Source organism: Phyllobates terribilis, unplaced genomic scaffold, assembly GCF_046119375.1.
Source record: "Phyllobates terribilis strain yellow unplaced genomic scaffold, ASM4611937v1 Scaffold_4__5_contigs__length_816908805, whole genome shotgun sequence".
Lineage (NCBI taxonomy): Eukaryota > Metazoa > Chordata > Amphibia > Anura > Dendrobatidae > Phyllobates > Phyllobates terribilis.
In genome coordinates, this window is record NW_027362764.1 from 278690283 (window position 1) to 278978640 (window position 288358).

Below are 288358 nucleotides of genomic sequence, written 5' to 3' on the forward strand. Positions count from 1 at the left end.
TTTTAAACAGATATATTCGTGTCTGACCAGTCTGGGAGACACTATTACTGTTTTTTTTTTTACGGGAAAAAATGTCAAAAAAGGATAATACAGAGATTTGACCCATGGTACTGCAAAACCACAGTTATAGTTATATGGGGTACACCAGACTCTTTTAAACAGATATATTGGTGTCTGACCACTCAGGGAGACACTATTACAGTTTTGTTTTACAGCAAAAAATGCCAAATAAAGGATAATACAGAGATTTGTCTCGTGGAACTGCAAAACCACAGTCATATTTCTCTGGCCTATGCCTGACTCTTTTAAACAGATATATTCTTTTCTGACCAGTCAGGGAGACACTATTACTGTTTTTTTTTAACGGCAAAAAAAGCCAAAAACAGGATAATACAGAGATTTGACACATGGAATTGCAAAACCACAGTTATATTTTTCTGGCCTACACCAGACTCTTTTAAACAGATATATTGGTGTCTGACCAGTCTGGGAGACACTATTACTGTTTTTTTTTTTACGGGAAAAAATGTCAAAAAAGGATAATACAGAGATTTGACCCATGGTACTGCAAAACCACAGTTATAGTTATATGGGGTACACCAGACTCTTTTAAACAGATATATTGGTGTCTGACCAGTCAGGGAGACACTAATACAGTTTTTTTTTAACAGCAAAAAAAGCCAAAAACAGGATAATACAGAGATTTGACCAGTGGAACAGCAAAACCAAAGTCATATTTTTCTGGCATACACCAGACTCTTTTAAACAGATATATTGTTGTCTGACCAGTCAGGGAGACACTATTACAGTTTTTTTTTACGTCAAAAAATGGCAAAAAAAGGGTAATTCAGAGATTTGACCCATGGAACTGCAAAACCACAATTATACTTTTCTGGCCTACACCAGACTCTTTTAAACAGATATATTGGTGTCTGACCAGTCATTAAGACACTATTACAGGTTTTTCTTTATGGCAAAAAATGCCAAAAACAGCATAATACAGAGATTTGACTCGTGGAACTGCAAAACCACAGTTATATTTTTCTGGCCTACACCACTCTTTTAAACAGATATATTGGTGTCTGACCAGTCAGGGAGACACTATTACGGGTTTTTTTTACAGCATAAAATGACAAAAACGAGATAATACAGAGATTTGACCCATTGAACTGCAAAACCACAGTTATATTTTTCTGGCCTACACCAGACTATTTTAAACAGATATATTGGTATCTGACCAGTCAGGGAGACCCTATTACAGTCTTTTTTTACAGCAAAATAAGCCCAAAACTGGATAATACAGAGATTTGACCCGTGGATCTGCAAAACCACAGTTATATTTTTCTGGCCTACACCAGACTCTTTTAAACAGAGATATTGGTGTCTGACAAGTCAGGGAGACACTATTACAGTTTTTTTTTACGGCAAAAAATGCCAAAAGCAGGATAATACAGCGATTTGACCCGTGGAACTGCAAAACCACAGTTGTATTTTTCTGGCCTACACCAGACTCTTTTAAACAGATATATTGGTGTCTGACCTGTCAGAGAGACACTATTACAGTCTTTTTTTACGGCAAAAAATGCCAAAATCTGGATAATACAGAGATTTGACCCGTGGAACTGCAAAACCACAGTTATATATTACTGGCCTACACCAGACTCTTTTAAATAGATATATTGGTGTCTGACCAGTCAGGGAGACATGTTTACAGTTTTATTTTTACGGTAAAAAGTGCCAATAACCGGATAATGCAGAGATTTGACCCGTGGAACTGCAAAACCACAGTTATATTTTTCTGGTCTACACCAGACTCTTTTAAACAGATATATTGGTGTCTGACCAGTCAGGGAGACACGATTACAGTTTTTTTTTTTACAGCAAAAAATGCCAAAAACAGGATAATGCAGAGATTTTACCCGTGGAACATCAAAACCACAGTTATATTTTTCTGGCCTACACCAGACTCTTTTAAACAGATATATTGGTGTCTGACCAGTCAGGGAGACACTATTACAGTTTTTTTTTTATGGGTAAAAAATGCCAAAAACAGAATAATACAGAGATTTGACCCGTGGAACTGCAAAACCACAGTTACATTTTTCTGGCCTACACCAGACTCTTTTAAACAGATATATTGGTGTCTGACCAGTCAGAGAGACACTATTACAGATTTTTTTACGGCAAAAAATGCCAAAAACAGGATAATACAGTGATTTGACCCGTGGATCTGCAAAACCACAGTTCTATTTTTCTGGCCTACACCAGACTCTTTTAAACAGATATATTGGTGTCTGACCAGTCAGGGAGACCCTATTACAGTCTTTTTTTACAGCAAAATAAGCCCAAAACTGGATAATACAGAGATTTGACCCGTGGATCTGCAAAACCACAGTTATATTTTTCTGGCCTACACCAGACTCTTTTAAACAGAGATATTGGTGTCTGACAAGTCAGGGAGACACTATTACAGTTTTTTTTTACGGCAAAAAATGCCAAAAGCAGGATAATACAGCGATTTGACCCGTGGAACTGCAAAACCACAGTTGTATTTTTCTGGCCTACACCAGACTCTTTTAAACAGATATATTGGTGTCTGACCTGTCAGAGAGACACTATTACAGTCTTTTTTTACGGCAAAAAATGCCAAAATCTGGATAATACAGAGATTTGACCCGTGGAACTGCAAAACCACAGTTATATATTACTGGCCTACACCAGACTCTTTTAAACAGATATATTGGTGTCTGACCACTCAGGGAGACACTAATACAGTTTTTTTTATGGCAAAAAAATGCCAAAAACAGGATAATACAGAGATTTGACCTGTGGAACTGCAAAACAACAGTTATATTTTTTCTGGCCTACACCAGACTCTTTTAAACAGATATATTGGTGTCTGACCAGTCAGGGAGACATGTTTACAGTTTTTTTTTTACGGTAAAAAGTGCCAATAACCGGATAATGCAGAGATTTGACCCGTGGAACTGCAAAACCACAGTTATATTTTTCTGGTCTACACCAGACTCTTTTAAACAGATATATTGGTGTCTGACCAGTCAGGGAGACACGATTACAGTTTTTTTTTTACAGCAAAAAATGCCAAAAACAGGATAATGCAGAGATTTTACCCGTGGAACATCAAAACCACAGTTATATTTTTCTGGCCTACACCAGACTCTTTTAAACAGATATATTGGTGTCTGACCAGTCAGGGAGACACTATTACAGTTTTTTTTTATGGCGAAAAAATGCCAAAAACAGAATAATACAGAGATTTGACCCGTGGAACTGCAAAACCACAGTTACATTTTTCTGGCCTACACCAGACTCTTTTAAACAGATATATTGGTGTCTGACCAGTCAGAGAGACACTATTACAGATTTTTTTACGGCAAAAAATGCCAAAAACAGGATAATACAGAGATTTGACCCGTGGATCTGCAAAACCACAGTTCTATTTTTCTGGCCTACACCAGACTCTTTTAAACAGATATATTGGTTTCTGACCAGTCAGGGAGACACTTTTACGGGTTAATTTTACAGCAAAAAATGCCAAAAACAGGATAATACAGAGATTTGACCCGTTTAACTGCAAAACCACAGTTACATTTTTCTTGCCTACACCAGACTCTTTTAAACAGATATATTGGTGTCTGACCACTCAGGGAGACACTATTACAGTTTTTTTATATGGCAAAAAAATGACAAAAACAGGATAATACAGAGATTTGACCTGTGGAACTGCAAAACAACAGGTATATTTTTCTGGCCTACACCAGACTCTTTTAAACAGATATATTGGTGTCTGACCAGTCAGGGAGACACTATTGCTGTTTTTTTTTACGTCAAAAAATGCAAAAAACAGGATAATACAGAGATCTGACCCGAGGAACTGCAAAACCACAGTTATATTTTTCTGGCCTACACCAGACTCTTTTAAACAGATATATTGGTGTCTGACCACTCAGGGAGACACTATTACAGTTTTGTTTTACAGCAAAAAATGCCAAATAAAGCATAATACAGAGATTTGTCTCGTGGAACTGCAAAACCACAGTTATATTTCTCTGGCCTATGCCTGACTCTTTTAAACAGATATATTCTTTTCTGACCAGTCAGGGAGACACTATTACTGTTTTTTTTTAACAGCAAAAAAAGCCAAAAACAGGATAATACAGAGATTTGACACATGGAATTGCGAAACCACAGTTATATTTTTCTGGCCTACACCAGACTCTTTTAAAGAGATATATTGGTGTCTGACCAGTCCGGGAGACACTATTACTGTTTTTTTTTTACGGGAAAAAATGTCAAAAAAGGATAATACAGAGATTTGACCCATGGTACTGCAAAACCACAGTTATAGTTATATGGGGTACACCAGACTCTTCTAAACAGATATATTGGTGTCTGACCAGTCAGGGAGACACTAATACAGTTTTTTTTTAACAGCAAAAAAAGCCAAAAACAGGATAATACAGAGATTTGACCAGTGGAACAGCAAAACCAAAGTCATATTTTTCTGGCATACACCAGACTCTTTTAAACAGATATATTGTTGTCTGACCAGTCAGGGAGACACTATTACAGTTTTTTTTTACGTCAAAAAATGGCAAAAAAAGGATAATTCAGAGATTTGACCCATGGAACTGCAAAACCACAATTATACTTTTCTGGCCTACACCAGACTCTTTTAAACAGATATATTGGTGTCTGACCAGTCATTAAGACACTATTACAGGTTTTTCTTTATGGCAAAAAATGCCAAAAACAGCATAATACAGAGATTTGACCCGTGGAACTGCAAAACCACAGTTATATTTTTCTGGCCTACACCACTCTTTTAAACAGATATATTGGTGTCTGACCACTCAGGGAGACACTATTACGGTTTTTTTTACAGCATAAAATGACAAAAACGAGATAATACAGAGATTTGACCCATTGAACTGCAAAACCACAGTTATATTTTTCTGGCCTACACCAGACTCTTTTAAACAGATATATTGGTGTCTGACCAGTCAGGGAGACCCTATTACAGTCTTTTTTTACAGCAAAATAAGCCCAAAACTGGATAATACAGAGATTTGACTCGTGGATCTGCAAAATCACAGTTATATTTTTCTGGCCTACACCAGACTCTTTTAAACAGATATATTGTTGTCTGACCAGTCAGGGAGACACTATTACAGTTTATTTTTACAGCAAAAAATGCCAAAAACAGGATAATACAGAGATTTGACCCATGGAACTGCAAAACCACAGTTACATTTTTCTAGCCTACATCAGACTCTTTTAAACAGATATATTGTTGTCTGACCTTTCAGAGAGAAACTATTACAGTCTTTTTTTTACGGAAAAAAATGCCAAAAACAGGATAATACAGAGATGTGACCCATGCAACTGCAAAACCACAGTTATATATTCCTGGCCTACACCAGACTCTTTTAAACAGATATATTGGCGTCTGACCAGTCAGGGAGACACTATTACAGTTTTTTTATGGCTAAAAAATGCCAAAAACAGGATAATACAGAGATTTGACCCGTGGAACTGCAAAACCACAGCTACATTTTTCTGGCCTACACCAGACTCTTTTGAACAGATATATTGGTGTCTGACCACTCAGGGAGACACTATTACAGTTTTGTTTTACAGCAAAAAATGCCAAAAACAGGATAATACAGAGATTTGACCCGTGGAACTGCAAAACATCAGTTATATTTTTCTGGCCTACACCAGACTCTTTTAAACAGATATATTAGTGTCTGCCCAGTCAAGCAGACACTATTACAGTTTTTTTTTACGGCAAAAAAAGCCAAAAACAGGATAATACAGGGATTTGAACAGTGGAACAGCAAAACCACTGTCATATTTTTCTGGCCTACACCACTCTTTTAAACAGATATATTGGTGTCTGACCAATCAGGGAGACACTATTACAGGTTTTTAAGGCAAAAAATGACAAAAACGGGATAATACAGAGATTTCACATGTTGAACTGCAAAACCACAGTTATATTTTTCTGGCCTACACCAGACTCTTTTAAACAGATATATTGGTGTCTAACGTGTCAGGGAGACACTATTACAGTCTTTTTTTACTGCAAAAAAAGCCAAAAACAGGATAATCCAGAGATTTGACCCATGGATCTGCAAAACCACAGTTAAATATTCCTGGCCTACACCAGACTCTTTTAAACAGATATATTGGTGTCTGACCAGTTAGGGAGACACGATTACAGTTTTTTTTTACGGCAAAAAATGCCAAAAACAGGATAATACAGAGATTTGACCCATGGAACTGCAAAACCACAGTTATATTTTTCTGGCCTACACCAGACTCTTTTAAACAGATATAATGGTGTCTGACCAGTCAGGGAGACACTATTACAGTCTTTTTTACGGCAAAAAATGCCAAAAACAGGATAATGCAGAGATTTGACCCGTGGAACTGCAAAACCACAGTTATATTTTTCTGGCCTACACCAGACTCTTTTAAACAGATATATTGGTGTCTGACCAGTCATTGAGACACTATTACAGGTTTTTCTTTATGGCAGAAAATGCTATAAACAGGATAATACAGAGATTTGACCCGTGGTACTGCAAAACCACAGTTATATATTTCTGGCCTACACCACTCTTTTAAACAGATATATTGGTGTCTGACCACTCAGGGAGACACTATTACGGGTTTTTTTACGGCATAAAATGACAAAAGCGAGATAATACAGAGATTTGACCCATTGAACTGCAAAACCACAGTTATATTTTTCAGGCCTACAACAGACTCTTTTAAACAGATATATTGGTGTCTGAACAGTCAGGGAGACACTATTACGGGTTATTTTTACAGCAAAAAATGCCAAAACAGGATAATACAGAGATTTGACCCGTGGAACTGCAAAACCACAGTTACATTTTTTCTGGCCTACATCAGACTCTTTTAAACAGATATATTGGGGTCTGACCTGTCAGAGAGACACTATTACAGTCTTTTTTAACGGCAAAAATTGCCAAAAACTGGATAATACAGAGATTTGACCCGTGGAACTGCAAAACCACATTTATATATTACTGGCCTACACCAGACTCTTTTAAACAGATATATTGGTGTCTGACCACTCAGGGAGACACTATTACAGTTTTTTTTTATGGCAAAAAAATGCCAAAAACAGGATAATGCAGAGATTTGACCCGTGGAGCTGCAAAACCACAGTTATATTTTTCTGGCCTACACCAGACTCTTTTAAACAGATATATTGGTGTCTGACCAGTCAGGGAGACACGTTTACAGTTTTTTTTTTACGGCAAAAAATGCCAATAACCGGATAATGCAGAGATTTGACCCGTGGAACTGCAAAACCACAGTTATATTTTTCTGGTCTACACCAGACTCTTTTAAACAGATATATTGGTGTCTGACCAGTCAGGGAGACACGATTACAGTTTTTTTTTTACGGCAAAGAATGCCAAAAGCAGGATAATGCAGAGATTTTACCCGTGGAACATCAAAACCACAGTTATATTTTTCTGGCCTAAACCAGACTCTTTTAAACAGATATATTGGTGTCTGCCCACTTAGGGAGACACTATTACAGTTTTTTTTATGGCAAAAAAATGCCAAAAACTGGATAATACAGAGATTTGACCCATGGAACTGCAAAACCACAGTTATATATTCCTGGCCTACACCAGACTCTTTTAAACAGATATATTGGTGTCTGACCAGTCAGGAAGACACTATTACAGTTTTTTTTTATGGAAAAAAAATGCCAAAAACAGGATAATACAGAGATTTGACCCGTGGAACTGCAAAACAACAGTTATATTTTTCTGGCCTACACCAGACTCTTTTAAACAGATATATTAGTGTCTGCCCAGTCAAGCAGACACTATTACAGTTTTTTTTTACGGCAAAAAAAGCCAAAAACAGGATAATACAGGGATTTGAACAGTGGAACAGCAAAACCACTGTCATATTTTTCTGGCCTACACCACTCTTTTAAACAGATATATTGGTGTCTGACCAATCAGGGAGACACTATTACAGGTTTTTAAGGCAAAAAATGACAAAAACGGGATAATACAGAGATTTCACATGTTGAACTGCAAAACCACAGTTATATTTTTCTGGCCTACACCAGACTCTTTTAAACAGATATATTGGTGTCTAACGTGTCAGGGAGACACTATTACAGTCTTTTTTTACTGCAAAAAAAGCCAAAAACAGGATAATCCAGAGATTTGACCCATGGATCTGCAAAACCACAGTTAAATATTCCTGGCCTACACCAGACTCTTTTAAACAGATATATTGGTGTCTGACCAGTTAGGGAGACACGATTACAGTTTTTTTTTACGGCAAAAAATGCCAAAAACAGGATAATACAGAGATTTGACCCATGGAACTGCAAAACCACAGTTATATTTTTCTGGCCTACACCAGACTCTTTTAAACAGATATAATGGTGTCTGACCAGTCAGGGAGACACTATTACAGTCTTTTTTACGGCAAAAAATGCCAAAAACAGGATAATGCAGAGATTTGACCCGTGGAACTGCAAAACCACAGTTATATTTTTCTGGCCTACACCAGACTCTTTTAAACAGATATATTGGTGTCTGACCAGTCATTGAGACACTATTACAGGTTTTTCTTTATGGCAGAAAATGCCATAAACAGGATAATACAGAGATTTGACCCGTGGTACTGCAAAACCACAGTTATATATTTCTGGCCTACACCACTCTTTTAAACAGATATATTGGTGTCTGAACAGTCAGGGAGACACTATTACGGGTTATTTTTACAGCAAAAAATGCCAAAACAGGATAATACAGAGATTTGACCCGTGGAACTGCAAAACCACAGTTACATTTTTTCTGGCCTACATCAGACTCTTTTAAACAGATATATTGGTGTCTGACCAGTCAGGGAGACACGTTTACAGTTTTTTTTTACGGCAAAAAATGCCAATAACCGGATAATGCAGAGATTTGACCCGTGGAACTGCAAAACCACAGTTATATTTTTCTGGTCTACACCAGACTCTTTTAAACAGATATATTGGTGTCTGACCAGTCAGGGAGACACGATTACAGTTTTTTTTTTACGGCAAAGAATGCCAAAAGCAGGATAATGCAGAGATTTTACCCGTGGAACATCAAAACCACAGTTATATTTTTCTGGCCTACACCAGACTCTTTTAAACAGATATATTGGTGTCTGCCCACTTAGGGAGACACTATTACAGTTTTTTTTATGGCAAAAAAATGCCAAAAACTGGATAATACAGAGATTTGACCCATGGAACTGCAAAACCACAGTTATATATTCCTGGCCTACACCAGACTCTTTTAAACAGATATATTGGTGTCTGACCAGTCAGGAAGACACTATTACAGTTTTTTTTTATGGAAAAAAAATGCCAAAAACAGGATAATACAGAGATTTAACCCGTGGAACTGCAAAACAACAGTTATATTTTTCTGGCCTACACCAGACTCTTTTAAACAGATATATTAGTGTCTGCCCAGTCAGGCAGACACTATTACAGTTTTTTTTACGGCAAAAAAAGCCAAAAACAAGATAATACAGGGATTTGAACAGTGGAACAGCAAAACCACTGTCATATTTTTCTGGCCTACACCACTCTTTTAAACAGATATATTGGTGTCTGACCAATCAGGGAGACACTATTACAGGTTTTTAGGGCAAAAAATGACAAAAAAAACGGGATAATACAGAGATTTCACATGTTGAACTGCAAAACCACAGTTATATTTTTCTGGCCTACACCAGACTCTTTTAAACAGATATATTGGTGTCTGACGTGTCAGGGAGACACTATTACAGTCTTTTTTTACTGCAAAAAAAGCCAAAAACAGGATAATCCAGAGATTTGACCCATGGATCTGCAAAACCACAGTTAAATATTCCTGGCCTACACCAGACTCTTTTAAACAGATATATTGGTGTCTGACCAGTTAGGGAGACACGATTACAGTTTTTTTTTACGGCAAAAAATGCCAAAAACAGGATAATGCAGAGATTTGACCGGTGGCACATCAAAACCACAGTTATATTTTTCTGGCCTACACCAAACTCTTTTAAACAGATATATTGGTGTCTGACCACTAAGGGAGACACTACTATGGGTTCTTTTACAGCATAAAATGACAAAAACGAGATAATACAGAGATTTGACCCATTGAACTGCAAAACCACAGTTACATTTTTCTGGCCGACACCTGACTCTTTTAAACAGATATATTGGTGTCTGACCTGTCAGAGAGACACTATTACAGTCTTTTTTTACGGGAAAAAATGCCAAAAACAGGATAATACAGATATTTGACCAGTGGAACTGCAAAACCACAGTTATATATTCCTGGCCTACACCAGACTCTTTTAAACAGTTATATTGGCGTCTGACCACTCAGGGAGACACTATTACAGTTTTTTTTATGGCAAAAAAATGCCAAAAACAGGATAATACAGAGATTTGACCTGTGGAACTGCAAAACAATAGTTATATTTTTCTGGCCTACACCAGACTCTTTTAAACAGATATATTGGTGTCTGACCAGTCAGGGAGACACTATTACAGTTTTTTTTTGGCTAAAAAATGCCAAAAACAGGATAATACAGAGATTTGACCCGTGGAACTGCAAAACCACAGTTACATTTTTCTGGCCTACACCAGACTCTTTTAAACAGATATATTGGTGTCTGACCAGTCAGGGAGACACTATTACAGTTTTGTTTTACAGCAAATAATGCCAAAAACAGGATAATCCAGAGATTTGACCTGTGAAACTGCAAAACAACAGTTATATTTTTCTGGCCTACACCAGACACTTTTAAACAGATATATTAGTGTCTGCCCAGTCAGGCAGACACTTTTACAGTTTTTTTTTACGGCAAAAATAGCCAAAAACAAGATAATACAGGGATTTGAACCGTGGAACAGCAAAACCACTGTTATATTTTTCTGGCCTACACCACTCTTTTAAACAGATATATTGGTGTCTGTCCAATCAGGGAGACACTATTACAGGTTTTTAAGGCAAAAAATGCCAAAAACAGGATAATACAGAGATTTGACCCGTGGAACTGCAAAACCACAGTTACATTTTTCTTGTCTACACCAGACTCTTTTAAACAGATATATTGGTGTCTGACCACTCAGGGAGACACTATTACAGTTTTGTTTTACAGCAAATAATGCCAAAAACAGGATAATACAGAGATTTGACTCGTGGAACTGCAAAACCACAGTTATATTTTTCTGGCCTATGCCTGACTCTTTTAAACAGATATATTCGTGTCTGACCAGTCAGGGAGACACTATTACAGTTTTTTTTTACAGCAAAAAAAGCCCAAAACAGGATAATACAGAGATTTGACACATGGAACTGCAGAACCACAGTTATATTTTTCTGGCCTACACCAGACTCTTTTAAACAGATATAATGGTGTCTGACCAGTCAGGGAGACACTATTACAGTCTTTTTTATGGCAAAAAATTACAAAAACAGGATAATGCAGAGATTTGACTCGTGGAACTGCAAAACCACAGTTATATTTTTCTGGCCTACACCAGACTCTTTCAAACAGATATATTGGGGTCTGACCAGTCATTGAGACACTATTACAGGTTTTTCTTTATGGCAGAAAATGCCAAAAACAGGATAATACAGAGATTTGACCCGTGGAACTGCAAAACTACAGTTATATATTTCTGGCCTACACCACTCTTTTAAACAGATATATTGGTGTCTGACCACTCAGGGAGACACTATTACGGGTTTTTTTACAGCATAAAATGACAAAAATGAGATAATACAGAGATTTGACCCATTGAACTGCAAACCCACAGTTATATTTTTCTGGTCTACACCAGACTCTTTTAAACAGATATATTGGTGTCTGACCAGTCAGGGAGACACTATTACGGGTTATTTTTACAGCAAAAAATGCCAAAACAGGATAGTACAGAGATTTGACCCGTGGAACTGCAAAACCACAGTTACATTTTTCTGGCCTACACCAGACTCTTTTAAACAGATATATTGGTGTCTGACCAGTCAGGGAGACACTATTACAGTCTTTTTTTACGGCAAAAAAAGCCCAAAACTGGATAATACAGAGATTTGATCCGTGGATCTGCAAAACCACAGTTATATTTTTCTGGTCTACACCAGACTCTTTTAAACAGATATATTGTTGTCTGACCAGTCAGAGAGACACTATTACAGTCTTTTTTTACGGAAAAAAATGCCAAAAACAGGATAATACTGAGATTTGACCCGTGGAACTGCAAAACCACAGTTATATATTCCTGGCCTACACCAGACTCTTTTAAACAGATATATTGGCGTCTGACCAGTCAGGGAGACACTATTACAGTTTTTTTATGGCTAAAAAATGCCAAAAACAGGATAATACAGAGATTTGACCCGTGGAACTGCAAAACCACAGCTACATTTTTCTGGCCTACACCAGACTCTTTTGAACAGATATATTGGTGTCTGACCACTCAGGGAGACACTATTACAGTTTTGTTTTACAGCAAAAAATGCCAAAAACAGGATAATACAGAGATTTGACCCGTGGAACTGCAAAACAACAGTTATATTTTTCTGGCCTACACCAGACTCTTTTAAACAGATATATTAGTGTCTGCCCAGTCAAGCAGACACTATTACAGTTTTTTTTTACGGCAAAAAAAGCCAAAAACAGGATAATACAGGGATTTGAACAGTGGAACAGCAAAACCACTGTCATATTTTTCTGGCCTACACCACTCTTTTAAACAGATATATTGGTGTCTGACCAATCAGGGAGACACTATTACAGGTTTTTAAGGCAAAAAATGACAAAAACGGGATAATACAGAGATTTCACATGTTGAACTGCAAAACCACAGTTATATTTTTCTGGCCTACACCAGACTCTTTTAAACAGATATATTGGTGTCTGACGTGTCAGGGAGACACTATTACAGTCTTTTTTTACTGCAAAAAAAGCCAAAAACAGGATAATCCAGAGATTTGACCCATGGATCTGCAAAACCACAGTTAAATATTCCTGGCCTACACCAGACTCTTTTAAACAGATATATTGGTGTCTGACCAGTTAGGGAGACACGATTACAGTTTTTTTTTACGGCAAAAAATGCCAAAAACAGGATAATACAGAGATTTGACCCATGGAACTGCAAAACCACAGTTATATTTTTCTGGCCTACACCAGACTCTTTTAAACAGATATAATGGTGTCTGACCAGTCAGGGAGACACTATTACAGTCTTTTTTACGGCAAAAAATGCCAAAAACAGGATAATGCAGAGATTTGACCCGTGGAACTGCAAAACCACAGTTATATTTTTCTGGCCTACACCAGACTCTTTTAAACAGATATATTGGTGTCTGACCAGTCATTGAGACACTATTACAGGTTTTTCTTTATGGCAGAAAATGCCATAAACAGGATAATACAGAGATTTGACCCGTGGTACTGCAAAACCACAGTTATATATTTCTGGCCTACACCACTCTTTTAAACAGATATATTGGTGTCTGACCACTCAGGGAGACACTATTACGGGTTTTTTTACGGCATAAAATGACAAAAGCGAGATAATACAGAGATTTGACCCATTGAACTGCAAAACCACAGTTATATTTTTCAGGCCTACAACAGACTCTTTTAAACAGATATATTGGTGTCTGAACAGTCAGGGAGACACTATTACGGGTTATTTTTACAGCAAAAAATGCCAAAACAGGATAATACAGAGATTTGACCCGTGGAACTGCAAAACCACAGTTACATTTTTCTTGTCTACACCAGACTCTTTTAAACAGATATATTGGTGTCTGACCACTCAGGGAGACACTATTACAGTTTTGTTTTACAGCAAATAATGCCAAAAACAGGATAATACAGAGATTTGACTCGTGGAACTGCAAAACCACAGTTATATTTTTCTGGCCTATGCCTGACTCTTTTAAACAGATATATTCGTGTCTGACCAGTCAGGGAGACACTATTACAGTTTTTTTTTACAGCAAAAAAAGCCCAAAACAGGATAATACAGAGATTTGACACATGGAACTGCAGAACCACAGTTATATTTTTCTGGCCTACACCAGACTCTTTTAAACAGATATAATGGTGTCTGACCAGTCAGGGAGACACTATTACAGTCTTTTTTATGGCAAAAAATTACAAAAACAGGATAATGCAGAGATTTGACTCGTGGAACTGCAAAACCACAGTTATATTTTTCTGGCCTACACCAGACTCTTTCAAACAGATATATTGGGGTCTGACCAGTCATTGAGACACTATTACAGGTTTTTCTTTATGGCAGAAAATGCCAAAAACAGGATAATACAGAGATTTGACCCGTGGAACTGCAAAACTACAGTTATATATTTCTGGCCTACACCACTCTTTTAAACAGATATATTGGTGTCTGACCACTCAGGGAGACACTATTACGGGTTTTTTTACAGCATAAAATGACAAAAATGAGATAATACAGAGATTTGACCCATTGAACTGCAAACCCACAGTTATATTTTTCTGGTCTACACCAGACTCTTTTAAACAGATATATTGGTGTCTGACCAGTCAGGGAGACACTATTACGGGTTATTTTTACAGCAAAAAATGCCAAAACAGGATAGTACAGAGATTTGACCCGTGGAACTGCAAAACCACAGTTACATTTTTCTGGCCTACACCAGACTCTTTTAAACAGATATATTGGTGTCTGACCAGTCAGGGAGACACTATTACAGTCTTTTTTTACGGCAAAAAAAGCCCAAAACTGGATAATACAGAGATTTGATCCGTGGATCTGCAAAACCACAGTTATATTTTTCTGGTCTACACCAGACTCTTTTAAACAGATATATTGTTGTCTGACCAGTCAGAGAGACACTATTACAGTCTTTTTTTACGGAAAAAAATGCCAAAAACAGGATAATACTGAGATTTGACCCGTGGAACTGCAAAACCACAGTTATATATTCCTGGCCTACACCAGACTCTTTTAAACAGATATATTGGCGTCTGACCAGTCAGGGAGACACTATTACAGTTTTTTTATGGCTAAAAAATGCCAAAAACAGGATAATACAGAGATTTGACCCGTGGAACTGCAAAACCACAGCTACATTTTTCTGGCCTACACCAGACTCTTTTGAACAGATATATTGGTGTCTGACCACTCAGGGAGACACTATTACAGTTTTGTTTTACAGCAAAAAATGCCAAAAACAGGATAATACAGAGATTTGACCCGTGGAACTGCAAAACAACAGTTATATTTTTCTGGCCTACACCAGACTCTTTTAAACAGATATATTAGTGTCTGCCCAGTCAAGCAGACACTATTACAGTTTTTTTTTACGGCAAAAAAAGCCAAAAACAGGATAATACAGGGATTTGAACAGTGGAACAGCAAAACCACTGTCATATTTTTCTGGCCTACACCACTCTTTTAAACAGATATATTGGTGTCTGACCAATCAGGGAGACACTATTACAGGTTTTTAAGGCAAAAAATGACAAAAACGGGATAATACAGAGATTTCACATGTTGAACTGCAAAACCACAGTTATATTTTTCTGGCCTACACCAGACTCTTTTAAACAGATATATTGGTGTCTGACGTGTCAGGGAGACACTATTACAGTCTTTTTTTACTGCAAAAAAAGCCAAAAACAGGATAATCCAGAGATTTGACCCATGGATCTGCAAAACCACAGTTAAATATTCCTGGCCTACACCAGACTCTTTTAAACAGATATATTGGTGTCTGACCAGTTAGGGAGACACGATTACAGTTTTTTTTTACGGCAAAAAATGCCAAAAACAGGATAATACAGAGATTTGACCCATGGAACTGCAAAACCACAGTTATATTTTTCTGGCCTACACCAGACTCTTTTAAACAGATATAATGGTGTCTGACCAGTCAGGGAGACACTATTACAGTCTTTTTTACGGCAAAAAATGCCAAAAACAGGATAATGCAGAGATTTGACCCGTGGAACTGCAAAACCACAGTTATATTTTTCTGGCCTACACCAGACTCTTTTAAACAGATATATTGGTGTCTGACCAGTCATTGAGACACTATTACAGGTTTTTCTTTATGGCAGAAAATGCCATAAACAGGATAATACAGAGATTTGACCCGTGGTACTGCAAAACCACAGTTATATATTTCTGGCCTACACCACTCTTTTAAACAGATATATTGGTGTCTGACCACTCAGGGAGACACTATTACGGGTTTTTTTACGGCATAAAATGACAAAAGCGAGATAATACAGAGATTTGACCCATTGAACTGCAAAACCACAGTTATATTTTTCAGGCCTACAACAGACTCTTTTAAACAGATATATTGGTGTCTGAACAGTCAGGGAGACACTATTACGGGTTATTTTTACAGCAAAAAATGCCAAAACAGGATAATACAGAGATTTGACCCGTGGAACTGCAAAACCACAGTTACATTTTTCTTGTCTACACCAGACTCTTTTAAACAGATATATTGGTGTCTGACCACTCAGGGAGACACTATTACAGTTTTGTTTTACAGCAAATAATGCCAAAAACAGGATAATACAGAGATTTGACTCGTGGAACTGCAAAACCACAGTTATATTTTTCTGGCCTATGCCTGACTCTTTTAAACAGATATATTCGTGTCTGACCAGTCAGGGAGACACTATTACAGTTTTTTTTTACAGCAAAAAAAGCCCAAAACAGGATAATACAGAGATTTGACACATGGAACTGCAGAACCACAGTTATATTTTTCTGGCCTACACCAGACTCTTTTAAACAGATATAATGGTGTCTGACCAGTCAGGGAGACACTATTACAGTCTTTTTTATGGCAAAAAATTACAAAAACAGGATAATGCAGAGATTTGACTCGTGGAACTGCAAAACCACAGTTATATTTTTCTGGCCTACACCAGACTCTTTCAAACAGATATATTGGGGTCTGACCAGTCATTGAGACACTATTACAGGTTTTTCTTTATGGCAGAAAATGCCAAAAACAGGATAATACAGAGATTTGACCCGTGGAACTGCAAAACTACAGTTATATATTTCTGGCCTACACCACTCTTTTAAACAGATATATTGGTGTCTGACCACTCAGGGAGACACTATTACGGGTTTTTTTACAGCATAAAATGACAAAAATGAGATAATACAGAGATTTGACCCATTGAACTGCAAACCCACAGTTATATTTTTCTGGTCTACACCAGACTCTTTTAAACAGATATATTGGTGTCTGACCAGTCAGGGAGACACTATTACGGGTTATTTTTACAGCAAAAAATGCCAAAACAGGATAGTACAGAGATTTGACCCGTGGAACTGCAAAACCACAGTTACATTTTTCTGGCCTACACCAGACTCTTTTAAACAGATATATTGGTGTCTGACCAGTCAGGGAGACACTATTACAGTCTTTTTTTACGGCAAAAAAAGCCCAAAACTGGATAATACAGAGATTTGATCCGTGGATCTGCAAAACCACAGTTATATTTTTCTGGTCTACACCAGACTCTTTTAAACAGATATATTGTTGTCTGACCAGTCAGAGAGACACTATTACAGTCTTTTTTTACGGAAAAAAATGCCAAAAACAGGATAATACTGAGATTTGACCCGTGGAACTGCAAAACCACAGTTATATATTCCTGGCCTACACCAGACTCTTTTAAACAGATATATTGGCGTCTGACCAGTCAGGGAGACACTATTACAGTTTTTTTATGGCTAAAAAATGCCAAAAACAGGATAATACAGAGATTTGACCCGTGGAACTGCAAAACCACAGCTACATTTTTCTGGCCTACACCAGACTCTTTTGAACAGATATATTGGTGTCTGACCACTCAGGGAGACACTATTACAGTTTTGTTTTACAGCAAAAAATGCCAAAAACAGGATAATACAGAGATTTGACCCGTGGAACTGCAAAACAACAGTTATATTTTTCTGGCCTACACCAGACTCTTTTAAACAGATATATTAGTGTCTGCCCAGTCAAGCAGACACTATTACAGTTTTTTTTTACGGCAAAAAAAGCCAAAAACAGGATAATACAGGGATTTGAACAGTGGAACAGCAAAACCACTGTCATATTTTTCTGGCCTACACCACTCTTTTAAACAGATATATTGGTGTCTGACCAATCAGGGAGACACTATTACAGGTTTTTAAGGCAAAAAATGACAAAAACGGGATAATACAGAGATTTCACATGTTGAACTGCAAAACCACAGTTATATTTTTCTGGCCTACACCAGACTCTTTTAAACAGATATATTGGTGTCTGACGTGTCAGGGAGACACTATTACAGTCTTTTTTTACTGCAAAAAAAGCCAAAAACAGGATAATCCAGAGATTTGACCCATGGATCTGCAAAACCACAGTTAAATATTCCTGGCCTACACCAGACTCTTTTAAACAGATATATTGGTGTCTGACCAGTTAGGGAGACACGATTACAGTTTTTTTTTACGGCAAAAAATGCCAAAAACAGGATAATACAGAGATTTCACCCATGGAACTGCAAAACCACAGTTATATTTTTCTGGCCTACACCAGACTCTTTTAAACAGATATAATGATGTCTGACCAGTCAGGGAGACACTATTACAGTCTTTTTTACGGCAAAAAATGCCAAAAACAGGATAATGCAGAGATTTGACCCGTGGAACTGCAAAACCACAGTTATATTTTTCTGGCCTACACCAGACTCTTTTAAACAGATATATTGGTGTCTGACCAGTCATTGAGACACTATTACAGGTTTTTCTTTATGGCAGAAAATGCCATAAACAGGATAATACAGAGATTTGACCCGTGGTACTGCAAAACCACAGTTATATATTTCTGGCCTACACCACTCTTTTAAACAGATATATTGGTGTCTGACCACTCAGGGAGACACTATTACGGGTTTTTTTACGGCATAAAATGACAAAAGCGAGATAATACAGAGATTTGACCCATTGAACTGCAAAACCACAGTTATATTTTTCAGGCCTACAACAGACTCTTTTAAACAGATATATTGGTGTCTGAACAGTCAGGGAGACACTATTACGGGTTATTTTTACAGCAAAAAATGCCAAAACAGGATAATACAGAGATTTGACCCGTGGAACTGCAAAACCACAGTTACATTTTTTCTGGCCTACATCAGACTCTTTTAAACAGATATATTGGGGTCTGACCTGTCAGAGAGACACTATTACAGTCTTTTTTAACGGCAAAAAATGCCAAAAACTGGATAATACAGAGATTTGACCCGTGGAACTGCAAAACCACATTTATATATTACTGGCCTACACCAGACTCTTTTAAACAGATATATTGGTGTCTGACCACTCAGGGAGACACTATTACAGTTTTTTTTTATGGCAAAAAAATGCCAAAAACAGGATAATGCAGAGATTTGACCCGTGGAGCTGCAAAACCACAGTTATATTTTTCTGGCCTACACCAGACTCTTTTAAACAGATATATTGGTGTCTGACCAGTCAGGGAGACACGTTTACAGTTTTTTTTTTACGGCAAAAAATGCCAATAACCGGATAATGCAGAGATTTGACCCGTGGAACTGCAAAACCACAGTTATATTTTTCTGGTCTACACCAGACTCTTTTAAACAGATATATTGGTGTCTGACCAGTCAGGGAGACACGATTACAGTTTTTTTTTTACGGCAAAGAATGCCAAAAGCAGGATAATGCAGAGATTTTACCCGTGGAACATCAAAACCACAGTTATATTTTTCTGGCCTACACCAGACTCTTTTAAACAGATATATTGGTGTCTGCCCACTTAGGGAGACACTATTACAGTTTTTTTTATGGCAAAAAAATGCCAAAAACTGGATAATACAGAGATTTGACCCATGGAACTGCAAAACCACAGTTATATATTCCTGGCCTACACCAGACTCTTTTAAACAGATATATTGGTGTCTGACCAGTCAGGAAGACACTATTACAGTTTTTTTTTATGGAAAAAAAATGCCAAAAACAGGATAATACAGAGATTTGACCCGTGGAACTGCAAAACAACAGTTATATTTTTCTGGCCTACACCAGACTCTTTTAAACAGATATATTAGTGTCTGCCCAGTCAGGCAGACACTATTACAGTTTTTTTTACGGCAAAAAAAGCCAAAAACAAGATAATACAGGGATTTGAACAGTGGAACAGCAAAATCACTGTCATATTTTTCTGGCCTACACCACTCTTTTAAACAGATATATTGGTGTCTGACCAATCAGGGAGACACTATTACAGGTTTTTAGGGCAAAAAATGACAAAAAAAACGGGATAATACAGAGATTTCACATGTTGAACTGCAAAACCACAGTTATATTTTTCTGGCCTACACCAGACTCTTTTAAACAGATATATTGGTGTCTGACGTGTCAGGGAGACACTATTACAGTCTTTTTTTACTGCAAAAAAAGCCAAAAACAGGATAATCCAGAGATTTGACCCATGGATCTGCAAAACCACAGTTAAATATTCCTGGCCTACACCAGACTCTTTTAAACAGATATATTGGTGTCTGACCAGTTAGGGAGACACGATTACAGTTTTTTTTTACGGCAAAAAATTCCAAAAACAGGATAATGCAGAGATTTGACCGGTGGCACATCAAAACCACAGTTATATTTTTCTGGCCTACACCAAACTCTTTTAAACAGATATATTGGTGTCTGACCACTAAGGGAGACACTACTATGGGTTCTTTTACGGCATAAAATGACAAAAACGAGATAATACAGAGATTTGACCCATTGAACTGCAAAACCACAGTTACATTTTTCTGGCCGACACCTGACTCTTTTAAACAGATATATTGGTGTCTGACCTGTCAGAGAGACACTATTACAGTCTTTTTTTACGGGAAAAAATGCCAAAAACAGGATAATACAGATATTTGACCAGTGGAACTGCAAAACCACAGTTATATATTCCTGGCCTACACCAGACTCTTTTAAACAGTTATATTGGCGTCTGACCACTCAGGGAGACACTATTACAGTTTTTTTTATGGCAAAAAAATGCCAAAAACAGGATAATACAGAGATTTGACCTGTGGAACTGCAAAACAATAGTTATATTTTTCTGGCCTACACCAGACTCTTTTAAACAGATATATTGGTGTCTGACCAGTCAGGGAGACACTATTACAGTTTTTTTTTGGCTAAAAAATGCCAAAAACAGGATAATAAAGAGATTTGACCCGTGGAACTGCAAAACCACAGTTACATTTTTCTGGCCTACACCAGACTCTTTTAAACAGATATATTGGTGTCTGACCAGTCAGGGAGACACTATTACAGTTTTGTTTTACAGCAAATAATGCCAAAAACAGGATAATCCAGAGATTTGACCTGTGAAACTGCAAAACAACAGTTATATTTTTCTGGCCTACACCAGACACTTTTAAACAGATATATTAGTGTCTGCCCAGTCAGGCAGACACTTTTACAGTTTTTTTTTACGGCAAAAATAGCCAAAAACAAGATAATACAGGGATTTGAACCGTGGAACAGCAAAACCACTGTTATATTTTTCTGGCCTACACCACTCTTTTAAACAGATATATTGGTGTCTGTCCAATCAGGGAGACACTATTACAGGTTTTTAAGGCAAAAAATGCCAAAAACAGGATAATACAGAGATTTGACCCGTGGAACTGCAAAACCACAGTTACATTTTTCTTGTCTACACCAGACTCTTTTAAACAGATATATTGGTGTCTGACCACTCAGGGAGACACTATTACAGTTTTGTTTTACAGCAAATAATGCCAAAAACAGGATAATACAGAGATTTGACTCGTGGAACTGCAAAACCACAGTTATATTTTTCTGGCCTATGCCTGACTCTTTTAAACAGATATATTCGTGTCTGACCAGTCAGGGAGACACTATTACAGTTTTTTTTTACAGCAAAAAAAGCCCAAAACAGGATAATACAGAGATTTGACACATGGAACTGCAGAACCACAGTTATATTTTTCTGGCCTACACCAGACTCTTTTAAACAGATATAATGGTGTCTGACCAGTCAGGGAGACACTATTACAGTCTTTTTTATGGCAAAAAATTACAAAAACAGGATAATGCAGAGATTTGACTCGTGGAACTGCAAAACCACAGTTATATTTTTCTGGCCTACACCAGACTCTTTCAAACAGATATATTGGGGTCTGACCAGTCATTGAGACACTATTACAGGTTTTTCTTTATGGCAGAAAATGCCAAAAACAGGATAATACAGAGATTTGACCCGTGGAACTGCAAAACTACAGTTATATATTTCTGGCCTACACCACTCTTTTAAACAGATATATTGGTGTCTGACCACTCAGGGAGACACTATTACGGGTTTTTTTACAGCATAAAATGACAAAAATGAGATAATACAGAGATTTGACCCATTGAACTGCAAACCCACAGTTATATTTTTCTGGTCTACACCAGACTCTTTTAAACAGATATATTGGTGTCTGACCAGTCAGGGAGACACTATTACGGGTTATTTTTACAGCAAAAAATGCCAAAACAGGATAGTACAGAGATTTGACCCGTGGAACTGCAAAACCACAGTTACATTTTTCTGGCCTACACCAGACTCTTTTAAACAGATATATTGGTGTCTGACCAGTCAGGGAGACACTATTACAGTCTTTTTTTACGGCAAAAAAAGCCCAAAAATGGATAATACAGAGATTTGATCCGTGGATCTGCAAAACCACAGTTATATTTTCTGGTCTACACCAGACTCTTTTAAACAGATATATTGTTGTCTGACCAGTCAGAGAGACACTATTACAGTCTTTTTTTACGGAAAAAAATGCCAACAACAGGATAATACTGAGATTTGACCCGTGGAACTGCAAAACCACAGTTATATATTCCTGGCCTACACCAGACTCTTTTAAACAGATATATTGGCGTCTGACCACTCAGGGAGACACTATTACAGTTTTTTTTATGGCAAAAAAATGCCAAAAACAGGATAATACAGAGATTTGACCTGTGGAACTGCAAAACAATAGTTATATTTTTCTGGCCTACACCAGACTCTTTTAAACAGATATATTGGTGTCTGACCAGTCAGGGAGACACTATTACAGGTTTTTTTTATGGCTAAAAAATGCCAAAAACAGGATAATACAGAGATTTGACCCGTGGAACTGCACAACCACAATTACATTTTTCTGGCCTACACCAGACTCTTTTAAACAGATATATTGGTGTCTGACCACTCAGGGAGACACTATTACAGTTTTGTTTTACAGCAAAAAATGCCAAAAACAGGATAATACAGAGATTTGACTCGTGGAACTGCAAAACCCCAGTTATATTTTTCTGGCCTATGCCTGACTCTTTTAAACAGATATATTGGTGTCTGACCAGTCAGGAAGACACTATTACAGTTTTTTTTTACAGCAAAAAAAGCCAAAAACAGGATAATACAGAGATTTGACCCATGGAACTGCAAAACCACAGTTATATTTTTCTGGCCTACACCAGACTCTTTTAAACAGATATAATGGTGTCTGACCAGTCAGGGAGACACTATTACAGGTTTTTCTTTATGGCAGAAAATACAAAAAACAGGATAATCCAGAGATTTGAATCGTGGAACTGCAAAACCACAGTTATATATTTCTGGCCTACACCACTCTTTTAAACAGATATATTGGTGTCTGACCACTCAGGGAGACACTATTACGGGTTTTTTTATGGCATAAAATGACAAAAATGAGATAATACAGAGATTTGACCCATTGAACTGCAAAACCACAGTTATATTTTTCAGGCCTACAACAGACTCTTTTAAACAGATATATTGGTGTCTGAACAGTCAGGGAGACACTATTACGGGTTATTTTTACAGCAAAAAATGCCAAAACAGGATAATACAGAGATTTGACCCGTGGAACTGCAAAACCACAGTTACATTTTTTCTGGCCTACATCAGACTCTTTTAAACAGATATATTGGGGTCTGACCTGTCAGAGAGACACTATTACAGTCTTTTTTAACGGCAAAAAATGCCAAAAACTGGATAATACAGAGATTTGACCCGTGGAACTGCAAAACCACATTTATATATTACTGGCCTACACCAGACTCTTTTAAACAGATATATTGGTGTCTGACCACTCAGGGAGACACTATTACAGTTTTTTTTTATGGCAAAAAAATGCCAAAAACAGGATAATGCAGAGATTTGACCCGTGGAGCTGCAAAACCACAGTTATATTTTTCTGGCCTACACCAGACTCTTTTAAACAGATATATTGGTGTCTGACCAGTCAGGGAGACACGTTTACAGTTTTTTTTTTACGGCAAAAAATGCCAATAACCGGATAATGCAGAGATTTGACCCGTGGAACTGCAAAACCACAGTTATATTTTTCTGGTCTACACCAGACTCTTTTAAACAGATATATTGGTGTCTGACCAGTCAGGGAGACACGATTACAGTTTTTTTTTTACGGCAAAGAATGCCAAAAGCAGGATAATGCAGAGATTTTACCCGTGGAACATCAAAACCACAGTTATATTTTTCTGGCCTACACCAGACTCTTTTAAACAGATATATTGGTGTCTGTCCAATCAGGGAGACACTATTACAGGTTTTTAAGGCAAAAAATGCCAAAAACAGGATAATACAGAGATTTGACCCGTGGAACTGCAAAACCACAGTTACATTTTTCTTGTCTACACCAGACTCTTTTAAACAGATATATTGGTGTCTGACCACTCAGGGAGACACTATTACAGTTTTGTTTTACAGCAAATAATGCCAAAAACAGGATAATACAGAGATTTGACTCGTGGAACTGCAAAACCACAGTTATATTTTTCTGGCCTATGCCTGACTCTTTTAAACAGATATATTCGTGTCTGACCAGTCAGGGAGACACTATTACAGTTTTTTTTTACAGCAAAAAAAGCCCAAAACAGGATAATACAGAGATTTGACACATGGAACTGCAGAACCACAGTTATATTTTTCTGGCCTACACCAGACTCTTTTAAACAGATATAATGGTGTCTGACCAGTCAGGGAGACACTATTACAGTCTTTTTTATGGCAAAAAATTACAAAAACAGGATAATGCAGAGATTTGACTCGTGGAACTGCAAAACCACAGTTATATTTTTCTGGCCTACACCAGACTCTTTCAAACAGATATATTGGGGTCTGACCAGTCATTGAGACACTATTACAGGTTTTTCTTTATGGCAGAAAATGCCAAAAACAGGATAATACAGAGATTTGACCCGTGGAACTGCAAAACTACAGTTATATATTTCTGGCCTACACCACTCTTTTAAACAGATATATTGGTGTCTGACCACTCAGGGAGACACTATTACGGGTTTTTTTACAGCATAAAATGACAAAAATGAGATAATACAGAGATTTGACCCATTGAACTGCAAACCCACAGTTATATTTTTCTGGTCTACACCAGACTCTTTTAAACAGATATATTGGTGTCTGACCAGTCAGGGAGACACTATTACGGGTTATTTTTACAGCAAAAAATGCCAAAACAGGATAGTACAGAGATTTGACCCGTGGAACTGCAAAACCACAGTTACATTTTTCTGGCCTACACCAGACTCTTTTAAACAGATATATTGGTGTCTGACCAGTCAGGGAGACACTATTACAGTCTTTTTTTACGGCAAAAAAAGCCCAAAACTGGATAATACAGAGATTTGATCCGTGGATCTGCAAAACCACAGTTATATTTTTCTGGTCTACACCAGACTCTTTTAAACAGATATATTGTTGTCTGACCAGTCAGAGAGACACTATTACAGTCTTTTTTTACGGAAAAAAATGCCAAAAACAGGATAATACTGAGATTTGACCCGTGGAACTGCAAAACCACAGTTATATATTCCTGGCCTACACCAGACTCTTTTAAACAGATATATTGGCGTCTGACCACTCAGGGAGACACTATTACAGTTTTTTTTATGGCAAAAAAATGCCAAAAACAGGATAATACAGAGATTTGACCTGTGGAACTGCAAAACAATAGTTATATTTTTCTGGCCTACACCAGACTCTTTTAAACAGATATATTGGTGTCTGACCAGTCAGGGAGACACTATTACAGGTTTTTTTTATGGCTAAAAAATGCCAAAAACAGGATAATACAGAGATTTGACCCGTGGAACTGCACAACCACAATTACATTTTTCTGGCCTACACCAGACTCTTTTAAACAGATATATTGGTGTCTGACCACTCAGGGAGACACTATTACAGTTTTGTTTTACAGCAAAAAATGCCAAAAACAGGATAATACAGAGATTTGACTCGTGGAACTGCAAAACCCCAGTTATATTTTTCTGGCCTATGCCTGACTCTTTTAAACAGATATATTGGTGTCTGACCAGTCAGGAAGACACTATTACAGTTTTTTTTTACAGCAAAAAAAGCCAAAAACAGGATAATACAGAGATTTGACCCATGGAACTGCAAAACCACAGTTATATTTTTCTGGCCTACACCAGACTCTTTTAAACAGATATAATGGTGTCTGACCAGTCAGGGAGACACTATTACAGGTTTTTCTTTATGGCAGAAAATACCAAAAACAGGATAATCCAGAGATTTGAATCGTGGAACTGCAAAACCACAGTTATATATTTCTGGCCTACACCACTCTTTTAAACAGATATATTGGTGTCTGACCACTCAGGGAGACACTATTATGGGTTTTTTTACGGCATAAAATGACAAAAATGAGATAATACAGAGATTTGACCCATTGAACTGCAAAACCACAGTTATATTTTTCAGGCCTACAACAGACTCTTTTAAACAGATATATTGGTGTCTGAACAGTCAGGGAGACACTATTACGGGTTATTTTTACAGCAAAAAATGCCAAAACAGGATAATACAGAGATTTGACCCGTGGAACTGCAAAACCACAGTTACATTTTTTCTGGCCTACATCAGACTCTTTTAAACAGATATATTGGGGTCTGACCTGTCAGAGAGACACTATTACAGTCTTTTTTAACGGCAAAAAATGCCAAAAACTGGATAATACAGAGATTTGACCCGTGGAACTGCAAAACCACATTTATATATTACTGGCCTACACCAGACTCTTTTAAACAGATATATTGGTGTCTGACCACTCAGGGAGACACTATTACAGTTTTTTTTTATGGCAAAAAAATGCCAAAAACAGGATAATGCAGAGATTTGACCCGTGGAGCTGCAAAACCACAGTTATATTTTTCTGGCCTACACCAGACTCTTTTAAACAGATATATTGGTGTCTGACCAGTCAGGGAGACACGATTACAGTTTTTTTTTTACGGCAAAGAATGCCAAAAGCAGGATAATGCAGAGATTTTACCCGTGGAACATCAAAACCACAGTTATATTTTTCTGGCCTACACCAGACTCTTTTAAACAGATATATTGGTGTCTGCCCACTTAGGGAGACACTATTACAGTTTTTTTTATGGCAAAAAAATGCCAAAAACTGGATAATACAGAGATTTGACCCATGGAACTGCAAAACCACAGTTATATTTTCCTGGCCTACACCAGACTCTTTTAAACAGATATATTGGTGTCTGACAAGTCAGGAAGACACTATTACAGTTTTTTTTTATGGAAAAAAAATGCCAAAAACAGGATAATACAGAGATTTGACCCGTGGAACTGCAAAACAACAGTTATATTTTTCTGGCCTACACCAGACTCTTTTAAACAGATATATTAGTGTCTGCCCAGTCAGGCAGACACTATTACAGTTTTTTTTACGGCAAAAAAAGCCAAAAACAAGATAATACAGGGATTTGAACAGTGGAACAGCAAAACCACTGTCATATTTTTCTGGCCTACACCACTCTTTTAAACAGATATATTGGTGTCTGATCAGTCAGGCAGACACTATTACAGTTTTTTTTTACGGCAAAAATTGCCAAAAACAGGATAATACAGAGATTTGACCCATGGAACTGCAAAACCACAGTTACATTTTTCTGGCCTACACCACTCTTTTAAACAGATATGTTGGTGTCTGACCAATCAGGTAGACACTATTGCAGGTTTTTACGGCAAAAAATGACAAAAACGGGATAATACAGAGATTTGACCTGTTGAACTACAAAACCACAGTTATATTTTTCTGGCCTACACCAGACTCTTTTAAACAGATATATTGGTGTCTGACGTGTCAGGAAGACACTATTACAGTCTTTTTTTACTGCAAAAAAAGCCAAAAACAGGATAATCCAGAGATTTGACCCATGGATCTGCAAAACCACAGTTATATATTCCTGGCCTACACCAGACTCTTTTAAACAGATATATTGGTGTCTGACCAGTTAGGGAGACACGATTACAGTTTTTTTTTACTGCAAAAAATGCCAAAAACAGGATAATGCAGAGATTTGACCCGTGGAACATCAAAACCACAGTTATATTTTTCTGGCCTACACCAGACTCTTTTAAACAGATATATTGGTTTCTGAGAAGTCAGGAAGACACTATTACAGTCTTTTTATACAGCAAAAAAAGCCAAAAACAGGATAATACAGAGAATTGACCAGTGAAACTGCAAAACCACAGTTATGTTTTATCTGGCATACACCAGACTCTTTTAAACAGATATATTGGTGTCTGACCAGTCAGGGAGACACTATTACAGTTTTTTTTATGGCTAAAAAATGCCAAAAACAGGATAATACAGAGATTTGACCCGTGGAACTGCAAAACCACAGTTATATTTTTCTGGCCTATGCCTGACACATTTAAACAGATATATTGGTGTCTGACCAGTCAGGGAGACACTATTACAGTTTTTTTTTACAGCAAAAAAAGCCAAAAACAGGATAATACAGAGATTTGACCCATGGAACTGCAAAACCACAGTTATATTTTTCTGTCCTACACCAGACTCTTTTAAACAGATATATTGGTGTCTGACCACTCAGGGAGACACTATTACAGTTTTGTTTTACAGCAAATAATGCCAAAAACAGGATAATACAGAGATTTGATTCGAGGAACTGCAAAATCACAGTTATATTTTTCTGGCCTATGCCTGACTCTTTTAAACAGATATATTGGTGTCTGACCAGTCAGGGAGACACTATTACAGTTTTTTTTTACAGCAAAAAAAGCCAAAAACAGGATAATACAGAGATTTGACCCTTGGAACTGCAAAACCACAGTTATATTTTTCTGGCCTACACCAGACTCTTTTAAACAGATATAATGGTGTCTGACCAGTCAGGGAGACATTATTACAGGTTTTTCTTTATGGCAGAAAATACCAAAAACAGGATAATCCAGAGATTTGACCTGTGGAACTGCGAAACCACAGTTATATATTTCTGGCCTACACCACTCTTTTAAACAGATATATTGGTGTCTGTCCACTCAGGGAGACACTATTACGGGTTTTTTTACGGCATAAAATGACAAAAACGAGATAATACAGAGATTTGACCCATTGAACTGCAAAACCACAGTTATATTTTTCTGGCCTACACCAGACTCTTTTAAACAGATATATTGGTGTCTGACCTGTCAGAGAGAAACTATTACAGTCTTTTTTTTATGACAAAAAATGCCAAAAACTGGATAATACAGAGATTTGGCCCGTGGAACTGCGAAACCACAGTTATATATTACTGGCCTACACCAGACTCTTTTAAACAGATATATTGGTGTCTGACCACTCAGGGAGACACTATTACAGTTTTTTTATGGCAAAAAAATGCCAAAAACAGGATAATACAGAGATTTGACCTGTGGAGCTGCAAAACCACAGTTGTATTTTTCTGGCCCACACCAGACTCTTTTAAACAGATATATTGGTGTCTGATCACTCAGGGAGACACTATTACAGTTTTGTTTTATAGCAAAAAATGCCAAAAGCAGGATAATACAGAGATTTGACCCGTGCAACTGCAAAACCACAGTTATATTTTTCTGGCCTACACCAGACTCTTTTAAACAGATATATTGGTGTCTGACCACTTAGGGAGACACTATTACAGTTTTTTTTACGGCAAAAAAATGCCAAAAACTGGATAATACAGAGAATTGACCCATGTAACTGCAAAACCACAGTTATATTTTTCTGGCCTACACCAGACTCTTTTAAACAGATATATTGGTGTCTGACCAGTCAGGCAGACACTATTACAGTTTTTTTTTACGGCAAAAATTGCCAAAAACAGGATAATACAGAGATTTGACCCATGGAACTGCAGTACCACAGTTAAATTTTTCTGGCCTACACCACTCTTTTAAACAGATATGTTGGTGTCTGACCAATCAGGTAGACACTATTACAGGTTTTTACGGCAAAAAATGACAAAAACGGGATAATACAGAGATTTAACCTGTTGAACTGCAAAACCACAGTTATATTTTTCTGGCCTACACCAGACTCTTTTAAACAGATATATTGGTGTCTGACGTGTCAGGAACACAGTATTACAGTCTTTTTTTACTGCAAAAAAAGCCAAAAACAGGATAATCCAGAGATTTGACCCATGGATCTGCAAAACCACAGTTATATATTCCTGGCCTTCACCAGACACTTTTAAACAGATATATTGGTGTCTGACCTGTCAGGGAGACACTATTACAGTCTTTTTATACAGCAAAAAAAGCCAAAAACAGGATAATACAGAGAATTGACCAGTGAAACTGCAAAACCACAGTTATATTTTATCTGGCATACACCAGACTCTTTTAAACAGATATATTCGTGTCTGACCAGTCAGGGAGACACTATTACAGTTTTTTTTACGGCAAAAAATGCCAAAAACAGGATAATACAGAGATTTGACCCATGGAACTGCAAAACCACAGTTATATTTTTCTGGCCTACACCAGACATTCTTAAACAGAGATAATTGTGTCTGACAAATCAGGGAGACACTATTGCAGTCTTTTTTTATGGCAAAAAATGCCAAAAACAGGATAATGCAGAGATTTGACCTGTGGAGCTGCAAAACCACAGTTACATTTTTCTGGCCTACACCAGACTCTTTTAAACAGATATATTGGTGTCTGACCAGTCATTGAGACACAATTACAGGTTTTTTTTACAGCAAAAAATGCCAAAAACAGGATAATACAGAGATTTGACCCATGGAACTGCAAAACCACAGTTATATTTTTCTAGCCTACATCACTATTTTAAACAGATATATTAGTGTCTGACCACTCAGGGAGACACTATTACGGGTTTTTTTACGGCAAAAAATGACAAAAAGGCGATAATACAGATATTTTACCTGTTGAACTGCAAAACCACAGTTATATATTACTGGCCTACACCAGACTCTTTTAAACAGATATATTAGTGTCTGACCACTCAGGGAGACACTATTACAGTTTTTTTTTTTATGGCAAAAAGATGCCAAAAACAGGATAATACAGAGATTTGACCCGTGGAACTGCAAAAACACAGTTATAATTTTCCGGCCTACACCAGACTCTTTTAAACAGATATATTGGTGTCTGACCACTCAGGGAGACTCTATTATGTTTTTTTTTAACGGCAAAAAAAGGGAAAATCTAGATAATACAGAGATTTGACCCGTTGAACTGCAAAACCACAATTGTATTTCTCTGGCCTACACCAGACTCTTTTAAACATTTATATTGGTGTCTGACCAGTCATTGAGACACAATTACAGGTTTTTTTTACAGCAAAAAATGCCAAAAACAGGATAATACAGAGATTTGACCCATGGAACTGCAAAACCACAGTTATATTTTTCTAGTCTACATCACTATTTTAAACAGATATATTAGTGTCTGACCACTCAGGGAGACACTATTACGGGTTTTTTTACGGCAAAAAATGACAAAAATGGGATAATACAGATATTTTACCTGTTGAACTGCAAAACCACAGTTATATATTACTGGCCTACACCAGACTCTTTTAAACAGATATATTAGTGTCTGACCACTCAGGGAGACACTATTACAGTTTTTTTTTTTATGGCAAAAAGATGCCAAAAACAGGATAATACAGAGATTTGACCCGTGGAACTGCAAAAACACAGTTATAATTTTCAGGCCTACACCAGACTCTTTTAAACAGATATATTGGTGTCTGACCACTCAGGGAGACTCTATTATGTTTTTTTTTAACGGCAAAAAAAGGGAAAATCTAGATAATACAGAGATTTGACCCGTTGAACTGCAAAACCACAATTATATTTCTCTGGCCTACACCAGACTCTTTTAAACATTTATATTGGTGTCTGACCAGTCAGGGAGACACTATTACAGTTTTTTTTTACGGCAAAAAATGCCAAAAACAGGATAATACAGAGATTTGACCCGTGGACCTGCAAAACCACAGTTATATTTTGCTGGCCTACACGAGACTCTTTTAAACAGATATATTGGTGTCTGACCACTCAGGGAGACACTATTACTGTTTTTTTTTACGGCAAAAAATGCCAAAAGCGAGATAATACAGAGATTTGACCCATTGAACTGCAAAACCACAGTTATAATTTTCTGGCCTACAACAGACTCATTTAAACAGATATATTGGTGTCTGACCAGTCAGTGAGACACTATTATGGGTTTTTTTTATAGCAAAAAATGCCGAAAACAGGATAGCACAGAGATTTGACCCGTGGAACTGCAAAACCAGAGCTATATTTTCTGGCCTACACCAGACTCTTTTAAACAGATATATTGGTGTCTGACCAGTCATTGAGACACAATTACAGGTTTTTTTTTACAGCAAAAAATGCCAAAAACAGGATAATACAGAGATTTGACCCATGGAACTGCAAAACCACAGTTATATTTTTCTAGCCTACACCACTATTTTAAACACATATATTGGTGTCTGACCACTCAGGGAGACACTATTACGGGTTTTTTTACGGCAAAAAATGACAAAAACGGGATAATACAGATATTTTACCTGTTGAACTGCAAAACCACAGTTATATATTACTGGCCTACACCAGACTCTTTTAAACAGATATATTAGTGTCTGACCACTCAGGGAGACACTATTACAGTTTTTTTTTTATGGCAAAAAAATGCCAAAAACAGGATAATACAGAGATTTGACTCGTGGAACTGCAAAACCACAGTTATATTTTTCTGGCCTACACGAGACTCTTTTAAACAGGTATATTGTTGTCTGACCAGTCAGGGAGACACTATTACAGTCTTTTTTTATAGCAAAAAAAGCACAAAACAGGATAATACAGAGATTTGACCAATGGAACTGCAAAACCACAGTTAAATTTTTCTGGCCTACACCTGACTCTTTTAAACAGATATAATGGTGTTTGACCAGTCAGGGAGACACTATTATGGGTTTTTTTTACGGCAAAAAATGCCAAAAAAAGGATAATACAGAGTTTTGACCCATGGAATTGCAAAACCACAGTTATAGTTATGTGGGGTACACCAGAGCCTTTTAAACAGATATATTGGTGTCTGACCAGTCAGGTAGACACTATTACAGTTTTTTTTAATGCAAAAAATGCCAAAAACAGGATAAAACAGAGATTTAACTCGTGGAACTGCAAAACCACAGTTATATTTTTCTGGCCTATGCTTGACTCTTTTAAACAGATATGTTGGTGTCTGACCAGTCAGGAAGACACTATTACAGTTTTTTTTTACAGCAAAAAAAGCCAAAAACAGGATAATACAGAGATTTGACCAGTGGAACAGCAAAACCACAGTTATATTTTTCTGGCCTACACCAGACACTTTTAAACAGATATATTGGTGACTAACAAGTCAGGGAGACACTATTACAGTCTTTTTTTACGGCAAAAAAGACAAAAACAGGATAATGCAGAGATTTGACCCGTGGAACTGCAAAAACACAGTTATATTTTTCTGGCCTACACCAGACTCTTTTAAACAGATATATATGTGTCTGACCAGTCACAGAGACACTATTACAGTTTTTTTTACGGCAAAAAATGCCAAAAACAGGATAATGCAGAGATTTGACCCGTGGAACATCAAAACCACAGTTATATTTTTCTGGCCTACACCAGACTCTTTTAAACAGATATATTGGTGTCTGACCTGTCAGGGAGACACTATTACAGTCTTTTTATACAGCAAAAAAAGCCAAAAACAGGATAATACAGAGAATTGACCAGTGAAACTGCAAAACCACAGTTATATTTTATCTGGCATACACCAGACTCTTTTAAACAGATATATTGGTGTCTGACCTGTCAGGGAGACACTATTACAGTTTTTTTTACGGCAAAAAATGCCAAAAACAGGATAATACAGAGATTTGACCCATGGAACTGCAAAACCACAGTTATATTTTTCTGGCCTACACCAGACATTCTTAAACAGATATAATTGTGTCTGACAAGTCAGGGAGACAGTATTGCAGTCTTTTTTTATGGCAAAAAATGCCAAAAACAGGATAATGCAGAGATTTGACCTGTGGAGCTGCAAAACCACAGTTACATTTTTCTGGCCTACACCAGACTCTTTTAAACAGATATATTGGTGTCTGACCAGTCATTGAGACACAATTACAGGTTTTTTTTACAGCAAAAAATGCCAAAAACAGGATAATACAGAGATTTGACCCATGGAAGTGCAAAACCACAGTTATATTTTTCTAGCCTACATCACTATTTTAAACAGATATATTAGTGTCTGACCACTCAGGGAGACACTATTACGGGTTTTTTTACGGCAAAAAATGACAAAAATGGGATAATACAGATATTTTACCTGTTGAACTGCAAAACCACAGTTATATATTACTGGCCTACACCAGACTCTTTTAAACAGATATATTAGTGTCTGACCACTCAGGGAGACACTATTACAGTTTTTTTTTTTATGGCAAAAAGATGCCAAAAACAGGATAATACAGAGATTTGACCCGTGGAACTGCAAAAACACAGTTATAATTTTCAGGCCTACACCAGACTCTTTTAAACAGATATATTGGTGTCTGACCACTCAGGGAGACTCTATTATGTTTTTTTTTAACGGCAAAAAAAGGGAAAATCTAGATAATACAGAGATTTGACCCGTTGAACTGCAAAACCACAATTATATTTCTCTGGCCTACACCAGACTCTTTTAAACATTTATATTGGTGTCTGCCAAGTCAGGGAGACACTATTACAGTTTTTTTTTACGGCAAAAAATGCCAAAAACAGGATAATACAGAGATTTGACCCGTGGACCTGCAAAACCACAGTTATATTTTGCTGGCCTACACGAGACTCTTTTAAACAGATATATTGGTGTCTGACCACTCAGGGAGACACTATTACTGTTTTTTTTTACGGCAAAAAATGCCAAAAAATGGATGATACAGAGATTTGACCCATGGAATTGCAAAACCACAGTTATATTTTTCTGGCCTACACCAGACTCTTTTAGACAGATATATTGGTGTCTGTCCACTCAGAGAGACACTATTACGTTTTTTTTTTACGGCAAAAAATGCCAAAAGCGATATAATACAGAGATTTGACCCATTGAACTGCAAAACCACAGTTATAATTTTCTGGCCTACAACAGACTCATTTAAACAGATATATTGGTGTCTGACCAGTCAGTGAGACACTATTATGGGTTTTTTTTATAGCAAAAAAAGCCAAAAACAGGATAATACAGAGATTTGACCAGTGGAACAGCAAAACCACAGTTATATTTTTCTGGCCTACACCAGACACTTTTAAACAGATATATTGGTGACTAACAGGTCAGGGAGACACTATTACAGTTTTTTTTACGGCAAAAAATGCCAAAAACAGGATAATAGAGAGATTTGACCCGTTGAACTGCAAAAACACAGTTATATTTTTCAGGCCTACACCAGACTCTTTTAAACAGATATATTGGTGTCTGACCACTCAGGGAGACACTATTATGTTTTTTTTTACAACAAAAAAAGCCAAAAACAGGATAATACAGAGATTTGACCAGTGGAACTGCAAAAACACAGTTATATTTTTCTGGCATACACCAGACTCTTTTAAACAGATATATTGGTGTCTGACCAGTCATTGAGACACTATTACAGGTTTTTCTTTATGGCAAAATATGCCCAAAACAGGATAATACAGAGACTTGACCCGTGGAACTGCAAAACCACAGTTGTATTTTTCTGGCCTACACCACTCTTTTAAACAGATATATTGGTGTCTGACCACTAAGGGAGACACTATTACAGTTTTGTTTTACAGCAAAAAATGCCAAAAAAAGGATAATACAGAGATTTGACCCATGGAATTGCAAAACCACAGTTATATTTTTCTGGCCTACTCCAGACTCTTTTAAACAGATATATTGGTGTCTGACCAGTCCGGGAGACACTATCACTGTTTTTTTTTAACGGGAAAAATGCCAAAAAAGGATAATGCAGAGATTTTACCCGTGGAACTGCAAAACCACAGTTATAGTTATGTGGGGTACACCAGGCACTTTTAAACAGATATATTGGTGTCTGACCAGTCAGGCAGAAACTATTACAGTATTTTTATGGCAAAAAATGCCAAAAACAGGATAATACAGAGATTTGACCCGTGGAACTGCAAAACCACAGTTATATTTTTCTGGCCTACACCAAACTCTTTTAAACAGATATATTGGTGTCTGACCAGTCATTGAGACACTATTACAGGTTTTTCTTTATGTCAAAAAATGCGAAAAACAGGATAATACAGAGATTTGACCCATGGAACTGCAAAACCACAGTTATATTTTTCTGGCTTACACCACTCTTTTAAACAGATACATTGGTGTCTGACCACTCAGGGAGACACTATTACGGGTTTTTTTATGGCATAAAATGACAAAAACAAGATAATACAGAGATTTGACCCATTGAACTGCAAAACCACAGTTATATTTTCTGGCCTACACCAGACTCTTTTAAACAGATATATTGGTGTCTGACCACTCAGTGAGACACTATTAAGGGTTTATTTACGGAATAAAATGACAAAAACGAGATAATACAGAGATTTGACCCATTGAACTGCAAAACCACAGTTATATTTTTCTGGCCTACACCAGACTCTTTTAAACAGATATATTGGTGTCTGACCAGTCAGAGAGACACTATTACAGTTTTTTTTTATGGCAAAAAATGCCAAAAACAGGATAATACAGAGATTTGACCCGTGGATCTGCAAAACCACAGTTATATTTTTCTGGCCTACACCAGACTCTTTTAAACAGATATATTGGTTTCTGACCAGTCAGGGAGACACTTTTACGGTTTAATTTTACAGCAAAAAATGCCAAAAACAGGATAATACAGAGATTTGACCCGTGGAACTGCATAACCACAGTTACATTTTTCTGGCCTACACCAGACTCTTTTAAACAGATATATTGGTGTCTGACCACTCAGGGAGACACTATTACAGTTTTTTTTATGGAAAAAAAATTACAAAAACAGGATAATACAGAGATTTGACCTGTGGAACTGCTAAACAACAGTTATATTTTTCTGGCCTACACCAGACTCTTTTAAACAGATATATTGGTGTCTGACCAGTCAGGGAGACAATATTGCTGTTTTTTTTACGGCAAAAAATGCCAAAAAGAGGATAATACAGAGATCTGACCCGAGGAACTGCAAAACCACAGTTATATTTTTCTGGCCTACACCAGACTCTTTTAAACAGATATATTGGTGTCTGACCACTCAGGGAGACACTATTACAGTTTTGTTTTACAGCAAAAAAATGACAAATAAAGGATAATACAGAGATTTGTCTCGTGGAACTGCAAAACCACAGTTATATTTTTCTGGCCTATGCCTGACTCTTTTAAACAGATATATTCTTGTCTGACCAGTCAGGGAGACACTATTACAGTTTTTTTTACGGCAAAAAAAGCCAAAAACAGGGTATTACAGAGATTTGACACATGGAATAGCAAAATCACAGTTATATTTTTCTGGCCTACACCAGACTCTTTTAAACAGATATATTGGTGTCTGACCAGTCCCGGAGACACTATTACTGTTTTTTTTTTGCGGGAAAAAATGCCAAAAAAGGATAATACAGAGATTTGACCAGTGGAAATGCAAAACCACAGTCATATTTTTCTGGCACACACATTGTTGTCTGACCAGTCATGGAGACACTACTACAGTTTTTTTTTACGTCAAAAAATGCCAAAAAAGGATAATTCAGAGATTTGACCCATGGAACTGCAAAACCACAGTTACACTTTTCTGGCCTATACCAGACTCTTTTAAACAGATATATTGGTGTCTGACCAGTCACTAAGACACTATTACAGGTTTTTCTTTATGGCAAAAAATGCCAAAAACAGGATAATGCAGAGATTTGACCCGTGGAACTGCAAAACCACAGTTATATTTTTCTGGCCTATACCAGACTCTTTTAAACAGATATATTGGTGTCTGACCAGTCATTAAGACACTATTACAGGTTTTTCTTTATGGCAAAAAATGCCAAAAACAGGATAATACAGAGATTTGACCCGGGAACTACAAAACCACAGTTATATTTTTCTGGCCTACACCACTCTTTTAAACAGATATATTGGTGTCTGACCACTCAGGGAGACACTATTACGGGTTTTTTTACAGCATAAAATGACAAAAACGAGATAATACAGAGATTTGACCCATTGAACTGCAAAACCACCGTTATATTTTTCTGGCCTACAACAGACTCTTTTAAACAGATATATTGGTGTCTGACCAGTCAGGGAAACCCTATTACAGTCTTTTTTTACAGCAAAAAAAGCCCAAAACTGGATAATACAGAGATTTGACCCATGGATCTGCAAAACCACAGTTATATTTTTCTGGCCTACACCAGACTCTTTTAAACAGATATAATGGTGTCTGACCAGTCAGAGAGACACTATTACAGGTTGTTTTTACAGTAAAAAATGCCAAAAACAGGATGATACAGAGATTTGACCCGTGGAACTGCAAAACCACAGTTACATTTTTCTAGCCTACACCAGACTCTTTTAAACAGATATATTGGTGTCTGACCTTTCAGAGAGACACTATTACAGTCTTTTTTTACGGAAAAAAATGCCAAAAACAGGATAATACAGAGATTTCACCCGTGGAACTGCAAAACCACAGTTATATATTCCTGGCCTGCACCAGACTCTTTTAAACAGATATATTGGCGTCTGATCACTCAGGGAGACACTATTACAGCTTTTTTTATGGCAAAAAAATGCCAAAAACAGGATAATACAGAGATTTGACCTGTGGAACTACAAAACAACAGTTATATTTTTCTGGCCTACACCAGACTCTTTTAAACAGATATATTGGTGTCTGACCAGTCAGGGAGACACTATTACAGTTTTTTTTTTATGGCTAAAAAATGTCAAAAACAGGATAATACAGAGATTTGACCCATGGAACTGCAAAACCACAGTTACATTTTTCTGACCTACACCAGACTCTTTTAAACAGATATATTGGTGTCTGACCACTCAGGGAGACACTATTACAGCTTTGTTTTACAGCAAAAAATGCCAAAAACAGGATAATACAGAGATTTGACCCGTGGAACTGCAAAACCACAGTTATATATTACTGGCTTACACCAGACTCTTTTAAACAGATATATTGGTGTCTGACCACTCAGGGAGACACTATTACAGTTTTTTTTATGGCAAAAAAATGCCAAAAACAGGATAATACAGAGATTTGACCTGTGGAACTGCAAAACAACAGTTATATTTTTCTGGCCTACACCAGACTCTTTTAAACAGATATATTGGTGTCTGACAAGTCAGGGAGACACTATTACAGTTTTTTTTTACGGCAAAAAATGCCAAAAGCAGGATAATACAGAGATTTGACCCGTGGAACTGCAAAACCACAGTTGTATTTTTCTGGCCTACACCAGACTCTTTTAAACAGATATATTGGTGTCTGACCACTCAGGGAGACACTATTACAGTTTTGTTTTACATCAAAAAAATGCCAAAAACAGGATAATACAGAGATTTGAATCGTAGAACTGCAAAACCACAGTTATATTTTTCTGGCCTATGCCTGACTCTTTTAAACAGATATATTGGTGTCTGACCAGTCAGGGAGACACTATTACAGTATTTTTTTACGGCAAAAAATGCCAAAAGCAGGATAATACAGAGATTTGACCCTTGCAACTGCAAAACCACAGTTATATTTTTCTGGCCTACACCAGACTCTTTTAAACAGATAAATTGGTGTCTGACCAGTCAGGGAGACACTTTTACAGTTTTTTTTTTACGGTAAAAAATGCCAATAACCGGATAATGCAGAGATTTGACCCGTGGAACTGCAAAACCACAGTTATATTTTTCTGGTCTACACCAGACTCTTTTAAACAGATATATTGTTGTCTGACCAGTCAGTGAGACACGATTACAGTTATTTTTTTACGGCAAAAAAAGCCAAAAACAGGATAATGCAGAGATTTTACCCATGGAACATCAAAACCACAGTTATATTTTTCTGGCCTACACCAGACTCTTTTAAACAGATATATTGGTGTCTGCCCACTTAGGGAGACACTATTACAGTTTTTTTTACAGCAAAAAAATGCCAAAAACTGGATAATACAGAGATCTGACCCATGTAACTGCAAAACCACAGTTATATTTTTCTGGCCTACACCAGACTCTTTTAAACAGATATATTGGTGTCTGACCAGTCAGAGAGACACTATTACAGTTTTTTTTTACGGCAAAAAATGCCAAAAACAGGATAATACAGAGATTTGACCCGTGGATCTGCAAAACCACAGTTATATTTTTCTGGCCTACACCAGACTCTTTTAAACAGATATATTGGTTTCTGACCAGTCAGGGAGACACTTTTACGGGTTAATTTTACAGCAAAAAATGCCCAAAACAGGATAATACAGAGATTTGACCCGTGGAACTGCAAAACCACAGTTACATTTTTCTGGCCTACACCAGACTCTTTTAAACAGATATATTGGTGTCTGACCACTCAGGGAGACACTATTACAGCTTTTTTTTATGGCAAAAAAATGACAAAAACAGGATAATACAGAGATTTGACCTGTGGAACTGCAAATCAACAGTTATATTTTTCTGGCCTACACCAGACTCTTTTAAACAGATATATTGGTGTCTGACCAGTCAGGGAGACACTATTGCTGTTTTTTTTAACGGCAAAAAATGCCAAAAGCAGGATAATACAGAGATCTGACCCGAGGAACTGCAAAACCACAATTATATTTTTCTGGCCTACACGAGACTCTTTTAAACAGATATATTGGTGTCTGACCACTCAGGGAGACACTATTACAGTTTTGTTTTACAGCAAAATATGCCAAATAAAGGATAATACAGAGATTTGTCTCGTGGAACTGCAAAACCACAGTTATATTTTTCTGGCCTATGCCTGACTCTTTTAAACAGATATATTCTTGTCTGACCAGTCAGGGAGACACTATTACAGTTTTTTTTACGGCAAAAAAAGCCAAAAACAGGGTAATACAGAGATCTGACACATGGAATTGTAAAACCACAGTTATATTTTTCTGGCCTACACCAGACTCTTTTAAACAGATATATTGGTGTCTGACCAGTCCGTGAGACACTATTACTGTTTTTTTTTTACGGGAAAAAATGCCAAAAAAGGATAATACAGAGATTTGACCCATGGTACTGCAAAACCACAGTTATAGTTATGTGGGGTACACCAGACTATTTTAAACAGATATATTGGTGTCTGACCAGTCAGGGAGACACTAATACAGTTTTTTTTTAACAGCAAAAAAAGACAAAAACAGGATAATACAGAGATTTGACCAGTGGAACACCAAAACGACAGTAATATTTTTCTGGCATACACCAGACTCTTTTAAACAGATATATTGTTGTCTGACCAGTCAGGGAGACACTATTACAGTTTTTTTTTGCGTCAAAAAATGCCAAAAAAAGGATAATTCAGAGATTTGACCCATGGAACTGCAAAACCACAGTTATATTTTTCTGGCCTACACCAGACTCTTTAAACAAATATAATGGTGTCTGACCAGTCAGGGAGACACTATTACAGTCTTTTTTATGGCAAAAAATGCCAAAAACAGGATAATGCAGAGATTTGACCCGTGGAACTGCAAAACCACAGTTATATTTTTCTGGCCTACACCAGACTCTTTTAAACAGATATATTGGTGTCTGACCAGTCATTAAGACACTATTACAGGTTTTTATTTATGGCAAAAAATGCCAAAAACAGGATAATACAGAGATTTGACCCGTGGAACTGCAAAACCACAGTTATATTTTTCTGGCCTACACCACTCTTTTGAACAGATATATTGGTGTCTGACCACTCAGGGAGACAGTACTATGGGTTTTTTTACAGCATAAAATGACAAAAACGTGATAATACAGAGATTTGACCCATTGAACTGCAAAACCACAGTTATATTTTTCTGGCCTACACCAGACACTTTTACACAGATATATTGGTGTCTGACCAGTCAGGGAGACCCTATTACAGTCTTTTTTACAGCAAAAAAAGCCCAAAACTGGATAATACAGAGATTTGACCCGTGGATCTGCAAAACCACAGTTATATTTTTCTGGCCTACACCAGACTCTTTTAAACAGATATATTGTTGTCTGACCAGTCAGGGAGACACTATTACAGGTTGTTTTTACAGCAAAAAATGCAAAAAACAGGATAATACAGAGATTTGACCCGTGGAACTGCAAAACCACAGTTGTATATTCCTGGCCTACACCAGACTCTTTTAAACAGACACATTGGCATCTGATCACTCAGTGAGACAGTATTACAGTTTTTTTATGGCAAAAAAATGCCAAAAACAGAATAATACAGAGATTTGACCTGTGGAACTACAAAACAACAGTTATATTTTTCTGGCCTACACCAGACTCTTTTAAACAGATATATTGGTGTCTGACCAGTCAGGGAGACACTATTACAATTTTTTTTTTATGGCTAAAAAATGCCAAAAACAGGATAATACAGAGATTTGACTCGTGGAACTGCAAAACCACAGTTATATTTTTCTGGCCTATGCCTGACTCTTTTAAACAGATATATTGGTGTCTGACCAGTCAGGGAGACACTATTACAGTCTTTTTTACGGCAAAAAATGCCAAAAACAGGATAATGCAGAGATTTGACCCGTGGAACTGCAAAACCACAGTTATATTTTTCTGGCCTACACCAGACTCTTTTAAACAGATATATTGGTGTCTGACCAGTCATTAAGACACTATTACAGGTTTTTATTTATGGCAAAAAATGCCAAAAACAGGATAATACAGAGATTTGACCCGTGGAACTACAAAACCACAGTTATATTTTTCTGGCCTACACCACTCTTTTAAACAGATATATTGGTGTCTGACCACTCAGGGAGACACTATTACGGGTTTTTTTACAGCATAAAATGACAAAAACGAGATAATACAGAGATTTGACCCATTGAACTGCAAAACCACCGTTATATTTTTCTGGCCTAAAACAGACTCTTTTAAACAGATATATTGGTGTCTGACCAGTCAGGGAAACCCTATTACAGTCTTTTTTTACAGCAAAAAAAGCCCAAAACTGGATAATACAGAGATTTGACCCATGAATCTGCAAAACCACAGTTATATTTTTCTGGCCTACACCAGACTCTTTTACACAGATATAATGGTGTCTGACCAGTCAGAGAGACACTATTACAGGTTGTTTTTACAGTAAAAAATGCCAAAAACAGGATGATACAGAGATTTGACCCGTGGAACTGCAAAACCACAGTTACATTTTTCTAGCCTACACCAGACTCTTTTAAACAGATATATTGGTGTCTGACCTTTCAGAGAGACACTATTACAGTCTTTTTTTACAGAAAAAAATGCCAAAAACAGGATAATACAGAGATTTGACCCGTGGAACTGCAAAACCACAGTTATATATTCCTGGCCTGCACCAGACTCTTTTAAACAGATATATTGGCGTCTGATCACTCAGGGAGACACTATTACAGTTTTTTTTATGGCAAAAAAATGCCAAAAACAGGATAATACAGAGATTTGACCTGTGGAACTACAAAACAACAGTTATATTTTTCTGGCCTACACCAGACTCTTTTAAACAGATATATTGGTGTCTGACCAATCAGGGAGACACTATTACAGTTTTTTTTTATGGCTAAAAAATGCCAAAAACAGGATAATACAGAGATTTGACCCGTGGAACTGCAAAACCACAGTTACATTTTTCTGGCCTACACCAGACTCTTTTAAACAGATATATTGGTGTCTGACCACTCAGGGAGACACTATTACAGCTTTGTTTTACAGCAAAAAATGCCAAAAACAGGATAATACAGAGATTTGACTCGTGAAACTGGAAAACCACAGTTATATTTTTCTGGCCTATGCCTGACTCTTTTAAACAGATATATTGGTGTCTTACCAGTCAGGGAGACACTATTACAGTTTTTTTTACAGCAAAAAAAGCCAAAAACTGGATAATACAGAGATTTGACCCATGGAACTGCAAAACCACATTTATATTTTTCTGGCCTACACCAGACTCTTTTAAACAGATATAATGGTGTCTGACCAGTCAGGGAGACACTATTACAGTCTTTTTTACGGCAAAAAATGCCAAAAACAGGATAATGCAGAGATTTGACCCGTGGAACTGCAAAACCACAGTTATATTTTTCTGGCCTACACCAGACTCTTTTAAACAGATATATTGGTGTCTGACCAGTCATTGAGACACTATTACAGGTTTTTCTTTATGGCAGAAAATGCCATAAACAGGATAATACAGAGATTTGACCCGTGGAACTGCAAAACCACAGTTATATATTTCTGGCCTACACCACTCTTTTAAACAGATATATTGGTGTCTGACCACTCAGGGAGACACTATTACGGGATTTTTTTACGGCATAAAATTACAAAAACGAGATAATACAGAGATTTGACCCATTGAACTGCAAAACCACAGTTATATTTTTCAGGCCTACAACAGACTCTTTTAAACAGATATATTGGTGTCTGACCAGTCAGGGAGACACTATTACGGGTTATTTTTACAGCAAAAAATGCCAAAACAGGATAATACAGAGATTTGACCCGTGGAACTGCAAAACCACAGTTACATTTTTCTGGCCTACACCAGACTCTTTTAAACAGATATATTGGTGTCTGACCTGTCAGAGAGACACTATTACAGTCTTTTTTTACAGCAAAAAATGCCAAAAACTGGATAATACAGAGATTTGACCCGTGGAACTGCAAAACCACAGTTATATATTACTGGCTTACACCAGACTCTTTTAAACAGATATATTGGTGTCTCACCACTCAGGGAGACACTATTACAGTTTTTTTATGGCAAAAAAATGCCAAAAACAGGATAATACAGAGATTTGACCTGTGGAACTGCAAAACAACAGTTATATTTTTCTGGCCTACACCAGACTCTTTTAAACAGATATATTGGTGTATGACCTTTCAGAGAGACACTATTACAGTTTTTTTTTACGGCAAAAAATGCCAAAAGCAGGATAATACAGAGATTTGACCCGTGGAACTGCAAAACCACAGTTGTATTTTTCTGACCTACACCAGACTCTTTTAAACAGATATATTGGTGTCTGACCACTCAGGGAGACACTATTACAGTTTTGTTTTACATCAAAAAAATGCCAAAAACAGGATAATACAGAGATTTGAATCGTAGAACTGCAAAACCACAGTTATATTTTTCTGGCCTATGCCTGACTCTTTTAAACAGATATAATAGTGTCTGACCAGTCAGGGAGACACTATTATAGTATTTTTTTACGGCAAAAAATGCCAAAAGCAGGATAATACAGAGATTTGACCCTTGCAACTGCAAAACCACAGTTATATTTTTCTGGCCTACACCAGACTCTTTTAAACAGATAAATTGGTGTCTGACCAGTCAGGGAGACACTAATACAGTTTTTTTTTAACAGCAAAAAAAGCCAAAAACAGGATAATACAGAGGTTTGACCAGTGGAACACCAAAACGACAGTAATATTTTTCTGGCATACACCATACTCTTTTAAACAGATATATTGTTGTCTGACCAGTCAGGGAGACACTATTACAGTTTTTTTTTGCGTCAAAAAATGCCAAAAAAAGGATAATTCAGAGATTTGACCCATGGAACTGCAAAACCACAGTTATATTTTTCTGGCCTACACCAGACTCTTTTAAACAAATATAATGGTGTCTGACCAGTCAGGGAGACACTATTACAGTCTTTTTTACGGCAAAAAATGCCAAAAACAGGATAATGCAGAGATTTGACCCGTGGAACTGCAAAACCACAGTTATATTTTTCTGGCCTACACCAGACTCTTTTAAACAGATATATTGGTGTCTGACCAGTCATTAAGACACTATTACAGGTTTTTATTTATGGCAAAAAATGCCAAAAACAGGATAATACAGAGATTTGACCCGTGGAACTGCAAAACCACAGTTATATTTTTCTGGCCTACACCACTCTTTTAAACAGATATATTGGTGTCTGACCACTCAGGGAGACACTATTATGGGTTTTTTTACAGCATAAAATGACAAAAACGAGATAATACAGAGATTTGACCCATTGAACTGCAAAACCACAGTTATATTTTTCTGGCCTACACCAGACACTTTTACACAGATATATTGGTGTCTGACCAGTCAGGGAGACCCTATTACAGTCTTTTTTACAGCAAAAAAAGCCCAAAACTGGATAATACAGAGATTTGACCCGTGGATCTGCAAAACCACAGTTATATTTTTCTGGCCTACACCAGACTCTTTTAAACAGATATATTGTTGTCTGACCAGTCAGGGAGACACTATTAAAGGTTGTTTTTACAGCAAAAAATGCAAAAAACAGGATAATACAGAGATTTGACCCGTGGAACTGCAAAACCACAGTTTCATTTTTCTAGCCTACACCAGACTCTTTTAAACAGATATATTGGTGTCTGACCTTTCAGAGAGACACTATTACAGTCTTTTTTACGGAAAAAAATAATAAAAACAGGATAATACAGAGATTTGTCCCGTGGAACTGCAAAACCACAGTTATATATTCCTGGCCTACACCAGACTCTTTTAAACAGATATATTGGCATCTGATCACTCAGTGAGACACTATTACAGTTTTTTTATGGCAAAAAAATGCCAAAAACAGGATAATACAGAGATTTGACCTGTGGAACTACAAAACAACAGTTATATTTTTCTGGCCTACACCAGACTCTTTTAAACAGATATATTGGTGTCTGACCAGTCAGGGAGACACTATTACAATTTTTTTTTTATGGCTAAAAAATGCCAAAAACAGGATAATACAGAGATTTGACTCGTGGAGCTGCAAAACCACAGTTATATTTTTCTGGCCTATGCCTGACTCTTTTAAACAGATATATTGGTGTCTGACCAGTCAGGGAGACACTATTACAGTTTTTTTTTAGAGCAAAAAAAGCCAAAAACAGGATAATTCAGAGATTTGACCCATGGAACTGCAAAACCACAGTTATATTTTTCTGGCCTACACCAGACTCTTTTAAACAGATATAATGGTGTCTGACCAGTCAGGGAGACACTATTACAGTCTTTTTTACGGCAAAAAATGCCAAAAACAGGATAATGCAGAGACTTGACCCGTGGAACTGCAAAACCACAGTTATATTTTTCTGGCCTACACCAGACTCTTTTAAACAGATATATTGGTGTCTGACCAGTCATTGAGACACTATTACAGGTTTTTCTTTATGGCAGAAAATGCCATAAACAGGATAATTCAGAGATTTGTCCCTTGGAACTGCAAAACCACAGTTATATATTTCTGGCCTACACCACTCTTTTAAACAGATATATTGGTGTCTGACCACTGAGGGAGACACTATTACGGGTTTTTTTATGGCATAAAATGACAAAAACGAGATAATACAGAGATTTGACCCATTGAACTGCAAAACCACAGTTATATTTTTCAGGCCTACAAAGGACTCTTTTAAACAGATATATTGGTGTCTGACCAGTCAGGGAGACACTATTACGGGTTATTTTTACAGCAAAAAATGCCAAAACAGGATAATACAGAGATTTGACCCGTGGAACTGCAAAACCACAGTTATATATTACTGGCCTACACCAGATTCTTTTAAACAGATATATTGGTGTCTGACCACTCAGGGAGACACTATTACAGTTTTTTTTTATGGCAAAAAAATGCCAAAAACAGGATAATACAGAGATTTGACCTGTGGAACTGCAAAACAACAGTTATATTTTTCTGGCCTACACCAGACTCTTTTAAACAGATATATTGGTGTCTGACAAGTCAGAGAGACACTATTACAGTTTTTTTTTACGGCAAAAAATGCCAAAAGCAGGATAATACAGAGATTTGACCCGTGGAACTGCAAAACCACAGTTGTATTTTTCTGGCCTACACCAGACTCTTTTAACCCCTTCCCGACCCGTGTCACACCGTTTGTGACATGGAAAACAGTTCGTTCCCGACCCATGTCACAGCGTCTGTGACATGGAGGGAAAGAGCCCCAGCAGCGCCCGCGAGTGGGGTCGCTCAGGTGTCACAGTTGCTACTGCAACTAGACAACCTGTAGTTGACCCCACAGGGGGTGGATTAACCCCCCCGTGCCTAAAACCCCTCCGATTGGCAGTTTCACTTTCACTTTTAGTGAAACTGCCAATCGGAATGAATGAAATATTTCACCAATGGAAATTGGTGAAATATTTACTTTCTGGGCATGGCCTGATGCATATAGCATCAGCCATTGGCTGGGGGGGAGTGTCACCTCTGTGTCACCCCCCCAGATCTGATTGGGGGCTAGCGTCACATGGACACTAGCTCCAATCAGATGTCGAGCGGTGTATTTACTATGGCTGACCAAACTTTCCAGATCCATCCCTTCCGTGGAGCCAGAGGAGTTTGGTCACGCCGATCCGCTGCTGCCACAGATCATCTGCCCCGCCGCCGATCGTCTGCCACCTCCATCGCCGCCACCGATCCTCTGCACCCGCCGCTGCCACCGCTGCTGATCTGCCGCCGACCCCCTGCATCCGCCGCTGCCTCCGCTGCTGATCCGCTGCCGGTAGTATCCCCCATCTTATCAGATTTCCAGCCCCCACTTCCCCCCCAACCCCCCCTCCACCCCCATTCCACCCCCCTTCCACCCCCCTTCCACCCCAGTCCCAATTTCTCACCTGTACCCCGAACTCCGCTCCCTCCCTCTCCCACGTCTTCACCCACCGGCTGCTGCTCTCCTTCTGACAGCCGGTGGACTGTGATCACAGGAAGCAGCAGACTCAGTGTAAATCTCCTGTGCCTGTGATCACACCACCATCCCCCAGTCCCAGGGATCACACCATCATCCCCCAGTCCTAGTGATCTCACCCACCATCCTCCAGTCCTAGTGATCTCACCCCCCCAGTGATCAACCCCCCAGTGATCACCAGTAGTGTTGAGCCACCCCCGTAGTGTTCGAGTTCGGTTCGGTTCGTCGAACACCCGTGTGTTCGCCGAACTGTTCGTCGAACACCTTCGAACACCGTTAAAACCAATGGCAGGCAAACAAAAACACATAGAAACACATAGAAAACACCTTCAAAGGTGTCCAAAAGCTGACAAACTGCTCAGAAGACATAACTAACACATGGAAAAGTGACAAGTACATATAGTCATGCGAAAATAAAAGAGGTGGAGGAGTAAAAGGAGGGGGAGACACAGATATAGGCATGTCATGCCCTTCTAAAATCCAAAAAGTGAGAAGCCGACACGGCCAGTCCGCTCCTGCCCGTGCCACCTCCGTGTCGCCGGGTTTGTGCCAGAGCCGCGGTGAACCCTGATGGCCAGCCCCCCTCTCCCAATACTGGTGCCTGTCCGCTGGTGGGTCGAGCGAGCCCCCCTGTGGTGGAGGCAGCTCTAAGCTTTTTAATTTAAATTGTCTCTCTAATTTGAATGAATACACTTTAAATCCATTTACAAGGATCTATTGGAGGGCAAGTCTCATGCCAGCAGCCGCGTAATTCCAGCTCCAGTAGCGTCCACTAAAGCTGCTGCAGTTAAAAAGCTTTAATAAGGATCGAGCTCGGCTGTCCACCGCAAGGCATCCTACTGCCAGTCCCAGCCCCTATGCCTTGGGGTGCCTCCTGATGCTCTTCACTGAGTATCCCGTGGTCCCGAAGCATTTCCTTTGAAAAAATGAAGTGTCCAAACTACAGGTGGTGTAGCTTGCTTAACAGCCGGGATAATCCGCTGACTAGCAGACCCTGCTACTAGGCACAAAGTATTTCCTGGGCTAGATGCAGTTAAAAATTTGTAATTAGATACTCTCGTTGGATGCTGAGAAAGCATTCCATAGAGTCTCCTGGCACGCCATATATGATTCTCTTAAAAAGCTTGGGGTAGGGGTCTAGGGGACCCTTTTATAGCCCAAATCACGGCCCTGTATCGCAATACGTCATCTAGGCTGAAGATAAATGGAACTGTAGCACCCTGAGGGCTCGGTTGCTACAGAGGTATTGCACCTCACCCAGAGGTGTGATATCTCACTCTCAGGTAAGGATGTAGTGTGGATCAGGACCCGACACCTGCATGCATTACACCACATTGCCGTGGGTCAGGGCGACCAATATGCCCCTGAGATGGGCACGACAGTCCATGTCCCTGGCTGGAGTGGGGGGAGGGAACACTGAGGAAGGGGAACCCTGTAGTGCAGGAGCAGGGAGGAAGCAGTTCCTGGGTGCATTGAGAAGGGAGTATAAAAGGTGGGCACCATCTTAGTTCAGTGCAGAGAAGTCTGAGCAGAAGTGGCAGGGAGCAGGGGCTCTGCATGAGCTCTGCTCCGGAGGCGGGCCTAGTAACAGAGGCCCAGGCCTGGAAGAAGGAGAAGGAAGGAAGAGGAGCGGAGAAGGCTCCAGGAACGAGGAACGAAGGGATCTCAGGGGTGCGGACGGGCGAGTCGCCACCGCACGCCAGAATCCACCTGCGTGGAGGGGTCAGGCCAATTAGGAGACCGGTCCCCGAAACTAGTGGAGGCAGGAAACGACCCTCAGCTAGAAACAGGAGGCTGTGACATTTTATGTGGCACAGCCCCTCGCTACACCCGCTAGGAAGGCACCACATAGGGTCAGGGAAACTGGCGCCAAGTTTACCAAGAGGAGGCCCGAGGCAGCCGGACAGAAGGGTTGGTAAGAAAGGCCAGACAAAGGACACACAAAGGGGGTCCTGTGAAGCGCTCCAAAGTTATCTGGGAGTTGTCTGAGCCCCTCACCTGGTGAGCACAGTACGACGTGGGCAGCCGTTACCTGCAGACGTGGTCTGGATAATAAGAACTGTGAGTAAAGGCCCTGGACTGCATCACTGACTCCGTGTCATTACTGCTGCTGCCCTGCACCATCACCCCCATCCTCCGCATACACTGCCCTGAGGCTATACTCCTCCCGTGGGGAGTTATGCTACGCTCTGCTGCACCCACAACACCAGCCTCAGCGGTCTGCCCTGGAGCGGCGGTTCACTCTGACCGCAATCCACGGGTGGCGTAGTCGGACATTTAAACATCAAAACCACATAAATAGTTCCGCCACTGGTTTGACCGCCCTGAGCCACGGAACCGGGTTGCCGCCACGGAGACTACAACCACCAGCATCCACCAAAAAGGGTCCGGCTCCGGGTGTCCCAAGGCCCAGGGGGCGCGTCAGAACATTTTCATCACCTTTCACAATCACCAATGGGACAAGGCAGGGATGTTCTCTGTCCCCTCTCTTATACATCCTAGTGACGGAGCACCTGCTCTCATCAATTCGCCATAACCCCAATATTAGGTGGATTGAGGTGGGAGGCACCGAGTACAAGTGCTCTCTATTTGCTGATGATGTCCTAGTATATATCACTCAATCACATATATCCATCCATGCTGTTATGGCTGAAATAGATCACTTTGTTACATGGTCAAATTTTAAAATCAATGCAGCGAAGTCTGAGGCCTTCGATGTCTCCCTCCCCAAATCCATATAGGATTCCATCCAGTCCAACTTTCCCTTTGCCTGGCCCTCACAGGGTATCAAATACTTAGGAATTCCTATACATAGAGACCTCTCCCATCTATGTTATCTTAATTTTGGGCCCTTTATTGAACAACTCCATACAGACCACGGTTGGCAAGTTAGAACTGTAAGATTCACTACGTGAACCACTGGTGTTTTGTGGAAAAGCACATGTAAACTGTGTTCCAAATTATTATGCAAAAAGTGTTTAGGAGTGATAAGGGAAGAATTTGTTTGTTTGTCAGTTAAACTCATTGATGGTGATGTGTGTCAGGGCTCTTTATATCACTGTAAGCAATTGCAGACACCAGTGCTAATTAGTTTGTCAGGTGTGTCCAATGAAAGGCAAGACTACTTAAGAAGGCTCTCTCACATTATTCAGCAGCCTACATTTTCTGCCAAAATGGGAAAGAAAAAGGATGTGTCGGCTGCTGAGAAGCAACAAATTGTGGAGTGTTTAGGTCAAGGCACGACTACAATCAACATTGTGCGATGATCAGGATGAAGTGTCTTGGCAATCAAGAAGTATGTAGCTGATTCACAGTACACACATGTGCGTGCTGATAAGGGCAAATTGAGGACTCTTTCCTACAGGCAATTACGTCAGGTTGAAAGAGCAGCGGCAAAAAAGCCTTGTCATAGCAGCAGACAAGTTTTTGAAGCTGCTTGTGCCTCCAACGTCCCCCGAACAACAAGATGCAGGGTCCTTCAGAGGTTTGCAGCTGTGCATACGCCATCCTGTCGACCTCCTCTATCCACTTCACACAAGCAGAAACGGCTCCAGTGGGCCAAACATTACATGAAGACTGATTTCAAAACTGTTTTGTTCACGGATGAGTGCCGTGCAGCGCTCGATGGTCCAGATGGATGGAGTGGAGGATGGCTGGTTGATGGACACCCCACGCAAACACGGCTACAGCGCCAACAAGGAGGAGGTGGAGTAATGTTTTGGGCTGGAATCATGGGGAGAGAGATTGTCGGCCCCTTTAGGATCCCTGAAGGCGCTAAAGATGAACTCCATAATGTATGTGGATTTTCTCAAACAGCACTTCCTGCCATGGTTCAAGAAGAAGAACCGTGTATTTCACAGCAAGATCATTTTTCTGCATGATAATGCACCATCTCATGCTGCACATAAAACATCTGCATCTCTGGCTGATATGGGCATAAAAGGGGACAAACTTATGGTGTGACCCCCATGCTCCCCTGACCTCTACCCCATTCAGAACCTTTGGAGCATCATTAAAAGGAGTGTCTATGATGGCGGGAGGCAGTTCACATCTAAGCAACAGCTCTGGGAGGGTATTCTGTCCTCATGCAAAACAATTGAAGCAGAAACCATCCAAAACCTGACAAATTCAATGGACGAGAGAGTTCAGAAGCTCCTTTCGAACAAGGGGTCCTATGTGAAAATGTAACATCACCTAGAATAAAGTTTTGAGTTGAAAACTGTTTGATTTCAGTTTCTAACAACCTGCTAATGCTTATAATTTCAAAAATGACCATTTTTTTGGTCTTTATTAAAATGAAAAGGTTGATCGAAAAGTTTGGGGGATCTAAGAGTGTGGCAACCCAGTAGTCATGATTACTTCGAATTCTGACAATATGAGGGTCATGCTGCAGGTAGTGCAGCAAGAAGGCACTTATGTGTCTTGCGCATCTCGGAGCCCCAAAATTATTTTCCGGGCTAGATGCAGCTAAAAATTATTTTTAATTTTAAATCTGGTGGAGCTTATTATAGATGGCCTAATAGGATCAGTGCTGCACACTGCTACAAAGCCCAAATTATTTTCCAGTCAAGATACAGATAAACATGATTAGTAATTTGAAAGCTTAAAACGGTTAGTAGGGTGATTTTAACCAATCATCAAGCTTTTACTCTCCCCAGGATGACACAGGGGTAGAAAAGTCGTTTCGGATCCATGATTTGTTCATCTTTATGAACGTGAGTCTGTCTACATTATCAGTGGAGAGCCGCGTGCGCTTATCTGTCAGCACACCACCAGCAGCGCTGAACACACGTTCAGACAGAACGCTGGCTGCGGGGCATGACAAGATCTCCAAGGCGTAAGTGGCTAGCTCCGGCCATTTATCCAGATTGGAAGCCCAAAAAGAGCAAGGGTCCAGTGACACAGTCGTGGCTTCAATGTTTACTTGGAGATACTCCTGTACCATCGTCTCTAGGCGTTGACTATGTGTCAGACTTCTTGTCTCCTGTGGCCTTGCAAAGGATGGGCTAAAAAAGTGGTGAAATGATTCCGCAAAATTGATGTTACCAGTAGATACTGTGGTTCTGTTACGGTTTGAGTGCTGAACACTTGACGGTCCCACGGTTGGCAAGTTGGAACTGTGAGATTCACTACGTGCACCACTGGTATTTTGTGGAAAAGCACATGTAAGATTCTGCAACAGTCTCTGCTGATACTCCTGCATGCGTGCATCCCTTTCTATGGCAGGAATAATTTCTGCAAATTTACTTTTGTACCGGGGATCTAACAGTGTGGCAACCCAGTAGTCAGGATTATTTCTAATTCTCACAATTCGAGGGTCATGTTGCAGGTAGTGCAGCAAGAAGGCACTCATGTGTGTTGCGCATCCAGGAGCACCAAGTCCCTGTTGTGTTGGTGGTGAGGTAACAATCATGCTTCCTTCCTCTGTCCTCTCCCCCCAACCTCGCACAACAGAAATGTGATCAAGGTCTCCCTCATCTGATGAGTCTTCCATCAGTTCGTCCTCCACTTCTTCCTGGGCTCCTGCACCTTCCTCACTAGTTTGGCTGCTACCATGCGCCCTGGTAAACCATCTCCCCCACCCTCACATGCCTGCCACCTTGGTGCTGCCGACCGTCTGGACCTTGCAGATGTTAGCCCTTCCGCATACAACTCCTCCTCCTCTACTTCCTCCACCTCCTCTTGTGCCACCACCTGACTCCGAATTCTGTTTAACATGTGCTCCAGCATGTAAATCACCGGAATAGTCATGCTGATAATGGCATCGTCAGCACTAAACATCTTCGTCGCCATTTCAAAACTGTGCAGAAGGGTGCATAGGTCCCTGATCTGAGACCACTCCTCCAGCGTGATTTTCCCCACCTCTGAATCTCGTTGGCCCAGGCTATACGTCAGAACGTATTGCACCAGGGCTTGTCGGTGCTGCCACAGTCGCTGCAACATGTGCAGAGTTGAATTCCACCGGGTAGGCACATCGCATTTTAGCCGGTGAAGTGGCAGGCCCAACGACTTCTGTAGAGATGTAAGTCGCTGAGCTGCGGGATGCGAACGGCGGAAGTGAGCACACAGCGACCGTGCCCTCTGCAGAAGGCCATCTAGTCTGGTATAGTGGGCTAAAAATTGCTGGACAACCAGGTTCAACACGTGAGCCATACAAGGCACGTGTGTGACATTGCCCCGGCGAAGGGCCGCACCCAGGTTTGCAGCATTGTCGCACACGGCCTTCCCTGGTTTCAGGTCCAGTGGAGACAACCATTCATGAAATTGGTTCTCCAGAGCTGACCACAACTCCTCAGCTGTGTGACTCACATTTCCCAGACATTTCAATGTAAAAACTGCCTGATGACGTTGAGCCCTACTGCCAGCATAGTAAGGAGGTGTGCAGGATCCCTTCTGCGCAGTTAGAAAGCTTGTGGCATGACCAGACAGGCTTTGGGTGCAGGTGGAAGACCGAGAGGAGGTTGAGGAGGCAGAAGCAGTGGAGGAACTTTGACATAAAGAGGATTGACGCACAACTCGTGGGGACGGCAAGACTTGGACAGCAGCCCCTTGTCCTGCTGTCACCATAGTTACCCAGTGCCCAGTCAGCGACATGTAACGCCCCTGTCCATGCCTACTCGTCCAAGTGTCTGTGGTGAAATGCACCCTGTCACACACAGAGTTTCTCAACGAAGCGGTGATGTTGTGTGCGACATGCTGGTGGAGCGCAGGCACACCTTTCTTTGAGAAGTAGTGCTGACTGGGCATCTGGTACTGGGGCACTGCGACGGACATAAGGTCTCGAAAATCCTCTGTGTCCACCAGGTGGAAAGGCAGCATTTCTGTAGCCAAGAGCTTGCAGATGGTGAAATTCAACCTCTTAGCTTTCTCATGGCTAGGAAGAAATGGTCTTTTACTTGTCCACATCTGAGGGACCGAGGGCTGGCTATTGTGCTTAGACGGAGTTGATAAGGGTGTCCCCGGCAAACTGCCGGTCTGTGAGGAAGATGCAGGCGTACATGTTAGGTTGCCTTGATCCAAAGGTGGTGCTATCGATGTCGGACAGCGCTCAACACCAGCTGCTGTTACCACCTCCAAAGAAAATGATGACCTGCCAATCACGCTGGCTGTTGCGGGTAAAGAGGTGGCAGGTCTGCGCCCCAAAACAGGTGTGACTGCTGTCCCCCCAGTCACAGAGGATGAAGAGGCCGCGGATGCACAAGATATGGCAGACGGTGGTTGGCCCGGCCGGCTAGGCCGCATTGTAGCACACTGAGCTTCCCACTGCAACTTATGCTTCATGTCCATGTGCCGGTTCATGCATGAAGTACTCAAACTATGTATTTTTTGGCCTCTACTTAGCTTTTGCTGACAAATGTTACAGATAACACGAGTTGGGTCATCTTTATCGATCTGAAAAAATGCCCAGGCTATGCAAGGCTTAGCACCCATGCGACCTGAAGAGCCACCACGAGTTGTGGTGAGAGGCAGAGTTGTGTTTGAGGATGCAGTTGTTGACGTGCTTCCAGTACTACGTCTCTGTCCAGGAAGGCGCAACCTGACCTCGTCGTCACTAGCATCTTCCTCCACCTCCTCTGCTGACCTCATCTCTTGGCTGACTGTGGGTTGACAGTAAGTGGGATCTCCAACCTCATCATCATCACCCTGTGTGTTATCACACTCGTCGTCCTCAGAGCCAACCTGTTCCTGCCCTGACAAAAAACTAAAGTTGTCGCTCCAATCAGGTATTTGAGTCTTATCATCGTCTTCCTCATTGTCTCCACCAACAGGAGTTACAGTTTGGGAATGAGGGTCTACATTATGGTCAGAACCTTCTGCGTCTGGTCTTGGATCCGACTCATAAAGATTCTGGGCATCAGTGCAGATCATTTCCTCGTCTGGATTCACAGAAGCGCTGGAGTCGACCTCTGATTCCCACGCTATAGTATGAGTAAACAGCTCTGCAGACTCAACCATCTGTTCTACCTCATACTCAGACGGGCAGCTGGAGATTTGGGAGCTGTGAGGAAGCAAGTGCGATTTGGGTGACACCTTTGAGGACTGGAGTATTTGTGATGTTGAAGTTGATGTGGAGGAGAGCCCACTTAAAGGAGCACTTGATATCCGTTGAAGCACCTGCTGTTTTTGTGCCTCATCTGGAATTTGTAGCGATTGGCGTGGCCGTAAGAAAGGGATCTTATCACATTGTCCGCTAAAAGAAGTAGACATTTTAGTTTGGCTGGAAGATGGTCTTTCTTCTGCAGATGTTACTGTTGCTTTAACACCTACCCCACGGACACAACCTTTTTTCCCCTTCCCAACACGCCTATTCCCCTTTCCACCAGCAGCAGGCCTTTTTCCACTCATTTTGGTGGTTAACTAATTCACAACTCTGGAGTTGTTTGCACAAAAAAACAATGGATGGTAACCGAGCAGAGCTGAGTGGCCAAACTGTGGTATTAGGCCAAAACTATTGGCTGGGTTAGATGCAGAAAAAAATATATTCAGTTTGCAACCTGATGGAGGTCAGTATAGATGGACTAATACAACAAGTCCCACACACAGCTAGAAGCCCAAATATTTTTTTCAGAGCTACTGAAGATGCAGATAAAAATTATTTTTAATTTGCAACCTGATGGAGGTCAGTATAGATGGACTAATACAACAAGTCCCACACACAGCTAGAAGCCCAAATATTTTTTCAGAGGTACTGTAGATGCAGATACAAATTATTTTTAATTTGCAACCTGATGGAGGTCAGTATAGATGGACTAATACAACAAGTCCCACACACAGCTAGAAGCCCAAATATTTTTTCAGAGGTAGATGCAGAAAAAAATATATTCAGTTTGCAACCTGATGGAGGTCAGTATAGATGGACTAATACAACAAGTCCCACACACAGCTAGAAGCCCAAATATTTTTTCAGAGGTACTGTAGATGCAGATACAAATTATTTTTAATTTGCAACCTGATGGAGGTCAGTATAGATGGACTAATACAACAAGTCACACACACAGCTAGAAGCCCAAATATTTTTTCAGAGGTACTGTAGATGCAGATAAAAATTATTTTTAATTTGCAACCTGATGGAGGTCAGTATAGATGGACTAATAGAGAAAGTCCGACACACTGCTAGAAGGCCAAATATTTTTTCAGAGCTAGATGCAGAAAAAAATTATATTCAGTTTGCAACCTGATGGAGGTCAGTATAGATGGATTAATAGAACAAGACCCACACACAGCTAGAAGCCCAATATTTTTTCAGAGGTAGATGCAGAAAAAAATATATTCAGTTTGCAACCTGATGGAGGTCAGTATAGATGGACTAATACAACAAGTCCCACACACAGCTAGAAGCCCAAATATTTTTTCAGAGGTACTGTAGATGCAGATAAAAATTATTTTTAATTTGCAACCTGATGGAGGTCAGTATAGATGGACTAATAGAGAAAGTCCGACACACTGCTAGAAGGCCAAATATTTTTTCAGAGCTAGATGCAGAAAAAAATTATATTCAGTTTGCAACCTGATGGAGGTCAGTATAGATGGATTAATAGAACAAGACCCACACACAGCTAGAAGCCCAATATTTTTTCAGAGGTAGATGCAGAAAAAAATATATTCAGTTTGCAACCTGATGGAGGTCAGTATAGATGGACTAATACAACAAGTCCCACACACAGCTAGAAGCCCAAATATTTTTTCAGAGGTACAGTAGATGCAGATAAAAATTATTTTTAATTTGCAACCTGATGGAGGTCAGTATAGATGGACTAATACAACAAGTCCCACACACAGCTAGAAGCCCAAATATTTTTTCAGAGGTACTGTAGATGCAGATACAAATTATTTTTAATTTGCAACCTGATTTAGGTCAGTATAGATGGACTAATACAACAAGTCCCACACACAGCTAGAAGCCCAAATATTTTTTCAGAGGTAGATGCAGAAAAAAATATATTCAGTTTGCAACCTGATGGAGGTCAGTATAGATGGACTAATACAACAAGTCCCACACACAGCTAGAAGCCCCAATATTTTTTCAGAGGTACTGTAGATGCAGATACAAATTATTTTTAATTTGCAACCTGATGGAGGTCAGTATAGATGGACTAATACAACAAGTCCCACACACAGCTAGAAGCCCAAATATTTTTTCAGAGGTACTGTAGATGCAGATAAAAATTATTTTTAATTTGCAACCTGATGGATGTCAGTATAGATGGACTAATAGAGAAAGTCCGACACACTGCTAGAAGGCCAAATATTTTTTCAGAGCTAGATGCAGAAAAAAATTATATTCAGTTTGCAACCTGATGGAGGTCAGTATAGATGGATTAATAGAACAAGACCCACACACAGCTAGAAGCCCAAATATTTTTTCAGAGGTAGATGCAGAAAAAAATATATTCAGTTTGCAACCTGATGGAAGTCAGTATAGATGGACTAATACAACAAGTCCCACACACAGCTAGAAGCCCAAATATTTTTTCAGAGGTACTGTAGATGCAGATAAAAATTATTTTTAATTTGCAACCTGATGGAGGTCAGTATAGATGGACTAATACAACAAGTCCCACACACAGCTAGAAGCCCAAATATTTTTTCAGAGGTACTGTAGATGCAGATACAAATTATTTTTAATTTGCAACCTGATGGAGGTCAGTATAGATGGACTAATACAACAAGTCCCACACACAGCTAGAAGCCCAAATATTTTTTCAGAGGTAGATGCAGAAAAAAATATATTCAGTTTGCAACCTGATGGAGGTCAGTATAGATGGACTAATACAACAAGTCCCACACACAGCTAGAAGCCCAAATATTTTTTCAGAGGTACTGTAGATGCAGATAAAAATTATTTTTAATTTGCAACCTGATGGAGGTCAGTATAGATGGACTAATAGAGAAAGTCCGACACACTGCTAGAAGGCCAAATATTTTTTCAGAGCTAGATGCAGAAAAAAATTATATTCAGTTTGCAACCTGATGGAGGTCAGTATAGATGGATTAATATAACAAGACCCACACACAGCTAGAAGCCCAAATATTTTTTCACAGGTAGATGCAGAAAAAAATATATTCAGTTTGCAACCTGATGGAGGTCAGTATAGATGGACTAATACAACAAATCCCACACACAGCTAGAAGCCCAAATATTTTTTCAGAGGTACTGTAGATGCAGATAAAAATTAGTTTTAATTTGCAACCTGATGGAGGTCAGTGTAGATGGACTAATAGAATGATGCTATGCCCAAAAGATTTTACTTCACTAGGTGCAGTAAAAAAATTGGTATTCTATACACAGGTGGTATATCTTGCAGCACAGATAGGCTACTCCACTGACTAACACACTCTGCAATAGGCCAAAAAGGATTAGCTTTGCTAGATTCAGCCAAATGCTGTGAAAAAAACTTGCACAGCACTGGCACAGACCTGTCTGGCAAAAACTGATAGGAACTGATGTAACCTAGTCCTGAAAAGGACTCCAATTACAATTAGTCTTTACTCCCACAACCTATCTATTTAAGAGCACAGACCTCCCTGATAAAAGTCGTAGGAAATGCTGTAACCTAGTCCTTAAAAGGACTGCAATCACAACTATTCCCTACTCCCAAGCTATCTGTATATTTGTGCGAAAATTGGCTTGAAATTAACAAGGTATAGCGCACACAGCAACAGCGGTGCCGTCTAACACGCAGCTGCAGCAGTGAGAAAATGGTGGCGACGGGGAAAATGGCTTGGTCTTATAGGGCAAGGACATGTGACATACACTGCCAATGACACATGCCCTTGCTTGTGTGAAAAAAAGCACTTCGCTCCGTGTGTGCGCTGCTGATAGGCTGACAGATTGCACCTCCCCACTGCAAATGCGGGAAAGAGAAAAAAAAATGGAGATCTTCATTGTTCCTGCAGAGATCCATCCCCTGCCCCTCCCCCCACCCCGCTGTACACTCAAACTGCGTATTAACATTAATTTTCATCATTACTGAGAAAAAATCCAGTTATGATTTTGGTGCACGAACAGTTATCGAACATAACCTCGAACAGCCGAATTTTTATCAAATTGTTCGTGTTTGCCGAACGGCTCGAACACCGCCCAAAACAGCTCGAATTTGAGATTGGCGAACAGTTCGAGTAGAACAACGCTCATCTCTAATCACCAGCCCCCTCCCCCGTCCGAGTGATCACCCCCCCCTGCTGCTGCCAGCTACTGCCTGCCGGCCCCTACCCCCCTTGCTGCTGCCGGCTCCTGCCCCCCTTTCTGCCCCTTCTGCCCCAGTGATACCCCCCCTGCTGCTGTTGGCTCTTCCATCTCCTCAGCCCCCCCCTGCGCCCCGTGTGCCTGAGCGTGCCCCCTCCTGCGCCCCGTGCGCCTGAGCGCGCCCCCTCCTGCGCCCCGTGCACCTTAGCGCACCCCCTCCTGCGCCCCGTACGCCTGAGCGCGCCCCCTCCTGCGCCCCGTACGCCTGAGCGCGCCCCCTCCTGCGCCCCGTACGCCTGAGCGCGCACCCTCCTCCGCCCCGTACGCCTGCGCGCGCCCCCTTCTGCGCCCCGTACGCCTGAGCGCGCCCCCTCCTGCGCCCCGTACGCCTCCACACGTGATTTACACCAAGCACTCACACATACACACGTACACTCACACTAATAATAAAGTTTAGATTTTTTTTTTTTACCCACAGCACACAAAATGTCCCGCCCGTCCCGCCCTAGGGCGTACTCAGCTGAGGAGGCATATTCCTTTATTGCCTCCGAAGCTGATAGTGAGGGAGAGGACTCCACGTTCCTTTATTCCTCTCATTCTTCCTCCTCCAGTGACACCGAGCCGGCACCAAGACGACGTCAGAGGTCAAGGCATCGTACAGAGGCCGTGGAAGAAGACCCACAGCCATCTGTAAGTAACCCTCAACCTGGTGCTAGTCACGCCCAACCTAGCACCAGTGCCCCCGTGTGGACCCCCGTCCCTGAAAATTACGCTCCACGGATTCCTGATTTCCTTCCCCAATCAGGAATCCAGTTCGAGACAGCAAACCTCAGGGAAATAGAATTTTTCAAAGTCTATTTCTCTGAGGCCATTGTCAGTCTCATGGTGGAGCAGACTAACATTTACGCCCAACAATTTTTGTCTGCAAACCCCAATTCAATGTTTTCTACTTAGAGTCCCGTTGACTCAGTAGAAATGTTGAAATATTGGGGACTGGTACTTCACATGGGGATTGTGAAGAAACCAGAAATCCGTCAATACTGGAGTACCGATATTTTATATCAAACTCCAGTGTTCGGAATGGTGATGACCCGCAAAAGATTTGAGGTCATTCACAAATTTTTACATTTCAGGGATAACGCGGACAGCCTTCCCCGTGATGACCCGAATTTTGACAGACTGTTCAAAATTCGTCCGGTCATAGAACACTTCAGCAACAAGTTTGCTGAAGTGTACGTTCCCCAAAGGGAAATTTCTGTGGATGAATCCCTCATCCACTTCAAAGGGAGGCTTCAATTCCGACAATACCTGCCCAGTAAGAGGGCCAGGTACGGAATAAAGCTCTACAAGCTGTGCGAGAGTGCCTCAGGGTACACTCACAGCTTTAGAGTTTACGAAGGAAAGGCTTCGAGGATTCAGCCCCCAGAATGTCCACCTGCTCTGAAGGTAAGTGGGAAAATAGTGTGGGATTTGATCCGCCCACTGCTTGATAAAGGTTACCATCTATACGTTGATAACTTTTATACAAGCATTCCCCTATTTCAGTCCCTCTCTGCCAGAGCTACCGTCGCTTGCGGTACTGTGCGCAGAACCAAGAGGGGTCTCCCTTTGACGCTAATTGAGCAGGTTTTCCCAAAGGGTGAGAGCCGAGCTCAATGTAGCGGCAACATGGTTGTGGTGAAGTACAAAGACAAAAGGGACGTCTTTTTCTTGACCACAATCCATGGCCCCGGCACCACGGCCACCAACGTTAGAGGTACCCCAGCACCGGTCCGCAAACCGGACTGTGCCCTGGGGTACAACAAGCACATGGGGGGAGTTGATCTTTCTGATCAAGTCCTCCAGCCCTACAGTGCGATGAGGAAGGCGAAAGTCTGGTATAAAAAACTGGCCGTGCACATCGTTCAAATGGCACTGTATAACGCATACGTGCTGTCACGATGTGCAGGCCAGACCACCAACACCTTCCTCAACTTCCAGGAGGCCGTGATAAAGGCCCTGATTTTTAGAAGCGAAGAAGAAGCGGGCCCCAGCACCCCTGGAACTCGAGTCTCCCGTGTGGTACCAGGGCAACATTTTCCTGGTGAGGTCACGGTAAGAAAAAGGTGCCGGGTCTGCCATAAAAGGGGGATAAGAAAGGTCACCCGTTTCCAATGTGAAACGTGTCCTGATAAACCGGGACTGTGTTTGAATGAATGTTTCAAAATTCATCACATGTCCCCGGACTAAACTCATCCTGACCTTCCCTACAGAACTCACCCACACTAGCATGACATACAAAACATCACGCACACACACAACAACCTCACGTACACTACAACACACACCAACCTATGTCAGGTTGGTGTGTGTGTTGTAGTGTATTTGAGGTTGTTTGTGTGTGTGTGGTGTATACACCACACCACACACCAAACTCACATACACTACATCTAGATAAGTTCTCTGGGGGGTCTAGTTTCCAAAATAGGGTCACTTGTGGGGGAGCTTCAATGTTTACACACAGGGGCTCTCCAAACGCAACATGGTTCCAATTTGTTAGCGGACACCATGTCGTGTTTGGACAGCCCCTGTGTGCCGAAACATTGGAGCTCCCCCACAAGTCACCCCATTTTGGAAACTAGAACCCCCAAGGCACCTATCTAGATGCATAGTGAGCACTTGGAACCCCCAAGTCCTTCACAAATTGATTCGTAAAAATGAAAAAGTATTTTTTTTCCACTTTTTCATTTTTACGAATCAATTTGTGAAGCACCTGGGGGTTCCAACTGCTCACTATGCATCTAGATAGGTGCCTGGGGGATCTAGTTTCCAAAATGGGGTCACTTATGGGGGAGCTCCAATGTTTACACACACAGGGGCTCTCCAAACGCAACATGGTTCCAATTTGTTAGCGGACACCATGTCGTGTTTGGACAGCCCCTGTGTGCCGAAACATTGGAGCTTCCCCACAAGTGACCCCATTTTGGAAACTAGACCCCCCAAGGCACCTATCTAGATGCATTGTGAGCACTTGGAACCCCCAGGTGCTACACAAATTAATCCGTAAAAATGAAAAAGTATTTTTTTTCCACTTTTTCATTTTTACGAATCAATTTGTGAAGCACCTGGAGGTTCCAACTGCTCACTATGCATCTAGATAGGTGCCTTGGGGGGTCTAGTTTAGAAAATGGGGTCACTTATGGGGGAGCTCCAATGTTTAGGCACACAGGAGCTCTTTAAACGCAACATGGTGTACGTTAACAATTTGAGCCGAAATTGTTAGCGGACGCCATGTTGCGTTTGGAGAGGCCCTGTGTGCCAAAACATTGGAGCTCCCCCACAAGTGACCCCATCTTGGAAACTAGACCCCCCAAGGCACCTATCTAGATGCATAGTGAGCACTTGGAACCCCCAGGTGCTTCACAAATTAATCCGTAAAAATGAAAAATACTTTTTTTTTTTACAAAAAATTTCTTTTAGCCTATTTTTTTTAATTTTCACATAGGTAACAGGATAAAATGCATCCTAAAATTTGTTGGGCAATTTCTCCTGAGTGCACCGATACCTCATATGTGGTCATAAACCACTGTTTGGGCGCATGGCAGGGCTCAGAAGGGAAGGAGCGCAATTTGACTTTTGGAGCTAATTTTCCAATCAAAAAGTGAAATGGCGCTCCTTCCCTTCTGAGCCCTGTCGTGTGCCCAAACAGTGGTTTATGACCACATATGAGGTATTGGTTTACTCAGGAGAAAATGGCCAACAAATTTTAGGATGCATTTTACCCTGTTACCCATGTGAAAATTAAAAAATTTAGGCTAGAAAAAAAATTTTGTTAGAAAAATTAAAATGTTCATTTTTTTCTTCCATGTTGCTTTAGTTCCTGTGATGCACCTGAAGGGTTAATAATCTTCATGAATGTAGTTTTGAGTAGCTTGAGGGGTGCAGTTTTTGGAATGGAGTCACTTTTGGGTGTTTTCTGTCATGTACACCCCTCAAAGGGACTTCAAATGTGATGTGGTCACTAAAAAAAATGGCTTTGCAAATTTTGCTGGAAAAAAGAAAATTTGCTGATGAACTTTGAACCCTTCTAACTTCCTACAAAAAAATTTTTTTTTTTCCAAAATTGTGCTGATGTAAAGTAGACATGTGGGAAATGTTATTTATTAACTATTTTGTGTCACATCACTCTCTAGTTTAGCAGAATAAAAATTAAAAATTTGAAAATTGCAAAATTTTCAAAATTTTTCCCATATTTTTGATTTTTTCACAAATAAACGCAAATATTATCGACCTAAATTTAATACTAACATGAAGCCCAATATGTCACGAAAAAACATTCTCAGAATCGCTAGGATACGTTGAAGTGATCCAGAGTTTTTACTTCGTAAAGGGACACTGGTCAGAATTGACAAAAATGCCAAGGTCTTTAGGGTCAAAATAGGCTGGGTCCTGAAGGGGTTAAACAGATATATTGGTGTCTGACCACTCAGGGAGACACTATTACAGTTTTGTTTTACAGCAAAAAATGCCAAAAACAGGATAATACAGAGATTTGAATCGTAGAACTGCAAAGCCACAGTTATATTTTTCTGGCCTATGTCTGACTCTTTTAAACAGATATATTGGTGTCTGACCAGTCAGGGAGACACTATTACAGTATTTTTTTACGGCAAAAAATGCCAAAAGCAGGATAATACAGAGATTTGACACTTGCAACTGCAAAACCACAGTTATATTTTTCTGGCCTACACCAGACTCTTTTAAACAGATATATTGGTGTCTGACCAGTCAGGGAGACTCGTTTACAGTTTTTTTTTTACGGCAAAAAATGCCAATAACCGGATAATGCAGAGATTTGACCCGTGGAACTGCAAAACCACAGTTATATTTTTCTGGTCTACACCAGACTCTTTTAAACAGATATATTGGTGTCTGACCAGTCAGGGAGACTCGTTTACAGTTTTTTTTTTACGGCAAAAAATGCCAATAACCGGATAATGCAGAGATTTGACCCGTGGAACTGCAAAACCACAGTTATATTTTTCTGGCCTACACCAGACTCTTTTAAACAGATATATTGGTGTCTGCCCTGTCAGGCAAACACTATTACAGTTTTTTTTTTACGGCAAAAAATGCCAAAAACAGGATAATACCTAGATTTGACCCATGGAACTGCAAAACCACAGTTATATATTCCTGGCCTACACCAGACTCTTTTAAACAGATATATTGGTGTCTGACCAGTCAGGAAGACACTATTACAATTTTTTTTTATGGCAAAAAAATGCCAAAAACAGGATAATACAGAGATTTGACCTGTGGAACTGCAAAACAACAGTTATATTTTTCTGGCCTACACCAGACACTTTTAAACAGATATATCAGTGTCTGCCCTGTCAGGCAGACACTATTACAGTTTTTTTTTACAGCAAAAAAAGCCAAAAACAAGATAATACAGGGATTTGTACCGTGGAACAGCAAAACCACTGTTATATTTTTCTGGCCTACACCAGACTCTTTTTAACAGATATATTGGTGTCTGACCAATCAGGGAGACACTATTACTGGTTTTTAAGGCAAAAAATGACAAAAACGGGATAATACAGAGATTTCACAAGTTGAACTGCAAAACCACAGTTATATTTTTCTGGACTACACCAGACTCTTTTAAACAGATATATTGGTGTCTGACGTGTCAGGGAGACACTATTACAGTCTTTTTTTACTGCAAAAAAAGCCAAAAACAGGATAATCCAGAGATTTGACCCATGGATCTGCAAAACCACAGATATATATTCCTGGCCTACACCAGACTCTTTTAAACAGATATATTGGTGTCTGACCAGTTAGGGAGACACGATTACAGTTTTTTTTTTACGGCAAAAAATGCCAAAAACAGGATAATGCAGAGATTTGACCGGTGGAACATCAAAACCACAGTTATATTTTTCTGGCCTACACCAGACTCTTTTAAACAGATATATTGGTGTCTGACCACTAAGGGAGACACTATTACAGTCTTTTTTTACGGCAAAAAATGCCCAAAACTGGATAATACTGAGATTTGAGCTGTGGATCTGCAAAACCACAGTTATATTTTTCTGGCCTACAACAGACTCTTTTAAACAGATATATTGTTGTCTGACCAGTCAGTGAGACACTATTACAGGTTGTTTTTACAGCAAAAAATGCCAAAAACAGGATAAAACAGAGATTTGACCCGTGGAACTGCAAAACCACAGTTACATTTTTCTGGCCTACACCAGACTCTTTTAAACAGATATATTGGCGTCTGACCTGTCAGAGAGACACTATTACAGTCTTTTTTTACGGAAAAAAATGCCAAAAACAGGATAATACAGAGATTTGACCCGTGGAACTGCAAAACCACAGTTATATATTCCTGGCCTACACCAGACTCTTTTAAACAGATTTATTGGCGTCTGACCACTCAGGGAGACACTATCACAGTTTTTTTATGGCAAAAAAATGCCAAAAACAGGATAATACAGAGATTTGACCTGTGGAACTGCAAAACAATAGTTATATTTTTCTGGCCTACACCAGACACTTTTAAACAGATGTATTGGTGTCTTCACCAGTCAGGGAGACACTATTACAGTTTTTTTTTACAGCAAAAAAAGCCAAAAACAGGATAATACAGAGATTTGACCCATGGAACTGCAAAACCACAGTTATATTTTTCTGGCCTACACCAGACTCTTTTAAACAGATATAATGGTGTCTGACCAGTCAGGGAGACACTATTACAGTTTTGTTTTACAGCAAATAATGCCAAAAGCAGGATAATACAGAGATTTGACTCGTGGAACTGCAAAACCACGGTTATATTTTTCTGGCCTATACCTTACTCTTTTAAACAGATATATTGGTGTCTGACCAGTCAGGCAGACACTATTACAGTTTTTTTTACAGCAAAAAAAGCCAAAAACAGGATAATACAGAGATTTGACCCATGGAACTGCAAAACCACAGTTATTTTTTTCTGGCCTACACCAGACTCTTTTAAACAGATATAATGGTGTCTGACCAGTCAGGGAGACACTATTACAGTCTTTTTTATGTCAAAAAATGCCAAAAACAGGATAATGCAGAGATTTGACTCGTGGAACTGCAAAACCACAGTTATATTTTTCTGGCCTACACCAGACTCTTTTAAACAGATATATTGGTGTCTGACTAGTCACGGAGACACTATTACAGTTTTTTTTTATGGCAAAAAAATGCCAAAAACAGGATAATACAGAGATTTCACCCGTGGAACTGCAAAACCACAGTTATATTTTTCTGGCCTACACCAGACAATTTTAAACAGATATATTGGTGTCTGACCACTCAGGGAGACACTATTATGTTTTTTTTTACAGCAACAAATGGAAAAAACTAGATAATACAGAGATTTGACTCGCTGAACTGCAAAACCACAGTTATATTTTTCTGGCCTACACCAGACTCTTTTAAACAGATATATTGGTGTCTGACCAGTCAGGGAGACACTATTACAGTCTTTTTTTACAGCAAAAAAAGCCAAAAACAGGATAATACAGAGATTTGACACGTGGAACTGCAAAACCACAGTTATATTTTTCTGGCCTACATCAAACTCTTTTAAACAGGTATATTAGTGCCTGATCAGTGAGGGAGACACTATTGCAGTTTTTTTTTACGGCAAAAAATGCCAAAAAACAGGATAATACAGAGATTTGACCCGTGGAACTGCAAAACCACAGTTATATTTTTCTGGCCTACACCACTCTTTTAAACAGATATATATTGGTGTCTGACCACTCAGGGAGACACTATTACGGGGTTTTTTTACTGCAAAAAATGACATAAACGGGATAATACAGAGATTTGACCTGTTGAACTGCAGAACCACAGTTATATATTTCTGGCCTACACCAGACACTTTTAAACAGATATATTGGTGTCTGACCACTCAGGGAGACACTATTACAGTCTTTTTTTACGGCAAAAAAAGCCAAAAACAGGATAATCCAGAGATTTGACCCGTGGAACTGCAGAACCACAGTTATATATTCCTGGCCTACACCAGACTCTTTTAAAGAGATATATTGGTGTCTGACCACTCAGGGAGACACTATTACAGTTTTTTTTATGGCAAAAAAATGCCAAAAACAGGATAATACAGAGATTTGACCCGTGGAACTGCAAAACCACAGTTATATTTTTCTGGCCTACACCAGACTCTTTTAAACAGATATATTGGTGTCTGACCACTCAGGGAGAAACTATTACAGTTTTTTTTTACGGTAAGAAATTACAAAAACAGGATAATACAGAGATTTGACCCATGGAACTGCAAAACCACAGTTATATTTTTCTGGCCTACACCAGACTCTTTTAAACAGATATATTGGTGTCTGACCACTCAGGGAGACACTATTACGTTTTTTTTTATGGCAAAAAATGCCAAAAACAGGATAATACAGAGATTTGACCCATGGAACTGCAGAACCACAGTTATATTTTTCTGGCCTACACCAGACTCTTTTAAACAGATATAATGGTGTCTGACCAGTCAGGGAGACACTATTACAGTCTTTTTTACGGCAAAAAATGCCAAAAACAGGATAATGCAGAGATTTGACTCGTGGAACTGCAAAACCACAGTTATATTTTTCTGGCCTACACCAGACTCTTTTAAACAGATATATTGGTGTCTGACCAGTCATTGAGACACTATTACAGGTTTTTCTTTATGGCAGAAAATACCAAAAACAGGATAATACAGATATTTGACCCGTGTAACTGCAAAACCACAGTTATATATTTCTGGCCTACACCACTCTTTTAAACAGATATATTGGTGTCTGACCACTCAGGGAGACACTATTACGGGTATTTTTACGGCATAAAATGACAAAAACGAGATAATACAGAGATTTGACCCATTGAACTGCGAAACCACAGTTATATTTTTCTGGCCTACACCAGACTCTTTTAAACAGATATATTGGTGTCTGACCAGTCAGGGAGACACTATTACGGGTTATTTTTACAGCAAAAAATGCCAAAACAGGATAATACAGAGATTTGACCCGTGGAACTGCAAAACCACAGTTACATTTTTCTGGCCTACACCAGACTCTTTTAAACAGATATATTGGTGTCTGACCAGTCAGGGATACACTATTACAGTCTTTTTTTACGGCAAAAAAAGCCCAAAACTGGATAATACAGAGATTTGACCCGTGGAACTGCAAAACCACAGTTATATTTTTCTGGCCTACACCAGACTCTTTTAAACAGATATATTGTTGTCTGACCAGTCAGTGAGACACTATTACAGGTTGTTTTTACAGCAAAAAATGCCAAAAACAGGATAAAACAAAGATTTGACCCGTGGAACTGCAAAACCACAATTACATTTTTCTGGCCTACACCAGACTCTTTTAAACAGATATATTGGTGTCTGACCTGTCAGAGAGACACTATTACAGTCTTTTTTTACGGAAAAAAATGCCAAAAACAGGATAATACAGAGATTTGACCCGTGGAACTGCAAAACCACAGTTATATATTCCTGGCCTACACCAGACTCTTTTAAACAGATTTATTGGCGTCTGACCACTCAGGGAGACACTATCACAGTTTTTTTATGGCAAAAAAATGCCAAAAACAGGATAATACAGAGATTTGACCTGTGGAACTGCAAAACAATAGTTATATTTTTCTGGCCTACACCAGACACTTTTAAACAGATGTATTGGTGTCTTCACCAGTCAGGGAGACACTATTACAGTTTTTTTTTATGGCTAAAAAATGCCAAAAACAGGATAATACAGAGATTTGACCCGTGGAACTGCAAAACCACAGTTACATTTTTCTGGCCTACACCAGACTCTTTTAAACAGATATAATGGTGTCTGACCAGTCAGGGAGACACTATTACAGTTTTTTTTACAGCAAAAAAAGCCAAAAACAGGATAATACAGAGATTTGACCCATGGAACTGCAAAACCACAGTTATATTTTTCTGGCCTACACCAGACTCTTTTAAACAGATATAATGGTGTCTGACCAGTCAGGGAGACACTATTACAGTTTTGTTTTACAGCAAATAATGCCAAAAACAGGATAATACAGAGATTTGACTCGTGGAACTGCAAAACCACGGTTATATTTTTCTGGCCTATACCTTACTCTTTTAAACAGATATATTGGTGTCTGACCAGTCAGGCAGACACTATTACAGTTTTTTTTACAGCAAAAAAAGCCAAAAACAGGATAATACAGAGATTTGACCCATGGAACTGCAAAACCACAGTTATTTTTTTCTGGCCTACACCAGACTCTTTTAAACAGATATAATGGTGTCTGACCAGTCAGGGAGACACTATTACAGTCTTTTTTACGTCAAAAAATGCCAAAAACAGGATAATGCAGAGATTTGACTCGTGGAACTGCAAAACCACAGTTATATTTTTCTGGCCTACACCAGACTCTTTTAAACAGATATATTGGTGTCTGACTAGTCACGGAGACACTATTACAGTTTTTTTTTATGGCAAAAAATGCCAAAAACAGGATAATACAGAGATTTCACCCGTGGAACTGCAAAACCACAGTTATATTTTTCTGGCCTACACCAGACAATTTTAAACAGATATATTGGTGTCTGACCACTCAGGGAGACACTATTATGTTTTTTTTTACAGCAACAAATGGAAGAAACTAGATAATACAGAGATTTGACTCGCTGAACTACAAAACCACAGTTATATTTTTCTGGCCTACACCAGACTCTTTTAAACAGATATATTGGTGTCTGACCAGTCAGGGAGACACTATTACAGTCTTTTTTTACAGCAAAAAAAGCCAAAAACAGGATAATACAGAGATTTGACACGTGGAACTGCAAAACCAAAGTTATATTTTTCTGGCCTACATCAAACTCTTTTAAACAAGTATATTAGTGCATGATCAGTGAGGGAGACACTATTGCAGTTTTTTTTTACGGCAAAAAATGCCAAAAAACAGGATAATACAGAGATTTGACCCGTGGAACTGCAAAACCACAGTTATATTTTTCTGGCCTACACCACTCTTTTAAACAGATATATATTGGTGTCTGACCACTCAGGGAGACACTATTACGGGTTTTTTTTACTGCAAAAAATGACATAAACGGGATAATACAGAGATTTGACCTGTTGAACTGCAGAACCACAGTTATATATTTCTGGCCTACACCAGACACTTTTAAACAGATATATTGGTGTCTGACCACTCAGGGAGACACTATTACAGTCTTTTTTTACGGCAAAAAAAGCCAAAAACAGGATAATCCAGAGATTTGACCCGTGGAACTGCAGAACCACAGTTATATATTCCTGGCCTACACCAGACTCTTTTAAAGAGATATATTGGTGTCTGATCACTCAGGGAGACACTATTACAGTTTTTTTTATGGCAAAAAAATGCCAAAAACAGGATAATACAGAGATTTGACCCGTGGAACTGCAAAACCACAGTTATATTTTTCTGGCCTACACCAGACTCTTTTAAACAGATATATTGGTGTCTGACCACTCAGGGAGACACTATTACAGTTTTTTTTTACGGTAAGAAATGACAAAAACAGGATAATACAGAGATTTGACCCATGGAACTGCAAAACCACAGTTATATTTTTCTGGCCTACACCAGACTCTTTTAAACAGATATATTGGTGTCTGACCACTCAGGGAGACACTATTACGTTTTTTTTTACGGCAAAAAATGCCAAAAACAGGATAATACAGAGATTTGACCCGTTGAACTGCAAAACCACAGTTATATTTTTCTGGCCTACACCAGACTCTTTTAAACAGATATATTGGTGTCAGACATGTCAGGGAGACACTATTACTGTTTTTTTTATGGCAAAAAATGCCAAAAAAAGGATAATACAGAGATTTGACCCGTGGAACTTCAAAGCCACAGTTATAGTTATGTGGCATACACCAGACTCTTAAACAGATATATTTGTGCCTGACCAGTCAGGGAGACACTGTTACAGTTTTTTTTATGGCAAAAAATGCCAAAAACAGGATAATACAGAAATTTGACCCGTGGAACTGCAAAACCACAGTTATATTTTTCTGGCCTACACCAGGCTCTTTTAATCAGATATATTGGTGTCTGACCAGTCAGGGAGACACTATTACATATTTTTTTTACGGCAAAAAATGCCAAAAACAGGATAATACAGAAATTTGACCCGTGGAACTGAAAAACCACAGTTCTATTTTTCTGGCCTACACCAAACTCTTTTAAACAGATATATTGGTGTCTGAACAGTCACAGACACACTCATTTTTTTTTGGGGGGTGGGGGAATACCAAAAGGTTATTTTGACAAAGACGCGTATTTGGACAGTCTGACTGAGGAAAAAAAAAAATACAGGATTTAGATGAAAAAAAAAAAATTTTTTCCTGGCCCCTGAGATCGGGGTGATAAGTTTCGCAATTTGACTAACAGGAGCACACAGGACTGTAATGCAGCGTTTGCTGGTATAACCACTGCATCTCCTATACAGCCTGCCTGCCTGCCTGATATCTGGGATGGATATTAGTCCTGTGAAGGACTGTTTGTTTGATTTGGCAGGCTTTAGAGACCCTACACTAACTATTTCGGAGTATAAATCTCTCCCTAGCTTAGCAGCACTGACTCTATACTGGCTGATCCGGAGCGACTGTGTCCAAGATGGCGGCACCCGGTTTTAAATATTCAAGGTGACTCTGTGCTGTCAGCCAATCACTGTAATGCCCACAAGCAACATGGCTGCGGCATTACAGTGACTGGCTGGCAATCCCTGCATGTTCATTGGCTCTGTAACAGCGCTAAACGTGCAGGGCGGAGACCCGAGCTCCCGCCCCAGTAACTCGGAAATGCTCGGTGCTCGCCGAATATCCTGAGTAGTGAGATGCTCGGGATAGTACCGACCAGTGTCGAGCATGCTCGATCACCTCTAGTCAAAATTAATCAAGCATGAATCAGTGGAAACTTTCTTTCTCTACAGATGATGCAATTATTAGACTTACCATTGCATCTATAGCATTGTCTTCTACACTATTCTGCAGCCCCCAGTGATTATGGCCCATGCCCATCCGGGCATCTACTCCCTATCCATCATGTCAACTATACTGTATTGCTGTACTGCTGCTGCAGGAGCTTTCAGTGCTGGCCCTACACTATCAGACATGTCTTTGCTGACCCTAACATATCTGTGCACTGTGCATCTTCTGCAGCTGCCACTTCTGCTGCCACTGTCACTAGAAATCCACACACTGCTTGTCATGTGTGTTGTATGTCTATATTGTACTGCTTATGGAAAATGTTCCCTGTTCAGTTAACACAAACACGAACCTTCTCACAGAATAAGGATCATTTTTTCAACGGTTGTTAACTAACCACATATGTTAAGATTAGAGATGGAAAAACCCGAATAGTAAAGTTCAGGGTCCGTACTGAACACCAAGTGTCCGGGCATAGACCTCGAACACAGACTTCCTCAGGAAGTCCGTGTTACTGTTCCGGTTCAGCGCCCCGAACATCGGGTGCTTCCCACGCTGTCCTCTGTCTGAAAGTGTGAGAAACACCAGTAGCTCTGATCGGCAGTAAGATCGTTATCACCAGTCGGAGTGCTGCAGTTTCCACGCTGTCAGATGACAACATGAACCCGCAGCTATGAATGGCGGTAATGAGCTTACCGCTGGTCACAGGTATCGGCTGATAAGAGAGCACTACTCTCATTTGCCGATGCTTGCTGTCTCTGATAACAGCGAAAGCAGGTGCTGCTGATGAGGGTGCTCCAAGTAAAGCAAAAAAAAATTAAAATAAATAAATATTGAAATAAAAATAAAAAAGCATTATACTTACCTTAACGCCTAATCTCGATGCCCTTGTCACCTGTAAAAGTGAAAAAATAATAAACCTCCATAATGCTCACCTGTCCACTGTGAAAATAATCCCTATTGTCCCACGATGACCTGGAAGACTTGTAGAGCAGTCACAACAGCTGTTCTCACGCACCGAGCGATGCCAAAAGCTGAAGACTTCCGATCATGCGCAGTGTGCCTCTCTAAAGCTGGGACGTGTACAAAGGGTCAATGTAGTGAGGGAAAAAAGCCATGCACATGCATGAGGTTTGTTTAGCGCCAGTGCTTGTAAGTCATATTTATTGATGGGCGAACCCCAGACTGTTGGGGTCCGGCGGGTTTAGCCGAACGCTGAACAGTTTATTAAAAGTTCGGGAACCAGAACAGTACCCAAACCCGAACACGGACACCATTCACATGAATAGGGGGCCCGAACATCCAGTGTGGCAGCGCGGCAAACACTGCCTCTAATCGGCGTTAAGATCATTACCGCCGATCAGAGAGCTACAGTTCCCACTCTGTCAAATGACAGCATGGGAATGGGGGGCTTGAACATCAGGTGTTTGCCATGCAGTCATGTCACATCAGCGCAGCAAATACTGCCTCTGATCCGCAGTAAGAATAATATCATTGGTCAGAGGGCTCCCATGTAATTTTCATAACCAGAGGAAGGAGTGTTGACCACTGTGGGCTGATATTACTAGCCAGGAAAAACGACCATTAACTCAAAATGTTCCCTGGGTATTAATAATAGCTCACAGCTGTTTGATTAGCCTTTATTGGCTAGATTACAGGAGGACCCCAGAAAAAATATGACTTGCTGTCCCCCTATAAAATCTAACCAGCAAAGGCTAAATAGACAGCTGTGAGCTGATATTAATAGACAGTGAAGGGGACTTGGATGCTGGCCCACTCAGAGGCCAATAATATTAGCCCCAGAAGGGGCCTTGGATGCTGGCCCCCTCAGAGGCTAATAATATTAGTCCCCAGTGTCCCCAGAAATGACTCATCCATAAGATGCACCATATGTGGGGCTTAGCTTCACTCTGCCCACTTGCCTTGTTGCAGTTGCAAGTGGGGTAATAGGGTTGGGGTTCATGTCAGCCTTATATTAGCAGCTGACATGAAGCCCTGGTTAGTAATGGGGAGACGTCTATAAGACGCCCCCATTACTAACCCCATAGTCAAATTGTAAAAAAACATACACCCAGAATAAAGTACTTTATTTGATATAATGACACAGACTCCTTTATTTATGATTTTTAATTTACCCATAAAAATTATACTTACCTAACGCCCAATCCACTGAAGTAAATGTCTCCTGTAAAAAAACAAAAATAAAAAACAACAATATCCCTCACCAATCCGAAGTTCTGTCCCACGTCGTAATCCATGTCTGGGATGAATAGTTTTCAACCTGGACTCTGCCAAGATGCGACCCAATGTACCCAATGCCACGCATCGATGACCTGCTCGATCAGTTGGCCGGGGCCAAGTACCTGACCATCATGAATCTGAGATGGGGTTATTGACAGATTTCCCTGACCCCTGAGGCATGGGAACGCCCTGCCTTTATCACCCCATTCAGACTGTATGAGTCCACGGTGATGCCATTCGGCATGAAGAATGCCACTGCCACTTTTCAGCGGATGGTCAAGACACTGCTCAAGGGACTCGAAGGGTACGCGACCGCGTACCTGGATGACATTGCCATCTTCAGTCCCACCTGGGAGGATCACCTGGATCATCTGGTGCAGGTGCTCGGGCGGATCCAATATGCAGGATTGACCATTAAGCCGGAAAAGTGCTAGCTGGGTATGAGTGAGGTATACTACCTGCAACACCGGGTATGTGGGGAACTCTAAAACCAGAGCCAGGGAAAGTAGATGCTATCGCATCCTGGCCCACCCCCAGGACCAAGAAACAGGTGATGTATTTTCTAGACACCGCCGCGTAATATAGGAGGCTCGTTCCTCACTATAGTAGCCTGACAAAGCTCCTGACGGACCTCATCAAGAAGAAACTGCCCTCCACAGTCGATTGGACAAACGACTCTGAGACAGTCTTCCCGCCGCTGAAGACCGCCCTTTATAGCTCCCCGGTACTACAGGCAGCCGTCTTCACGCGGCTGTTTGTAGTGCAGACCGACGCCAGTGACTTTGGCCTCGGTACTGTGCTCAGCCAGATCGACAGTACGGGCCATGAACACCCTGTTTTGTACCTGAGTTGGAAGCTTCTGCCGATGGAGGTGGCCTACTCCACGATGGAGAAGGAATGTCTGGCAATTGTGTGGGCCCTGCAGCGTCTGCAGCCATGCTTGTACGGACACCAATACACAGTGGAAACAGACCACAACCCCCTCAGCTGGTTACACACCGTATCTGGAATAAATGGGAGGTTGCTTCGCTGGAGCCTCTTGCTCCAGCAGTACCACTCCGCCATTCGCCACAAAAAGAGCCGTGACCATGGCAATGCCGATGGCTTATCCCAACAAAGGGAAGTTGCGGACGGGCACGCGGGGTAACACCGTGTGGTGCTGTCCCATAGCGCCCTCTAAATGGGGGAGTTGTGAAGAATATTGAAGACATAATCCCATGTCAATTATTGTTGACTGTTTAGCGGGGGATTATAGAGGTCTACAATGTACAGTTGTAACCGGACACTTTTGCAGCAAGCAGAAGGGAGGGGGCTGAGGAACAGTGAGTGACAAATCCCCCATCTTCTTCTGTGAAGCTGCCACAGGAAGACCCCCTGTGGACTCCAGCCATGTGGCATGTCCTTTGTGTCAGACAAGGATAATTCAATACCGAGTCATGGGCATACGATACATCCCAGCGATACACCAAATAGATTTTCGGAATCACTAGAACAGGAGGAATGTCACCCTAGTTTCCAGCACCATCTAGCACATAGAGATAGGGAGATACACAGCACAGCCTTTCAGAAACCCCTAGGGCCACTGTGTTTGTTTTCTCCACATAGCAGGGGCCCGGCTGAATACGATGACACCAGAACCGGCTACTTAGGACCGTCCATTAAGGAAGTATAGCCCATTTTTGTTTTTGGAGATTTAAGCTGAGAGAGGCCAGGGGTGGAGATTTAGGTCCAGCCAGGGGCAAGAGGGGGGGAGTGACCCAGAGGGGTTAAGAGCTCCAGCAGCTCTAGATCAGTGTCTTTTTCCTGGGAGGTTGCGATGACACATCATGTGGGAGAAGTCCCACAACAAAGGGGACCACAAGCGCTTGAATGGTCTAGTGTGCCCTTAAGGCGATTAAATATACAGTACAGACCAAAAGTTTGGACACACCTTCTCATTTAAAGATTTTTCTGTATTTTCATGACTATGAAAATTGTACATTCACACTGAAGACATCAAAACTATGAATTAACACGTGTGGAATTATATACTTAACAAAATAGTGTGAAACAACTGAAAATATGTCTTATATTCTAGGTTCTTCAAAGTAGCCACCTTTTGCTTTGATGACTGCTTTGCACACTCTTGGCATTCTCTTGATGAGCTTCAAGAGGTAGTCACCGGAAGTGGTCTTCCAACAATCTTGAAGTCTTGAAGGAGTTCCCAGAGATGCTTAGCACTTGTTGGCCCTTTTGCCTTCACTCTGCGGTCCAGCTCACCCCAAACCATCTCAATTGGGTTCAGGTTTGGTGACTGTGGAGGCCAACTAAACACAAACCGGATGGAATAGCATGCGACTGCAAGATGCTGTGGTAGCCATGCTGGTTCAGAATGACTTCAATTTTGAATAAATCCCCAACAGTGTCACCAGCAAAGCACCCCCACACCATCACACCTCCTCCTCCTCCATGCTTCACGGTGGGAACCAGTCATGTAGAGTCCATCCGTTCACCTTTTCTGCATCGCACAAAGACACGGTGGTTGGAACCAAAGATCTCAAATTTGGACTCATCAGACCAAAGCACAGATTTCCACTCGTCTAATGTCCATTCCTTGTGTTCTTTAGCCCAAACAAGTCTCTTCTGCTTGTTGCCTGTCCTTAGCAGTGGTTTCCTAGCAGCTATTTTACCATGAAGGCCTGCTGCACAAAGTCTCCTCTTAATAGTTGTTGAAGAGATGTGTCTGCTGCTAGAACTCTGTGTGGCATTTACCTGGTCTCTAATCTGAGCTGCTGTTAACCTGCGATTTCTGAGGCTGGTGACTCGGATAAACTTATCCTCAGAAGCAGAGGTGACTCTTGGTCTTCCTTTCCTGGGTCGGTCCTCATGTGAGCCAGTTTCTTTGTAGCGCTTGATGTTTTTTGCAACTGCACTTTGGGACACTATCAAAGTTTTCCCAATTTTTCGCACTGACTGACCTTCAGTTCTTAAAGTAATGATGGCCACTCATTTTTGTTTACTTAGCTGCTTTTTTCTTGCTATAATACAAATTCTAACAGTCTATTCAGTAAGACTATCAGCTGTGTATCCACCAGACTTCTGCACAACACAACTGATGGTCCCAACCCCATTTATAAGGCAAGAAATCCTACTTATTAAACCTGACAGGGCACACCTGTGAATTGAAAACCATTTCCGGTAACTATCTTTTGAAGCTCATTGTTAGAACTCTCCTGTTAGGTTTTTTCTAGTTTGCTGGTCACATGACCATTTTTGCCTATTTAATCCGGCTCCGCTCTCCTGGCCTTGCTGGACTTCATTGTATTTACTACTCTTGAGCTAGCTTGGTGCTCTGTTACCGTTCTCTGTTAGTTTTGCTTCTTTGTTGTGTGTTTGTCTTTGACTGCTACAATTTCTGCTAGGAGGTGTCCAACTTTATCCCAGTCCCTAGTTCTTGTAGGGATCCCTCCCTTGCATCTATAGGTCTTAGTACAGACTAGCCGAGGACTTTAGCGGGTCTGATCACAGGATCAGGTTCCCCGTTACATCGTAGGGATCCAGTTTAGTTCTATTGTAGGGACAGATCTCCTGTCTTTCCTTAGTGCTTGTAGCAGATCATAACAGTAAGTCCAGCCCAAAAAAATTCTCTAAGGAAAGACCTCCAGTTTCCATCATGGTCTCGGTTCAAGATTTGACTCAACGCTTGCAGGGACTCTCTCTGGAGGTGGCCGAGCTCCAACAACACGTGAGTAGCTGTTCTGGAGCACATTTGGTAGAGCCAAAGGTACGTCTGCCAGATCTATTTTTTGGTGAACAACAAGATTTTTTTTCTTTTAAAAATGCTTGTTTATTGTATTTTCGTTTAAGACCCGGATCCTCTGGTGATGAATCACAGCGCATAGGGCTCATAATGTCACTTTTGCGCAAGGATCCTCAGGGATGGGCTTTTTCTCTCCAACCTAGTGATCCGTGCTTTAGATCAGTGGATAGTTTTATTTCTGCTTTGGGTTTGTTGTACGATGATCCTGATCGTGTCTCATCTGCTGAGTCTGAGTTGAGACGTTTGAGGCAGGGATCAGGTAATGTGGAAAAATATTGTTCTCACTTCCGTCGGTGGTCTGCCCAGGTGGGGTGGAACGATTCAGCTTTGAAAAGTTTGTTTCTTGCGGGGCTAGGTGAAAGGGTTAAAGATTTGCTGATTGCTTATCCCACACCTGGAAACTTGCAGGAGGCTATGCAATTAGCTATACAGGTGGACAGGAGACTGCGTGCAAGGGTTAATGAGAGCAAATCCTCTGCTATGTCAGCTCCGAGTCTTGAGAGGGTCTGTGCTGACAAAGGAGAGCCGATGGAGATTGGGGCGATGACACGCCGCTCTCAGGAAAAAGACTGCAGGCTTACTGAAGGTTTGTGCTTCTATTGAGGAAATTCTCGTCATTTTATTAAGAACTGTGTGCTTCGTATGAACAAAGAAAAAAAAATGGTCAGTTATGCCCGTATAGCATGTTTAAATACTAAGGGAGTATTCCTATCTGCTACTACCGCTGCTCAGGAAGAATTAATTGAATTTCGGGTATTTGTGGATTGTGGTTCTACTCTGAATGTGATTGATGGGGGATTCTTGGAAAAACTTACATTAAAACCTAAACCTTTGTCATCCCCTATTGCTGTGGTTTCTGTTGATGGCTCTCCCTTGAAGAGTGTTACTCACAAGGTCTGTGAGTTTCCCCTCACTATTAATGGTGTTCATCAAGAGAATTTGGATTTGGTAGTATTGAATAATTTGCCTTCTCCAGTAATATTGGGGTTGCCCTGGTTAAAATTGCATAATCCTGTACTGGATTGGTCTACCAATGAAATTAAGTCCTGGAGCCCTAAATGTTATGACAAGTGTTGTAACGGACGTATTGCTGCGGTGGAAAAAGGGGAATTACCTGTACCTATTCTGGATTTTTGGAGAGTTTTTTCTGAGGAGGAGTCACAAATTTTGCCTCCCCATAGAGACTATGATTGTACCATTGAATTTGTCCCTGGAGCGACTCTTCCTGAAAGTCGTTTATTTAATCTTACTATTCCTGAGAGAAAGGCTTTGGAGGAATACATACAGACAAGCTTGGCCGCCGGTCACTTTAGGCCTTCCAAGTCTCCTGTGGCTGTTGGATTTTTTTTTGTTAAAAAAAAAGATGGCGGTTTACGTCCTTGTCTGGAATTTCGTGAGATTAATAAAATTACTGTACGCAATCCTTACCCACTGCCATTGATTCCTGATTTGTTTAACCAGTTAGTGGGGGCCAAGTGGTTCTCTAAAATTGATCTCCGGGGGGCATACAATTTGTTGCGCATGAAGGAGGGTGATGAATGGAAGACTGCTTTTAACACTCCTGTGTGTCATTTTGAGAATCTGGTTATGCCTTTTGGTCTTACCAATGCTCCAGCATTTTTTCAGAATCTTATTAATGACATCCTTAGAGCTTTGATCGGCAAAAATGTGGTTGTGTATTTGGATGATATTCTGATTTATTCGCCTGAACTGGAGTCTCATTGGCGGAGCGTACGTGAGGTTTTACAGTTATTAATGGACAATTCGCTTTTTGCTAAGCTAGAGAAATGTGAGTTAGCTGTACAGAGAATTAGTTTTTTGGGCTACATTATCTCCAGTGAAGGTTTTGAGATGGACCCGGTTAAAGTTCAAGCTGTGCAGGAATGGCCTAGGCCTATTGGTTTGAAATCGATACAGAGGTTTTTGGGTTTCGCCAATTATTACAGAAAATTCATAAAAAATGTTTCTATTATTGTCAAACCGCTGACCGATCTCACTAGGAAAGGTGCTAATGTGGTTCAGTGGACTTGTGAGGCCATTGAAGCTTTTGTGTTTCTAAAGGAAAGGTTCACCTCTGCTCCCATCCTTATGCAGCCTGATGTGACTAAGCCGTTTTTGGTTGAGGTAGATGCTTCTTCTGTGGGGGTTGGTGCGGTGTTGTCTCAGGAAAGCAAGGATGGAGTACATCCCTCTACCTTTTTTTCAAAAAATTTTTCTGAGACTGAACTTAATTACAATATTGGTAATCGGGAATTGCTAGCTATTAAACTCGCATTTGAACACTGGCGTCATCTCTTGGAAGGTGCTGAATTTTCCATTCAGGTTTTCACTGATCATAAAAATCTGATCTATCTTGATGCTGCCAAGCGCTTGATTGCCCGTCAGGCTAGGTGGGCACTTTTTTTCTCGCGGTTTAATTTTTCCGTTACTTACATCCCGGGTACCAAGAATGTTAAAGCGGATGCTTTGTCTCGCAGCTTTTCTCCCATGGTCAGTGCTGAGGAGGAGGAGGAGAGCATTTTACAAGAAGGTGTTGTGATTGCTGCTTTGGACTCCATTTTGGAGGAAGAGATTCTTAAAGCTCAGGAGAATGCCCCATCTAACACTCCCCATGGGAGGTTGTTTGTGCCTAGGACCTTTAGGAGAGATTTGTTTGTTGAGTGTCATGAGTCTCGGTTGGCAGGTAATCCAGGAATTTCTGAGACCAAGAGACTTGTGGGTCGCAGTTTTTGGTGGCCTGGATGGCAGAAGGAAGTCATTAAGTGGGTGCGTCAATGTACTGTGTGTGCTAGATCTAAGTCTTCGCATGCTCCTGCTGCTGGGTTGCTTAGCCCTCTGGAGGTTCCTAGTGCACCTTGGACACATCTGGCTATGGACTTTATTACTGACCTTCCCCCCTCTAAAGGTTTCACGGTCATCTGGGTGGTCGTGGACCGTTTCAGGAAGATGTGTCACTTGGTTCCCTTCATCAAACTGCCTTGCGCTAAGACACTCGCTAAGGCCTTTGTCAAGGAAATTGTCAGACTACATGGCGTTCCTACAGACATTGTCTCTGATAGGGGACCTCAGTTCGTGGCTCGTTTTTGGTGTGCCTTTTGTGACAGGTTGGGAGTTCATTTGTCATTTTCATCCGGATATCATCCTGAGTCTAATGGCCAGACTGAAAGAAAGAACCAGGATGTTGAGCAGTTCTTGCGTTGCTTTGTGGCAGACAATCAAGAGGGGTGGTTTGAGTTTCTGCCACTTGCTGAATTTGCTCTTAACAACCATACATTCTCTTCTGCTGGGTGTTCGCCTTTTTTTTGTTGTACTGGGAGACATCCGTCTTTTGGGTCATTCTCCAAATTGGTATCGGCTGTGCCGGAGGAGGAGAGTTTTTCCGGTGATTTGGAGAGAGTTTGGACGGATGTGCGTGATAATCTTCAGGAGGCAAACAAAAAATCGAAGAGGTACTTTGATAGGAAACGGCAAGAGGTTTTGTTTGCTATTGGTGACATGGTTTGGTTTGTCCTCTAAGATTGAGGATTCCTTCGAAAAAATTGGGTCCCAAGTTTGTTGGGCCCTTTAAGGTGCTTCAGATAGTTAACCAATCTGCTGTTAGGTTGGAGGTTCCTACCTCCTGGAAGATTAATCCGGTGTTTCATGTTTCTCTGTTGAAAAAAGCTGATGTGTCGGTTGGTGACGCCTCTGCCACTGTTCCTCCGGTGGTGGAGGACAGGGAATATGAAATTTCCCGCATCCTAAATTCTAGACGGTATAGAGGGAGTTTGCAGTATCTCGTCACTTGGAAGGGTTTCGGACCCGAGGATAACTCATGGGTGAGGGCGGATGATGTTTCTGCTTCCAGACTTGTCAGAGCGTTTCACAGGAGCTTTTCTGATAAGCCCGGTCCTAGGGGATCCGGAGGATCCTCTTAGAAGAGGGGGTACTGTGAGAACTCTCCTGTTAGGTTTTTTCTAGTTTGCTGGTCACATGACCATTTTTGCCTATTTAATCCGGCTCCGCCCTCCGGGCCTTGCTGGACTTCATTGTATTTACTACTCTTGAGCTAGCTTGGTGCTCTGTTACCGTTCTCTGTTAGTTTTGCTAGGTTTTCGGACCTCTATGTTCTTTGCTGAGTGTTTGTCTTTGACTGCTACAATTTCTGCTAGGAGGTGTCCAACTTTATCCCAGTCCCTAGTTCTTGTAGGGATCCCTCCCTTGCATCTATAGGTCTTAGTACAGACTAGCCGAGGACTGTAGCGGGTCTGATCGCAGGATCAGGTTCCCCGTTACATCGTAGGGATCCAGTTTAGTTCTATTGTAGGGACAGATCTCATATCTTTCCTTAGTGCTTGTAGCAGATCATAACACTCATCAAGATAATACCAAGAGTGTGCAAAGCAGTCATCAAAGCAAAAGGTGGCTACTTTGAATAACCTAGAATATAAGACATATTTTCAGTTGTTTCACACTTTTTTGTTAAGTATATAATTCCACGTGTTCATAGTTTTGATGCCTTCAGTGTGAATGTACAATTTTCATAGTCATGAAAATGCAGAAAAATCTTTAAATGAGAAGGTGTGTCCAAACTTTTGGTCTGTACTATATGTATATATTTTAACCTTGGGCTGCTCTTTTATGTCGATCCACGAATCCTCACGTCCATTGTTCGGTCCAACGAACACACTACCTGGGCAGGTTCCTGGCCCGATATAATCCCCCTATCCACTAGCGGGAGTTATATTTAATAGGAACTGGTGGCAGCTCTACCAGGCCGACCAGGCTCTGCTTCACTGGGGCTAGTGAAGGGGCCACTCAGCCTGTCAGTGGTGTGAGCGAGTGTGGTGCCACCTCAGTGACTGACTGGGCCACCTCTTCTCACTCCCGCTGCCTTCCTGAACCCATGTGGACAGGGGGTGTCTGTGTAGAACTGTACCAATCTGACCTTGTGCATCCTCGAGGGGGTGCGGAACGTTACGTTGGTGCAAAGGGAAGATCCATATCACGTGTCCCGTCTGACGTAATTGTGACATCAGGTGGGTGGCGAGTTGTAGATCCTTCACAAGTGGTGGCAGCGGTGGGATTCTGCGGGATCCCTCTGGTACCATTCTTCACAAGTGGTGGCAGTGGTGGGATTCTGCAGGATCCCTCTGGTGCCATTCGTCACACATTGTATAGAGGGGCATTCTACTGTGTGAAGACTACTGCAATTACCATCTATGATGGCCCCAAAGTCTGCCTACAAGTACTATTAAAATATAAAAAATATATACTCACCTAACCCCGAATCCTGGCGAGTCCACTTGCAGACCAACGTAGTAATGTTATCTCACTGGAGCGCTCACAGGGTCCCGTCGTGCTTACTGTTAGGCATCGGGCTATTGCTGGATTCGAAATGGGTCCAGAACCTTCTGTGGTCTTCCATTCCGGTCCAGCTGGGGCTGATGCTGCTCAGCATCGTCATCAGCCCCAACGCCTAGCTGGTCCATGAGATGTACAGATTGTCTCTCGGGTATTTGTACCTAGTAATGTTAAGCATAGGTTGTGGAGGGAGACAGGGCTGTGGGAGCCTAAGTCCATGATTCACCACACTGAGCATTAAAGATGAGCGTTGTTCTACTCGAACTGTTCGCCAATCTCAAATTCGAGCTGTTTTGGGCGGTGTTCGAGCCGGTCGGCGAACACGAACAATTTGAGAAAAATTCGGCTGTTCGAGGTTATGTTCGATAACTGTTCGTGCACCAAAATCATAACTGGATTTTTTCTCAGTAATGATGAAAATTAATGTTAATACGCAGTTTGAGTGTACAGCGGGGCGGGGGGAGGGGCAGGGGATGGATCTCTGCAGGAACAATGAAGATCTCCATTTTTTTTTCTCTTTCCCGCATTTGCAGTGGGGAGGTGCAATCTGTCAGCCTATCAGCAGCGCACACACGGAGCGAAGTGCTTTTTTTCACACAAGCAAGGGCATGTGTGATTGGCAGTGTATGTCACATGTCCTTGCCCTATAAGACCAAGCCATTTTCCCCGTCGCCACCATTTTCTCACTGCTGCAGCTGCGTGTTAGACGGCACCGCTGTTGCTGTGTGCGCTATACCTTGTTAATTTCAAGCCAATTTTCGCACAAATATACAGATAGCTTGGGAGTAGGGAATAGTTGTGATTGCAGTCCTTTTAAGGACTAGGTTACAGCATTTCCTACGACTTTTATCAGGCAGGTCTGTGCTCTTAAATAGATAGATTGTGGGAGTAAAGACTAATTGTAATTGGAGTCCTTTTCAGGACTAGGTTACATCAGTTCCTATCAGTTTTTGCCAGGCAGGTCTGTGCCAGTGCTGTGCAAGTTTTTTTCACAGCATTTGGCTGAATCTAGCAAAGCTAATCCTTTTTGGCCTATTGCAGAGTGTGTTAGTCAGTGGAGTAGCCTATCTGTGTTGCAAGATATACCACCTGTGTATAGAATACCAATTTTTTTACTGCACCTAGTGAAGTAAAATCTTTTGGGCATAGCATCATTCTATTAGTCCATCTATACTGACCTCCATCAGGTTGCAAACTGAATATAATTTTTTTCTGCATCTAGCTCTGAAAAAATATTTGGGCTTCTAGCAGTGTGTGGGACTTGGTCTATTAGTCCATCTATACTGACCTCCATCAGGTTGCAAATTAAAAATAATTTTTTTCTTCATTTAGCTCTGAAAAAATATTTGGGCTTCTAGCAGTGTGTGGGACTTGTTCTATTAGTCCTTCTATACTGACCTCCAGCAGGTTGCAAATTGAATATAATTTTTTTCTGCATCTAGCTCTGAAAAAATATTTGGGCTTCTAGCGGTGTGTGGGACTTGGTCTATTAGTCCATCTATACTGACCTCCATCAGGTTGCAAATTAAAAATAATTTTTTTCTGCATCTAACCCAGCCAATAGTTTTGGCCTAATACCACAGTTTGGCCACTCAGCTCTGCTCGGTTACCATCCATTGTTTTTTTGTGCAAACAACTCCAGAGTTGTGAATTAGTTAACCACCAAAATGAGTGGAAAAAGGCCTGCTGCTGGTGGAAAGGGGAATAGGCGTGTTGGGAAGGGGAAAAAAGGTTGTGTCCGTGGGGTAGGTGCAGAAGAAAGACCATCTTCCAGCCAAACTAAAATGTCTACTTCTTTTAGCGGACAATGTGATAAGATCCCTTTCTTACGGCCACGCCAATCGCTACAAATTCCAGATGAGGCACAAAAACAGCAGGTGCTTCAACGGATATCAAGTGCTCCTTTAAGTGGGCTCTCCTCCACATCAACTTCAACATCACAAATACTCCAGTCCTCAAAGGTGTCACCCAAATCGCACTTGCTTCCTCACAGCTCCCAAATCTCCAGCTGCCCGTCTGACTATGAGGTAGAACAGATGGTTGAGTCTGCAGAGCTGTTTACTCATACTATAGCCTGGGAATCAGAGGTCGACTCCAGCGCTTCTATGAATCCAGACGAGGAAATGATCTGCACTGATGCCCAGAATCTTTATGAGTCGGATCCAGGACCAGACGCAGAAGGTTCTGACCATAATGTAGACCCTCATTCCCAAACTGTAACTCCTGTTGGTGGAGACAATGAGGAAGACGGAGATAAGACTCAAATACCTGATTGGAGCGACAACTTTAGTTTTTTGTCAGGGCAGGAACAGGTTGGCTCTGAGGACGACGGGTGTGATAACGCACAGGGTGATGATGATGAGGTCGGAGATCCCACTTACTGTCAACCCACAGTCAGCCAAGAGATGAGGTCAGCAGAGGAGGTGGAGGAAGATGCTAGTGACGACGAGGTCAGGTTGCGCCTTCCTGGACAGAGACGTAGTACTGGAAGCACGTCAACAACTGCATCCTCAAACACAACTCTGCCTCTCACCACAAGTCGTGGTGGCTCTTCAGGTCGCATGGGTGCTAAGCCTTGCATAGCCTGGGCATTTTTTCAGATCGATAAAGATGACTCAACTCGTGTTATCTGTAACATTTGTCAGCAAATGCTAAGTAGAGGCCAAAAAATACATAGTTTGAGTACTTCATGCATGAACCGGCACATGGACATGAAGCATAAGTTGCAGTGGGAAGCTCAGTGTGCTACAATGCGGTCTAGCCGGCCGGGCCAACCACCGTCTGCCATATCTTGTGCATCCGCGGCCTCTTCATCCTCTGTGACTGGGGGACAGCAGTCACACCTGTTTTGGGGCGCAGACCTGCCACCTCTTTACCCGCAACAGCCAGCGTGATTGGCAGGTCATCATTTTCTTTGGAGGTGGTAACACCAGCTGGTCTTGAGCGCTGTCCGACATCGATAGCACCACCTTTGGATCAAGGCAACCTAACATGTCCGCCTGCATCTTCCTCACAGACCGGCAGTTTGCCGGGGACACCCTTATCAACCCCGTCTAAGCACAATAGCCAGCCCTCGGTCCCTCAGATGTGGACAAGTAAAAGACCATTTCCTCCTAGCCATGAGAAAGCTAAGAGGTTGAATTTCACCATCTGCAAGCTCTTGGCTACAGAAATGCTGCCTTTCCGCCTGGTGGACACAGAGGATTTTCGAGACCTTATGTCCGTCGCAGTGCCCCAGTACCAGATGCCCAGTCGGCACTACTTCTCAAAGAAAGGTGTGCCTGCGCTCCACCAGCATGTCGCACACAACATCACCGCTTCTTTGAGAAACTCTGTGTGTGACAGGGTGCATTTCACCACAGACACTTGGACGAGTAGGCATGGACAGGGGCGTTACATGTCGCTGACTGGGCACTGGGTAACTATGGTGACAGCAGGACAAGGGGCTGCTGTCCAAGTCTTGCCGTCCCCACGAGTTGTGCGTCAATCCTCTTTATGTCATTTTTCCTCCACTGCTTCTGCCTCCTCAACCTCCTCTCGGTCTTCCACCTGCACCCAAAGCCTGTCTGGTCATGCCACAAGCTTTCTAACTGCGCAGAAGGGATCCTGCACACCTCCTTACTATGCTGGCAGTAGGGCTCAACGTCATCAGGCGGTTTTTACATTGAAATGTCTGGGAAATGTGAGTCACACAGCTGAGGAGTTGTGGTCAACTCTGGAGAACCAATTTCATGAATGGTTGTCTCCACTGGACCTGAAACCAGGGAAGGCCGTGTGCGACAATGCTGCAAACCTGGGTGCGGCCCTTCGCCGGGGCAATGTCACACACGTGCCTTGTATGGCTCACGTGTTGAACCTGGTTGTCCAGCAATTTTTAGCCCACTATCCCAGACTAGATGGCCTTCTGCAGAGGGCACGGTCGCTGTGTGCTCACTTCCGCCGTTCGCATCCCGCAGCTCAGCGACTTACATCTCTACAGAAGTCGTTGGGCCTGCCACTTCACCGGCTAAAATGCGATGTGCCTACCCGGTGGAATTCAACTCTGCACATGTTGCAGCGACTGTGGCAGCACCGACAAGCCCTGGTGCAATACGTTCTGACGTATAGCCTGGGCCAACGAGATTCAGAGGTGGGGCAAATCACGCTGGAGGAGTGGTCTCAGATCAGGGACCTATGCACCCTTCTGCACAGTTTTGAAATGGCGACGAAGATGTTTAGTGCTGACGATGCCATTATCAGCATGACTATTCCGGTGATTTACATGCTGGAGCACATGTTAAACAGAATTCGGAGTCAGGTGGTGGCACAAGAGGAGGTGGAGGAAGTAGAGGAGGAGGAGTTGTATGCGGAAGGGCTAACATCTGCAAGGTCCAGACGGTCGGCAGCACCAGGGCGGCAGGCATGTGAGGGTGGGGGAGATGATTTTACCAGGGCGCATGGTAGCAGCCAAACTAGTGAGGAAGGTGCAGGAGCCCAGGAAGAAGTGGAGGACGAACTGATGGAAGACTCATCAGATGAGGGAGACCTTGATCACATTTCTGTTGTGCGAGGTTGGGGGGAGAGGACAGAGGAAGGAAGCATGATTGTTACCTCGCCACCAACACAACAGGGACTTGGTGCTCCTGGATGCGCAACACACATGAGTGCCTTCTTGCTGCACTACCTGCAACATGACCCTCGAATTGTGAGAATTAGAAATAATCCTGACTACTGGGTTGCCACACTGTTAGATCCCCGGTACAAAAGTAAATTTGCAGAAATTATTCCTGCCATAGAAAGGGATGCACGCATGCAGGAGTATCAGCAGAGACTGTTGCAGAATCTTACATGTGCTTTTCCACAAAACACCAGTGGTTCACGTAGTGAATCTTACAGTTCTAACTTGCCAACCGTGGTCTGTATGGAATTGTTCAATAAAGGGCCCAAAATTAAGATAACATAGATGGGAGAGGTCTCTATGAATAGGCATTCCTAAGTATTTGATACCCTGTGAGGGCCAGGCAAAGGGAAAGTTGGACTGGATGGAATCCTATATGGATTTAGGGAGGGAGACATCGAGGGCCTCAGACTTCGCTGCATTGATTTTAAAATTTTACCATGTAACAAAGTGATCTATTTCAGCCATAACAGCAGGGATGGATATATGTGATTGAGTGATATATACTAGGACATCATCAGCAAATAGAGAGCACTTGTACTCGGTGCCTCCCACCTCAATCCACCTAATATTGGGGTTATGGCGAATTGATGAGAGCAGGTGCTCCGTCACTAGGATGTATAAGAGAGGGGACAGAGGACATCCCTGCCTTGTCCCATTGGTGATTGTGAAAGGTGATGAAAATGTTCTGACGCACCCCCTGGGCCTTGGGACACCCGGAGCCGGACCCTTTTTGGTGGATGCTGGTGGTTGTAGTCTTCGTGGCGGCGATCCGGTTCCGTGGCTCAGGGCGGTCAAACCAGTGGCGGAACTATTTATGTGGTTTTGATGTTTAAATGTCCGACTACGCCACCCGTGGATTGCGGTCAGAATGAACCGCCGCTACAGGGCAGACCGCTAAGGCTGGTGTTGTGGGTGCAGCAGAGCGTAGCATAACTCCCCACGGGAGGAGTATAGCCTCAGGGCAGTGTATGCGGAGGATGGGGGTGATGGTGCAGGGCAGCAGCAGTAACGACACGGAGTCAGTGATGCAGTTCAGGGCCTTTACTCACAGTTCTTATTATCCAGACCACGTCTGCAGGTAACGGCTGCCCACGTCGTACTGTGCTCACCAGGTGAGGGGCTCAGACAACTCCCAGATAACTTTGGAGCGCTTCACAGGACCCCCTTTGTGTGTCCTTTGTCTGGCCTTTCTTACCAACACTTCTGTCCGGCTGCCTCGGGCCTCCTCTTGGTAAACTTGGCGCCAGTTTCCCTGACCCTATGTGGTGCCTTCCTAGCGGGTGGAGCAAGGGGCTGCGCCACATAAAATGTCAGAGCCTCCGGTTTCTAGCTGAGGGTCGTTTCCTGCCTCCACTAGTTCGGGGACCGGTCTCCCCCTTTGGCCTGACCCCTCCACGCAGGTGGATTCGGGCGTGCTGTGGCGACTCGCCCGTCCGCACCCCTGGGATCCCTTCATTCCTCGTTCCTGGAGCCTTCTCCGCTCCTCTTCCTTCCTTCTCCCTCTTGCAGGCCTGGGCCTCTGTTACTAGGCCCGCCTCCGGAGCAGAGCTCATGCAGAGCCCCTGCTCCCTGCCACTTCTGCTCAGACTTCTCTGCACTGAACTAAGATGGTGCCCACCTTTTATACTCCCTTCTCAATGCACCCAGGAACTGCTTCCTCCCTGCTCCTGCACTGCAGGGTTCCCCTTCCTCAGTGTTCCCTCCCCCCACTCCAGCCAGGGACAGGGACTGTCGTGCCCATCTCAGGGGCATATTGGTCGCCCTGCCCCACGGCAATGTGGTGTAATGCATGCAGGTGTCGGGTCCTGATCCACACTCCATCCTTATCTGAGAGTGAGATATCACACCTCTGGGTGAGGTGCAATACGTCTGTAGCAACCGAGCCCTCGGTGCTACAGTTCCATTTATCTTCAGCCTAGGTGACGTATTGTGATACAGGGCCGTGATTTTGGCTATAAAAGGGTCCCCTAGACCCCTACCCCAAGCTTTTTAAGAGAATCATATATGGCGTGCCAGGAGACTCTATGGAATGCTTTCTCAGCATCCAACGAGAGTATCTACTTACAAATTTTTAACTGCATCTAGCCCAGGAAATACTTTGTGCCTAGTAGCAGTGTCTGCTAGTCAGCGGATTATCCCGGCTGTTAAGCAAGCTACACCACCTGTAGTTTGGACACTTAATTTTTTCAAAGGAAATGCTTCGGGACCACGGGATACTTAGTGAAGAGCATCAGGAGGCACCCCAAGGCATAGGGGCTGGGACTGGCACTAGGATGCCTTGCGGTGGACAGCCGAGCTCGATCCTTATAAAAGCTTTTTAACTGCAGCAGCTTTAGTGGACGCTACTGGAGCTGGAATTACGCGGCTGCTGGCATGAGACTTGCCCTCCAATAGATCCTTGTAAATGGATTTAAAGTGTATTCATTCAAATTAGAGGGACAATTTAAATTAAAAAGCTTAGAGCTGCCTCCACCACAGGGGGGCTCTCTCGACCCACCAGCGGACAGGCACCAGTATTGGGAGAGGGGGGCTGGCCGTCAGGGTTCACCGCGGCTCTGGCACAAACCCGGCGACACGGAGGTGGCACGGGCAGGAGCGGACTGGCCGTCTCGGCTTCTCACTTTTTGGATTTTAGAAGGGCATGACATGCCTATATCTGTGTCTCCCCCTCCTTTTACTCCTCCACCTCTTTTCTTTTCGCATGACTATATGTACTTGTCACTTTTCCATGTGTTAGTTGTGTCTTCTGAGCAGTTTGTCAGCTTTTGGACACCTTTGAAGGTGTTTTCTATGTGTTTCTATGTGTTTTTGTTTGCCTGCCATTGGTTTTAACGGTGTTCGAAGGTGTTCGACGAACAGTTCGACGAACAGTTCGGCGAACACACGGGTGTTCGACGAACCGAACCGAACTCGAACACTACGGGGGTGGCTCAACACTACTGAGCATGCCCGTGACCTGGCGGACCGTGATTGGTGGTTTGGCAATCACCTGATCCGGTGACCTGGCACCGCCTGATTGGTTCTCGGGTGGCATCACCAATGGTGCAACAGTGGGCAGGGCTTAGTCTTTAAAAGGCCCGCCCACAAACATGGCGGCGCGCTCTGATCATTGAGCATGTGATGCTGTTGTGTGGACGACTTTTTTCCACGTAGTTTCCATAGGCATGTATAGTGGAAATAGGCAGGTAGCTTCGTTTAGCAGTCTGGCTCTGCCAAAGACGTCGCCTAACACCCCGAGCAGCCTGCAGATGTCCTATCCACGGCTATCGCCTGTCAGCCACGTGGAGTAGTACCCTTCAGTCCGGTAGCACGACGACTGGAGGCACGTGTACCCGTCGTAGTCACACACGCATCCTAGCGTCGCCAGTGTAGTCCCTGTGCTGTAACAGGACTACAGATAGTTTTTCACCGCATATCTCTCGTGCTGCTAACAGAGATAGTGCGAATTTCTATACCCGTTCCAGTGCGCAGTTACACGGAAGGGTTCATCATTTAAGTTGGTTGCTTTCCTTTTCACCCGGAAAGTGTTTGGCAGCAGTCCACCAGGCTGCATCGCGGACCCCGGGGTCGGTTGCGTTCCATTATAATAAAGTTGTTTGCAACCGCCCTCCTAACACTTACATTATCATGTTACTAATCCCTTTCCTAGGACACGTCCTGTGCATCACCCAGCTGTTGTGTAGGCCCCAGGCCTAAAGCAAATGAAAACCTATTCGAGGATGAATTCCAAAATATTCAAAATTATAAAAGCCCATGAATACCATCAAACTATAGACCAACAAAATGTATTCAAGAACCAGGCAATATCATGAAATAATAATATAAATAAACTTTATTAATGTGATTTACGATATATAATTAACCCCCCCAAAAAATACACAAAGGACATAATAAAAATATGACTATTATAAAAAAGGGGGAGGGATGTGCCATGATTAAAGATTGATTGTTCAATTAATCATGGGTTACTGATACAGAAATTGCACTGTGCATCAAAATTAATATCATTACATGACAAATTGATGATAATAATTATACACTACAATAAATATAAATGTCTAGTGACCGAAGAACAAAATAATATTTTCAAGTAAAATGAACGAAAATTGCAGAGTGACACAGTGTAAAAATCTCATAATGGGATTTAAGACATTTTCATTATCATTCAAAGGTTAAAGACATAACACTGATCAAGCCTGACACACCACAAGCCCCCTCGCAACACTCGAAACGTGTTTCTCTATGGCTTGGTCAGGGAGTATGGTTGCAGGAGAAGTGGCTGGTGTAAGTAGAGTGATAACACCTGCAAATGATTACAAAGAGAGGATGTCATCTTTCCGGGCGCCACTACCCACGCATGCGCTGACGTCACCCCGACACCAGCAACAGCCCCACATCATCGACACAGGCCTAAAGCAACCTGCGGCCTACAGAAGGGAGAGCATTTTTCTCTGCACTACTGTAGAGTTCAACTATATTGGCATTCGGCATGCTGTACACACCAATCAAGTTAAGAGTGGTGGGACCCTCCAAGTGAGAGTTCTAAGGCGGCTGCCCCCTCTAACCACCTGCTTTTAAATGGAGTGTAGGCATAACTCTGATCAACACATCTCAGGTCCCTACGGAACTATTCTCAGGAAAACTGTTCTGCTAGCTATATTAATCAGAAAGAGAAATCTTCCATATGGTTCCAGAACTTGTCTGAACACTCAGATTTCCTATATAAAAAACGCCCACTTCAACTGATGTTACTCAGGTTCACTCAGACAGTATAAGGACAACATCACTCAAAGGTCCTCACTGGCTGATAAGCTAGATATATAGTTTAGGTTAATGCACACCCAACAATGGCAAATATATATTTTTTTATAATAACACCTAATAGAAAGAAAAAGCTATTTACACTGAAGCCAGGAGATGAGTGGGACATTTAACAGGCTATATGCCAGCCTTGATCGCAGCTTCAGCAGGGATTAAGGGCTAGTCTGCGCTGTAGTGCCTATTTAGCCTGCAATATCACTGCTACCACACACCTGCCGCTCTCATTTTAACCCCTCATATCCTTTACCAAGTCACTACTACAGTGGAAATTCTAGTTTCATTTTAAGGGCTCGCTCACACGACCACAGATTCTCAGATTCTCTCATCTGAGAGAGGTTCGAGTCGATTATGATAATGACACTCTGATCAAACTCTGATCAGAGTGTGAGCAGAGTATCAGCATAGTGTGATCCAATTCTTTTGTATGAGGGAACTATAGTACACTGTGAAGAGAAGTTGGAGAGCAAAATTTCTCCATTGTCTCCATTCTGTAATTACGTGGAAATTGGACTGCACTCACATGTTATCCGTGTGCAGTTTGAGGTTTTCCACGCACCCATAGACTTGAATGGATGAGTAGCATCTCACATCAATATAAAATTGCAGCATGCTGCAATTTTTTTCACTAACAGATTCTGTCAGTTAAAAAACTCCCCCATTAAATAGCATTGGTCAGAGTGCTATTGACGCGCCCCTGGGCCTGTGTCGCGCTGCTTTGCGCACGCGGGAGCTTACCCGGAGCCGGATCTCTTGAGGGTTGTAGTCTCGTGGCGGTGACCCGGTCCGTGCCCAGGGAGTCAAACTGAGCGGCGATGTATCAGCGGTAGATGTTGTACGACTACGCCACCCGTTGAATGCAGCTATGGAGCTGCCGCTGCAGGACAGTCCGCTGAGGCCAGTGGATGGATGGTGCAGCGTAGATGGTATAACCCCCAACGGGAGGGGTATGGCCTCAGGGCAGCAGATGTGGATGATGGGGGTAGCAGGAACCACTCGGAGACGGTACGGTGTAGTTCAGGGTCTTTACTGGTGACAACGATAGACCCTCCCGGAGTACTGGCTAGTGATTGGGGCCTGGTCAGTCCTTGAGCAGATGGGATCTCCCCTGGCCAGGCGGAGTTGTAGGCCTCCCAAACTGACTGTACTCTTCTGGCTACCTTGCTAGAAGCGGGTATAAGTAGCCCACGTCCCTGAGTGTACCGTGTGGTGCTCACCCGTATGGCCGGTGACTCGGGGCCTTCTAATGGCTTCCGCTCCACGATGGCGGTGCTGGTCCCACGCGTGTGACCGTGCCTTCGGGCTTCTTGGCCAGAGGACCTGAAATCCCCTGCCTGACGGATTCTGCTGCTGTGTAGGAGTTAGTCCCCACAGCCTCGGACTCCGGGTCCGGTAAGAAATCTTCTCAGTCAGGGCGAGCTCTGCAGCTGCCAGCCCCTGACTCGTAGTAGTATTGCTCCCACTGAGCTTCTGCTGTTTCTTCCTATGCTGCTTCTTGTCTCTACTCTCCTTGACTGACTAACCCTGCTTCAGCCCCGGGTTTATATAGGGGAAGTCCTTCCCCTCCCAAGACTGGGCAGGAGGTGTGGCATGCACAGGATCCCTGACCAAAGGACCTCCCACCTGCTCTCAGACATAACATTACATTACTGTGGAAACCAGACCCCTGGGGTGCCACATTCCCCCCTAGTAAAATTTAGTACTCCGGGACGAAACACATTTTTGTAAACATAACAGAGTACAACCAACACATTATAATAAAGAGACACATAACAATGGTCACGGCGTGTCCGCAACCGGGTGCAGTCTTTGAGGGGAAGCAAGGTGTTCATTTCACCAAAACAGGGAGACGTAACCAGGTAGGGGTCTGTCCTACCCCGAGTCCTTAACAGTCTCTAGTCCATCCTGGGTTACGCTCCAACTATGTACAAGGATTCCCGGTAAATCCACCAAGGATTCCTAAAAATAACTGGAAACACAAAATTATACACAAGCAACAATACACAGGTAAACATAAATAAAACAATTTATACACTTCAAATCCTCCAACGTGCGGGTAACTGGCCTCTAGTGGCTCTAGTGGACCTACGGAGCTGACTGTCTGGCCCCGAACTACAGGGTGTAGGAGCTGTCAAGGGTAAACTGGGCAGCTGTCTACGAGTTCCCTGGCTCATTAGGGATATGGCAGGCTCACTGCAAACAGAGGGTTGACCCTCCTGGTCTGCGGGTGTGGGGTCTTCTGCCTCCTGGACCGGCTGTTCTTCCAGCTCTACCTGTTGCTCCGTAGGTGCTTGGGATGCTGGTTGGAGGAAGGTAAGTACGGGTACCACAACTGCACCATTGACTTGAGTCCAAGACCGAGGGAAGTCCCCGAGCACAGTACTAACCATATCTTCCCTTTCCTCTACGGGTCGATGGTCTTCTTGTTCCTCTTCAGGGTTCCTCAGTTGTTCGGGACACTTCTTCAGGTGGTCCCGGGATACAATGGCTGTGGTTTCCCCTTCGTCTTTACTGATGGTACAAACCTTCGGGTTCTCGTGGCTTGAGGGCAGTACGGTGTACGGGTCCTTCTCCCACTGGTCGTCCAACTTGTGGAGCCATCTCTTCCTCTTCAAGACCTGCTCTCCGGGTACCAGGGGAACAGCGGGAGCATACTGGTTGTAAGTTTTCTCTTGTCTTTCCCTAGCCTGACAGAGACTTCGCTCCACACTCTCCTGTACTCTCCGGTACTGCTGCTGCCTCTCTGTGTCCCAGTCTGTTTCTGGTGAAGTGTCCTCGGGTGTCAGGACTCCCATTTCCAGGTCAACAGGTAACTTACCAGGTCTTGCCCTCATTAGGTAAGCCGGGGTACAGTTGGTGGAACCTACCGGGATATGGTTGTATAGGTCCACCAGATCGGGCAACTTCTCAGGCCACAGACTGCGTTCTTCCAGGGGCAACGTTTTTAGAAGATCCATTACCACCTGGTTCATTTTCTCACAAAGGCCATTAGTTTGCGGATGGTAGGGTGTCGTCCTTATCTTCCGGCAGCCATACAGATTGCAGAATTCCTGGAAGACCTCCGCTTCAAAGGCAGGTCCCTGGTCCGTCAGCACTTGGTCCGGGTACCCGTGTGGACGGCAAAGGTGCTGCTGGAAGGCTCTAGCTGCTGTTTGAGCCGTTAAGTCCTTGACGGGGACGACAACCAGAAACCGGGAGTAATGATCCACGATGGTTAACGCGTAGACGTAGCCACTTCTGCTTGGGGTCAGTTTTACATGATCCAAGGCTACCAGTTCCAACGGTTGCCGGGTGACGATGGACTGCAGGGGAGTCTTCTGGCTGGCGCGGTCCTTCCTTCTCAGGTTGCACGGGCCACAGTCTCTGCACCACTTCTCAATGGTTCCCCTCATGCCTACCCAGTGGAATCGCTCGCGCAACAGGAACTCCAGCTTCTTCCACCCGAAGTGTCCAGCTCCGTCGTGGTATGCCTCCATCACCATGGCTGCGTCTCTTCGTGGCACCACTACTTGCCAGAGTAGTTCATGCGTCCGGGAGTTAACCATTCTGCGGCATAACTTCCCCTTGTAAAGGAACAGTCGACTCTTCTCTGCCCATAGTTGTTTGGCTTCCTCCGGAGCGTCTGGTTCAAGGCAAGCCTCCGGGCGAGTCAGCATCTCCTTCACCAGTCGGACGGCAGGGTCGCTGTCTTGAGTTTCCGCCCAGTTGTAGTGGGGTAAGGGGTTCAACGTAACAGCCTGCTTACTCCTTACCCGGTGGGAATACTGGATAGTCCCATGACGGTGGAACGCAGGGAGTTCAACTTCTTCCAGTCCCTCCGGATCTTCTCCTTCGTCCGGCAGGTTGGGCATCCTGGACAGGGCATCCGCGTTGGTATTGGAGCGTCCGGCCCGGTATTTGATTGTGAACTCGTAGTTGGACAGACGGGCCATCCACCTCTGCTCCAGGGCACCGAGTCTTGCCGTGTCCAGGTGTGTCAACGGGTTGTTGTCCGTGTACACGGTGAACCGGGAAGAAGCGAGGTAATGCTTAAAGCGCTCGGTGACTGCCCATACTACGGCCAGGAACTCTAGCTTAAATGAGCTGTAATTCTCGGGGTTCCTTTCGGTGGGTCGCAGTTTTCGGCTGGCGTAGGCGATTACTCGTTCCTTCCCCTGCTGGATCTGGGACAGTACGGCTCCTAGCCCGATGTTACTGGCGTCGGTGTAGAGGATAAAGGGCTGGCTATAATCCGGGTACGCCAGGATTTCGTCCCCCGTGAGGGCCATCTTCAGCTGGCGGAAGGACTCTTCTTCCAGCTCTTCCCATTTGAAGGGCGGCTTCTGGTTCTTGGCCTTCCGGGACTGGCCTATCAGGAGGTCCTGCATAGGTGCTGCCTTTTTGGTGAAACCGGGAATAAACCTTCGGTAGTAGCCTACCAACCCGAGGAACTGCCGCACTTCTTTTACGCTGGAGGGGCTTGGCCATTCCTTAATTGCGGTGATCTTGTCAGGGTCGGGAGCCACTCCGTCAGCGCTCACCACGTGTCCCAGGTACTGCACCTTTGGCTTCAGGAGGTGACACTTAGAGGGCTTCACCTTCAGGCCGTAACTTGCCAGGGCTTCGAACACTTCCGCCAGATGTTTCAGGTGGTCCTCATAAGTCTTGGAATATACGATGACATCGTCCAGGTACAACAGGACCGTCTCGAAGTTTTTGTGTCCCAGACAGCACTCCATTAATCGTTGGAAGGTTCCCGGTGCGTTACAAAGTCCAAACGGCATGCAGGTAAACTCACTAAGTCCCATCGGGGTGGTGAATGCGGTCTTCTCCCGGTCCGCCTCTGCTACAGGAACCTGCCAGTACCCGCTAGTGAGATCCAAGGTAGAGAAGAAGTTAGCAGATCTTAAAGCAGCCAAAGACTCCTCTATCCTTGGTAAGGGGTACGCATCCTTGTGTGTGATACGGTTGATTTTCCGGTAATCTACACACATCCTCATGGTGTTGTCTTTTTTTCTGACTAAGGCTAGTGGAGCTGCCCAGGGGCTACAGCTATCCCTGATCACCCCAGCCTCCTTCATGTCTCTAAGCATCCCCTTGGCGTGTTGGTAGTGGGCAGGGGGTACGGGTCGATACCTCTCTTTTATAGGAGGATGGTCTCCCGTGGGGATGTGGTGTTCTACCCCCTTGACTCGCCCGAAGTCTAACGGGTGTTTACTGAACACTCTCTCGTACTCCTGAACCACCCGATAGACTCCTTGTTTCTGGTGTGCGGGAGTGGAGTCAGTACCCAGATGTAGTTGCTGACACCAGTCCTCCATGTTTTTCTTAGAGCCGTTACCTTCCTCCGGGTGAGATGGAGGCAAGGGTTCCACAGATTGTATAGAATTTTGGTTAATGGTATATAATTTGGCTAGCGTGGCATACCGGGGCAGGTACACTTCCCTCTCCCCAATATTTATTATGCGAACGGGCACCCTCCCATGGCGTACATCAACCACCCCCCGTGCTGTCAAAATGGTGGGCCTACTGTCCGAGTAAACTGGTTCTACCATTGCCTGGTAATCTCTACCTCTCAGACCAATAGCTGCCCGGCACCAAATCATCATTTCACATTTTGGGGGCATGGCAATAGGAAAAGGGTCACACATTCTTACGCTACCAATCTCACCGCCGGAGAGTTCCACCTGTTGCCGTCGCATCAGTGCCCGGATCTCTTTCTGGAGCACCCGCTGCTCGCGGATGCTGGCGTTCTTGGCAACCTGCTGTAAAAGGAAAATCACCTCTGCAAGACAATTTTCAATTACATTAGTTCCTAGAGTTATTTTTGGATGACTCTCATGTTTGTCAATATCTACAATGATCAGTCCCTGTGCTGCCAGTTCGACTCTACCGATTTTGATGGTCACTTCTTTAAATCCGATCTGTGGCACGGGCTGGCCATTGCTGGCGATGATACTCAAGTCGTCGTCAGGGTAGCGGGTAATATCCGAGTCATTCCAGTACTGCTTAAAGAGCACGTACGGGATGGTGGTGACCTGTGACCCGGTGTCCAGTAGGGCACTCATGGGAATGCCATCCAGTACCACAGGCAAGACTGGACGTCCTCCCACATATCTATCGCGCCAGTTCGATTGGCCTGGTGATCTTTTTCCTGGGGGTTGGCCCTCTACCCCAGGTTGTGCCCGTTTAAAGAACAGTACCTTGCCATATGTCCGGGTTGATTGCAGCGGCGGCAGATGGGTCGTCCGTCCTCGCTGTATCGGTCATTGGGTCTTCCTCTGGCCGGTGGAGTCCTCCTTGGTCGACGCCACGGGATGTCCTCCGGTCCGGATGCCAGCTGAATCTTCCCTGGGATGGAAGCCTGTAAAGACTGCACAGTTCGGGGTAACGCTGCAACGCTCTTAGCTAGCTCTTGGACCTGATGGTGTAGGTCTGGAGCCGGGTCAATGTCCAAAGCCTGCGCATCAGCTCCCACAGGCCCTGCCGACAAGGGCGCCGCCTCCTGGTGGTAAGTGATAGCAGGGCGCCTGTGGGCCACAACGCCACCTGGTGCCGGTTCTCGGAGCACCCGGATGGCTCTGTCCTTGAACTGTGCAAAGCCCAGATGGGGATCCTGTAAGGTCATTGCCCGCAACTGGGTTCGGTGGGTATTACAAGACAGTCCCTCTATAAACTGTTTGGTTAACAGCCTGTCCTCGTTTCCCACTCCATCAGGGTCAGTCTGCTTAATGGCCCTCAGGGCCTCTTGTAGGTTTAGTGCATAGTCCCTTATACTCTCATGCGCTCGCTGCTTGCACCCGTAGAATCTAAGCTTTATCTCGGCTGAGGTGCGGGTATCAAAGGTGTCCTTCAGCCGGGTTAGTATCCCTGCGACAGTCTTCCTCCCAGGTGGCCAGGATTTTACTTCCCTTTTGGCTGCCGCGGTTAGTTGGGCCACCAGGATGCTCACTTTTTGCTCTTCTGTGAGGGGGTACACCTGGAAGAGGCTATCCAGCTTTTCTCTAAAGTCATGCAGGGTATGTGACTCCCCTGAGTACTGGGGTAGCCAAGCTGCTCCCGGGATATAGGGCATGGTGAAGGGCATAACTGCAGCAGCGGTAGCGCTGGCGGGGGTTGATGCAGTGAAGCTCTCCTCCGTATCCGACATCTTCCTCCCCCCTAGTGGACCGTGGCCTACCTTGCGATGATCCTGTTCCGTAGGCCGCGGCTCCGCAGTGGATCGTCAGGGTTGAGGACCTTCCGTCGCGCTCCTGTGACGTCGGCGTCTGCTGGGCTCCTTCCAGGACCTTACGCAACGTCCGGACGTGAGGCGGGGCTTCAGTTCTCGCGCGCTTTCGGAGTCCACGCCCCTCTTCTTCCCGCACGGCGTCCTCAAGATGGCGTCCAATGGCGGGAAAACTCCACGGATGGCGGGAAGAAGGCAGAAGATGGCGCCGGATGGCGGGAAACTTCACCGATGGCGGGAAGAAGGCTGAAGATGGCGCCGGATGGCGGGAATCTTCACCACAGGTAAGTTTGAAAAGTCTCTTTTTCAGGCACGCAGTACCCGGTGGTTGCGGGCACGAAATCCTGCCGACTACGCCAAAGTTGACGCGCCCCTGGGCCTGCGTCGCGCTGCGTTGCGCACGCGGGAGCTTACCCGGAGCCGGATCTCTTGAGGGTTGTAGTCTCATGGCGGTGACCCGGTCCGTGCCCAGGGAGTCAAACTGAGCGGCGATGTATCAGCGGTAGATGTTGTACGACTACGCCACCCGTTGAATGCAGCTATGGAGCTGCCGCTGCAGGACAGTCCGCTGAGGCCAGTGGATGGATGGTGCAGCGTAGATGGTATAACCCCCAACGGGAGGGGTATGGCCTCAGGGCAGCAGATGTGGATGATGGGGGTAGCAAGAACCACTCGGAGACGGTACGGTGTATTTCAGGGTCTTTACTGGTGACAACGATAGACCCTCCCGGAGTACTGGCTAGTAATTGGGGCCTGGTCAGTCCTTGAGCAGATGGGATCTCCCCTGGCCAGGCGGAGTTGTAGGCCTCCCAAACTGACTGTACTCTTCTGGCTACCTTGCTAGAAGCGGGTATAAGTAGCCCACGTCCCTGAGTGTACCGTGTGGTGCTCACCCTTATGGCCGGTGACTCGGGGCCTTCTAATGGCTTCCGCTCCACGATGGCGATGCTGGTCCCACGCGTGTGACCGTGCCTTCGGGCTTCTTGGCCAGAGGACCTGAAATCCCCTGCCTGACGGATTCTGCTGCTGGGTAGGAGTTAGTCCCCACAGCCTCGGACTCCGGGTCCGGTAAGAAATCTTCTCAGTCAGGGCGAGCTCTGCAGCTGCCAGCCCCTGACTCGTAGTAGTATTGCTCCCACTGAGCTTCTGCTGTTTCTTCCTATGCTGCTTCTTGTCTCTACTCTCCTTGACTGACTAACCCTGCTTCAGCCCCGGGTTTATATAGGGGAAGTCCTTCCCCTCCCAAGACTGGGCAGGAGGTGTGGCATGCACAGGATCCCTGACCAAAGGACCTCCCACCTGCTCTCAGACATAACATTACATTACTGTGGAAACCAGACCCCTGGGGTGCCACACTATCTGATAAAACATCCAAGAGCACTCATCCGATGTATACGCTTGTGTGAGTGAGCTCTAAAGTTGAGAATCTCAAGTGTAGCTGCAATCCAGGCTGAAATATGGTAATAGTAACCAGGATGTAGAGTTCCCACTCTGCAAGGACATATGAGATACGTCCTTGGCAAGGAAATGGATAATATACCTTTAAATACGATAAACTTAATCACTATACTGCATTGTATTGTATTAGATTACATTCACAATTATATAATTCTAACATAAATCTGTAACAATGAATAATAGAGGCTTTACCTTCGTTAGCTCACCTCAATGATATTGGCCATAGCACAATAACCACCCCACATCCAATATTATGATCATATTGTGATGTTTCAATGGTGAACATATAGAATAATATTATATCACTTGTGCTTCAATCATAGTACACTGTATTATATCCTACTGTATGTTTGGCAATCAACGCCACAAAGGAAATATAGAAAGTAGTGTTATATCATCATATCATCATATGTCTTAGTAATGATGTATTATTTCATGTCTTCTGTTCAACCAAACTGGGACTTTTGTTCCTAATAAATCTTATATTATATCATATAATATAATGTGCCGTGATTAAAATATGTGATATATTATTATTCCATGAAACCCAGGGTATGATCCTAATATTGGACATGAGGCGACATCGGTGATGTGAGCTAATAATAGTCCGGTTTTTATTAATCATTTCTACTGGCGGGATGGCTTTTACATTATTTTGATCAAAATTTATGTTAACTAAATACCCTTTATTATTTATCATTATTTTTATGCACTTTGCGATTTATCCTTTTACCTTCGGGTATTTGTGTATTGTGCTTTTGACTCTGTTTTTTTTTGTAATAATTTACTTTGAATCTTAATAGTGGAATGAGTGCAAATGCAATAATATTGTGTACAGAGAATTACTGTATGTTGTGGAAAAATATTTCATTTCCCTTACAAAACTTAAATATTTATAGATGTACGGTACTTTATTATATTTTATTTTAAAACAAAGCAGCTTTTTAAAAAGAGGATACCGTGAAAACTGTCTTAAATGCCAATTTTTTGCAAAGCAAACAAAATTCACCCTATAACTATGTTAATTCAGGTTGGTTAAAAATACTTTATTAGTTTCACAAGTAAGTAAGATATTAGTTTCACAAGTAAGTAAGAACTATCTAGTCTTAAATAGGCAGACTTGTAAATGCCAGTGAAGTTAGCTTACAACATGGAAAAAATATGTCTCAAACAGCTTGATACTCCAAAGTCCAACTACAAGAGAATCCAAAATTGCGTTATTCCAGACTGACAACTCTACACTATTTTCTCCCATACACTTGTACAGGCACTTTCTCTCCCCACGACCCTAATGTTTCCCAATAGGGTCAAACCAGAAGGAAAGGCAAAATGTTTCCTGCTGTCTAGTTAGACATACAGCTGTTATTGCAACATGGTGTAACAAAAAAAGATCCTTGTTTATATTAATAATTACTAACCCCTTACCGACATATGACATACTGGTACGTCAAATGCCAGCTCCCTGACTTTGATAAGGGCTCGCAAGCCAATAGCCATCAACTGCCACTAATAGCCGCTGATGAAGAAGAGCTCTGCCTGTGACTGTTAACGTGTTAATACGAGCTGGCGGGGAAGGGGGGGGGGGCGAATCATTCCACACACCCATCGGCACTCCCGTGATGTGATTGCAGGATGCCAATGGGTTGTTATGACGACCAGAGGTCTGCTGAAGACAGGGAGTATTTTTTCAATACCTGTTTCATTTATACAATTTAGCAACCGTACACTCTACAACAATACTGTATGATGTTTCTGCATATTTAGTTCAATCATGAACCTATGTGTAGTGACTTAGCAATGCGGCATTTTAAAGTTATGTACACTGACAAGCAAAAGGGTAACAATTAGTGATGAGCGAGCACTAAAATGCTCTGGTACTCATTGCTCGGGTTGAGCAAATTGGAATGATCGAGTGCTCGGTCCGAGTAACGAGCCCAATGTAAGTCTATTTTTCCATGGCCCCCCCCCCCGGCGGTCTGCAGAGGGCCTGAAAGGGCCAAAATGACCAGTGCTCAAATGACATGGGAACAGCATGGGGAAGACCCCTGGAAGCATTTTTGACTCCCAGGTCACTGCTGTCAACAACGTTGTCAGAGGTATTACGCCACTTTTACGGACTCACACTAAAACATACAAAAACAAAACAAAAATGGATTTTCTTGAGAAAAATTTTAAGGAACATCCTTTCCAGGGTAATGACTTGTATATAAGGCGAAATAAATATACAAAAATAAAAATGTTCCTCCATATCTTGGGCTACGTTAACACGTAGCGTTTTTGATGCATTTTTGCCATCAGGCGGGCCTTACAATTCTTAAAGGGCCAGCATTCGGCTATGCTTTGTTGTTCCCATTATTAAAGAGTGGGCCTCCTATACTGTTATTGCATATGCAGTGACTGCAAGGGCTGTCAAAAATTTGGACGCACCCCAAAACCCCTTTGAAGAGACATAGAAGAGGGTCTCAGTAAAAAAAAATGTTCCCATTATAAAGGAGTGGGTCATCTATAGTGGTAATGCCCATGCAGTGACCGCAAGGGCTGCAAAAATTTTGGAAAAACCCCAATAACAATTTAAAAACACATAGAGCTGGGCCACAGTAATGACATGTCCTCATTAGACAGGAGCGGGTCTGCTATACAGTTATAGGGTATGCAATGAGTCCAACGGCTGCCAAAATTTAGGAAATACCCCAATAACTATTTAAAGACACATAGAGCTTGTCCACAGTAACGACATGTTCCCATTAGAAAGGAGTGGGTCTCCCATACTGTTATTGCTTATGCAGTGACTGCAACGGCTGCCAAATATTTGGAGGAACTCCAATGCCCCTTGCAAGAGACGTAGAGGTCGGAGGGCCTCCTGAAAACAATGTTCCCACTATTAAGAAGTGGGTCTCCCATACTGTTTGCCTATGCAGTGAAGCAACAGCTGCCAAAAATTTGGAGGAACTCCAATGTCCCTTGCAAGAAACGTAGAGGTCAGAGGGCCTCCGGAAAACAATGCTCCCATTATTAGGGAGCATTGCCCGTTGCAAGAGATGTTTATATGGTGATATGGTAGATATTGTGCTGATATGGTGGTGGAAAATGAGGATGAGGAGAAGGAGGAGGACAAGAGCAAATAGATAAAATCAGGATGCTTTTACCCATGTCTGGGTGTGAAGATAGAGGTGCATGCGAATAGAGTTAGACCTCCCAAAAAAAGACACTGTATTTGAGTTTATGCTTCACTGCTATCATTCAGTTGGGTTGAGAAGTCTGGCCCAATCCAGCCCTTGTTCATTTTTAGAATAGTCAGCCTGTTAATATTTTCAGTTGACAGGCGGATGCGCCTATTGGTTATAATTCTACCAGCGGCACTAAAAACCCGCTCTGACAAAAAGCTAGTGGCAGGCTAGGACCTCCAAGGTGTAGAGAGCCAGTTCATGCCTTGTGTCCAGCTTGGATACCCAATAATTATAAGGCACAGAGAAATCATGGAGGACATTGGTACGGTCGGCAAGGTACTCCCTCAGCATCTTCCAAAACTTTTCCCTCGTTGTGAGAGTACCACTCGCCTCAGGGCCTGTGCGATGGGAGAGTCTGAGAAAACTGTCCCAGAACTTTGACAGTGTTCCCCTGCCTTTGCTGGATTGGAGTTGTGTCTCTCTCGCCTGTACTCCTTGGTTGTCCAACTAACTGTGACCTCTGCTGCCAGCGTTTTCAGATGGGAATTTTTTTTAATAATTCCGCAACAAGGACCTCCTCGTACTGCCCCATTTTATTAGGCCTGTCCTGCGTGGGACTAAGAGACAGAAAGTTCTCCTTGTAGCGTGGGTCTAGAAGTGTCACCAACAAGTAATGACTGTCTCCCAAAATTTGGACAACGCAAGGGTCACCCGAAAGGCAGCGTAATATAAACTCAGCCATGTGTGCCAGACTGCAAAGAGGCAAGAATTCCGTGTCCTCACCAAGAGGACGACTGACCATGCTCTCCTCTTCATCCTCCTCCTCTTCCTCCTCCTCCCTGTCCTCAGGCCATCCACGTTGAATAGACGGTATGACAGTTGTGCAGATAGTACCGTATATAGCACAGGAAACTAGCTCCTGTTTTTACTCCTCCTCCTCAATATCACCCAATCCACGTTGGGATGAGATGAGGCTGGGCTGTGTAGAATCACCCTGTATGGTTCCTTGCTCCATCTCATCGTGCTCCACCTGCAATGCATCCATTCCTATTTAATTGTGAGCAAAGAGCATTTCAGAAGACAGAGAAGTGGGATGGTGACGCTAATTATGGCATCATCGCCGCTCACCATCTTTGTGGACCCTTCAAAGTTTTGGTACAGATGTCTGACATCCATGTCCACTCCTGAGGTCTTATGTGTGGAGTCTGACCTGAATATCGACGGCCGTGTTGATGCTGGTAGTCAACAACTGCCCTCTTCTGCTCACAAATCCTTCCCAACATCTCCAATGTAGAGTTCCAACACGTGGGGACATTGCACACCAGTCGGTGAGCTGGAAGCTGCAAACGCTGCGGAAGCACGGCAAGGGCGGCGGAAGCTGTAGCTGACTTTCTAAAATGGGCACACACGCGGCGTACTTTGGGAAGCAGATGCTACAGATCTGGGTAGGTTTTGAGAAACCGTTGAACGACGATGTTAAGCACATGGGCCAGGCATGGTACTTGTGTGAGCTCGCCTCGCTTCAGAGCCGCCACCAGGTTCCGGCCATTGTCACACACGACCATGCCTGGCTGTAGGTTCAGCGGTGTCAGCCACAGATCTGCCTGCTCTTTCAGAGCTGTCCACAACTCTTCAGCGGTGTACGGTTTGTCACCTAAGCATATTAGCTTCAGCACAGCCTGTTGCCGCTTGACCAAGGCAGTGCTGCAGTGCTTTCACCTTGTTACTGATGGTCATTTCGAAGATGGATGCTGAAGAGGAGGAAGAGGAGGTGCAGAAGCTGTAGAATGTGGGGAGGACTCTGATTTACCCAGGGCTCGCAATCCTCGGCATCGGGAGGACATGTTTCGTACCAAGATCCTGCTGGGTCCCAGCTTCCACTATATTAACCCAATGTGCCGCCAGTGAGATGTACCATCCCTGCCCACAAGCACTTGTTCATGTGTCCTTGGTTAGGTGGACTTTCTCACTGTGTTGTTGAGGGCCCGGCTAATGTTGTGGAACATGGGCTCGTGTAATGCAGGGATAGCACACAGGGAGAAATAGTGGCGGCTGGGGACCGGGTACCAAGGGATGGCCACCGCCATCAGGTTGAGGAATGCTCCCGTCTCCATGAGCCTAAGAGGCAACGTTTCGAGCGCAAGCAGTCATGAAATGTGTGAATTTAAAAGTGTGGCCTGTGGGGTGTTGGCTGCGTATTTGCGCTTCCATTTCAAGGACTAGGGTAGGGACAACTGAATGCTGCGTTGGAACAAGGACGTGAATGTGCTTGATGATGGTGCTAGTTGAGAGTGTGCAATGACACGTGCAGGGCTAGAGGTATCTTTGCATGCACCATGGACAGGCGATTGGCGTGCACGCACAACAGCGGAAGAAGCTGTGGTGTCACCTACAGTGTTTCTGGACCCTGGGGTTCGACCAACTTAGTGGGGTTCTTTGCTGCCATGTGCATGATCATGCTGGTGGTGGTCAGGCTGCTAGTTTGACCTTTTTGGGGTTATCTGCAGAGTCTTTAAAAAACAACCAGACTCGGGAAGACCTAACAGTTGTACTGGCAACTTCCGTCATGTTGGTGTTATGTGGAACACTTTTCCGCTTTGTGTCTGCGTCCACCACACTGCTTCTTCTTGCCTGTTGTGGTGCATTCCCTCCCCCTGAGTGCTGCTGTCCTCGCTCTGCATGTCCCCCTGCCAGATTGGGTCAGTTATTATATCATCCACCACCTTGTCGTCCACTTCCATTCCCTGGTCCTCCTCCTGACTTTCTGGCAATTGTGTCTCATCATTAGTGTTGAGCCACCCCCGTAGTGTTCGAGTTCGGTTCGGTTCGTCGAACACCCGTGTGTTCGCTGAACTGTTCGTTGAACTGTTCGTCGAACACCTTCGAACTCCGTTAAAACCAATGGCAGGGAAACAAAAACAAATAGAAACACATAGAAAACACCTTCAAAGGTGTCCAAAAGCTGACAAACTGCTCAGAAGACACAACTAACACATGGAAAAGTGACAAGTACATATAGTCATGCGAAAAGAAAAGAGGTGGAGGAGTAAAAGGAGGGGAAGACACAGATATAGGCATGTCATGCCCTTCTAAAATCCAAAAAGTGAGAAGCCGACACGTTCAGTCCGCTCCTGCCCGTGCCACCCCCGTGTCACCTCTGTGTCGCCGGGTTTGTGCCAGAGCCGCGGTGAACCCTGACGGCCAGCCCCCCTCTCCCAATACTGGTGCCTGTCCGCTGGTGGGTCGAGCGAGCCCCCCTGTGGTGGAGGCAGCTCTAAGCTTTTTAATTTAAATTGTCTCTCTAATTTGAATGAATACACTTTAAATCCATTTACAAGGATCTATTGGAGGGCAAGTCTCATGCCAGCAGCCGCGTAATTCCAGCTCCAGTAGCGTCCACTAAAGCTGCTGCAGTTAAAAAGCTTTTATAAGGATCGAGCTCGGCTGTCCACCGCAAGGCATCCTACTGCCAGTCCCAGCCCCTATGCCTTGGGGTGCCTCCTGATGCTCTTCACTGAGTATCTCGTGGTCCCGAAGCATTTCCTTTGAAAAAATTAAGTGTCCAAACTACAGGTGGTGTAGCTTGCTTAACAGCCGGGATAATCCGCTGACTAGCAGACACTGCTACTAGGCACAAAGTATTTCCTGGGCTAGATGCAGTTAAAAATTTGTAATTAGATACTCTCGTTGGATGCTGAGAAAGCATTCCACAGAGTCTCCTCGCACGCCATATATGATTCTCTTAAAAAGCTTGGGGTAGGGGTCTAGGGGACCCTTTTATAGCCAAAATCATGGCCCTGTATCACAATACGTCACCTAGGCTGAAGATAAATGGAACTGTAGCACCCTGAGGGCTCGGTTGCTACAGAGGTATTGCACCTCACCCAGATGGGCACGACAGTCCCTGTCCCTGGCTGGAGTGGGGGGAGGGAACACTGAGGAAGGGGAACCCTGTAGTGCAGGAGCAGGGAGGAAGCAGTTCCTGGGTGCATTGAGAAGGGAGTATAAAAGGTGGGCACCATCTTAGTTCAGTGCAGAGAAGTCTGAGCAGAAGTGGCAGGGAGCAGGGGCTCTGCATGAGCTCTGCTCCGGAGGCGGGCCTAGTAAAAGAGGCCCAGGCCTGGAAGAGGGAGAAGGAAGGAAGAGGAGCGGAGAAGGCTCCAGGAACGAGGAATGAAGGGATCCCAGGGGTGCGGACGGGCGAGTTGCCACCGCACGCCCGAATCCACCTGCGTGGAGGGGTCAGGCCAAAGGGGGAGACCGGTCCCCGAAACTAGTGGAGGCAGGAAACGACCCTCGGCTAGAAACCAGAGGCTGTGACATTTTATGTGGCGCAGCCCCTCGCTACACCCGCTAGGAAGGCACCACATAGGGTCAGGGAAACTGGCACCAAGTTTACCAAGAGGAGGCCCGAGGCAGCCGGACAGAAGGGTTGGTAAGAAAGGCCAGACAAAGGACACACAAAGGGGGTCCTGTGAAGCCCTCCAAAGTTATCTGGGAGTTGTCTGAGCCCCTCACCTGGTGAGCACAGTACGACATGGGCAGCCGTTACCTGCAGACGTGGTCTGGATAATAAGAACTGTGAGTAAAGGCCCTGGACTGCATTACTGACTCCGTGTCATTACTGCTGCTGCCCTGCACCATCACCCCCATCTTCCGCATACACTGCCCTGAGGCTATACTCCTCCTGTGGGGAGTTATGCTACGCTCTGCTGCACCCACAACACCAGCCTCAGCGGTCTGCCCTGCAGCGGCGGTTCACTCTGACCGCAATCCACGGGTGGCGTACTCAGACATTTAAACATCAAAACCACATAAATAGTTCCGCCACTGGTTTGACCACCCTGAGCCACGGAACCGGGTCGCCGCCACGAAGACTACAGCCACCAGCATCCACCAAAAAGGGTCCGGCTCCGCGTGTCCCAAGGCCCAGGGGGTGCATCAGAACATTTTCATCACCTTTCACAATCACCAATGGGACAAGGCAGGGATGTCCTCTGTCCCCTCTCTTATACATCCTAGTGACGGAGCACCTGCTCTCATCAATTCGCCAAAACCCCAATATTAGGTGTATTGAGGTGGGAAGCACCGAGTACAAGTGCTCTCTATTTGCTGATGATGTCCTAGTATATATCGCTCAATCACATATATCCATCCATGCTGTTATGGCTGAAATAGATCACTTTGTTACATGGTCAAATTTTAATATCAATTCAGCGAAGTCTGAGGCCCTCGATGTCTCCCTCCCCAAATCCATATAGGATTCCATCCAGTCCAACTTTCCCTTTGCCTGGCCCTCACAGGGTATCAAATACTTAGGAATTCCTATTCATAGAGACCTCTCCCATCTATGTTATCTTAATTTTGGGCCCTTTATTGAACAACTCCATGCAGACCACGGTTGGCAAGTTAGAACTGTAAGATTCACTACGTGAACCACTGGTGTTTTGTGGAAAAGCACATGTACACTGTGTTCCAAATTATTATGCAAAAAGTGTTTAGGAGTGATAAGGGAAGAATTTGTTTGTTTGTCAGTTAAACTCATTGATGGTGATGTGTGTCAGGGCTCTTTATATCACTGTAAACAATTGCAGACACCTGTGCTAATTAGTTTGGCAGGTGTGTCCAATGAAAGGCAAGACTACTTAAGAAGGCTGTCTCACATTATTAATCAGCCTACATTTTCTGCCAAATGGGAAAGAAAAAGGATGTGTCGGCTGCTGAGAAGCAACAAATTGTGGAGTGTTTAGGTCAAGGCATGACTACAATCAACATTGTGCGATGATCAGGATGAAGTGTCTTGGCAATCAAGAAGTATGTAGCTGATTCACAGTACACACGTGTGCGTGCTGATAAGGGCAAATTGAGGACTCTTTCCTACAGGCAATTACGTCAGGTTAAAAGAGCAGCGGCAAAAAAGCCTTGTCATAGCAGCAGACAAGTTTTTGAATCTGCAGGTGCCTCCAACGTCCCCCGAACAACAAGATGCAGGGTCCTTCAGAGGTTTGCAGCTGTGCATACGCCATCCTGTCGACCTCCTCTATCCACTTCACACAAGCAGAAACGGCTCCAGTGGGCCAAACATTACATGAAGACTGATTTCAAAACTGTTTTGTTCACGGATGAGTGCCGTGCAGCGCTCGATGGTCCAGATGGATGGAGTGGGGGATGGCTGGTTGATGGACACCCCACGCAAACACGGCTACAGCGCCAACAAGGAGGAGGTGGAGTAATGTTTTGGGCTGGAATCATGGGGAGAGAGATTGTCGGCCCCTTTAGGATCCCTGAAGGCGCTAAAGATGAACTCCATAATGTATGTGGATTTTCTCAAACAGCACTTCCTGCCATGGTTCAAGAAGAAGAACCGTGTATTTCACAGCAAGATCATTTTTTTGCATGATAATGCACCATCTCATGCTGCACATAAAACATCTGCATCTCTGGCTGATATGGGCATAAAAGGGGACAAACTTATGGTGTGACCCCCATGCTCCCCTGACCTCTACCCCATTCAGAACCTCTGGAGCATCATCAAAAGGAGTGTCTATGATGGCGGGAGGCAGTTCACATCTAAGCAACAGCTCTGGGAGGGTATTCTGTCCTCATGCAAAACAATTGAAGCAGAAATCATCCAAAACCTGACAAATTCAATAGACGAGAGAGTTCAGAAGCTCCTTTCGAACAAGGGGTCCTATGTGAAAATGTAACATCACCTAGACTAAAGTTTTGAGTTGAAAACTGTTTGATTTCAGTTTCTAATAACCTGCTAATGCTTATAATTTCAAAAATGACAATTTTTTTGGTCTTTATTAAAATGAAAAGGTTGATCGAAAAGTTTGGGGGATCTAAGAGTGTGGCAACCCAGTAGTCATGATTACTTCGAATTCTGACAATATGAGGGTCATGTTGCAGGTAGTGCAGCAAGAAGGCACTTATGTGTCTTGCGCATCTCGGAGCCCCAAAATTATTTTCCGGGCTAGATGCAGCTACAAATTATTATTAATTTTAAATCTGGTGGAGCTTAGTATAGATGGGCTAATAGGATCAGTGCTGCACACTGCTACAAAGCCCAAATTATTTTCCAGTCAAGATACAGATAAACATGATTAGTAATTTTAAATCTGGTGGAGCTTATTATAGGTGGCCTAATAGAATCAGTGCTGCACACTGCTACAAAGCCCAAATTATTTTCCAGCCAAGATACAGATAAACATGATTAGTAATTTGAAAGCTTAAAACGGTTGGTAGGGTGATTTTCACCAATCATCAAGCTTTTACTCTCCCCAGGATGACACAGGGGTAGAAAAGTCGTTTCGGATCCATGATTTGTTCATCTTTATGAACGTGAGTCTCTCTACATTATCAGTGGAGAGCCGCGTGCGCTTATCTGTCAGCACACCACCAGCAGTGCTGAACACACGTTCAGACAGAACGCTGGCTGCGGGGCATGACAAGATCTCCAAGGCGTAAGTGGCTAGCTCCGGCCATTTATCCAGATTGGAAGCCCAAAAAGAGCAAGGGTCCAGTGACACAGTCATGGCTTCAATGTTTACTTGGAGATACTCCTGTACAATCGTCTCTAGGCGTTGACTATGTGTCAGACTTCTTGTCTCCTGTGGCCTTGCAAAGGATGGGCTAAAAAAGTGGTGAAATGATTCCACAAAATTGATGTTACCAGCAGATACTGTGGTTCTGTTACGGTTTGAGTGCTGAACACTTGACGGTCCCACGGTTGGCAAGTTGGAACTGTGAGATTCACTACGTGCACCACTGGTGTTTTGTGGAAATGCACATGTAAGATTCTGCAACAGTCTCTGCTGATACTCCTGCATGCGTGCATCCCTTTCTATGGCAGGAATAATTTCTGCAAATTTACTTTTGTACCGGGGATCTAACAGTGTGGCAACCCAGTAGTCAGGATTATTTCTAATTCTCACAATTCGAGGGTCATGTTGCAGGTAGTGCAGCAAGAAGGCACTCATGTGTGTTGCGCATCCAGGAGCACCAAGTCCCTGTTGTGTTGGTGGCGAGGTAACTGACGCGCCCCTGGGCCTGCTGTGTCGCGCAGCGTCTCGCGCACGGGGGCTTACCCGGAACCGGATCAGATGAGGGTTGTAGTCTCCGAGTGGCGGGGACCCGGTCCGTGCCCAGGGAGTCAAACTCAGTGTGTGGCAGTCTTGATAGATGTTATTTGAGTGTCGACTACGCCACCCGTTGATTTGCAGCTATGGAGCTGCCGCTGCAGGGCAGACCGCTGAGGCCGGTGTAGAATTGTGCAGCGTGATAGTATAACCCCCAACGGGAGGGGTATGGCCTCAGGGCAGCCGACGTGGAAGATGGGGGTAGCAGGAACCACTCAGAGACGGTGCGGTGTAATTCAGGGTCTTTACTGGTAACAACGATAGACCCTCCCGGAGTACTTGCTAGCGAACGGGGCCTGGTCAGTCCTTGAGCAGATGGGATCTCCCCTGGCCAGGCGGAGTTGTAGGCCTCCCAAACTGACTGTACTCTTCTGGCTACCTTGCTAGAAGCGGATATAAGTAGCCCACGTCCCTGAGTGTACCGTGTGGTGCTCACCCGTATGGCCGGTGACTCGGGGCCTTCTATTGGCTTCCGCTCCACGATGGCGGTGCTGGTCCCACACGTGTGACCGTGCCTTCGGGTTTCTGGGCCTGAGGACCTGAAATCCCCTGCCGGTCGGCTTCTGCTGCTGGGTAAGAGTTAGTCCCCACAGCCTCGGACGCCGGGTCCGGTAAGAAAGCTTCTCAGTCAGGGCGAGCTCTGCAGCTGCCAGCCCCTGACTCGTAGTAGTATTGCTCCCACTGAGCTCCAGCTGTTTCTTCCTATGACTGTTTCTTGTCTCTACTCTCTTGGACTCCTAACCCTGCTTCAGCCCCAGGTTTATATAGGGGAAGTTCTTCCCCTCCCAAGACTGGGCAGGAGGTGTGGCATGCACAGGATCCCTGACCAAAGGACCTCCCACCTGCTCTCAGACATAACATCTCTATCACTGTGGCAACCAGACCCCTGGGGTGTCACATTCCCCCCTAGTGAAATTTAGTACTCCGGGACTAAACATATTTTAGAAAAACATAACAAGATAAAAACAATAATAATACAATAAGAAAAACATATAAAGATGGTTACGGCATGTCCGTAACCGGGTGCAGTCTTTGAAGAAAAGCAAGGTGTCCATTTCACCAAAACAGGGAGACGTAACCAGGTAGGGGTTTGTCCTACCCCGAGTCCTTAACAGTCTTTAGTCCGTCCTGGGTTACGCTCCAACTATGTACACAGGATTCCCGGTAAATCCACCAAGGACTCCTACAAATAACTAGAAACACAAAATGATACACAAGCAACAATACACAGGTAAACATAAATAAAACAATTTATACACTTCAAATCCTCCACCGTGCGGGTAACTGGCCTCTAGTGGCCCTAGTGGACCTACGGAGCTGACTGCCTAGCCCTGAACTACAGGGTGTAGGAGCTGTCAAGGGTAAACTGGGCAGCTGTCTACCGGCTCTTTGGCTCACTAGGGATATGGCAGGCTCACTGCAAGCAGAGGGTTGATCCTCCTGGTCTGCGGGTGTGGGGTCTTCTGCCTCCTGGACCGGCTGTTCTTCCAGCTCTACCTGTTGCTCCGTAGGTGCTTGGGAGGCTGGTTGGAGGAAGGTGAGTACGGGTACCACAACTGCACCATTGACTTGAGTCCAAGACCGAGGGAAGTCCCCGAGCTCAGTACTAACCATATCTTCCCTTTCCTCTACGGGTCGATGGTCTTCTTGTTCCTCTTCAGGGTTCCTCAGTTGTTCGGCACACTTCTTCAGGTGGTCCCGGGATACAATAGCTGTGGTTTCCCCTCCGTCTTTACTGATGGTACAAACCTTCGGGTTCTCGTGGCTTGAGGGCAGTACGGTGTACGGGTCCTTTTCCCACTGGTCGTCCAACTTGTGGAGCCGTCTCTTCCTCTTCAAGACCTGCTCTCCGGGTACCAGGGGAACAGCGGGAGCATACTGGTTGTAAGTTTTCTCTTGTCTTTCCCTAGCCTGACAGAGACTTCGCTCCACGCTCTCCTGTACTCTCCGGTACTGCTGCTGCCTCTCTGTGTCCCAGTCTGTTTCTGGTGAAGTGTCCTCGGGTGTCAGGACTCCCATTTCCAGGTCAACAGGTAACTTACCAGGTCTTGCCCTCATTAGGTAAGCCGGGGTACAGTTGGTGGAACCTACCGGGATGTGGTTGTATAGGTCCACCAGATCGGGCAACTTCTCAGGCCACAGACTGCGTTCTTCCAGGGGCAACGTTTTTAAAAGATCCATTACCACCTGGTTCATTTTCTCACAAAGTCCATTAGTTTGCGGATGGTAGGGTGTCGTCCTTATCTTCCGGCAGCCATACAGATTGCAGAATTCCTGGAAGACCTCCGCTTCAAAGGCAGGTCCCTGCTCCGTCAGCACTTGGTCCGGGTACCCGTGTTGACGGCAAAAGTGCTGCTGGAAGGCTCTAGCTGCTGTTTGAGCCGTTAAGTCCTTGACGGGGACGACAACCAAGAACCGGGAGTAATGATCCACGATGGTTAACGCGTAGACGTAGCCACTTCTGCTTGGGGTCAGTTTTACATGATCCAAGGCTACTAGTTCCAACGGTTGCCGGGTGACGATGGACTGCAGGGGAGTCTTCTGGCTGGCACGGTCCTTCCTTCTCAGGTTGCACGGGCCACAGTCTCTGCACCACTTCTCAATGGTTCCCCTCATGCCTACCCAGTGGAATCACTCGCGCAGCAGGAACTCCAGCTTCTTCCACCCGAAGTGTCCAGCTCCGTCGTGGTATGCCTCCATCACCATGGCTGCGTCTCTTCGTGGCACCACTACTTGCCAGAGTAGTTCATGCGTCCGGGAGTTAACCATTCTGCGGCACAACTTCCCCTTGTAAAGGAACAGTCGACTCTTCTCTGCCCATAGTTGTTTGGCTTCCTCTGGAGCGTCTGGTTCAAGGCAAGCCTCCGGGCGAGTCAGCATCTCCTTCACCAGTCGGACGGCAGGGTCGCTGTCTTGCGTTTCCGCCCAGTTGTAGTGAGGTAAGGGGTTCAACCTAGCAGCCTGCTTACTCCTTACCCGGTGGGAATACTGGATAGTCCCATGACGGTGGAACGCAGGGAGTTCAACTTCTTCCAGTCCCTCCGGATCTTCTCCTTCGTCCGGCAGGTTGGGCATCCTGGACAGGGCATCCGCGTTGGTATTGGAGCGTCCGGCCCGGTATTTGATTGTGAACTCGTAGTTGGACAGACGGGCCATCCACCTCTGCTCCAGGGCACCGAGTCTTGCCGTGTCCAGGTTTGTCAACGGGTTGTTATCCGTGTACACGGTGAACCGGGAAGAAGCGAGGTAATGCTTAAAGCGCTCGGTGACTGCCCATACTACGGCCAGAAACTCTAGCTTAAATGAGCTGTAATTCTCGGGGTTCCTTTCGGTGGGTCGCAGTTTTCGGCTGGCGTAGGCGATTACTCGTTCCTTCCCCTGCTGGATCTGGGACAGTACGGCTCCTAGCCCGATGTTACTGGCGTCGGTGTAGAGGATAAAGGGCTGGCTATAATCCGGGTACGCCAGGATTTCGTCCCCCGTGAGGGCCATCTTCAGCTGGCGGAAGGACTCTTCTTCCAGCTCCTCCCATTTGAAGGGCGGCTTCTGGTTCTTGGCCTTCCGGGACTGGCCTATCAGGAGGTCCTGCATAGGTGCTGCCTTTTTGGTGAAACCGGGAATAAACCTTCGGTAGTAGCCTACCAACCCGAGGAACTGCCGCACTTCTTTTACGCTGGAGGGGCTTGGCCATTCCTTAATTGCGGTGATCTTATCAGGGTCGGGAGCCACTCCGTCAGCGCTCACCACGTGTCCCAGGTACTGCACCTTTGGTTTCAGGAGGTGACACTTGGAGGGTTTCACCTTTAGGCCGTAACTCGCCAGAGCTTCGAACACTTCCGCCAGGTGTTTCAGGTGGTCCTCATACGTCTTGGAATATACGATGACATCGTCCAGGTACAACAGGACCGTCTCGAAGTTTCTGTGGCCCAGACAACACTCCATTAGTCGTTGGAAGGTTCCTGGTGCGTTGCAGAGTCCGAACGGCATGCAGGTGAACTCGCTAAGTCCCATCGGGGTGGTGAATGCGGTCTTCTCCCGGTCCGCCTCTGCTACAGGAACCTGCCAGTACCCGCTAGTGAGATCCAAGGTAGAGAAGAAGTTAGCAGATCTTAAAGCAGCCAATGACTCCTCTATCCTTGGTAAGGGGTACGCATCCTTGTGTGTGATACGGTTGATTTTCCGGTAATCTACACACATCCTCATGGTGTTGTCTTTTTTTCTGACTAAGACTAGTGGAGCTGCCCAGGGGCTACAGCTATCCCTGATCACCCCAGCCTCCTTCATGTCTCTAAGCATCCCCTTGGCGTGTTGGTAGTGGGCAGGGGGTACGGGTCGATACCTCTCTTTTATAGGAGGATGGTCTCCCGTGGGGATGTGGTGTTCTACCCCCTTGACTCGCCCGAAGTCTAACGGGTGTTTACTGAACACTCTCTCGTACTCCTGAACCACCCGATAGACTCCTTGTTTCTGGTGTGAGGGAGTGGAGTCAGTACCCAGATGTAGTTTCTGACACCAGTCCTCCATGTTTTTCTTAGAGCCGTTACCTTCCTCCGGGTGAGATGGAGGCAAGGGTTCCACAGATTGTATAGAATTTTGGTTAATGGTATATAATTTGGCTAGCGTGGCATACCGGGGCAGGTACACTTCCCTCTCCCCGATATTTATTATGCGAACGGGCACCCTCCCATGGCGTACATCAACCACCCCCCGTGCTGTCAAAATGGTGGGCCTACTGTCTGAGTAAACTGGTTCTACCATTGCCTGGTAATCCCTACCTCTCAGACCAATAGCTGCCCGATACCAAATCATCATTTCACTTTTTGGGGGCATGGCAATAGGAAAAGGGTCACACATTCTTACGCTACCAATCTCACCGCCGGAGAGTTCCACCTGTTGCCGTCGCATCAGTGCCCGGATCTCTTTCTGGAGCACCCGCTGCTCGCCGGAGCTGGCGTTCTTGGCAACCTGCTGTAAAAGGAAAATCACCTCTGCAAGACAATTTTCAATTACATTAGTTCCTAGAGTTATTTTTGGGTGACTCTCATGTTTGTCAATATCTACAATGATCAGTCCCTGTGCTGCCAGTTCGACTCTACCGATTTTGATGGTCACTTCTTTAAATCCGATCTGTGGCACGGGCTGGCCATTGCTGGCGATGATACTCAAGTCGTCGTCAGGGTAGCGGGTAATATCCGAGTCATTCCAGTACTGCTTAAAGAGCACGTACGGGATGGTGGTGACCTGTGACCCGGTGTCCAGTAGGGCACTCATGGGAATGCCATCCAGTACCACAGGCAAGACTGGACGTCCTCCCACATATCTGTCGCGCCAGTTCGATGGGCCTGGTGATCTTTTTCCTGTGGGTTGGCCCTCTACCCCAGGTTGTGCCCGTTTAAAGAACAGTACCTTGCCATATGTCCGGGTTGATTGCAGCGGCGGCAGATGGGTCGTCCGTCCTCGCTGTATCGGTCACTGGGTCTTCCTCTGGCCGGTGGGGTCCTCCTTGATCGACGCCACGGGATGTCCTCCGGTCCGGATGCCAGCTGGATCTTCCCTGGGGTGGAAACCTGTAAAGACTGCACAGTTCGGGTTAGCGCAGCAACGCTCTTAGCTAGCTCTTGGACCTGATGGTGTAGGTCTGGAGCCGGGTCATTGTCCAAAGCCTGCGCATCAGCTCCCACAGGCCCTGCCGACAAGGGCGCCGCCTCCTGGTGGTAAGTAATAGCTGGGCGCCTGTGGGTCATAACGCCACCCGGTGCCGGTTCTCGGAGCACCCGGATGGCTCTGTCCTTGAACTGTGCAAAGCCCAGATGGGGATCCTGTAAGGCCATCGCCCTCAACTGGGTTCGGTGGGCATTACAATACAGTCCCTCTATAAATTGTTCAGTCAACAGCCTGTCCTCGTTTCCCACTCCATCAGGGTCGGTCTGCTTAATGGCCCTCAGGGCCTCTTGTAGGTTTAGTGCATAGTCCCTTATACTCTCATGCGCTCGCTGCTTGCACCCGTAGAATCTAAGCTTAATCTCGGCTGAGGTGCGGGTATCAAAGGTATCCTTCAGCCGGGTTAGTATCCCTGCGACAGTCCTCCCCCCAGGTGGCCAGGATTTTACTTCCCTTTTAGCTGCCCCGGTTAGTTGGGCCACCAGGATGTTCACTTTTTGCTCTTCTGTGAGGGGGTACACCTGGAAGAGGCTATCCAGCTTTTCTCTAAAGTCATGCAGGGTATGTGACTCCCCTGAGTACTGGGGTAGCCAAGCTGCTCCCGGGATATAGGGCATGGTGAAGGGCATAACTGCAGCAGCGGTGGCGCTGGCGGGGGTTGAGGCAGTGAAGCTCTCCTCCGTATCCGACATCTTCCTCCCCCCTAGTGGACCGTGGCCTACCTTGCGATGATCCTGTTCCGTAGGTCGCGGCTCCGCAGTAGATCGTCAGGGTTGAGGACCTTCCGTCGCGCTCCGGTGACGTCGGCGTCTGCTGGGCTCCTTCCAGGACCTTACGCAACGTCCGGACGTGAGGCGGGGCTTCAGTTCTCGCGCGCTTTCGAAGTCCACGCCCCTCTTCTTCCTGCGCGGCGTCCTCAAGATGGCGTCCAATGGCGGGAAAACTCCACGGATGGCGGGAAGAAGGCCGAAGATGGCGTCGGATGGCGGGAAAACTTCGCGGACGGCGGGAAGAAGGCAGAAGATGGCGCCGGATGGCGGGAAACCTCACCACTGGTACGTTTGAACAGTCTTTGCTTTTCAGGCACGCAGTACCCGGTGGTTGCGGGCACGAAATCCTGCCGACTACGCCAAAGTTGACGCGCCCCTGGGCCTGCTGTGTCGCGCAGCGTCTCGCGCACGGGGGCTTACCCGGAACCGGATCAGATGAGGGTTGTAGTCTCCGAGTGGCGGGGACCCGGTCCATGCCCAGGGAGTCAAACTCAGTGTGTGGCAGTCTTGATAGATGTTATTTGAGTGTCGACTACGCCACCCGTTGATTTGCAGCTATGGAGCTGCCGCTGCAGGGCAGACCGCTGAGGCCGGTGTAGAATTGTGCAGCGTGATAGTATAACCCCCAACGGGAGGGGTATGGCCTCAGGGCAGCCGACGTGGAAGATGGGGGTAGCAGGAACCACTCAGAGACGGTGCGGTGTAATTCAGGGTCTTTACTGGTAACAACGATAGACCCTCCCGGAGTACTTGCTAGCGAACGGGGCCTGGTCAGTCCTTGAGCAGATGGGATCTCCCCTGGCCAGGCGGAGTTGTAGGCCTCCCAAACTGACTGTACTCTTCTGGCTACCTTGCTAGAAGCGGATATAAGTAGCCCACGTCCCTGAGTGTACCGTGTGGTGCTCACCCGTATGGCCGGTGACTCGGGGCCTTCTATTGGCTTCCGCTTCACGATGGCGGTGCTGGTCCCACACGTGTGACCGTGCCTTCGGGTTTCTGGGCCTGAGGACCTGAAATCCCCTGCCGGTCGGCTTCTGCTGCTGGGTAAGAGTTAGTCCCCACAGCCTCGGACGCCGGGTCCGGTAAGAAAGCTTCTCAGTCAGGGCGAGCTCTGCAGCTGCCAGCCCCTGACTCGTAGTAGTATTGCTCCCACTGAGCTCCAGCTGTTTCTTCCTATGACTGTTTCTTGTCTCTACTCTCCTGGACTCCTAACCCTGCTTCAGCCCCAGGTTTATATAGGGGAAGTTCTTCCCCTCCCAAGACTGGGCAGGAGGTGTGGCATGCACAGGATCCCTGACCAAAGGACCTCCCACCTGCTCTCAGACATAACATCTCTATCACTGTGGCAACTAGACCCCTGGGGTGTCACATAACAATCATGCTTCCTTCCTCTGTCCTCTCCCCCCAACCTCGCACAACAGAAATGTGATCAAGGTCTCCCTCATCTCATGAGTCTTCCATCAGTTCGTCCTCCACTTCTTCCTGGGCTCCTGCACCTTCCTCACTAGTTTGGCTGCTACCATGCGCCCTGGTAAAACCATCTCCCCCACCCTCACATGCCTGCCGCCTTGGTGCTGCCGACCGTCTGGACCTTGCAGATGTTGGCCCTTCCGCATACAACTCCTCCTCCTCTACTTCCTCCACCTCCTCTTGTGCCACCACCTGACTCCGAATTCTGTTTAACATGTGCTCCAGCATGTAACTCACCGGAATAGTCATGCTGATAATGGCATCATCAGCACTAAACATCTTCGTCGCCATTTCAAAACTGTGCAGAAGGGTGCATAGGTCCCTGATCTGAGACCACTCCTCCAGCGTGATTTGCCCCACCTCTGGATCTCGTTGACACAGGCTATACGTCAGAATGTATTGCACCAGGGCTTGTCGGTGCTGCCACAGTCGCTGCAACATGTGCAGAGTTGAATTCCACCGGGTAGGCACATCGCATTTTAGCCGGTGAAGTGGCAGGCCCAACGACTTCTGTAGAGATGTAAGTTGCTGAGCTGCGGGATGCGAACGGCGGAAGTGAGCACACAGCGACCGTGCCCTCTGCAGAAGGCCATCTAGTCTGGGATAGTGGGCTAAAAATTGCTGGACAACCAGGTTCAACACGTGAGCCATACAAGGCACGTGTGTGACATTGCCCCGGCGAAGGGCCGCACCCAGGTTTGCAGCATTGTCGCACACGGCCTTCCCTGGTTTCAGGTCCAGTGGAGACAACCATTCATGAAATTGGTTCTCCAGAGCTGACCACAACTCCTCAGCTGTGTGACTCACATTTCCCAGACATTTCAAAGTAAAAACCGCCTGATGACGTTGAGCCCTACTGCCAGCATAGTAAGGAGGTGTGCAGGATCCCTTCTGCGCAGTTAGAAAGCTTGTGGCATGACCAGACAGGCTTTGGGTGCAGGTGGAAGACCGAGAGGAGGTTGAGGAGGCAGAAGCAGTGGAGGAAATTTGACATAAAGAGGATTGACGCACAACTCGTGGGGACGGCAAGACTTGTACAGCAGCCCCTTGTCCTGCTGTCACCATAGTTACCCAGTGCCCAGTCAGCGACATGTAACGCCCCTGTCCATGCCTACTCGTCCAAGTGTCTGTGGTGAAATGCACCCTGTCACACACAGAGTTTCTCAAAGAAGCGGTGATGTTGTGTGCGACATGCTGGTGGAGCGCAGGCACACCTTTCTTTGAGAAGTAGTGCCGACTGGTCATCTGGTACTGGGGCACTGCGACGGACATAAGGTCTCGAAAATCCTCTGTGTCCACCAGGCGGAAAGGAAGCATTTCTGTAGCCAAGAGCTTGCAGATGGTGAAATTCAACCTCTTAGCTTTGTCATGGCTAGGAGGAAATGGTCTTTTACTTGTCCACATCTGAGGGACCGAGGGCTGGCTGTTGTGCTTAGACGGGGTTGAGAAGGGTGTCCCCGGCAAACTGCCGGTCTGTGAGGAAGATGCAGGCGGACATGTTAGGTTGCCTTGATCCAAAGGTGGTGCTATCGATGTCGGACAGCGCTGAACACCAGCTGGCGTTTCCACCTCCAAAGAAAATGATGACCTGCCAATCACGCTGGCTGTTGCGGGTAAAGAGGTGGCAGGTCTGCGCCCCAAAACAGGTGTGACTGCTGTCCCCCCAGTCACAGAGGATGAAGAGGCCGCGGATGCACAAGATATGGCAGACGGTGGTTGGCCCGGCCGGCTAGGCCGCATTGTAGCACACTGAGCTTCCCACTGCAACTTATGCTTCATGTCCATGTGCCGGTTCATGCATGAAGTACACAAACTATGTATTTTTTGGCCTCTACTTAGCTTTTGCTGACAAATGTTACAGATAACACGAGTTGGGTCATCTTTATCGATCTGAAAAAATGCCCAGGCTATGCAAGGCTTAGCACCCATGCGACCTGAAGAGCCACCACGACTTGTGGTGAGAAGCAGAGTTGTGTTTGAGGATGCAGTTGTTGACGTGCTTCCAGTACTACGTCTTTGTCCAGGAAGTCGCAACCTGACCTCGTCGTCACTAGCATCTTCCTCCACCTCCTCTGCTGACCTCATCTCTTGGCTGAGTGTGGGTTGACAGTAAGTGGGATCTCCAACCTCATCATCATCACCCTGTGCGTTATCACACCCGTCGTCCTCAGAGCCAACCTGTTCCTGCCCTGACAAAAAACTAAAGTTGTCGCTCCAATCAGGTATTTGAGTCTCATCATCGTCTTCCTCATTGTCTCCACCAACAGGAGTTACAGTTTGGGAATGAGGGTCTACATTATGGTCAGAACCTTCTGCGTCTGGTCCTGGATCCGACTCATAAAGATTCTGGGCATCAGTGCAGATCATTTCCTCGTTTGGATTCACAGAAGCGCTGGAGTCGACCTCTGATTCCCAGGCTATAGTATGAGTAAACAGCTCTGCAGACTCAACCATCTGTTCTACCTCATACTCAGACGGGCAGCTGGAGATTTGGGAGCTGCGAGGAAGCAAGTGCGATTGGGGTGACACCTTTGAGGACTGGAGTATTTGTGATGTTGAAGGTGATGTGGAGGAGAGCCCACTTAAAGGAGCACTTGATATCCGTTGAAGCACCTGCTGTTTTTGTGCCTCATCTGGAATTTGTAGCGATTGGCGTGGCCATAAGAAAGGGATCTTATCACATTGTCCACTAAAAGAAGTAGACATTTTAGTTTGGCTGGAAGATGGTCTTTTTTCTGCAGATGTTACTGTTGCTTTAACACCTACCCCACGGACACAACCTTTTTTCCCCTTCCCAACATGCCTATTCCCCTTTCCACCAGCAGCAGGCCTTTTTCCACTCATTTTGGTGGTTAACTAATTCACAACTCTGGAGTTGTTTGCACAAAAAAACAATGGATGGGAACCGAGCAGAGCTGAGTGGCCAAACTGTGGTATTAGGCCAAAACTATTGGCTGGGTGAGATGCAGAAAAAAATTATATTCAATTTGCAACCTGATGGAGGTCAGTATAGATGGACTAATAGAACAAGTCCCACACACAGCTAGAAGCCCAAATATTTTTTCAGAGGTAGATGCAGAAAAAATTGTATTCAGTTTGCAACCTGATGGAGGTCAGTATAGACGGACTAATATAACAAGTCCTACACACAGCTAGAAGCCCAAATATTTTTTCAGAGGTAGATGCAGAAAAAAAATATATTCAGTTTGCAACCTGATGGAGGTCAGTATAGATGGACTAATAGAGAAAGTCCCACACACTGCTAGAAGGCCAAATATTTTTTCAGAGCTAGATGCAGACAAAAAATTATTTTTAATTTGCAACCTGATGGAGGTCAGTATAGATGGACTAATAGAGAAAGTCCCACACACTGCTAGAAGGCCAAATATTTTTTCAGAGCTAGATGCAGAAAAATATTATATTCAGTTTGCAACCTGATGGAGGTCAGCATAGATGGACTAATAGAACAGGTCCCACACACAGCTAAAAGGCCAAATATTTTTTCAGAGCTAGATGCAGATAAAAATTATTTTTAATTTGCAACCTGATGGAGGTCAGTATAGATGGACTAATAGAGAAAGTCCCACACACTGCTAGAAGGCCAAATATTTTTTCAGAGCTAGATGCAGAAAAAAATTATATTCAGTTTGCAACCTGATGGAGGTCAGTATAGAAGGACTAATAGAACAAGTCCCACACACAGCTAGAAGCCCAAATATTTTTTCAGAGGTAGATGCAGAAAAAAAATTACATTCAGTTTGCAACCTGATGGAGGTCAGTATAGATGGATTAATAGAACAAGTCCCACACACAGCTAGAAGCCCAATATTTTTTCAGAGGTAGATGCAGAAAAAAAATATATTCAGTTTGCAACCTGATGGAGGTCAGTATAGATGGACTAATAGAGAAAGTCCCACACACTGCTAGAAGGCCAAATTTTTTTTCAGAGCTAGATGCAGACAAAAAATTATTTTTAATTTGCAACCTGATGGAGGTCAGTATAGATGGACTAATAGAGAAAGTCCCACACACTGCTAGAAGGCCAAATGTTTTTTCAGAGCTAGATGCAGATATAAATTATTTTTAATTTGCAACCTGATGGAGGTCAGTATAGATGGACTAATAGAGAAAGTCCCACACACTGCTAGAAGGCCAAATATTTTTTCAGAGCTAGATGCAGAAAAAATTATATTCAGTTTGCAACCTGATGGAGGTCAGAATAGATGGACTAATAGAACAAGTCCCACACACAGCTAGAAGCCCAAATATTTTTTCAGAGGTAGATGCAGAAAAAATTATATTCAGTTTGCAACCTGATGGAGGTCTGTATAGATGGATTAATAGAACAAGTCCCACGCACAGTTAGAAGCCCAATATTTTTTCAGAGGTAGATGCAGAAAAAAAATATATTCAGTTTGCAACCTGATGGAGGTCAGTATAGATGGACTAATAGAGAAAGTCCCACACACTGCTAGAAGGCCAAATATTTTTTTAGAGCTAGATGCAGACAAAAAATTATTTTTAATTTGCAACCTGATGGAGGTCAGTATAGATGGACTAATAGAGAAAGTCCCACACACTGCTAGAAGGCCAAATATTTTTTCAGAGCTAGATGCAGATATAAATTATTTTTAATTTGCAACCTGATGGAGGTCAGTATAGATGGACTAATAGAGAAAGTCCCACACACTTCTAGAAGGCCAAATATTTTTTCAGAGCTAGATGCAGAAAAAAATTATATTCAGTTTCCAACCTGATGGAGGTCAGTATAGATGGACTAATAGAACAAGTCCCACACACAGCTAGAAGGCCAAATATTTTTTCAGAGGTAGATGCAGATAAAAATTATTTTTAACTTTCAGCCTGATGGAGGTCAGTATAGATGGACTAATAGAGAAAGTCCCACACACTGCTAGAAGGCCAAATATATTTTCAGAGCTAGATGCAGACAAAAAATTATTTTGAATTTGCAACCTGATGGAGGTCAGTATAGATGGACTAATAGAGAAAGTCCCACACACTGCTAGAAGGCCAAATATTTTTTCCGAGCTAGATGCAGACAAAAAATTATTTTTAATTTGCAACCTGATGGAGGTCAGTATAGATGGACTAATAGAGAAAGTCCCACACACTGCTAGAAGGCCAAATATTTTTTCAGAGCTAGATGCAGATAAAAATTATTTTTAATTTGCAACCTGATGGAGGTCAGTATAGATGGACTAATAGAGAAAGTCCCACACACTGCTAGAAGGCCAAATATTTTTTCAGAGCTAGAGGCAGAAAAAAATTATATTCAGTTTGCAACCTGATGGAGGTCAGTATAGATGGATTAATAGAACAAGTCCCACACACAGCTAGAAGCCCAAATATTTTTTCAGAGGTAGATGCAGATAAAAATTATTTTTAATTTGCAACCTGATGGAGGTCAGTATAGATGGACTAATAGAGAAAGTCCCACACACTGCTAGAAGGCCAAATATTTTTTCAGAGCTAGATGCAGAAAAAAATTATATTCAGTTTGCAACCTGATGGAGGTCAGTATAGATGGACTAATAGAACAAGTCCCACACACTGCTAGAAGCCCAAATATTTTTTCAGAGCTAGATGTAGAAAAAAATTATATTCAATTTGCAACCTGATGGAGGTCAGTATAGATGGACTAATAGAATGATGCTATGCCCAAAAGATTTTACTTCACTAGGTGCAGTAAAAAAATTGGTATTCTATACACAGGTGGTATATCTTGCAACACAGATAGGCTACTCCACTGACTAACACACTCTGCAATAGGCCAAAAAGAATTAGCTTTGCTAGATTCAGCCAAATGCTGTGAAAAAAACTTGCACAGCACTGGCACAGACCTGCCTGGCAAAAACTGATAGGAACTGATGTAACCTAGTCCTGAAAAGGACTGCAATTACAATTAGTCTTTACTCCCAGAATCTATCTATTTAAGAGCACAGACCTGCCTGATAAAAGTCGTAGGAAATGCTGTAACCTAGTCCTTAAAAGGACTGCAATCACAACTATTCCCTACTCCCAAGCTATCTGTAGATTTGTGCAAAAATTGGCTTGAAATTAACAAGGTATAGCACACACAGCAACAGCGGTGCCGTCTAACACGCAGCTGCAGCAGTGAGAAAACGGTGGCGACGGGGAAAATGGCTTGGTCTTATAGGGCAAGGACATGTGACATACACTGCCAACGACACATGCCCTTGCTTGTGTGAAAAAAAGCACTTCGCTCCGTGTGTGTGCTGCTGATAGGCTGACAGATTGCACCTCCCCACTGTAAATGCGGGAAAGAGAAAAAAAAATGGAGATCTTCATTATTCCTGCAGAGATCCATCCCCTGCCCCTCCCCCCACCCCGCTGTACACTCAAGCTGCGTATTAACATTAATTTTCATCATTACTGAGAAAAAATCCAGTTATGATTTTGGTGCACGAACAGTTATCGAACATAACCTCGAACAGCCGAATTTTTCTCAAATCGTTCGTGTTCGCCGAACGGCTCGAACACCGCCCAAAACAGCTCGAATTTGAGATTGGCGAACAGTTCGAGTCGAACAACGCTCATCTCTACTCATCATCATCATCATCCACCTCTTGCGATCGTATTGGCACTTTCCCACCATTGCCTTCATGTGACTGTGGCTGCTCAAATATTTGGGCATCGCTACACGAGTTCTCCTCTTGACTCATTTGAAGCTGGCTGGGTGAGAGGCCCGAAGCTACAAATGGAAAAGTGAACAGCTCTTCTGAGTGTCCAAGTGTGGGATCATTTGTCTTCGGGCACTCGGTATGGTGGGAAGAAGGAGGTTCAGGGTGAGGAATATGCGGTCCAGACTCACGGCTACTGAGATTTGACCGTGTGGAAGACAGGGTGGTAGTGGTTTTGGCAAAGTGACTGGAAGCATTATTTGCTATCCAACCAGTAACGTTTTGACATTGCTCTGGGTTCAATAGTGGTATGCTGCGGTCCCCTATCAATTGGGACAGGAAGGTTGGGCGACAAGATGTGGATGTTTGTTGTGGCACAATTTCAGCTTGCCCATGGCCTTGGCGTCGGCCTCTGCATGCACCATCACCATCACGTCCACTTCCCTGTCCCTTGCCACTCACCTTGCCCATTTTAAATGGAGGACAATTTTTTCCACGTTCACTAGAAATGGCTGATTTTGGAAGGCAGTTATATGTGATTAGTGTTGAGCATTCCGATACTGAAATATCGGGTATCGGCCGATATTCGCGGTATCGGAATTCCGATACTTAATTCCGATACTATTGCAATATCGTATACCGGAATCGGAAGTTCCCATAATGCAATGAGACATTTTCATTTTATTCAGCCAATGAGGATCCTAAGAAGTGTGGGCACATCCTGTTAGGCATGTAGGCATCTTAACTAATGGCATGGCTGTGATTGGCTGCTGAAATGATGTCATGATGCACTATAAAAGCCACCGCCGCCATTTTGAGCTCACTCTGCTGTGAATTCAGTTAGGGATAGGACGCTGTTGTTCTGAGGGACAGTTTTAGCTACCTATTTGCTCTATACTGCTTTACCCAAGCTACTTTCTAAATCACTGTGCCTTGCAGTGCTAGTGCACAGTTCCCTGTGCTGTTCACCGCTATCTGCAAGGTCTGTGTGTGTGAGTGCAGCTCACCCTGTAGTGTGTGCTTCAGCCAAGTCTGGTTGTAGTGCACTCAGTGTGTGTCACTGCCTCATACATTGTCCTTTTTTGCCAATTCATAATTTTTCCTGATATCTCCTATTAGTGTGGTGGTTCCATCTGTATTCAGCTAAATTGGTTCCAAACACACTATATAGGAGTAGATAGAGAAATTTTTTTCCGTCTTGCAGCACTAGTGCACAGTGCTCTGCATCTGTACTGTTCACCGCTGTCTGCAAGGTCTGGTGTGTGAGTGCAGCTCACCCTGTAGTGTGTGCTTCAACCCCGTCTGGTTGTAGTGCACTCAGTGTGTGTCACTGCCTCATACATTGTCCTTTATTGCCAATTCATAATTTTTCCTGATATCTCCTATTAGTGTGGTGGTTCCATCTGTATTCAGCTAAATTGGTTCCAAACACACTATATAGGAGTAGATAGAGAAATTTTTTTCCGTCTTGCAGCACTAGTGCACAGTGCTCTGCATCTGTACTGTTCACCGCTGTCTGCAAGGTCTGGTGTGTGAGTGCAGCTCACCCTGTAGTGTGTGCTTCAACCCCGTCTGGTTGTAGTGCACTCAGTGTGTGTCACTGCCTCATACATTGTCCTTTATTGCCAATTCATAATTTTTCCTGATATCTCCTATTAGTGTGGTGGTTCCATCCATATTCAGCTAAATTGATTCCAAACACACTATATAGGAGTAGATAGAGGAGCCTTTCTGCAGCATTGGGCCCTGCAGCCCCAGCCAGATTAGTATTAGCCTATTTTTTGCAGCCTCATCTATTGCATTGTAGGTTACCTTCCTACATTGTAATAGCTACAAAAAGTTTGTGATACTATCGTTATTACATCTTTAGGCACATCCAGTGTCTTTTTGTGACAAAAAAAACCTAAATAAAGTTCACCAAACACTCCACTTTACAGTTGTGTAGGCCACATTAGCTCATATTAAAGTCTAGTCCACACTTTATAAAATTAGTGTTTCTTATACCTGTTAGCAGCTGTTCAGGAATAAGCACACTAAGCCCTTAGTACTTTTCTGCCTATCTTTATCAGTCTACCAAGATGAAGAAGGCAGGGAGTAAGGCATGTGGTCGTGGTCGTGGGCGTGGGCGTGGAGTTTCTGCAGGGAGAGGACGTGAGGATTCTGTGCCTGCAGGGAGAGGACGTGGGGATTCTGTGCCTGCTGCGGGCACCAGTGACTCAGCATCCCCCAGTTTTACCAGGGAACAGTCCTTTATGCGCAGCTTTGTAGGAGCTAGCCGTACCCCACTGCTGCGCGAGGACCAAATTGAAGCCGTTGTCGGATGGATGGCAGCTAACGCATCGACTTCAATTAGTTCCAGATCCTCTCAGGTCCTGAGCACTGAAGAGCACCCATCTGTCTCTTCACCACCTGCCAAATTGCCCAGGCAGTCAGAGAGCCCTGGACAGGAGCCATCTCTACTTCTGTTCTCTGAATCTCTTGGCTTGGAAAGAGGGGGCCAGCCAAGCAGAATTCGAGAATTTGAAGAAGAGGTAGTATGCAGTGATGCGCAACCGTTTTGTCTCTCTGAATCTGAAGAGGCGGGTGGGCCAGTGCCTATGGTCAGCAGCACACCTCAGTACGCATCTGATGATGAGACTCAGGTGCCACTTTCTGGTGCGTACTGTGCTGTCGAGACTACCCAGGAGAAGCAGTTGTTTGAAGAGGGTGGTGTAGATGATGAGGTCCTTGACCCATCATGGCGTGAGGGACAGGAAGGTGGTGGGAGCAGCTCTGAGGAAGAGATTCCCCGAACGGCCCAAAAAGGAGGGAGAGGGAGGGGGCAGACTTGGTTGCCTGTAGCCTCCACTTCGGCACCCATTAGGAGCATGGCTCTTCCAAAATCCAAAGCGGGCGCTCCCAAGACTTGCAGTGCCTGGTCCTTTTTTGACACAGTTGCAGATGACATTTGCTTTGTCAAATGCAAGCTGTGTAATCAGAAGGTGAAAAGAGGGAAAAGTGTCAGCAACCTCAATACCACAAATATGTGGAAACATGTGCGGACCAAGCACGTGGTGGAGTTACACAAACACACTGAAGACCTAGGCCAACCTACAGCGCCACCTACCACCTCTTCAGCTCGTGTTGTAGCCTCTTCCTCCAGCTCACACACAGCTGGTTCGGCTTCCTCACAGGATCGCCATGGAAGAATCTCTGGCACTGTTGTACAGAGACACAGTGTAATTCCACCCACAGCACCACTTTCCCAGTCATCCTCACACTCCCAGGCCAGTCTACAGCCATCGTTAGCACAGGCATGGGAGAAAAGGCGCCCATACTCGGCAAACCACCCCCGAGCACAGGCTCTGAATGCTGGCATTGCTAAACTACTGGCCCTTGAAATGCTATCATTCAGGCTGGTGGAGACTGACACATTCCGTAACTTTATGGCATTGGCAGTCCCACAATACAACGTGCCCAGCCGCTTTTATTTCAGCAGGCAAGCCGTCCCTGCCCTGCAACATCATGTGGAGGGAAAAATTAAACATGCGCTACAAAACGCCGTCAGTAGCAAGGTCCACCTGACCACTGATGCGTGGACCAGTAAGCATGGACAGGGACGATACCTTTCCCTCACTGCCCATTGGGTAAATGTTGTGGAGCCGGGTACAGATCTTGAGAGTGGCGCTGTACGTGTTCTGCCAACTCCAAGGATTGCAGGAATCCAGTCTGTACACATTGACTCCTCCTCATACTCCAGTTCCTCTGAATCAGCGCTGCAGGAGCCGTCACGGTCTACCTCCACATCGACCCGTGAACGGTTACCTGTTATGATGACCGATATGAGCACAGCCGTGGCCAAACGTCAACAGGCCGTATTAAAATTAATTTCTTTGGGGAATCGAAGCCACACAGCGCAGGAGCTCTGGAATGCCATCAAGCAGCAGAGTGACGTGTGGTTTGTGCCAGCGAATCTCCAGCCAGGCATGGTAGTGTGTGACAATGGCCGAAATCTGGTGGCAGCTCTGGGCCTAGGCAACCTCACTCACATCCCATGTCTGGCACATGTGCTCAACTTGGTCGTGCAGAGTTTTTTGAGGGACTATCCGGATCTTGATGCACTGCTTCACAAGGTCCGCATAGAGTGCGCTCACTTGCGGCGTTCCAGCAATGCAAGATCACGCATTGCAGCTCTGCAGCGCCGATTATGTCTTCCGGAACATCGCATCATATGTGACCTACCCACCAGGTGGAATTCAACGTTACATATGTTGGAGAGGTTGTGTGAGCAGCAGGCAGCAGTAATGGAGTACCAGCTGCAGCAGGCGCAAACAAGTCGCAGTGCGCGCCGTTCACACTTCACCACCACTGAGTGGGCCTCTATGAAGGACATTTGCCACGTTTTGCGTGCCTTCGATTATTCCACGCGGATGGCGAGTGCAGATGATGCACTAGTCAGCATGACTATCCCCCTTATCTGCCTGCTTGAAAAAACACTGCAAGCACTAAGGGACGAGGTTTTGGAAGAGGTGGAGGATGAGGAGTCACAAATGCCATCTGCTTCTCTACAGTCTGCGCAACGTGGTTCCTCACAAAGGCCTAGGCAGGGGACACTTTGTGAGGAGGATGAGGAGGAGTCAATGGATGAGGAAGACATCTGTCCAGAGGAGGGAGGTACACAATGCTCTAGTAGTCAGTATCTAGAGCGAGGGTGGGGTGATGCAGAGCAGGCAGAGATCACGCCTCAAGCAGGGGACAGCGTTTCTTGGCCAGTTGGCAGTCTGCAGCACATGGTTGATTTCATGCTGCAGTGCCTCAGAAACGACCGCCGCATCGCCCACATTCTCAACACGGCTGATTATTGGGTGTCCACCCTCCTAGATCCTCGCTACCGGGACAACTTACAAAGCCTCATAACACCATTGAACCGGGAGCGTAAAATGCGGGAGTACCAAGACGCACTGGTGCATTCCATCATGTTCTCCATTCCAACCGAGAGCAGTGCTGCTAGTGCTTTACAAAGCAGCTCAGTGCGTCGAGGCAGTGGAGGAAGCTCTGCACAAAGAGGGAGCAGAAGCAGCGCCTCAGCACAAGGCAAGACCAGTATGGCCGAAATGTGGCAAAGTTTTGTGTCCCCGCCGCCACAAATGTCTACACCATCACAGACAGCTCCAGTCAGCAGGAGGCAACGTTTCCGTCAGATGGTGACAGACTACATGTCTTGCCCTCTTAGTGTACTCCCAGACGGCTCTTCTCCCTTCAAGTTTTGGGTCTGTAAGCTGGATACATGGCCAGAGCTTAGTCAGTATGCACTGGAGGTGCTAGCTTGCCCTGCTGCTAGTGTATTATCGGAACGCGTCTTTAGTGCCGCAGGTGGTGTACTAACAGACCGTCGCATGCGACTATCCTCCGATAACGTTGACCGGCTTACTTTTCTCAAAATGAACAAGGCCTGGATCTCTCATGAATTTGCCAGTCCTCTTCCAGAATAAATAATTGGTTGGCAACAGTATCCAGGTCTCCTGTTCTGTTCATGTTTCTACCACCTGAACTGTAATCCCTGAGCTCCAACACCGCCAGTTGGCGCTCGGAAGTGCCGTCTGCACAGTCAACACTTGCTGCCGTGTTATTGGGGTTCAGTAACGTCAGCTGTTCTTCTGCTGTGCGGACGGCAATTTCTCCTGATTTGTCCACATCCACTGTACTACACATTTTAAAGTTGCTCCAATTACTCCTCTGGCTCCTCTGTTTTCATTCTTATCCCTGGGCTCCAGCACCGCCAGTTGGCGCTCGGAAGTGCTGTCTGCACAGTCAACACTTGCTACCATGTTATTGGGGTTCAGTAACGTCAGCTGTTCCCCTGCTGTGCGGACGGCAATTTCTCCTGCTCTGTCCACATTCTCACTACTACAGATTTTAAAGTTGCTCCAATTACACCTCTGGCTCCTCTGTTTTCAGTATTATCCCTGAGCTCCAACACCGCCAGTTGGCGCACGGAAGTGCCGTCTGCACAGTCAACACTTGCTGCCGTGTTATTGGGGTTCAGTAACGTCAGCTGTTCTCCTGCTGTGCGGACGGCAATTTCTCCTGCTTTGTCCACATCCACTGTACTACACATTTTAAAGTTGCTCGAATTACACCTCTGGCTCCTCTGTTTTCATTCTTATCCCTGGGCTCCAGCACCGCCAGTTGGCGCTCGGAAGTGCCGTCTGCACAGTCAACACTTGCTGCCGTGTTATTGGGGTTCAGTAACGTCAGCTGTTCCCCTGCTGTGCGGACGGCAATTTCTCCTGCTCTGTCCACATTCTCACTACTACAGATTTTAAAGTTGCTCCAATTACACCTCTGGCTCCTCTGTTTTCATTCTTATCCCTGGGCTCCAGCACCGCCAGTTGGCGCTCGGAAGTGCTGTCTGCACAGTCAACACTTGCTACCATGTTATTGGGGTTCAGTAACGTCAGCTGTTCCCCTGCTGTGCGGACGGCAATTTCTCCTGCTCTGTCCACATTCTCACTACTACAGATTTTAAAGTTGCTCCAATTACACCTCTGGCTCCTCTGTTTTCATTCTTATCCCTGGGCTCCAGCACCGCCAGTTGGCGCTCGGAAGTGCCGTCTGCACAGTCAACACTTGCTGCCGTGTTATTGGGGTTCAGTAACGTCAGCTGTTCTCCTGCTGTGCGGACGGCAATTTCTCCTGATTTGTCCACATCCACTGTACTACACATTTTAAAGTTGCTCCAATTACTCCTCTGGCTCCTCTGTTTTCATTCTTATCCCTGGGCTCCAGCACCGCCAGTTGGCGCTCGGAAGTGCTGTCTGCACAGTCAACACTTGCTACCATGTTATTGGGGTTCAGTAACGTCAGCTGTTCCCCTGCTGTGCGGACGGCAATTTCTCCTGCTCTGTCCACATTCTCACTACTACAGATTTTAAAGTTGCTCCAATTACACCTCTGGCTCCTCTGTTTTCATTCTTATCCCTGGGCTCCAGCACCGCCAGTTGGCGCTCGGAAGTGCCGTCTGCACAGTCAACACTTGCTGCCGTGTTATTGGGGTTCAGTAACGTCAGCTGTTCTCCTGCTGTGCGGACGGCAATTTCTCCTGATTTGTCCACATCCACTGTACTACACATTTTAAAGTTGCTCCAATTACTCCTCTGGCTCCTCTGTTTTCATTCTTATCCCTGGGCTCCAGCACCGCCAGTTGGCGCTCGGAAGTGCTGTCTGCACAGTCAACACTTGCTACCATGTTATTGGGGTTCAGTAACGTCAGCTGTTCCCCTGCTGTGCGGACGGCAATTTCTCCTGCTCTGTCCACATTCTCACTACTACAGATTTTAAAGTTGCTCCAATTACACCTCTGGCTCCTCTGTTTTCAGTATTATCCCTGAGCTCCAACACCGCCAGTTGGCGCACGGAAGTGCCGTCTGCACAGTCAACACTTGCTGCCGTGTTATTGGGGTTCAGTAACATCAGCTGTTCTCCTGCTGTGCGGACGGCAATTTCTCCTGCTCTGTCCACATTCTCACTACTACAGATTTTAAAGTTGCTCCAATTACACCTCTGGCTCCTCTGTTTTCATTCTTATCCCTGGGCTCCAGCACCGCCAGTTGGCGCTCGGAAGTGCCGTCTGCACAGTCAACACTTGCTGCGGTGTTATTGGGGTTCGGTAACGTCAGCTGTTCCCCTGCTGTGTTCACGGCAATTTCTCCTGCTCTGTCCATATTCACTGTGCTACTTATTTAAAACTTGCTCCAATTACACCTCTGGCTCCTCCGTTTTTAGTATTTACCCTGGGCTCCAACACCGCCAGTTGGCGCTCGGAAGTGCTGTCTGCACAGTCAACACTTGCTGCCGTGTTATTGGGGTTCAGTAACGTCAGCTGTTCTCCTGCTGTGCGGACGGCAATTTCTCCTGCTTTGTCCACATCCACTGTACTACACATTTTAAAGTTGCTCGAATTACACCTCTGGCTCCTCTGTTTTCATTCTTATCCCTGGGCTCCAGCACCGCCAGTTGGCGCTCGGAAGTGCCGTCTGCACAGTCAACACTTGCTGCGGTGTTATTGGGGTTCGGTAACGTCAGCTGTTCCCCTGCTGTGTTCACGGCAATTTCTCCTGCTCTGTCCATATTCACTGTGCTACTTATTTAAAACTTGCTCCAATTACACCTCTGGCTCCTCCGTTTTTAGTATTTACCCTGGGCTCCAATACCGCTAGTTGCTGCTCAGAAGTGCCGTCTGCACAGTCAACGCTTGCTCCAGTGTTATTGGGATTCAGTAACGTCAGCTGATCCCCAGCTGTGTGTCCGGCAAATTCTCCTGCTTTGTCCACATCCACTGTAGTACGGATTTAAAACCTCCTCCAAATACACCTCTGGCTCTTCTGTTTTTAGTATTTACCCTGGGCTCCAGCACCGCCAGCTGGTTCTCGGCAGTTCCATTGGCTCTTGTACCTTCTGCTACCCATCCGGGTTCCAGTACCGTCAGCTGGTTCTCGGCAGTGTCTTTGGCACGGGTACTCCCTCCTGCCCAGCCTGGTTCCAGCACGCCAGCTGTTTCCGGGTAGTGTCAACGTCACTTTGCCTCCAATGCGTTGTCCTGTCGTGTTGCGGTCGGGTTAGCCGACTCTATGGTGCCTGCAGTTTAGGTGACTCCTATGTGGGCTGCGGGATCTGGCAATGAAGGCTGGTTCCATAGTGCCAATAGGACAAGCACCCTCTGTAGGACTGTGGGTTTTGGTAACTGCGGCCGGCTCGCGGCCTTGAACTTTTTTTTTACATGGGTACCTTCTGCTACCCATCCGGGTTCCAGTACCGTCAGCTGGTTCTCGGCAGTGCCTTTGGATTAGGTGCCTCCTTCTCGGTATCCAAGTTCCACCAACGTCTGCTGGTCCTTGGTAGTGCTTTCTGGCACAGGTACCTCCTGCTTAGTAACCGAGTTCCAGTAACATCAGCTGGTCCTCGGTAGTTCCATTGGCTCTTGTACCTTCTGCTACCCATCCGGGTTCCAGTACCGTCAGCTGGTCCTCGGTAGTTCCATTTGCTCTTGTATCTTCTGCTACCCATCCGGGTTCCAGTACCGTCAGCTGGTCCTCGGTAGTTCCATTTGCTCTTGTATCTTCTGCTACCCATCCGGGTTCCAGTACCGTCAGCTGGTTCTCGGCAGTGCCTTTGGATTAGGTGCCTCCTTCTCGGTATCCAAGTTCCACCAACGTCTGCTGGTCCTTGGTAGTGCTTTCTGGCACAGGTACCTCCTGCTTAGTAACCGAGTTCCAGTAACATCAGCTGGTCCTCGGTAGTTCCATTGGCTCTTGTACCTTCTGCTACCCATCCGGGTTCCAGTACCGTCAGCTGGTCCTCGGTAGTTCCATTTGCTCTTGTATCTTCTGCTACCCATCCGGGTTCCAGTACCGTCAGCTGGTTCTCGGCAGTGCCTTTGGATTAGGTGCCTCCTTCTCGGTATCCAAGTTCCACCAACGTCTGCTGGTCCTTGGTAGTGCTTTCTGGCACAGGTACCTCCTGCTTAGTAACCGAGTTCCAGTAACATCAGCTGGTCCTCGGTAGTTCCATTGGCTCTTGTACCTTCTGCTACCCATCCGGGTTCCAGTACCGTCAGCTGGTCCTCGGTAGTTCCATTTGCTCTTGTATCTTCTGCTACCCATCCGGGTTCCAGTACCGTCAGCTGGTTCTCGGCAGTGTCTTTGGCACGGGTACTCCCTCCTGCCCAGCCTGGTTCCAGCACGCCAGCTGTTTCCGGGTAGTGTCAACGTCACTTTGCCTCCAATGCGTTGTCCTGTCGTGTTGCGGTCGGGTTAGCCGACTCTATGGTGCCTGCAGTTTAGGTGACTCCTATGTGGGCTGCGGGATCTGGCAATGAAGGCTGGTTCCATAGTGCCAATAGGACAAGCACCCTCTGTAGGACTGTGGGTTTTGGTAACTGCGGCCGGCTCGCGGCCTTGAACTTTTTTTTTACATGGGTACCTTCTGCTACCCATCCGGGTTCCAGTACCGTCAGCTGGTTCTCGGCAGTGCCTTTGGATTAGGTGCCTCCTTCTCGGTATCCAAGTTCCACCAACGTCTGCTGGTCCTTGGTAGTGCTTTCTGGCACAGGTACCTCCTGCTTAGTAACCGAGTTCCAGTAACATCAGCTGGTCCTCGGTAGTTCCATTGGCTCTTGTACCTTCTGCTACCCATCCGGGTTCCAGTACCGTCAGCTGGTCCTCGGTAGTTCCATTTGCTCTTGTATCTTCTGCTACCCATCCGGGTTCCAGTACCGTCAGCTGGTTCTCGGCAGTGTCTTTGGCACGGGTACTCCCTCCTGCCCAGCCTGGTTCCAGCACGCCAGCTGTTTCCGGGTAGTGTCAACGTCACTTTGCCTCCAATGCGTTGTCCTGTCGTGTTGCGGTCGGGTTAGCCGACTCTATGGTGCCTGCAGTTTAGGTGACTCCTATGTGGGCTGCGGGATCTGGCAATGAAGGCTGGTTCCATAGTGCCAATAGGACAAGCACCCTCTGTAGGACTGTGGGTTTTGGTAACTGCGGCCGGCTCGCGGCCTTGAACTTTTTTTTTACATGGGTACCTTCTGCTACCCATCCGGGTTCCAGTACCGTCAGCTGGTTCTCGGCAGTGCCTTTGGATTAGGTGCCTCCTTCTCGGTATCCAAGTTCCACCAACGTCTGCTGGTCCTTGGTAGTGCTTTCTGGCACAGGTACCTCCTGCTTAGTAACCGAGTTCCAGTAACATCAGCTGGTCCTCGGTAGTTCCATTGGCTCTTGTACCTTCTGCTACCCATCCGGGTTCCAGTAACATCAGCTGGTCCTCGGTAGTTCCATTGGCTCTTGTACCTTCTGCTACCCATCCGGGTTCCAGTACCGTCAGCTGGTTCTCGGCAGTGCCTTTGGATTAGGTGCCTCCTTCTCGGTATCCAAGTTCCACCAACGTCTGCTGGTCCTTGGTAGTGCTTTCTGGCACAGGTACCTCCTGCTTAGTAACCGAGTTCCAGTAACATCAGCTGGTCCTCGGTAGTTCCATTGGCTCTTGTACCTTCTGCTATCCATCCGGGTTCCAGTACCGTCAGCTGGTCCTCGGTAGTTCCTCAGCTTTCTTGTACCTTCTGCTACATTTCCAAGTTCAAGCTTTTTGAAATGGTTCTTGGTAATCACTCTGGATCTCCCTGACGAGGACCCTGAAGACGAGGACCCTGAAGACCAACCCTAAGAAGACGAGGACCCCGAAGACAATGACCCTGAAGACGAGGACCCTGAAGACCACCCCGAAGAAGACGAGGACCCTGAAGACCACCCCGAAGAAGACGAGGACCCTGAAGACCACCCCGAAGAAGACGAGGACCCCGAAGACGAGGACCCAGAAGACCAACCCGAAGAAGATGAGGACCCCGAAGACGAGGACCCCCGAAGACGACGACCCTGAAGACCACCCCGAAGAAGACCAAGAAGATGACCCTGAAGAAGTTGACCAAGAAGACAAAGAAGAGAAGACAAGCACCAAGATACAGAAAAACAAGAGACAGAAAACCAAGAAGCAGAAATACAAGAAGCTGCAGAACAAAAAGCGGAAGAACATTAAGCATAAGACTAAAAATCAGAGCAAAAGATAATATCTAAATTATAAGCAGAAGATGACTAAGCAGTGTATGGGGGTGAGTCCGTTCCTCCTCGTGGTGCCCCTGGAAAAGACCTGCTGCTGCAGGCCAAACTGAACGCGGACAAATCCTGCTGTAAATCTTTTGTGACGGGCAGAACGAAAGGTGTAATGTCCAACCTTTTATAGATAACAACTACAGGAATGCCTGTCACAAATAAGAATATGATGAAGAAGAAGAATATGAAGAAGATGAAGAAGTAGAATATGAAGAATGTAAAAAAAAGAATAATACGAAGAAGGTGAAGAAGAAGAAGGTGAAGAAGAAGTGGATGAAAAAGATGCTGAGGATGATGAAGGAGAAAGTGTGGGAGAAGTAAAAAAGAAGGTGAAGAGCATGGAAGTAGTGAAACATAAATATCTGACAAAATATAAAAATACTTAACATAGTTAATATTTCCGTAACTCAGAACATAATAAAAAAATATTAATTCCTGCTATTCCATTTGACTGGGCTAAACCTCTATGCCTTTATTGTCTCCCCCACCTCCCCCAATACATTCTACATTATTCTTAGTTGTTTTCCTTCATGTAGAAATAACCTACAAGGAAAGAAAGGGTTTATTTTAATTCCGATATTTATGTCCCATTGACTTGCATTGGTTTCCGGTATCGGAATCGGCGATATCCGATACTTTTTCGGTATCGGTCCGATCCAATCCGATCCGATATTTCCCGATATCGGAAGGTATCGCTCAACACTATATGTGATACATCTGACAGCGAACCACTATTTTAAATAGCAGGCCTGTAATTTACTAATACTATTCTTCACAGAGACCTAGTGTGAATAGCTTGACTGACACACTGCAATGAAATGGAAAGCAGAAATGGCTGATTTTGGAACACAGTTATATATGTGATACGTCTGATAAAGAACAACAGTTTTAAACAGCAGGCCTGTAATTTACTAATACTATTCTTCACAGATACCTAGTGTGAATAGCTTGACCAACACAATGTGTTACGGATCCGGGGGTGGAACCTCTGTGCTTCGGGGCAAGGAGGGACCAGAGGGGCGTGACTAAGTACCTTCTCGGCCTGACCAAGGTCGCACAGCGGCTCAATCGACTCCGTGAACCAGGGAGACACTGAGCAGGGGGACCAGGTGCCACTCTGGGACCGACCTTGTGTGAGAGCAGGTGACTCCCACGGGTCAGATGGCAGGAACTGACCGGTACAGTGGATGAGCACGGCTGGTAGGCTGACGGGTGATCTGGGTAGACAACCTAGCGGACACGACAGGTAACAGGCAGGTGCTCCAGGTAGGCAGGTTGGTGGGCACAACAGGTAACAGACAGGTTCTTCCAGGTAAGCAAGCAGGTGGGCACAACAGGTAACAGACAGGTGCTTCCAGGTAAGCAGGCTGGTGGGCACAACAGGTAACAGGCAGGTGCTTCCAGGTAAGCAGGCTGGTGAGCATGGCAGGTAACTGGCAGGCAGACTGGCGAGCAGGACTGACAGGCAGACAGGTGGGCAGGACTGACAGGCAGACTGGCGGGCAGGCCTGACAGGCAGCGGGACCTGAGGGCTGAAACAAGTGTTAGCACATGGAACAACAACCATTGCACAGGCACCTCCATATTGGAGTAGGTGCTTTAAATAGGGGAAATCCTTCAGCCACTGGCCGGGGACTTTTTAGGAAGGCGCGCGCGGCCCCTTTAAGAGGAAGTGAGCTCGCGCTCCCTAAGCACAGTCCCTGGGAAGCTGCACGCAGTGCGCGCCACAGTAGCTGCAGGACAGGAGCCGGATGACACCAGACCAAGGCCCTAGCGGTGAGGGGAACGGCGCCTCTGCCCGGCAGGAGGCAGAGACGCCGATGCTACAGTACCCCCACCTTTACGCCCCCCCTTCTTTTAGCCCGAGAGAAATTTTTTAAGAAGATGAGGGGCATGAATGTTCTCCCTGGGTTCCCAAGACCTCTCTTCCAGGCCAAACCCCTTCCAATCCACAATAAAGAAAGTCTTTCCTCTTACCCTCTTGGAGGCCAAAATGTTTTCTACCTCAAAGATGTCCTCAGTGGAGACTGGAGCTGGAGAGGTACCTGGATCATCAGAGAAGGAATTAAGGACAACAGGTTTAAGGAGGGATACATGAAAGGAATTGGGAATCCGTAAGGTGACCGGGAGATTCAGCTTGTAGGCCACGGGATTGATTTGGTTCAGAACCTCGAACGGACCGATGAACCGCGGACCCAACTTACAGGAAGGTATCTTGAGACGGACATATTTGGAGTAGAGATGAGCGGTGTTCGACTCAAACTGTTCGCCAATCTCAAAATCGAGCTGTTTTGAGCGATGTTCGAGCCGTTCGGCGAACACGAACAATTTGAAAAAAATTCGGCTGTTCGAGGTTATGTTCGATAACTGTTCATGCACCAAAATCATAACTGGATTTTTTCTCAGTAATGCTGAAAATTAATGTTAATATGCAGTTTGCGTGTACAGCGGGGCGGGGGGAGGGGCAGGGGATGGATCTCTGCATAAATAATGAAGATCTCCATTTTTTTTTCTCTTTCCCGCATTTACAGTGGGGAGGTGCAATCTGTTAGCCTATCAGCAGCGCACGCATGGAGCGAACTGCTTTTTTTCACACAAGCAAGGGCATGTGTCATTGGCAGTGTATGTCACATGTCCTTGCCCTATAAGACCCAGCCATTTTCCACGTAGCCACAATTTTCTCACTGCTGCAGCTGCGTGTTAGACGGCACCGCTGTTGCTGTGTGCGCTATACTTTCAGTGTTAATTTCAAGCCAATTTTCGCACAAATCTACAGATAGCTTGGGAGTAGGGAATAGTTGTGATTGCAGTCCTTTTGAGGACTAGGTTACATCATTTCCTATGACTTTTATCAGGCAGGTGTGTGCTCTTAAATACATAGGTTGGTAGTAAAGACTAATTGTAATTGCAGTCCTTTTGAGGGCTAGGTTACATCAGTTCCTATCACTTTTTGCCAGGCAGGTCTGTGCCAGTGCTGTGCAAGTTTTTTTCACAGCATTTGGCTAAATCTAGCAAAGCAAATCCTTTTTGGCCTCTTGCAGTGTGTGTTAGACAGTGGAGTAGCCTATCTGTGTTCTAAGCTACACCATCTGTGTATAGAATACACATTTTTTTACTGCACCTAGTGAAGTAAAACCTTTTGGGCATAGCATCATTCTATTAGTCCATCGATACTAACCTCCACCAGGTTGCAAATTCAAAATAATTTTTATCTGCATCTAGCTCTGAAAAAATATTTGTGCTTGTAGCAGTGTGTGGTACTCATTGTATTAGCCCATCAATACCAAGCACCACCAGCTTTGAAATTAATAATCATTTTTAGCCGCATCTTGCCTGTAAAATAATTTTGGGCATATTAGCAGTGTGTGGTTCTCATTATATTGTGTGGCCATCTATACTAAGCTCCACCAACTTTCAAATCACTAATAATTTTTAGCTGCATCTTGCCTGTAAAATAATTTTGGGCATAGGAGTAGTGTGTGGTAATCATTGTATTAGGCCATCTATACCAAGCTCCACCAGCTTTGAAATTAATAATAATTTTTAGCTGCATCTTGCCTGTAAACTAATTTTGGGCATATAAGCAGTGTGTGGTACTCATTCTATTAGCCCATCTATACTAGGCTCCACCAGCTTTCAAATTACTAATAATTTTTATCTGCATCTTGCCTGGAAAATAATTTTGGGCATAGTAGCAGTGTGTGGTACTCATTGTATTATGCCATCTATACCAAGCTCCACAAGCTTTGAAATTAATAATAATTTTTAGCTGCATCTTGCCTGTAAAATAATTTTGGGCATATTAGCAGTGTGTGGTACTCATTGTATTAGGCCATCTATACCAAGCTCCACCAGCTTTGAAATTAATAATAATTTTTAGCTGCATCTTGCCTGTAAACTAATTTTGGGCATATTAGCAGTGTGTGGTACTCGTTCTATTAGGCCATCTATACTAAGCTCCACCAGCTTTGAAATTAATAATAATTTTTAGCTGCATCTTGCCCGTAAAATAATTTTGGGCATAGTAGTAGTGTGTGGTACTCATTGTATTAGGCCATCTATACCAAGATCCACCAGCTTTGAAATTAATAATAATTTTTAGCTGCATCTTGCATGTAAACTAATTTTGGGCATATAAGCAGTGTGTGGTACTCATTCTATTAGCCCATCTATACTAAGCTCCACCAGCTTTCAAATTACTAATAATTTTTATCTGCATCTTGCCTGGAAAATCAATTTTGGGCATAGTAGTAGTGTGTGGTACTCATTGTATTAGGCCATCTATACCAAGCTCCATCAGCTTTGAAATTAATAATATTTTTTAGCTGCATCTTGCCTGTAAAATAATTTTGGGCATATTAGCAGTGTGTGGTACTCATTGTATTAGGCCATCTATACCAAGCTCCACCAGCTTTGAAATTAATAATAATTTTTAGCTGCATCTTGCCTGTAAACTAATTTTGGGCATATTAGCAGTGTGTGGTACTCATTCTATTAGGCCATCTATACTAAGCTCCACCAGCTTTGAAATTAATAATAATTTTTAGCTGCATCTTGCCCGTAAAATAATTTTGGGCATAGTAGTAGGGTGTGGTACTCATTGTATTAGGCCATCTATACCAAGATCCACCAGCTTTGAAATTAATAATAATTTTTAGCTGCATCTTGCCTGTAAACTAATTTTGGGCATATAAGCAGTGTGTGGTACTCATTCTATTAGCCCATCTATACTAAGCTCCACCAGCTTTCATATTACTAATAATTTTTATCTGCATCTTGCCTGGAAAATCAATTTTGGGCATAGTATTAGTGTGTGGTACTCATTGTATTAGGCCATCTATACCAAGCTCCATCAGCTTTGAAATTAATAATAATTTTTAGCTGCATCTTGCCTGTAAAATAATTTTGGGCATATTAGCAGTGTGTGGTACTCATTGTATTAGGCCATCTATACCAAGCTCCACCAGCTCTGAAATTAATAATAATTTTTAGCTGCATCTAGCCCGGAAAATAACTTTGGGCATAATAGCAGTGTGTGGTACTCATTGTATTATGCCATCTATACCAAGCTCCACCAGCTTTGAAATTAATAATAATTTTTAGCTGCATCTAGCCCGGAAAGTAATTTTTCTTCCCAATAGTGGTAGCAATAGAAATATGGGGCACACTCCTGGCTAACAAAAATATACGCTTCATAACAAAAAACACCAGCCTAGCGCACTGCATTAATAAGATGGCATCATCGTCTCTCCCAGTGCTAGGCTTACTACCCCGGCTTGCATTCCTGTGCCTAAAACACAATGTATGGGTCCGCGCTAGCCACGATGCTGAGGGGTCTAAAGCTGCTGCTAAAGCTTTATCACAATTCAATTGGCAGATTTTCACAGAGCTCCTCCCCAACGCCCACCCATCGGGCAACAGTTGCCCACCCACCCTATGGTATCTAGTGGCGAATAGTTGATGCCATTAATTAGAGCGTCAGTTGCCCCGTCGATGTGTCAAGCATACGGTAAGGCATGGGAAGAGTGGACACGACTAGTAGAAGGCAGACGGATTGACCAATTTGAACAAGCCAGATTACAAGTCACCATAGAATTTCTCCACCAGCTAATGATGAGGGGCATATCAGGGACGTCAGCGCAGCGGTGTCTGACCGGAGTAGCATTTAACTTCCAACTACTGAATTGGGGAGATGTGACAAAGAGATTCATCATCAGACAATCCATAAAAGGGTGGAAAAGGGGTCAGCCAAGTCAGGAGTGTAGACGTCCCTTCCCGTGTCACTAAAACTGATTTCTCACATCATATCCCTAACACCATTAACATGACACTCACAATTTGAAGCAACATTACTGTCTACGGCATTTGCGATCGCCTTCTTCGGGGCGCTATGCATAAGCGAATTAGTCCCTCAATCCAAAATTACCACCAGTGGAGGCTTATTACACCAGGACGTAGTCATAGCCAATAATGCAATACGTCTACGTATACGACAATCGAAAACGGTTCCAGCGGGCAGGGGCACTTGGGTACTTCTACAACTCACAAACAGTACACTGAGTCGGGTAACAATAGTAAAAACATATATAACAATCAGATCACAAAGTAATTTCTTCCTATTACACATTGATGGAATGCCATTATCAAGATACCAGTTCCAAGCTATATTTAATAAATGCATAACATCGGCAGGGAACCAACCCAGAGATTACGGGACGTACTCATTCCGCATAGGCACGGCCACGGAAGCAGCAAGAGCAGGACTGTCAGAAACGGAAGTTCAGAGGATAGGGAGATGGCGATCCACATGTTTGGAGAGATACATAAGACCGGACTTGTTATCCTAACGTGGTTTGTTTCTTTTACAGGTGACGCTAAGCCAACAGTGTGGGTGATAGGCCACTCGTATATATATTGGGCAGAAAAAAGGGCGAAAGTCCACCCAGGCGGGAGGAAATTAGAGTTTCATAACACATATTTCAACCGGAGAGGTATTAGAGGCCTGCTATGGCCACAGGTACTAATGGAGGTAATCAAGGTAGGGAGAGAGGCAAGAGGTCCGGTCATCTTAGTTATACAGGCCAGGGGAAACGACCTAGGTCATCACAAGAGCGCATAACTAATGGCAATAATGAAACTAGACACTGAGCTCTTCAGAGAATTTTTCACAAAACTAACTATAGTATGGTCAGAGATTGTGCCGATAGCGGTATGGCAGGGTGCGCGAGACATCACGGCCATCGAACGGACAAGGCGGGTAATAAATATTCGGATGGCAAAATTTAGAAGAGACAGAGGCAGTGTAGTGATACAACATCGACAACTGGAAGGAGATAAAGCAGGCCTCATACGGCCCGACGGTGTTCACTTAATGGATATTGGACTGGACATATTCCTGTCAGGACTCCAGGACGGAGTGGAAGAAGCGTTAAGAGTGATGGATGGTGGTCAGAGTCCTGCATACGAGTACGCAGGATCCTCCATGGCCTGGAAATAGAAAGGACATGTTGGAGAGTTACACTAGTTGGCCAACTTGCCGGTGTGGAGACCCAGGGCATGCTGCAACAAGCTGAATTATTTTAGAAATAAAATGCTTTTCAAATGGAATGAGTATAAAGAGTTAATAAAGCTCTGACCGATCCTCACCAATCCAGTTGTAAGAGTTACATTATTGTATTGTCAAGAAAAGGGGGCCGGTAGGGGGGTTGAGCGTCTGGGTTTGGTTGGCGGTCCCCACAGTCTGCCTAGGCTAGATGCATTTAAAAATTCTTATTAGATACACAGGCGGTGCAGCTTGCTTCGCAGCTGGCCTACTACGCCCAAAGTATTGCCTAGGCTAGATGCAGTTAAAAATTCTATGCTGACTAGCAGACACTGAAGCTTTGGAGCAGACCTCTGAGTAAACAGCTCTTCAGACTCAACCATCTGTGTTACCCCAAGCCATAGTGTATGTAGTTTCTTACAGTTAAAAGGGGGGGGGCGACCCAACCCACCTGGAATTGACGATGCCAACATCACATAAAACACAGCAAGGAGACTCCAAAAAGAGTCTCCATTTTTTACAAAAATTGTAGCACAGACAACACTTAAGTGGCATCAATTGCCCCAGAGTTGCTTAAAATGGTTGGTGAGGTGATTTTACCAAATCCTCAAGATTTTAGTCTCCCCAGGATGACACAGGGGTAGAAAAGTCCTTGCGGATCCATGATTTTTTCATCTTTATGAACGTGAGTCTGTCTACATTCTGAGTGGACAGCCGCGTGCGCTTATCTGTCAGCACACTACCAGCAGCGCTGAACACACGTTCAGAGAGAACGCTGGCTGCAGGGCATGACAAGATCTCCAAGGCATGAGTGGCGAGCTCCGGCCATTTTTCCATATTGGAAGCCCAAAATGAGCAAGGGTCCAGTGACACAGTCATAGCTTCGATGTTCACTTGGAGATACTCCTGTACCATCCTCTCTAGGCGTTGACTATGTGTCAGACTTCTTGTCTCCTGTGACCTTGCAAAGGATGGTCTAAAAAAGTGGTGAAACGATTCCACAAAATTGCTGTTACCAGCAGATACTGTGTTACTGTTATGGTTTGAGTGATGAAGACTCGACAGTCCCACGGTTTGCAATTTAGAACTGTGAGATTCACTACGTGCACCACTGGTGTTTTGTGGAAAATCACATGTAAGATTCTGCAACAGCCTCAGCTGATACTCCTGCATGCGTGAATCCCTTTCTATGGCAGGAATTATTTCGGCAAATTTACTTTTGTACCGGGGATCTAAGAGTGTGGCAACCCAGTAGTCGGGATTACTTCGAATTCTGAAAATCCAAGGGTCATGTTGCAGGTAGTGCAGCAAGAAGGCACTCATGTGTCTTGAGCATCCAGGAGGACCAAGTCCTTGTTGTGTTGGTTGCGAGGTAAGAATCATGCTTCCTTCCTCTGCCCTTTCCCCCCAACCTCGCACAACAGAAATGTGATCAAGGTCTCCCTCATCTGATGAGCCTTACATGCCCATCGCCAGTTCGTCCTCCACTTCTTCCACGGCTCCTGCACCTTCCTCAACAGTCTGGCTGCTCCCATGCGCCCTGGTTAATCCCTCTCCCCCACCCTCACATGCCTGCCGCCTTATTGCTGCCGACCGACTGGACCTTGGAGATGTTATCCCTTCCGCATACGTCTCCTCCTCTACTTCCTCCACCTCCTCTTGTCCCACCACCTGACTCTGAATTCTGTTTAACGTGTGCTCCAGCATGTAAATCACCAGAATAGTCATGCTGATAATGGCATCGTCGTCAGCAATAAACATCTTCGTCGCCATTTCAAAACTGTGCAGAAGGGTGTGTGGCACCCCTGAGGGTTCAGTCGCCAAAGAGGTGCTGCATCTCACCCAGACGTGTGGTATCTCACCCTCAGGTAAGGAAGGAGTATGGCTCGGGACCCTAACACCTGCATCCAACACATACCCGCAGTTGGGGTAGGGCGAGATTGCTCCTAAGGGAGAGCACAGTCCCAGGTCCCTAGCTGGTGGGAGGTTCCTATGTAGTGGGTGTGGTTGGAGAAAGCAGCTTAGGGGAGCACATGACAGGGAGAGTATAAATAGGAAGCCATCTTAGAAAGAGCAAGCTAGTCAGAGGAGAAGTGACAGGAGTTGAGGCTCTGCATGAGCTCTGCTCTGGAAGCAGGCCTAGCCTGGGAGGCCCAAGACTGAAGGAGAGAAGAAGAAGTGGGAGCAGGAAGGCTCCAGGAACCAAAGCGACCCTAGGGGTATGGGCCATGCAGAAGGCCACCCGTACGCCCACTGCTACCAGGAGGTAGAGGGGTCAGGCCAGATAAGGGGAACCGTTCCCTCAACTAGCAGAGAAACAGCAAGGCTCAACTAGAAAACGGAGGCTGCAGAATTTCATGTACTGCAGGCCAAAGTCCACAACAGTCTCGCTAAGAAGGTAGCCACATAGGACGCAGGGGACGGAATACACGTCGCCCGCCAAGGCCCGAGGATACCGGATAGAAGTGTCACTGGGTGTGAGGTGCAGGGAGAAGGTCAGAGAAAGGACACACAGAAGGGGGTCCTGCTAAGTACTCCAGAGCTATCTGGGGGTGGACTGAGCCTCTCACTGAGTACGCACATCACGACGGGGGAGATTGCTCTGGTACCTGTAATCTGGACTGCAACAATTGTGAGTAAAGATCTTGGGACTGCATCACACGGACTCTGTGTTCATTACTGACTCCCTGCACTACAACCACCATCATCCACCCACACTGCCCTGAAGCTACACTCTTCCTGTGGGGAGTAATAATACCATTGCTGCAAAACCACCAGCTTCAGAGGACTGTTCCACAGCGGTGGCCCCTTTGGCCGCACTCCACAGGTGGCGTAGTCGGACATTATAAAACCCATATATACAAATTACCCTTGTATTTACCGCCCTGGGTCAAGGACCGGGTTGCCGCCACAGTGACTACAGCCCCCAGCATCTACCGGCCCGGCTCCGGGTACCCCACGGCCCAGGGGGCGCGTCAACTTCATAGGTCCCTGATCTGAGACCAGTCCTGCAGCGTGATTTGCCACACCTCTGGATCTCGTTGTCCCAGGCTATACGTCAGAACATATTGCACCAAGGCTTGTCGGTGCTGCCACAGTCGCTGCAACATGTGCAGGGTTGAATTCCACCGTGTCAGCACATCGCATTTCAGCCGGTGAACTGGCAGGCCCAACGACTTCTGTAGAGATGTAAGTCGTTGAGCTGCGGGATGCGAATGGCGGAAGTGAGCACACAGCGACCGTGCCCTCTGCAGAAGGCCATCTAGTCCGGGAAAGTGGGCTAAAAATTGCTGGACAACCAGGTTCAACACGTGAGCCATACAAGGCACGTGTGTGACATTGCCCCGGTGAAGGGCCGCACCCAGGTTTGCAGCATTGTCGCACACGGCCTTCCCTGGTTGCAGGTCCAGTGGAGACAACCATTCATGAAACTGGGTCTCCATAGCTGACCACAACTTCTCAGCTGTGTGACTCACATTTCCCAGACATTTCAAAGTAAACACCGCCTGATACCGTTGAGCCCTGCTGCCAGCATAGTAAGGAGGTGTGCAGGATTCCTTCTGCGCAGTTAGAAAGTGGGTGGCATTACCAGACAGGCTTTGGGTGCAGGTGGAGGACCGAGAGGAGGTTAAGGAGGCAGAAGCAGTGGAGGAACTTCTAGATAAAGAGGATTGACGTAAAACTCGTGGGGACGGCAAGACTTGGACAGCAGCCCCTTGTCCTGCTGTCACCATAGTTACCCAGTGCCCAGTCAGCGACATGTAACGCCCCTGTCCATGCCTTCTCGCCCAAGTGTCTGTGGTGAAATGCACCCTGTCACACACAGAGTTTCTCAAAGAAGTGGTGATGTTGTGTGCGACATGCTGGTGGAGCGCAGGCACACCTTTCTTTGAGAAGTAGTGCCGACTGGGCATCTGGTACTGGGGCACTGCGACGAACATAAGGTGTCCACCAGGCGAAAAGGCAGCATTTCTGTAGCCAACAGCTTGCAGATGATGAAATTCAACCTCTTAGCTTTGTCATGGCTAGGAGGAAATGGTCTTTTACTTGTCCACAACTGAGGGACCGAGGGCTGGCTGTTGTGCTTAGACGGGGTTGAGAAGGGTGTCCCCGGCAAACATACCGGTCTGTGAGGAAGATGCAGGCGGAAAAGTTAGGTTGCCTTGATCCAAAGGTGGTGCTCTCCATGTCGGAGAGCGCTCAACACCAGCTGGTGTTTCCACTTCCAAATGAAATGATGACCTGCCAATCACACTGGCTGTTGCGGGTAAAGAGGTGGCAGGTCTGCATCCAAAAACATGTGTGACTGCTGTCCCCCCAGTCACAGAGGATGAAGAGGCCACGGATGCACAAGATGGGGCAGACGGTGGTTGGCCCGGCCCGCTAGGCCGCATTGTAGCACAGTGAGCTTCCCACTGCAACTTATGCTTCATATCCATGTGACGGTTTATGCTTGAAGTACTCAAACTATGGAGTTTTTGGCCTCTTCTTAGCTTTTGGTGACAAATATTACAGATAACACGAGTTGGGTCATCCTTATCGATCTGAAAAAATGCCCAGGCTATGCAATGTTTAGAGCCCATGCGACCTGAAGAGCCACTACGACTTGTGGTCAGAGGCAGAGTTGTGGTTGAGGATGCAGTCGTTGATTTGCTTCCAGTACTCCGTCTCTGTCCAGGAAGGCGCAACCTAACCTCGTCATCAATAGCATCTGTGACGCCCAGCTGCTCTTGGTATCACAGATCCTAGAAGAGTGCATTGATGGAATCCTCCACAAGAGGCCCCCATAAACATTCACACATCTCCACCTTCCACCTCAGACCAGCAGAGGGAGCCCGTTAGGGATATAAATAGGGAAGGTGGAGCTAGGCAGTTCAGTTCCTCTGAAGAGTTCCTGTAGTAGAGAAGCATAAGAGAGGTCAGTCTGCAGTGGAGCTCAGTCTAGTCTAGAGAACTCAGTTAATAGTTCAGCAGTGGAGCACGAGGCTCCTGTTAGCTAGATTCAGGGAGCCCAGTTAGAGCTTAAGGTGTGCCGGCGCCATAAGATTGGTGAAGCGCAGCAAGCTGCTGTTAGTGTGTATAGCCTAGTGAGGGCCCGAGTAGGCCGAAGGCGAGTGGAGAGTTAGTACATAGGGGGCAGAGGAGCTTAACCAGCTCACCCCGAAGCATTTACCGGATACCGGATCCGAGCTTACCGGGATCTCTATGACCCAGTAAGGCATAACCGGAATCCCAGGAGAACTACAAGTCCCAGGATCGCTAAGGTGCTGATACATAACAGAGCCTGGAGACGTTTAGGCCCCGCATACTGGGAGCGTGAACTTCAAGACAAGGCCCTACCACAAGGTCAGCCAGCGCAAGACAGAGACAAAGTTAGGCCTAGCTCCAGGCAGGTCAGAAACTTACTACGCAGAGGCAAGAAACAGGAGGCCCTACACCCGCTCATTGGGGAGGATTCTGATATGCACCCTTCACCCTACAGTGCTCCGGGATGTGCCTGAATTTCCACCAGTAAAAGGTACTGAAGTGACTACCGTGTCCACCAACAGGAGTTACAGTTTGGGAACGAGGGTCTACATTATGCTCAGAACCTTCTTCATCTGGTCCTGGATCCGACTCATAAAGATTCTGGGCTTCAGTCTGGATTAACAGAAGCTCTGGAGCAGACCTCCGTTTCCCAGGCTATAGTATGAGTAAACAGCTGTGCAGACTCAACCATCTGTGTTACCCCATACTCAGATGGCCAGCTGGAGACTTGGGAGATGTGAGGAAGCAAGTGTGATTGGGGTGACACCTCTGAGGACTGGAGTATTTGTGATGTTGAAGTTGAGGTGGAGGAGTGCCCACTTGAAGGAGCACTTGATATCCATTGAAGCACCTGCTGTTTTTGTGCCTCATCTGGAATTTGTAGCGATGGGCGTGTCCGTAAGAAAGGGGTCGTATCACATTGTCCACGAAAAGAAGTAGACATCTTAGTTTGGCTGGAAGATGGTCTTTCTTCTGCAGATGTTACTCCCCCCCACCGCGGGGGGGCTCGACCCACCAGCGGACAGGCACCAGTATTGGGAGAGGGGGGCTGGCCGTCAGGGTCCACCGCGGCTCTGGCACAAACCCGGCGACACGGAGGTCGCACGGGCAGGAACGGATTGGCCGTGTCGGCTTCGCACTCCAGCGTAGTCCCTCTGCCCGCTCGCGCCCGTAACCTCAAAGGGATGCGCAAGCGGCTTTACTTCCCAGGGCTGTTCCCCGCCCAGCAGGAACGTGGGGGAGCTCTGGTCAGCCTTCCACTGTACTCCCTTACCTCCCTCGCCCTCTTTCCTTCTTCCGTTCTCCATCTAACCCCTCGGCTCTGTGGTGTCCGCTCTCCCTCCAGCTCTCTCCTTCTCACAGGTGGACTACCGCGTGTATTCACACTGTGGTGAATCTTTTGGGTTGAGGCATAAGAAGTTGTCGAGGTAATGGATAATATGTGCCCCCTTAGAAACATCCATTACAACCCATTCGAGGAAGCAACTAAACGCCTCAAATAGTGAGCAGGATCTGGAGCACCCCATGGGCAAACAGCGATCTATATAGTATGCTCCTTCCCAGAAGAAGCCCAATAGGTGGACACTATTCGGAGGCACAGGTAGTAAGTAACCGGAACGCCGCATCAATGGCTGTTTTGGCCATTAGGGTGACCCATCCCAACTTCTTGATCCACCTGATTGCCTTGTCAAAGGATGTACAGTATACACTACTGTACTTGGTTCCGCGTCGATGTTGTCATTTACGGACCTGCCCCTTGGATATGACAAATGGTGGATTAGTCCGAATGTATTGGGTTCCGTTTTTGCCACAACTCACAACGGGGATACCACTATGTCTTGTAAGGAAAGATATTTCTTTTTTTAATTTTCTTGTCACGACGTCTGGGTGTTGGTAGGCAGATTTTAGATTTTAACTCCAGCCTTTCTTGATTTTAGAAGGGCATGACATGCCTATATCTGTGTCTCCTCCTCCTTTTACTCCTCCACCTCTTTTCTTTTCGCATGACTATATGTACTTGTCACTTTTCCATGTGTTAGTTGTGTCTTCTGAGCAGTTTGTCAGCTTTTAGACACCTTTGAAGTGTTTTCTATGTGTTTTCTATGTGTTTCTATGTGTTTTTGTTTGCCTGCCATTGGTTTTAACGGTGTTCGACGGTGCTCGACGAACAGTTCGACGAACAGTTCGGCGAACATACGGGTGTTCGACGAACCGAACCGAACACGAACACTACGGGGGTGGCTCAACACTAATTTGGAGGAAAGCCAGACCTTGTCTTCCGGATGGAATTAAGGAGGATCCAGACGTCTCTTATCAGCATGTCTCTTCATCTGCTTGGTGGACTGAAGAAGTGCAGATCTAGTGTCTTCCCAAAGTGCCGAAAATTTGCTGACAAGAGACTCCATGGCAGGATTGTCCACAGAAGAGGAGACGGGAAACGGAATCCGGGGGTGTTGACCATAGACCACAAAGAATGGGGATTTAGTAGAAGACTCGCTCTCATGGTTTTTATAGGAGAACTCGGCCAAGGGCAGGATCTCAACTAGTGTTGAGCCACCCCCGTAGTGTTCGAGTTCGGTTCGGTTCGTCGAACACCCGTGTGTTCGCCGAACTGTTCGTCGAACTGTTCGTCGAACACCTTCGAACACCGTTAAAACCAATGGCAGGCAAACAAAAACACATAGAAACACATAGAAAACACCTTCAAAGGTGTCCAGAAGCTGACAAACTGCTCAGAAGACATAACTAACACATGGAAAAGTGACAAGTACATATAGTCATGCGAAAAGAAAAGAGGTGGAGGAGTAAAAGGAGGGGGAGACACAGATATAGGCATGTCATGCCCTTCTAAAATCCAAAAAGTGAGAAGCCGACACGGCCAGTCCGTTCCTGCCCGTGCCACCTCCGTGTCGCCGGGTTTGTGCCAGAGCCGCGGTGGACCCTGACGGCCAGCCCCCCTCTCCCAATACTGGTGCCTGTCCGCTGGTGGGTCGAGCGAGCCCCCCTGTGGTGGAGGCAGCTCTAAGCTTTTTAATTTAAATTGTCTCTCTAATTTGAATGAATACACTTTAAATCCATTTACAAGGATCTATTGGAGGGCAAGTCTCATGCCAGCAGCCGCGTAATTCCAGCTCCAGTAGCGTCCACTAAAGCTGCTGCAGTTAAAAAGCTTTTATAAGGATCGAGCTCGGCTGTCCACCGCAAGGCATCCTACTGCCAGTCCCAGCCCCTATGCCTTGGGGTGCCTCCTGATGCTCTTCACTGAGTATCCCGTGGTCCCGAAGCATTTCCTTTGAAAAAATGAAGTGTCCAAACTACAGGTGGTGTAGCTTGCTTAACAGCCGGGATAATCCGCTGACTAGCAGACCCTGCTACTAGGCACAAAGTATTTCCTGGGCTAGATGCAGTTAAAAATTTGTAATTAGATACTCTCGTTGGATGCTGAGAAAGCATTCCATAGAGTCTCCTGGCACGCCATATATGATTCTCTTAAAAAGCTTGGGGTAGGGGTCTGGGGGACCCTTTTATAGCCAAAATCATGGCCCTGTATCGCAATACGTCACCTAGGCTGAAGATAAATGGAACTGTAGCACCCTGAGGGCTCGGTTGCTACAGAGGTATTGCACCTCACCCAGAGGTGTGATATCTCACTCTCAGGTAAGGATGTAGTGTGGATCAGGACCCGACACCTGCATGCATTACACCACATTGCCGTGGGGCAGGGCGACCAATATGCCCCTGAGATGGGCACGACAGTCCCTGTCCCTGGCTGGAGTAGGGGGAGGGAACACTGAGGAAGGGGAACCCTGTAGTGCAGGAGCAGGGAGGAAGCAGTTCCTGGGTGCATTGAGAAGGGAGTATAAAAGGTGGGCACCATCTTAGTTCAGTGCAGAGAAGTCTGAGCAGAAGTGGCAGGGAGCAGGGGCTCTGCATGAGCTCTGCTCCGGAGGCGGGCCTAGTAACAGAGGCCCAGGCCTGGAAGAGGGAGAAGGAAGGAAGAGGAGTGGAGAAGGCTCCAGGAACGAGGAACGAAGGGATCTCAGGGGTGCGGACGGGCGAGTCGCCACCGCACGCCAGAATCCACCTGCGTGGAGGGGTCAGGCCAAAGGGGGAGACCGGTCCCCGAAACTAGTGGAGGCAGGAAACGACCCTCAGCTAGAAACAGGAGGCTGTGACATTTTATGTGGCGCAGCCCCTCGCTACACCCGCTAGGAAGGCACCACATAGGGTCAGGGAAACTGGCGCCAAGTTTACCAAGAGGAGGCCCGAGGCAGCCGGACAGAAGGGTTGGTAAGAAAGGCCAGACAAAGGACACACAAAGGGGGTCCTGTGAAGCGCTCCAAAGTTATCTGGGAGTTGTCTGAGCCCCTCACCTGGTGAGCACAGTACGACGTCGGCAGCCGTTACCTGCAGACGTGGTCTGGATAATAAGAACTGTGAGTAAAGGCCCTGGACTGCATCACTGACTCCGTGTCATTACTGCTGCTGCCCTGCACCATCACCCCCATCCTCCGCATACACTGCCCTGAGGCTATACTCCTCCCGTGGGGAGTTATGCTACGTTCTGCTGCACCCACAACACCAGCCTCAGTGGTCTGCCCTGGAGCGGCGGTTCACTCTGACCGCAATCCACGGGTGGCGTAGTCGGACATTTAAACATCAAAACCACATAAATAGTTCCGCCACTGGTTTGACCGCCCTGAGCCACGGAACCGGTTGCCGCCACGGAGACTACAACCACCAGCATCCACCAAAAAGGGTCCTGCTCCGGGTGTCCCAAGGCCCAGGGGGCGCGTCAGAACATTTTCATCACCTTTCACAATCACCAATGGGACAAGGCAGGGATGTTCTCTGTCCCCTCTCTTATACATCCTAGTGACGGAGCACCTGCTCTCATCAATTTGCCATAACCCCAATATTAGGTGGATTGAGGTGGGAGGCACCGAGTACAAGTGCTCTCTATTTGCTGATGATGTCCTAGTATATATCACTCAATCACATATATCCATCCATGCTGTTATGGCTGAAATAGATCACTTTGTTACATGGTCAAATTTTAAAATCAATGCAGCGAAGTCTGAGGCCCTTGATGTCTCCCTCCCCAAATCCATATAGGATTCCATCCAGTCCAACTTTCCCTTTCTCTGGCCCTCACAGGGTATCAAATACTTAGGAATTCCTATTCATAGAGACCTCTCCCATCTATGTTATCTTAATTTTGGGCCCTTTATTGAACAACTCCATACAGACCACGGTTGGCAAGTTAGAACTGTAAGATTCACTACGTGAACCACTGGTGTTTTGTGGAAAAGCACATGTACACTGTGTTCCAAATTATTATGCAAAAAGTGTTTAGGAGTGATAAGGGAAGAATTTGTTTGTTTGTCAGTTAAACTCATTGATGGTGATGTGTGTCAGGGCTCTTTATATCACTGTAAGCAATTGCACACACCAGTGCTAATTAGTTTGTCAGGTGTGTCCAATGAAAGGCAAGACTACTTAAGAAGGCTCTCTCACATTATTCAGCAGCCTACATTTTCTGCCAAAATGGGAAAGAAAAAGGATGTGTCGGCTGCTGAGAAGCAACAAATTGTGGAGTGTTTAGGTCAAGGCATGACTACAATCAACATTGTGCGATGATCAGGATGAAGTGTCTTGGCAATCAAGAAGTATGTAGCTGATTCACAGTACACACATGTGCGTGCTGATAAGGGCAAATTGAGGACTCTTTCCTACAGGCAATTACGTCAGGTTGAAAAAGCAGCGGCAAAAAAGCCTTGTCATAGCAGCAGACAAGTTTTCGAAGCTCCTCCAACGTCCCCCGAACAACAAGATGCAGGGTCCTTCAGAGGTTTGCAGCTGTGCATACGCCATCCTGTCGACCTCCTCTATCAACTTCACACAAGCAGAAACGGCTCCAGTGGACCAAACATTACACGAAGACTGATTTCAAAACTGTTTTGTTCACGGATGAGTGCCGTGCAGCGCTCGATGGTCCAGATGGATGGAGTGGAGGATGGCTGGTTGATGGACACCCCACGCAAACACGGCTACAGCGCCAACAAGGAGGAGGTGGAGTAATGTTTTGGGCTGGAATCATGGGGAGAGAGATTGTCGGCCCCTTTAGGATCCCTGAAGGCGCTAAAGATGAACTCCATAATGTATGTGGATTTTCTCAAACAGCACTTCCTGCCATGGTTCAAGAAGAAGAACCGTGTATTTCACAGCAAGATCATTTTTCTGCATGATAATGCACAATCTCATGCTGCACATAAAACATCTGCATCTTTGGCTGATATGGGCATAAAAGGGGACAAACTTATGGTGTGACCCCCATGCTCCCCTGACCTCTACCCCATTCAGAACCTTTGGAGCATCATTAAAAGGAGTGTCTATGATGGCGGGAGGCAGTTCACATCTAAGCAACAGCTCTGGGAGGGTATTCTGTCCTCATGCAAAACAATTGAAGCAGAAACCATCCAAAACCTGACAAATTCAATGGACGAGAGAGTTCAGAAGCTCCTTTCGAACAAGGGGTCCTATGTGAAAATGTAACATCACCTAGAATAAAGTTTTGAGTTGAAAACTGTTTGATTTCAGTTTCTAACAACCTGCTAATGCTTATAATTTCAAAAATGACCATTTTTTTGGTTTTTATTAAAATGAAAAGGTTGATCGAAAAGTTTGGGGGATCTAAGAGTGTGGCAACCCAGTAGTCATGATTACTTCGAATTCTGACAATATGAGGGTCATGCTGCAGGTAGTGCAGCAAGAAGGCACTTATGTGTCTTGCGCATCTCGGAGCCCCAAAATTATTTTCCGGGCTAGATGCAGCTAAAAATTATTTTTAATTTTAAATCTGGTGGAGCTTATTATAGATGGCCTAATAGGATCAGTGCTGCACACTGCTACAAAGCCCAAATTATTTTCCAGTCAAGATACAGATAAACATGATTAGTAATTTGAAAGCTTAAAACGGTTGGAAGGGTGATTTTAACCAATCATCAAGCTTTTACTCTCCCCAGGATGACACAGGGGTAGAAAAGTCGTTTCGGATCCATGATTTGTTCATCTTTATGAACGTGAGTCTGTCTACATTATCAGTGGAGAGCCGCGTGCGCTTATCTGTCAGCACACCACCAGCAGCGCTGAACACACGTTCAGACAGAACGCTGGCTGCGGGGCATGACAAGATCTCCAAGGCGTAAGTGGCTAGCTCCGGCCATTTATCCAGATTGGAAGCCCAAAAAGAGCAAGGGTCCAGTGACACAGTCGTGGCTTCAATGTTTACTTGGAGATACTCCTGTACCATCGTCTCTAGGCGTTGACTATGTGTCAGACTTCTTGTCTCCTGTGGCCTTGCAAAGGATGGGCTAAAAAAGTGGTGAAATGATTCCGCAAAATTGATGTTACCACCAGATACTGTGGTTCTGTTACGGTTTGAGTGCTGAACACTTGACGGTCCCACGGTTGGCAAGTTGGAACTGTGAGATTCACTACGTGCACCAATGGTATTTTGTGGAAAAGCACATGTAAGATTCTGCAACAGTCTCTGCTGATACTCCTGCATGCGTGCATCCCTTTCTATGGCAGGAATAATTTCTGCAAATTTACTTTTGTACCGGGGATCTAACAGTGTGGCAACCCAGTAGTCAGGATTATTTCTAATTCTCACAATTCGAGGGTCATGTTGCATGTAGTGCAGCAAAAAGGCACTCATGTGTGTTGCGCATCCAGGAGCACCAAGTCCCTGTTGTGTTGGTGGCGAGGTAACAATCATGCTTCCTTCCTCTGTCCTCTCCCCCCAACCTCGCACAACAGAAATGTGATCAAGGTCTCCCTCATCTGATGAGTCTTCCATCAGTTCGTCCTCCACTTCTTCCTGGGCTCCTGCACCTTCTTCACTAGTTTGGCTGCTACCATGCGCCCTGGTAAAACCATCTCCCCCACCCTCACATGCCTGCCGCCTTGGTGCTGCCGACCGTCTGGACCTTGCAGATGTTAGCCCTTCCGCATAAAACTCCTCCTCCTCTACTTCCTCCACCTCCTCTTGTTCCACCACCTGACTCCGAATTCTGTTTAACATGTGCTCCAGCATGTAAATCACCGGAATAGTCATGCTGATAATGGCATCGTCAGCACTAAACATCTTCGTCGCCATTTCAAAACTGTGCAGAAGGGTGCATAGGTCCCTGATCTGAGACCACTCCTCCAGCGTGATTTGCCCCACCTCTGAATCTCGTTGGCCCAGGCTATACGTCAGAACGTATTGCACCAGGGCTTGTCGGTGCTGCCACAGTCGCTGCAACATGTGCAGAGTTGAATTCCACCGGGTAGGCACATCGCATTTTAGCCGGTGAAGTGGCAGGCCCAACGACTTCTGTAGAGATGTAAGTCGCTGAGCTGCGGGATGCGAACGGCGGAAGTGAGCACACAGCGACCGTGCCCTCTGCAGAAGGCCATCTAGTCTGGGATAGTGGGCTAAAAATTGCTGGACAACCAGGTTCAACACGTGAGCCATACAAGGCACGTGTGTGACATTGCCCCGGCGAAGGGCCGCACCCAGGTTTGCAGCATTGTCGCACACGGCCTTCCCTGGTTTCAGGTCCAGTGGAGACAACCATTCATGAAATTGGTTCTCCAGAGCTGACCACAACTCCTCAGCTGTGTGACTCACATTTCCCAGACATTTCAATGTAAAAACCGCCTGATGACGTTGAGCCCTACTGCCAGCATAGTAAGGAGGTGTGCAGGATCCCTTCTGCGCAGTTAGAAAGCTTGTGGCATGACCAGACAGGCTTTGGGTGCAGGTGGAAGACCGAGAGGAGGTTGAGGAGGCAGAAGCAGTGGAGGAACTTTGACATAAAGAGGATTGACGCACAACTCGTGGGGACGGCAAGACTTGGACAGCAGCCCCTTGTCCTGCTGTCACCATAGTTACCCAGTGCCCAGTCAGCGACATGTAACGCCCCTGTCCATGCCTACTCGTCCAAGTGTCTGTGGTGAAATGCACCCTGTCACACACAGAGTTTCTCAAAGAAGCGGTGATGTTGTGTGCGACATGCTGGTGGAGCGCAGGCACACCTTTCTTTGAGAAGTAGTGCCGACTGGGCATCTGGTACTGGGGCACTGCGACGGACATAAGGTCTCGAAAATCCTCTGTGTCCACCAGGCGGAAAGGCAGCATTTCTGTAGCCAAGAGCTTGCAGATGGTGAAATTCTACCTCTTAGCTTTCTCATGGCTAGGAGGAAATGGTCTTTTACTTGTCCACATCTGAGGGACCGAGGGCTGGCTATTGTGCTTAGACGGGGTTGATAAGGGTGTCCCCGGCAAACTGCCGGTCTGTGAGGAAGATGCAGGCGGACATGTTAGGTTGCCTTGATCCAAAGGTGGTGCTATCGATGTCGGACAGCGCTCAACACCAGCTGCTGTTACCACCTCCAAAAAAAATGATGACCTGCCAATCACGCTGGCTGTTGCGGGTAAAGAGGTGGCAGGTCTGCGCCCCAAAACAGGTGTGACTGCTGTCCCCCCAGTCACAGAGGATGAAGAGGCCGCAGATGCACAATATATGGCAGACGGTGGTTGGCCCGGCCGGCTAGGCCGCATTGTAGCACACTGAGCTTCCCACTGCAACTTATGCTTCATGTCCATGTGCCGGTTCATGCATGAAGTACTCAAACTATGTATTTTTTGGCCTCTACTTAGCTTTTGCTGACAAATGTTACAGATAACACGAGTTGGGTCATCTTTATCGATCTGAAAAAATGCCCAGGCTATGCAAGGCTTAGCACCCATGCGACCTGAAGAGCCACCACCACGACTTGTGGTGAGAGGCAGAGTTGTGTTTGAGGATGCAGTTGTTGACGTGCTTCCAGTACTACGTCTCTGTCCAGGAAGGCGCAACCTGACCTCGTCGTCACTAGCATCTTCCTCCACCTCCTCTGCTGACCTCATCTCTTGGCTGACTGTGGGTTGACAGTAAGTGGGATCTCCAACCTCATCATCATCACCCTGTGTGTTATCACACCCGTCGTCCTCAGAGCCAACCTGTTCCTGCCCTGACAAAAAACTAAAGTTGTCGCTCCAATCAGGTATTTGAGTCTTATCATCGTCTTCCTCATTGTCTCCACCAACAGGAGTTACAGTTTGGGAATGAGGGTCTACATTATGGTCAGAACCTTCTGCGTCTGGTCCTGGATCCGACTCATAAAGATTCTGGGCATCAGTGAAGATCATTTCCTCGTCTGGATTCACAGAAGCGCTGGAGTCGACCTCTGATTCCCACGCTATAGTATGAGTAAACAGCTCTGCAGACTCAACCATCTGTTCTACCTCATACTCAGATGGGCAGCTGGAGATTTGGGAGCTGTGAGGAAGCAAGTGCGATTTGGGTGACACCTTTGAGGACTGGAGTATTTGTGATGTTGAAGTTGATGTGGAGGAGAGCCCACTTAAAGGAGCACTTGATATCCGTTGAAGCACCTGCTGTTTTTGTGCCTCATCTGGAATTTGTAGCGATTGGTGTGGCCGTAAGAAAGGGATCTTATCACATTGTCCGCTAAAAGAAGTAGACATTTTAGTTTGGCTGGAAGATGGTCTTTCTTTTGCAGATGTTACTGTTGCTTTAACACCTACCCCACGGACACAACCTTTTTTCCCCTTCCCAACACGCCTATTCCCCTTTCCACCAGCAGCAGGCCTTTTTCCACTCATTTTGGTGGTTAACTAATTCACAACTCTGGAGTTGTTTGCACAAAAAAACAATGGATGGTAACCGAGCAGAGCTGAGTGGCCAAACTGTGGTATGAGGCCAAAACTATTGGCTGGGTTAGATGCAGAAAAAAATATATTCAGTTTGCAACCTGATGGAGGTCAGTATAGATGGACTAATAGAGAAAGTCCGACACACTGCTACAAGGCCAAATATTTTTTCAGAGGTAGATGCAGAAAAAAATTATATTCAGTTTGCAACCTGATGGAGGTCTGTATATATGGATTAATAGAACAAGACCCACACACAGCTAGAAGCCCAATATTTTTTCAGAGGTAGATGCAGAAAAAAATATATTCAGTTTGCAACCTGATGGAGGTCAGTATAGATGGACTAATACAACAAGTCCCACACACAGCTAGAAGCCCAATATTTTTTCAGAGGTAGATGCAGAAAAAAATATATTCAGTTTGCAACCTGATGGAGGTCAGTATAGATGGACTAATACAACAAGTCCCACACACAGCTAGAAGCCCAAATATTTTTTCAGAGGTACTGTAGATGCAGATAAAAATTATTTTTAATTTGCAACCTGATGGAGGTCAGTATAGATGGACTAATAGAGAAAGTCCGACACACTGCTAGAAGGCCAAATATTTTTTCAGAGCTAGATGCAGAAAAAAATTATATTCAGTTTGCAACCTGATGGAGGTCAGTATAGATGGATTAATAGAACAAGACCCACACACAGCTAGAAGCCCAATATTTTTTCAGAGGTAGATGCAGAAAAAAATATATTCAGTTTGCAACCTGATGGAGGTCAGTATAGATGGACTAATACAACAAGTCCCACACACAGCTAGAAGCCCAAATATTTTTTCAGAGGTACTGTAGATGCAGATAAAAATTATTTTTAATTTGCAACCTGATGGAGGTCAGTATAGATGGACTTATACAACAAGTCCCACACACAGCTAGAAGCCCAAATATTTTTTCAGAGGTACTGTAGATGTAGATACAAATTATTTTTAATTTGCAACCTGATGGAGGTCAGTATAGATGGACTAATACAACAAGTCCCACACACAGCTAGAAGCCCAAATATTTTTTCAGAGGTAGATGCAGAAAAAAATATATTCAGTTTGCAACCTGATGGAGGTCAGTATAAATGGACTAATACAAGAAGTCCCACACACAGCTAGAAGCCCAAATATTTTTTCAGAGGTACTGTAGATGCAGATAAAAATTATTTTTAATTTGCAACCTGATGGAGGTCAGTATAGATGGACTAATAGAGAAAGTCCGACACACTGCTAGAAGGCCAAATATTTTTTCAGAGCTAGATGCAGAAAAAAATTATATTCAGTTTGCAACCTGATGGAGGTCAGTATAGATGGATTAATAGAACAAGACCCACACACAGCTAGAAGCCCAATATTTTTTCAGAGGTAGATGCAGAAAAAAATATATTCAGTTTGCAACCTGATGGAGGTCAGTATAGATGGACTAATACAACAAGTCCCACACACAGCTAGAAGCCCAAATATTTTTTCAGAGGTACTGTAGATGCAGATAAAAATTATTTTTAATTTGCAACCTGATGGAGGTCAGTATAGATGGACTAATAGAGAAAGTCCGACACACTGCTAGAAGGCCAAATATTTTTTCAGAGCTAGATGCAGAAAAAAATTATATTCAGTTTGCAACCTGATGGAGGTCAGTATAGATGGATTAATAGAACAAGACCCACACACAGCTAGAAGCCCAATATTTTTTCAGATTTAGATGCAGAAAAAAATATATTCAGTTTGCAACCTGATGGAGGTCAGTATAGATGGACTAATACAACAAGTCCCACACACAGCTAGAAGCCCAAATATTTTTCCAGAGGTACTGTAGATGCAGATAAAAATTATTTTTAATTTGCAACCTAATGGAGGTCAGTATAGATGGACTAATACAACAAGTCCCACACACAGCTAGAAGCCCAAATATTTTTTCAGAGGTACTGTAGATGCAGATACAAATTATTTTTAATTTGCAACCTGATGGAGGTCAGTATAGATGGACTAATACAACAAGTCCCACACACAGCTAGAAGCCCAAATATTTTTTCAGAGGTAGATGCAGAAAAAAATATATTCAGTTTGCAACCTGATGGAGGTCAGTATAGATGGACTAATACAACAAGTCCCACACACAGCTAGAAGCCCAAATATTTTTTCAGAGGTACTGTAGATGCAGATAAAAATTATTTTTAATTTGCAACCTGATGGAGGTCAGTATAGATGGACTAATACAAGTCCCACACACAGCTAGAAGCCCAAATATTTTTTCAGAGGTACTGTAGATGCAGATAAAAATTAATTTTAATTTGCAACCTGATGGAGGTCAGTATAGATGGACTAATACAACAAGTCCCACACACAGCTAGAAGCCCAAATATTTTTTCAGAGGTACTGTAGATGCAGATACAAATTATTTTTAATTTGCAACCTGATGGAGGTCAGTATAGATGGACTAATAGAGAAAGTCCGACACACTGCTAGAAGGCCAAATATTTTTTCAGAGCTAGATGCAGAAAAAAATTATATTCAGTTTGCAACCTGATGGAGGTCAGTATAGATGGATTAATAGAACAAGACCCACACACAACTAGAAGCCCAAATATTTTTTCAGTGGTAGATGCAGAAAAAAATATATTCAGTTTGCAACCTGATGGAGGTCAGTATAGATGGACTAATACAACAAGTCCCACACACAGCTAGAAGCCCAAATATTTTTTCAGAGGTACTGTATATGCAGATAAAAATTATTTTTAATTTGCAACCTGATGGAGGTCAGTATAGATGGACTAATAGAGAAAGTCCGACACACTGCTAGAAGGCCAAATATTTTTTCAGAGCTAGATGCAGAAAAAAATTATATTCAGTTTGCAACCTGATGGAGGTCAGTATAGATGGATTAATAGAACAAGACCCACACACAGCTAGAAGCCCAATATTTTTTCAGAGGTAGATGCAGAAAAAAATATATTCAGTTTGCAACCTGATGGAGGTCAGTATAAATGGACTAATACAACAAGTCCCACACACAGCTAGAAGCCCAAATATTTTTTCAGAGGTACTGTAGATACAGATAAAAATTATTTTTAATTTGCAACCTGATGGAGGTCAGTATAGATGGACTAATAGAGAAAGTCCGACACACTGCTAGAAGGCCAAATATTTTTTCAGAGCTAGATGCAGAAAAAAATTATATTCAGTTTGCAACCTGATGGAGGTCAGTATAGATGGATTAATAGAACAAGACCCACACACAGCTAGAAGCCCAATATTTTTTCAGAGGTAGATGCAGAAAAAAATATATTCAGTTTGCAACCTGATGGAGGTCAGTATAGATGGACTAATACAACAAGTCCCACACACAGCTAGAAGCCCAAATATTTTTTCAGAGGTACTGTAGATGCAGATAAAAATTATTTTTAATTTGCAACCTGATGGAGGTCAGTATAGATGGACTAATACAACAAGTCCCACACACAGCTAGAAGCCCAAATATTTTTTCAGAGGTACTGTAGATGCAGATACAAATTATTTTTAATTTGCAACCTGATGGAGGTCAGTATAGATGGACTAATACAACAAGTCCCACACACAGCTAGAAGCCCAAATATTTTTTCAGAGGTAGATGCAGAAAAAAATATATTCAGTTTGCAACCTGATGGAGGTCAGTATAGATGGACTAATACAACAAGTCCCACACACAGCTAGAAGCCCAAATATTTTTTCAGAGGTACTGTAGATGCAGATAAAAATTAATTTTAATTTGCAACCTGATGGAGGTCAGTATAGATGGACTAATAGAGAAAGTCCGACACACTGCTAGAAGGCCAAATATTTTTTCAGAGCTAGATGCAGAAAAAAATTATATTCAGTTTGCAACCTGATGGAGGTCAGTATAGATGGATTAATAGAACAAGACCCACACACAGCTAGAAGCCCAAATATTTTTTCAGAGGTAGATGCAGAAAAAAATATATTCAGTTTGCAACCTGATGGAGGTCAGTATAGATGGACTAATACAACAAGTCCCACACACAGCTAGAAGCCCAAATATTTTTTCAGAGGTACTGTAGATGCAGATAAAAATTAGTTTTAATTTGCAACCTGATGGAGGTCAGTATAGATGGACTAATAGAATGATGCTATGCCCAAAAGATTTTACTTCACTAGGTGCAGTAAAAAAATTGGTATTCTATACACAGGTGGTATATCTTGCAGCACAGATAGGCTACTCCACTGACTAACACACTCTGCAGTAGGCCAAAAAGGATTAGCTTTGCTAGATTCAGCCAAATGCTGTGAAAAAAACTTGCACAGCACTGGCACAGACCTGCCTGGCAAAAACTGATAGGAACTGATGTAACCTAGTCCTGAAAAGGACTCCAATTACAATTAGTCTTTACTCCCACAACCTATCTATTTAAGAGCACAGACCTCCCTGATAAAAGTCGTAGGAAATGCTGTAACCTAGTCCTTAAAAGGACTGCAATCACAACTATTCCCTACTCCCAAGCTATCTGTATATTTGTGCGAAAATTGGCTTGAAATTAACAAGGTATAGTGCACACAGCAACAGCGGTGCCGTCTAACACGCAGCTGCAGCAGTGAGAAAATGGTGGCGACGGGGAAAATGGCTTGGTCTTATAGGGCAAGGACATGTGACATACACTGCCAATGACACATGCCCTTGCTTGTGTGAAAAAAAGCACTTCGCTCCGTGTGTGCGCTGCTGATAGGCTGACAGATTGCACCTCCCCACTGCAATTGCGGGAAAGAGAAAAAAAAATGGAGATCTTCATTGTTCCTGCAGAGATCCATCCCCTGCCCCTCCCCCCACCCCGCTGTACACTCAAACTGCGTATTAACATTAATTTTCATCATTACTGAGAAAAAATCCAGTTATGATTTTGGTGCACGAACAGTTATCGAACATAACCTCGAACAGCCGAATTTTTATCAAATTGTTCGTGTTCGCCGAACGGCTCGAACACCGCCCAAAACAGCTCGAATTTGAGATTGGCGAACAGTTCGAGTAGAACAACGCTCATCTCTAATCTCAACCCAATCGTCATGGTGAGAATTGTCAACGTGCCGGAGAAAACTGGTAAGGACCTGGTTGATACATTCCACTTTACCACTGGATTGAAGGTGATAAGCAGAGGAAAAATTGAAGGAGACGTCAAGCAGCTTGCATGTAGCTCTCCAGAAGCACGAAGTGAACTGAACCCTGCAATCAGACACATTGTGATGGATGAAGTCCTTGTTCAGCACAGATGCAGACGGAAGACCAGGCAGAGGGATGAACTGGGCCATTTTAGAGAAGCGGTCAGCGACCACCCAAATGACTATACAACCAGCAGAGACAGGGAGATCCGTAATGAAGTCCATAGCTATGTGTTGCCACGGAGAGGAAGGCACGGGAAGAGGAAGGAGATGGCCGGATGGAAGGTGCCGGGGAACCTTGTTACGGGCACAGGAGGAACAAGCCGTGACGAAGTCCGCAACATCTTTGCGCAGAGAAGGCCACCAGTAATGTCGCACGATGAGCAGAAAGGTCTTCCTCTGACCAGCATGACCGGCTAGCTTGGATGAATTGCCCCAGAGTAGAACCTTCTTACGATCAGGAACCCCCACAAAAAAGACTTACTGGGTGGAAGAAGAGACAGGTCAAACGGAGCCACAGTCATTACTTCGGAGGGGTCAATGATATGTAGAGGCTCCTCCTCTTGGTCAGTGGACAGGAACGAGCGGGATAAAGTGTCAGCCTTAATGTTCTTGTCTGCCGGCCGGTAATGCAGAGTGAAGCAGAATCGGGCAAAGAATAGAGACCACCTAGCCTGATGCAGATTAAGTCTTTGTCGTTTTGTAAATAGGCCAGGTTTTTGTGGTCAGTGTAGATGACTACCGGGTGCAGAGCCCCCTCCAGTAGGTAACACCACTCCTCCATCGCCAATTTGATGGCTAGCAGCTCACGATCTCCTATGGAGTAGTTGCGCTCGGACGAGGAGAAGAGCTTGGAGAAGAAGCCGCAGGTTACCATTCTCCCGAACGGAGATTTCTGGGTGAGCACCGCTCCGGCTGGGGAGGAGGATGCATCAACCTCCAGGAAGAACTGCTTGTTGCAATCCGGACAGTGCAGCACTGGGGTGGAGGAGAAGGCTTGTTTTATGGAGACGAAGGCCTCCTCCACTTCGGAAGTCCATTCCCTGGGATTTGCTCCCTTACGGGTGAGCGCGGAGATGGGAGCCGTCCGGGAGGAGAAATTAGGGATGAAGAGGCTGCAATAATTTGCGAAGCCCAGGAATCGCTGAATCGCCTTCAACCCTTCTGGTCGGGGCCACTTTAAGACGGCAGAAACCTTCTTGGGATCCATCCGCAGACCAGTCTCGGAGATAATATAGCCCAGGAATGGAAGGGAGGTCTGCTCGAAGAGGCATTTCTCAAATTTTGCGTATAGGCAATTCTGCCGGAGCCTTAGCAGAACCTGACGAACATCCCTCCGGTGTGTGGGCAGGTCCGGAGAGAAGACCAAGATATCGTCCAGGTACACCACCACGCAAGAATACAGGAGATCACAGAAGATGTCATTAACCAGCTCCTGGAAGACGGCTGGGGCATTACAGAGACCAAAGGGCATCACGCGATATTCATAGTGATCGTCCCGGGTGTTGGATGCCTTCTTCCACTCGTCTCCCTGGCGGATGTGGACCAAATTGTACGCCCCACGAAGATCGAGCTTGGTGAAGATCTTCGCGCCTTTAAGGCGGTCGAACAGCTCCGAGATGAGAGACAGGGGGTACTTATTCTTGATGATAATCTGGTTGTAACGGGTCTGGGAGGCGGAACCTCTGAGCTACTATACAAGGGGGCGGTCCTTGTAAGGGAGCGGGTGGCGACCAGGCAGGCAGTCACAGCAGGTGACCGGGACAGTCTCTGGAAGAAGGGGCAGGAGGTCACGGCAAGTGACCGGGGCAGTCTCTGGATGAACGGGCAGATGGTCACGGCAAGTGACCGGGGCAGTCTCTGGATGAACGGGCAGATGGTCACGGCAAGTGACCGGGGCAGTCTCTGGATGAACGGGCAGATGGTCACGGCAAGTGACCGGGGCAGTCTCTGGATGAACGGGCAGATGGTCACGGCAAGTGACCGGGGCAGTCTCTGGATGAACGGGCAGATGGTCACGGCAAGTGACCGGGGCAGTCTCTGGGTAAAGGGTTGGTACGGCCTGTGGCGGCTGATGGTAGACGTGAGCTCCCAGGTGAGCAGGCGAGAGTCTCTGGATAAACGGGTGGTCACAGCATGTGACGGCGGAGCCTCCAGGAAGACCAACAGACAGGCGGCAGATGAGCGCTCCCAGGTGAGCGGGCAGAAGTCTCTGGACAGGCGGGTGGTCACAGCACGTGACGGCGGAGCCTCCAGGTAGGCTAGCAGGCAGGTAGCAGATGTGCGCTCCCAGGTGAGCGGGCAAGCTGGTCCATAGACAGACTGACAGGAGTTGGAAGGCAGACCGTCGGACCTCAGGCAAGCAGGCAGGTAGCTGATGTGTGCTCCCAGGTGAGCGGGCAAGCTGGTCCTTAGACAGACTGACAGGAGTTGTAAGGCAGACCGTCGGACCTCAGGCTAGCAGGCAGGTAGCAGAATATCAGGCAGGAATAAGACAGCGAGCTGGCAGGAATCTGGTAGGTATCTGGCAGGTAACTGGCAACGGGACCTGAGGGCTGAAGCAGAGTAGAGAACAGTGCAACAACATTGCTCGGGCACCTCCATTTTGGAGGAGGTGCCTTATATATGGTGAAATCCTCCGGCCATTGGCCGGGGACTCCTTAGGACGGCGCGCGCGTCCCCTTTAAGAGGGAGGGAGAGCGCGCGCGCCCTAAGCACAGTGGCCGGGAAGGAGCGCGCGCTGCCAGCAGAGCGGGAGGAGGACGCCGGGCACGGAGCAGAGAGGTGAGGGGAACAGCGTCCCTGCCTAGCAGAGGGCAGGGACGCCGGCGCTACAGTACCCCCCCCTTTAGGCCCCCCCTTTTTTAGGCCAGACAGAAATTTAGCTAGGATAAGAGGGGCATGGATGTTCTCCCGGGGCTCCCACGTTCTCTCCTCAGGACCAAACCCCTTCCAATCTACTAGAAAAAAGGTCTTTCCTCTTACCCTTTTGGTGGCAAGAATGTTCTCTACCTCAAACTCGTCCTCAGCAGAAACCGGAGCAGGAGGCGTACCTGTAGACTTGGAAAAAGAGTTAAGTACCACAGGTTTGAGGAGAGATACATGGAAGGAGTTAGGGATCCGTAAGTTGGCAGGGAGTTTCAATTTATAGGCCACCGGGTTGATCTGACTGATGACCTCCAGAGGACCGATGAACCGAGGCCCTAACTTGTAAGAAGGTATCTTGAGTCGGACATATTTAGATGAGAGCCAGACTTTATCTCCAGGACGAAATTGTGGAGGATCCAGGCGTTTTTTGTCAGCGTGTCTTTTCATCCGTTCGGACGACTGAAGGAGTGCGGATCGGGTACTCTCCCAAATGGAGGAAAATTTGCTAACGAGAGATTCCGCAGCCGGGTTGTCCACAGAGGTGGAGACAGGAAAAGGAATCCGAGGATGCTGACCGAAGACTACAAAAAACGGGGATTTGGAGGAGGATTCGCTCTCGTGATTGTTAAAAGAGAACTCGGCCCATGGTAGGAGATCCACCCAGTCTGAATGATGGGCATTAACGAAGTGCCGGAGGTAACTGGTCAGGTTCTGATTGATCCGCTCCACTTGACCATTGGACTGTGGGTGGTAAGCGGAAGAGAAGTCCAGGGTGACGTCTAGCAGTTTACAAGTGGCTCTCCAGAAGCGTGAGGTGAACTGTACCCCACGATCCGACACGATGTGGAGGGGCAGGCCATGAAGACGAAAGATGTGACGAATAAAGTCTTTAGCTAGCTCGGGTGCAGACGGGAGGCCTGGCAGGGGAACGAAATGAGCCATCTTGGAGAAGCGGTCAGCGACCACCCAAATGACCGTACAACCGGCAGAGACTGCGAGGTCAGTTATAAAGTCCATTGCTATATGCTGCCAGGGGGCAGCAGGTACAGAAAGCGGAAGGAGGCGACCGGCTGGCAGATGTCTCGGAACCTTGTTGCGGGCGCAGGACACACAGGCAGAAACAAAGTCTATTACGTCCTTGTGCAGGGTAGGCCACCAGTAGTGCTGGGTAATAAGCTGGAGGGTCTTTTTCTGACCGGCGTGGCCAGCCAGTTTAGACGAGTGACCCCATTGAAGGATCTTCTCCCGATCAGGTACTGATACGAACGTCTTTCCGGGAGGGAGACGATTTAGACTCACGGGAGCCACCTGCATTACTCTGGCGGGATCGATGATGTGTTTCGGATCTTCCTCGAGATCAGACACCAGAAAGGATCGAGACAAGGCGTCCGCCTTGACGTTTTTGTCAGCCGGGCAAAAATGAAGAACAAAATCAAAGCGAGCAAAAAACAAGGACCACCGGGCTTGGTGCGGGTTAAGTCTCTGGGCATGCTGGAGGTAAGCCAAGTTCTTGTGGTCAGTGTAAATTATTACCGGGTGAAGAGCCCCCTCGAGCAGGTAACGCCACTCCTCCAATGCCAGTTTGATGGCCAATAACTCTCGGTCTCCTATGGAATAATTGCGCTCTGAGGAGGAGAAGAGTTTAGAGGAGAAGCCGCAAGTTACCATCCTCCCAGAAGATGATTTTTGAGTAAGTACCGCTCCAGCTCCAGAGGAGGAGGCGTCAACTTCCAGGAAGAACTGCTTGTTGCCGTCCGGGCGATGCAGCACCGGGGCGGAAGAGAAGGCCTGTTTTAAGGAAAGAAAGGCCTCCTTTGCTTCGGGCGGCCACTCTTTGGGATTAGTACCCTTACGGGTGAGCGCGGAAATTGGGGCAGTCCGGGAAGAAAAGTGTGGTATGAAGAGGCGGTAGTAGTTGGCGAAGCCCAGGAACCGCTGAATGGCCTTCAACCCCTCTGGTCGAGGCCATTTCTCGATGGCAGACAGTTTCTCTGGATCCATTCGTAGGCCGGTCTGAGAAATAATGTAGCCCAAAAACGGAAGCGAGGTCTGCTCAAAGAGGCACTTCTCGTATTTAGCGAAGAGGTGATTCTGCCTGAGCCTGAGCAGGACCTGACGAACGTCCCTCCGGTGCGTCTGGAGATCCGGAGAGAAGACCAAGATGTTGTCCAGTTACACCACTACGCAGGAGTAGAGAAGGTCCCGGAAGATGTCATTGACCAACTCTTGAAAGACGGCAGGAGCGTTACAGAGACCAAAGGGCATTACCAGATATTCATACTGGCCGTCCCGGGTGTTGAATGCCGTCTTCCATTCATCCCCCTGACGGATACGAACCAGGTTGTACGCCCCACAGAGGTCCAGTTTGGTGAAGATTCTAGCCCCCCTCAGACGATCAAATAACTCCGGAATGAGCGGAAGGGGGTACTTATTCTTCACCGTGATCTGGTTAAGGCCTCTATAGTCTATACAGGGACGGAGAGAGCCGTCCTTCTTTTTGACGAAAAAGAAGCCTGCCCCCGCCGGGGAGGTAGATTTCTGGATGAATCCCCTGGCCAGATTCTCCTCAATATATTCGGACATCGACCGGGTCTCAGCAGCGGATAATGGATAAATACGCCCACGGGGAGGAGTAGTACCGGGTAACAGGTCGATAGGGCAGTCGTATGGTCTATGAGGGGGTAGTGTCTCTGCCTCCTTTTTATTAAAGACATCAGCATAAGACCAATAAGGAATCGGAAGTCCAGGTAGATTGGCTGGGGTAGGAGAAGGACGGACGGGATGGACGGGAACCAGACAGGTCTTATGGCAGTCCTGTCCCCAGCGAAGGACTTCTCCGGTCTGCCAGTCAAGCACGGGCGCATGTCTCTGGAGCCAAGGTAGACCTAGCAAGAGGGCGTGAGAGAGTCCAGGCAGAACATGAAAGGAGATACTCTCAGAATGCAGCATTCCCACCTGCAGAGTAATGGATTCGGTGATGAGTTGGATGGGGCGTGGTAAGAGAGCCCCATCCACGGCAGCAACAGACAAGGGTACAGCCAGAGGTTTGGTGGGGATGCGGTATTTCTCTACCAGGGACTGTGAAATAAGATTCCCGGCTGCTCCAGAGTCAAGTTGGGCTAGTTCGAAATAACGGTTCTCCCCGCAGACGATTGAGACTGACAGCAGCAGAGATGGAGAGGATTTATTCTTGTCTAGGTCGACCTCTCTGAGCGAACCTAGACACAGGCGTTTCCCGACCTCTCCGGGCAGGCACGGATCCGGTGCTCCTTACTGCCACAGTAGAAGCAGCTCCCCTCAGCACGGCGTAAGTCCTGACGGGTTTTGACCATCTTGGTCTGGTCGACCTGCATAGGCTCAGGAGAGTGTACCTGGGAAGAGACGGAGGGAGTGACGGGTTTCTGAAAAGTAGGAGCTAGACGTGGAAACCTCCTCTCACGGGTGACCTCTTTGGCACGCTCCTGGAACCGTAGGTCAATCCGGGTGGCAAGAGTTATTAGGTCATCGAGAGTGGTAGGAATGTCCCGACCGGCAAGTTCATCTTTAATACGGCCGGACAGACCCTACCAGAAGACGGATACCAGAGCGTCGTTATCCCAGGCCAGCTCCGAGGCAAGGGTATGGAACCGTATGGCATATTGGCCCACGGTGAGACTTCCCTGACGGAGGCATAGCAGTGATGATGCGGATGAGGTCTTCCGTCCGGGTTCATCGAAGACTTTCCGGAAAGCTGTGAGAAAGGCAGGCAAGTCGGACACCAGGGGGTCTCCTCTCTCCCATAGAAGATTTAGCCAGGCCAGGGCCTCCCCGGTGAGATGGGACATGATGAAGGCAATTTTGGCCCGGTCGGAGTTAAACTGGTGGGACAGGAGTTCAAAGTGCAGGGTGCGCTGAATTATAAAGCCCCGAGCCTGGGCGGAGTCGCCTCCGAAGCGAGGAGGTGCAGAAAGCCGGGGTCCGGGGTAGGATACCATGGTATTAGTGGGCAGCGGAGCTGCCGGATTGCGAGTCATGGCACTGGCGGAGGTTGCTGGCGGAGCAGTCAGAGTGTCCAGCCGAGAATTGACATTCCGCAGGTGACCCAGGATGGACTCCTGTTGGGACCTCTGACGGGACAATTCATGACACAGGTCCGAGAGTGAGGGAGCTTGGGTGCCACCGGGTTCCATGGCCCGAGCAAACTGTAACGGGTCTGGGAGGCGGAACCTCTGAGCTACTATACAAGGGGGCGGTCCTTGTAAGGGAGCGGGTGGCGACCAGGCAGGCAGTCACAGCAGGTGACCGGGACAGTCTCTGGAAGAAGGGGCAGGAGGTCACGGCAAGTGACCGGGGCAGTCTCTGGATGAACGGGCAGATGGTCACGGCAAGTGACCGGGGCAGTCTCTGGATGAACGGGCAGATGGTCACGGCAAGTGACTGGGGCAGTCTCTGGATGAACGGGCAGATGGTCACGGCAAGTGACCGGGGCAGTCTCTGGATGAACGGGCAGATGGTCACGGCAAGTGACCGGGGCAGTCTCTGGGTAAAGGGTTGGTACGACCTGTGGCGGCTGATGGTAGACGTGAGCTCCCAGGTGAGCAGGTGAGAGTCTCTGGATAAACGGGTGGTCACAGCATGTGACGGCGGAGCCTCCAGGAAGACCAACAGACAGGCGGCAGATGAGCGCTCCCAGGTGAGCGGGCAGAAGTCTCTGGACAGGCGGGTGGTCACAGCACGTGACGGCAGAGCCTCCAGGTAGGCTAGCGGACAGGCAGCAGATGAGCGCTCCCAGGTGAGCGGGCAGGAGTCACTGGACAGGCAGGTGGTCACAGCACGTGACGGCGGAGCCTCCAGGTAGGCTAGCAGGCAGGTAGCAGATGTGTGCTCCCTGGTGAGCAGGTAAGCTGGTCCATAGACAGACTGACAGGAGTTGGAAGGCAGACCGTCGGACCTCAGGCAAGCAGGCAGGTAGCTGATGTGCGCTCCCAGGTGAGCGGGCAAGCTGGTCCTTAGACAGACTGACAGGAGTTGGAAGGCAGACCGTCGGACCTCAGGCTAGCAGGCAGGTAGCAGAATATCAGGCAGGAATAAGACAGCGAGCTGGCAGGAATCTGGCAGGTATCTGGCAGGTAACTGGCAATGGGACCTGAGGGCTGAAGCAGAGTAGAGAACAGTGCAACAACATTGCTCGGGCACCTCCATTTTGGAGGAGGTGCCTTATATATGGTGAAGTCCTCCGGCCATTGGCCGGGGACTCCTTAGGACGGCGCGCGCGGCCCCTTTAAGAGGGAGGGAGAGCGCGCGCGCGTGCCCTAAGCACAGTGTCCGGGAAGGAGCGCGCGCTGCCAGCAGAGCGGGAGGAGGACGCCGGGCACGGAGCAGAGAGGTGAGGGGAACAGCGTCCCTGCCTAGCAGAGGGCAGGGACGCCGGCGCTACACTGGTTAAAACCCCTGTAATCGATACAGGGATGTAGTGAGCCGTCTTTCTTCTTAACAAAGAAGAATCCTGCTCCAGCCGGGGAGGTAGATTTCTGGATGAATCCCCTAGCAAGATTCTCTTCTATGTACTCAGACATGGCCCGGGTCTCAGCCAGCGACAAGGGGTAGATATGCCCCCGGGAAGAAGAAGCACCAGGTACCAGGTCGATTGGGCAATCATACGGCCTATGAGGTGGAAGTGTCTCTGCCTCCTTTTTGTCGAAGACGTCCGCATAGGACCAGTAGGGTGCCGGCAGACCAGGTAGATTAGCCGGAGTAGACGGAGGTCGAGCTGGACGAACCGGAACCAGGCAGGATTCGTGGCATTCCTGCCCCCAATGGAGCACTTCACCAGACCTCCAATTCAGGACAGGTTCAAGTCTCTGTAAGCAGGGTAGACCATGCAAGAGGGAGTGAGAGAGACCGGACAGCACATGAAAGGAGATCTTCTCCGAGTGCAGCATTCCCACCTGAAGGGTTACAGGCTCTGTGACGAGCAAGATGGTCTCTGGAAGAAGTCTCCCTTCAACGGAAGAGATCGCCAAAAGTTCAACCAGACGTATGGTAGGAATCTGATACCGCTCCACAAGAGCCTGAGATTCTCAGTGGCTCCGGAATCCAGGTGGGTGGTCTCAAAGAAGCGCATCTCACCATTAGAAATGGAAACAGATAGAGTCAAGGACGAAGAGGATTTACTCTTGCCTAGGATGACCTCTCCTAGCGGTACTAGACACTGATGTTTCCCGGCCTCACTGGGCAGTAACTGTCACGGGTGTGTTGCCACGAAGATCGTCACGAGTACACAGCCTGACTTCTCGCAGCTGACTTGTTGGTGCTTTGTGTTTTTTCGGCAGTGAAGGAGTTAATTCTCTCTCTCTCTGGGCTAGCTGAGGTCCAGCCTCGCCCAGCTGCAATCAAGGCTTCTTTAGTGAGACTCCTTCATATCCCTGCAGGTCTGTTTGGGAGGTGTCGGTGAAAGCTTTTCATTCAGACTTACAGAGCGGATCGTGGTGTTTGGAGTTGCTGAGATAAGTGTATTTGGAAGTGTTTTTTCCCTTTCCTCGCTTTATCATTTATCTCCTTTCCCGTTGGTGTTCCCTCTGTTGTAGTTGTGTAGAAGTTGTATGCAAGGTGGTTTTGGTTTTTCCCTTGTACTGTCTCGTTCGTCTAAATACTGTGTGAGGGCATATTATTTCTGGTTCCCAATTGTTGTGATCGGGGTCCTTCTCAGGACTAGATTACTGAGGTGCAGGGATCCTCAGGAGGTAGGGGTTACGCTGGCGGCCTGGACCTCTGTACCTTTAACAGTACCTCCAGGTTGAGGGATTAGTCAGGGCCCCAGCTTAGGGTCAGCTTAGGCCCCCTACCTCCAGTATTCTGTGACAGTGTGACATTTTCACCGACCAACTTAGTTTTTCTCCAGCTACCATGGATCCAGTAGCCGGTCTAGCTCGGCAGTTGCAGAGTTTGTCCATGGGGCTGGCGGACGTTAGGTCCAAGGTTTTGCATCCTCTGGAGCAAGCCGGACCAGAACCTAAAGTAGCTCTCCCTGACAGGTTCACTGGGGGGCGGGACAAGTTTTTTGTTTTCCGGGAGGCATGCAAATTGTACTTTCGGCTGCGGCCTCGGTTATCGGGCAGCGAAGAACAAAGGGTGGGAATTGTCATCTCGCTCCTACAAGGGGACCCTCAATCTTGGGCGTTCTCTCTTCCCCCAAGCTCCCCGGTTCTCCAGTCAGTGGATAGGTTTTTCGCTGCTCTGGGACTCGTATATGATGACCCAGATCGGATCTCCCTTGCTGAGTCTAAGTTACGTAGGATTCAGCAGGGAGATCGTCCGGCGGAGGAATTCTGTTCGGAGTTCCGTAGGTGGGCCACGGACACCCAGTGGAATGACCCGGCTCTTAGGAGCCAGTTTTGTCATGGTTTATCCGACAAATTACAGGATGTGTTGGCACAGTATGACTCTCCCGCGTCACTGGAAGCCGCTATGGCCCTTGCCATTCGCGTTGACAGACGGCTTCGGGAGAGGTGCGGGATAACTCTACCCCCTGTAATGTCTCCACCTCCTACAAGGTCCCCTCATATGGTGGTTCCCCTGGTCAGTCCGGAGGAGCCTATGCAATTGGGAGGGACATCATTTCGGGGAAGGGGACCGGTGGAGCGCCATAAGACAGGAAGGTGTTTCCTCTGCGGGAAAAAGGGACATTTTATTGGGGGGTGTCCATCCCGTCCCTTGCAGAGTAAAGAGTCGTCGAAAAAACTGTTGATCCCAGGTTGTGTGGTGGACGGCAATCTGGGAGTAGGTATTTCGTCCCTAGGTTCGTCTCAGTTTCTCGTACCGGCGGAGGTGGTGGTGGGTGCGAGAACTGAGAGGATATCTGTTCTTCTGGATAGTGGGGCCGGGGCTAATCTGGTTGATGCTCGGTTTGCCCGGGTTCAAGGTATGCGATTGAGTGAGTTGGCTAAACCCATCCCCATATTCTCGATCGATGCCAGGCCTCTCGGTCAGGGAAGTTTTTTGCAAGCTGTGCATGGCGTAAAACTTCAAGTGGGGGCAATACATAAAGAACTGTTGTCTTGCTACGTGTTGGAGGGTCTTCCCACTCCTATAGTGTTGGGCCTTCCTTGGTTAGCTAAGCATAACCCGGTTATTAATTGGCAAACCAGAGAGATAAGCCAATGGAGTAAATTCTGTAATAAAAACTGCATGAACACGGTCATCGGTGCGGTTACTCCTTGGGTCTTACCTCCATTTCTGGCGGACTTTGAGGATGTATTCTCGGAGAATGGGTGTCAGGAACTACCTCCTCATCGCGAGTATGACTGTTCTGTAAAACTGCTCCCTGAGGCCAAGTTACCTAAAGCTAGGTTGTATAACCTTTCTGGTCCTGAGAGGCAGGCCATGAAGGATTATATTTCTGAAAGTCTGGCTAAGGGGCATATTAGACCTTCATCTTCACCGGTGGCCGCGGGGTTCTTCTTTGTTAAGAAGAAAGATGGAGGCCTACGCCCTTGCCTGGATTTCCGTGAACTTAATCGGATTACGGTCCGAGATCCGTATCCGCTCCCACTTATTCCCGATCTCTTTAATCAGATCGTGGGCGCCAAATGGTTCTCTAAGTTGGATCTCAGGGGGGAGTACAATCTGATTAGGATGAAGGAGGGGGATGAGTGGAAGACGGCTTTTAACACTCCGGAGGGGCATTATGAGAACCTTGTCATGCCATTCGGTCTGACTAATGCCCCGGCGGTGTTTCAACACTTTGTTAATGATATTTTTCGCCACCTGGTGGGACAGTTTGTTGTCATTTATCTGGATGATATCTTAATTTACTCGCCGGATCTGGTGTCTCATCAGGAGCACGTTAGACAGGTGTTACAGATCTTGCGGGATAATAAACTGTATGCCAAGTGGGAAAAGTGTGTGTTCGCCGTACAGGAACTCCAGTTTTTAGGCTTCCTGGTTTCAGCGTCCGGTTTTCGTATGGACCCTGGGAAAGTGCGGGCAGTTCTTGAGTGGGATCGGCCGGAGAATCTTAAGGCACTACAACGTTTCCTGGGGTTTGCTAACTATTACCGGAAGTTCATTCGTAATTTCTCGTCCATGGTTAAGCCTCTCACAGACATGACTAAAAAGGGGACGGATTTTTCTAGGTGGTCTGACAAGGCTTGTCAAGCATTCTCCTCCTTGAAAAAATGTTTTGCCTCGGCACCCATACTCATTCAACCTGATGCGTCTCAGCCATTCTTTGTAGAGGTAGACGCTTCCGAGGTAGGGGTGGGAGCAGTATTGTCACATGGTTCGTCCCCTGGTAAGTGGCATCCGTGCGCCTTTTTCTCTAAAAAATTGTCGTCCGCTGAGAGGAATTACGATGTCGGCAATAGGGAACTCTTGGCCATTAAGTTAGCTTTTGAGGAGTGGCGCCATTTTTTGGAGGGGGCAGTTCATCCGGTCACCGTCATCACCGATCACAAGAACCTGCTATATCTGGAGTCCGCTAAACGTCTGAATCCCAGACAAGCTAGGTGGTCATTGTTTTTTACCAGGTTTAATTTCGTCGTTACATATCGTCCTGGGTCTAAAAACGTAAAGGCGGATGCCTTATCTCGTAGTTTCCCTGGGGCCGGGAATACGGACGACCCGATTCCTATTCTTCAGGAGGGGGTGGTGGTTTCGGCAGTATGCTCTGAGCTGGAGGAGGAGATATTGGAGGCTCAGGGGGACGCCCCTGTTGGACCTCCGGGGAGACTGTTCGTTCCAGATCAGTTGCGACAAAAGGTGATCGAGGCACACCATAACTCAGTTTTTGCAGGACACCCGGGGAGTAAAGCAACTGTGGATCTCCTCTCGCGTCGGTTTTGGTGGCCTAACTTACATAAAGAGGTGGTAACTTTTGTCGCGTCCTGTGGGGTTTGTGCGCGCTCTAAGACCTCACATACCCGTCCGTCTGGGGCCCTTTTACCTTTGAAGATCCCGGAGCGTCCTTGGACTCATCTGTCTATGGACTTTATTACGGACCTCCCTCCGTCTTCGGGTAAAACGGTCATACTCGTTGTAGTGGACAGGTTCAGCAAGATGGCACATTTTATCGCTCTTCCGGCTCTCCCTAATGCTAAAACTCTTGCGCAGGTGTTCATTGGGGAGATTGTGAGGCTTCACGGGGTACCCTCCGAGGTGGTGTCTGATCGGGGGTCTCAGTTTGTGTCCAAGTTCTGGAAGGCGTTTTGTGCACGGCGGGGGATGCATTTGTCATTCTCGTCGGCTTTTCATCCTCAGACCAATGGTCAGACGGAACGTATGAACCAGAGCTTGGAGACATATCTTCGGTGTTTTGTGTCAGAGAACCAGGAGGACTGGGCTTCTTTCCTACCTCTGGCAGAGTTTGCTCTCAATAATAGGCGGAGCGAGTCCACTGGTAAGTCCCCGTTTTTTGGGGCATATGGTTTTCACCCCCAGTTTTGTACTTTCAGTAGGGGGGGCTCTTCGGGGGTTCCGGAGGAGGAACGATTTTCTTCATCTCTCGCTTCAGTATGGAGAGGGGTGCTGAAGAATCTGAATACTATGGGGAACCGATACAAACGTATGGCTGATAGGAGGAGAGTGTCTGGTCCGGACCTAAGTGTGAACGATCAGGTATGGTTGTCTACCAGGAATATTAAACTTAAGGTTCCCTCCTGGAAACTGGGTCCCAGGTTCATCGGGCCGTACAGAATCAGTTCTGTTATTAATCCGGTGGCATTCCGTCTTGACCTCCCCCCTACGTTTAAAATTCACAACGTGTTTCACAGATCATTGCTTAAGAGGTATGTGGCGCCGGTGGTACCGTCACCTTTACCTCCCCCTCCTGTGGTTGTCAATGGTAACTTGGAGTTCCAGGTATCGAGGGTCATTGATTCACGCTTTAATCGCCGGTCCCTTCAGTACTTGGTTCATTGGAAGGGGTATGGTCCTGAGGAGAGGATGTGGGTTCCTGCGTCGGATATTAACGCAGACCGATTAGTTCGGGCCTTCCACACGACTCACCCGAATAAACCTGGCCCTGAGGGTCCGGAGGCCCCTCGTAGAAGGGGGGGTACTGTCACGGGTGTGTTGCCACGAAGATCGTCACGAGTACACAGCCTGACTTCTCGCAGCTGACTTGTTGGTGCTTTGTGTTTTTTCGGCAGTGAAGGAGTTAATTCTCTCTCTCTCTGGGCTAGCTGAGGTCCAGCCTCGCCCAGCTGCAATCAAGGCTTCTTTAGTGAGACTCCTTCATATCCCTGCAGGTCTGTTTGGGAGGTGTCGGTGAAAGCTTTTCATTCAGACTTACAGAGCGGATCGTGGTGTTTGGAGTTGCTGAGATAAGTGTATTTGGAAGTGTTTTTTCCCTTTCCTCGCTTTATCATTTATCTCCTTTCCCGTTGGTGTTCCCTCTGTTGTAGTTGTGTAGAAGTTGTATGCAAGGTGGTTTTGGTTTTTCCCTTGTACTGTCTCGTTCGTCTAAATACTGTGTGAGGGCATATTATTTCTGGTTCCCAATTGTTGTGATCGGGGTCCTTCTCAGGACTAGATTACTGAGGTGCAGGGATCCTCAGGAGGTAGGGGTTACGCTGGCGGCCTGGACCTCTGTACCTTTAACAGTACCTCCAGGTTGAGGGATTAGTCAGGGCCCCAGCTTAGGGTCAGCTTAGGCCCCCTACCTCCAGTATTCTGTGACAGTGTGACAGTAACGAATCTGATGCTCTTTACTGCCACAGTAGAAGCAACCCCCCCCCCCGGCTCGGCGTGTCTCCTGGCGAGATTTGACCATCTTGGTTTGGTCAATTTGCATGGATTCAGGCGAACATGCCCGGGGAATTGCTGATTGGGAGGCAGGCTTTTGGAATACAGGAGCGAGACGCGGAAATCTTCTCTCCAAGGTACTCTCCTTAGCTCGTTCCAAAAAACGGATGTCAATCCGGGTAGCTAATGACACCAGGTCGTCCAGGGTGGAAGGGATGTCACGACCGGCTAGCTCATCCTTGATCCATCCAGAAAGGCCCTCCCAGAAGGTGGACACCAGGGCCTCGTTGTTCCAGGCAAGCTCTTATGCGAGGGTACGTAAATGTATGGCATATTGGCCCACGGTGAGACTCCCTTGGCGGAGACGGAGAAGTGAGGAGGCAGTAGAAGTTTTTTGTCCGGGCTCATCGAAAACCTTCCGGAAGGCAGTGAGGAAAGCTGGAAGATCGGACACCAGGGGATCCCCTCTCTCACACAGAGGGTTTAGCCATGCCAATGCCTCCCCGGTGAGGTGAGACATGATGAACGCCACCTTGGCCCGGTCAGAGGGGAACTGATGTGTCAGGAGTTCAAAGTGCAGTGTGCACTGATTCAGGAAGCCTCGACATAAGACTGGGTCACCACCAAAACGTGGAGGCGCAGAGAGCCGGGTCCAGAGCCGGGTGCCATAGCACCAGTAGGATAAGGTGCCGCCGGAGCGGGTGCCGCTCAGCTAGAGACGGGCACAGATGGGGTGGACAGCGTGTCCAGGCGAGAGTTGACAGACCGCAGATAGGACAGGACAGTCTCCTGTTGGGATCTCTGATGTGAGACCTCCTGGTACAGGTCAGAGAGCGAAGGAGCCTGGGGGCCACAGGGTTCCATAGCCTGAGCAAAGTGTTACGGATCCGTGTGGTGAAACCTCTGTGCTTCGGGGCAAGGAGGGACCAGAGGGGCGTGACTAAGTACCTACTCGGCCTGACCAAGGTTGCACGATGGCTCAATTGACTCCATGAACCAGAGAGGGACTAAGCAGGAGGACCAGGTGCCACTCTGGGACCAACCTTGTGTGAGAGCAGGTGACTCCCACGGGTCAGATGGCAGGAACTGACCGGTACAGTGGATGAGCACGGCTGTAAGGCTGATGGGTGGTCTGGGTAAAGAACCTAGCGGACATGACAGGTAACAGGCATGTGCTCCAGGTAGGCAGGTTGGTGGGCACAACAGGCAACAGACAGGTGCTTGCAGGTAAGCAGGCTGGCGGGCACAACAGGTAACAGACAGGTGCTTCCAGGTAAGCAGGCTGGCGAGCACAACAGATAACAGGCAGGTGCTTCCAGGTAAGCAGGCTGGTGAGCACGGCAGGTAACTGGCAGGCAGACTGGTGAGCAGGACTGACAGGCAGATAGGTGGGCAGGACTGACAGGCAGACTGGCGGGCAGGACTGACAGGCAGCGGGACCTGAGGACTGAAGCAAGTGTTAGCACACAGAACAACAACCATTGCACAGGCATCTCCATATTGGAGAAGGTGCTTTAAATAAGGGAAGTCCTTCGGCCATTGGCCGGGGACTTTTTAGGACAGCTCACGCGGCTCCTTTAAGAGGGAGCGAGCAAGCCCTAAGCACAGTGCCTGGGAAGCTGCACGCAGTGCGCACCACAGTAGATGCAGGATGGGAGCCGGACGACGCCAGACCATGGCCATAGTGGTGAGGGGAATGGCGTCTCTGCCCGGCAGGAGGCAGAGATGCCAATGCTTCACAATGCAACGAAATGGAAGGCAGAAATGGCTGATTTTGGAACACAGTTATATGAGAGATACGTGTGACAAAGAACCACAGTTTTAAATAACAGGCCTGTAATTTATTAATACTATTCTTCACAGAGACCTAATGTGAATAGCTTGACTGACAAACTGCAATGAAATAGAAGGCAGAAATGGCTGATTTTGGACCGCTGTTATATGTGATACGTCTGACAGAGAACCACAGTTTTATATAACAGGCCTTTGATTTACTAATACTATTCTTCACAGAGACCTAGTGTGAATAGCTTAACTGACACTGCAACAAAATGGAAAGCAGAAATGGCTGATTTTGGAACACAGTTATGTATGTGATACGTCTAACAGAGAACCACGGTTTTCAATAGCAGGCCTGTAATAATACTATTCTTCACAGAGACCTAGTGTTTATAGCTTAACCGACACTGCAACAAAATGGAAAGCAGAAATGTCTGATTTTGGAACACAGTTATATATGTGATATGTCTAACAGAGAACCGCGGTTTTAAATAGCAGGCCTGTAATTTACTAATACTATTCTTCAAGGAGACCTATTGTGAATAGTTTGAACAGCACACTGCAATGAAATGGAATGCAAAAATGGCTGATTTTGGAACACAGTTATATGTGAGATATGTCTGACAGAACCACGGTTTTAAATAGCATGCCTGTAGTTTAGTAATACTATTCTTCTCAGAGACTTAGTGTGAATAGCTTGAATGACACACAGCAACAAAATGAAAATGTAAGCTAATATTTTCCACGTTCAGTTCAAATTTCTAGATTTTTATCGCTGTAATATGGAAAAAATCTGGCTGTATTCTGCAGTGCTAACAAGCAAATCGAGCAGAAAAAATGTGTACTCTGGATTGCTTTGTAAGTAATTAATCAGGCCCTGGCCCCTGATCTACGGGGTTATGTCTACAAATATCTGTAAGAACAGCAGCAGCAAGAACGTGTTATGGACCCTCTTGCACTATATGCACTGCAGTCTGCCACATACGCTGCCTGCCTAATTCCTGGTTTCACCTTCACCACTGAAAATATGCACCTGGATTAGTCCTCAGAAGGACTGTTACTTCAGATGGATATATAGATATATGTTGTGGAATACCTATACTGTCTCTAAACAAGCAAATCTCTCAGCAGCAGCACTCCCTACTCTGCCTGATTCCGAGGTAGACTGTGACAAGCATAGCGGCACCAGGTCTTATATAGACATGATGATGCTGTGCGGCCAGCCAATCACTGTAATGCCTACAACCAACATGTCTATGGCATTACAGTGCGTGGCAAGCAATCCCTGCATGTTCATTGGCTCTCTAAAGAGCACCAGATGACGAGCCCCCTGGGGCCTTGGGGTACTCGGTAGCCAAGCCGGTCCTGCATTGGGGTAGTCACGGTGGCAGTGACCCGGTCTGTGGCCCAGGGCGGTCAAATAAAGAACGGTGAAAGTGAAAGTCAATTTGGGGAAATAAGGATTTGGCGATAATGTTCGTGACGCCACCCGTGGTATGCGGCTATATGGGGCCGCCGCTGTGGTGCAGATCCACTGGGGCTGATGGTGACGCAGCACAGTTGGTTCAGCTCTCCATGGGTAGAACTAAGGTCCAGGGCAGTATATAGTGGATTTGAAAAGGTAGATGTTGCTGGTGTAATGCAAGGCAGGTTGTGGCGCAGCAATTATTCAAGGACACAGTGGGGTGCAGTCTTCAGGCTTTACTTACAGTTATTAAGTTCTCAAGGTTACAGTTACCAGTCTGTAACCGCCCACGTCATCATGTGTCCTCCGGGGAAGTGATCCAGCCAACTCTCAGATATCTTAGGAGCACTTGAACGGGACCCCTTTCTGTGTACCTCTCCAGGTCGTCTCACTTCGCTGGCTCTCACCCTCCTGCCCTCCGCCTCACACCCAGTGTCCCAAGCCAGTGGCTGCGGGCCTTGTCGGGCGACGTCCAGTCTGTCCCCTTGGTCCTATATGGCCACCGTTTTGGCGATTGAGTGTGGAGTCTGGAGAAAGCACATGAAATACTGCAACCTCTAGTTTGCTAGCTGAGCCCTAAAGTACTCCACTAGGCTGGGGCCGGTTCCCTACTGTAGCCTTATCCCTCCACGTCAGCGTGAATTCGGGCATACGGGTGGCCTCCCCACTTGCCGTGCCCCTGGGATCCCTTCTCTCTCGGGATGCCTCCTCACTGCTCTGGTTCCACTCCTCACTTTCCTCCTGTTGGGCCCCTCTCACTGGGCCCTACTCCTCACTTTCCACTGAACTCCTGTACTGGAGCCAGGAAAATGGACCCTTATAGATGTTTACACCTTCCTTATATACCCTTCCTGTCTGTGCTCCCCTAAACTTCTACCTCCACCCACACCCACTACATGGTTCCATCTATTTTGGTTTCCCCTCTTCCAGCAAGGGACAGGGCTCAGCAGGGACCAGGTGCATCTTGCCCCGCCTGCTGGTCTGGAGTGGTGTAGTGTTGGATGTAGGTGTGTGGGTCCCGGGTAGTACTCCCTCCTTACCTGAGAGTGGGGTGCCACACCTCTGGATGAGGTGCAGTACTTCTGTGGCAACTGGACCCGCAGGGGTGCTACACAAAAATGCAGGGTGTGGACCCGAGTTCCCGCCCGAGCAACCCAGCAATACACGCCGAGCACCGAGTTAGGACAGTCCAGATACACGGAATACTCAGATAGGCACATGTTCAGACACAAGGGTCTCGGATACTGATTCAGGGACTGGCCGCACACCAACCGGGTGAGGAGGTTCAGGTACTGGCAGCACTAGGAGCAAGGGGTTTGGGTTCAGGAGACTGTCCATACCAAGATCAGGGTAACGCACAACTCCCTAGTAGAACACCCACTACCTAATGATTCATGGTTGCTGGCACCTTCCTATTCGGGAGGGTGCCTTTTAAACAAGATGCCTCCCAACTATTGGCTGGGAGCAATCTTGCAGGTACACTCTTACACTAAGTGCCTCCCAGCCACTGGCTGGGGGCATTTAACTATGTGTGCGCGCTGACCCTTTAAGAGCAGGGGAGCGATTGCGCACTAGGTGCACCACCAGGGAGTGCGGTGCGCACTATACATGGAGACATGGAGCATGCCGGGAACAACTCTGTGCGGCCCTGGTGGTCAATATGCCGGCATCCCTGTATGGAGGGGGAAGGGGAACCATGCAGAGGTGCCGCAAATAGCATTACACAGACTCTTGTCATGTCACTGCATTGTTACTGTTTTGCTCCTAAAAATCTCAATTTAAATTTTTATTGATTTGTTAGTATTTTTTAAATCCACCTTTGACTTTCAACACTGCCTGAATCATACTGGGCATGCTCTTAATCAGATTCAAGTATGTCTTGACCAAAATCTGATCCTAGGTCTCTTCTACACATTCCCAAAGTTGGTGTATACAGGTCAGTTGAATATGTATTTACAGCTTTTTCTTCAACTCTACCCACAAATGTTTGATTGGGTTGAGGTCTGGGGACTGTAGGGGACAATCCAGCACCTCTACTTCATTTTCATTCAGCCATTTCTTTGCCAGTCTTGACGTATGCTTCGGGTCGTTGCCCTGCTGGAACACAATGTCGTCCTTTTCATACCCATAGAACTAGAGTGTAAAAAGTAACTCATCTTGTAAAATACATACATATAGCTCAACATTGAGACCACATAAATCCTGGTCAAGTATCCAATGCCTTTGGCTGTAAAAGAACACAATATAATCAGGCTTCCTCAAACGAACTTGACAGTTTCTTCAATTTCTCGATCCGTTAGCCTCTTTTTCCCTTGTTTCTTTCAAATCCAGTTGCCTCCATCAGAGACTAGTCTATTGACTTTCATCTCACCGCTCTAAATCACTCATTTCCAATCTTCTAATGTCCACTTTTCGTTCTTTTTTTGTAAATGCGAGCCGGCGCTTCTTATGATGATTTTGGAGTTGTGGCTTCTTCACCTTTTTTCAGGCCACCTTTCCAGAGTTGTGTAAAGTGCATCACACGGTGCTTGCACGGATGTCTGTGATCTCACTGTTACAAAGCATATGAGCTACCTCCACTGCTCTGTTTGTCGCACCAGAACTGATAGACCTTTTGATGAGCTTTTGGCTCCAATATTTTGCCTGGATGTCCACCTCTTGACTTTTGAATTAATGGGTGGATCTCATTTTGTATTCTTCCAATTGTCATGGCACTTAAATGATGCATTTTGGCAATTTTCTTGGCTGAGAGACCGCTATGATAATGCTGTTTCTCTTTTCTTGGGAAATCTTCTTCATGGCTGCTCCCCAATTCGAGCCAGTGACCTTTCACGTGGGAATCAACCTAATAACACACTGAGCTATTAGAAAATGTGAGAACAGGTTGTAATTTGTAGCATACAGAAAGAAAAAGATTTTTCTACCACCAGGAGCAAAACAGTAACAATGCAGTGACATGACAATAACCTGCATAACTAATAAAATGCAAAATAGCTTCAACTCAAATTTACTTATGAGATAGTCAAGATGATTGTCTATAAAATACACATCTCTTTTACAAGTTCACTTTAACAAGTGTACTTGCTACAAAAATACTGCTGTGACAAGTTCTTGTGACAAGTTTGCATGTGTGTACCTACCAAATAATGTAGCATCGTGGATTACATTTTTATGTCAGGGGATATAATAGTGTTTTTTTTTAATAAAAATATGAAAACATTGTGCAAACATTGTACATCAATTTAAATATTCAAATTTTGAATCCATGTACCCCACAACTATATTTTGAGCTGTTGCAGCATTTCTAGCCTATGTTCCTACCTCTTGGCATTTGTTGTTAAATGGTTCTTTTGGGCAAGGGGAATGTATCTGCTGTAGCAAAAAAATCTGAAACATTTTTACATTAAATTGGAACAATTATGCAGGTCTGTTCAGGCACATCTATTTAAATTGTCAAATTAGAGTCACATATGTGCAGCAATAATATTATATAGCGGGGAGGCTGTTGTGCCATTGGACTTTTTGTCCGTCATGTGAACCCTGCCTATCTTTGTGGTTGATTAAATGTTTTTCCAGAGTTAGCTAAATGTGACATGCAGAAGTAGTGCTGTTGCTTTAAAAGCATTCAGCAACTATTAGAAGTAACACAAGCACATGAGACAGGAAGTGTTGTGCTCCAGAAGCATCCAGCAACTAGAGAGGTTAACACAGTCAGAGGAGAAGGGGAGTGTTTTAGCAGATCCCCAGGGGGATTGTGGGGAAGTAGTTTACTGTCTGGCTGGAGCCGAAGAGAAAGGTGGTGTGTGTGATCTGCATCTCACAGAAGCGCCCCTGCAAGTGAAAAGGATTCAAGTCAGATGTGAAACTAAGCACAGGTCAGGTAGAGTTCTTGAACTAGCAGTGCAGGGTATTGTCAGGCAGAAAGATAAGGACTGGTGTCACAGGGATAATCTTCCTCAGCAAACCCTCCTCCATCTCACTGTGCTGTAAAGAATGCTGTGTTCATTAATGTGCCTTTACATTAGAACTGTGCTGTCCTGTACTACTGGGAAGACTGTGAACAGCTGTGCTGCTAAGGAAACTGTACTGTTTGTCACTGGAGCCTGTTACTCATAAGACTTAACTTGCTCTGGCCGTGTGGCTTCTTATTAAATGCTACTGTTCTACCATTTATGAGGACTCTTGTCAAGTGTGTCTGGTCAACAAGTGAAACAACCTACATGTCTGTGGGTCAATACCCTTGTGTGCCTGAGAGAAGCTGCATATGGTCACCCTGAGTAACAATTCCCCCAGGATTCCAAAGAATTCATGTAATCTGTCTCTCCCCTATCTGAACCTATCAGCGTGAGTGTAACATTGGTGGCCCATATGGGGAATCCTGAGAGAGATTTAGCGTGTAGTGTTGAGCCACCCCCGTAGTGTTCAAGTTCGGTTCGGTTCGTCGAACACCCGTATGTTCGCCGAACTGTTCTTCGAACACCTTCGAACACCGTTAAAATCAATGGCAGGCAAACAAAAACACATAGAAACAGATAGAAAACACCTTCAAAGGTGTCCAAAATCTGACAAACTGCTCAGAAGACACAACTAACACATGGAAAAGTGACAAGTACATATAGTCATGCGAAAAGAAAAGAGGTGGAGGAGTAAAAGGAGGGGGAGACACAGATATAGGCATGTCATGCCCTTCTAAAACCAAAAGAGTGCAAAGCCGACACGGCCAGTCCGTTCCTGCCCGTGCGACCTCCGTGTCGCCGGCTTTGTGCCAGAGCCGCGGTGGACCCTGACGGCCAGCCCCCCTCTCCCAATACTGGTGTCTGTCCGCTGGTGGGTCGAGCGAGCCCCCCTGCAGTGGAGGCAGGTCTAATCTTTTTAATTTAAATTGTCTCTCTAATTTGAATGAGTACACTTTAAATCCTTTTACAAGGATCTATTGGAAGGCAAGTCTCATGCCTGCAGCTGCGTAATTCCAGCTCCAGTAGCGTCCACTAAAGCTGCTGCAATTAAAAAGCTTTTATAAGGATTGAGCTCGGTGGTCCACCGCAAGGCGTCCTACCGCCAGTCCCAGCCCCTATGCCTTGGGGTGCCTCCCCGATGCTCTTCACTGATTGTGCCGGGGGCCCGAACCATTTCCTTTGAAAAAATTAAGTGTCCAAACTACAGGTGGTGTAGCTTGCTAAACAGCTGGGATAATCCGCTGACTAGCAGACACTGATACTAGGCACAAAGTATTTCCTGGGCTAGATGCAGTTAAAATTTGTAATTAGATACTCTCGTTGGATGCTGAGAAAGCATTCCATAGAGTCTCCTGGCACACCATATATTATTCTCTTATAAAGCTTGGGGTAGGGGTCGAGGGGACCCTTTTATAGCCAAAATCACGGCCCTGTATCGCAATACGTCACCTAGGCTGAAGATAAATGGAACATTTTCATCACCTTTCATAATCACCAATGGGACAAGGCAGGGATCTCCTCTGTCCCCTCTCTTATACATCCTAGTGACGGAGCACCTGCTCTCATCAATTCGCCATAACCCCAATATTAGGTGTATTGAGGTGGGAGACACCGAGTACAAGTGCTCTGCATTTGCTGATGATGTTCTAGTATATATCTCTCAATCACATATATCCATCCCTGCTGTTATGGCTGAAATAGATCACTTTGTTACATGTTCAAATTTTAAAATCAATGCAGCGAAGTCTGAGGCCCTCGATGTCTCCCTCCCCAAATCCATGCAGGATTCCATCCAGGCCAACTTTCCCTTTGCCTGGCCCTCATAGGGTATCAAATACTTAGGAATTCGTATTCATAGAGTCTTCTCCCATCTATGATATCTTAATTTTGGGCCCTTTATTGAACAACTCCATACAGACCACGGTTGGCAAGTTAGAACTGTAAGATTCACTACGTGAACCACTGGTGTTTTGTGGAAAAGCACATGTACACTGTGTTCCAAATTGTTATGCAAAAAGTGTTTAGGAGTGATAAGGGAAGAATTTGTTTGTTTGTCAGTTAAACTCATTGATGGTGATGTGTGTCAGGGTTCTTTATATCATTGTAAGCAATTGCAGACACCTGTGCTAATTAGTTTGGCAGGTGTGTCCAATGAAAGGCAAGACTACTTAAGAAGGCTGTCCCACATTATTAAGCAGCCTACATTTTCTGCCAAAATGGGAAAGAAAAAGGATGTGTCGGCTGCTGAGAAGCAACAAATTGTGGAGTGCTTTGGTCAAGGCATTACTACAATCAACATTGCCAAGACACTTCATCCTGATCATCGCACAATCAAGAAGTATGTAGCTGATTCACAATACACACGTGTGCGTGCTGATAAGGGCAAATTGAGGACTCTTTCCTGCAGGCAATTACGTCAGGTTAAAAGAGCAGCAGCAAAAAAGCCTTGTCATAGCAGCAGACAAGTTTTTGAAGCTGCTGGTGCCTCCAATGTCCCCCGAACAACAAGATGCAGAGTCCTTCACTTCAAAGGTTTGCAGCTGTGCGTAAGCCATCCTGTCGACCTCCTCTATCCACTGCACACAAGCAGAAACGGCTCCAGTGGGCCAAACAATACATGAAGACTGACTTCAAAACTGTTTTGTTCACCGATGAGTGCCGTGCAACGCTCGATGGTCCAGATGGATGGAGTGGAGGATGGCAGGTTGATGGACACCCCATGCAAACACGGCTATGGCGCCAACAAGTTGGAGGTGGAGTAATGTTTTGGGCTGGAATCATGGGGAGAGAGATTGTCGGCCCCTTTAGGATCCCTGAAGGGGTAAAGATGAACTCCATAATGTATGTGGAGTTTCTCAAACAGCACTTCCTGCCATGGTTCAAGAAGAAGAACCCTGTATTCCGCAGCAAGATCATTTTCATGCATGATAATACATCGTCTCATGCTGCACATAACACATCTGCATCTCTGGCTGATATGGGCATAAAAGGGGACAAACATGTAACATCACCTAGAATAAAATTTTGAGTTGAAAACTGTTTGATTTCAGTTTCTAATAACCTGCTAATGCTTATAATTTCAAAGATGACCATTTTTTTGTTATTTATTAAAATGAAAATGTTGATCGAAGAGTGTGGGGGATCTAAGAGTGTGGCAACCCAGTAGTCAGGATTACTTCGAATTCTGACAATCTGAGGGTCATGTTGCAGGTAGTGCAGCAAGAAGGCACTCATGTGTCTTGCGCATCTAGGAGCCCCAAAATTATTTTCTGGACTAGATGCAGCTAAAAATTATCATTAATTTGAAATCTGGTGGAGCTTAGTATAGATGGCCTAATAGAATCAGTACTGCAAACTGCTACAAAGCCCAAATTATTTTCCAGCCAAGATACAGATAAACATGATTAGTAATTTTAAATCTGGTGGAGTTTAGTATAGATGGCCTAATAGAATCAGTACTGCACACTGCTACAAGGCCCAAATTATTTTCCAGCCAAGATACAGATAAACATGATTAGTAATTTGAAAGCTTAAAACGGTTGGTGAGGTGATTTTAACAAATCATCAAGCTTTTACTCTCCCCAGGATGACACAGGGGTAGAAAAGTCGTTTCGGATCCAGGATTTGTTCATCTTTATGAACGTGAGTCTGTCTACATTATCAGTGGAGAGCCTTGTGCGCTTATCTGTCAGCACACCACCAGCAGCACTGAACACACGTTCAGACAGAACGCTGGCTGCGGGGCATGACAAGATCTCCAAGGCGTAAGTGGCTAGCTCCGGCCATTTATCCAGATTGGAAGCCCAAAGAGAGCAAGGGTCCAGTGACACAGTCATGGCTTCAATGTTTACTTGGAGATACTCCTGTACCATCGTCTCTAGGCGTTGACTATGTGTCAGACTTCTTGTCTCCTGTGGCCTTGCAAAGGATGGGCTAAAAAAGTGGTGAAATGATTCCGCAAAATTGATGTTACCAGCAGATGCTGTGTTTCTGTTACATTTTGAGTGCTGAACACTCGACGGTCCCACGGTTGGCAAGTTGGAACTGTGAGATTCACTACGTGCACCACTGGTGTTTGGGGGAAAAGCACATGTAAGATTCTTCAACAGTCTCTGCTGGTACTCCTGCATGTGTGCATCTCTTTCTATGGCAGGAATAATTTCTGCAAATTTACTTTTGTACCGGGGATCTAACAGTGTGGCAACCCAGTAGTCAGGATTATTTCTAATTCTCACAATTCGAGGGTCATGTTGCAGGTAGTGCAGCAAGAAGGCACTCATGTGTCTTGCGCATCCAGGAGCACCAAGTCCCTGTTGTGTTGTTGGCGAGGTGACAATCATGTTTCCTTCCTCTGCCCTCTCCCCTCAACCTCGCACAACAGAAATGTGATCAAGGTCTCCCTCATCTGATGAGTCTTCCATCAGTTGGTCCTCTACTTCTTCCTGGGCTCCTGCACCTTCCTCACTAGTTTGGCTGCTACCATGCGCCCTGGTAAAACCATCTCCCCCACCCTCACATGCCTGCCGCCTTGGTGCTGCCGACCGTCTGGACCTTGCAGATGTTAGCCCTTCCGCATACAACTCCTCCTCCTTTATGTCCTCCACCTCCTCATGTGCCACCACCTGACTCTGAATTCTGTTTAACATGTGCTCCAGAATGTAACTCACCGGAATAGTCATGCTGATAATGGCATCGTCAGCACTAAACATCTTCGTCGCCATTTCAAAACTGTGCAGAAGGGTGCATAGGTCCCTGATCTGAGACCACTCCTCCAGCGTGATTTGCCCCACCTTTGGATCTTGTTGGCCCAGGCTATACGTCACAACGTATTGCACCAGGGCTTGTCGGTGCTGCCACAGTCGCTGCAACATGTGCAGAGTTGAATTCCACCGGGTAGGCACATCGCATTTTAGCCGGTGAAGTGGCAGGCCCAACGACTTCTGTAGAGATGTAAGTCGCTGAGCTGCGGTATGCGAACGGCAGAAGTGAGCACACAGCGACCGAGCCCTCTGCAGAAGGCCATCTAGTCCGGGATAGTGGGCTAAAAATTGCTGGACAACCAGGTTCAACACGTGAGCCAAACAAGGCACATTGTCACATGACATTGCCCCGGCGAAGGGCCGCACCGTCGTTTGCAGCATTGTCGCACACGGCCTTCCCTGGTTTCAGGTCCAGTGGAGACAACCATTCATGAAACTGGTTCTCCAGAGCTTACCACAACTCCTCAGCTGTGTGACTCACATTTCCCAGACATTTCCAAGTAAAAACCGCCTGATGACATTAAGCCCTGCTGCCAGCATAGTAAGGAGGTGTGCAGGATCCCTTCTGCGCAGTTAGAAAGCTTGTGGCATGACCAGACAGGCTTTGGGTGCAGGTGGAGGACCGAGAGGAGGTTGAGGAGGCAGAAGTAGTGGAGGAACTTTGAGATAAAGAGGATTGACGCACAACTCGTGGGGACGGCAAGACTTGGACAGCAGCCCCTTGTCCTGCTGTCACCATACTTACTAGTGCCCAGTCAGCGACATGTAACGCCCCTGTTCATGCCTACTCGTCCAAGTGTCTGTGGTGAAATGCACCCTGTCACACACAGAGTTTCTCAAAGAAGCGGTGATGTTGTGTGCGACATGCTGGTGGAGCGCAGGCACACCTTTCTTTGAGAAGTAGTGCCGACTGGACATCTTGTACTGGGGCACTGCGACGGACATAAGGTCTCGAAAATCCTCTGTGTCAACCAGGCGGAAAGGAAGCATTTCTGTAGCCAAGAGCTTGCAGATGGTGAAATTCAAACTCTTAGCTTTGTCATGGCTAGGAGGAAATGGTCTTTTACTTGTCCACATCTGAGGGACAGAGGGCTGGCTGTTGTGCTTAGAGGGGGTTGAGAAGGGTGTCCCCGGCAAACTGCCGGTCTGTGAGGAAGATGCAGGCGGACATGTTAGGTTGCCTTGATCCAAAGGTGGTGCTATCGATGTCGGACAGCGCTGAACACCAGCTGGCGTTTCCACCTCCAAAGAAAATGATGACCTGCCAATCACGCTGGCTGTTGCGGGTAAAGAGGTGGTAGGTCTGCGTCCCAAAACAGGTGTGACTGCTGTCCCCCCAGTCACAGAGGATGAAGAGGCCGCGGATGCACAAGATGTGGCAGAGGGTGGTTGGCCCGGCCGACTAGGCCGCATTGTGGCACAGTGAGCTTCCCACTGCAACTTATGCTTCATATCCATGTGCCGGTTCATGCATGAAGTACTCAAACTATGTATTTTTTGGCCTCTACTTAGCTTTTGCTGACAAATGTTACAGATAACAGGAGTTGGGTCATCTTTTTCGATCTGAAAAAATACCCAGGCTATGCAAGGATTAGCACCCATGCGACCTGAAGAGCCACCACAACTTGTGGACAGAGGCAGAGTTGTGTTTGAGGATGCAGGTGTTGCCGTGCTTCCAGTACTACGTCTCTGTCCAGGAAGGCGCAACCTGACCTCGTCGTCACTAGCATCCTCCTCCACCTCCTCTGCTGACCTCATCTCTTGGCTGACTGTGGGTTGACAGTAAGTGGGATCTCCAACCTCGTCATCATCACCCTGTGTGTTATCACACCCGTCGTCCTCAGAGCCAACCTGTTCCTGCCCTGACAAAAAACTAAAGTTGTCCATCCAATCAGGTATTTGAGTCTCATCATCATGTTCCTCATTGTCTCCACCAACAGGAGTTACAGTTTGGGAACGAGGGTCTACATTATGGTCAGAACCTTCTGCTTCTGGTCCTGGATCCGACTCATAAAGATTCTGGGCATCAGTGCAGATCATTTCCTCGTCTGGATTCACAGAAGCTCTGGAGCCGACCTCTGATTCCCAGGCTATAGTATGAGTAAACAGCTCTGCAGACTCAACCATCTGTTCTACCCCATACTTAGACAGGCAGCTGGAGACTTGGGAGCTGTGAGGAAGCAAGTGCGATTGGGGTGACACCTCTGAGGACTGGAGTATTTGTGATGTTGAAGTTGAGGTGGAGGAGAGCCCACTTGAAGGAGCACTTGATATCCGTTGAAGCACCTGCTGTTTTTGTGCCTCATCTGGAATTTGTAGCGATTGGCGTGGCCGTAAGAAAGGGATCTTATCACATTGTCCGCTAAAAGAAGTAGACATCTTAGTTTGGCTGGAAGATGGTCTTTCTTCTGCAGATGTTACTGTTGCTTTAACACCTACTCCACGGACACAACCTTTTTTTCCCTTCCCAACACGCCTATTCCCCTTTCCACCTGCAGCAGGCCTTTTTCCACTCATTTTGGTGGTTAACTAATTCACAACTCTGGAGTTGTTTGCACAAAAAACAATGGATGGGAACCGAGCAGAGCTGAGTGGCCAAACTGTGGTATTAGCCCAAAAGTATTGGCTGGGTTAGATGCAGATAAAAATTAAATTGAATTTGCAACCTGGTGGAGGTTAGTATAGATGGACTAATAGAACAAGTCCCACACACTGCTACAAGCCAAAATATTTTTTCAGAGCTAGATGCAGAAAAAAATTATATTGAATTTGCAACCTGATGGAGGTTAGTATAGATGGACTAATAGAACAAGTCCCACACACTGCTACAAGCCGAAATATTTTTTCAGAGCTAGATGCAGAAAAAAATTAGATTGAATTTGAAACCTGGTGGAGGTTAGTATAGATGGACTAATAGAACAAGTTCCATACACTGCTACAAACCGAAATATTTTTTCAGAGCTAAATGCAGAAAAAAATTATGTTGAATTTGCAACCTGATGGAGGTTCGTATAGATGGACTAATAGAACAAGTCCCACACACTGCTACAAGCCGAAGCTCAAATATTTTTTCAGAGCTAGATGCAGATAAAAATTATTTTGAATTTGCAACCTGCTGGAGGTTAGTATAGATGAACTAATAGAACAAGTCCCACACACTGCTACAAGCCTAAATATTTTTTCAGAGCTAGATGTAGAAAAAAATTATATTGAATTTGCAACCTGGTGGAGATTAGTATAGATGGACTGATAGAACAAGTCCCACACACTGCTACAAGCCGGAGCCCAAATATTTTTTCAGAGCTAGATGCAGATAAAAATTATTTTGAATTTGCAACCTGCAGGAGGTTAGTATAGATGGACTAATAGAACAAGTCCCACACACTGCTACAAGACGAAATATTTTTTCAGAGCTAGATGCAGATAAAAAATTATTTTGAATTTGCAACCTGCTGTTGGTTAGTATAGATGGACTAATAGAGCAAGTCCCACACACTGCTACAAGCCAAAATATTTTTTCAGAGCTAGATGCAGAAAAAAATTATATTGAATTTGCAACCTGATGGAGGTTAGTATAGATGGACTAATAGAACAAGTCCCACACACTGCTACAAGCCGAAGCACAAATATTTTTTCAGCGCTAGATGCAGATAAAAATTATTTTGAATTTGCAACCTGCTGGAGGTTAGTGTATATGGACTAATAGAATGATGCTATGCCCAAAAGTTTTTACTTCACTAGGTGCAGTAAAAAAATTTGTATTCTATACACAGGTGGTGTAGCTTGCAACACAGATAGGCTTCTCTACTGACTAACACACACTGCAAGAGGACAAAAAGGATTTGCTTTGCTAGATTTAGCCAAATGCTTTTGCTTTGCTAGATTTAGCCAAATGCTGTGAAAAAAACTTGCACAGCACTGGCACAGACCTGCCTGGCAAAAAGTGATAGGAACTGATGTAACCTAGCCCTGAAAAGGACTGCAATTACAATTAGTCTTTACTCCCAACCTATCTATTTAAGAGCACAGACCTGCCTGATAAAATTGATAGGAACTGATGTAACCTAGCCCTCAAAAGGACTGCAATTACAATTAGTCTTTACTCCCAACCTATCTATTTAAGAGCACAGACCTGCCTGATAAAATCGAAGGAAATTATGTAACCTAGTCCTTAAAAGGACTGCAATCACAACTATTCCCTACTCCCAAGCTATCTGTAGATTTGTGCGAAAATTGGCTTCAAATTAACAAAGTATAGCGCACACAGCAACAGCGGTGCCATCTAACACGCAGCTGCAGCAGTGAGAAAAAGATGGCGACGTGGAAAATGGCTGGGTCTTATAGGGCAAGGACATGTGACATACACTGCCATTGACACATGCCCTTGCTTCTGTGAAAAAAAGCAGTTCTCTCCGTGTGTGCGCTGCTGATAGGCTGACAGATTGCACCTCCCCACTGTAAATGCGGGAAAGAGAAAAAAAAATGGAGATCTTCATTATTTCTTCAGGGATCCATCCCCTGCCCCTTCCCCCTCCCCACTGGACACTCAAACTGCGTATTAACATTAATTTTCAGCATTACTGAGAAAAAATCCAGTTATGATTTTGGTGCACGAACAGTTATCGAACATAACCTCGAACAGCCGAATTTTTTTCAAATTGTTCGGGTTCGCCGAACGGCTTGAACACCACCCAAAACAACTCGAATTTGAGATTGGCTAACAGTTCGAGTCGAACGCCGCTCATCTCTATTAGCGTGTAGAGGGAGAAGAGGAAAAGTGTCTGAAAAAACACAGCAGCAAAGCACCTCAACTCAACTCTGCTACACCAGGTAAAGGGGACCAACCCTAAAGAAAAACTCACTAGCAGCAATGGATGTGGAAATACAAATGGACAGAATTAGTGAGCTGCTTCTTCAGTTAACCTGTGAAGAATTGATAACAGTAGCAGAACATATAAAGATGTCAGTAGAACAGATTTCCATAGCAAATAACCACAGTTAACGGTTAGCTGCCATTAATGCAAAAATGGATGAGTTGAGAGAGAAAGAAGCTGAAGACATCATGGGGACATTCCTCCAGGAACTAACACAGTTTCTAACCAGGTTGAAGTTGGAGGATGGAGGGGCGGCACCAATTACCAAAAGCGGGAATCTCTGTCCACAGATAGAACTACAGGAATTTAAAGAACAATTCAAAGCCCTAACAGCCTGCAGGAATTGACCAAAACCTCTGAATGGGAGAGAGATAATGAGTCACCTGCAGTATCTGTTTTAGTTAAAGAATGGACGAAGCTCTACCTCAGTGAAGACGGTATCCTGTATCATAAAGGAGGACAAAACCGGCAGTTGGTACTGCCCAGAGTATTCCGTAGGTTGGTCTTCAAAGAACTCCATGATTTATGTTATCCTACTGTAAGTCATATTGCATGACTCGTTAGAGGGTTGATTGTGACTTGTAGGATTGCTGCTTCCAATAGGTGGCGCTATAGAGTACAAGTCCTCTTTTTCTCTGAAGAGGCAATTTGCATATTAAATTTCCCAGAGGAGCAATGCATGGCGAATAAGCCTCCTTACCTTGACGTGCCAGAGCTGGTGTGTCACTCTCCATAAGGAGATATGTTACCCCTTAGACCTCAGTCCAGAGCCTCTCACCTAGCCAAATCAGATCTCATACTTTGAACTGATGAGGGCCAACAGCCCGAAACACCGTGTCTGCAAATTGAGATTCTGATTTGGCTTTTATCCTAAGTCATATTGCATGACTCATTAAAGGGTTGATTGTGACTTGTAGGATTGCTGCTTCCAATAGGTGGTGCTATAGAGTACAAGTCCTCTTTTTTTCTGAAGAGGCAATTTGCATATTAAATTTCCCAGAGGAGCATTGCATGGCGAATAAGCCTCCTTACCTTGACGTGCCATAGCTGGTGTGTCACTCTCCATAAGTAGAAATGTTACCTCTTAGACCTCAGTCAAGAGCCTCTCACCTAGCCCAATCAGATCTCATACTTTGCACAGACGAGGGCCAACAGCCCGAAACACCGTGTCTGCAAATTGAGATTCTGATTTGGCTTTTATCCTAAGTCATACTGCATGACTCGTTAAAGGGTTGATTGTGACTTGTAGGATTGCTGCTTCCAATAGGTGGCGTTATAGAGTACAAGTCCTTTTTTTCTTTGAAGAGGAAATTTGCATATTAAATTTCCCAGAGGAGCATTGCATGGCGAATAAGCCTCCTTACCTTGACGTGCCAGAGCTGGTGTGTCACTCTCCATAAGGAGAAATGTTACCCCTTAGACCTCAGACATTTCATATAAATCAATTTATTAACTGCAACTGTGATCATGTGGTATATATAATTCATTGCACTTTATGTGACAAAATGTATGTGGGATGCACAATCAGAAAATTGAAAAAAAGAATTTCTGAACATGTTTCTGATATAATCAATGTTTCTATGAATAATATGTCTCATGCTTCCAGGCACTTTATACAACATAACAATAGAGATGCATTAGCGCAAGTTCTCTACCCAGGTATTATAGTAGTGGCTAAAAGAGCACAGAATTTGGGAAACATTCTTTCCCCCTCTTCAACACACTCTCTCCAAAAAAGATATACGTGGTTGTAGTGCCAAGGGTTTTACAAGGGTGGCCAAAATAGGTGCAATCTTTGTCAATATGTAAAAGTTACAAAAAACTTTTTTAATGCAGATAAATCCCATACATTTCATATAAATCAATTTATTAACTGCAACTGTGATCATGTGGTATATATAATTCATTGCACTTTATGTGACAAAATGTATTTGGGATGCACAGAAAATTGAAATAAAGAAGGATTTCTGAACATGTTTCTGATGTAATCAATGTTTCTATGAATAATATGTCTCATGCTTCCAGGCACTTTATACAACATCACAATAGAGATGTATCTTCATTCCAAGTTATGGGTATTGAGAAGGTTACTCTGAGTCCTAGAGGAGGAGACTTATGGAAACGTCTGCTAAACCATGAGGCATACTGGATAAAGAATCTTAACACCTGTAACCCCACTGGCCTCAATTTGCGGTGTGAATTGATGTATCATTATTAATGTTTAAATTGCTTTTTGTATGGGCTCACATATATGCTTTCATGTAATTGATTTTATAATGCACAGTAGAAATTCCTTTCTACGTTTTAAATTGGAGTATACTTTGCATGCTTCAATCAGGTGTTCCTTAGTGCTCCAATTGGTAGCTAATCATGTGACTTTTATCTCTTATTGGATTGGTGTAATTTTTGTATTTAATTATGTTTGGTCATTAGTCATATAGCTTTGACAAAGGATGCACATTGCATTCGAAACGCGTTGCTATGGCTAAATATTTTATATGGAAACTGCCATTATTTAAATAAAAACTTGTTTTATCCACAATGGAAGCTGGAATATTTTTCTAATCTATGTGGGGTACCATGCATGCCAGGATGAGGGATGGGGTGCCATGCATACCAGGGTGAGGGGTACCATACATACCAGGATAGGGATGAGGAGTGCCATGCATACCAGGATTGGGGATGAGGAAGCTATGCATACCAGAATGAGGGATTGGGTACCATACATACAAGGATTGGGGGATGAGGGGTGCCATACATACTAGGATTGGGATGAGGGGTACCATGTATATCAAATTTGGGATGAGGGGTAATATACATACCAGGATTGGGGATGAGGGGTGCCATGCATACCAGGATGAGAGATGGGGTGCTATGCATACCAGGATTGGGGATGAAGGGTGTCATGCAAACCAGGATTGGGGATAAGGAGTGCCATGCATACCAGGATTGGGGATGAGGGGTGCCATGCATACCAGGATGAGAGATGGGGTGCCATGCATACCAGGATTGGGGGATGAGGGGTACCATGCATACCAGGATTGGGGGGTGAGGGGTACCATGCATACCAGGATTGTGGGTGAGGGGACTATGCATACCATGATTGGGGGGAGAGGGGTGCCAGGCATACCAGCCTTGGGGATGAGGAGTACCAAGCATACCAGGATTGGGGATGAGGGCTACCATGCATACCAGGATTGGGGATGAGGGCTGCCATGCATACCACGATTGGGGATGAGGGGTGCCATGCATACCAGGATTTGGGATGAGGGAGTCATGCATATCAGGATTGGGGGATGAGGGGTACCATGCATACCAGGACTGGGGGGTGAGGGGTACCATGCATAACAGGATTGGGGGGTGAGGGGACTATGCATACCAGGATTGGGGGGTGAGGGGTGCCATGCATACCAGCATTGGGGATGAGGGGTACCATGCATACCAGGATTGGAGATGAGGGGTGCCATGCATACCAGCATTGGGGATGAGGGGCACCATGCATACCAGGATAGGAATGCGGGGTACCATGCATACCAGGATGATGGATGGGGTGCCATGCATATCAGGATGAGGGGTACCATGCATCCCAGAATAGGGATGAGGGGTACCATGCATACCAGAATAGGATTATGTGGTGCCATGCATGCCAGGATTGGGGGATGAGGAGTACCATGCATACCAGGATAGGAATGAGGGGGGCATATATACCAGAATTGGGGATGAGGGAGTCATGCATACCAGGATGAGGGGTTGGGTGCCATGCATATCAGGATTGGGGGATGAGGAGGCCATACATACCAGGATTGGGGGATGAGGGGTGCCATACATGCCAGAATTGGGATGATAGGTGCCATGCATACCAGGATGAGGGGTGGGGTATCATGCATACCAGGATGAGGGGTACCATACACGCCAGGATAGGGATGCAGGTTGCCATGCATACCAGGATGAGGGATGGGGTACCATGCATACCAGGATAGGAATGCGGGGTACCATGCATACCAGGATGAGGGATGGAGTGCCATGCATACCAGGATTGAGGGATGAGGAGGCCATACATTCCAGAATTGGGATGAGGGGTGCCATGTATACTAGGATGAGGGGTACCATACATACCAGAATAGGGATGCGGGGTACCATGCATACCAGGATGAGGGATGGGGTGCCACGCATACCTGGATGAGGGGTACCATACATACTAGGATAGGGATGCGGGGTACCAATCCTAATGCTTAAAGATACAACCACTTTTAAGAAAATAAAATCGAATCCTCTATCTGAGTCTAAATGAAAAACGCAGGAAATCATTGGAGAGGGACATGCATTGGGCGTTTTTACTCAAAAACAATTTGAATATTTAATTGTACATCAACCCATGCTGCCCAGTCTATATGGTTTACCGAAAATACACAAACAAATTTATCCACCTCCTATGAGACCTATTGTCTCAAGTATTAAAGCGGTATCTGAACATCTAGGGGAATGGTTAGATGACCTCCTCCAACCACTAGTACAAAGGGTTCCTGGATTTTTGAAAGATTCCTAGGATGTATTAAGCCAACTTTCTACCATTACCTGGGATTGTAAGTTTACTTGGCTTAGTTGCGATGTTGTATCGCTATACACCAGCATACCAGAGGATGTTGCATTGTTGACGGTTGAGTATCATCTTAGTCATTTCAGCAACTATACACCAGATTTATGTAATTACATCAAAAAGGTGATTCTTAATGTCCCATAATTTTTTCACCTATAGCAATGAATATTGCCTACAATGTAAGGGCGTTTCTATGGGGGCTAAGTATTCCCCCTCATTAGCTAACTTAGCTATGTCTTATTGGGAACAACATTTTTTATATTCCATTGATAATCCGTTTTCAAATAGTATCCAATGGTATGCCAGATACATAGACGATCAGCTTTTCATATGGAAAGGAAATAAATCTGATATTCCATCATTTGTAGAATATTTGAACAGTAATGCATTGAATCTGTCGTTCACCTTTTCTTCTCATTCAAGGTGCATTTCTTTTTTGGATTTACTATTGGAGGGGACTGAACATGGGATTTCAACATCTACATACAGTATTTCAAACCCATGTCAGGTAACACAATTCTCCACGCTAAAAGTGGACATCCCTCACATACTATTAAGGCCATACCGGTAGGAGAAATGGTAAGAATAAAACGCAATTGTAGCAACTCAAACAATTTAAATAAATAATTATCCCATTGTAAAAACAAACTGAAACAGAGGGGCTATTCACAGTGGATATTAAATAGAGCAAGTAAAATTGCAGAGAACAAAAGTAAATCTGATCTGTTACAAGATCGGTATATTCAGGATAACAACCAGGGTAATCAACAAGTAACACTATCCCCTCAGTACAGTCCTCAATTTAACAGCATCAAAAATATAGTTCTAAAATGTTTACCTATGCTTTTTGAGGATTCTACATTAGCGCAAGTTCTCTACCCAGGTATTATAGTAGTGGCTAAAAGAGCACAGAATTTGGGAAACATTCTTTCCCCCTCTTCAACACACTCTCTCCAAAAAAGATATACGTGGTTGTAGTGCCAAGGGTTTTACAAGGGTGGCCAAAATAGGTGCAATCTTTGTCAATATGTAAAAGTTACAAAAAACTTTTTTAATGCAGATAAATCCCATACATTTCATATAAATCAATTTATTAACTGCAACTGTGATCATGTGGTATATATAATTCATTGCACTTTATGTGACAAAATGTATTTGGGATGCACAGAAAATTGAAATAAAGAAGGATTTCTGAACATGTTTCTGATGTAATCAATGTTTCTATGAATAATATGTCTCATGCTTCCAGGCACTTTATACAACATCACAATAGAGATGTATCTTCATTCCAAGTTATGGGTATTGAGAAGGTTACTCTGAATCCTAGAGGAGGAGACTTAAGGAAACGTCTGCTAAACCGCGAGGCATACTGGATAATGAATCTTGACACCTATAACCCCACTGGCCTCAATTTGCTGCGTGAATTGATGTATCATTATTGATGTTTAAATTGCTTTTTGTATGGGCTCACATATATGCTTTCATGTAATTGATTTTATAATGCACAGTAGAAATTCCTTTCTATGTTTTAAATTGGAGTATACATTGCCTGCTTCAATCAGGTGTTCCTTAGTGTTCCGATTGATAGCTAATCATGTGACTTTTATCTCTTATTGGATTGGTGTATTTTTTGTATTTAATTATGTTTGGTCATTAGTAGTGTTGAGCGAGCACTAAAATGCTCGAGTGCTCGAAGCTCGGGCCAAGCTCACCGTGATACTCGGGTGCTCGACCCGAGCAACGAGCCCAATGTTAGTCTATGGGAGACCCGAGCATTTTTGCAGCGGCACCCCCGGCAGTCTGTAGAAAGCCTAAAAAGTGCCCAAAACGATAGTGACAGTGCTCAAATGACATGGGGACAGCATAGGAAATGCCTCAGGAAGCATTACTGACCCCCAGGTCACTGCTGTCAACAATGTGGTCAGAGGTATTAAGCCACTTTTACGGGCTCACAATAAAACGATCAAAAACGAAACTGAAACTGTTTTCCTGTGAAATATGTTAAGGAACATCCTTTCCAGGGTAAAGACTTGTGTATAAGGTAAAATAAATAACCAAAAACAAAAATACTCCTCCACACCTTGGGCTATGTTCACAAGTAGCATTTTTTATGCATTTTTACACTTTTGTATTGCTTTCAACCGTGACAAATGCATTCACCGGGAAATGTCATTTTAACATTTTACAACCTTATCTGGCCATGTGCTGTGTGACACATGCATACAGTGCTGAAAAGACATGGGAAAAATATGGGGAAGACCACTGTAAGCATCTCTGACACCCAGGTCACTGCCTAAAAGTGTGCCCATCAGAAGTGATCCTTGCAGCATCAGAAGATGCAGACTTGCAACTATCCCCGTGCAAGTCCTTGTCCCAGGGCAGTGTTCAATTGTACCTCCCCCATTCCTTGCAATGCAAGCAAAAATATGCAGCCAATCACCCACCCATCCACAGGCTGCAATACTATACTGCTAGCTTGCACTTGAAATGGGGCCTTTTAGTTTGGAGGAGGCCAAAGCTGGCACTACCTTATGGCTGTGTCGGCAGCGAGGTCTCCATACTCAGTCCCCAGCCACCAATATTTGTCCCGGGAACCTTCCTCACACTTTTCTTAGCCTGGCCTGCTTTAGGGCAGCATTGGACGAGCCCACCAGACAACCAGAGACTCCTCCTGTGGGCCCTGGCTTCTCCATCAGGGGAGTTGAGAGTGCCAAGGTGAGGAGCATGATGATGATGATAGAAGTTAGCATCTGCTTTATTTTCTTGGAATGCAAGCGTAAGTGTGCAGCCTGCCACCGACCCACCCCCAGGCTGCAATACCATACTGCTAGCTTGCTTGCACTTGAAATGAGGCCTTTTAGGCTTGTGGAGGCAGACGCCGGCCACCATGTCATGGCTATGTCGGCGGCCTGGTATCCATACTCAGTCCCCAGCTGCCCAGTGGCCGGGTGTCCACACTCGGTCCCCGGCCGCCATGGGGCAGCCAGGTGTCCATACACGGTCCCCAACCACCCCTATTTGTCCCGGTGCGCCTTATACACAAGTGCGCATACCAAAATATTACCTGTGCGCTCCCCAGTGCATTTAGTGAGAAGGACAGCCTATTCTGCTGTAGTGTGTGCACGCCAACCCCCTGTTCATGGCACATGCGAAGATGCCTCCCGCCCTGCACCTGTCGTTGTAGACTTGCAACTATCCCCGTTCAAGTCCTTGTCCCCGGGCAGTGTTCAATTGTACCTCCCCCATTCCTTGCAATGCAAGCGCAAGTATGCTGCCTGCCATCCACTCACCCCCAGGCTGCAATACCATACTGCTGGCTTGCACTTGAAATTGGGCCTTTTAGGCATGTGGAGGCGGAATCTGGCCACCACGTCATGGCTGCGTCGGCAGCCTGGTATCCATACTTAGTCCCCAGCCACCCGGCGACCGGGTGTCCACGCTTAGTCCCCAGCCATACTTGGTCCCCAGCCGCCCCTATTCAACCCGGTGCGCCTTATACACAAGCGCGCATACCAAAACATTACCTGTGACCTCCCCAGTGCATTTAGTGGGAAGGACAGCCTAACCACAAACACGTGGACAAGAGAATGTGGCCAGGGATGGTCCATCTCACTGATGCCTTCACACTGGGTTAATATTGTGGAAGCCGGGACACAGTTGGACACTGGGATGCAACACGTCCTCCAGACATAGAGGATTGCGGGTCCTGGGTCAATCAGGCTTCAACACAAAGTTCAGACGGTAGACAGCAGCAGTGGTCGGCCTCCTACACAATGAGTAAATTATTCATGATCATGACGCCGTCCATCTCCTTAGCTTTCTGTTCCTTGGAATGCAAGCGCATGTATGTAGTAGCGGCTAGGCCTGAGGTGGTCAGCGTTTTGGCACATATCCTACCTCCTCCGAGGATTGCTGGATGTTTTCCTGCTACTATCCCAGTTCTATGACTCCCGTTAAAACAAAGCTTCAGGTGATGAATGATGGATGAGGTGGTGGCAAAGGAGAAAGAGCAGGAGGAACAGGGACCATTCACATCAATATCAGGCCAGTCAACCACATGTCTTGTAGGATATGTTTCTGTACCACAAGGAGCGGTTTGGCTACACAGTTATAGGGCATACAGTGAGTGCAATGCCTACCAAAAATTTCGAGGCACTCCAATGCCCCTTGGAAGTGACATGGAGGTATGAGGGCCTTTAACTAAACCTTTTTTTCCATTTATAGCAACTGGGTCTCCTGTACACTGTTGGCCTAAGCAGTGAATGGAAGGCTTTCCAAAAATTATGAGGAACTGCAATGCCCCTTGAAACAGACGTGGATTACAGCGTACTAAAAACCTTCTACCCATTATTGGGGAGTGGGTCTCCCTTAGTGTTCGCCTATGCATTGAAAAGCAAAATCTGACTAAAATTAGGAGGAAATGCAATGCCTGTTGGTAGAGTCGTGGAGGTTAGAGGTAATTAAAAACAACATTTCAATGCCGCATGGAAGAGCTGTGGAGTTCAGAGTGGTTTAACAAGACGGTTTTAATGCCCCTTGGAAGAGACGTGGAGGTCACAGTAGCTTAACAAGACGATTTTAATGTCCCTTGGAAGAGACGTGGAGTTCAGAGTGGTTTAACAAGACGATTTTAATGCCCCTTGGAAGAGACGTGGAGGTCCTAGTGGAATAAAAAGACAATATCAACGCCCCTTGGAAGAGTGGTGGAGGTTGCAGTGGAATAAAAAGACAATATCAATGCCCCTTGGAAGAGTGGTGGAGGTCCCAGTGGAATAAAAATACAATATCAATGCCCCTTGGAAGAGACGTGGAAGTCCCAGTGGAATAAAAAGACAATATCAATGACCCTTGGAAGAGATGTGAAGGTCACAGTAGCTTAACAAGATGATTTTAATGCCCCTTACAAGAGCCATGCAGTACAGCATATTAAAAACATTATTCCCATTATTGGGGAGTGGGTCTCCCATAGTCTTTGCCTATGCCTTCCAAGCAAAAGCTGCCAAAAATTAGGACGGAGGAACTTGCAATGCCCCTTACAAGAGCCATGCAGTACAGCATATTAAAAACATTATTCCCATTATTGGGGAGTGGGTCTCCCATAGTCTTTGCCTATGCCTTCCAAGCAAAAGCTGCAAAAAATTAGGACGGAGAACTTGCAATGCTCGCAACACAGACCACGGTCACCCAGGTGGTATAGTGGTGGTGGAGGCTGAGGATAACAAGAAGAGCAAAAAACAGCCGAAATGAGGAAGCGTATACCCATGTGTGGGTGAGAAGCAGTGCATGGGAATAAACCTCCCAAAATAACACAGTGGATTTGACTTATGTTACTCTGCTGTCATTTGGTGGTCATGAGGAGTCTGGCCCATTAAAGCCCTTGTTCATTTTGATAAGGGTCAGCTTGTCAGCATTGTCAGTTGACAGGCAAGTGCGCTTATCAGCAACAGGGGGTTCTCTTACACGCACAACAGTGGAAGAAGCAGTGGTGACACCCGCTGACACTGATCATGGACCCTGGGGTTCGCCCAACAAAGTCGGGTGCTTTGCTGACATGTGCCTGATCATGCTGGTGGTGGTCAGGCTGGTAGGTCAGGCTGTCACCCCTGCTGATGCTGGCCTGGCAGGTGGTACAAATGGCCTTTTTGAGGTTATCAGCAGAGTCTTTAAAAAAATTCCAGACTCTGGAAGACCTACCGGTTGTACTGGCAACGACCTTCGTGTTGGTGTTACGGGGAACGGTTGCCCACCTTCTGTCTGCAGCCACCACACTGCTTCTTCCTGCCTGTTGGGGTACTCTGCCTCCCTCCCCCTGTGTGCTGCTGGCCTTGCTCTGCGTGTCCTCCTGCCACGTTAGGTCAGTTACTAGATAATCCACAACCTCCTCCTCTTCCACTTCTGCACCACGGTCCTCCTCCTCCTCAATTGTGTCTCGTCATCATAAACCTCTTGTGACAAATTGCCAGCGTCGCCTTCCTGTGGCCGTGGCTGTTCAAATATTTGGCCATCGCTACATGGGATCTCCTCTTCCACCACTTCAAGCGGAGCAGGCGAGGGGCCCAAATATGGAAATGGACCAGTGAACAGCTCTTCAGAGTGTCCAACTGTGGGATCAGTTGCTGTCTGACGAAACTCGACATGGTGGGAGGAAGGAGCATCAGGGTGAGGAGGAGAATGCGGTCGAGACTCACAGCTACTAAGACTTGACCGTGTGGAAGACAGACCGGAGATGGTGGTGCACAGTTGACTGGAAGTATTATCTGCTATCCAATTAAAAACCTGTTCACACTGATCATTTCTCAATAGTGTTTTTTTTGTGTTCTTCCCTAGTAATTCGGTCAAAAACTGGGAGCAAGAAGATGTGGCTGTTGTTGTGGCACATTTTCACCTTGGCCATGGCCCCGTCCTCTGCACGCACCATCACCAGAACATCCAGTTCCACGTCCCTTGCCACGTGCCTTGCCCATTGTAAATGAAGTAAAATAGCTTACACTCGCACTATCAATGGCAATAGGGTAATAGAATGGAGATTAGAACCGTGGAAGAGGAAAACCACAGTTCTAGTTCTCTGGCCTACACCAAAATATTTTAAACAGATATATTTGTGTCTGAACAGTCTCCAAGACACTCAAACTGTTTTGTTTATGGAAAAAAGGCAAAAAGTTGGCTAACACCCAGATTTGAACAGTGGAAGAGGAAAACCACAGTTATATTTCTCTGGCCTACAACATAATCTTTTAAACAGATATATTTGTGTCTGAACAGTCAGCGAGACACTCAAACTGTTTTTTTTTATGGAAAAAAGGCAAAAAACTGGATAATACAGAGATTTGAACCGTGGAACTGCAAAACCACAGTTCTAGTTATCTGGCCAAAACCAGACTCTTTTAAACAGATATATTTGTGTCTGAACACTAACAGACACACTCAATTTTTTTGGGGGGAGAGGGGGAAATACCAAAAAGTTAATAAGACGTGTATTTGTACAGTCTGACTGAGGAAAAAAAAAAAAGAGGATTTAGATGAAAAAAAAGGATTTTTCCTGGCCCCTGAGACCTGGGGCTAAGTCTAGCAATTTGAGCAGCAGCAGCACACAGGACTGTAATGCAGTGTTTGTTGGTATAACCACTGCATCTCCTATACAGCCTGCCTGCCTGACTGATATCTGGGATGGATATTAGTCCTCATAAGGACTGTATGTTTGATTTTGCAGGCTTTAGAGACCCTACACTACCTATTTCGCAGTATAAATCTCTCCCTAGCTCAGCAGCACTCTCCCTACACTGTGTGATCCGGAGCGACTGTGTCTAAGATGGCGGCGCCCTGTTTTAAATACTCGAGGTGACGCTGTGTGGCCAGCCAATAACTGTAATGCCCACAACCAACATGGCTGCGGCATTACAGTGACTGGCTTGGAATCCCTGCATGTTCATTGGCTCTGTAAAGAGCGCCAAACATGGAGGGCGGAGTCCCGAGCTCCAGCCCGAGTAACCCGAAAATGCTCAGTGCTCGCCGAACATCCCGAGTAATGAGATGCTCGGGTGAGTAGCGTGCAGTGTCGAGCATGCTCGCTCAACGCTAATCTTTATGTTTGAAGCCAGAAATGTGGCAAAAGGTAGAAAAGTTCAAGGGAGCCAAATACTTTCACAAGGTGCTGTATTTTAAATAAAAAAATATTTTTTTGCATCGCTTTATTCTGAGAGCTATAACTTTTTTACTTTTCAGCTGATGGAGCTGTATGGCAGCTTGTTTTTTGCAGAACAAGATGACATTTTCAGTGGAACCATTTTTATTTATATTCGTCTTTTTGATCGCATGCTATTCCAATTTTTGTTTGGCGGTATGATGATAAAGCATTGTTTTTTGCTTCATTTTTTTTTTTTACCGTGTTCACTAAAGGGGTTAACTAGTGGGAGAGTTTTATAGATCAGGTCTTTCCGGACATGGTAATACCAAATATATTTACTTTTAATGTTTTGTTTTGTTTTTTTTCATAATAATAATTATTGAGGGGTACATTATGTTTTTATTTCTGGTGGATTGTTTTTTTTTTAATATTTTTACAATTTTTTTAACACTTTTTGGACTTTTAATTGGAGCACCATCCCTGTGCTATACAGGCTGTCAGCGCTGCAAATGCTGAAGATACCTTGGTCATGAACTGCGCATGACCAAAGTATCTTCCTGCTGTCTGGTGACCCGGATGTTGTCATGATGACATCAGGTCATCATGGCAACATCCGGAAAGCCACGGCAGACAGCGCTGGAGGCCCGGAGAGGAGGTGAGTATTGCGATCACCTCCCCTTGCCCCTGCAATGCTGCGATCGATTTAGATCGCAGCATTGCGGGGGTTAATGTGCCGGGAGTGGTGCGGGACCGCTCCCAGCACATAGCACCGGGTGTCAGCTGTGACAATCAGCTGACACCCGGCGGCGTTCGCGCCTTCACAGCCTGTGTGCGGGCGAAATCAACAGGGCGTACTAATACATACCTGGCTCTTAAAGCCCAAGGCGCAGGTACGTATTAGTACGTCTTGGGCTGTAAAGGGGTTAATCTTTGTATATCAATACGCTCCCGCTTAACATGAATGTTGTCATATATTCTATAATGTCATCCCCACTAATACATTTGCAGAAGCAAAAAAGGCCAATTGTTGACTCTGTTTGGTAGTACTACTGCCCAGACAGCTGGTGCCAGTGGTTGTAGTGGCGCTTAGGTTGCTGTTCTGCTAGCGGCTCCCTTATTTTTAACCATTCTATCTTTTTTTTTTTACATTACAAAAATCTATTGCCATTGCCACTTTTTTTGTCTTGCCTCTGCTTTTCAGTGCATTAAAAATGAAGAAAAAAAAATTGAGTAATTGTAACTGAAATGCAGCAGATGCCAGCTACATCATACCACTAACCAATTACACTAAATTTGTCACTGCTGCTGCTAAAACCTTTTTTTATCAGTTTCCTCACACACTCCAAAGACATACTGACAGGTAATTTAGATCGTGAGCCCCAATGGGACAGTGCCACTATTTTCTGTGAAGCGCTGTGGAATTAATGATGCTATATAAGTGAGTAAAATAAATAAATATATCTTGCTCTCCTTATCAATCAAATTACACTGTAATTCCCAGTCTACTCTTCTAGTCTTTTTCACCAATGCAGTAATTCCACATATTAATGTCTGGAGTACGTATTTGTCTAAAGCTTTAGGGATTTCTCTTCTTGCCTCTATCGCTAAGCTGTGAGCTCTGACAATTTCTCAATATCCTAAAATCACACTAAAATGGCTGCTGCATTCCCTGATAAGGATTTTATACAGGTTATGATAGTTACTTCTGATTGGCTGCACTGTATCGTGATGAGACAGCAAGAAATGATGGTGAAATCTGCATGGTCGCGCCTGAGTTTGTTTCAGCCTTCTGTGAATGATGCAATCTTCTTAAATGTGTAAAAGGGCTGCAGACATTTTTTAGAGACTCAGGAGATTCAAATTGCAAATTGTTCGTATTTGTAGGGACCTGTGGATTTCATTAAATTTTACTCAAACTCTATTCACATCAAATTGATTTGATCATACCTTGACATGATCTACTAAATTCACAGGACCCTGGTCCTGTGGCTGGGTTAGAATTACCTGGCTGCTGGACGGGAGCCCTGTAAAAACCTCCTACCTGACAGCATCCCCCACCTCCTCTTTTGATTATCCGGCCAGGCAAGATATCAAGCGTGAGGGAGAGAGAGAGGTCTGGCAGTCCAAGGATTAATCTAAAAGGACAGGCGGGGGTTAAGCAGGAATTGTCAGGAGCATAGCCAGGTCTAAAACACAATAAATCAATCCAAATACTATCTCACTATGGCTGTAATAAAGACAATGCCTGATAATGGACAGCTGACCTAAGAATGACACTGACTAGGAGCACACGCCAACTAGTATCAGGTGCATTCCCCACCACTCTCAGTGCCACCATTAGAAATTGGGATGGTTGTGGTGATTAACACAGGAGAGGGGATATTTATGTGCATTAATGAAGTTTTTACAAGCATACCACCACAAGTACCATATATCAGCTATAAGTGAGTCATTTAATCATTTAATCATACAGCTGTGGGAATAGGTTAATTTTGAAAAAATTAATAATTCAACAATAGACAATAAACAAATTGTATTTTTACATCCAGTATGTTAGACGTATTTTATGCTGCTATTTGTGAAATGTAGAAATATTTGTGAAATATAGAATTTCTACTTTCTTCAAAAAGTGAATTGCAAATTCCACTATAATTTGATTCTCAAATGTCAATAATTTTTTTTAGTAGAAAAACATTGCATCATATGAAATAATAAACCTTAGCCCAATTTTTGTTTAAAAATAATAGAAGATATAATTCTTTAAGAGGACTTAAGTGAAAAGCAGCTTTGTAAATCTCAATCTGCGTAACCTTCTTTTTATAGTCTATACAGGGCTTTATAAAAGTGTTTTAGCACATTATGAAAGGTGTTTAATGTATTGACCTTTAATATCTTGGAAACCATACAAGCTCAAATTTGGAAAATACCAATGAACCGAAGGACTTGGTTTAAAATTAGATTTTTTTTTCATTTATTTTCAATCATGTGAACATATGAAATAATGTTTCCATGAAAGTTATTTTTCGACTACAGATTAGGTTGCATGTGCTTATGCCACAAAAGGATGAGTAAGATGGTGGCTGACCACATAATGCCAGTGTTCATTACCAAATTCCCTTCAATTATAACAAGCTGAAAAAAGATGCTTCAAAGAATTTCCAAAATCAAGTGGTACATGCATGTAAAGGAAAAACACTGTTTACACAAGAAATTCAATTCAAGCTTAGGCATTGGAGTATACTGGAAAGTTAATCTAATAAAGTTTGATCAGTGTAAAAAGTTGGTGAAACATAGGCTTTCTTCGTAAAGTGGTAATTCTTTTTGGTTTAAATGTGATGTCATTACTAGAGATGAGCGAACATGTTCGGAAAATGTTTGCCAATATTAAATTCGGCATTCGTCATCCGACACCCAAGCGTTTTTATTTAAAATTGGCAAAAATCGGTAAAAGTGCGGGAAATGATTGCGTTTCCACTACAGTATTTTTATCACTTTGGCTAGGATAGTGGTGCTGTATGATGAGCAGGGGGTACGTGTTTGCTGAAGTCATATATCCCTCTCCATATAAAGAGCGGACACGTTGTTTTACTGCCATTTTGTTAGTATAACATCGCAGAGAGGATGCTCCTGACAGTAGTCCTGGATACTGAGAGATTTGAGATAGTTAGCTAGGCTGTTGCTTCTAAGTCAGAGAGTTTAGATAGACAGGATCCTGTGTGGCTGAGAAATCAACCTACCAGCAGATAAATCGTTTTTGCTATTAGTGAGTTCCAGACAGAGACAGCAGGCCACATTTCAGCATAGAACTCTGTTGTGCACTGCTTATATTGTACTTCATGCATGAGTACACCTTTGAAACTCTCATTTTTTCTGTTCCTACCGTGTTACATTAAGCAATCCACATCTGACCTTGTAATTCTTTTGCGCTGAGATTTAGTTGTATCCAGGGCTCCACAGTAAAAAAAATCTATTTTTTTCTGTAACTACCATGATACATACAGCAGGTCACATCTCACCTTAAATTTTTTTGGCACATATATTCTACTGCATGCAGAGCTCATCCACAGTAAAAAAAATTCTATTTTTTATGTTACTAATGTGATACAGCAGGCCACATCTTAGCTTGTAATTTTCTGGCGGTGAAACTCAGCTGCATGCAGAGCTCATTCACAGTAAAAAAAACTCATTTTTTTTCTAACTTGATACAGCAATCCACATCTCAGCTTGAAATTTTTTAGCACATATATTCTGCTGTATACAGGCCTCATCCACAGTAGAAAATCTAATTTCTTCTGTTACTAATGTGACACAGCAGGCCACATCTCAGCTTGAATTTTTTTGGCGCATATATTCTACTGTACACAGGCCTCATCCACAGTAAAAGATCAAATTTCTTTAATTACTAACGTGATACAGCAGGCCACATCTCAGCTTGTAATGTTTTGTTGCATATATTTTACTGTATCCAGACCTCATCCACAGTAAAAAGCATAATTTCTTCTATTACTAACTTGGTACATACAGCATGCCACATCTCAGCTTGTAATTTTCTGGCGGTGAAATTCAGCTGTATGCACAGCTTGTTCACAGTAAAAAAATCTAATTTTTTTTCTGTTAATAACGTGATACAGCAGGCCACATCTCAGCTTGTAATTTTTTGGTGCATATATTCTACTGTATCTAGGCATCATCCACAGTAAAAATTATAATTTCTTCTGTTACTAACGTGGTATATACAACAGGCCATAACTCAGCTTGAATTTTTTTGGCGCATATATTCTGCTGTATGCAAGCCTCGTCCGCAGTAAAAAATTAATTTCTTCTATTACTAACGTGACACAGCAGGCCACATCTCAGCTGGAAATATTTGCACATTCGGATTCGTGATCCGACACCCTAGCGTTTTTATTATGTGATACAGCAACCCACATCTCAGCTTGAAATTTTCAGGCGCATATATTCTGCTGTATACAGGCCTTGTCCACAGTAAAAAAAATCAAACTTATTCTGTTACTAACGTGATACAGGAGGCCACATTTCAGCTTGAATTTTTTGGTGCATAGACTGCTGTATACAGGCCTCTTCCACAGTAAAAAAATCTAATTTCTTCTCTTATTAACATGACACAGCAGGCCACACCTCAGCTTGAAATTTTTTGCCGCATATATACTACTGTATACAGGCCTCATCCACAGTAAAAAAGTCTATTTATTTCTGTAACTAATGTAATACAGCAGGCCACATCTCAGTTTATATTTTTTTGGTGCATATATCCTTCTGTATCCAGTCTTCGTCCACATTAAAAAATCTAATTGCTTCTGTTACTAATGTGCTACATACATCAGGCCACATCTCAGCTTGTGATTTTCTGGCGGTAAAATTCAGCTGTATGCAAAGCTCATTCACAGTAAAAAAAAAATCTATTTTTTTCTATTTCTGTTACTCACTTGAAACAGCAGGCCACATCTCAGCTTGAAACTTTTTGGTGCATATATTCTACTGTATACAGGCCTCATCTACAGTAAAAAAAAATCTAATTTCTTCTGTTACTAATGAGAAACAGCAAGCCACATCTCAGCTTGACATTTTTGGTGCATATATTCTACTGTATACAGGCCTCTTGCACAGTAAAAAGATCGAATTTTTTCTGCTACTAATGTGGTACATACAGTACTCCACATCTCAGCTTGTAATTTTCTGGCGGTGAAATTCAGCTGTATGCAGAGCTCATTCACAGTTAAAAAATATATTTTTTTCTGCTACTAACTCGATATAGCAGGCCACATCTCAGCTTGAAATTTTTTGCTGCATATATTCTACTGTATACAGGCCTCATCCACAGTAAAAATTCAAATTTCTTCTGTTACTAACATGATACATACAGCAGGCCACATCTCAGCTTGCCATTTTCTGGCGGTAAAATTCAGATGTAGGCAGAGCTCGTTCACAGTAAAAAAAAAAATAATTTCTTCTGTTACTAACATGGTACATATAGCAGGCCACATTTCAACTTGTAATTTTCTGGTGGTGAAATTCAGTTGTAGCTAGAGCTAGTTCACAGTAAAATGATCGAATTTTTTCTGTTACTAACTTGAAACAGCAGGCCACATCTCAGCTTGAAATTTTTTGGCGCCTATATTCTGCTGTATACAGGCGTCATCCACAGTAAAAAAATCAAACTTCTTCTGTTGCTAACGGGGTACATAAAGCAGGCCACATTTCAACTTGTAATTTTCTGGCGGTGAAATTCAGCTGTAACTAGAGGTCGTTCACAGTGAAAAAAATAGATTTTTTTCTGTTACTAACTTGAAACAGCAGGCCACATCTCAGCTTGAAAATTTTTGGCGCATATATTCTGTTGTATACAGGTGCCGTCCACAGTAAAGAATCAAACTTTTTCTGTTACTAATGTGGTACATACAGCAGGACACACCTCAGCTTGTAATTTTCTGGCAGTAAAATTCAGCTGTATGCAGAGCTCGTTCAAAGTAAAAAAAATCTATTGTTTCTGCTACTAACTTGATATAGCAGGCCATATCTCAGCTTGAAATTTTTCGCCCCATATATTCTGCTGTATACAGGCCTCGTCCACAGTAAAAAATCTAATTTCTTCTGTTACTAACATGATACATACAGCAGGCCACATCTCAGCTTGTAATTTTCTGGCGGTAAAATTCAGATGTAGCCATTGCTTGTTCACAGTAAAAAAAAATTTAATTTCTGCTGTTACTAACATGGTACATATAGCAGGCCACATTTCAGTTTGTAATTTTCTGGCGATGAAATTCAGTTGTAACTAGAGCTTGTTCACATTAAAAAAATCTAATTTTTTTTGTTACTAACTTGAGCAGGCCACATCTCAGCTTGAAATATTTTGGTGTATATATTCTACTGTATACAGGCCTCATCCACAGTCAAAAATCTAATTTCTTCTGCTACCAACATGGTACATACAGTACACCACATCTTAGCTTGTTATTTTCTGGCAGAGAAATTCAGCTGTATGCAGAGCTCGTTCACAGTAAAAAAATCTAATTTTTTCTGTTACTAACTTGATACAGCAGGCCACATCTCAGCTTGCAATTTTTTGGTGCATATATTCTGCTGTATAAAGGCATCGTCCACAGTAAAAAATCGAACTTCTTCTGTTACTAATGTGGTACATACAGCAGGACACATCTCAGCTTGTAATTTTCTGGCAGTAAAATTCAGCGGAATGCAGAGCTCGTTCACAGTAAAAAAAAATCAATTTTTTCTGTTACTAAATTGACGCAACAGGCCACATCTCAGCTTGAAATTTTTTGGCGCATATATTCTGCTGTATACAGGCATCGTCCACAGTAAAAAATCTAATTTCTTCTGTTACTAACGTTATACAGCAGGCCACATCTGTCACAGGTGTGACAGAGGTGATAGACAGTCGCCCTGCAGTGGTTTTCAGGAGATCTCCACATTTGGCAATGCAGACAGCTGCCTAGATAGGAGGCTGTTTTTAGAACCCAGCAACTACCTCTTTCTGGCCTGGGTGTATATACACCTGATCTCTCCATGTGGGCGTCACCGGTTATACTCATTTCTACTTGGAACTTGGCTGAAGCAGCATCACATCCTCTCTGGAGTCTTGAAGCCGTGTGACCTGTTGGAGTTTCTTCTAAAGCTAAGTTGTTATTCCTCTGTGTTGTCTCCCCCTTTTGTCTTTAGAGTGCTAGCGGAGGTTGACTAGTGGTCATCTCCTTCCACCCCCAGCTACCAACGACAGCTGCGGAGGCTGTATAAGGACATTAGGGGGAGTCAGGGTGACGCTAGTCCAGAATAGGAGGTCACCTCTTCTGCCTTTCCCTAGTGTCAGGTCTCCCTTTTCCCTTTGTGTTGCACTCACATGTGGCATGACTCTCTGTGTTGCACTCACACCTGGCGTCTTTGAGTGTTTTTGGGCACACACCTTTTTTTTTCCTAACTCCCTTTAGTATGGGATCAGTTGCAGAGCTCGCAGAGCAGTTCCGCTTTCTGTCTCTGGAGGTGATTGACTTGCGCTGTGAGGTTCAGCAGCAGTATCAGCAGTTACAGGCCGCCAATGTGGGGGTCTCTGCAGGTAGGCCTGTCCAGCCTGAACCCAAGGTTGCCCTCCCAGACAGGTTTTCAGGAGATAGGGACAGTTTGAATTTCAAGCTTCAACCCTACTCCTCCTGTAATGAGGAGCAGCGGGTTGACATTGTGATCTCTCTACTGCAGGGAGATCCTCAGTCGTGGGCGTTTTCATTACCGCAGGATTCGGTTTGTCTTCAATCTGTGGAGGTTTATTTTGGAGCTCTTGCCCTCATCTATGATGACCCTGACCGAGTCACCTTGGCTGAGTCTAAGCTACGTCACCTTCAGCAGGGGATTTGGTCAGTGGAAACATGCAGTTCGGAATTCCGTAGATGGGCAACGGATTCCAAATGGAATGACTCTGCCCTTAAAAGTCAATTTTGTGAGGGGCTAACGGAAGAGTTTAAAGATGCCTTGGCTGTTTATGATACCCCTCGGTCCATGGAGGCTGCCATGTCTTTGGCCATACGTCTGGATAGGCGCTTTTGGGATAGATGAGTGCGATCTCCTTCTCCAGGGCCTTCTTGTCGGGGTTTTGTACCTTTGCCAAGGGAACGGTCTGGGAGTGAACCAGTACTGGGGAGGTGGCGGAATCTATGCAGTTACTGGGTGTCTCTACATCATACATCTCCCCGGAGATCTGCAAGAAAAAAGGCTTATGTTTTTTTGTGGGACACTTTGTTGGGACCTGTCCTTCAATTCCTAAACAAAAAGAGACTTGATTAACTCTCGGTAGTCTGGAGTTGGATAAACAAGGGGTGCATTTGTGGCCTGACTGCAGAGGTGGTGCTAGAGAGCAAAATCGAAAAAAATTCTGTGTTTGTTGACAGTGGAGTCGGGATCAGCATGGTTGTTGCTGAGTTTGTGAAAACTCATTGTCTCGCTTGCTGTGCTTTAGCTGAACCTATTTCCATCTTTGCCATTGACTCGGCGCCACTTGCACAGAAAGCATTTACTCAGATTGTATATAATGTGAAACTGAGGGTGGGGACAGTTCATTGTGAAATCATTCCTTGCTATGTTTTGGAGAATCTGCCTACTCCGATTGTTTTAGGTATCTCCTGGCTTGTTAAACATAATCCATTGGTGGATTGGCAAACTGGGGATATTATTGAAAGGGGAGATTACTGCCATGAGAACTGTCTGAATGTTTCCATTGCAGCTGTCTCTGCGGAGATACTGCCTGCTTTTCTGTCTGGTTTTGAGGACGTTTTTTCTGAGAAAGGGTGTCAGGATTTGCCTCCTCATCGTGCTTATGACTAGTGTTGAGAAACCCCCGTAGTGTTCGAGTTCGGTTCGTCGAACACCTTCGAACACCGTTAAAACCAATGGCAGGCAAACAAAAACATATAGAAACACATAGAAAACACCTTCAAATGTGTCCAAAACCTGACAAACTGCTCAGAAGACACAACTAACACATGAAAAAGTGACAAGTACATATAGTCATGCGAAAAGAGAAGAGGTGATGGAGTAAAAGGAGGGGGAGACACAGATAAAGGCATGTAATGCCCTTCTAAAACCAAAAAAGTGTGAAGCCGACACGGCCAGTCCGTTCCTGCCGTGCGACCTCCATGTCGCCGGCTTTGTGCCAGAGCTGCGGTGGACCCTGACGGCCAGCCCCTCTCTCCCAATACTGGTGCCTGTCCGCTGGTGGATCGAGCGAGTCCCCCTGTGGTGGAGGCAGGTCTAAGCTTTTTAATTTAAATTGTCTCTCTAATTTGAATGAATACACTTTAAATCCTTTTACAAGGATCTATTGGAGGGCAAGTCTCATACCAGCAGCCGCGTAATTCCTGCTCCAGTAGCGTCCACTAAAGCTGCTGCAGTTAAAAAGCTTTTATAAGGATCGAGCTCGGTGGTCCACCGCAAGGCGTCCTACCGCCAGTCCCAGCGCCTATGCCTTGGGGTGCCTCCTGATGCTCTTCACTGAGTATCCCGGGGTCCCGAAGCATTTCCTTTGCAAAAATTAAGTGTCCAAACTACCGGTGGCGTAGCTTGCTTAACAGCTGGGATAATCCGCTGACTAGCAGACACTGCTACTAGGCACAAAGTATTTCCTGGGCTAGATGCAGTTAAAAATTTGTAATTAGATACTCTCGTTGGATGCTGAGAAAACACTCCATGGAGTCTCCTGGCACGCCATATATTATTCCCTTAAAAAGCTTGGGGTAGGGGTCTAGGGGACCCTTTTTTAGGCAAAATCATGGCCTGTATCACAATACTTCACCTAGGCTGAAGATAAATGGAACATTTTCATCACCTTTCATAATCACCAATGGAACTAGGCAGGGATGTCCTCTGTCCCCTCTCTTATACATCCTAGTGACGGAGCACCTGCTCTCATCAATTCGCCATAACCCCAATATTAGGTGGATTGAGGTGGGAGGCACCGAGTACAAGTGCTCTGCATTTGCTGATGATGTCCTAGTATATATCACTCAATCACATATATCCATCCCTGCTGTTATGGCTGAAATAGATCACTTTGTTACATGGTCAAATTCTAAAATCAATGCAGCGAAGTCTGAGGCCCTCGATGTCTCCCTCCCCAAATCCATACAGGATTCCATCCAGTCCAACTTTCCCTTTGCCTGGCCCTCACAGGGTATCAAATACTTAGGTATTCCTATTCATAGAGACCTCTCCCGTCTATGTTATCTTAATCTTGGGCCCTTTATTGAACAACTCCATACAGACCATGGTTGGCAAGTTAGAACTGTAAGATTCACTACGTGAACCACTGGTGTTTTGTGGAAAAGCACATGTACACTGTGTTCCAAATTATTATGCAAAAAGTGTTTAGGAGTGATAAGGGAAGAATTTGTTTGTCAGTTAAACTCATTGATGGTGATGTGTGTCAGGGCTCTTTATATCACTGTAAGCAATTGCAGACACCTGTGCTAATTAGTTTGGCAGGTGTGTCCAATGAAAGGCAAGACTACTTAAGAAGGCTGTCCCACATTATTAAGCAGCCTGCATTTTATGCCAAAATGGGAAAGAAAAAGGATGTGTCGGCTGCTGAGAAGCAACAAATTGTGGAGTGTTTAGGTCAAGGCATGACTACAATCAACATTGCCAAGAAACTTCATCCTGATCAAGAAGTATGTAGCTGATTCACAGTACACACGTGTGCGTGCTGATTAGGGAAAATTGAGGACTCTTTCCTACAGGCAATTACGTCAGATTAAAAGAGCAGCGGTAAAAAAGCCTTGTCATAGCAGCAGACAAGTTTTTGAAGCTGCTGGTGCCTCCAACGTCCCCCGAACAACAAGATGCAGGGTCCTTCAGAGGTTTGCAGCTGTGCATAAGCCATCCTGTCGACCTCCTCTATCCACTGTACACAAGCAGAAACGGCTCCAGTGGGCCAAACATTACATGAAGACTGACTTCAAAACTGTTTTGTTCACCGATGAGTGCCATGCAACGCTCGATGGTCCAGATGGATGGAGTGGAGGATGGCTGGTTGATGGACACCCCACGCAAACACGGCTATGGCGCCAACAAGGAGGAGGTGGAGTAATGTTTTGGGCTGGAATCATGGGGAGTGAGATTGTCGGCCCCTTTAGGATCCCTGAAGGGGTAAAGATGAACTCCATAATGTATGTGGAATTTCTCAAACAGCACTTCCTGCCATGGTTCAAGGAGAAGAACCCTGTATTCCGCAGCAAGATCATTTTCATGAATGATAATGCACCGTCTCATGCTGCACATAACACATCTGCATCTCTGGCTGATATGGGCATAAAAGGGGACAAACTTATGGTGTGACCCCCATGCTCCCCTGACCTCAACCCCATTGAGAACTTCTGGAGCTTCATCAAAAGGAGTGTCTATGATGGCGGGAGGCAGTTCACATCTAAGCAACAGCTCTGGGAGGGTATTCTGTCCTCATGCAAAACAATTGAAGCAGAAACCATCCAAAACCTGACAAATTCAACGGACGAGAGAGTTCAGAAGCTCCTTTCGAACAAGGGGTCCTATGTGCAAATGTAACATCACCTAGAATAAAGCTTTGAGTTGAAAACTGTTTGATTTCAGTTTCTAATAACCTGCTAAAGCTTATAATTTCAAAAATGACCATTATTTTGTTCTTTATTAAAATGAAAAGGTTGATCGAAGGGTGTGGGGGATCTAAGAGTGTGGCAACCCAGTAGTCAGGATTACTTTGAATTCTGACAATCTGAGGGTCATGTTGCAGGTAGTGCAGCAAGAAGGCACTTATGTGTCTTGCGCATCTAGGAGACCCAAAATTATTTTCCGGGCTAGATGCAGCTAAAAATTATTATTAATTTGAAAGCTGGTGAAGCTTAGTATAAATGGCCTAATAGAATCAGTACTGCACACTGCTACAAAGCCCAAATTATTTTCCAGCCAAGATACAGATAAACATGATTAGTAATTTTAAATCTGGTGGAGCTTAGTATAGATGGCCTAATAGAATCAGTACTTCACACTGCTACGAAGCCCAAATTATTTTCCAGCCAAGATACAGACAAACATGATTAGTAATTTTAAATCTGGTGGAGCTTAGTATAGATGGCTTAATAGAATCAGTACTGCACACTGCTACAAAGCCCAAATTATTTTCCAGCCAAGATACAGATAAACATGATTAGTAATTTTAAATCTGGTGGAGCTTAGTATAGATGGCCTAATAGAATCAGTACTGCACACTGCTACAAAGCCCAAATTATTTTCCAGCCAAGATACAGATAAACATGATTAGTAATTTTAAAGCTTAAAACAGTTAGTGAGGTGATTTTAACAAATCATCAAGCTTTTACTCTCCCCAGGATAACACAGGGGTAGAAAAGTCGTTTCAGATCCATAATTTGTTCATCTTTATGAACGTGAGTCTGTCTACAATATCAGTGGAGAGAAGCGTGTGCTTATCTGTCAGCACACCACCAGCAGCGCTGAACATAAGTTCAGAAAGAACGCTGGCTGCGGGGCATGACAAGATCTCCAAGGCGTAAGTGGCGAGCTCCGGCCATTTATCCAGATTGGAAGCCCAAAAAGAGCAAGGGTCTAGTGACACAGTCATGGCTTCAATGTTTACTTGGAGATACTCCTGTAACATCGTCTCTAGGCGTTGACTATGTGTCAGACTTCTTGTCTCCTGTGGCCTTGCAAAGGATGGGCTAAAAAAGTGGTGAAATGATTCCGCAAAATTGATGTTACCACCAGATACTGTGTTTCTGTTACGGTTTGAGTGCTGAACACTCGATGGTCCCACGGTTGGCAAGTTGGAACTGTGAGATTCACTACGTGCACCACTGGTGTTTTGTGGAAAAGCACATGTAAGATTCTGCAACAATCTCTGCTGATACTCCTGCATGCGTGCATCCCTTTCTATGGCAGGAATAATTTCTGCAAATTTACTTTTGTACCGGGGATCTAACAGTGTGGCAACCCTGTAGTCAGGATTATTTCTAATTTTCACAATTCGAGGGTCATGTTGCAGGTAGTGCAGAAGGAAGGCACTCATGTGTCTTGCGCATCCAGGAGCCCTGAGTCCCTGTTGTGTTGGTGGCGAGGTAACAATCATGCTTCCTTCCTCTGTCCTCTCCCCCCAACCTCGCACAACAGAAATGTGATCAAGGTCTCCCTCATCTGATGAGTCTTCCATCAGTTCGTCCTCCACTTCTTCCTGGGCTCCTTCACCTTCCTCACTAGTTTGGCTGCTACCATGTGCCCTGGTAAAATCATCTCCCCCACCCTCACATGCCTGCCGCCTTGGTGCTGCCGACCGTCTGGACCTTGCAGATGTTAGCCCTTCCGCATACAACTCCTCCTCCTCTACTTCCTCCACCTCCTCTTGTGCCACCACCTGACTCCGAATTCTGTTTAACATGTGCTCCAGCATATAAATCACCGGAATAGTCATGCTGATAATGGCATCGTCACCACTAAACATCTTCGTCGCCATTTCAAAACTGTGCAGAAGGGTGCATAGGTCCCTGATCTGAGACCACTCCTCCAGCGTGATTTGCCCCACCTCTGGATCCCGTTGGCCCAGGCTACACGTCAGAACGTATTGCACCAGGGCTTGTCAGTGCTGCCACAGTCGCTGCAACATGTGCAGAGTTGAATTCCACCGGGTAGGCACATCGCATTTTAGCCGGTGAAGTGGCAGGTCCAACGACTTCTGTAGAGATGTAAGTCGCGAACGGCGGAAGTGAGCACACAGCGACCGTGCCCTCTGCAGAAGGCCATCTAGTCCGGGATAGTGGGCTAAAAATTGCTGGACAACCAGGTTCAACACGTGAGCCATACAAGGCACGTGTGTGACATTGCCCCGGCTAAGGGCTGCACCCTGGTTTGCAGCATTGTCGCACACGGCCTTCCCTGGTTTCAGGTCCAGTGGAGACAACCATTCATGAAACTGGTTCTCCAGAGCTGACCACAACTCCTCAGCTGTGTGACTCACATTTCCCAGACATTTCAAAGTAAAAACAGCATGATGACGTTGAACCCTGCTGCCAGCATAGTAAGGAGGTGTGCAGGATCCCTTCTGCGCAGTTCGAAAGCTTGTGGCATGACCAGACAGGCTTTGGGTGCAGGTGGAGGACCGAGAGGAGGTTGAGGAGGCAGAAGCAGTGGAGGAACTTTGAGATAAAGAGGATTGACGCACAACTCGTGGGGACGGCAAGACTTGGACAGCAGCCCCTTGTCCTGCTGTCACCATAGTTACCCAGTGCCCAGTCAGCGACATGTAACGCCCCTGTTCATGCCTACTCGTCCAAGTGTCTGTGGTGAAATGCACCCTGTCACACACAGAGTTTCTCAAAGAAGCGGTGATGTTGTGTGCGACATGCTGGTGGAGCGCAGGCACACCTTTCTTTGAGAAGTAGTGCCGACTGGGCATCTGGTACTGGGGCACTGCGACAGCCATAAGGTCTCGAAAATCCTCTGTGTCCACCAGGCGGAAAGGAAGCATTTCTGTAGCCAAGAGCTTGCAGATGGTGAAATTCAACCTCTTAGCTTTCTCATGGCTAGGAGGAAATGGTCTTTTACTTGCCCACATCTGAGGGACCGAGGGCTGGCTGTTGTGCTTAGACGGGGTTGAGAAGGGTGTCCCCGGCAAACTGCTGGTCTGTGAGGAATATGCAGGTGGACATGTTAGGTTTCCTTGATCCAAAGGTGGTGCTATCGATGTCGGACAGCGCTCAACACCAGCTGGTGTTACCACCTCCAAAGAAAATGATGACCTGCCAATCACGCTGGCTGTTGCGGGTAAAGAGGTGGCAGGTCTGCGTCCCAAAACAGGTGTGACTGCTGTCCCCCCAGTCACAGAGGATGAAGAGGCCGCAGATACACAAGATGGGACAGACATTGGTTGGCCCAGCCGACTAGGCCGCATTGTAGCACAGTGAGCTACCCACTGCAACTTATGCTTCATGTCCATGTGCCGGTTCATGCATGAAGTACTCAAACTATGTATTTTTTGGCCTCTACTTCGCTTTTGCTGACAAATGTTACTGATAACACGAGTTGGGTCATCTTTATCGATCTGAAAAAATGCCCAGGCTATGCAAGGCTTAGCACCCATGCGACCTGAACAGCCGCCACGACTTGTGGTCAGAGGCAGAGTTGTGTTTGAGGAAGCAGTTGTTGACGTGCTTCCAGTACTACGTCTCTGTCCAGGAAGGCGCAACCTGACCTCGTCGTCACTAGCATCCTCCTCCACCTCCTCTGCTGACCTCATCTCTTGCCTGACTGTGGGTTGACAGTAAGTGGGATCTCCAACCTCATCATCATCACCCTGTGTGTTATCACACCGGTCATCCTCAGAGCCAACCTGTTCCTGCCCTGACAAAAAACTAAAGTTGTCGCTCCAATCAGGTATTTGAGTCTCATCATCGTCTTCCTCATTGTCTCCACCAACAGGAGTTACAGTTTGGGAACGAGGGTCTACATTGTGGTCAGAACCTTCTGCGTCTGGTCCTGGATCCGACTCATAAAGATTCTGGGCATCAGTGCAGATCATTTCCTCATCTGGATTCACAGAAGCTCTAGAGCCGACCTCTGATTCCCAGGCTATAGTATGAGTAAACAGCTCTGCAGACTCAACCATCTGTTCTACCCCATACTCAGATGGGCAGCTGGAGACTTGGGAGCTGTGAGGAAGCAAGTGCGATTGGGGTGACACCTCTGAGGACTGGAGTATTTGTGATGTTGAAGTTGAGGTGGAGGAGAGCCCACTTAAAGGAGCACTTGATATCCGTTGAAGCACCTGCTGTTTTTGTGCCTCATCTGGAATTTGTAGTGATTGGCGTGGCTGTAAGAAAGGGATCTTATCACATTGTCCGCTAAAAAAAGTAGACATTTTAGTTTGGCTGGAAGATGGTCTTTCTTCTGCAGATGTTACTGTTGCTTTAACACCTACTCCACGGACACAACTGTTTTTCCCCTTCCCAACATGCCTATTCCCCTTTCCACCAGCAGCAGGCCTTTTTCCCCTCATTTTGGTGGTTAACTAATTCACAACTCTGGAGTTGTTTGCACAAAAAAACAATGGATGGGAACCGAGCAGAGCTGAGTGGCCAAACTGTGGTATTAGGCCAAAAGTATTGGCTGGGTTAGATGCAGATAAAAATTATATTGAATTTGCAACCTGATGGAGGTCAGTATAGATGGACTAATAGACCAAGTCCCACACACTGCTAGAAGCCTAAATATTTTTTCAGATCTAGATGCAGAAAAAAATTAGATTGAATTTGCAACCTGATGGAGGTCAGTATAGATGGACTAATAGACCAAGTCCCACACACTGCTAGAAGCCTAAATATTTTTTCAGAGCTAGATGCAGAAAAAAATTAGATTGAATTTGCAACCTGATGGAGGTCAGTATAGATGGACTAATAGAACAAGTCCCACACACTGCTACAAGCGGAAATATTTTTTCAGAGCTAGATGCAGAATAAAATTAGATTGAATTTGCAACCTGATGGAGGTCAGTTTTGATGGACTAATAGACCAAGTCCCACACACTGCTAGAAGCCTAAATATTTTTTCAGAGCTAGATGCAGATAAAAATTATTTTTAATTTGCAACCTGGTGGAGGTTAGTATAGATGGACTAATATAATAAGTCCCACACACTGCTACAAGCTGAAATATTTTTTCAGAGCTGGATGCGGATAAAAATTATTTTTAATTTGCAACCTGGTGGAGTTCAGTATAGATTGACTAATACAACAAGTCCCACACACTGCTACAAGCTGAAATATTTTTTCAGAGCTAGATGCAGAAAAAAATTAGATTGAATTTGCAACCTGATGGAGGTCAGTATAGATGGACTAATAGACCAAGTCCCACACACTGCTAGAAGCCTAAACATTTTCAGAGCTAGATGCAGGAAAAAATTAGATTGAGTTTGCAACCTGATGGAGGTCAGTATAGATGGACTAATAGACCAAGTCCCACACACTGCTAGAAGCCTAAATATTTTTTCCGAGCTAGATGCAGAAAAAAATTAGATTGAATTTGCAACCTGATGGAGGTCAGTATAGATGGACTAAAAGACCAAGTCCCACACACTGCTAGAAGCCTAAATATTTTTTCAGAGCTTAATGCAGATAAAAATTATTTTTAATTTGCAACCTGGTGGAGTTTAGTGTAGATGGACTAATAGAACAAGTCCCACACACTGCTACAAGCTGAAATATTTTTTCAAAGCTAGATGCAGAAAAAAATTATATTGAATTTGCAACCTGATGGAGGTCAGTATAGATGGACTAATAGACCAAGTCTCACACACTGCTAGAAGCCTAAATATTTTTTCCGAGCTAGATGCAGAAAAAAATTAGATTGAATTTGCAACCTGATGGAGGTCAGTATAGATGGACTAATAGACCAAGTCCCACACACTGCTAGAAGCCTAAATATTTTTTCAGAGCTAGATGCAGATAAAAATTATTTTTAATTTGCAACCTGGTGGAGGTTAGTGTAGATGGACTAATAGACCAAGTCCCACACACTGCTACTAGCTGAAATATTTTTTCAGAGCTAGATGCAGAAAAATATTATATTCAATTTGCAACCTGATGGAGGTCAGTATAGATGGACTAATAGAACAAGTCCCACACACTGCTACAAGCTGAAATATTTTTTCAGAGCTAGATGCAGAAAAAAATTAGATTGAATTTGCAACATGATGGAGGTCACTATAGATGGACTAATAGACCAAGTCCCACACACTGCTACAAGATGAAATATTTTTTCAGAGCTAGATGCAGAAAAAAATTAGATTGATTTTGCAACCTGATGGAGGTCAGTATAGATGGACTAATAGACCAAGTCCCACACACTGCTGGAGGCCTAAATATTTTCAGAGCTAGATGCAGAAAAAAATAGATTGAATTTGCAACCTGATGGAGGTCAGTATAGATGGACTAATAGAAGATGTCCCACACACTACTAGAAGCTGAAATATTTTTTCAGAGCTAGATGCAGAAAAAAATTATATTGAATTTGCAACCTGATGGAGGTCAGTATAGATGGACTAATAGAAAAAGTCCCACACACTGCTAGATGCTGAAATATTTTTTCAGAGCTAGATGCAGAAAAAATTATATTGAATTTCCAACCTGATGGAGGTTAGTATAGATTGACTAATAGAACAAGTCCCACACACTGCTAGAAGCCTAAATATTTTTTCAGAGCTCGATGCAGAAAAATATTATATTGAATTTGCAACCTGGTGGAGGTTAGTATAGATGGACTAATAGAATGATGCTATGCCCAAATGGTTTTACTTCACTAGGTGCAGTAAAAAAATTTGTATTCTATACACACGTGGTTTAGCTTGCAACACAGATAGGCTACTCCACTAACTAACACACTCTGCAATAGGCCAAAAAGGATTTGCTTTGCTACATTTAGCCAAATGCTGTGAAAAAAAACTTGCACAGCACTGGTACAGACCTGCCTGGCAAAAAGTTATAGGAACTGATGTAACCTAGCCCTGAAAAGGACTGCAATTACAATTAGTCTTTACTCCCACAACCTATCTATTTAAGAGCACAGACCTGCCTGATAAAAGTCATAGGAAATGATGTAACCTAGTCCTTTAAAGGACTGCAATCACAACTCTTCCCTACTCCCAAGCTATCTGTAGATTTGTGCGAAAATTGGCTTGAAATTAACAAAGTATAGCTCACACAGCAACAGCGGTGCCGTCTAACATGCAGCTGCAGCAGTGAGAAAATGGTGGCGCCGGGGAAAATGGCTGGGTCTTATAGGGCAAGGACATGTGACATACACTGCCAATGACACATGCCCTTGCTTGTGTGAAAAAAAGCACTTCGCTCCGTGTGTGCGCTGCTGATAGGCTGACAGACTGCACCTCCCCACTGTAAATGCGGGAAAGAGAAAAAAAATGGAGATCTTCATTATTCCTGCAGAGATTCATCCCCTGCCCCTCCCCCCGCCCCGCTGTACACTCAAACTGCATATTAACATTAATTGTCAGCATTACTGAGAAAAAATCCAGTTATTATTTTGGTGCACGAACAGTTATCGAACGTAACCTCGAACAGCCGAATTTTTTTCAAATCGTTCTTGTTCGCCGAACGGCTCGAACACCGCCCAAAACTGCTCGAATTTGAGATTGGCGAACAGTTCGAGTCGAACACCGCTCATCTCTACTTATGACTGTCCTTAAAACCTGACTACAGGAGCTAAACTACCCAAGTCCAGACTGTATAATCTTTCTGGCCCTGAGAGACAAGCCATGAAGGTTTTCATTGCAGAAAGTCTGGAGAAGGGACATATCAGACCCTCATCTTAACTCTTGGCGGCAGGGTTCTTCTTAGTGAAGAGAAAAGATGGTGGTCTACGTCCCTGTTTAGATTTCCGGGAATTAAATCAAATTACCATCCGTGATCCATACACTCTTCTTCTGATTCCTGATTTGTTCAGCCAGGTTGTGGGAACTAAGGAATTCTCCAAGTTGGATTTAAGGGGAGCCTACAACCTGGTTAGAATCAGAGAAGGGGACGAATGGAGACAGCGTTCAATACCCCGGAAGGTCATTTCAAGAGTCTGGTTATGCCTTTTGGCTTGACCAATGCACCTGCGGTATTCCAGCATTTCATAAATTATATTTTTCAGAATTTGGTGGGGAGGTTTGTGGTGGTCTATCTGGACAATATTTTGGTTTATTCACCTGATTTTGAAACCCATCGGGGGCATGTTAAGCAGGTGCTCCAGATATTAATGGATAACAAACTCTATGGCAAACTAGAGGAATGTGTTTCGCTGTTCAGGAGGTGCAGTTTTTGGGGTACTTGTTGTCATCTTCAGGTTTTCGGATGGATCCGGAGAAGATCTGTGCAGTCCTTGACTGGGAACGTCCCGAGAACCTGAATGCTCTAAGTTTTCTGGGCTTTACTAATTTTTACAGGAAATTCATCCAAAATTACTCTGTTGTAGTGAAGTCCCTTACTGACATGACTAAGAACGGGTCTGATTTTTCCAAATGGTCGGAGGTTTCCCTCCAGGATTTTTCTTCCTTAAAAAATCACTTTGCCACTGCACCTATACTCAGTCAACCCGATGTTTCTCAACCCTTTATTGTAGAGGTCAATGCTTCGGATGTCGGAGTTGGGGCTGTGTTGTCTCAGGGTTCGTCCCCTGTTAAATAGCGTCCATGCACCTTCTTTTATAAAAAATTGTCTTTGGCTGAGAGAAATTATGACGTGGGTAATAGGGAACTTTTGGTGATCAAATTGGCGTTCGAGGAATGGCGACACTAGTTGAAGGTGGCTGTCCATCCTATTACTGTTATTACTGACCATAAGAACCTGTCATATCTCCAGTCAGCTAAACATCTCAACCCTAAGCAAGCCAGATGGTCCCTGTTTTTTTACTAGGTTCAATTTTGTTGTCACTTTTTGTCCAGGGGTCAAAAACATCAAGGCTGATGCTTTGTCCCGGAGCTTCCCTGGTGGTGGTGACCATGAGAAACCTACCCCGATTTCACAGAAAGGAGTAGTTATTTTGGCTCTTTTTCGTGAACTGGAGGGGGAGGTGCTGGAGGCTAAGGGGGACGCCCCTGCCTCCTGCCCTTCAGGAAAGTTATTTGTACCACCTGATCTGATCTGCACCGTAATGTAATCAAGGAACATGATAACTCTGTGCTTGCTGGGCATCAAGGTGAAACAAGAGGGGATTGTAGGGAGAGAAAATAGGAAGCGCAGGCTTCTAAGTGTAGTAGTTAGATTCCAAGGGTATATACTCAGTATAAATCCACTCACCTATTTGGTATCTTGAGGTAAAGCATGTAAATCCAATCAGTGGATCACTCCATTCCTCTTTCCATTCAGTTTGCTGCAGAAATCTGGGAGCTAATGAGAGCACTGGAGAGAGCTTTCATAGGCAATACCACTTTGTAAATGTTTTTTCCCAGCGATATGCGCTCCTGAAGGATGATGATGGAACTTGATATTCGGATTCAAAGAATTTTTATTTCAAACTAAAATACTGTATGTATTGTAATGTATTTTAGTTTGAAATAAAAATTCTTTGAATTCTTTGAATCCGAATATCAAGTTCCATCATCATCCTTCAGGAGCGCATATCGCTGGGAAAAAACATTTACAAAGTGGGCATCAAGGTGGTAAGGTCTCGTCGTTTTGGTGGCCGGGGTTGCATCGGGATGTAATTGAACACGTAGCTGCTTGTAATATTTGCACAAGTTCTAAGGTTTCGCACACCGGTCCGTCTGGTACTCTTCTTCCGCTACCTATCCCTAGCAGGCCATGGACACACCTGTCCATGGACTTTATTACTGACTTACCGGTTTCTGCAGGCAAAATGGTGGTTTTGGTAGTAGTAGAGAGGTTCAGTAAAATGGTTCACTTCGTCGCTTTAACTGCACTTCCCAATGCTAAGGCACTTGCCCAGGTGTTCATAAATGAGATTGTGAAGCTTCATGGGGTTCCATCCGATGTGGTGTCTGATCGGGCGACCAAGTTTGTTTCCAAGTTCTGGAAGGCATTCTGTTCTTGACTGGTGGTGCAGCTTTCCTTCTCCCCTGCCTTTCACCCTCAGTCGAATGGTCAGACCGAGCGTGTCAATCAGAACTTGGAGACATATCTCAGGTGTTTCGTCTCCGAAAATCAGGAGGATTGGGCATCCTACTTACCGCTGGCAGAATTTGCCTTCAATAATCATCTTCAAGAATCCACTGGCAGGTCACCGTTCTTCTGTGCATATGGTTATCATCCCCAGTTTGGTACCTTCAGTGGGGGTGGAGCTTCAGGAGTTCCAGAGCAGGAATGGTTTGCTTCGTCGCTCTACTCGGTATGGCAGGGTGTTCTGTGTAATTTAAAGACCATGGGTGACAGGTATAAACATATGCCTGACAGAAAACGCTTGCTAGGTCCAGACCTTAATGTGAATGACTTTGTGTGGTTGTCTACCAGGAATATAAGATTGAAAGTTCCTTCTTGGAAGCTGGGACCTAGGTTTATTTGTCCCAACAAAATAACCACCGTCATTAACCCAGCAGCGTTTCGTCTTGAACATCCTCGGGCCCTTAAGCTCCATAATGTGTTTCATAGGTCCTTACTCAAAAGGTACGTAGAACCTCTTGAGCCCTCACCTCTACCACCGCCCCAGTAATGGTTGATGGTAACCTGGAGTTCGAGATTTTGAGGATTGTAGATTCTCGTCTCCAACGTTGTTCTCTGCAATACTTGGTGCACTGGAAAGGCTATGGTCCAGAGGAGAAGATGTGGGTTTCAGCATCAGAGGTAAACGCTCGCAGATTGGTTCGCTCTTTTCACACCTCTTTTCCTGAGAAACCCAGTCCTGAGTGACCGGAGGCCACTCGTAGAGGGGGGAATACTGTCACGGGTGTGTCAGAGGTGACAGACAGTCGTCCTGCAGTGGTTTGCAGGAGATCTCCACATTTGGCAATGCAGACAGCTGCCTAGATGGGAGGCTGTCTTTATGACCCAGTGACTTCCTCCCTCTGGCCTGGGTGTATATATACCTGATCTCTCCAGGTGGGTGTCGCCGGTTATACTCATTTCTACTTGGAACTTGGCTGAAGCAGCATCACGTCCTCTCTGGAGTCTTGAGGCCGTGTGACCTGTTGGAGTTTCTTCTAGAGCTAAGTTGTTATTCCCCTATGTTGTCTTCCCCTTTTGTCTTTAGAGTGCTAGCAGAGGTTAACTAGTGCTCATCTCCTTCCAGCCCCAGCTATAGCCTTACGCTAGGAATAATAGGGTGAGACACGTGATCGGCGAAAGCGGCGGAGGCTGTATAGGGACGTTAGGGGGAGACAGGGTGACACTAGTCCAGATTAGGAGGTCACCTCTTCCCCCTTTCTGGACTAATTTCCCTTTCCCCTCTGCGTTGCACTCACACCTGGCGTGACTCTCTGTGTTGCACTCACACCTGGCATGACAACATCTCAGCTTGATATTTCGGCGTATATATTCTACTGTATCCAGGCCTCATCCACAGTAAAAAATTGAATTTCTTCTGTTACTAACGTGGTACCTCTACAGCAGGACAAATCTCAGGTTTCAATTTTCTGGTGGTAAAATTCAGCTGTATGCAGAGCATTTTAACAGTAAAAAATCTATTTTTTCTGTTGCTAACTTGATACCACAGGCCACATCTCAGCTTGAAATTTTTTGGCGCATATATTCTGCTGTATATAGGCGTTCTCCACAGTAAAAAATCTAATTTCTTCTGTAACTAACGTGACACAGCAGGCCTCATCTCATCTTGAAATTTTTAGCCGCATATATTCTACTGTATCCATGCCTCATCCACAGTAAAACATCTAATTTCTTCTGTTACTAACGTGGTACATACAGCAGCACACATCTCAGCTTGCAATTTTCTGGTGGTAAAATTTAGCTGTATGCAGAGCTCATCCATAGTAAAAAAATCAAATTTCTTCTGTTACTAACGTGGTCCATAAAGCAGGCTACATCTCAGCTTGTAATTTTCTGGTGGTAAAATTCAGCTGTAGGCAGAGCTCGTTCACAGTAAAAAAAATTGAATTTCTTCTGTTACTAACATGGTACATGCAGTAGGCCACATTTCAACTTGTAATTTTTTGGCAGTGAAATTCAGTTGTAACTAGAGCTCGTTCACAGTAAAAAAAAAAAATTTTTCTGTTACTAGCTTGAAACAGCAGGCCACATCTCAGTTTGTAGCTTTTTGGTGCATACATTCTACTGTATTCAGGCCTCATGCACAGTAAAAAATCAAATTTCTTCTGTTACTAACATGATACAGCAGGCCACGTCTCAGCTTGAAATTTTTTGGCACATATATATGCTGCTTAATACAGGCCTCGTCCAGAGTAAAAAAAAAATCTATCTTCTAATGTTACTAACATGATATAGCAGGCTACTTCTCAGCTTAAAATTTTTTGTTGCATATATTTTGCTGTATCCAGGCCTCATCCACAGTAAAAAAATCTAATTTCTTCTGGTACTAACGTGATACAGCAGGCCACATCTCAGCTTGAAATATTTTGGTGCATATATTCTGTAGTATAGAGGCATTGTCCACAGTAAAAAAGATCTAACTTCTTCTTTTACTAACGTGATACAGCAGGCCACATCTCAACTTGAAATTTTTGGCGTCTATATTCTTCTGTATACATTCCTCATCCACAGTAAAAAAAATCTAATTTTTACTGGTACTAACCTGATACAGCAGACCACATCTCAACTTGAAATTTTTGGGCTCATATATTCTACTGTACACAGGCCTCGTGCACAGTAAAAAATCTGAATTCTTCTGTTACTAACGTGATACAGCAGGCAACATCTCAGCTTGAAATTTTTTGGTGCATATAGTCTTCTGTATACAGGCCTCATGCACAGTAAAAAAATCAGAATTTTTCTGTTACTAACGAGATACAGCAGGCCACATCTCAGCTTGAAATTTTTTGACGCATATATTCTACTGTATACTGGCCTCGTCCACAGTTAAAAATCAAATTTCTTCTGTTAATGACGTGATACAGCATGCCACATCTGAGCTTGTAATTTTTTGGTGCATATATTCTATTGTATCCAGGCCTCATCCTCAGAAAAAAAATCTGATTTTTTGTTTCTAATAGCGTGTTTTAACCACACAATCTGAGCAACATGAGTGGAAAAAAGAGAGGTCATGATGAAAAGGAGAAAAGGCTTGGTGTTCAAAGTGTACGTGGTGTAGGTGGTAATGTTAGTGAATGCTCTAGTGAACCAACACCATCACGTCCTATCCTATGACAACTGACAACTTGTTACTGGACAGGCTACTACACTCCCTTTCTTTGGCAGCACAATTGCACATTGTCAGGGACTCTCAGTGACGACACCAGGGAGATCACGCAATATCTCACCGCTGCCATCATTCTGTCAATTATTTACAGGATTGAGCAGGGATTCGCGAGCACCCGATCCCGATTACTCACTACCTAGCTATCGGCAAGCGAGCAGAAAGAGTATGGTGTCACACCTCCAGATTCCAATGCATGGAATATGTGTACACGCCCTGTACTGTTACTGCCAGCTTCACGATAGCCCAATTAATATTATTCTCTGCCTCTACCGGCCAAGTTTGAACTATAATAGAGGCCTGGCCAGACGGCTGCTTTCTGGTAGCATATATGGCTTCAGGGGAGGGAACGATCCAAAAGGGAGGCAATGTTTAGGAAAAATATACAAAGATTTTACAAATAGACATTTACAGTACAGAATAGACAGTTACATAAAATAAACAGGATTACAGAAGAAACTTACTATAGATTTCGCAGAGACGAATCAGTATACCTGGAGGAGGGGCTCCACGATTTGATTTGAGCGTTATCGAACATGATCCGTTGCTTATAGTATCTATACCCACCTGGCAATGAATATGAATCAATCTTCAGTTTTTCTCTTTTATGCGGAAGGGGGAGACCGGCCCACACACCCCAGTTATAACATCATGTGGGCTCGGGCTCCACCATTCATGTTTTTATTAAAATATCTAACTTCCTTGATAACTTATCCCTTGTTGCTCGCAGACGCTTGAAAGAGACGCCATATTTTCCGTTATGGATTTACCTTTCTTTAGAGACCACACATGGCGTAGCTGCGATCCGTTATTCTGGTACTTTTGCATTACGGCTCCCCGAAGGGGCTTACAGTGACAGGAAAATATCCATATTGTTCCGTAGCTGACCCTGTCACTAAAAATATGGGTCCCATTATTATCAGAATTATGGAACTTGAGCTATTCCATAATTTGTATCGTTGCCGGACGTCCTTGGAATCTCTATTAAATTCCTTTTGATGTCCTGGGAATCAAGCCTCAACAGCTAGATGTCAATTGTTGCCGGTCTGTGTTAATTGGGTTGGGTAACACCTAATGTGCTAGCAGTTGTCTACAGCTACTTCTGCTGTGTGTGTTAATTTGCATACAGACAGATGGTCGATTGTCAGCTCTTGTGACAAATGGTATAGGGGAGGGGTATGAGGGGTTTGGGGGAAATTGTTAATATTTTCTTAATATCTCCATGACATACACCTTGTAGATGAGGGCCAGAAAGAGCATATGCTCCAGTGAATGGCAAGTGCTGCATCAAGTGGCCTCTTCTCCTCTTCCTCCACTTCAACATCACATATAGTACAGTCCTCAAATGTGGCGCCCCAATTACTCTTGTTTCCCCCCACATCACAACTCTCCAACCGCCCAACTGATTGTAGGGAACCACAGATGGGTCTGCAGAGCTGTTCGCATATTCTATGCCATGGGCATCAGACGTCTGTTCCAAAGATTCACACACTCAAGAGGAGGAAAGCATCTGCAGCGATGCCCAAAATATTTTTATGTTGGATCCGGAACAAGATGAAGTAGGGTCCAAGCAGAATCCTGACCCTCATTACCAGACGATAACTACTGTGGGGAGAGTTGATCCTGATGAGACTCAGATACCTAAGGCGCACGCAGACTGTACTGTGCTGTCAGGGCAGGAAGAGGAGGAGGGTGACTTTCAGGGCAAGGAATGGGAGAACAGAGAGGATAATGTTGAGATTGTAGATCCCACTTGGTGTGAACCCAGAGGCACGCAGCTGAGTAGCAAATCTGAGGAAGTGGAAGAGGAGGGAGACGAGCAGGTTACATTGAGGCCCAAGGCACAAACTTGGAATGATGCAACCATGACAAGCACTGCATCCTTAGCCACAACTCTGGCTGTGGCCAGCAGTGGTCGCGGGTCTGCAGCTCACAGGAGCGGCAAGGGTTGCCTGGCCTGGGCCTTTTTGACACCACAAAGGATGAGCCAACTCACAGTATCTGCCAACTTTACAAAAAAAAAGACTCAGTAGAGGTAAAAATTGCAATAATTTGACTACTACATGCTTGAACCATCATATTCGCGATCAACATGCGTTACTCTGGCAATCTCACTGCGATAAAATGAGGACCAGCGGGCCTCACCAACCATCGGCCTCCCCATCAACTGCATCTGCTGCTTCTTTCTCCTCCATCACCGTGTCAAGCAATTTGTCGTGTTCACCCTACTCCGCCCTCTCTCAGCACATCAGCCAGCCCTCGGTCCCGCTGTTGTGGTCAAATAAAAGATTGTTTCATACTACACATGACAAAGCTAAGAGGTTGAACTCCACCATCTCCAATCTGTTGGGCATGGAAATTATGCCTTTCCGCCTGGTGGATGCAGAAGGTTTACGAAAGCTGATGGCAGTCGCAGTCCCCGAGTACCAGTTGCCCAGTCACTATTACTTCTTTAAGAAAGCTGTGCCTGCACTACACCAGCATGTTGCAGACAACATCACCCATTCCATGGCTAAATCTATGTCTGCCAGGCTGCATTTCACCACAGACACCTGGACGAGTAAGCATGGCCCAGGGGCGTTACATCTTGCTGACTGAGCACTGGATGACTTTGGTGGCTGTGGGGGCAGGCAGGGAAGGGGCTGCTCCACAAGTATTGGAATCCCCAAGGCTTGTGGGACAAACCTCTGTATCTAACACTTACTGCACTGCTTCTGCTTCCTCCACCTCTTCTAGGGCCTCCATCTGCGCCCTCAACCTCTGCCTTAATGAGACACGCGCTCCAACAGTGCAGAGCGAATCCCCACTACCTCTGTACTGATCAGCCAGGGCTCACCGCAATCAGACAGTGTTAAAATTAGTGTCTTGAAGTCAAGAGTTGTGGACAACTATCCAGGCTGAGCTTGAGCAATGGCTGTCTCCACTGAACCTGGAGCCAGGGAAGGCTGTGTGCAATAACGGTGCGAACCTGGTGGTTGCCCTATGCCAAGGCAAGCTCACACACGTGTTTTGCATGGCTCATTTCCGCAACCTGGTGATACTGCAATTTCTCTGCCACTCTTCCGGCAGGTTTAGAAAGCACGAAAGGTGTGTGCTTACTTCTGCCTTTTGCACCCCTCAGCTCATCAACTTGCATCGATACAGAGGTCTTTGTTCATGCCAGTTAACTGGTTAATATGTGATGTGCCGACACAGTGGAATTACACTCTACATATGTTGCAGCGACTGTGGCTGCAGCGACGAGCCCTGATGCAGTATCTCATGTTGCATAGCCTGAGCCAACACAATACGGACATGATGCAAATCACACTTGCGGAGTGGGTAATAAGAACCTCTGCACCCTTCTGCACAGTTTTGAAATGGCTACTTAGATAGTTAGCGTGATGATGCCATCATCAGCATCACTGTTCCGGTCATCTACATGCTGGAGCACACATTGAATAGTCTGCGGGAGAAGGTTCCCAGAGGAAGAGAAGGAAGCAGAGGAGGATGCGGAACCGATAACAATGTCTCTAAGTTCCAGACTGTCGTCACACAGGCGGCTGCCAAGGGAGGGTGGATTACAGAAATTGAGGGAGGCTGGTGATACCAGACAAACTGTTAGTGAAGGTGCAAGAGCCGAGGAACAAATGGAGGAGGAAGAGGTGATAGAAGAGCAACAGTCTTTCCGACCAACTATTGTAAGAAGCTTGTGGAAGGATATCCAAAACTTTTGAATCAAGTCATTCAGTTTAAGGGCAATGGTACCAAATACTAATGAAATATATGTAAACTTTTGACTTTGCAGAAGTAATAAAAATGCCTTAAAGCATTCTCGCTCTCATTATTCTGGCATTTGGAAAATATTAAAAATTATGGTAATCCTAATTGACCTAAAACAGGAAAGGTTTATTCTAATTTCATGTCAGAAATTGAGAAAACATGCATATGTGTCTTTTTGTATAGTGTATATAAACTTCTGGTTTCAACTGTATATATACAGTGGTGTGAAAAGTGTTTGCCCCCTTCCTGATTTCTCATTCTTTTTCATGTTTGGCACACTTAAATGTTTCAGATCATAAAACAAATTTAAATGTTAGACAAAGATAACACAAGCAAATACAAAATGCAGTTTTTAAATGAGGGTCTTTATTATTAAGGGAAAAAGAAATCCAAACCTACAGGGCCCTATGTAAAAAAGTGATCCCCCTTAAAACATAAATTAACTGTGGTTTGTCACATCTCTGGGAAGCTGAGTTCAATTTCCCTAGCCACACACAGGCCTGATTACTGCCACTCCTTTTTTGATATCAAAAATATATTATATAAAATAATCATATTCATTCGTATTTAATCAGTACTTTTATTAAATCACAGCAAGCAGAAAAGTGATAGTATCTTTAAAAATTCTTCATTATGCCCATAAAAACATTTAAAACCCTTCCGGGCAATGTGGTATATATATATAGCCTAAGACATATAAATAGCCATAAGTCTCAATGGTTATATACATAAGAATATAGAAGGTTACACGTTAGATGTCTTGAATCAAAGCAATAATTAATAAGAAATATAGAGGGTCACAGGTCAAGTGTCCCAAATCAGAACAATAATTAGATCATCATATCACATATAGATTCATTTTAAACAAAGAAATCCTTCTAAGTTTTTTTTAAAAATTAGGTTGTATACATCATAATATTCTATACACTGTTTAGTCCACAAATATATACCATGGTAGAGATCAGTTAATTATATTTGATAGAACATTGTCTGATCAACCATATAGATTGCCACACTGTCCTGCATCCCAATGCAGTGCTATATTAAGCATTTATATACCATAGCAAATAGTTAGCATATTATATTCAGGTATATAGTAGACATATTATATTCAGATAGAACATTGTATTACCAACCATGTGCCATGTTAAAGGCTACCACATTATCCAGCACCCCAACGCGCGTGTCGCGTATATTGCTTCCTCAGGGGGTATTAAGACATAGTGCAGGCTGACCGCTGACCGCTGTGGGTAACGCAGTATGGGCGACAGGAGCGCGCTATAACACACACCGGTGATATGGACAGGGATTGGTACTAATCAAGCCTTATTAGGCAACATTATTGTGTGGTACTGGTGATTTGCCAGACCCTCCTGCCCATTAAGATGAGGGGCTATTTAATAATTAGCCTGCATTGGGATGCAGGACAGTGTGGCAATCTATATGGTTGATCAGACAATGTTCTATCAAATATAATTAACTGATCTCTACCATGGTATATATTTGTGGACTAAACAGTGTATAGAATATTATGATGTATACAACCTAATTTTTAAAAAAAACTTAGAAGGATTTCTTTGTTTAAAATGAATCTATATGTGATATGATGATCTAATTATTGTTCTGATTTGGGACACTTGACCTGTGACCCTCTATATTTCTTATTAATTATTGCTTTGATTCAAGACATCTAACGTGTAACCTTCTATATTCTTATGTATATAACCATTGAGACTTATGGCTATTTATATGTCTTAGGCTATATATATATACCACATTGCCCGGAAGGGTTTTAAATGTTTTTATGGGCATAATGAAGAATTTTTAAAGATACTATCACTTTTCTGCTTGCTGTGATTTAATAAAAGTACTGATTAAATACGAATGAATATGATTATTTTATATAATATATTTTTGATATCAAAAAAGGAGATACATTAATAGATATTGAGTTTTGGGGGTAACTCCTTATAACACAATTAATGGATCTATATATCCATTTTTCTCTGATTACTGCCACACCTGCTCTCAATCAAGAAATCACTTAAATGGGACCTGCCTGACAAAGTAAAGTAGACCAAAAGATCTTCAAAAGCTAAACATTGTTATGATCTGCAAGAAGAACTAAGGAAAGATAGGGGAAAGCTGTCCCTACAGTAAGACTAAGCTGAATCCCTACGATGTAGTGGGCTGCCTTTTCCTAGTGAACAGACCCGCCTTTGTCCTCGGCTAGTCTGAACGAAGACCTATAGAATTAAGGGAGGGGACCCTAAAAGAACTAAGGACTGGGACAAAAATGGGACACCTCCTAAACAGAAATTGTTGTAGAACACAAAAGACAAACTGACAAAAAGTACTAGAGGTCCCATAGGACCAAGCAAACTGACAGAGATAGGCACCGAAGCACCAGGCTAGCAAAACAGTCAAACAACAATGAAGTCCAGCAAAGCCAGAAGGGCAGAACTGGAATATAAAGGCAGATGGTCACGTGACCGCAAAACACAAGATAGAAAAAACTAACAGGAGGGTTCTAACAGTTCCCCCGGCTCTTCTATGAGGATCCTCCGGATCCTTCAGGCCCAGGCATATCCGGAAACCTCATGTGGAAAGCTTTAACAAGCCTAGGAGAAGAGACATCATCCGTCCTTACCCAGGAGTTGTCTTCGGGACGGAAACCCTTCCAGGAGACAAGCTGCTGTAATCTCCCTCTATCCCATCTAGAATTCAAGATAAGCAAAATTTCAAATTCGCCGTCTTCCACCACAGGGGGAACTGTGACAGTGGCGTCCCTATCAGATACGTCAGCCTTTTTCAACAAGGAAACATGAAACAAAGGATTAATCTTCCACGAAGTAGGAACATCCAACCTTACAGCAGATGGGTTAACAACCTGAAGAACTTTAAATGGACCCACAAACTTAGGACCCAGTTTTTTAGAGGGAATCCTCAACCGCAGGTTCTTTGAGGACAACCAAACCATGTCACCCACAGTAAACAAAACCTCTTTACCTCTTTCCTGTCAAAATACTTCTTGGACTTCTTGTTAGCCTCTTGAAGGCTGCAACGTACATTAGTCCAAACTCTCTCCAAATCACCAGAAAAATTCTCATCCTCCGGCACCGCCGACCCTAATTTTGAGAACGAACCAAAAGACGAATGTCTCCCAGTACAGTAAAAAAAAGTAGAGCATCCAGCAGAGGAGGATGTATGATTGTTAAGAGCAAATTCTGCGAGAGGCAGAAACTCCGACCACACCTCTTGATTGTCTGCCACAAAACAACGCAAAAACTGTTCAACATCCTGGTTCTTTCTTTCAGTCTGTCCATTAGACTCAGGATGATAACCAGATGAAAATGACAAATGGACTCCCAACCTGTCACAAAAAGCACGCCAAAAGCGAGCCACAAACTGAGGTCCTCTATCAGAAACAATATCTGTGGGAACGCCATGGAGTTTGACAATCTCCTTAACAAACACCTTAGCGAGTGTCTTGGCGCAGGGCAACTTAATGAATGGAACAAAGTGACACATCTTACTAAAACGGTCCACGACCACCAAGATGACAGTAATACCCTCGGACAAAGGAAGATCAGTAATAAAATCCATTGTGAGATGCGTCCAAGGTACACTAGGAACTTCCAGAGGGCAAAGCAACCCCGCAGCAGGAGTATGTGAAGCCTTTGACCTAGCACACAGAGTACATTGACGCACCCACTTGATGACTTCCTTCTGCCATCCAGGCCACCAAAAACTGTGACTGATAAGTCTCTTAGTTTCCGAAATTCCTGGATGATCTGCCAACCGAGACTCATGACACTCCACAAACAAATCTCTCCTAAAGGCTCTAGGCACGAACAACCTCCCATGGGGAGTGTTAGATGGAGCATCATCTTGAGCTTTCAGAGTCCAAAGCCGCCACCACAACTCCTTTATGTAAAATGCTCTCCTCCTCCTCGGCATCGACAGTAGGAGAGAAGCTGCGAGATAAAGCATCGGCTTTAACATTCTTAGTACCAGGGATATAGGTAACAGAAAAATGAAACTGAGAAAAAAAAGTGCCCACCTAGCTTGACGAGCATTCAAGCGCTTGGCAGCATCCAGATAGATCAAATTCTTATGATCTGTGAAAACCTGAATAGGAAATCTAGCGCTTCTAAAAAATGACGCCAATGTTCAAACGTAAGTTTATTAGCCAGCAACTCCCGATTTCCAACATCATAATTCAGTTCGGTTTCCGAAAATTTCCTCGAAAAGCAGGCACAAGGATACACTCCACCCTTGTTCTCCTAAGACAAAACTGCTCCGACCCCCACCGATGAAGCATCAACCTCGACCAAAAAAGGCTTCGTCTCATCAGGCTGCATAAGGATAGGGGCCGAACTGAACCTCTCTTTGAGATACTCATACGCTTCAATGGCCTCAGTAGTCCACTGGACCGTATTCGCACCTTTCTTGGTGAGATCGGTTAGAGGTTTAACAATTACAGAAAAATTCTTAATGAATTTCCTGTAATAATTGGCAAAACCCAAAAATCTCTGTATAGATTTCAAACCAATAGGCCTAGGCCATTCCAGCACCGCCTGAACCTTCACAGGGTCCATCTCAAAGTCGTCGCTGGAGACAATGTAGCCAAAAAAATTAATTTTCTGCACAGCGAACTCACATTTCTCCAGTTTAGCAAAGAGTGAATTATCACTCAATAACTGCAAAACTTCACGTACACTCTGCCAATGGGACTCCAGATCTGGCGAATAAATCAAAATGTCATCCAAATACACAACCACATTCTTACCAATCAAAGGTCTCAGGATGTCATTAATAAAGTTCTGAAAAAATTCAAGGGCATTGGTAACACCAAAAGGCATCACCAGATTCTCAAAATGACCTACCGGAGTGTTAAAAGCAGCTTTCCATTCATCACCCTCCTTCACTCGTAACAAATTGTATGTCCCCTGGGGATCAATTTTGGAGAAGCACTTGGCTCCCACTAACTGGTTAAACAAGTCAGGAATTAACGGCAATGGGTAGGAATTGCCTACGGTAATCTTATTAATTTCACAAAAATCCAGACATGGACGTAAACCGTCGTCCTTTTTTTTAACAAAGAAGAATCCAACTGCCACAGGCGACTTAGAAGGTCTAATGTGACCAGCAGCCAGGCTAGTCTGTGTGTATTCCTCCAAAGCCTTTCTTTCAGGGATAGTCAGATTAAACAAGCGACTTTTGGGAAGAGTAGCACCCGGAACAAACTCAATGGCGCAATCATAATCCCTATGAGGAGGTAAAACTTGCGACTCCTCCTCCGAAAAAAGCCTCCAAAAATCCTGAATAGGTACAGGTAATTCCCCTTTTTCCACAGCCGCAATGCGACCATTACAACATTTATCATAGCACTTCGGACTCCAAGACTAAATCACATTTGTAGACCAGTCCAGCAAAGGATTGTGCAGTCTTAACCAAGGCAATCCTAGAACAACTGGAGAGGGCAAATTATCCAAAACAACCAAGTCCAAAATTTCTTGGTGAACTCCATTGATAGTGAGTGATAAGATAATGCAGCAGTCTTGTGAGTAATACATTTCAAAGGAGTGTTATCAATTGCAACCACAGAAATAGGTGATGACAGAGGTTTGGATTTAAATTTAAGGTTTTCCAAAAACCCTTTATCAATCACATTAAGTGTTGAACCACAATCCACAAATACCTGAAATTCAATCAAATCTCCTTGCAGAGTAGTACTCCCAGAAAGAAATACTCCTGCAGAGCGTAAACAAGCTATACGGGCGTAACTGACTATTTTTTTTTCTTTACTTAAACGACGCTTACAATACTTAATCAAATGATCAGCTTTACACAATAAAGACATAAACCCTCCGTGAATCTCCGGTCTCTTTCCTGAGAGCAGAGTGACATTGCCCCCACCTCCATTGGTTCTCCACTGTCAGAGCAGAATTTTTGGGAACTAGGACCTGACGTTACAGAAGTTTTTACATCATTCACCCTGGACCTCAGTCTCCTGTCCACATTAACAGCTAACTGCATAGATTCCTGCAGAGTCTCAGGTGCAGGGAATTCAATTAGCAAATCCTTAACCCTTTCACTCAGACCAGCAAGAAATAAACATCTCAGTGCAGAATCATTCCATTTAATTTCTGAGGCCCATCTCCTGAAGTGTGTGCAATAATTTTCAATATCATCTGACCCCTGATTCAAACGTCTAAGTTCTGATTCAGCAGATGAGATTCGATCAGGATCGTCATATAATAGCCCCATAACAGAAAAAAATTCTTCCACAGAACTTAAACACAGATCATTAGGCTGGAGAGAAAAGGCCCAACCCTGTGGTTCTTTGCGCAAAAGTGACATAATAAAACCAATGCGCTGTGATTCATTCCCAGAGGATCTTGGTCTCGAACGAAAATATAACAAACAAGCATTTTTAAAGTAAAAAAAATCTTGCTGTTTACCATAAAAAACATCAGGCAGTCCTACCTTCGGTTCGACAAAATGCGCTCCAGGACAGCTACTCACGTGCTTCTGAAGCTCGGCCACCTCCAGAGACAATCCCTGCAGGCGTTGAGCCAAATCCTGGATGGAAACCATACTGATCACCAAATTTCTTTCCTTTAAGTTTTTTGGGCTGGACTTACTGTTATGATCTGCAACAAGAACTAAGGAAAGATAGGGGAAAGCGTCCCTACAGTAAGACTAAGCTGAATCCCTACGATGTAGTGGGCTGCCTTTTCCTAGTGAAGAACTAAGGAAAGATAGGGGAAAGCTGTCCCTACAGTAAGACTAAGCTGAATCCCTACGATGTAGCAGACCTATAGAATTAAGGGAGGGGTCCCTAAAAGAACTAAGGACTGGGACAAAAATGGGACACCTCCTAACAGAAATTGTTGTAGAACACAAAAGACAAACTGACAAAAAGTACTAGAGGTCCCAGAGGACAAAGCAAACTGACAGAGATAGGCACCGAAGCACCAGTCTAGCAAAACAGTCAAACAACACTGAAGTCCAGTAAAGCCAGAAGGGCGGAGCTGGAATATATAGGCAGATGGTCACGTGACCGCAAAACACAAGATAGAAAAACTAACAGGAGGGTTCTAACAAACATCATGCTGCGATCCAAAGAAATTCAGGAACAAATGAGAAACAAAGTAATTTAGATCTATCAGTCTGGAAAATGTTATGAAGCCATTTCTAAAGCTTTGGGACTCCAGCGAACCACAGTGAGAGCCATTATCCACAAATGGCAAAAACATGGAACAGGAGTGGCTGGCCGGCCAAAATTACCCCAAGAGTGCAGTGACTACTCATTCATGGGGTCACCAAAGACTGCACAACAACATCCAAAGTACTGCAGTCCTCACTTGCCTCAGTTAAGGTCAGTGTTCATGACTCCACCATAAGAAAGAGACTGTGCAAAAATGGAATGCATAGCAGAGTTCCAAAGACAAAACCCACTACTGAGCTCAAAGAACATAGAGACTTATCTTATTTTTGCCAGAAAACATCTTGATGATTGCCAAGACGTTTGTGAGGCTACTCTGTGGATTGACAAGACAAAAGTTTAACTTTTTGGAAGGTGTATATCCCATTACATCTGGCATAGAAGTAACATAGCATTTCAGAAAAGGAACATCATACCAACAGTAAACTATGGTGGTGGTAGTGTGATGGTCTGAGGCTGTTTTGCTGCTTCAGGACCTGGAAGACTTGCTGGGGTAAATGGAACCATGAATTCTGCTGTTTTCCAAAAGATCCTGAAGGAGATTGTCCGGCCATCTGTTTGTGACCTCAAGCTGAAGCGCACTTGGGTTATGCAGCAGGACAATGATCCAAAACACACCAGCAAGTCCACCTCTGAATGGCTTAAGAAAAACAAAATTAACACTTTGGAGTCGCTTAGTCAAAGTCTTGACCTTAATCCGGCTGATATGCTGTGGCATGACCTTAAAAAGGTGGTTCATGTTCGAAAACCCTCCAATGTGGCTGAATTACAACAATTTTGCAAAGCTGAGTGGGCCAAAATTCCTCTAGAGCTTTGTAAAAGACTCATTGCCAGTTATCGCAAATGATTGATTGCAGTTGTTGCTGCTAAGGGTGGCCCAACCATTTATTAGGTTCAGGGGACAATCACTTTTTCACACAGGTTTCTGTAGGTTTGGATTTCTTTTTCTCGTATTAATAAAGACCTTCATTTAAAAACTGCATTTTGTGTTTACTTATGTTATCTTTGTCTAGTATTTCAATTTGTTTTGTGTTCTGAAACATTTAAGTATGATAACCATGCTAAAGAGTAAGAAATAAGAAAGGGGGCAAACACTTTTTCACACCACTGTATTTCTGAACACTGAAAAACTAGTGCAATAAAATTTAAGAGGAGTTTCTCAGAACAAACAGAAAAGATAAATAAAAGTGACAGTGAAAAAATTCAAATTGTAAATTTTCAAACTTGTGTTGTATCAACTGCATAAAAATGGTAGTATCAAAATAGTTACCACCTCACGAGATAAATACATTAGAAGGTATAATTTACAAAAAAAACATTCATGGGGGTTTTCTGTCATTTTTGAGCCACACGGGCTCTGCAAATATGACAATCTATTCCATATAGAGCCTTATTTGTGTTCTAGAATTTAAATATTGCCCTGCCATTTGTCTAAACAGAACTTTTTGATTACACGTAGGCTACTGTCTGACTTAGAAGAAAGTGGTAACAAACTGTGTGGTCCACTTTTTCATCTTACCTCTTGCAAAAGTGAAAAATTTGGAGTTAAAGCAACATTTCGGTGAAAAAAATGAAAACTTTCAATATAACAAACCAATGTTATCAAATTTTAGTAGTTCCTTTGTGTTCAAAATGCTCACTATACCCCTGGTATAAAATCCTTGATTAGTGCAGTTCCAAAATGGGGTCACATTTGAGGGGTCTCTGCTGTTTTGGCACCTTAAAGGCCCTGCAAATGTGACATGGTGCTTGCAATCTACAGTATTTCAGCTAAATTTATATTCCAAAATTCAATTAGTGCTCCTTCCGTTCCAAGCCCTGCCGTTTGTCCAGACAGAACTTTTTGACTACATGTTGGGAATCGCAGCTCTCAGAAGAATGTGGGTAACAAACTGTGGGTTCTATTTTTTCATGTTACCTCTTGTAAAAGTGAAAAATTTGGATCTGAAGCAACATTTTTATGAAGAAAGTGAAAATTTGCACTATAATGACCTCATGTTATCATATTTTATGTAGTACCTGTGGGTTCAAAATGCTTACCATAGCACTGGATAAAATTCATGAGGTGTATAGATTTGAAAATGGTGTCACTGGTGGAGGATTTCTGCTATTTAGGCACCTTGGGGGCCCTGCAAATGTAACATGTTGCCCGCAATCCCTTTCAGACAAATTTGTATTCCAAAATTCAAATAGTGCTCTTTCCCTTCCGAGCCCTACCGTTTGTCCAAACAGAGGTTTATGACCACAGATGGGGTATCAGCGTGCTCCGAAGAAACTGGGTAACAATTTTTTGGGTCTATTGTCTCATGCTATCCCTTGTAAAAGTGAAACAAATGGGGCTTAAGCAACATTTTAGAGTAAAAATTCCAATTTTTTTTTTTAATTCCACTTTGCATTAATTCCTGTTTAGCACCAGAAGGTTTTAAAAAAATCCTGATAGCAGTTTTGAAGTATTTGAAAGGTATGATTTCTAAAATAATATTACTTTCAGGGAATTTGCGATATATAGGCCCTTCAAAGTCCATTTAAATCTGCATAGGTCCCTAAAAAAAATGGTTTTGTAAATTTCTTGAAAACATCCTAACAAAATAAAATGACATTTGAAAAATTATGCTGATGTACATTAGACATGGGGAAATGTTAATTATTCATTATTTTGTACAGTATAGCTAGCTGGTTTAAGGATATAAAAATTGAAAGTTTAAAAATTGCAAATTTTTCAAGATTTTCCCCAAAATTCTGATATTTTGACAAATAAGCGCAAAACATATTCACCTAAATTTGCCACTAGCATAAAGTACAGTATGTGTTGATTCTACATTTAGAATTTACCAGATAGAATATGCTGAAGTGCCAAAATATTTATGGCAACCTGACTGTTATTAATAACACCCCATAGTGACTTTAATCCACAGTGAGAAAAAACTTAGTCACTGATTTTTAATGTTATAATAGTGCTTGATGAAGTTTTAATCTATAACCATTAAAAGTTGAATTTTAGAATTACTCTAATTGGATAAATCTGTGAATTAGCATCTTTCACTCAAATTTAAATTACCTTTTCTAGTGCTACACCTTTAATTTTGTGTTTATGCATACGTTTTAAGTTAGCCATTAAAAGGTATCAAGTCAACCAATGAGGACTCTCAAATCAAAATATTTTTCTATCTACTGGCTAACACGGTACAAAGACATACACTACTATTCAAAAGTTTGGGGTCACCCAGACAATTTTGTGTTTTCCATGAAAAATCATACTTTTATTTATCAAATGAGTTGCAAAATGAATAGAAAATATAGTCCAGACATTGACAAGGTTAGAAATAATGATTTTTATTTGAAAGAATAATTTTCTCCTTCAAACTTTGCTCTTGTCAAAAAATGCTCCCTTTGCCGCAATTACAGCATTGCAGACCTTTGGCATTCTAGCTGTTAATTTGCTGAGGTAATCTTGAGAAATTTCACCCCATGCTTCCTGAAGCCCCTCCCACAAGTTGAATTGGATTGATGGGCACTTTTTGCGTACCATACGGTCAAGCTGCTCCCGCAACAGCTCAATGGGGTTGAGATCTGGTGACTGAGCTGGCCACTCCATTACAGATAGAATACCAGCTGCCTCCTTCTTCCCTAAATAGTTCATGCATAATTTGCAGGTGTGCTTTGGGTCATTGTCCTGTTGTAGGATGAAATTGGCTCCAATCAAGCGCTGTCCACAGGGTATGGAATGGCGTTGCAAAATGAAGTGATGACCTTCCTTATTCAAAATCCGATTTACCTTGTCCAAATCTCCCACTTTACCAGCACCAAAGCAACCCCAGACCATCACATTACCTCCACCATTCTTGACAAATGGCGTCAGGCACTCTTCCAGCATCTTTTCAGTTGTTCTGCATCTGACAAATTTTCTTCTGTGTTATCCAAACACCTCAAACTTTAATTCGTCTCTCCATAACACTTTTTTCCAATCTTTCTCTGTCCAATGTCTGTGTTCTTTTGCCCATATTAATCTTTTCCTTTTATTTGCCAGTCTCAGATATGGCTTTTTCTTTGCCACTTTGCCCTGAAGGCCAGCATCCCTGAGTCTCCTCTTCACTGTAGACGTTAACACTGGCATTTTGCGTGTACTATTTAATGAAGCTGCAAGTTGAGGAGCTTTGAGGCGTCGATTTCTCAAACTAGAGACTCTAATGTACTTGTCTTGTTGCTCAGTTGTGCAGTGGGGCCTCCCACTTCTCTTTCTACTCTGGTCAGAGCCTGTTTGTTCTCTCCTCTGAAAGGAGTAGTACACACCGTTGTAGGAAATCTTCAGTTTCTTGGCAATTTCTCTCATGGAATAGCCTTCATTTCTAAGAACAAGAATAGACTGTCGAGTTCCACATGAAAGTTCTCTTTTTCTGGCCATTTTGAGAGTTTCATAGAGCAAACAAGTGTAATGCTCCAGATTCTCAACTAGCTTAATGGAAGGTCAATTTTATAGCTTCTCAAATCAACCAAACCATTTTCAGCTTGGCTAACATACTTGTGCAAGGGTTTTCTAAACATCCATTAGCCTTCTTACACAGTTAGCAAACACAATGTACCATTAAAACACTGGAATGGTGGTTGTTGGAAATGGACCTCTATACACCTATGTAGATATTGCAATAAAAACAAGACTTTTACAGCTAGAATGGTCATTTACCACATTAACAATGTATAGAGTGTAATTCTGATTCATTTAATGTTAGCTTCATTGAAAAAAAATGTGCTCTTCTTTCAAAAATAATGAAATTTCTAAATGACCCCAAATTTTTGAACGGTAGTGTATACGTTTCCTGAATCAAAATGGAAGATACCAGAGTGTACCGCATTGTAAAGGAACAATTGGACAGCAACATTTTTTTCTTATCTAAATACTAAAAGGAGAATCTAATTCTCATCTATTGTATTATTTCTGTGTCCTACTGTGTATAAATATGTGACTCTTCAGATTTTGTGTTATACTATGCCTGATGAAGAGACCTGAGTAGTTTCTAAAGCTTGCAATTTGTTGCCATCTTTTCAATTAGCCATTTAAAGGTATCAACCACTGAGGACTCTCAAATCTTAATATTTTTCTGGTCAGATTACTAAAATTTGGTTTGATCATTAAGGCCAAAATTGGCCCTGTCACTAAGGCGTTAAACGACTCATTGCAGATTTTGCAACAAAATCCAATTTGTGAGTTCAACTGTTTTTTGCTTGTAAATGAAAGTGTGATCCCTGTGTTTGGAGTTGTGCTAATTTTTTTTATTAAAGAAAAATCTAAAATTCTGAAACCTAAACACAAATGTTTACTTACCAAAGTGTGCACATTTTTTAATTATTTTTTTTAGCCTGAGTCATTGTTTAAGTAGTCTAATATTAGATGCGCACATAAGCCACCTGAATGCAGTGGCTATTTGGAATGTGATTCTACCTAGATATTCTAATCCCATCCTGTTTTGTAAAGGCACATGCTTGTTACCAGTTGTGACTCTACGTATAGCAACTTGCAACCTTATATTTAAGATTTAGGTTGGTTAACAATGTTTGGAAACAAATTAGATGTTATACTTTTGTCCAAAATGTATGCAAAGCTCACACATTGCCTGGGCAATGAACATGGCAGTGATAGAAAAAAAAAATAACACAACGGATAAGAATGTGGTTACTGCTAGTAGCCGTTTAACACCCCCAGTATTGCGAGCAACAAACATCCTGGCAGTATTATTACCAAACTCAAGTCACATTTGGCCTCATTTGCTTACTCACATCCCCCATCTCAATTATAGCTGGAGTCAGCATTCTGCTCAGTCCTCCTACTTCGTCGCCATAACAATTAATGTTGAACTTAGCAGAATTTCAAATCTGTCAATGACAACTGTTTCTATTCTGCCGAAAAGTTCCCTAACCCCCACTAGGCTGGAGGCTAAGGAACATACAGCACCAGAAAAACTTCTTCCAGTTGATATTTTGGAAGAAATTAACAGTCATCCTATGTTCTTGTCAGATATAGTCTCGGAGAAGATGGACAATATGATTCTAATGCCAATCTGTGTTGCAGGCTCTGTGAGCTGAGATAGCAGAGACACTGTCTCTTATAATAGCACTCTGAGCCAGGGTAAATCTTGGAGTGTGAATTAGGTGGGACGCAAGGAGCACTGGCCATTTCACAAACAGTGGCACCTGTCAGCCGAATCATGGATGACCATAAAGATGATGATTCTCTGTTGCACAAAACCTTGGAACCAGACAGGGGTGACGAGGAGTTTAGGTCATCAGAGGAGGAGGTTGCTAATATCTGCTATACACAGCACTCCCTCTAGGGCCAAATCAGCTTTTACTGTGGTCAGCCTTAGAGCAGTTAATACTGGACATGCTGCTGGTGGAGGATGCTCAACAGTGCCTGAGAGGTCTGGTCACAATGGTGACGAGTCATATGTATTGACCTCTGGTGTGTGGGAATTCTTTTCCACATTGCCAGAGGAACAATCTATTGCATTGTACAGGCTGTGCTGTTGGAAAATAAGCTAGTTACATCCTTGGACTCATCAAATAGAAATTATATCACTCAGTCAGCACATAAAACACCATCACTTCCTCAAGTGGAGAGAGCAAACTAACCAGCAGGATCAGCACGGCTCAACTGTCCTCTTTCATCTTCTCATGATAATCTTTCTGATGACCAGTCTGCACCTGAAAGTACTTTCTTGCCAATGTCATCAGCCTCAACATCATACTTAACAACTGTTTTCCATACACTTCCCAAGAAACAAATTATTATTGGAAATTGTACTTTCATATGTCCAAGTTAATCACAATTAATGCCATACCAACTGCTTTGTATTGTTTTATTGTTTTATGCAAAAAATTGTGTGTGTTCAGGCTCAATGGAAGATTCATAACCATCATTATATATTGTAACAAAACAATATATTGTAACAAAAAACCTGGGCCGTACTGTCTGGACCCTGGACTGAACTTCCAACCTACCTAAAAGTGAGCATTTCTGTGCATTTGGGATGGTAATATTTTCCCCAATCTTATAAAAAAATTAATTATTAGATTTATGGTCAAATGCTACCAATATAATAAATTTCACATCTCAAAGGATACAGATGTCATGTATGTCTCTTGAGTCTCGTTTTTTTGGCTGCAGCGGTGATATCTATTGATGAGCAACCACTAAAATGCTCGAGTACTCGTTGCTCGGGTCGACCAAATTGGAGAACTCGGGTACTCGACCCGAGCAGCGAGACCAATGTAAGTCTATGGGAAACTCGAGCATTTTTCAGGCGCCCCCTCCCCTGGGGGGTCTGTAGAGGGCCTAAAAATTGCTCAAATCGATGGGAACAGTGCTCAAATCACATGGGAACAGCATGGGGAAGACCCCTGGAAGCATTTCTGACTCCCAGGTCACTGCTGTCAACAACGTTGTCAGAGTATTACGCCACTTTTACGGGCTCACAATAAAACATACAAAAACAAAACAAAAATGGATTTTCCAGGGAAATATATTAAGGAACATCATTTCCAGGGTAATGACTTATATATAAAGCAAAATAAATAACCAAAACCAAAAATACTCCTCCACACCTTGGGCTATGTTCACACGTAGCATTTTTGATGCGTTTTTTCACTCTTGCATTGCTTTCAACAAAGACAAATGCATTCACTGGGAAATGTCATTTTAACAACCTTATCTGGCCATGTGGCATGTGACACATCATCAGACACATGCATACAGTGCTGAAAAGACATGGGAACAGCATGGGAAAGACCTCTGGAAGCATTTCTGACTCCCAGGTCACTGCCTAAAAGTGTGCCCATCATAAGTGATCCTTGGCGCATGCGATGATGCCTCACGCCATGCACCTGTCGTTGCAGACTTGCAACAATCACCATCCAAATCCTTGTCCCAGTGCAGCATTTAGTTGTCCCTACCCCATTCTTTGGAACGCAAGCGCAAGTATACAGCCAGACACCCACCCACCCACAGGCTGCAATTCTATACTGCCACTATTTCTACCCAGTGTTGTCTCCGCCTTCCACAAGCACGGGTCCCACAACATTACCCGTGCCCTCCCCAGTGCACTTACTGGGAAGCACCGCATCACCACAAACATGTGGACAGGTGAATGTGGCCTGGGACGGTACAGAGACAGTCCACTGCTTTTTTTGCTGAGAGTTGTATTTAGCTTGATGAAAGGACTTGCATAGAGGGAAACTGTACCTACCCTGGGTGTCATTTCTCCCAGCAAGTCCTCTAATGCAGCTTGTTGCAGAAGCAATGGCAGCCCGTCCAGCATCAACTTGCACTTGTCGGTGGTGCTTTGACACACAAACATCTATCTTTGCGCATTTAATTTCATGAATACAGAGTTGGACAATGGCCTGATCTGCATTGCGGTTTAAGAAATAACATGAATAAGCATGTCCAATCCACATTAAAAAAGCAGCCATAGAGTGTCCGGGAACCTTCCCCCACATTTTTCTTAGCCAGTGCTGCTTTTCGGCAGGGTTGGACGGGCCCACCAGAGAACCGGAGACTCCTTTGGTGGGCCCTGGCTTCTCCTTCAGGAGAGTTCATAGTGCCGAGGTGAGGCCATGATGATGATAGAGGCCACCATCTGCTTAGTTTTCTGTTACTTGGAATGCAAGGGCAAGTATGCAGGCAGCCACCCACCCACCCATAGGCCGCAACACTAAACTGCCAGATTTTTGGGCAGCTGCTTGCAGTTGAAATGTGGCCTTTTATGCTCGTGGAGGCAGAAGCTGTCCACAATCTTATGGTGGCGGCGACCGGGTATCCATACTCGGTCCCCAGCTGCCATTATGATTCCCGGTATCGACTCCGCCTTCCACAAACACAGGTCACAAAACATTACCCGTGCCTTCCCCAGTGCACTGACTGGGAAGGACCGCCTACCCACAAACACGTGGACAGGTGAATGTGACCAGGGACGGTACGGAGCCAGTCCACAGCTTTTTTTGCTGAGAGTTGTATTTAGCTTGGTGAAAGGACTGGCATAGAGTGAAACCGTATCTACTCTGGGTGTCATTTCTCCATCATCAGGTTCTGCCCATTGTCACACACGACCATGCCTGACTGTATGTTCAGCGGTGAGAGCCACAGATCAGGCTGCTGTGTTACAGCTTTCAACAACTCTGTAGCACTGGGCGGTTTGTCAATTAAGCATTAAGCATGTTATCTTCAGCACAACCTGTTGCCGCTTGGCCAAGGCAGTGCTGCAGTGCTGTCAGCTTGTGACTGATGTGGTCATTTCGGAGATGGAGGAGGAGGTGCAGGAGCTGAACAATGTGATTACATTGAGGTTAAATTGGTGAAGCTGTTTTTTATACTAAAGAAAGATCCTATTGTTTTGTTTTTTTTACGTTATTTTTTAAGAAAAATGCATTCACCGGGAAATGTCATTTTAACATTTTACAACCTTATCTGGCAATGTGGTGTGTGACACATCATCAGACACATCCTGTTTTATTTATGATGGAAGGACTCTGAAAGTCATAAAGCCTATTTTTATAGGGCCATCAGACGGCCCTTACTATTCTTAAAAGGCCAGCAGTCGGCCCTCGCTATTGTCAGAGAGCCATCTGCCAGCTATGCTTTGTTGTTCCCATTATTAACAAGTGGGTCTCCTATACTGTTATTGCATATCTAGTGACTGCAAGGGCTGCCAAAAATTTGGACGCAACCCAACACCCCTTTGAAGAGACATAGAGGAGGGTCTCAGTAAAAAAAATGTTCCCATTATAAAGGAGTGGGTCTCCTATAGTGGTAATGCCCATGCTGTGACTGCAAGGGCTGCCAAATTTTGGGAAAAACCCCACTAAGAATTTTAAGACACATAGAGCAGGGCCACAGTAACGACAAATTCGCATAAGAAAGGAGAGAGTCTGCTATACAGTTAAAGGATATGCAGTGAGTCCAACGGCTGACCAATTTTAGGAAAAACCCCACTAAGAATTTAAAGACACATAGAGCAGGGCCACAGTAACAAGGTACGACATGTTCCCATTAGAAAGGAAAGAGTCTGCTATACAGTTATTGGGTATGCAGTGAGTCCAACGGCTGACCAATTTTAGGAAAAACCCCACTAAGAATTTAAAGACACATAGAGCAGGTCCACAGTAACAACAAATTCCCATAAGAAAGGAGACAGTCTGCTATACAGTTATAGGGTATACAGTGAGTCCAAATGACCAATTTTAGGAAAAACCCCACTAAGAATTTAAAGACACAAAGAGCAGGGCCACAGTAACAAGGTATGACATGTTCCCATTAGAAAAGAGAGAGTCTGCTATACAGTTATAGGGTATGCAGTGAGTCCAACAGCTGACCAATTTTATTTAAAACCCCACTAAGAATTTAAAGACACATAGGGCAGGGCCACAGTAACAAGGTACGACATGTTCCCATTAGAAAGGAGAGAGTCTGCTTTACAGTTATAGGGTATGCAGTGAGTCCAACGGCTGACCAAATTTTAAAAAAAACCACTAACAATTTAAAGAAACATAGAGCAGGGCCACAGTAACGACAAATTCACGTTAGAAAGGAGATAGTCTCCCATAGTGTTGGCCTATGCAGCGAATGCAAGGGCTGCCAAAAATTTGGAGGCACTTCAATGCCCCTTGGAAGAGACGTGGAGGAGGGCCTCATAAAAAATGTTCCCATTAGAAAGGAGTGGGCCTCTTATACTTGTAATGCCCATGCACAAGTGTATGGGCTGACAAACATTTAATCCTGGGGGGTATACTTGAACATATTGTAGAAAAAATTTTTTTTACGGGCATCATAAACAACCTTTAAAAAAATTATGTGGGTGTTGCATCACTGACCACGGTCACCCTGGTGATATGGTGGTGGAGGATAAGGAGAAGGTGGAGGACTAGAGCAAATAGCCAAAATCAGGAAGCGTATACCCATGTGTGGTTGTGAAAAAGTGCATGGGAACACACCTCCCAAGAAAAGACACTGGATTTGAGTTTATGTTAAGCTGCTATCATTCGGTGGTGTTGAGAAGTCTGGCCCAATCCAGCCCTTGTTCATTTTTATAATAGTCAGCCTGTCAGCATTTTCAGTTGACAGGCTGATGCGCTTATCAGTTATAATTCCACCAGCGGCACTAAAAAACCCCGCTTTGATAAAACGCTTGCGGCAGGGCAGGCCAGGACCTCCAAGCCATAGAGAGCCAGTTCATTCCACGTATCCAGCTTGGATACACAATAATTATAAGGCACAGAGGCATCACGGAGGATGTTGGTGAGGTTGGCAAGGTACTCACTCAGCATCTTCTCAAACTTTGCACGCCTTGTGAGAGTACACCGCGCCTCAGGGCCTGTGCGATGGGAGGGTCTGAGAAAACTCTCTCAGAACTTTGACAGTGTTCCCCTGCCTCTGCAGTACTGAAGTTATGTCTCTCTTGCCTCTGCTAGATTGCAGTTGAGTCTCTCTTGCCTCTACTCCTTGGTTGTCCAAAGAAGTGTGCCCTCTGCCGCCAAAGTTTTCAGATGGGAATTTTTTTTAATAGTTCCACTAAAAGGGCTTTCTGGTACAGCCCCATTTTTGTAGACCTGTCCACCTCAGGAATAAGAGATATAAAGTTCTCCTTGTAGTGTAGGTCTAGAAGTGTCACCAACCAGTAATGACTGTCACCCAAAATTTTGAGAACGCGAGGGTCATGGGAAAGGCAGCGTAACATAAACTCAGCCATGCATGCCAGACTACTAACAGGCAAGACTTCCGTGTCCTCACTAAGAGGATGACTGACCATGCTCTCCTCCTCCTCCTCCTTTCAGTTCCCCGACCATTCACTCTGAACAGACAGTATGACAGCTGTGCAGGTAGTACAGTCTATAGTGCAAGAAACTAGCTCCTGTTCTTCCTCCTCCTCTTCCTCATTTTCACCCAATCCACGTTGGGATGAGATGAGACGTGGCTGTGTGTAATCACCCTGTATGGTTCCTTGCTCCATCTAATTGTACTCCGCCTGCAATGCATCCTCTTAGATTGTGAGCAGAGAGCGTTTCAGAAGACAGAGAAGCAGGATGTTGACACTAATTATAGCGTCATCGCCGCTCACCATCTTGGTGGAGTCCTCAAAGTTTTGGAGAATGGTACATATGTCTGACATCCATGTCCACTCCTGAGGTCTTATGTGTGGAGTCTGAACTGAATACCGACGGCCTTGTTGATGCTGGTACTCAACAACTGCCCTCTTCTGCTCACAAATCCTTCCCAACATCTGCATTGTAGATTTCCAACGCGTGGGGACATCACACACCAGTCTGTGAGCCGGAAGCTGCAGACACTGCTGAAACACAGCAAGAGCGGCGGAAGCTGTAGCTGACTTTCTAAAATGGGCACACAGGCGGCGTACTTTAACAAGCAGATCCGGCAGCTCTGGGTAGGATTTGAGAAACCGCTGAAACACGAGGTTATGCACATGGGCCAGGCATGGTACGTGTGTGAGCTCGCCTCGCCTCAGAGCTGCCACCAGGTTCCAGCCATTGTCACACACGACCATGCCTAGCTGTAGGTTCAGAGGTGTGAGCCACAGATCTGCCTGCTCTTTCAGAGCTGTCCACAACTCTTCAGCATTGTGCGGTTTGTCACCTAAGCATTTTAGCTTCAGCACAGTCTGTTGCTGCTTGGCCGAGGCAGTGCTGCAGTGCTTCCAGCTTGTGACTGATGTGGTCATTTCAGAGATGGAGGCTTAAGAGGAGGAGGAGGCTGAGGAGGATGAGCTGCAGAAGCTGTAGACCATAGGGGCCACACTGATTGACCTAGGGCCCGCAATCCTTGGCATCGAGAGGACGTGTTCCGTCCCAAGGTCCGACTAGGTCCCGGCTTCTACTATGTTAACCCAGTGTGCCGTCAGCGATATGAACCGTCCCTGCCCACAAGCACTTGTCCATGTGTCCGTGGTTAGGTGGACTTTCCTGGTAACTGCGTTGTTGCGGGCACAGCTAATGTTTTGGGACACGTGCTTGTGTAATGCAGGGATGGCACACCGGGAGAAAGAGTGGTGGCTGGGGACCGAGTACCGAGGGATGGCCGCCGCCATCAGGTTGTGGAATGCTTCCATCTACACAAGCCTAAAAGGCAACATTTCGAGCGTAAGCAGTCGTGTAATGTGAGAATATAGTAGTGTGGCCTGTGGGGCATTGGCTGCATATTTGCACTTGCGTTCCAAGGACTGGGATATGGACAACTGAACACTGCGCTGGGACAAGGACATGGATGTGCTTCCTGATGCTGTTACTTGAGAGTGCGTAATGACAAGTGCAGAGCAGGAGGCATCTTCGCATGCACCATGGACAGGGGAATGGCTTGCATGCACAACAGCAGAAGAAGCAATGATGCCACCTGCAGACACTGTTCCTGGACCTTGGGGTTCGGCCCACAAAGTCGGATGCTTTGCTGCCATGTGCTTGATCATGCTGGTGGTGGTCAGGCAGGTCGTTTTGCCACCCCCGCTGATGCTGGCCTGGCAGGTGGTGCAAATGGCCTTTTTAGCGTTAGCAGACTTTAAAACACAACCAGACTCAGGAAGACCTAACAGTTGTACTGGCAACTTCCTTATTGTTGGTGTTACGGGGAACAATTGCCTGGATTTCTAGCGCTGTAATATGGAAAGGACCTGGCTGTATTCTGCAGTGCCAAGAAGCAAATGGCACAGAAAAACGGTGTTCTCTGGATTGCTTTTTAAGCAAATAATGAGGATTAAGATCCAAAAAAAAGTATTCCTTGTCCCTCAGACCTGGGCCTTTGTATAGAAATATCTAACAGCAGCAGAAGGCAGAATTGGCATGGAGCCTCTTGTGCTATATGCACTGCAATCTGCTATATACACTGCCTGCCTGCCTATATACACTGCCTGCCTGATATCTCTGCAGATGGATTAGTTAGTCCTTAAAAGGACTGTTTGTTAAGATGGATATGTGTAATATACGGTTTTTCTCCCTACACTACCTAATGCACAAGCAAATCTCTCCCTGATGCAGCAGCACCTCTCCCAACTCTGCCTGATTCCAGAGTGACTGTGACGAGCGCAATGGTGCCAGGTAAGATATAGACCTGATGACTCTGTGCGGCCAGCCAATCACTGTAATGCCACAACCAACCTGGCTATGGGATTACAGTGAGTGGCAGGCAAAACATGCAGGGAGGGAACCCAAGCTCCCGCCAAGCAACCCCAGAAATACTTGGTGAGCGCCGAGCATCTCGAGCAGTGAGATGCTCGGGCAAGCATCGAGCAGTAGCGAGCATGCTCGCTCATCACTAGTGATATCACATTGACAGCGTGCATCACTGCTATAGCCATTCACTGAGCTCAGCAGCTTTTGCCATCTACCATGGCACAGCCACTGAGCTCAGCCATTGACTACAGTGATAATGCGTGCCGTCAACGTAAAGTCTCCATTTCAGCTAATACACCGAAAACCGAGCAGTGTTGGCGAGTCGGCGCTGGACCTTGGTTGGGAGGGTTAGTTCCTGCTCTGTTTGTTATTTTAGATATTTTACAGCATTTGGGGATCACTTTCCCGAAAGTGTAAAACGTTAAGTTCCAGAAAGTCAGTAAACTACATAGAGTCCTTTTTTCATTGTCCAAAGAATATCCTTATAAGTTCTGCATTTTATATTATACATAAGAACATTCCTTTTTTCTGCCAGATAATGTACAAATTATTGACTAGGAAGGAATAAAATAAATAAGACCTTAACATTTATGGAATTAAAGAAAAGACAGCCACATCCCATTACTCTATCTTACCGTTAGGCGTGACTGTTTCATTACATGTCTTCATCATAGCCATGAAGACCTAAGCAGCAGCCAATAAATATACTCAAATATCCAACCCAAACTAAAATTTGCCAAACTTTGTAAATATTAAGTGACATACTACACTATATCAGTAATAAGATCTAAAGGAGCCTTTGAAATGGTTGACCGCACCTATTAGTATGTCTAAACCAGGTTCTGGTCTAATCGTTGTTGCCTTTTTTTTTAGAGACAGACAGTTATATGAAGAACTGTTTGGCACTGTGATTCCATGACATAATATAGAAATAACAATAATCTAGACAGTGGCCTATAATATTAAGAGCAATTTCAGAACTGTTTATTAGCCTTGGCTTCTGCAGAGTAATCTATTCTTAGTCGACTAATAGTGTTTCAACTGTATAAACTCTAAAATCATCAATTTACATTAATTTAAATCTGCAAGAAGGGCAATTATGATTTTATGAACTGAATGACTGATAGAAAATTTGTGCCAAGTAGACAAATTTGAGTTCCTACAGTAACAGTTCTATTTCACTTAGACTTTTTGTGTTTGAGGGCCTCAGCTTGTCAGGGTGACTTTTGATCTTTGGTGTCTTTGCAAAATTGGCTATGAGGAATGTTGCTTGTGAAGCATGTAAAAAAATGTAAAAAGAAATGATAACTACCTCTTCAATAACAAATAAAGAAAAAAAACATAAAATCCTCTTTAATTTTTTTTTAAATAAATGCAGCCTTATTATCTTACAAATGAGTACTAATTGTTTTTAAGTATGATTGAGCCATTTTCATGATAATCCAATCCACATAATGAATTTTTTTTAAAGCCAAAACAGTTATGCTGGAAAAGTATCCAGCAAAAATACAGGTTGTAATATTTTGGACAGCAAACAAGGACCCCAATTTGCCTGTATGTGCCCTAATTGTCACCCTGCGTTTGTGTAATGAAAAATGGCATTTTATAGGTGTTCTGTATTTTGAAAACGAGATTAAAAAAAAAGAAAGAAAAGAAAGAAACTATTGAAGGCAAAAAAGAAAAATAACATAATTGTAAAATTTCAGTATGTTTAAGTGAGTTGAGATGATTACCAAAATTGTTGTTCAATGTTTCAGCTATTGTATACAACTGCTTTCTAGAGACATTTTTCAAGTGTATTGTGGGTTGGCTCCATAATGTGCTATTAGAAGACCTCTGAAACACTATAGTGCTAAATTCAAGTATTATTCCATACTTTCTTCTATTTTAAAATATTTCTTTGAAAAAGATAGCTGTTTTAAACAAGAGTAAGTATTTCTCTGGTACTTGTTTAACTGGAAACAAAACCTAGGGAAGGTCCAGTATTCATCAATACATTTTATAGTGTAATTTTATTTTAACTGTCTAAAAGGACTGTTATCAATTATATTCATAATATTGCCAAGCTAGGGGAATTAGAGATTATATATTTCTTAAATAACTGTATATACATGATATTTACAGGATGAACTCTATATGCAGATTACATGAATTTACCTGTATTGGGCATCTTTATTAAAATTGGCATTTCATATCCCAGTCTTAAACAATACTTTTTTTAAGTAAAGTGGGCCAAATTTACTAAGCGGTGCATTCTTCTTAATACATTTAGTGCATCTTGGTCTCTGCTAAAACAGAAAATGAAATGGATGGCAGAAAATATGTCATTTTCTGTCTCTTTAGTTATTTATTTGGAGATCATGTCCCACCCTGCAAATTGAACATACCCACCTACTACTTTAGATAACATGGAACAAATACTGTATAATTATTTTTGTGCAATTTCAGCACAGTGTACTCCAAACCTGTAGAAAAATATTGATAAATGTGAGCATTTCAAGCTCTTAGGAAAAAGCAATTTTGAGAATTTAGTTTCTGAAATTAAACAGCAATTTTGAGAATTTTAAATATACCTTTTTAGACAGATACTTTTTATGTATGCTTTCAAAATTGTGTTTGGCACCATGAACCGTATTAAAAAATATATATATTTTTTCTAGAATTGCTTTTTTAATCTCGAACCTTACAAATCACCTTTTCCGTTTCCATAGAGTTTGAATATTTCTGAATCATTTGAATTATCAAGCAAAATATTAAAAATGAATGACCATTAATTTGTAATTAGGTGTACAACACTGACGATTGCGTGATTAAACCTATTACTGCAAACAATAATCTAATAAGAGACTTACTATAATAAATTTCATGCTAAGAACAATTTCTCTTGTATTGAATAGCAGGATAGGATCTTACATGATAGAAGTATGGAATATTACAATGAAGTCTATAATCAGGTGAAGACTAACCTGATATTCTGTTTGAACGTGGAAATTAGGATATGAGTCATGGGAAAATCATTTTGTGGTTTGTTATAAAAATAAGCCATATAAGTTGTCTCTCCGTTCTGTTACCACAGACTTATAAGCCTTTAATTAAGTAAATTTCTAAAGAGAAAAAGTAATGGAAAGTGGTTAATTGAGGACATAAATATTGAAGTAGGAAATAGAATTATTCTAAATTAAATTAATGAACACTTAAAGACACTCTATTAACATAGTTTACACAAATTTAGACAGAGGACAGTCATAGTTCAGCATTTTAATGCACATTGGTTAATATGCATCTTGAGGAGCTACAATATAGTATGTATGGGCAATAAAACTTGTGAGCATATATGTGTCAGCTGAGCTGCTTCACACAATAAGCATCATTGACCAGAGCTAAAAACTAGTTTCTCTGTTTACATGGGAATTGCACCTCCTTTCTCACTAGGGTGTATCTACTGTTTATATTCTGTTCCACCGAGGTGAGCTGAATAGACATACTCAGTGCTTGCCCAGTCCAGTACTTCAGGAAAGGCCACCAAGTTATGCCAAATGAAATGTTCTGCCCAAATAAGAGCACACTGAGAACACTCAGTCCATTTTAGTGGAACTGTGCTCCATTTATACTGGGCATTGCTGTCGCATAAACAGTGTGAACTTCTACTGTAAACAAAATGCACGGTGCGTATGTCTTAGAAATGTGTTTTCTATATACACAGTACCGGATTTATGATTTAAAGGTCAATGTCTTTACGTTAATAAACAGTATCTGTTTATAAAACACATTATTCCACAAAATGGCCTCATTTTGGCCTTTTCTTCATTTAGAGGTGAATTCATGTATAAGATGTAATTGTTTTTTGCTATTTATAGTATTTATATTATCGGCATTGTTACTTTTTTTCAGAATGAACAATGCAATGAATCTGCTGCATGTGAATGTGTCCTTAATTTTCATTATTTCTCAAGTATATTTTTTATTTCAATGAATTGCTACGTTCATAACTAAAGACCCAAGGTAGGGAAATAAACTGTAGAACACAGACTCTTATTTACGTATCATATATGTACCTCATAAATAATAAATATGAGTAAATAATTGGTTAAGTTATCAGTATCGGATCAATGGGAGCCTTGACTCACCATCATTGGCCCCTTGAACCAACTGTTGTAGCCGTGCCAGGAGAGTGCCTACCACCGATCTGACATAATTGACCTATCCTAATGGTGGGTAATTAATATTAAAATCCTTTAAAACTCTTTTAAACTCAAGTCACTATACAGAAAGAGACTGAGCAGTTGGCATAGATGTTGTTTTGTATACAAGAGATATCCTATTAAATAATATATTTTGTTTTTCTGCTGTTTTTATAGCATGTTTGTATTAGACTAAAACTCATTTTATATGTGCATTAAATGTTCATTTACATTTTATTTAGCTTTTTATTTTTGAATACTTTGTTTTCAATAACCCAGGCAATCTGCCATCATGATGTGTCAGTGCAGAGGTAACACCACTTTATAAATTTCTAGGATTCAGTTTTACCGCTGATGAGAATAAGAAATGTACCAGCTTGTGATCTTGAGAGCTAGTTAATTTAAAATTAATAGAGGCATTATGTGCATAAATGTAGACACTTCTTATGACGCGCCCCTGGGCCTGTGTCGCGCTGCGTTGCGCACGCGGGAGCTTACCCGGAGCCGGATCCGTGGAGGGTTGTAGTCTCGTGGCGGTGACCCGGTCCGTGCCCAGGGAGTCAAACTGGACGGCAGTCTATTAGTAGTAAATAGTTGATGACTACGCCACCCGTTGAGTGCAGCCAGAGAGCTGCTGCTGCGGGGCAGACCGCTGAGGCCGATGGTAGGATTATGCAGCGTGATAGTATAACCCCCAACGGGAGGGGTATGGCCTCAGGGCAGCCGACGTGGATGATGGGGGTAGCAGGAACCACTCAGAGACGGTACGGTGTAGTTCAGGGTCTTTACTGGTAACAACGATAGACCCTCCCGGAGTACTTGCTAGCGAACGGGGCCTGGTCAGTCCTTGAGCAGATGGGATCTCCCCTGGCCAGGCGTAGTTGTAGGCCTCCCAAACTGACTGTACTCTTCTGGCTACCTTGCTAGAAGCTGATGTAAGTAGCCCACGTCCCTGAGTGTACCGTGTGGTGCTCACCCGTATGGCCGGTGACTCGGGGCCTTCTAATGGCTTCCGCTCCACGATGGCGGTGCTGGTCCCACGCGTGTGACCGTGCCTTCGGGCTTCTGGGCCAGAGGACCTGAAATCCCCTGCCTGACGGATTCTGCTGCTGGGTAGGAGTTAGTCCCCACAGCCTTGGACTCCGGGTCCGGAAAGAAGTCTTCTTAGTCAGGGCGAGCTCTGCAGCTGCCAGCCCCTGACTCCTTGTGACTCTGCTGTTTCCTATGCTGCTTCTTGTCTCTACTCCACTTGTCTGACTCACCCTGCCTCAGCCCCGGGTTTATACAGGGGAAGTTCTTCCCCTCCCAAGACTGGGCAGGAGGTGTGGCATGCACAGGATCCCTGACCAAAGGACCTCCCACCTGCTCTCAGACATAACATTACATTACTGTGGAAAACCAGACCCCTGGGGTGCCACATTCCCCCCTAGTGAAATTTAGTACTCCGGGACTAAACACATTTAGAAAAACATAACAAGGCAAAAACATTAATAATACAATAAGAAAACATATAAAGATGGTTACGGCGTGTCCGCAACCGGGTGCAGTCTCTGAAGAAAGCAAGGTGTCCATTTCACCAACACAGGGAGACGTAACCAGGTAGGGGTCTGTCCTACCCCGAGTCCTTAACAGTCTCTAGTCCATCCTGGGTTACGCTCCAACTATGTACAAGGATTCCCGGTAAATCCACCAAGGATCCCTAAAATTAACTAGAAACACAAAATTATACACAAGCAACAAGACACAGAAAAACATAAATAAAACAATTTATACACTTCAAATTCTCCAGCGTGCGGGTAACTGGCCTCTAGTGGCCCGAGTGGACCTACGGAGCTGACTGTCTGGCCCTGAACTACAGGGTGTAGGAGCTGTCAAGGGTAAACTGGGCAGCTGTCTACCGGCTCTTTGTCTCACTAGGGGTACGGCAGGCTCACTATAAGCAGAGGGTTGATTCTCCTGTTCTGCTTGTGTGGAGTATTCTGCCTCCTGGACCGGCTGTTCTTCCAGCTCTACCCGTTGCTCCGTAGGTTCTTGGGATGATGGTTGGAGGAAGGTGAGTACGGGTACCACAACTGCACCATTGACTTGAGTCCAAGACTGAGGGAAGTCCCCGAGCACGGTACTAACCATATCTTCCCTTTCTTCCACAGGTCGATGGTCTTCTTGTTCCTCTTCAGGGTTCCTCAGTTGTTCGGGACACTTCTTCAGGTGGTCCCGGGATACAATGGCTGTGGTTTCCCCTCCGTCTTTACTGATGGTACAGACCTTCGGGTTCTCGTGGCTTGAGGGCAGTACGGTGTACGGGTCCTTCTCCCACTGGTCGTCCAACTTGTGGAGCCGTCTCTTCCTCTTCAAGACCTGCTCTCCGGGTACCAGGGGAACAGCGGGAGCATACTGGTTGTAAGTTTTCTCTTGTCTTTCCCTAGCCTGACAGAGACTTCGCTCCACGCTCTCCTGTACTCTCCGGTACTGCTGCTGCCTCTCTGTGTCCCAGTCTGTTTCTGGTGAAGTGTCCTCGGGGGTCAGGACTCCCATTTCCAGGTCAACAGGTAACTTACCAGGTCTTGCCCTCATTAGGTAAGCCGGGGTACAGTTGGTGGAACCTACCGGGATGTGGTTGTATAGGTCCACCAGATCGGGCAACTTTTCAGGCCACAGACTGCGTTCTTCCAGGGGCAACGTTTTTAGAAGATCCATTACCACCTGGTTCATTTTTTCACAAAGTCCATTAGTCTGCGGATGGTAGGGTGTCGTCCTTATCTTCCGGCAGCCATACAGATTGCAGAATTCCTGAAAGACCTCCGCTTCAAAGGCAGGTCCCTGGTCCGTCAGCACTTGGTCCGGGTACCCGTGTGGACGGCAGAAGTGCTGCTGGAAGGCTCTAGCTGCTGTTTGAGCCGTTAAGTCCTTGACGGGGACGACAACCAAGAACCGGGAGTAATGATCCACGATGGTTAACGCGTAGACGTAGCCACTTCTGCTTGGGGTCAGTTTTACATGATCCAAGGCTACCAGTTCCAACGGTTACCGGGTGACGATGGACTGCAGGGGAGTCTTCTGGCTGGCTCGGTCCTTCCTTCTCAGGTTGCACGGGCCACAATCTCTGCACCACTTCTCGATGGTTCCCCTCATGCCTACCCAGTGGAACCGCTCGCGCAGCAGGAACTCCAGCTTTTTCCACCCAAAGTGTCCAGCTCCGTCGTGGTATGCCTCCATCACCATGGCTGCGTCTCTTCGTGGCACCACTACTTGCCAGAGTAATTCATGCGTCCGGGAGTTAACCATTCTGCGGCACAACTTCCCTTTGTAAAGGAACAGTCGACTCTTCTCTGCCCATAGTTGTTTGGCTTCCTCCGGAGCGTCTGGTTCAAGGCGAGCCTCCGGCCGAGTCAGCATCTCCTTCACCAGTCGGACGGCAGGGTCGCTGTCTTGCGTTTCCGCCCAGTTGTAGTGGGGTAAGGGGTTCAACGTAGCAGCCTGCTTACTCCTTACCCGGTGGGAATACTGAATAGTCCCATGACGGTGGAACGCAGGGAGTTCAACTTCTTCCAGTCCCTCCGGATCTTCTCCTCCGTCCGGCAGGTTGGGCATCCTGGACAGGGCGTCCGCGTTGGTATTGGAGCGTCCTGCCCGGTATTTAATTGTGAACTCGTAGTTGGACAGACGGGCCATCCACCTCTGCTCCAGGGCACCGAGTCTTGCCGTGTCCAGGTGTGTCAGCGGGTTGTTATCCGTGTACACGGTGAACCGGGAAGAAGCGAGGTAATGCTTAAAGCGCTCAGTGATTGCCCATACTACGGCCAGGAACTCTAACTTAAATGAGCTGTAATTCTCGGGGTTCCTTTCGGTGGGTCGCAGTTTTCGGCTGGCGTAGGCGATTACTCGTTCCTTCCCCTGCTGGATCTGGGACAGTACGGCTCCTAGCCCGACGTTACTGGCGTCGGTGTAGAGGATAAAGAGCTGGCTATAATCCGGGTACGCCAGGATTTCGTCCCCCGTGAGGGCCATCTTCAGCTGGCGGAAGGACTCTTCTTCCAGCTCTTCCCATTTGAAGGGCGGCTTCTGGTTCTTGGCCTTCCGGGACTGGCCTATCAGGAGGTCCTGCATAGGTGCTGCCTTTTTGGTGAAACCGGGAATAAACCTTCGGTAGTAGCCTACCAACCCGAGGAACTGCCGCACTTCTTTTACGCTGGAGGGGCTTGGCCATTCCTTAATTGCGGTGATTTTATCAGGGTCGGGAGCCACTCCGTCAGCGCTCACTACGTGTCCCAGGTACTGCACCTTTGGTTTCAGGAGGTGTCACTTGGAGGGTTTCACCTTTAGGCCGTAACTCGCCAGAGCCTCGAACACTTCCGCCAGGTGTTTCAGGTGGTCCTCATACGTCTTGGAATATACGATGACATCGTCCAGGTACAACAGGACCGTCTCGAAGTTTCTGTGGCCCAGACAACACTCCATTAGGCGTTGGAAGGTTCCTGGTGCGTTGCAGAGTCCGAACGGCATGCAGGTGAACTCGCTAAGTCCCATCGGGGTGGTGAATGTGGTCTTCTCCCGGTCCGCCTCTGCTACAGGAACCTGCCAGTACCCGCTAGTGAGATCCAAGGTAGAGAAGAAGTTAGCAGATCTTAAAGCAGCCAATGACTCCTCTATCCTTGGTAAGGGGTACGCATCCTTGTGTGTGATACGGTTGATTTTCCGGTAATCTACACACATCCTCATGGTGTTGTCTTTCTTTTTGACTAAAACTAATGGGGCTGCCCAGGGGCTACAACTATCCCGGATTACCCCAGCCTCCTTCATGTCTCTAAGCATCCCCTTGGCGTGTTGGTAATGTGCAGGGGGTACGGGTCGATACCTCTCTTTTATGGGAGGATGATCTCCCGTGGGGATGCGATGTTCTACCCCCTTGACTTGCCCAAAGTCTAACGGGTGTTTACTAAACACTCTCTCATACTCTTGAACCACCCGATAGACTCCTTGTTTCTGATGTGAGGGAGTGGAGTCAGTACCCAGATGTAGTTGCTGACACCAGTCCTCCATGTCTTTCTCAGAGCCGTTACCTTCCTCCGGGTGAGATGGAGGCAAGGGTTCCACAGATTGTATAGAATTTTGATTAGTGATATATAATTTGGCTAGCGTGGCATACCGGGGCAGGTACACTTCCCTCTCCCCGATATTTATTATGCGAACGGGCACCCTCCCATGGCGTACATTGACCACCCCCCGTGCTGTCAAAATGGTGGGCCTACTGTCTGAGTAAACTGGTTCTACCATTGCCTGGTAATCTCTACCTCTCAGACCAATAGCTGCCCGGCACCAAATCATCATTTCACTTTTTGGGGGCATGGCAATAGGAAAAGGGTCACACATTCTTACGCTACCAATCTCACCGCCGGAGAGTTCCACTTGTTGCCGTTGCATCAGTGCCCGGATCTCTTTCTGGAACACCCGCTGCTCGCCGGAGCTGGCATTCTTGGCAACCTGCTGTAAAAGGAAAATCACCTCTGCAAGACAATTTTCAATTACATTAGTTCCTAGAGTTATTTTTGGGTGACTCTCATGTTTATCAATATCTACAATGATCAGTCCCTGTGCGGCCAGTTCGACTCTACCAATTTTGATGGTCACCTCTTTAAATCCGATCTGTGGCACGGGCTGACCATTGCTGGCGATGATACTCAAGTCGTCGTCGGGGTAGCGGGTAATATCCGAGTCATTCCAGTACTGCTTGAAGAGCACGTACGGGATGGTGGTGACCTGTGACCCGGTGTCCAGTAGGGCACTCATGGGAATGCCATCCAGTACCACAGGCAAGACTGGACGTCCTCCCACATATCTGTCGCGCCAGTTCGATGGGCCTGGTGATCTTTTTCCTGGGGGTTGGCCCTCTACCCCAGGTTGTGCCCGTTTAAAGAACAGTACCTTGCCATATGTCCGGGTTGATTGCAGCGGCGGCAGATGGGTCGTCCGTCCTCACTGTATCGGTCACTGGGTCTTCCTCTGGCCGGTGGGGTCCTCCTTGGTCGACGCCACGGGATGTCCTCCGGTCCGGATGCCAGCTGGATCTTCCCTGGGGTGGAAACCTGTAAAGACTGCACAGTTCGGATTAGCGCAGCAACGCTCTTAGCTAGCTCTTGGACCTGATGGCGTAGGTCTGGAGCCGGGTCATTGTCCAAAGCCTGCGCATCAGCTCCCACAGGCCCTGCCGACAAGGGCGCCGCCTCTTGGTGGTAAGTGATAGCTGGGCGCCTGTGGGTCACAACGCCACCCGGTGCCGGTTCTCGGAGCACCCGGATGGCTCTGTCCTTGAACTGTGCAAAGTCCAGATGGGGATCCTGTAAGGCCATTGCCCGCAACTGGGTTCGGTGGGCATTGCAATATAAACCCTCTATAAATTGTTCAGTCAACAGCCTGTCCTCGTTTCCCACCCCATCAGGATCGGTCTGCTTTATGGCCCTCAGGGCCTCTTGTAGGTTTAGTGCATAGTCCCTTATACTCTCATGCGCTCGCTGCTTGCACCCGTAGAATCTAAGCTTAATCTCGGCTGAGGTGCGGGTATCAAAGGTGTCCTTCAGCCGGGTTAGTATCCCTGCGACAGTCTTCCTCCCAGGTGGCCAGGATTTTACTTCCCTTTTGGCTGCCCCGGTTAGTTGGGCCACCAGGATGCTCACTTTTTGCTCTTCTGTGAGGGGGTACACCTGGAAGAGGCTATCCAGCTTTTCTCTAAAGTCATGCAGGGTATGTGACTCCCCTGAGTACTGGGGTAGCCAAGCTGCTCCCGGGATATAGGGCATGGTGAAGGGCATAACTGCAGCAGCGGTAGCGCTGGCGGGGGTTGAGGCAGTGAAGCTCTCCTCCGTATCCGACATCTTCCTCCCCCCTAGTGGACCGTGGCCTACCTTGCGATGATCCTCTTCCGTAGGCCGCGGCTCCGCAGTGGATCGTCAGGGTTGAGGACCTTCCGTCGCGCTCCTGTGACGTCGGCGTCTGCTGGGCTCCTTCCAGGACCTTACGCAACGTCCGGACGTGAGGCGGGGCTTCAGTTCTCGCGCGCTTTCGGAGTCCACGCCCCTCTTCTTCCCGCGCGGCGTCCTCAAGATGGCGTCCAATGGCGGGAAAACTCCACGGATGGCGGGAAGAAGGTCGAAGATGGCGCCGGATGGCGGGAAAACTTCGCGGATGGCGGGAAGAAGGTAGAAGATGGCGCCAGATGGCGGGAAAACCTCCACGGATAGCGGGAATCTTCACCACTGGTAAGTTTGAACAGTCTTTGCTTTTCAGGCACGCAGTACCCGGTGGTTGCGGGCACGAGATCCTGCCGACTACGCCAAAATTGACGCGCCCCTGGGCCTGTGTCGCGCTGCGTTGCGCACGCGGGAGCTTACCCGGAGCCGGATCCGTGGAGGGTTGTAGTCTCGTGGCGGTGACCCGGTCCGTGCCCAGGGAGTCAAACTGGACGGCAGTCTATTAGTAGTAAATAGTTGATGACTACGCCACCCGTTGAGTGCAGCCAGAGAGCTGCTGCTGCGGGGCAGACCGCTGAGGCCGATGGTAGGATTATGCAGCGTGATAGTATAACCCCCAACGGGAGGGGTATGGCCTCAGGGCAGCCGACGTGGATGATGGGGGTAGCAGGAACCACTCAGAGACGGTACGGTGTAGTTCAGGGTCTTTACTGGTAACAACGATAGACCCTCCCGGAGTACTTGCTAGCGAACGGGGCCTGGTCAGTCCTTGAGCAGATGGGATCTCCCCTGGCCAGGCGTAGTTGTAGGCCTCCCAAACTGACTGTACTCTTCTGGCTACCTTGCTAGAAGCTGATGTAAGTAGCCCACGTCCCTGAGTGTACCGTGTGGTGCTCACCCATATGGCCGGTGACTCGGGGCCTTCTAATGGCTTCCGCTCCACGATGGCGGTGCTGGTCCCACGCGTGTGACCGTGCCTTCGGGCTTCTGGGCCAGAGGACCTGAAATCCCCTGCCTGACGGATTCTGCTGCTGGGTAGGAGTTAGTCCCCACAGCCTCGGACTCCGGGTCCGGAAAGAAGTCTTCTTAGTCAGGGCGAGCTCTGCAGCTGCCAGCCCCTGACTCCTTGTGACTCTGCTGTTTCCTATGCTGCTTCTTGTCTCTACTCCACTTGTCTGACTCACCCTGCCTCAGCCCCGGGTTTATACAGGGGAAGTTCTTCCCCTCCCAAGACTGGGCAGGAGGTGTGGCATGCACAGGATCCCTGACCAAAGGACCTCCCACCTGCTCTCAGACATAACATTACATTACTGTGGAAAACCAGACCCCTGGGGTGCCACACTTACATGATCGAAAATAGAAGATTATATAGCTACATAATAAGTATAAGACACACCCTATGTCCACCAACTTTAGTAAGACTTCTCATCATTTTATTTGTTCTAAAGAGCTCTGGTGGGATCTACTACACCATATGATATTTTTCTCTCTGTAGAGTCTAAGCTCTTATGGTAAGCAAGGTCCTCTTGCTCTCTCTCCTGTAGATTGTAAGCTCTTATGATCATCAGGGTTCTCATTATCTCATCTGTAGAATTGAATGTAAGCTCTTATGGTCAGCAGGTTCCCCTCACTCCAGTAGATTGTAAGCTAGTATGGGCAGCAGGGTCCTATCTCTCTTGTAAAATGTAAGCTCTTATGGTCAGTGGTGGAGTCTTGTCTCTCTCTCCTGTAGATTGTAAGCGCTCATGGTCAGCAAAGTCTTCTCTTGTATGGAGTGTAAGCTCTTATTGTCAGTAGGGTCCTCTCTATCACCTGTGTAAGATCTAATGATCAGCGGGGTTCTATTTCTCTACTGTAGAGTATAAGCTAGTATGACAGCGGGGTCCCTTCTCTCTCTCCGGTAGAGAGTACTCTAGCATGGTCAGTGGGGTCCTCTCTCTCTCCTATAGATTGTAGGCTCTCTCTTTGTTGTGTAGATTATAAGCTCTTATGGTCAGTGGGGTTTTCTTTCTCTCTTGTAAAGTGTAAGCTAGTATGGTCAGTGGGGTCCTCCCTCTCCCTTGTATAGAGTTCTTATGGTCAGCAGTGTTCTCTCTCTTTTTCCTATAAAGTGTAAGCTCTTAGGGTCAGCAGGTCCTCTTACTCTCTTCTGTAGAGCCGAGTGTAAGCTCTTATGGTCATCGTGTTCCTCTCTCTCCAGTAGATTGTATGTTAATATGGACAGTGGGGTCCTCTCTCTCTCCTGTAGATTGTAAGCTCTCATGACCAGCAGGATCCTCTCTATATTCTCTCGCCAATAAAGTGTAAGCTTCTATGGTCAGCATTGTTCTCTTTCTCTCCTGTAGAGTGTAAGCTAGTATGGTCAGCAGAGTCCCTTCTCTCTCTCCTGTAGAGTGTAATCTCTTATGTTCAGCTGTGTTCTCTCTGTATCACCTATAAAGTGTAAGTACTTATGGTCAGCAGGGTTCTCTTTTTCTCCTGTGGAGTGTAAGCTCTTATGGTCAGCGGGATCTCTTCTCTCTCTATTGTAGAGTGCAAGCTCTTATGGTCAGCAGGGTCCTCTCTCTCCTTCACCTATAAAGTGTAAGCTCTTATGTTCAGTGGGGTTATCTTTCTCTCCTGTAAAGTGTAAGCTAATAAGGTCAGCGTGATCCTCTCTGTCGTGTGGCGTATAAGCTCTTATGATCATCAGGGTCCTCTCTCTCTTCTGTAGTATGCAAGATCTTATGGTTAGCATGGTCCCCTCGCTCTCTCTTGTAGAGTGTAAGTTCTCAAGTTCAGCAAAGTCCTCTCTCATGTAGAGTGTAAGCATTTATTGTCAGCAGGGTCCTCTCTCTATTGCCTATAAAATGTAACTCTTATAGTCAGTGGGGTTCTCTTTCTTTCCTGTAGAGTGTAAGCTAGGATGTGCAGTGGGTCCTCTGTCTCCTGTAGTGTGTAAGCTCTTATGGTCAGTGGGGTCCCCTCTCTCTCATGTAGATTGCATGCTAGTATGGTCAGCAGGGTCCTCTCTTTCTCTTCTCTAGTGTATAAGCACTTATGGTTGGCAGAGTGCTCTCTCTCCTGTAGTGTGTAAGCTCTTATGGTCAGCAAGGCCCTCTCTCTCTCATGAAGGGTGTAAGCTCTTATAGTCAGTAGGGTTCTCTTTCTCTCGTATAGAGTGTAAGCTAGTATGGTCAGTGGAGTGCCCTTTCTCTTCTGTAGGGTGTAATCTCTTATGGTCAACTGGGTCCTCTCCCTCTCCTGTAGAGTGTAAGCTAGTATGGTCAGTGGGGTGCTCTCTCTCTCTAGTGTGTAAGCTCTTATGATCAGTGGAGTCCTCTCTCTTCTGTAGAGTGTAAGCACTTATTGTCAACAGGGTCTTCTCTGTCTCTCAGCTATAAAGTGTAAACTCTTATGGTTATCGGGGTTTTCTATATCCTCTCGCCAGCAAGTATTTTCCAAACAATTACAAGCTTTGTTGCATTGAGATTTGCTCAAATTAGGCATAAATTTAATTTTTGGGTAAAAATTGGTGATGTTGATGAATTTGAATTTCAAATGTCATCTCTAATTACACAGGTGTGCAAAATTTGGGGTTTATGAAAATGTTTTCAAATCCAATGACTGATCCCTATGTTTTCTTATGCCCTGATTTAAAAATACACTTCTATTTTTAACCATCACATATGAATTTTGCACAAAACGCATGTGAAATTACGAACAAGTGAGATGAACACGAAAAATCTTTATTGTAGCCAAAAATGTACACAATATTATATCTAAAAATATATTGAACATTCAATCTGCAACTTACTGGAAATTAATTCTTGCGCCTTTTCATTCTCTCTTCAAAGCTTCTCTTGATACATTTTCACTTATAGAAGGCCTGCGGATCTTCTAAGTGAAGAATCCAGCAGTAGTCCCTCATCATGTTCACGGTCACATCTAGCTTGGTATCGTCGTTCCATCTCCTTGATATCCTGATGAAATCTTTCTCCTTGCTCTTCACTAACAGCATCAAAGTTTTCAGGAAAGCAGTCCAAATTGTAATGTAAAAAATCTAAATTCAAATTCAGCAGACAGCCTAAGGCTTTGAAACGTTTTAGCATGTTCTCGACGATTAGCTTGAATTTCTTAAATTTCTTCATGACTTCTTTAAAAGAATCCCAAGCCCTTTACTCAACAGCTTTCAATTTTGTTTCGAACACGGCGTCCTTCATGAGTTTCCAAATATCAGGACCCACAAAAGTGTCTTCCTTCAGTTTTGCTTTTACAGTGTTAGAATCTATGTTGTTTTACTATCGGCCATCTTGTTGTGGTTTGCTAGCTTCTAGTCTTTTCCTCTGGTGCTAGGTTTCTTGGTCATGTGATCTCTGCACTCGTTATTACCTGCTGGACATCAGTGTTGTAACGCTCGTGCTCTGGCTAAGTAGCCTGGTTTAGTTCTTCTTTATTTGGACTATTGTTATCCTGGGACTTCTTGATCTACCAGTTTTGTTTCCTTTAATTTTCGTTTCTGCAACTAACTTTTCTGTTAGGAGGTCTCTTGATTTTGCTCCCAGTCCTTAGATCTTTTAAGGATCCCTTTCCCTTTCCTACAGGTCTTCGTTTGAGTTCAGTGAAGGAGTTTCGATGGGGCTATTCATTAGGAATAGGGCACCCACTCCAGCGTAGGGTAAAGATGAGTCTCAGTGCAGGAACAGCTTTTCCCTCCTATTGCTTAGTTCTAAGTTGCAGAACATAACAGTATGTCCAGCCACGTTTAAAAAAAAAAAAAGTTTTTTTTTTCTTTTATTTTTATTCTTCTCTCCTCTTCCTGGATTTTCTGCAGTATGAGTACCATCCAGGAGCTTGCTCAACGCTTGCAAGGGCTGACTCTGGAGGTTGCCGATCTTCAGTAGTACGTGAGTAAATACCCTGCAGAACGATATGAAGAATCTAAGGTAGAATTACCTGAGTGTTTCTCGGGGAAATGACAGGATTTTTTTTCATTTAAAAATGCTTGTTTGCTGTATTTTCGGCTCAGACCTAGATCTTCTGGTAGTGAACTACAGCGTGTTGGAATTATTATGTCTCTTTTGCGTAAGGAACCTCAAATCTGGGTGTTTTCCTTGTCTCCTGATGATCATTGTCTGAGGTCTGTGGAGGCATTTTTTGATGCCATGGGTTTGCTATATGATGATCCTGATCGGGTTGCATCAGCTGAGGCAGAGCTCAGACGTCTCAAACAGGGTTCTCTTGATGCTGAGAGTTATTGCACCCTGTTCAGACGATGGTCTGCAGAGGTCAAGTGGAATGACCCTGCACTCAAGTTTCAGTTTCTGGCAGGCTTGAGTGAAAGGGTTAAAGATTTCCTCATTGCATTCCCTGCACCTGATACTCTGCAAGTTGCCATGCAGTTAGCTATCCGTGTGTATTGAAGGGTGAGGGCTAGACAGAATGAGCAGAAGTTTCCTGTATTGTTGGATTCTGTTTCTCAAGATATTCCCGCCGACACTGGGGAACCTTTGCAGGTTGGGGCAATGACATACCATTCCAGGAAGAGGGACAGGAGGTTCTCTGAGGGACTTTGCTTGTATTGCGGTAAGGCTGATACTTTTTTAAAGCATTGTGAAGTTCGTTTAAGGAAAGAAAAAAAAAATGGTCAGTAGAAAAAACACTCCCGTTCGCATTGCGTTTTTACGTTCTGCTGGGGTGTTTTTTCCTGGCAATGCCACCTGTCAGGGTCATTTGATTGAGTTTCGGGTTATGGTGGATTGTGGTTCTGCACTTAATTTGATTGATCAACAATTTCTTGAGAAGTATAAGTTTGATTCTGAACCTTTGTCATTTCCTTTTCCTGTGGTGGTGATTAATAATACTCCCCTGGAGCATGGGAGCATTCTTCGAAAGGTCACTGGGTTTCTGCTTACTATAAATATGGAACATCAGGAGCAGATTGACTTATTTGTACTTGCTAAGTTGCCTTCCCCAGTCGTCCTGGGGTTGCCCTGGTTAAAAGTGCATAATCCTTTGCTGGACTGGTCGTCTGGTTCCATAAGATCCTGGGGTCAGGGGTGTTTTGGTAAGTGTTGTAATGTTCACATTGCGGCTCTTGTGAAGGGGGAGTTACCTGAACCTATTCAAGATTTTTGGAGGGTTTTTTCGGAGGTGGAGTCGAAACCTTTACCACCTCATAGAGATTATGATTGCGCTATTGACTTCGTCCATGATGCTAAGCTCCCTAAGAGCCGGTTGTTTAATCTGACAATTCCCAAGAGGAAGGCTTTTAAGGAATACCTTCAGACTAGTTTAGCTGCAGGTCACATAAGACCCTCTAAGTCTCCTGTGGTGGTTGGGTTCTTTTTTGTAAAAAAAAAAGGATGGGGGTATTAATCTCCCGAAAATCCAGACATGGCCTAATAAAATCACTGTGCGCAATTCTTACCCGTTACCACTTATTCCGGATTTGTTTAACCAATTGACCGGAGCTAAATGGTTTTCTAAGATTGACCTTCGTGGGGCATATAATTTGCTGCTGGTAAAGGACAGAGATGAATGGAAGACAGCTTTTAACACCCCGGAAGGACATTTTGAGTGCTTGGTGATGCCTTTTGGGCTTACTAACGCCCCTGCATTTTTTCAAAATTTCATCAATGACATTCTGAGACCCTTGATCGGTAGGAGTTTTATTGTTTATCTGGATGATACTTTGATTTATTCATCAGATCTTGAGTCTCATTGGCAGAGAGTCCGCGAAGTTCTTCAGATACTGAGAGATAACAAACTCATTGCTAAATTGGAGAAGTGTCAGTTTGCTGTCCAGAAAATTAGTTTTTTGGGTTTGTCTCTTGTGATGGTTTTGAGATGGACCCGGTGAAAGTTCAGGCTGTGCTGGAGTGGCCGAGGCCTGAGGGTTTGAAGTCCGTACAGAGGTTTTTGGGTTTTGCCAATTATTACAGGAAATTCATAAAGAATTTCTCTGTCATCGCTAAACCCATTACTGATCTCACCAAGAAGGGTGCTAATACAGTTCAATGGTCCACTGAGGCTATTGAAGCTTTTGAGTATCTAAAGGAGAGGTTCAGCTCTGCTCCTGTTCTTATCCAGATGGATGAGACCAAGCCATTTTTGGTTGAGGTGGATGCCTCATCTATAGGCGTAGGGGCAGTTCTGTCCCAGGAGGGTGAGGATGGGGTGCATCCCTGTGTTTTCATTTCAAAAATATTTTCTGAGACAGAGCTCAACTATGATGTTGGGAATCGTGAGTTGTTGGCTATTAAACTCGCGTTCGAGCATTGGCGACATTTTTTGGAGGGGGCTCGACATCCTATACAGGTTTTCACTGATCATAAGAATTTGATTTATCTGGACGCAGCTAAACGTTTGAATGCCCGTCAGGCTAGGTGGGCACTGATTTTTGCCCAGTTCAATTTTTCCGTATCCTTTGTCCCGGGGACAAAGAATGTTAAGGCTGACACTTGGTCTCATAGTTTCTCTCCAGCGGTTAATGCAGAGAGGGAGGAGTATATTTTGCAGAGAGGGGTGATGGTGGCCGCATAGGATTCTGAGTTGGAGAATAGCATCCTAGGAGCTCAGAGTGCAGCACCAACTAACACTCCATGTGGCAAATTGTTTGTGCCTAGAGCCTTGAGGAGAGCGTTGTTTGTTGAATGTCATGAGTCTCGGTTGGCGGGTCACCCAAGGATTTCGGAAACTAGGAAGTCTATTGGTCTGAGTTTCTGGTGGCAAGAGTGGCAAAGGGAAGTCATCTAGTGGGTGCGTCAGTGTTCTTTGTGCGCTAGGTCGAAGGCATCTCACGCTCCGACTGCGGGGTTGCTATGTCCCCTGGGAAGTTCCTAGTTCGCCATGGACGCACCTTGCCATGGATTTTATCACCAATCTGCCTTTATCGAAGGGTTTTTCTGTCATCTGGGTCGCTGTGGACCAGTTTAGTAAAATGTGTCATCTGGTTCCGTTCAACAAGTTACATTGAACCAAGACTCTTGCTAAGGCTTTTGTGAAGGAGATTGTCAGGCTCCATGGTGTTTCCACGGACATTGTTTCCGATAGAGGACCACAGTTTGTAGTTTTCCTGAACCTTAAAGAGGCTAACAGGAGATCAAAAAGGTATTTTAAAAAAAAAAAGAAAGGAGTCCTTGTTTGCTGTTGGGGATATGGTTTGGTTGTCCTCTAGGAATCTTCGTTTGAAAATTCCTTCTAAAAACCTGGGGCCTAAATTTGTGGGTTCTTTCAAAGTGGTTCAGATTGTCAACTCAGCAGCTGTGAGGTTGGGCATTCCCTCGTCCTGGAGGATTAATTCTGTGTTTCATGTGTCGTTAGTTAAGAAGGCGCACACGCCTGATAAGCAGGCGAAGCCTACTGTTCCTCCTGTAGATGAGGACGGTGAATTTGAGATTTCTCATATTTTGGATTCCAGGTGGCATAGAGGAAGATTACAGTATCTTGTGTACTGGAGATGTTTCGGCCCTGAGGATAATTCCTGGGTGAAGGCCGAGGATGTCTTGGCCTCAAGGCTAATTAAGGCTTTTCACAGGAGATTTCCTGGTAAGGCTCGGCCTAGAGGATCAGGAGGATCCTCGTAAAAGGGGAGATACTGTTAGAATCTATGTTGTTTTACTATCGGTCATCTTGTTGTGGTTTGCTGGCTTCTAGTCTTTTCCTCTGGTGCTGGGTTTCTTGGTCACGTGATCTCTGCACTCTTTATTACCCAGCACCTGGCCCCCATTCCTTGCTGGACATCAGTGTTGCAATGCTCATGCTCTGGCTAAGTAGCCTGGTTTAGTTCTGGTTTTTAGGGACTCCTTTCCCTTTCCTACAGGTCTTTGTTTGAGTTCAGTGCAGGAGTTTCGGTGGGGCTATTCATTAGGAATAGGGCACCCACCCCAGCGTAGGGTAAAGCTGAGTCTCAGAGCAGGGACTGCTTTTCCCTCCTATTCCTTAGTTCTAAGTTGCAGAACATAACATACAGTCCCTGAAACTTGGTACACAGGTACTTAAAAGTTTCTCCTTTTTTCAGTAGAGCTTTCACAGACTGCTTCATCAGTCTAAGCTTAATGTGGAGAACTTTAGTGGGATCAACTAAACTTTTCTCAACTATGTTCTTGATTTCAGGTTGCAAAGATGTTCTCGTTGGCCAACTTTTTTGGCTTCAGTGATGAAACCTGTCCAATTCACACAAAAAGCATGAATACTTTGTATATCCTCTTGTTGCCCAAGGAGCAAAGAGAGAACTTTCAGATCACCACATAGTGATCATGCTTGATCCTCGTAGTTACGTTTCCTGAGAATATTGTCTAAATTCTCATAGCTTTCCTTCAAGTGCACAGAATGCCCTACAGGCACTGAAGCATACTTGCTGGCATTGTGCTGTAGCACAGCTTTCAGACTTTTTTATATAAATTGATAAAGAGTCTCCCCTCACTCACATTGTACTCAATGTTACATTTTTCCATCAGTGCAGTAATATCACTGCAATAGACTACATCACCGTCTTGAGAAAGGTATGGAAGGAATTCCGTTTCTCTGCTTCTGTACCATGAAAAATAAGTACCAGGAGCTAGCAGGTTCTTTTCCATTAATCTAGAGCCTAAAAGTTCTGCAGAATATTTAAGAAGGTCCGAGTCTCTAACTAAATCATCTAATTCCAGCTGTGAAAAATGCTGTGGCTTGTTGGGACTGGCGTGAAAGTCTTCATCAGAATCCTGCTCTTCATGTTCTCAATCTTCTGAATCAGTTGTATCTTCAAGTTAATCCAGAAGTGAAGGGACAAGTATTCCTGGACCGTGAGGCACAGGGCGAATTGCTGACAAGAGGTCCAGGTATATCATTTCCTTCTTATTTTTAAAATTGAATCCCTCCACATTACAAGTACAAAAGTAACAGTCATCATTATGATTTTGCGATTCCTTCCACTACATGTGGAGCCCACGACTTGTCCTGATCACCTAGTTTTACGCCAAAGTATTCATAATCCACTTTTCTAACAAAGTCCGTAATGTTTCTTCAATTTTTCTTCACTACAAAACCACCGCAAATATAGTAAAAGTTGTCGGGTAAATTACGACACCCTCTTTTAGCCATTTCGATCATGTTGTTAGAAACAGAAGCTTAATTCACCACAACCACTATCTACTGCAAGGAATAGTGGTAAATGCACTACCCCACTCTTATGTACCCTGTCTAAAATAAAATCTGCCTTTTCTCCCCATAGCAACCAATCACAGTGCAGCTTTCAGTTCTTATACTTCTGAGGTAAAATAAAAGCTGTGCCCTGATTGGTTGCTATGGACGCCACCACACTGTTATCAACTGTGACTAAAAAAATCTGTCTTTACTGCCCATAACAACTTATCACAGCGCTGCTTTCATTTCTTATACTGATGAGGTCAAATAAAAGATATGCTATGATTGGATGCTATGGACACCACCTCACTCTTTGGAAGCTGGGTTATGAAAGTCATCTCTGTGCACAGCATTCAACTGCAGCACAGCGTCCATTCATTTCTAATCAATTTAATGATATCAAAATCATCCACCAAAGTTCACGCAAAGGGGTGGAGTCAGTGTTTGGGAAAAAACTGTAAGTGATGAGATTTTTTAGATATTTTTCCTGAGTACAGCGTTCGAATGTATATATAAAAGACACCTCTTACTTTTATTTTTCACTTGTGTTATTAGTCCTTACAGAGGACCTGTCAACACCTGTCTGTTTTAATTTGTAGTTGAATTCTCCATCACACAGCAATTCTGGGAAGCATTTTCTCTATTTTGTTTACATCCTCTGTTATTTCTCCTAGAAATATATATTAAAATAGTACTCCAGCATTGTTTGATTATTTATTTCAGCACTAGCAGCCCGAGTTAAGAAGCAAATAAGTTTCAGAAGCTAGAAAAGTGTGCTCTACATAATAAAAACGAACTCAAATTAACCATGTCTATTTAGTTTCAGCCTTTTTACACGATAAATAGTGATGAGCGAGCACTAAAATGCTCTGGTACTCGCTGATCAAGTCGAGCAAATTGGAATGCTTGGATGTTCGACCCGAGCAACGAAACCAATGTAAGTCTATGGGAAACTTGAGCATTTTCCGGCGGCTCCCCCCTCAAATGACATGGGCACAGCATGGGAAAGACCCCTGGAAGTATTTCTGACTCCCAGGTCAATGGGTATTACGCCACTTTTACAGACTCACAATAAAACATGCAAAAACAAAACCAAAATGGAATTTCCTGGGAAATATATTAAGGAACATCCTTTCCAAGGTAATGACTTGTATATAAGGCAAAATAAATATACAAAAACAAAAATGCTCCTCCACTTCTTGGGCTTTGTTCACACCTAGCGTTTTTGATGCATTTTGCGCTTTTGCATTGCTTTCAACCAAGACAAATGAATTCACCAGGAAATGTCATTTTAACATTTTACAACCTTACCTGGCCATGTGGTGTGTGACACATCATCAGACACATCCTTTTTTACTTTTATGATAGAGGGACTCTGAAAGTTACAAAGCCTATTTTTATAGGGCCATCAGGTGGCCCTTACTATTCTTAAATGGTCAGCAGTTGACCCTCGCTATTGTTAGAGAGCCATCAGCCGGTTATGCTTTCTTGTTCCCATTATTAAAGAGTGGGTCTCCTATACTGTTATTGCATATGCAGTGACTGCAAGGGCTGCCAAAAATTTGGACGCAACCCAATACCCCTTTGAAGAGACATAGAGGAGGGTCTCAGTAAAAAAAAATGTTCCCATTATAAAGGAGCAGGTCTCCTATAGTGGTAATGCCCATTCTGTGACTGCAAGGGCTGACAAAATTTGGGAAAAAAGCCACTAACAATTTAAAGACACATAGAGCTGGGCCACAATAATGAGTACGACATGTTCCCATTAGAAAGGAGAGGATCTGCTATACAGTTATAAGGTATGCAGTGAGTCCAACGGCTGCCAAAATTTAGGAAAAACCCCACTAACAATTTAAAGACACACTGAGCTGGGCTACAGTAACGAGCATGGCATGTTCCCATTAGAAAAGAGAGGGTCTGCTATTCAGTTATAGGGTATACAGTGAGTGCAACGGCTGCCAAAATTTTAGGAAAAACCCCACTAACAATATAAAGACACATAGGGCTGGGCCACAGTAATGAGTACAACATGTTCCCATTAGAAAGGAGAGGGTCTGCTATTCAGTTATAGGGTATCCAGTGAGTGCAACGGCTGCAAAAATGTAGAAAAAACCCCAGTAACAATTTAAAGACCCATAGAGCTGGGTCCCAGTGACGAGTATGACATGTTCCCCTTAGAAAGGAGAGGGCATGTTATACAGTTATAGGGTATGCAGTAAATCCAATGGCTGCCAAAATTTGGAATAACCCCACTAACAATTTATAGACAAATAGAGCTGGGCCACAGTAGTGACATGTTCTCATTAGAAAGGAGAGGGTCTGCCATTCAGTTATAGGGTATGCAGTGAGTCAAACGGCTGCCAAAATTTATGAAAAACCCCACTAACAATGAAAAGACACATAGAGGTGGGCCTCAGTAATGACTTATTCCCATTAGAAAAGAGAGGGTCTCCCATACTGTTTGCCTATGCAGTGACTGCAATGGCTGTCAAAAATTTGTAGGAACTCCAATGCCCCTTGCAAGAGATGTAGAGGTCGGAGAGCCTCCTGGAAACAATGTTCACATTATTAGGAAGTAGGTCCCCCATACTGTTTGCCTATGCAGTGAAGCAATTGCTGACAAAATTTGGAGGAACTCCGATGTCCCTTGCAAGAGACGTAGATATGTTGATATGGTACATATGGTGGTGATATGGTGGTGGAGGATGAGGATGTGGAGAAGGAGGAGGACAAGAACAAATAGACAAAATAAGGAAACGTATTCCCATGTCTTGGTGTTAAGAAAGAAGTGCATGGGAACAGAGTTAGACTTCCCAAAAAAAGACACTGGATTTGAGTTTATGTTACGCTGCTATTATTTGGTGGTGTTGAGAAGTCTGGCCCAAGCCAGCCCTTGTTCATTTTTATAAGAGTTTTCAGCGACACTATAAACCCGCTCTGATAAAACGCTAGCAGCAGGGCAGGCCAGGAACTCCAGGGCGTAGAGAGCCAGTTCATTCCACGTATCCAGCTTGGATACCCAATAATTATAAGGCACAGAGGAATCACAGAGAACGTTGGTATGGTCGGCAAAGTACTCCCTCAGCATCTTCTGTAACTTTTCCCTCCTTGGGAGAGTGCCCCACGCATCAGGGCTTGTGCGATGGGAGGGGCTGAGAAAACTGTA